The 288358-nt window shown below is 45.5% G+C and overlaps 1 protein-coding gene across 2 annotated transcripts; it reads left to right on the forward strand.

Moving 5' to 3' along the window:
• The first annotated feature begins 6659 nt into the window (after positions 1-6659).
• On the forward strand, positions 6660-134014 carry MYH7B (myosin heavy chain 7B). Of its 2 annotated transcripts, XM_085619011.1 has the most exons (43): positions 6660-6713; positions 19575-19733; positions 28707-28810; positions 29836-29979; positions 34805-34961; positions 38727-38754; positions 46872-46968; positions 50555-50575; positions 54244-54336; positions 56966-57029; positions 57172-57270; positions 60331-60434; positions 68866-69004; positions 72476-72594; positions 74912-75061; positions 75525-75695; positions 76783-76962; positions 77051-77183; positions 82603-82679; positions 85279-85366; positions 86284-86401; positions 87207-87330; positions 90793-90929; positions 92408-92663; positions 95474-95716; positions 96339-96515; positions 99255-99400; positions 100710-100800; positions 101036-101425; positions 101957-102083; positions 107321-107439; positions 108233-108429; positions 109456-109805; positions 113596-113720; positions 114425-114540; positions 117220-117412; positions 118658-118861; positions 120239-120364; positions 126267-126437; positions 128811-128915; positions 132893-132988; positions 133486-133620; positions 133872-134014. In XM_085619011.1, the coding sequence occupies exons 2-43, from the start codon at positions 19634-19636 to the stop codon at positions 133881-133883; spliced, it is 5826 nt and encodes a 1941-aa protein (XP_085475137.1). In that variant the 5' UTR covers positions 6660-6713; positions 19575-19633; the 3' UTR covers positions 133884-134014. The 2 variants fall into 2 exon arrangements, with proteins under 2 accessions (XP_085475137.1, XP_085475138.1); XM_085619012.1 differs by lacking the exons at positions 6660-6713; positions 19575-19733; positions 28707-28810; positions 29836-29979; positions 46872-46968 and having other exon boundaries at positions 34873-34961.
• The last annotated feature ends 154344 nt before the right edge of the window (positions 134015-288358 follow it).

Here is a 288358-nt window from a genome sequence, read left to right on the forward strand (position 1 = left end):
ACAGGGCCTGATTTTAGTTGCACCCTCAGACAATTAACCCCCTGCTCAATCACCTGGCCATACCATATCAGGATATTCTTCAGCTCCTCTGGTTTACCGAAAGACGTATAGTCGACCATCAGTTTGTTATTCAATTTCACCCTATCATCAGTTATACAGGTGGTTATACAACAAGGATACTCTATCTCTTTGCACTCTTTGCTCTATCATAAGTATTACCTGTAAAGGTCAGTGGTTAACACCTTCAATTTGCAGAATTTTGAACCCCTCTACTTCAGAAAAGTGCCAAGCATTTATGAAGGCATAGTCAATTGAACAACTCTGATTACCTATAAAAAAAGTCTTTCTTGCAGTGCTGTCAGTGTCTTCTTTTTATTGACACAGAACAGCCCTGTGGATCTTAAGAGCTTTACTAGGGTTTCATCTCGTACGGTACCACCTGAACTAGGGAAAGTAGCCGGGGGCACCTGTGCCATGGGTAATAATTCTTTAAGCAATTTGTCACTAAAAGAGGGATCCAATTTATGATTGAAATCCCCTAAAATCATTGCCAACTGTGTTGCACTTGCTGTACAGATTTACTCCAAATCTTCTTCTAATAGTCCCAACTGAGCTTCATAATCTATCATCTATAATATACCCTGACTGGATTAGCCACAATTATTTATTTTTTTGCCTGGGGGACACTATAGAGCTCTATCTGACTAGCCAAAAGCTATCAACTTTTAACTTTTAACCTAGTTGCTTTATAGGCTATTTCAGATCATACTAAAGTGATCAGTCCACCTGAAGGGCGTCCTGGGCCCATTCGCACTGCATCTTTAGTAAGAATTAAACATCCATCTACTGGTTCGGGTACTTCTCACAGCCAAGTCTCTTGAAAACAAATAATTTCATATCTTCCCAACATCTCTTTAAAGGTATCTTGAGTTAACTGTCTCCTATATCCCTGTGCTCCACGTTCATATCTGCAGGCTGTGCGAGTACTCTCTTATCATCACAACTTGCAATTGAATCATATAGTGGTTTGAATCGATTCCTCAACACTGGTCTTTTTACAACATTTACTAAAATTACTTGTAGACCACCTTTGCTTCTATCAGTAAATTTTCTTCTAGGCCGATCCCCTGATAAGCCATATGGTATTTGATCAGGGCATAATCCTGTGTAGTGGGTGAGAAACCCAATGCTCCTTGGACCACTCCCCTCCATTCCCAGTTTACCAACTTGCACCAATCTTATACCCTCCTTTTTAAATTCTTCCTCGGCTCTCACCACCATCTGCTTTACACATTCTGAATTTAAAAAAGGACCTGTCACCTCTTTTCCTTTCAAGTTTGTTGTAAAACCTATTAGCCTTATATCGCCAGTTGTAATCTTGCCCAGGCTAGGACATTTAGCCAGTACTTGTGATAGGTGCAAGCGGTTCAGGGGCTTTAGCTTCTTCTAGCATTTACTCCCTATCCTTCTTCCCCATGGTTCCATAAATACCCATAAACTATCCCTTCTTTTATACGTTTCCTCCTGTCTCAGGAAGCTCTGGCTGGCATTAAGCATTCACTTTTCCCAATATGATCTAAGGTGGACTCGCCCCTTTAATTTCTACCAGGCAACTCTCCCTTCACCTTACTTCCCTCTTTTTTTAATCCAAATATTCCCTTTCTTCTCTCTTCTACAGATGCATGGGGATGTGTACTTCCAGTCAATACCTTAATCTCCCCTTGACCTATTACTCCATCTCTGCTCAAAGTCCCACTCACCCTCTTTTTGCTTCTCATTCCACTTGTTTGCCGGCTGACTAGCTCCGGTGTGACACACTGCCCTTTCCGCCAACATCATTTTACACCCCCTTTCTTATTCAGTGCCTTCTATATTTACCCTATTATCTTAGAATGAGGTAGGCACCTCTTTGGCCCCCAGTGACGCCCCTCTTTATTACCAGCATTCGGCACTTTGAAATATATATCATAGGAGAACTTACAGTCTGTGTGTGATCTATCTCATTAATGTCAACTGATGCATATACCTACTGATCTCTTTTTTCTGTCACTGGTCGTACTAGGGTGGGCATGCAATTATTAATTTGTTTTAGCTCCTCCGTAATCCTCTGTAATTGAGTTTTTTTTTATTTCCCCTGTCTGTCCATCATTTTGGACTAGGGCTTCTAATATTGCCAGAAGTGTTTTCTGCATTAGAAACAGCAATTATAATAATGACGAAGCCTAGGTTGTTGTCATATCTAGGGCCAGAGAGGACTGTGAGGTATCATGGAGGTATACAAAGTATAGTGGCCAGTGGAGACGGCGGTAGCACCAAGGCAGAGGGGGTGGCAAGTCTTTTTGTGCAGTGCTAGGTTCCTGCTTAAAATCAGAAGGACTACCTAAAGGAGTAGCAGTCCCGGGGTTGCAAAGTAAAATACCACTGAAAGCGAAGGCACGCGGGCCACAACCTAAAGAGGGGGCAGAAAGACTCCTTGCTAAAAAGGAGCACCCATAAAAAGGACCATCATAGAAAGTCTGTGGAGAGTATTACTAATGACCCCCCAAAGAAAAATGTACTCCTAGTATGTTAGAGGAGGGACATATGATAGGGGCCCGGCGTACCCCAAGGAAGAAGTGGGTGGAGAACCCTTAGGACAATCCATAAAAGAATTTGTGGGGAAATATTTCAAAAGGAAACCTGATGTACGTGAGCACCCTTTATTGCTGGGAAGTCTTCAAGGTGGCAACTGGAAAGAGGACGAGAAGAGCGTAACAAGTGACTATAATTTTTGAAACACTACCAGACTTGGATCAAGCGTTGGGGGATGGAGGAGGTAAAAATGTTGGGGGCATGTTTTTGCCAGAACCAAGGTTACTATCATCCCATTGTCTTTCCCTATTTGGAATTAAAAGTAACACAGAGGTCAGTGAGATTCCGCAACAAGCAGTGATTAGGCAAGGGAGGGAAGGAACGGAGAGCGGAGAGAATGAATCACTAGAAGAGGCCGGAAGGGGTATCCATTGGCAATGCACTAGCGTTGGGCCTGGGGAGTCTTCCCCCTCCTCAGCTGGGTTCATGAGCTCTGACCAGGGCCCCCGAGGGCCCTGGGGTGAGTCCCCTCCCCATCCTGGGCTCTGTCTCCTTCCAAGCCATCAGAGCGGACATGACGGGGCTCCGCGGGGTCAGGGAGCCAGCAGGCTTGGGTCTGTGAGCCTACCAGAGCTCTGGGTTCCCTTCTCCGGCCCCCGGTGACGTAAAGGGGATGCTGACCCTGCATGTCCGGTTTCAGAAGATCTGAACTGGGGCCAGGCCCCCTGCTGGGCCATGAGGTGGAAGCCCTGGTCCTGGGCTCCCTCCTCTAGCCTGCCACATCGAAAAGGGCACGGGACGGGGATACCGCAGGCCCAGGGAGGCTTTCCCTGCTTGGCTGGGTTCAGAAGCATGGAATGGGGCCAGGGCTCCGGCGGGTTGTGGGGTGGGAGTCCCTATCCTGCCAAGCAACCAGGAAAACCTTGAAGAATCTACACATATGACCCCTTGCTAAACTCAAAATGTTGTCTACTTTTCAGAAATGTATAGCTTTCAAGAATCCACCATGGGTTTCACACCGATTTCTACCACTAACTGGAAGGAGGTTGAACACACAAAAAATAGGAAAAATGGGCTATATACCAGTAAAATGCCAAAATTGTGCTGAAAATGTGTTTTTCTGATTCACGTCTACCTGTTCCAGAAAGCTGGGAAGATGCTGATTTTATCTCCACAAACCCTTCGGTGAAGCAATTTGCAGGAGAAAAACCAGACACTTTCTTCTGCAGCACATGTTCCCCCTCCAAAAAAACTAAAATTAGCTGCATTTTGGCTAATTTTTCTGTTCCCTCCAGGAGAATCTACAAACCCTGGGACCATTAGAATCCCCAGGATGTTGGGGAAAAAAGGAAGCAAATTAGGCATGGATACCTCATATGGACAAAAAGTTATGGGGGCATAAGCGCGGACTCCTCCAAATAGCCAAAAAAAGGGCTTAACACAGAGCAGGGAAAAGTCCTGGCTGCAAAGGGGTTAACTGTGTATTATTCAAGTTTAGATTATGTAGGCCTGTGTTTTAAACAGTGAATGTTCGGTTGCCATCTTGCTGCATGACATGTTTATTTTATTTCTAGGAGAAGCTGAAGAACAAATTAACAAACACGATGTTCCTTCGCTTTCTTTCCCACTGCAAATGCTTTTATTATTTAATAACCATAGAATGCCCTAATTGGTCCATTGTATCTCATATTGCTGCAGATAATGTAAGTTTGAAGGACACTTAAAGAAGTTGTATTATGGGGGATCCTGGGAAAGTAATGAGCTCAAAATTGTATCTTTTTACTCTAACTTGATTGGATCCTTTTGGGAACTATATGTAGGTGTAGCAATGTTACAATGGTGTGATGTAAGATGGTCCAGAGTAAATGACAGTTCAGAATGCTCTTAGAATACTTACTGAGCAGAACCTTTTCCAGGCAGCTTAGAGTAGGGTACTCTCTTTATGGGAGAACTGATTTTATTTTACTTAGCTTGCCTTTTGAGGCAACTTTATGATAGTTCTTCCTCTTATTGATTTGAGCTTCGTATTACCTAATGCATGCATGTACTGATTGTTGATTGACACTAATTTGATGATTTTGCATCAGTAAACATTTAATAAACCTTTATGGTTTGAAAATGTCTGTCTTCTTTGTGGAGCTCAATGTGCTTCACATTATTTAAAAGTATTGATTTGTTGACCAGTCTCGCCTGTGAACTTCTATTCATTCAGAATGCGCGTTATGAGCCCTATATTTGCACACAGAAAAGTGCTAACACATCGGATCTCTGTCAGGCAGGCAGGGAGCTCTAGGTATGGTGGAGAGTTCTCCACACGAGAAGCAGAAGTTAGGGCTTTCACTGAACTGGCTGCCTGGTAGCCACCTCCAAAACTATAAATAACCACCAAAATTAAAACTGATATGTAAATGGTTCTAGGACCCATGCAGGTATTGCAAAAAGATACTTGGAATTAGCCTGCCGTGCTAGTGATTAGTTCATAAGGAGAAATGTATCGCGGCGCAAAAGGAGTTGCATTTGCAACACACTCCTTCCTCCCTTTATAAAATGTTCTTTTTTTTCTTTCACACAAGGTGAACAGAAACGAAGGACCTTATTAATGAGAAGTGTTGCATCCAGGCCCGCACTGGCCGTAGCGGGCACCGGGCAATCCCCCGGTGCGCCGCACGGGTGGGGGCCGTTTTTGTTACAGGGCCGTTTTTGCAGCATATCTGCTAAATCGGCCCTGTAACAAAATCGGCCGAAAACCGGCCCTGGCAAAGAGCTCGGCGGCACCCCCAAGCCCCGGAGGGCCGGCTGAGCACTTTGCCAGGGCCGGTTTTGGTTCCCAGTCCGGCCCAGGTTGCATCGCTGCAATACCTCAGAGCGCCCTCCTTGCGATACCATAGATGCGTCATATTTACAATATGACGCATCATGACGCAAGGAATGACAGATACGTCAGTATTACTGACTTATCTGTCGGCGCAAAACTGACGCATTGCTGGAGTTGTGTCGGAAGCATAATGCAACTCCAGAAATGCAGGAGGGAGGGCTATGATTATACCACTGCGTCACCCTTTCGGCAGTTTAGAGGCAGGTGTAAGGATTTGGCGAAGTGGCGCACTGAAATCTTATAGATTTCAATGCACCACTTCTAGGAGGCTTTGATGCGGGGAACGCCCACCCTGCATACATTATACCTGACGGAGGTATAACGTAGTAGGGCTTTACGGAGTGACGCATCTGCCTAGATGCGTCACTTCCTAAAAATGGAGCAACGTGGCGCATTATTTACGCCACTGCAGCGTCACAGTGACGCAACGGTGGCATAAAGGTGACGCAGGGCTTCATAAATCAGCCCCTAAATGTGTGCTGAGGGCGCGGTGCAGTGGTTGTGTGATGGAGGTGAATTGTGTGCATATTATGGTGCAATACAAACCCGGGCTGAAACAAGTCTCGAAGCAGCAAACGTTGTCCAGTTGGCTTTGACATTCCTCGCTTGTCACTCTGGAGAGCTGCCTCAGGCACAAGGGGCTTCTTGAAGGGTCCGGCTTGAAAGGATTTCCTAAGTATGTGGTTGTTGGGGTTAACTGAGGTGGAGACCCATGTCCGTCCACAGTTTAGGGCCCTTCCTGGGTCCAGCCAGCTAAAGGGCCGTTGTGGGATGAGACTCGGTGTGATAACTGTCCGTGAGATATGGGAGACTCGTGGTCCCCTCCTCACATTCCGCAGCCGGGGGCGGGACGCCTCGTTTTGCATTGCACCACCATTAAGGAAACGTCTGTCTGATTAACCTGTTATTTACCGGTGAATTATAACAGATCAACAACGTTCAAGGCGAGTTAATGGAAAGAAAATCGTTTTACCTACAGGAGGGCCTGCAGCAAGCCCGTTTGTGACTAGAAAAAGCCAAAAGAGTGATCCGAAGTGGAGCGGAGCGCCGCGCCTTCCCACACGAAGAGCCCAGATCTGGGCGCGATGCGGACAATGGGGGATAAAAATAACCGCACGGACTCTGCAAGGGACGTGTCGAGTTTGCCTTTTGTGTCAGGCCCGTGACACATGCGGATGTCTGACATTCCCCTCAGCCTGACCTTGAGGGTCTTGATATAAGGGGGGCGTCCGGGCCGCACTCCCAGCCTCTCTGTCCTGCAGCAAAGGTGGGTACAGCCCGTGTGTCTGCGTAACCTGTGTGTAGTGTTCCCACTAACCTGCTGCGTTCGTGATAGCCAAAGCCCTCACTAACAGAAGCACCCCCGAGTGGACCCTCTTTCACCCACTAACCTACACGCTCTCCCAGGGCGTCCTCTAACCAGTGCTGCCATTTGAAGTTTCCTGGAGTGCGTCACTTCTATTGTATTTGGTGATTTGTGTAGCGCCTAGAACCGTGTTTAACTTACTGCATTACCTGCAGCGTGTGCGATTAGTCACCAAAGTGAAGAGCCCCCAATAGAGGCCAGGGTTGAAAACAAGAGTGCTTTAAACGCAGCCCCGTATTTTCCAAGTTTTTCATAGACGGGTGAAAAAGTCCCGGTATGCATAGAGGTTGCCTCGTTTCTTGTAGTTTTGTGCAGTGCTTTAAATGGGCCGGCACTGCCAGGTACTGAGTACTGGCACCTTTTGATTTTGAGAGGAAGAGTACAAGCACTTTTCGAGAGTGACGTATACGTTTAATGGAGGAGTACTTCTCAGAAACAAGCAGGTACTCTCTGGTTCAGAGTACCTGCACTTCTATTTTTCCATTTCAAGCCGTGATTTATGTGACTGGTGAAGCTCCGGGTGCAGCCGTGGGCTGGTGGGTTTACTGAAGGGACACCAGGCCGCATCGATCTCATATCTGAGCCCAGCTCAGGGCTTGGAGCAAACACCCCAGAGCGAAGTAGGAATACACTCTGTGCAGTCGGCGCCAGGACCGCTCCGAGAGACGTGGCCGCGCCGGGGGATACGAAAGATGTCCCTGCGTCGCTCACAGCCGGACAGCGAGGCTCAGCAGGAGGAAGACATTGTTCACCTGGACTCTGATCAAACGAATCTCCTGTATGATCCTCTGTTTGTATACTTGGCAATTTAACAACTAAATGCCACCGCCTCCCAGAAATGCGATTATTGTCACGGTGATTATTAATTCAATAGTTAGCACCAGTGTCATCGTTATTTATATTCTTTTCAATAATTTCCTCACTCCCCAGCGGTGTGTTTATTGTTAGGAAGATTTTGAATTGCGAAAACATCTGTTATTGTCTTTATTATGATGAGGGTGATTGACGTTACTATATCTGTGATTAACAACTAGTCATAGCAGCTTCCGCATTTTGGTCGGTTGTGGAAAACCAGGGTTACGAGCAGGGCTTTAAATGGGCCGGGTCTTGCCGGGACTGAGCACCGGCAGTTTTGAAAAGCAGGTGAGGAGACGGGTCCCTATCGAGCTCCTCATTTCCGCCCTCACCCTGGAAAAGAACATCTTAACTCCGCAGCAGCACCACTGCTCAAAGACGATGAAACTCTAAAGAGACTCCTTTTAGTTCTTTCACCTTCACATCATTTCAGAACGGAAGCATTCTCAATGCAATATACAACAAAACCATAGTCGTTACTTATTTATTATATGCAACTAACAACCATTGACATAGCCAATAGCCCTGGCTTGTTGTAGGTGTAATTTTACTTGTATTATATAACAGGATACAATGGCACCAGTTGTGCAGCGCAGTATGCTAAGCACAGATTTTTAGTTTTCGTGTTTAAGCCACACCATAAATTACATCGGCCACGCCCCTTTGAGAGACCCCCCCAGTTTTTTCATCCCATTTAAAGCCCTCTTTACGAGACCCAGTAGTTACAGTTTGGTGCTTGGCAATGTATCATATAAAATGTGTTTAGATATTTATCAGCCAGTTACACGTTATCCTCTCAGACATTTAAAAAGCAGTGTTTTAACTTATATCAGCACACATTGCTACGCTTTGCCAAAAAATTGTGTAGTTTGTGCTGGTGAGGAAAAATATATTTGAACCACACGGTGCCAGGAGAGCGGGAAAGGGGATAACAATCAACCCAAGAAAGCACTGTCTCGAGGAGCCAGCTTCCATCTGAGATGTACCCCCAAAAAGGGAAGTATCATTGCAGGAAAGTGCTGGCCTATGTGGCAACCTGGCACAGACTGTGAACATTCGACTGTTAACATATCAGATCAATAGGTCCCATTAAAGGAATCTAGCAAGGTCTGCGCAAGTCCTTGTGAGTCTAGCCTCGGGAGCAGAGGTGCCTTTGAGGAGCAAGTTAGGACGATTGTTTTGGGGCGGGATGGAGTAGGGGAATGGTTGATTCTCCCCTTCAAAAGTACCACTGCAAAAAATGATGTTCACACAGTCTACTGCAAGAGTATCTGGCAACAGGCCCTGAGCAGGTGGGCAACATTTCTGCTTCCCCACAAAAGTCCAGTTCTGTAAAACAGCAATTCAAAGTTAACCTTTCTTGAAATTTATAACAAAACTTTTCCATTTTTAAATGCTGGCACACTATGCTAAATAGTCACACAACTTCATAACTAATTTAAAAACGATTCCAACTTTTTAAAAGTATCTCAATGTTCGCCTATAAGTCAGGGCAAGAAACTTTTAACATTTTCTAAATAATGATAAACACATGCGCAACTTGTGCAAATTTATTTAGGAGTTTAAGAACTTTTGTAGTTGTTAATTAAAATGTGATACCCACTTTTTTCAGAGAATTCCCTTCCCTTAGAGGTGGGAAAGGCTAGTAAATTAACTGGGAGCTGAGCCAGAGCCGAGCCAAGTGTCTGGTTTGCCTCCAAGAGCTCATGCACGAAGCCAGCCCTGAAACTACTTGGAATTAATTCATGCAACAAGCAATAATTTAAAATATGATAAAGACTCTTCAAAATGTGAAAAATGCACTTTTTTAACATGCAGAAGTGTCTCATCTTAATACATCAGATTACTATGCAATGAAGGAACTAAATCAGTTGTCCTACGCACCCTACATGTGCCTGAGTCCTGTACTTGGAGCAACACTATAGTCTGCTAAATCTAACACAAGAGGTTTTGTACAACGCACTCCGTTGACTCACATATTTGAAGGTTCTCTCATATGTGATAACAAAGAAAAAGGACCCTTAGTGAAATGAAATATTTGCCTAGGATCACACAATTTGGGCAATTGGAATATCTACCATTGATCCCAGTTTTTCTAAGTTTTACCTTATGCAATTCACTCACCACACGGCTATCTATTCCTCTCATTTTTAAAACCAAAGGTTTATGCTTTGTTTTTAATTCTTGGTGCATAAGGGTAGAGTGTGGGGAGCAGGAACAAGTGACATGAAAGCTTGGCTCGTTTGTGCTTGAGGGTGCAAGGGGACCTCAAGCTAAGCTCGAGTCAGGCCTGTGCATGGACCTAGCTCGAGCCTCCAGTGCTTCGCCCACCTGCACCTACACTCTATGGTAACTCCAAGGGCTCACCCTTCACTACGGTACACCCACCTGTACCAACACTCTATGGTGATTCAAAGGGCTCACCTTTCACTACGGTACGCCCACCTGTACCTACACTCTATGGTAACTCCAAGGGCTCACCCTTCACTATGGTACACCCACCTGTACCTACACTCTATGGTAACTCCAAGGGCTCACCCTTCACTACGGTACACCCACCTGTACCTACACTCTATGGTACCTCCAAGGGCTCACCCTTCACTACGGTACGCCCACCTGTACCTACCCTCTATGGTAACTCCAAGGGCTCACCCTTCACTACGGTACGCCCACCTGTACCCACACTCTATGGTAACTCCAAGGGCTCACCCTTCACTACGGTACGCCCACCTGTACCTACACTCTATGGTAACTCCAAGGGCTCACCCTTCACTACGGTACACCCACCTGTACCTACACTCTATGGTAACTCAAAGGGCTCACCCTTCACTACAGTACACCCACCTGTACCTACACTCTATGGAAGTTCAAAGGGCTCACCCTTCTCTACGGTACACCCACCTGTACCTACACTCTATGGTAACTCAAAGGGCTCACCTTTCACTACAGTTCGTCCACCTGTACCTACACTCTATGGTGACTCAAAGGGCTCACCTTTCACTACGGTACACCCACCTGTACCTACACTCTATGGTAACTCAAAGGGCTCACCTTTCACTACAGTTCGCCCACCTGTACCTACACTCTATGGTAACTCAAAGAGTTCACCCTTCACTACGGTACACCCACCTGTACCTACACTCCATGGGAACTCAAAGGGCTCACCCTTCACTACAGTTCGCCCACCTGTACCTACACTCTATGGTAACTCAAAGAGTTCACCCTTCACTACGGTACACCCACCTGTACCTACACTCCATGGGAACTCAAAGGGCTCACCCTTCACTACGGTACACCCACCTGTACCTACACTCTATGGTAACTCAAAGGGCTCACCTTTCACTACAGTTCGCCCACCTGTACCTGCACTCTATGGTAACTCAAAGGGCTCACCCTTCACTACGGTACACCCACCTGTACCTACACTCTATGGTAACTCAAAGGGCTCACCCTTCACTACGGTACACCCACCTGTACCTACACTCTATGGTAACTCAAAGGGCTCTCCCTTCACTACGGTACACCCACCTGTACCTACACTCTATGGTGACTCAATGGGCTCACCCTTCACTACGGTACACCCACCTGTACCTACACTCTATGGTAACTCAAAGGGCTCACCTTTCACTACAATTCGCCCACCTGTACCTACACTCTATGGTAACTCAAAGAGCTCACCCTTCACTACGGTACACCCACCTGTACCTACACTCTATGGTAACTCAAGGGCTCACCCTTCACTACAGTACACCCACCTGTACCTACACTCTATGGTAACTCAAAGGGCTCACCTTTCACTACAGTTCGCCCACCTGTACCTACACTCTATGGTGACTCAAAGGGCTCACCCTTCACTACGGTACACCCACCTGTACCTACACTCTATGGTGACTCAAAGGACTCACCCTTCACTACGGTACACCCACCTGTACCTACACTCTATGGTGACTCAAAGGACTCACCCTTCACTACGGTACACCCACCTGTACCTACACTCTATGGTGACTCAAAGGGCTCCCCCTTCACTACAGTACACCTAAATGTACCTACACTCTATGGTAACTCAAAGGGCTCACCCTTCACTACGGTACATCCACCTGTACCTACACTCTATGGTAACTCCAAGGGCTCACCCTTCACTACGGTACACCCACCTGTACCTACACTCTATGGTGACTCAAAGGGCTCACCCTTCAGTACGGTACACCCACCTGTACCTACACTCTATGGTAACTCCAAGGGCTCACCCTTCAGTACGGTACACCTACCTGTACCTACACTCTATGGTAACTCCAAGGGCTCACCCTTCACTACAGTTCGCCCACCTGTACCTACACTCTATGGTAACTCCAAGGGCTCACCCTTCACTACGGTACGCCCACCTGTACCTACACTCTATGGTAACTCCAAGGGCTCACCCTTCACTACGGTACGCCCACCTGTACCTACACTCTATGGTAACTCCAAGGGCTCACCCTTCACTACGGTACGCCCACCTGTACCTACACTCTATGGTAACTCCAAGGGCTCACCCTTCACTACGGTACACCCACCTGTACCTACACTCTCTGGTGACTCAAAGCCAGGGCTCATCTTTCACTACAAGTCACTTTATGCAAAAGAAATAGACTGCACACATACTGTTGTGGGAATGAACAATTGTTCATCCCAAATAATGATGACATGTGCTGCTTTGTTCTGAGCCGTGCCATTTTGTCTGCAGCAGTCGCAGCACTGAAAACTCCGCAACACTGCTGACTCCCAGTCTTTGTGATGAAGTAGAAAGTGACAGTGTTATGTGTAGTACGGCAATTTAATTAACTTGCACAAACGCCTTTCTTGTAAAACGTATCGCAAGATTATTAATTACGTACGTTGGGTTAATTAATGGGCGATCTAGAACAGCAGTGTGTTGGAGTAAAAACCCAGCCTGAGAAAGCATGGGCTGTTCCACTGGTAACCACCATTCCCAATTTATTGATTCAAACTCATGAAAGATCATGGGCTCCAATCTTTCAAATATTTACTTTCATAAAGTCCCTTACGTCGTTGATGTGAATCAACCAAGGCCCGCTAAAGGGGCCAGGCGCCCTTATGGTGTCCCATCAACATTCTATGGCGTCATCCGTCCTCCCAGCACTGTCGTCTCTTGAGAAGGGCACGCCCCTTTCAGTGCCCCATAGCAGCACTAATGGCAGGGGGCAAAATGAAGTTGCAGGCCCTCTATGGGCCACATACCCACCTGCAGCCACTCTTGTTCGTTACTTGCCTCGGGGACATGGTTGCAGAGCTCACATTGGAACCATTCCAAGCACTCCCCACTTCGGTTTGTGCATTACCAGGCCCCGGCTAGTCTCATTAATATGGCAGCGTTAAGAGTAGTGGGCAAGACTCAGCCAGGTTCGGGGTGGTGGGTCCCCTTCATTCAAATGCCCTCCAGAGGGAGGCAGTTGAGCCAAATATGTGTGAATACGTTTTTCCACCAAAAATATGACAACATAGCTGAATGGAGAAGGTGATTGGTCTCTGCCCCAAAAATTCACATCACGTTAACAATAACTAAACAAATCTGGCATCATTGATAGGTCCGGCTTTTGTTTACAGTGAGAAGCTAGCATTAAGATGTGATTTGTGTCTAGTTTGTGCAATGTTAGATGTAAGAAACACAGTAGTGCACTTGATATTAAAGTGCTATCTGTTTGGGATAAGATGTGCATTGAAGGGTTGTGGCCAGCTTTTGCTGCACGACAGGCTATAGGATTCCACAGTTTGCTCTTGAGTTAAGGTCAATACACTACAACGCATACTTGAAAGAATGTGCGATCTTATATGTGTTGCATGTTGCTACGGACAGGGCAGCTGTTTGGAGGGCAAGTGCACCAATTATAGGGAGACTGAGTGAAGGGGCGCTTCCGCTGATGGAGGACATTCGCCATCGTCCCTGATTTCAAGTGTTGAGGACCGAGAAAGATGGGGTTCTAAAAACATTGACTTAGGGGGTGGGTGGGGACCAGCTACTAGCATGCAGCCGAATTCATTTGGAGGAGGGCACAGGGCAAACATACATTATATTCGCTCACAAGCGTTTGAAATGGGAAAAAAAATATAAGCTGTTTGCTACAGATATTCGCTGGGGCTCGCCCATTAAACAATATAGGATTATGGCTAAAAGTACTGGCACTTTCCCATTCATATTAAGCAAGTGGAGATACTCAGTACCTGACAGTTCCCGCCCACTTAAACATGGATTACCGTGTTCACTTTATTGGTAGATGGAGGGGAGCCAGGCCAGACACAGACTGCTCACACTTTTATTATGATCAGGCATTGCAACGGGTGGGGGGCGTGTTTTTGGGAAGGATGTCTCAGAGAGCTGCTTTAGACTTGGAAATTCAGGCCACTGCTGGATCTTACAGGAGAGCAGGGCAGCCTCATGCGTTGCCTCCTTGTGTTCTTGGAGGAGAGTGAGGTGGTCACAGGGATAGCCTGCTTGTGTTATTCTTAGTTTTAGTGGTGGTGCAGGGCAGCCTCATGCGTTGCCTCCTTGTGTTCTTGGAGGAGAGTGAGGTGGTCACAGGGATAGCCTGCTTGTGTTATTCTTAGTTTTAGTGGTGGTGCAGGGCAGCCTCATGCGTTGCCTCCTTGTGTTCTTGGAGGAGAGTGAGGTGGTCACAGGGATAGCCTGCTTGTGTTATTCTTAGTTTTAGTGGTGGTGCAGGGCAGCCTCATGCATTGCCTCCTTGTGTTCTTGGAGGAGAGTGAGGTAGTCACAGGGATAGCCTGCTTGTGTTATTCTTAGTTTTAGTGGTGGTGCAGGGCAGCCTCATGCGTTGCCTCCTTGTGTTCTTGGAGGAGAGTGAGGTGGTCACAGGGATAGCCTGCTTGTGTTATTCTTAGTTTTAGTGGTGGTGCAGGGCAGCCTCATGCGTTGCCTCCTTGTGTTCTTGGAGGAGAGTGAGGTGGTCACAGGGATAGCCTGCTTGTGTTATTCTTAGTTTTAGTGGTGGTGCAGGGCAGCCTCATGCGTTGCCTCCTTGTGTTCTTGGAGGAGAGTGAGGTAGTCACAGGGATAGCCTGCTTGTGTTATTCTTAGTTTTAGTGGTGGTGCAGGGCAGCCTCATGCATTGCCTCCTTGTGTTCTTGGAGGAGAGTGAGGTGGTCACAGGGATAGCCTGCTTGTGTTATTCTTAGTTTTAGTGGTGGTGCAGGGCAGCCTCATGCGTTGCCTCCTTGTGTTCTTGGAGGAGAGTGAGGTGGTCACATGGATAGCCTGCTTGTGTTATTCTTAGTTTTAGTGGTGGTGCAGGGCAGCCTCATGCGTTGCCTCCTTGTGTTCTTGGAGGAGAGTAAGGTAGTCACAGGGATAGCCTGCTTGTGTTATTCTTAGTTTTAGTGGTGGTGCAGGGCAGCCTCATGCGTTGCCTCCTTGTGTTCTTGGAGGAGAGTGAGGTGGTCACAGGGATAGCTTGCTTGTGTTATTCTTAGTTTTAGTGGTGGTGCAGGGCAGCCTCATGCGTTGCCTCCTTGTGTTCTTGGAGGAGAGTGAGGTGGTCACAGGGATAGCCTGCTTGTGTTATTCTTAGTTTTAGTGGTGGTGCAGGGCAGCCTCATGCGTTGCCTCCTTGTGTTCTTGGAGGAGAGTGAGGTAGTCACAGGGATAGCCTGCTTGTGTTATTCTTAGTTTTAGTGGTGGTGCAGGGCTGCCTCATGCATTGCCTCCTTGTGTTCTTGGAGGAGAGTGAAGTGGTCACAGGGATAGCCTGCTTGTGTTATTCTTAGTTTTACTGGTGGTGCAGGGCAGCCTTATGCGTTGCCTCCTTGTGTTCTTGGAGGAGAGTGAGGTGGTCACAGGGATAGCCTGCTTGTGTTATTCTTAGTTTTAGTGGTGGTGCAGGGCAGCCTCATGCATTGCCTCCTTGTGTTCTTGGAGGAGAGTGAGGTAGTCACAGGGATAGCCTGCTTGTGTTATTCTTAGTTTTAGTGGTGGTGCAGGGCTGCCTCATGCATTGCCTCCTTGTGTTCTTGGAGGAGAGTGAAGTGGTCACAGGGATAGCCTGCTTGTGTTATTCTTAGTTTTACTGGTGGTGCAGGGCAGCCTCATGCGTTGCCTCCTTGTGTTCTTGGAGGAGAGTGAGGTGGTCACAGGGATAGCCTGCTTGTGTTATTATTCGTTTTAGTGGTGGTGCAGGGCAGCCTCATGCATTGCCTCCTTGTGTTCTTGGAGGAGAGTGAGGTAGTCACAGGGATAGCCTGCTTGTGTTATTCTTAGTTTTGGTGGTGGTGCAGGGCAGCCGCATGCATTGCCTCCTTGTGTTCTTGGAGGAGAGTGAGGTGGTCACAGGGATAGCCTGCTTGTGTTATTCTTAGTTTTAGTGGTGGTGCAGGGCTGCCTCATGCATTGCCTCCTTGTGTTCTTGGAGGAGAGTGAGGTAGTCACAGGGATAGCCTGCTTGTGTTATTCTTAGTTTTGGTGGTGGTGCAGGGCAGCCGCATGCATTGCCTCCTTGTGTTCTTGGAGGAGAGTGAGGTGGTCACAGGGATAGCCTGCTTGTGTTATTCTTATTTTTAGCGGTGGTGCAGGGCAGCCTCATGCGTTGCCTCCTTGTGTTCTTGGAGGAGAGTGAGGTGGTCACAGGGATAGCCTGCTTGTGTTATTCTTATTTTTAGCGGTGGTGCAGCTGCTGGGATCAAGCATTGCTCTCGTTGTGTATGAAGGAGCAGGGCAACAATGGGGACTGCTTGAGCGAGTGGCTACACAGCAGATGTGGGATTGGCACTGTCAGAGTGCGGCTCAGCTGTCGTACTGTCATGTGAATGGGTCTGCTTGTTATCTGGTTTGCCTAACTTAAGACTTGCTGGTTCGAAGCAGGAGTGTCCACCAAAGGCATGGAAAGGCACTTACGGGGTTATTTACGAGAGTCTTGCGTCACTTTTGCTCCACGTAAAGTGGTACATGAGTGAGGCAGAGCTCTGAATCAGATTCATGAAGCCACACGAAGCCACCCTGCGCAGCTTTGCGTGACCTCATAAATCTTGAGTAAGTTGACGCATCGTAAATCGCTGCGTTGCCTTACTCTACACTCGCGAGGCGTTCCATGGGCATTGCTGTGGGTGTTTCAATGCAACACCCATGGATTTTGACGCTGCCCCAGAATTCCAAAATCAAGTAAACCTGGGGAAGCACCAAATCCTTACGCCTCCCGAGATGAGGCGCAACGAGGAGAAATATCTTTATTTTGCCTCATTGTTTCCTCTTTCTCTCAGTGTTGCATTCTGCAGCACTTATAGAAAGAGGACATGCCTCCTAGGATTATTTCTGTGCAGGAGGGTGCCACCTCCACCACAAAAACAATCCTGCATGCAAAAGAGGCCCCCTTGCACCATGATTTTGTAAAATATGTTTATTGATTAACCTTGTACAATACTTCAGGAGCAATTCAATCAGGAGCTTCCGCTCACACCAGTACCCGAATACACAATACTCCTTGTACACTCAAGACTTTTCGTGATCCATGGTTTACAGTCAACGTTGTCCTTACACATTGTAACATCCTGTGATACACCACCCACTAACTGTACCATCTTCTTTTCATAGCAAGATGCAATGTAACAATGCGAATAACAGTGAGTGCACTCTGAAGTTCCATATCTCAATAAGATAAAAGTACATAGAATCCTAAAACCTACCCCATGTTACCTCCCCTCCTCCCTCCTACCCCCCATTCCCACAACTCCCCTGGCATGACTTGTTGAGTGGATACAGAATAAGGTCTTCGGCTTTGCTCATACTTACATTTGTTACAATTGTAAGGTACACTGCAAACTTTCCCAGTTCAGGACTACTGACAAGCTGACTAGAACAACCATCCATTCTCCCAGTATCGTTCTAACCCCCTTGCACCATGATGCAAGGTTGCCTATGTTAGTGCCCTTTCACTTTAGAATTTAAGAGTCTTTCATTAGATTGAATCTACCAGTAAATAAAAATAGTTGTGGTGCCTGTTTTGAAAAGCAGCACAGAATTTCCATGACATTGTTCGTAAGATCACTGTGATTTATAGCCAGTGCTTTCTTCCCCCCAGCTCCTCTTTTGAGCTGGAATGGGCGACGCTTGCTTTGAAATGGTTAGGTCAGCTATCAGTGGGACATTGTGGTACTATGGGGACACACCGTCACAACGTTAGCATCAACTCCTGTCTGAAGCAGCTTGTGCCTTTTTCGTCCTTTCATTATATGGACTGACCAGAAAACCTCGACTCTCTGTCTAACGAGGCATATGTAAGTTTTGCCTTCCTTGTTCATGCTGGGATATTTGAATTATTAGATTGAATGATTAGACGCAGAGTGCTGCTTATTTTTACAAATGCTATATGATAAAGTTAGCCCAGCATGTACTGCTAAGATTCCATGGCCACAGACTTTATAGGCGACTTTTATTAATTTGTTGTGTCTTTTTTTGCAGAATATTGTTCTGTAAATTATTTGTAAAGGGCACAGGATTCCTCTTTTTATGTATATAAGGAGTTTTCTAAATTGCTGTTGGTACAAAAGAGCTTTAGCACATTACCTAACAGTAATTAGATGTTCCCATGTTTGCTGCTGCTGTTCAGTACAGTTGGCACAAGATAGCCAGAGCAAGGGAATTCCAATAGCAAGTGCTTGGGATTTTAAGGTGCAAACTAAAATTAGCATTTTTAAAATTGATTTTCCGGATTAGGAAAAATGCAAAAGGAAATATGAGGCTAGTTGGAATATTCGCTGGCCCATTTCTTTCGTTATTGAAGTCATGCTTTATTTACAAAGTCTATTAATGTAGCTACCAATCTTTGCACCTCGTTACATAGCTCAGAGCAGTACATTAGATCAGATCACTAGAGCAGATCTTAGGGTTCTCACGGTTCAGTTGTTATCCCCTAATTTGTAATTCTAATTTCCGAACACCATGAATCCTTTCCTCTCTGCCAAGCATTCCTCACGATCTTCAAGGCCAGGGTTATCTTGACTTTAGAATATCACCTGCTATCAAATCACTTACCCCTGCAATTAGCGACAATTTAAATTCCAGCTCCAGCCTCCACCTCAGAGCTGCAAACTGACTATGATTTCTCACCTCCAGACTTGCATAATTCTAAAATCCTCCTGTTTTGTCGTGCACCATTTACCTTTGGATGACATCCCCGCCTTATATTAAATATGTTCTGTTTTGGTGCAGAATACTCCTTGTTGGTCTCTGAGCGGGAGTAAGTTCAGCTTGGTGCTGTTCAGCTCTGCCATGGGCCACATCAAGGCTTACCTACATTATGGATCACCCGATTTCCCCAATCTCATTTTTACTTGAGAAGTCCCAACTGAACGGTCATATATATTATCAGAATTAAATGGGTTCTGGAGCAAGGGTTCCTTTTGATCAGCCACCAGTAATTTGAATCGCTTTAGGTGGACAGGCTGGGGTGTTGCAGCCTACAGCAGAACACTGGTGTGAACTACTGAGTAACCATGCAGCTAAGCCATGCATCATCTTGAAAAAAAATATGTTAAACATTCAGTTTCAAGAGCATTTTCTGAACCTCTCCAACTAGTGAAGTATTTTTATATAGTTTGTGTGTTACGCTGAGTCCTTTTCCACTTTGTACTCTCGAAAGCCGTTGTGTCTTCGCTTAACTCCCCATGTTCAGTGTTGGTTTCCTTTAAATTTTGATTGCCTTGTTAATGCCCAGGTACTGCATGACAGGTTCTTTTAGTAGGTGGTAACTTACATCAAGAAGTTACAAACATAATTTATTTGGCGTGATTACCTTGGTAAACCGGTGTCTTACTACAAGCGATATTATCATGCAATAAATGTGGTTTAGAACAGCTTTTGATGTGTTAAATAAAAAGGTCTTTCTGGCCACTTTCTCTCCATAGTGGTCACAAGTGCCTAGAGTTCTCCGTTTGGTGCCCCAGTCCTCCAAGGACCTTCCAACATGGCTCATCTCCAAGACCTGTCCGAATTCGGCGAGGCAGCGGACTACCTTCGGAAAAGTGACAAGGAGCTCATGAAGATCCACACCATTCCCTTCGATGGTAAATCCTTGTGTTTTGTGGCACATTCTTGGGTGTACCTTTCTTTGACGTCCTGTGACACAGCCGGACAAAAAGTAGCTGAGATCATGATTAGCGTCCTGACTCAAAGGAGAGGTGGGACCGTGGCAGCTCAAGAGCACAGTGAGATACATGTGAGCCTGGGTCATTACAGCGCCACACTGGAGAAGGAGATACGATGGCGCGTGATAATGTGCTCCATCAGATAAATGAGAGGTTAGAAGAATAAAATATGCACATGAGACTACATTGTTTGGTTGAGTTCAAGCAATTTGGTCAAGCTTGGTAGCTGGTGTAGACTTAGGGGTCCTGGTTCCACACATGAAAATGCATGTACTAGACATCTCATATTGGGAGGGGAAGACGGTTAGTTGGGTCATATTTCTTGTCTCCTGAAAGGAGATGCTTGTGAATGAATTGTGAAAGGAATAGATTATTTTTTATGTCTCAAGCACTGAATACTGGATTCATTCTGGGGCTGATCTATTGTCAAAAGGTATCAACCATAAATAAAATCGCTAGGGTGCAGCAGCCGTGGCCCGTGCCAGTAAGAATGGTGGGGCGGTGGGCCCGGGTGCGGGGGATTTCAACGGATGATGACGAGGGGAAATTAAGTAAATAATTAATTTGCCTCGTCATCATCCGTCAAAATCCCAACCTGGCCCCACGATCTTACCTGCACGGGCTGGGGATGCAGTTACAAGCTCCAGGGAGAGCTGCTCCAATTACAGTGATTTGAAGGGGGAATGACAGCAATAACTGACTCATTTTGTCTCTCCATTTCGGCATTCTGTCATGTCCCTTTATTTATTTCCCATCATTCTTTGACACATTGTGAGGATTGAGGTGTATTATATGGTGTGGTTGTGAGACCTCACTGTGTAATACACTCATGAAACTGTCTTGGGTCCAGTCAGACTTGTTTGTAAAACCTCTTGCTCAATCCTGGGGGTCATATGACATTAACACACGTGGTTTTACCACACAAGTCTTTACATCGCATATCGAACCAAGCATACCATTCCCACGCTTGTACGTCCTTTAACATTACAAGTAGACTTACCATGCAAACAACTAGCATGCAAACTTTCACCACGCATACCATTTCTCTCTCTTTGCTGTAAGTCAATTATTAGCAGTCACGTTGGTGGTCTATGTTAGCACTGAAAACTTCCCTTCACTCTGGATTAAGGAACCTTTCTTTGCTGTCCTTTAACACTGGTGACAATAATACATTCTTTACATTTACTAAATACTCGGTAGACTATAGTGCTCCGAGGTGGCCACAGAAGGTCAATTGGCACTTTACAAACAAACAACCAACATCTATATCTGTTTCGACAACGCATTTTGCGCTGCAAATCTTAGAAGTGTCCATGTTATCATTCAATCACTCACATCTAGGACAGCATCCCTAAAAATGAGTAATTGTGGTTTAAAACTAGTGTTTTCCGAGAACACCTGTTTTTCTAAGACAGGACGAGGGCGCTACCGGAGTCGATCTTCAACGCACGCCAAATGGATGCTCGCCAGATTTGGGTGGGGGTGGGATTAGAATCCTCCCTAGGTTTGTTCTTTCAAAGATGTTCCTTATACTTATCAAGATTCTATTTCAGAATTCATTAGCGAGTGTAATTGTAGGTATTTTTCACTGCATTTATTTATATTTGTATGTTGCAGCACTCTGATGTTATTGTATTGCCCATGGGCGAGTAGCGAGGAAGCAGTTTAGTGGTGGTAGGAACGATTCTCTGTTTAGATTCCAAAGGATCGCATGCAGAACACTCTGAGAGCTTTTCTGAACTTCTTTCTGGCTGACTTAAGCCTCAATTTCTGGGAAGAGATTTCCAAATGGAGGATTACAGAGGCAGCAAGATCCGCCACAAAACATGTCTCTCATGTTTTAGGAGGTGAAACACTGTCACCTACTGTTAAAATGCATGGTAATGTCTTGTGTTGTAAAGACTTGCATGGCAACAGTCTTTAGGATGTAAAAAATGCGTGGTAAATGGTATACAAAGTAAAAACTTCATGCTAAAGGCTGTTTCCCAATCCTGGGTAGCTGTGGCTTCAAGCAACAAGGCTTAAACAAAAAACACAAGTGTAATGCAATTAGAAGCTCAAAACAACAGAATAAGAAAGTCACACAACACGAAAGAGCTCCAACATCACTGGAAAATGCAATAGGTCGCACATTTATTTTTTTGTGTTAGAGCTATTGGCATTGTAAATGGTTATGTCTTTTATTATGTGTTATAGAGTTTATATATGTGGTGTAATGGAATTATGTGGGTTGGATTGGATTAGTTAGTTGTGGAATTGTGTGGAGTGGAATTGTGTGGGGTGGAGTGGATTTGTGTAGTGTAATTATGTGACATGGTGTGCTGTAGAAGTACATGGATAGACTGCACACTGCCCATAGGGGTACCTTGGGCACACCTTAGGGGTGGCTTACATGTAAGAAAAGGGAAGGTGGGTGCACTTGCCAGGTTGACATGGCAGTTTAAACCTGCATGCGCAGACACTGCAGTGGCAGGTCTGAGACACATTTGAAAGGCTACTTGTGTGGGTGGCACAATCAGTGGTGCAGACCCACTAGTGACATTTGATTTACAGGCCCTGGGCACACACAGTGCACTCTATTAGGGACTTACCAGTAAATCAAATATGTCAATCATGGATAACCAGTCATAATTACAATTTACACAGGGAGCACTTGCACTTTGACACTGATCAGCAGTGGCAAAGTGACCAAAGCATCTAAGCCAGGAAAAACGAAATCCAGCACAGCGTCAAAAATACAGGAGGTAGAAGCAAAAAGTCAGGAGAAACCCCGCCAAGGATGCCAAGTCTAACAGTTCCACACTATGAGCCGCAGGCTTGGTTAAAGAGCTGTCATGTGTCAGATGGAACAGGAAGAAGTGGACCTTTCTGCACCCTCTTTAGGCGTGTGATGTGAACCTTTTGAGGTGGAGTAGATTTAAAGCTGTTTGTAGTTCAAAAGGCAAGGGGGGTGGGTGGAATGCCAGTGCTCCCAGAATAAATATAGGGTACTTTGGGTGACCTAAGTTGAGGCACCAATTAATCCTCATTGCTGTGGGACTGATACCCCAAAGAGATGTTGCTTTGCAATTGGGTAGTCTTAATACCCCTGATTTGGAGCACTTGAAGAAGGGTATGGATTGGTGCGTGCCCACTGAAACAATTGTGTATGAGAGTTGAGGGTGTGTAAAGAAATTTTAAAAAATGTGAGTCCATTGTCAGATTGTTTAACTTGAAGTGGCACAGGTGGTACAAGGGGCTGTGCACCCAAGTTGAAAGGTAGAAATGAGCTGTCCGGCAGTTTTTCTGCTTTTGTCCCAAAGCGAACTATATTCCACTGTCCCCATAGTTGGTCTTAGCCATTCCGGGGTGGCTCCAATTTGATTGTTTATGTTGCTGGCTTAAGGTGCTGTTTTTCGTACACCTACACTGTAAGGTTAGAATAGGAAATTCTTATGGTAAGTATAATAGTAATTAAGGTTCAGTAGATGAAGTGAGGTTAAAAATAAAAATGTGAAGCCAGAATATTAATAACTTATTTAAGATGAAGATGTAGTGGTAAGTGAAGTACTGGATACTATATGACTGTCCCAGCCACTGCGGGTTGAAATTACTTGCCTCAACATATGTCATATAACCATTGAAATAAGTTTCATGTGTACTTCTGACTTACGCTTTGTGAATCGAACTTCCCGGAAGTCCATGGAATAAAATTATAACAGTAGACTATCGACGATGCAGTGCAAGGTTAATGAAGTGGTGTAATATAGCAATGTTGCAGACTATGCAGATAATTAGGCTAAGATTGCAGGATGTCGTTTCGGACTCTATCCTACGTCAGAAGCATTACCAAAACACACTAATTTAAATTCTGATGCATTTAGTTACTGGTTTGTATTGGAAATAAAGTTTACAGAGATGTGAGAGGCAATAGGTATGGAGCACAGCCAGCAGTAATACTACCTACAACCCCTGCACCAGGTCCTTTGAATGTGAATCCTGCTAAGACAAAAGAATTCACCTGACAGCAGGGCGGTGTCAGTTTGTTTTGTTGCTGTTAAGGGGCAGCGATTACTGACTGCTTCCTGACAGGAGCGAGCATCCGTTTGAGCTGTTAGCTTTAATCACTTTCGTGGATACTGAGGGGCAGAGAGCACAGTAAGTTAACAAACGTACTCTTGTTAACTCTGTCGTTTGCACTATAATGTGCTCTTGGAAATACACAAATAAATGCATCCTCCTGTAGCTACAACTCGGTGATACCAAACAGATGTATGAAGTCTCAGAGCACAAGATGTGAAATGCTGTATCTCAAAACCAGACTGTGCAGTGAACCTGCACATCTGACTAACTGGGTGAGGGACCCCAAGAATAAAAACAAAACGAGAGGCAATACCATCCCGCCGGTGTTCGAATTGGGCTAGATTCTTCGTACTGTGCCTCCCACCTATTCGTGTAACCTGGGGATTTTAGGCTTCAGGTGCTGAGGCCCCAATTAGGGTCTGTGTGAAGCTGCTGAACTTGTAGTACAGGGTGCTCGGATACTGGATGCAGCCGTCTGTGTACAGACAGTCTGCCAAAGAGAAAAAGAAAGCTGAAGTGTGCCTCTGGTGTGCTCGAAGATGATGTCACTCTGACTGCAACTCCGAGTCAATAGCTCAAGTTTTGTTTCCCTGTGCGACTGAGAGCGCAAGCTGTGCCTCACAGCCGGTGCTTCTGAATAAAGCTGAGGACACCGCTTTTTAAAAATATTAAATACTGCTATTTTATCTTTCTTGCGCTTGAAATTTTCTCTGTTCCAACGCAATGGAAAAATGAAACTTTTAAATTTCCCTAATTTTTTAAGCAGTTTTATATAGTGCAAACCCAACCAGAAGGTATCCGAGTGCTTTGACTAGCAACACAGAAAAGAGGTAGTGAGTGTTCACAACTGTTTAGAAAAAGAGATGGACAACCAGAAGGAACGCTGAGGCTCCAATGCACAGACAGGCAGAGGGGGAGGGACCATCATGGACTATGCCAGGAGGAAGCGTACGTGATGGGCAACAAAACTGGACAGGAGGCAAAGCCATCACACGCTGTACAGTATTTTAGCCAACAAAAAAATTCTCTTAGTGAAATCGCTGGGGAGGGAACTTGACACGCAAAGGAGTGGCATTTACACAAATGCACCAATACCAAGCCACCATTTCTGAATGCCACAGATAACAACCAATGGCAATCGGTGGGTGTGCCGAAAGCCCACAAAAGAGACACAACAGGTCTTGTACAGAGCGCAAGCGCTGTCGAGGCTCGACCTGAAAATAGGTTATATATTTATGAATTTTTAGACACCAAGATGAGGAAAACCCACCAACAGCGGAGATATAGATCTTTAAGTAAATCAAAAATTTCAGCTTTTTAGTCCAAGCATTGGTAACCGTAAAGTTTGGAAACTTTTGAAAAGATTTGAAGAGTTGTGTTTGATTACTCCGGCCCTGTTTGATTGACCAGTTCCAACAGGAAGAAAGTCAGAGGGCCATAAAGGAGTATTTGGACAGTTATCTGGTCACCACAGCAGTCTCAAGTCCAGTTCCACACTTTAAACAAAGATTTCCATATACTTCAATGGAGTGGTCCTGATGCTGAGGATGCAGGATGCTGAGGATTCTGAAAAATGCTCTGGGTAAGGTATGGTCAGTGGAGGTCTTCCTGGGGTTATCCCTCAGTTCACAATAGCACCGGGGCAACTTTGTCCATAGGTATCAGGGCCCCTCAAAGTTCTCTTTGAGCCAGTAGAAGTCCAGTGACAGCTGGGCTAATGGTCTCCAGACACAGCAGGTCCAGTGGTTTCCTTTGGTGCGGGCTACTGCCTTTTTTGGCCATCCAATCCGCACTTTGGTGACTCTGCTGGGTCCGTCAGACACAGGTGTAACTTTTGAGTGCCAAGGAGTGGTCTTCTTGGCTGCACAACGGCAGTCGGCTGTGATTCTTCAGAAGTGGATACTGACTATTCAGGACAACCTACTTCAGCTTTTATGGCCCTTGTGCTGGAGCAGGGAGTCAGCTGACTGACTCCTAGAGTTCACCTTTTCGGTCTGGGGCTCTGGTGCGACTTTTCCAGGAGTCAGGCACCACAGGCACAGTCCTTTCTTCACTAGCCCATGGAGCAGCAGTTGCAGTGCAGCAGTTGGTGTAGCCTCTCTTGCCAGGTCCAGGGGTCAGCAGGGCGGCCCTGTTTTGGTCCTTTCTCCACTGTAGGTGTGATCTGAAATTCAGGGTGCCTGGGGCGCCATATTTATACCCAAAAAGTACTCTGCGGAGGGGGGGGGGGTGATGCAGTCACTAGCTAATGGGCTAATAGGATTCTTTCTTGATGACTTCCCACTATGTGTGGCATCTAGCAATCCCAGAGTGCACTATTCTGCCCACTCACACGATATTTGAACCACTCCTTATCTGTGAGGAGCTGGGTAGCCCCACCTAGAGGTGGGGCTACTTGCAGGGTATATGCCAAGAGAAAAAACAGTCTGGCAACTGGTTTCCGCTCTCTGTTCCTGCCACCAGCTCATCTATCTGAACAAAGGGGCAGCCCCACTTGAGCGGGCTAGGCCATTTGACCATCAAAGGTGGCTTCTCCTTTGAATCTCTCCTTTTGGGCCAACACACTATGTGGCTTCCTATGAGGGTAAGGTAACATCTCTCTCTGCAGCGGGCCTCTATTGTTCTAGGGTTGGGGAGTCATTCACACTACTCCCAAGTAGGGCAGAAAGCCGTCTGGTGGCCAGCAACTGTGAGAGCCACTGGAAAAACTGGGCAACAGAGTGGTAACTTTATAAAAGTTGCCTCAGCTTGCTAGTGGCAAATTTGACTTGGGCATCAAGTCAGGTTTAATGCCATATTTAATTTGATACCTTGAAGTATCCATTTTGGTGGTCTCATTCAGAAGTTAGCACAGCTGAAGGGCAGTGTGTAACTTTGTAATAGTCAATGGGTTCTCCGAGTTATCCACAGTAAAAAACAACAATTTAGGGGGTTTATTGTTAGGAAATATAAAAATATAAATCCTATTTTAGAATATACTGTTCCCTGCCTTAGGACTCCATAGGCCTTCCATAGGGGAGTCATACATATATTGGTAAGGGAAGTGTTGACTTTTCCATTGGTTTACATGGCAAAGTGTAATTAGCTGTTTACAGCCACTCTTCCAGGCTGCGAACCATTTTTGCTGTTTGTTACCCTCAGGGTGGCACAACCAGTGCTGCAGACCTGAATGGACACTTTAGCTTACAAGCCCTAGGTACCCTTGGAACCATTATCTATGGACCAATATGTAATTTAACTTATATCAATTGGGGGTAGCCAATTCAACATATACTTTGTAACGGGTTAGAACACTGACACTGAGGTCTGGTTAGCAGCCCTTAGTGCACTCACTCTCAGAGTCGAGAAACCAGCAGCATCAGTTCAAAACTTAGGGGGTGATCATGCAAAAAAGAGGCATTTCCTTACACACATTGAAACGTGAAGATCATACATTTGAAAATATTTATGTACGTTGAGCATTCGTTCAGGTTAGAGACATGTTAGGTCTGGCTCTTCCTAGTACGTGGTTAAAAACAGTAGAGAGCATTAAGAACAGCACAGTTTCACCCCAAATGTTACTGTAAATAGGTTGCATTTTTCACACTTGTGAGCTTTAACAGTACACAGTAAAAATGATGGGCTAGGTGTATTTGATGTTTGTATGGTCACAATCAGTCCGAATTGCTGTTTGCAACCACAAAAAAGTTTCTGCCCATGTGCTTAACCTATTTTAGGAGTCAGTAGAATTTTACTGACTCCTAAAATTGGTTTGCGACTCCATGCCAATTTGCCTTTTGAGAAGTTTGTGTTGTGAGCTTCCCTTTCAAATAAAACAAGCATTGGCATAGCCAATAGGTCTCGCCTTTGGGACCTTATAAGTGTTTAGCCATGCAACAGTTGCATAAGTAAATACTTATAAGGTCCCAAAAGCGAGACCTATTGCCTATGCAAAGCGGCCGTACAGCCGTGAAAGTGAAAGTGATCGCGATCATGATCAAACATCAAAGCGGCCGTGAAAGTAATCGCGGTAAAGCGCGCGCGCCCGCGCACATGCACTGTAGCTCTAGGTTGGCCTGGTAGCACTTTTTGGAGCCCTCTCAATAAGTCTCGCCAGACCAGCGCATGCGCTGGGTCAGGCGAGACCTAAAAATCGGTATGTGATGTATCTGCGTTTTCAACCCAAATCTAGTCGTAATCCATTGAAAAATAACTGACTCCTGAGTTAGGGTGATAAGCCATTCGCAAAAGAGAATAGAGTCCCTCGGGATCCCTTCCCCTTTTTTAACGTAAAAAAAGGTGTGCTGGAGAGTAGGCAATGGTTTGGGGGACCACTGCCAACTCAAACTTTAAGAAAAAGTACACTTTCCTTGTTTTAAACATAGTTCTGTTCCCTTCAGGGGTAACAGGCTGCATTACAATAAAAGTTTACTTTATTTAAAGGTCATCACAGACCTGGTGGCTTGCTGACCCCAGCAGGTCAATATCCCTGTGATGGCCACAAATTAGAGTGAGTTGCAATTTACAGCCTACTCCATTATTATTCATGAGGTAGGTTGAATTAGGACAGACTCTAAATCAGAATTTTATGCACCGACCTGTAAGTACACAGGTTACCTTGTAAAATTCAATTGTTACCATAAAAATACTGGTCACAAATTAGAACCAGTTTTTTGCAACCCATATGGAGTACATTCGGCCAACACTCTGGAAGATTGTGCAGATTATATAGGGTGTGATTTTGTCCTATATTAGATTTTTTGCAAATCTTCCCTGTAGATGTTATTGATATAGATTGGATGCGGCTTTATCTCATTTGATGACTAAGATCTGATTTTTGCTATCATGCAGGAAAAAAGAAAACCTGGATACCGGATGAAAAGGAAGCTTACATTGAAGTGGAAATTAAGGACTCTTCCGGAGGCAATATCACCGTGGAGACCAAAAGCAAAAAAGTACAGACATCATTCTCGTTCTAGATATAGGGAGACACAGAGGGTGGGCACGTGTGCGTAATCCAAGAACGCTGGATGCACTCGGAAAGCCCACGCGGAAGGGACTTTCAGTGAAATAAAGGAAGGACAATGGGTGTGGTGTTCACTTCTACCGAGGTGCACCTGGTCTCGCTACTATATTATTCAGAAGTTAAATTTCACGGCATTTTCTTATTTCGACGTGCTGTGAGATGCCATGTTAGTTGTTTATGTAGGTTGAAATAACATTTTAGGGCATTTAGGTTTCAGATACCACACTAACTGTTCAATTGTGAGATGTGTTATTATTTGGAAATTAAGACGTGAGATACGTGGTTCATATCTCATTCAGGTAGAATATGTCCTGCTGATTTGTTATTCAAGATCGAAATGCATTAGCTGCTTCTTCGCGTGAAATTAATATTGTCAATTGGTTACTGTGATATGAGATATTGGTTGGGCTGTGGGGAGACACTTGTCATACTGCTTTCAAAGGACGTTTTAGACAGTCTCTTCCATGTGTGTATCTGTGTGTGTGGGTGTGTGTGTTTGCACACTTGCCAACATCACCGAAGTGAGATATATAATGAGTTCTGAATAAATGTCTTGCTGAAAGATTATTGAAGGTAAAATATCATGATAATATGGTTTATGGTACTGAGTTGTGATTTGTTATGGTGATGAAGTGTTAGGGTGTTTCCTTCGGGGTTTTGAGCTGTCAAAGGAGGGCGAGTCAACCTCAGGGGGTTTAACTTTGAGATGTCCTATCTAGGGTGCATTAGGATGTCTGATGTATTGACTTAGGGTCGTGTGGCAGTAACAAAGTATTTGGAGGCAAGAAAAGCGCCTATTATGAAGACATAGTGCCTAAAAATCACAAGTATAGTAATAAACCCTTATATTGTTGGAACACCACCTCGCTCTTGCTTTAAGTGCTGCCCCATTTCCAATGCTGAATTCACACACTGCTTCCTGGTGACATTGTTCTGCCTTGGTTCCTTCTCCAGACTCTCGTTGTCAAAGAGGACGACATCCAGCAGATGAACCCCCCCAAATTCGACATGATTGAAGACATGGCTATGTTGACACATCTCAACGAGGCATCCGTACTTCACAACCTGAGGCGTCGTTATGCCAACTGGATGATCTATGTGAGTTAAGGCGCTCTGCTATGCACTCTGCGAGACAGAGCGAGTGAAATCTATGAATGAGTTCGTATGCGAACATGCGAGTGCGAAAGTGCTCAGTAAAAGCAGTCATTTTTATTTAGTCATTGGAAGAGTGCATGTGTGAATGAATAACGGTGGAAGTGAAAACATTAGCAAATTAGTTCCCTCACTCTGGATCAGTCTGTTTCGAATGTGTGGATTTGATGTTCATGACTGATCCTTGCTGCGGATCATGAGCACAAGCCGTGCATGGGGTCACAGTCCAAGAGCAGCCAATTCACCAGCCCTTCCATACGGGGGCCCTAATCAGCTACCCTAGTCCAGTGGGCCAGACAGGAGCAGCAGATGACAACCCTGATGTTATTGATTTGAGGGTCCCAGACACTAGCAACAAGCCAGATACAGACTCTCATTCAGTCATGGCTGGCATGAGTCACGGGTGGGGAGCCTGCATGGAGAACAGGGAAGTGCGCATGACTGGTTTTGGGCCGTGCAAGAGGGCCAACCAGTCATTGCACACTTAGGGGTGGGCAAACCACTCCTCCCCTGCCCTGCTCAGAGAGCAGAGCAGCCCTGCCCGCCACAAAGCAGCAGGACACGAAACATAAAATGACAATCACTTTAAGATGTCATTTTTTTTTTTTATCTGTTTTGATTAGTTTTAAAACCATGAAACACTCGGGACACATGAAGTGCTCAGGCGAGTAAATGCTTATACATTGTAGGCATCAGCAGTGGAAAGAAAAATATGTTAGACAACATTCTTAGTAGTAATTTGCAGGAGATCTGTAGTTCACTAGTGTAACACATTGATTATTTGTAATAATAGAAATATTAGATTCAGTAGTATTCAAACAACGTCCCTTTATCCCTGGATTTTTACTTGAGCATGGGTCATAGCCAAGTAGCACACACTAACATAGCTATGTAGTACTTGTTATATTAATTGGGTGTGCTAGGAGATATGATTTGAGGGGGACCCATATATCTCTGTGCCTCGAGGCCAGTTGTAGCAATTCCACATATGTGAGTGTTTGATCCTTCCAGAACAGCATGTCTTTAAGCCATTCCTTAAATTTAGGGGCTCTGCCCCGTCCCCATCTGCATGCCACCCTCCGCTTGGCCAGTAGCAGCCCTAAGGAAGTGAAGCGTCGATCTCCCACCTCTATAGCCTCTGTGTAGCTCAGGAGAGCAGTCAGCGGTGAAACTTGAATCATGGTTCAACTCTATCACCCTAATAGGATGTTGAGATCCAATCATAAACGCTTACTCATAGTGCCTATGATTAAGCGAGTTCGAACAGGAGGTCGTCAGTTCTCATACAATGTAGCCAAGCTATGGAACCGAATGCCTGAGCATATCCGCCTGGAATCTAACTATTTTAGCTTCAGGAAACAGCTGAAAACCTTCCTTTTCTCATGATTTGTGCCTGCTGAGTGAGGCGTCACTGTAAGCGCTGGGATGCCCGCGGGTAGCCATGCGCTATACAAATGCATATTCATTCATTCATTCATTCATTCATTCATTCATTCATTCATTCATTCATTCATTTGTTGCAGTGCTTCGAATACCTGTTTCCAATAGTCTAGGATGCTGGTGCAAATTCCGTTATTGTCATCTTATGTTTCTCACTGCTTAAAAGCAGTGGGGCGACGCTTCTCTGCCATAGCGGAGGAGCCGCCCCTGCTCTCATTACTGATCGGTTTCAGGTGTAGCATGCTGGTGGTTGAGCAGCTCTGCAGTGGTTGGACGGACTCTCAGGGGCCCAAGTGCTTTAAGTGTGCCAAGAAAAAAAATTGTCTCTTAAGAAGTCTAAGAAAGAAACTTAGCATTGATATCCCATAGCCAAGCAACTAAACAACCCCATAAACACACTTGCAGGAATTTGGATAAAAATGCAGAAGGACAAAGTAAGAAGCAGACACTGTTTCTTTTGATGAAAGAAAGTTATGTCACAGGTATGGTGAAGGGGAACATTGCTACCACTGAACACAAACACCACAGGCCAGACCCTCAGCTGCTCAGGCTTGCAACTGTCCCAGAGAATACAGGGGCGTCGTTTACTGAGATCTCACAGGAGGCCAGGCTGAGGTGTCCTCAAGAAGTTAAGCCTCGTGGTCCCTCCCCGAAAGTGACCCAACAGCGTATGAGTGAGGCTCTAGAGGCGTGATTGACCGGGGTGCTCAAATCCATCTCCATTTTTTTCCCTGAAGGAGAGGTGGGGTACAGGCATGGGAATGCAGCGTTACTGAGCTGTCCCTCAACTGTGTCTCTCTGTGTCAGACACGGACAGCCAGATTTGGAAAAGGCCTCATCAGTGTTGTAAGAGTATGGCCTAGTGCACGTGTATGGGTATTTTGTACTTTCTAACATCCTAAATTGAACCTTGAGGAGAACCCAAATGAGCTGGTAGCAACATGTTATTCAGGTTATATACCATTTCAGGCACTCATCCCCTTTCTACAACTGTATTCTCAAGATTTAAAATCAGAACATAAACACAGTTTTAGACTTCATTTTCAGTGCCCTTAGGTGGACATTTCAAAGGGCCAGCAAATTATTTGAGGATAGACATATATTCAAAACTGCTAGTTTTGCACTCAAGGAAATGGACCACACACATATTCCAAAACATGTATAGTTTGTATGAGTGTCATTTTTTGTAGATCTGGGGCCAGATGTACAACCATTCATTTTTGCGAGTTGCAAATTGCGTCACATTGCGACTCGCAAAATTGAATGTACAACAGTGTCTCAGACACTGTTTGCAATTCCCAATGGGGTCGCACATTGCATGCCTCATTAATATTCATGAGGCTGTCGCAATTTGCGACCCCATTGGGAATGGCTCACACTGACAGGGATGGTGGCCTGCTGAGGTCAGCAGACCACCATGTCTGTGACAGCTTTTTTAATAAAGCAGTTTTAAAAAAAAATGCAGCCCGTTTTCCTTAAAGGAAAACGGGATGTATTTAAAAAAAGATAAATTAAACTTTTCAGTTTAATTTTTTAAGGGCAGGCAGTGGTCCCTGGGACCACTGCCTGCCCCTAAAAATATTTCCGCACCCATTCACAAAGGGGAAGGGATCCCCTGGGGACTCCTATCATTTGCGAGTGGCTTAACCACCCGTTTGAAAAAGGTGGTAAACTGCGAGTGTTTTGCGACCGCAAATGCGGTCGCAAAACAATCTTACATGCCATTTGCACTCGCTATTTGGAAGGGACGCCCTTGGCACGCCCCTTCCTAACAGCGAGTCGCAAAACCACATTTTGCGAGTCGCTAATAGGTTAGCGACTCGTAAAATATGGTTTGTACATGGGGCTGACCTTTTTGCAGTCGCAAACAGGCTGAATCGCCCTTGATTCCCTCTGTCAGTTTCTTCCTAAGCACATCAATATGAAAAATTATACTTTTATAACATCGAAATTCCACATTTTGCACTGTATTGCATTGTTAAGTATGATCGAATTAGCATTTTGTAAAACCTTTGAACCAAAAATAGGAAATGTTGCTTTATTGCACAGAATAACAATGAGATGCATTTTATAACAAGTTGAAGCCTAACCAAACAACGTGGCAAAAGAAAAATCGCTAAAGGGAAGCTAAGGTGAAACTAGAATTACGGAAAGAGGTGTAACAAAATAATATATATTTCTTTGAGCTAGGAATAAAGTTTTAAGAAGTCATACCAAGAATTCACCCCAGATGTTAATACTTTTCCCAGTAGGCTCACTAGATTTGTAAAAAAAAGTCTTACATGGAAGATACTGGAACCATTCCACGAATCCATCAAACTACCTTTACTCTCTACCAGGGCCCTCCTAACTCATGCTTTCTTACCTGGATTATTATACCAATTTTCTTAATAAAATGAACCGTTCTTTATTGATTTGTTGTAACAGAACCACTATACTAGAAATTTAATCAATCTGCCTGTTAATTTAAAATTTGGTGAACATGGTGCAAATGAGTGACTCTTATGGAAAATAGCTGCACTTAGTTGAGAATGTTGGAACAATCTAATATCCCTGCCTATATCACCCACACAGATTTTCTGTCCTCTGTGAAATGTAGGGCCTTTCACTCAACAAAGCCCCCTTGGAGATCTACCAGTGCTGAACACTGACTGGATCTGGCCCGCGTGGTGCTAATACTGCGCTTTCAATGGAACTGTCTGTAATCTGTATTTCAAGAGATCCGCTTAGGCCCCAAAACAGTAAACATCCCTACTATAGCCTTTTCACAGTGCTTCCATCGGTAGTCAAATATCTGTCTTCTTATTGTTGTGGAAACTGAGATTGATGACAGATCCATTGTGTGCTAGAATGGGACAGGCACCTTCAAATCTGGTTTATATGATCTCAAAACACAGCCCCCTTTCTGTAAAACTTGATAACTTGTAAAGAAAAGACACCTCTAACTCTCTCTGTTTGGAACCCAACATCACATGGGCATTACTGTATACCTCTGTTGGATCCTGCATGAACTAGATGAGGTCAAACAATCTTGAATTTGGTGTAGATAATTTTTCAAATACAATTTGTATTTTTCCTGAGTGTTGAGTATTTGCTTATGTTTAGTGGAGGGAGGTAGGATTCACAGGCCCCGTTTAATCGTACGCTCCCATCCATTCTAATCTAATGTGAGTGCTGTCTTAGCTTGGTTGGCGCGTTCCCTACGTGTACAGGTACTAAGAGATGCAGGGCTTAGAGGACCGTCATTAAAGGTCATGTAGTGCTTAGAGCAGTCAGGTTTAGATCTATAACCAAAACGCTTTGCTAACACGATCTTTCAATCTCATTCCAGACATACTCGGGGCTGTTCTGCGTGACGGTGAATCCGTACAAGTGGCTCCCAGTCTACACTCCGACCGTGGTGGCTGCGTACAAGGGGAAGCGGCGCTCGGAGGCCCCGCCCCATATTTATTCCATCGCGGACAATGCCTACAATGAAATGGTTCGCAGTAAGTACCTTTACATTTGCTTTTCTTGGAAACCCTGGGACTTATTTACGAGAAAGTGCTGTAGGGCGGCACCGCAAACCCTTTGGCTGCGCCACGCTGCAGCACTTTCAAAGCACAGGGATGCCTCATATTTACAACAATATGACGTATCCCTATGCATTCCCCTGCGCTGGCGGACAATGACTTGCCATGTACCACGCAGGAACCCTTGCACCATGCTGCAAGGGTGCCTGCATTGTCGGGAGATTGTTTCTGTGCAGGAAGGGGTACAAAAACAATAAAAAAAAAAAAAAAGGTGTTTTCCTCTTCCTATGTGTGCTGCAGAATGCAGCACCCCTCGAAAGAGGAAAAAATGAGAAATGCGCCTAGCTACAACACCCCTGGGGTGGCGTAGCATTCAGACGCATTTCCAGGTATACAAATTCTCGTAAATCTGGAAATGCAGCAGAATACATGGGTGTTTTGCGTAGGAACACCCACAGCAAGACCCATGTCATGCCTCTTTCACACAAAGTGTTGAGTGAGAAGGGGCCTTATTAACAATGACAGGAAAAGCCATGCGGGATCGCTTTAAGTGTCCTTGTAATAAATATAGTCAAGAGGATGCGCCAGCGGTGCGTCACAAAAAGTGACGCACCGGTGGTGCAAGGGGCTTGTAAATAAGCCCCCCTGTTTTATGCAATAATTGGCCTGTATGGGCTTCTGTTCTTAGCATTTTTTTTACCTGACTGGAATTTTTTTTCCTTTTTGTAATCTTTAAACAGAGTCCTCATTCCCCATAATCTAACGGTGCCCTTCCTGTCCCTCCTGTGATGTAATTCTGACACAAATGAATTGAAAGCGTGCGAGAACAGGGGCATGGCAGAGTCACACAGAAAGGTTCTTTAGGTAGCCCTACAGAAACGTAGCTAGGAACTAATAATATTTTGGATTATTATTAACCCCTTGTGTGCTCATGACGAGCCCAGCTCGTCATGAGGCACAGTGGAGCTGTGCTCATGACGAGCTTGGCTCGTCATAATGGTCGTGCCTCTCCCACGCGTAATTGATTCCCAGCCTGTGCGGGAGAATCAATTAGTGGGCAGAGTCGTGATGAGCCCAGCTCGTCATGAGCACAGCTCCACTGTGCCTCATGACGAGCTGGGCTCGTCACGAGCACAGCGCCTCAGCCACCGCCCCCCCGCGCCACAGGGGAATTACCCCCGCGGCGAAGGGGTTAATATTATCATCAACAATAATAACAACAACAATAATAATAATAGTTATGTTATGTGGAATTTATGGAGCGCGGCTTTGATTCCGAGGAGTATCATGGCGCTGTACGGGGCCCTACATAGAGTACAGACGTAACTCAGAGCTCAGATGAGTGAGAGGCATCAGGTGTTAGGAGCACCAAAAATCCAGGTTATTCGTAGTAGGCTAACTAGTATTAGTAGTAGTTGCAGTAATTTAGTGGTAGTAGTGCTAGCAATTTTTTCTATCACTTAAAAATACAGTAGAGACCATCTGCATCAATGAGTACATGTTTAATGCATTCTAAAGAGTAGTAAGCATACTACGGAATACGTGCTGTAAAACGCAGTTATTAAGTAGCAGGTAAAACGCCTGCAACAAGGAGAAAATTAATGTCAGAAAAGAGTCAGAATGCAGCAGATTGTGGCCATCGTCTAATAAGAATCTCTGACAGAACAGAGCAACAAGACAATGGTGACCAATGGGCCGAGAATGAGCGCGCCTTACCTGAATGGTTAATGGTAGCAGTCCAGTGTTTCAGAGCCCCAACTCGGGCAATCTCTCTCGAATCTTTTCCCAGAATACTAGGAATCTTAAAACAGAAACCACAAGTATTAGAGACTGTTATGAATCACAGTTTGGTGTAAATGACTAGCCTTTGGGAGACCCAGTTGGGTGCCCCATCAAGCTCAATAAAGGGTTTTAATTGGTACTTTTGATATAATGTTCAAGCAGACCCATGATGTTTGCTTACCCAGTTCTATCTCATTCTGCATTATTACATTGTTTCAGGATTTTTATGGAGTATTGGACATTTGCTATTCATTCTGCTTATTGTAGAAAACACTACCCATACTATGCTCTTAATACTTGTATTTTCTGCACGATGATCCCCAAACATTTTGCCTTCACCCACCTGTTTTCTGAACCTGCTTGTCGTGACTTTTGGGGCTGTGCACACTTCACCACTGCTAATCTGTTATAAACTGCTTGTGCGTTCTCCTTTAAAAATGGTGACATTGGTTTACATCTACCTGGTACATTTTATTTACTTGTAAGTTCCTAGTAATGTGGTACTACATGTACACAGGGCCTGTAAATTAAATGCTACTAGTGGGCCTGCAGCACTGATTGTGCTGCCCACCTGCGTAGCCCTTTCAACATGTCCCAGGCCTGCCATTGCAGCCTGTGTGTGAAGTTTAACCTGCCATTTCGGCCTGGCAAGATAAACCTCTTGCCAGATCTAAACCTTCAGTTTTAATACTTACAAGCCACACCAAGGGTAGGCCCTACACAGCCCATAGGGCAGGGTGCAGTATATTTAAAAAGTAGGACATATACTTTTAACTTTTACATGTGCTTGTATGAGAAACTGTTAAATTTGCTTTTCACTACTGCAAGACATGCCTCTCTCACAGGATAACATTGGCTTAACGTCTTACATTTAACAAGTGATAACTTTCAATTGGGAGCAGTTAGAAATATTGAGTTTGGTGTCTAAAGAATTGTAACGTAAAACCCTCTTTAATAGCAGAGTCAGTCACAATTCTGAAAATGCCACTTGTAGAGAGTTGGCATTTTCTTGTCCCAACCATTTAGTGTCTGCTGCCTGAATCCCCCTCAACCAGTAAATCAATTTTCATCATTGTGTATTACATATTAATTGCATATTCCTTTCTGCATAACTTAAGCTCTATTTATTTAAATAGGTACAGTTTTTATCCTCACACTATATAAACATACATAGAGGAATCCACCTCTTTTCTTATGCGTGCCCTCTGTGGCCAGTTTTGAGATCAGAGACAAGCCTGTGGTCAGTTTACAAAACTCATCCCTACTGGAAACACGAAGTGATGTAAACAACAACGTAATAATAAAACCAAATTAACTGTTGTAAAATATTAAATTAAGATACATAAGAAAAAGGCACCAACAAGAAGAGTGTTACTTATAAACAATAAGGACAATGTAAAATCACCCTTGGCCACCCCTTCCAAACATGTCTGGTAAATCTTTGCTTTCTAATTGGTCAGTTCTGCGCTTAAGCTTTTAAGCCCTCTCAGTTCAGGCAGTATGGGAACTCGGGCACAGGAACATAAGAAATGTATCCAGAATCACATAACTGGCTAAAAAAACTATTTTCTCTGCTCAGCAGTCAACTGTTCAACAACTTCGGTTACTTCAGGCAAATGCAAAGAGAAGCACACTGCTAGCCAGTACTGTTGAAAAGTGGTAGTGCTGGATTCTCAATGGTGAAATTACCCCATTTTCAAACGAGAATAGGGAAGACGAGCGAGAACCGAAACAACGACAAAAGGTTAAGGAATGTATTCTTTATAGAGATGTGCTGGAGCCGGACACATTCCCTGAAAGGTGGTGACTGGTGACATGTTTTGCTATTAGATGCTTCTGCTCTCACTCATTTTTTGCTAGTACCAATGGAATCTCCTTTCTACTGTCTCTATCTTGATTTCTTGTGCGTCTGAGTTTCATGTGTAGAACCGCATTATCGTGTTTGTTCTTCTCTTTCAGATCGTGAGAACCAGTCCATGCTCATCACGTAAGTCCTCTCTGTAGTTTCTTTCTTTATGTGTCTGCCTTTCAGTTTAAGAATCACAGGGTAGAGAGAACATTTACATCCATAACAGTATGCAGAATGTGGTTTGAATACTGTGGCTACGTGGCTCTTTCAGAAGCTGACGGTGGAAGGAAGCTCAGATGTAGTTGTCCAACTCCCATATTTGAACTATATCACTGAAAGTGTCTTCCCACCCAAGATCGTTGTCCGTAATCTACCACCCACGTAGAATCACTGCTAACTCAAATGCCCCCTATCAACAAAACGCGGACTGAGATCATTTTTACAGAAAAAGAGAGATAAGCTTGAAGGAACAGCACAGGGATGAGTCAGACACAGCTCCACAAAGGCTCAAACTCAGGCTGGTGAGTTAGGGATCCAATGGCTGTGTATTTTAGGGGCACGGATTCCATGAGGAGGGACACACTGGCTGGAGTCATTCTAATGGCAGATTCTGTTGAAAGATGAGTGGTATTTTATAAAGGGAAGGCTTCATATTGTAAAGTAGCATATTAACATTACTCTTTTTAAAAGCTGGGCTGTGTTAAGAGGCAATTGGCTATATTTGCTGGACTGTTTAGAATGTGTTTGCTTGGATGGGAACAATTAAGGCCTGAGTTAGAGCTTGGCAGATGGCGGACAGCAGGTCCGCCTCATTACAAATGCATTAGTTTAAAGTGCACTTGTAATAAGGCGGATGGGATGTTTGAGACAGAGTACCCATTTGCCAAACTCTAAACCCGGCCCTTACTCTTGAGAAGTTACAGTTCCATGGAGGCAGCCATGCTCTCATGGTGCTAGACAAAAGTAAATATGTTCTCGACTATTTTGGGTAAGGAAAACCATAGACAGTCAAAGCACTGCAGTAAAAATGACATTAAACAGATCTCAGCAAAAATATACAAATCACTGGACCTATCTGTAGTTGCTGTAAACACAGGGATCATCAACAAGAATCCCAAATGCATATCCAACGGTACTCTTTCTAAGCAGAAGGTTTGAAAATCGACAAAGTTATAGAACTCCTCAAGACAGAACTCATGAAACCTTACCTCAAACAAAGAATACCGCCAAGGGCAGCCCACACTTCGAAAAGGTAATTCTGAATATAGCACTCGTAAAACAAAACAATGCGAATATTCAGAGTTATAGCATGGAGCTAGCCCTCATGGCAAGTGGTGCACTGTATACAAAACTGGAATACATTCTGGCACGTGCAGGTTACAAAGGCACGTACAGGTGTTTACAAAGGTCAGGTATTATGACGTGAGTAAAAACAAAAGTGCACACACTTACTCAAAGATCAGTCAAACGGAGGATAGTGAGAGCTGGGCGTTAAAGAGCAGGTAGGTAGCAAGTTGGCATAGCAGGAGTTAAAAATCTTTCCTGAAGGTCATGCAGATGTGTGTGAGACCAGTCTCAGGTAAACAGGAATTCGATCCAGGGACTTGAGTTCTAAAACATGAAAGTTATCTTATAGTTATGTGTTTTATAGACATGAGCACCGGGTCATTCAATGGATGGTGTAGGACCAGCTATTGTGGCTAAAGGTTACAGCTGGGTTGTCCAGTTTCAGTGGTGTGTATAGTTTGCAGACGACGCAGGCTGTTTAAAATGCGGTACATGGTGGGAAGATAAACCAAAGATTAACTCCAAGGGTGAACACGTTACACAGTACTCACAAGAAAGAACACCAAAACTAGATAAAAAGAAAATTACCTCAAACGCAAAACAGCTCCAAATAAACCATTACCACCGAAATTGAGAATGTGGAGAAAAATACTGTAATCAAAAAAGATCCTCAAACTCTGAATTAACCAAGACATCCCAATAGCTCATTAACAAATACCAAATAAAGAATTCACTCCTAGCATAAAGTCTTTGTATATCAAAATAGATCAAAACACAAAACCCTTTAAAATAACTTAATGTACAAAACGGGAAACAACTGTTACAAAGCATGCATTGCAACGCATGATTTTACCCCGCATACCATTACAACAAAAATGGCTTGCTGTGGGGGTATAAGGTGTTGGATTTAACTCTAACACCTTCCCTACTGTTGCACAGACTGGAGTTGGAATAGTAAATTATACTATTCCAAACTCCAGCGCACCCCGACAGCAAGTCGGGGTAAAAATTGTGTTGTAATGGGATAAAAGCATGCGTTGTAACGTCATACAACCGTACAAAACTCCATCAAACACTGCTAAAACATTGCACTCTTCAAAATAAATGTAAACCCCAAACTAATCTAAAACATCCCCAAACGCACAAAAGAGAACTAAATTATCCCAAAGAACTCAGTTAAAATGACTTGCAAAATATTTTCAATGCTACCCATAACAAAACAGTCACATAAATCTCAGAATTACAGACATCATTAAACAATAAAAAAAACAAAAACAGAACTCTTTAAAAAGGACCCAGTCCAAAAAAAACCTTGATTTCACCCTAACAAAAAACGAATCAAATCGCCAGGTAGACAGAAGTCTATAAAAAATTATCACAAAAACTGAATCATCAAAACGTAACCAAAAACTCTGAATTCATAAAAAATAATTTAATACTAAAAATACAGAACTAATTTAATATAATTCAAAAGATAAAGCTAACAAAAAATTATCCAATTTTTAGAACGCAGGAAAATGACCTCAAGCAGGTAGCTCACTAAAAATCCCCACAAAACAAAGTTAATCAAAAAGGGCCTCAAATACAATACTCATCTAAAATAACTTCAAAACAGAACTCAGGAAATAGGATCTCAAAACGTATTTTTATTCAGACCCCAAACACAACACATATAAAATACACCATCTACCCCAATAACAGTACTCATTGCAAATGGCTTAAAAAATGAATAATCAGACATCCACATAATCCCCAAAATGGCTCCAAACAGAACTAATCACACGTTGACCTCGAACGAAGTGTCACTAAAACAACTAAAAACATATAATTCATCAAAGATAAACCCAAATTCATCAAAAACAACCAAAAATTCAATACTCATAATAATTGTGTTGAGCACAAAAATACCAAAAGCAAATCAGGGTATCATTTCACAGCCTAAATATCATCATACAAAAGGTATTGTGTGTCCTAAATATTGTTTACAACAATATCGACCCATTAGAGTTTCTAAAGTTAAATCTACACCCAAAACAACAAAAAAGTACAGAAAATCTACACCCAAAGGAGCAATATTTTTGTAAAATATAGTTAGGCCACAATATTTGTGTCAGACGATATTTTTATCCATATTCTGACCAACTACCCAGAGCTATAAATGCAAAAGTTAACAACAAAGGCTCAAAAACAGAAGAACAAAAAGTCAGAACACTATAAACATGATCTGAAAAATCACAGTAAACACAAGCACTTAACTTTTTGGAAACAATTGCAAATAGGGAATTTATCAAACACATCTACAAATACAGACCCTTTCTTAATGAATCCCATCATAGAATGTATCAAAAACAACCAAAAATATAAACCCCAGGAGAAACGACTAAGGGGCCAATTACGATGTCATCGGAAACTCTTCCGACCGAATCTGTTTCGGAATTGTATTCAACCGAATTGGGTTCTGCGAGTACAACTGACCAATTACGATGCTTTCCAACATTGTTCGGTCGGACTCGCATTGATTTCAATGGAAGCCTGTGTTACAAACGAGAACACAGGCTTCCATTGAAAAAAGGGGTGGTTGGGGAAACCTTGCACCCTGTGGTGGGCACCCCATGGTGCCTGCCACATTGTGCATGGTTGGAAAGAGGGGTCCCTTGAATACCCCCATGGGCCACAACCGGAGGCCACCAAGGGAAGGGGGCCTGCACAAGGCCCACTAAGTCACATTTCGACAGCCGTTTCGTGTCGGGCAGAGCGAATCAAAACTGCTGTCCGAATCGGTCAACGTAATCGCTCGCTTGGAAACCGTGTCCATAGAGCTATACGATTCGGTTCTGAAAGACATTGGCTGTCCGAAGGCCTTCTGGAACCAAATCGGCCAGCCCGAACGGTTTCCAGGCATTGTAATAGGTTTGGTTGGAAATGTGTACAATTCGGCCGGAAACATAGGTTCCGAATCAGATTCTGAGATTCCGAATCCCATTCGGAGCCTTTCCGACTGACATCGTAATCATCCTTTAAATGTGAAATGTATCCAAAACCAGAAAGGCAGATGACTGACTCTACCTCAGACACATTGGCATTCCAAAAGCACTGACGTGCCTCCTAATTTCTAAATAGGTGTGTCTATATTTGCAAACAGCCCCTATTACTGTGCTTCCACCAACCTGTCCACTTCTTCGGATTGGTCCCAGACAAGGCCTTTAGGGATTCTCTCATGGAGGCTTTTTATTCAGCATCACTCGTTATCTGCGGTGGTACTCTTGGGTGCTCAGAAGAAGTTAAGTCCTGTAATATTCTGCCACATTTTGACACGGTACACTAATTAGAAGAAGGTTTGTAGACAGCTTCTGCGTGAATAGCTGCGAATGAGAACAATGAAGGATAAGGAAAGTAAAAAGAAGAAGGAAAATAAATAAATTTAAAGAGAAGAAGGAAACTTAAATCGCCCTGGGGTGGAGATCGAAAACTAAAGTGCCTTAGGGCATTTTTGAGGGGGGACCAATTGGGAATGTGTTCATTGGTTGTGATTGAAAAGGACAGGACATACCAAGGAGCACCGATTGGTTATGACAGCACATGAAAAGAAAGGACAATGTGTTTCCCGATAAAATAGAACCTGGAAGAATAAGGTGCAGTGATTCATTGTAATGGAGGAAAACGAACCAAACAATATGCAGTAATTAGTTCTGGAGGGACAGGCTCGTTTAATGTGATGGGAAAGGACAGTATTGGTTGTAATGAAGAGGACAGAATTGATCAATGTGTAGTAATCGGGTGTGATGAATACGATAGGACATATCAATGTGGAGTGATTAACTCTGTTTCGATGGGGCGGGGCAGAACAAATGCCCCCATATTGATCAGAAAGGTTATAGATTATTATGGAGGCATTGTTCATTTCTCAGAGATGGACGCTAGGCAGAATAGGGGGAAAGAGGACATAGAAGCCAAAGGGGAGAGAGTGTTTAGTATCCAGGGGAAGCTTTTCATTATTCAAGAGGTGGAAGTGAAGAAAGGCAAGACGCTGTAGGGGCAGAAGGCTTTTTAGATCCACGATGTGACTGGCTCTGAGACACTGAGTTAAAGGTGTGTGTGTGTGTGGGGGGGGGGGGGGGTCGTATATCTGAAGGGTGCACGCTAAAGTGAGAGGCGTCTGTAACTGCCTGAGGTGGAGGACTTATTAAGGAGGCCTAGAAAACTGTGCAGCTGTAGCCGAGCCCTGTCTCCTTCCAGAGGCGATAGGAAAGCACGATTGGGTGGGAGTGGTTAATTTCCATTATCAACAGTGCCCAGGAGGCTAAATAAAGAGCTCTGGAGTGCCTGTCCCCCCCCCCCCCCTGTCAGGTGCTGGAGACATGCCCTCCCAAGCCATATCCTAATTAGGTAAGGTAGGGAGTGAGGGCTTCACATGTCTGGCAGTTTTCCTGCAGCTCTTCAGGGAAGGGCTCAAAAATAAACCCTGCTTTCTGTAATCTCGCGCGATTACAGGGGCGGGCAGTGGCTTTGGAAATGATGTCACTGTTAAATAGAAACTGGTCCATCTAGCGACACAAAGGGCGGCCTGGACGCCTGAGCCCTGAGTGACAACCATAACTGAATTGGAATTAGCACCAATCACAAAACCCTGTTGCTCTTTATCTAATGAACAAATCACTGTGATCTCGACCCAGTCCCTGAAAACGTCCATTTTTGAACCCAAACTTTTGTTTCCGAAGCATTACGACTCTGTCTGCCACTGGAGCTGCGGCATTGCAGACTTGTCAGCTCTCACGGGTAGTGACTGCCACCAAGGCGAACAGCTTGCAGGGCGCTGGATGTTGGAATTCAGCAAGGCTATAGCAGAGCCAGATGTAGATTCCATACAGGGCCTTATTTATGAAAAGTGTCGCATCGCTGCGCCAAAGCAGCGATGTAACACTTCTCACTGCGCCCTCCTTGCGATACCGTTGATGCGCCGTATTTACAGTACGGCGCATCATGTCGCAAGGAGTTACAGATACAACAGTATTACTGACATATCTCTATGTGCAAAAGTGGCGCATTGCTGGGGTGTATCTGAAAACAGACGCAACTCCAGCTATATGTCCTTTCACATGGGGCAAGCCCCATGTGAAAGGGCCTGCGTCAACCTTACACCTGCCATGAGGCAGGCTTAAGATTTTGACACAATGGCATCCTAGAAGTGGCGCACTGAAATCTTAAAGATTTCAATGCGCCATTTCTATGAGGCTTTGATGTGGGGGAACGCCCACCGTTCATACATTTTACCTGACGCAGGTATAATGTAGCGCAGGGGTTTACGAAGTGACACATCTGCCTACATGCGTCAATTCGTAAATATGGCGCAACATGGCACATTATTTACGCCGCCGCAGCAGCGTAAATGTGACGCAGGGCTTCATAAATAAGCCCCACAGTGTTTTACAGAAGAAGTTTGTATAGTGGCAAGAGTACTTTGACCAGGTGGTGCTGTGCAGTGCGCAATACTGTGCCTGAGGTTTTGTTGAGACCAGATTACTGTGACTAGGAGCTTAGGAGAGAGGAGATGTTTCAATGGGACGCCACTAGACCCCATACTACACAGTAGGGTTTCAAATATTTACAATTTCAGGCACCCAGAAATGAAGACTTTATCCCCAAATCACATTACTTTTTGTCACAAGTGTCAAGACTGGAGCCTTGTTGCTGAATCCAAGTCATTCATTGAGGCACTAGAACACATCGTCAACCCGTTATTGTGAATCATGTGTTGCCAAATCTACAGAAGAGGCGCTTCGGTTTTTTGGTATAGGGCCAGATGTAGTAACCTATTTTGTGTTGCAAGTGCTCCAATTTGCAAAACAGAGGTGTGTGCAGCTGCAAAATAGATTGTTCTAATGTAGGAACCCCATTGTAGGAGTTAGTAAACTATTATTGATTCCAAAAATGGGAATGCGATTGTACACGATTCACAATTTGAAAGGGCCATGTTGTAGGCATCTGTTCCAAATGGCGTAGTCGTACTATATGTATCAAAGGTATGCAACCAGAACTCTGTCGCAAGTCATTGAATAGTAACCAGCTCCCAAGCTGGAGTGGAAACACATTTGCAAAAGGGAAGGGGTGTCCTTCCCCCCCCCCCCCTCCCCTTAGGGAACTGTTGAGAAAGATTCCATAGGCGTAGTCAGTGGTCCAGGCGACCACTGCCAACTCTCAGAAAAACGTTTCAAAAAAGTAAAACATTTTTTTAAAAGCAGCCCGGTTCCCTTTACGGAAAATGGTCTGTTTTAATTTTTAAAAAAAACTTTTATTTAAACACAATCACAAACATACATGGTGGTCAGCTGACCCTTGCAGGGCACCATCCATGTACCTAATGAATATTAATTTAGTAAGTCGGATTATGACTCAATCTAATTCAGAATTTTGCCAATCAACCTAATAGTTACATAGGTAGGTTCACAAATTTCTATACTGGTCGCAAACTGCGACCATTATTTTCAACCAGTTTACATCCGGCCATTAATTCATTAACACCAAATTCCACATTTCTCGGGAAGACTTCTTCTGTGGCTGAGCAGAATCACTGAACCCGACTGCCCCCATTAGACACCACACTGGTTCCAGCAGTGCTTGAATTGGAAAAATAAAAGTGCAGGTACTCTGTACCACAGTACCTTTTTGCTTCTGAGAAGTGCCGCTACTCTCCAATTAAACTTATTATATTTCTCTTGAGAAGTGCCTGTACTCTCCCTTTCAAAATAAAAAAGTACCGGTACTCAGTACCGGACAGTACGGGCTCATTTAAAGCACTGGGTTCCAGCTGCCCTGCCTACGCTGGGAGGCAGATGATTGTGGGTGATTATTGATGATAATTGGATCCCTCACCACCTGTTCTTCTTTCCAGGAAGTGCTTTCATGCTGTGTGTGCCGCTTCTTGATATTTTCATCCTTTTTTTGTGTCCATATTTATGTCACTCAATAAGCGGAGAATCTGGTGCTGGCAAAACTGTGAACACGAAACGTGTCATTCAGTACTTTGCCGTAGTGGCCTCTCTGGGCGAAGGCGTGGGGAAAAAAGGCGTAAGATGAACCTTCGCTGGCGTGGTGCTCATATAACTTTTGTTTTTGTTTTTTGCTTTTCTCATTAACTTTTATGAACTTATGTTTCCATGTATTTCCCTTCTGTTTTTATGTCCCACTTTCTAGCAAAACACCTTTTTAATTAAAAAAAATAATCTTATATGAAGGTCCTTTTTTGTCTGGAACTATGTTTATAACTCATCCAAGCACACAGACAGGCATGCCCCCTTAGAAATAGTCAAACTCACAGAAACATTCAGAGGATTACATACAGAAATGAACACCCAAATACGCATATCCACATAGAGCCACAGATACATACAGGAGGAGCACACAGATAAGCACACAGGGCAAACAGCCTTTACACTGTGTACCACACAACGCCTTTACCACACATCATTTACTGTGTATGTATTTGCCAAGCATATGTCTTTACCATGTGCATGCCTTTACCATGCAAGGTAAGCATATTTATATATATATATATATATATATATATATATATATATATATATTTTTTTTTACTCAAAAAAACAATGGTTACAGGGAAGTTATAGTTAGGTTCAGGAAACACATGCCTTTACCATGCACGGTAAGTATATTTAAGGATAATATATATATAATATATCTATATCTATATCTATATCTATATATATATAGATAGATATAGATATATAGATATATAGATATGTATATTTATTTTCACTGAAAAAAACTAAGTTTACAGGGACGTTATAGTTAGGATCAGATTTCACTTGTATAAAACAGCCCCCCTCCCTGGCCAATATCGGTCCCGGGGCCTGATCCACCGGGGCCCAGCCAATAAATGGTGGGTGCCCTGGAGCAATCATTGTTGGGGGCGATTGCCCCACTGCCGCAGCCATCTCCCAGTCTCCAGCGGGAGTCGGCATTGCTCCCAGCCCTAGGGACCAGCTAAAAATGTTGTTCCCTGTGCACAGGAACAACATTTTCATCTGTTTCCCTCCTGTCTGCTTCAGTGCGGGCAGTGAAGCAGATAAAAAGTCAGTTTCCAGCAGGCTGAAGCAAATGTCATGCTCCTGCCCCGCTGGGAGTGGACTTAGTGTTTGCTCGGGCTTGGCAGGAGCTTTGAATTTACTCCCGCCAAACTTACCCTAACCTATACTTACCGTGCATGGTAAAGGGATATGCGTGGTAAAGTTATATGCTTGGTAACGGATATGCGGTAACGGTATGCATGGTAAAGGCATGTGTTGTAAAGTCAAACATTCAGCACACAGGCATACTAGGAGACACAGAATCTTAGACACACATGTACACACTCTGACACATAGAAACCGTAACATTCAGCCTTTAGAACATAGCAGCATTAAGCACACATAGAAGTTTCAAAACACTATCTCAGATTGCTTATGTGTAGGAAGGGACACCTTCATGCACATAAACAATCATTCCCTCAACGCAGGCACCCTTGAACTATGGTGCAAGTGTGCCTGCGTTGGCGTTAGGAAGCTAATTAGCACCAGCACAGAGGGAAACACAAAGTTGCATCGCATTCCTGTAAATACGATGCAGCCCTGCGTTTCAGAAGTGGCAGAGCGTGGCGTTAAGTCAAAAAGGCTAACGGCGTGCTTGGCCACTTCCTTTTAAATATGCCCCAAAGTGTTCTGTCTTGAATCCTATTCTTCATCCCTTTAGAGCCATATTCCCTATATTACATCACACACGTAATGTTTTTAATTTCTCATTTTCCTTTGCATCACTTTTGTGCTCTACCCTTTACTTCTTCATCATTGTGGATGTTTTCTGTTTGAATTTTACAACCTTCGCTTATTTTGTTGTTGTTTTTCCGTGATGTTTTTTTTGCAAATGAAAGTGCTTTCTTTATTGATTAGAGGTGGATTTACCTGTTGGGAAAACCATTGAATTCCTGGTAAGCCAGGACCTCTGAATGGCAGGTAGGGCTGGGGCTGAGTCAGTCATAAATGAGGTTTAGATGTGACTGGCTCCTCCCCAGCCTCCTAGGCCTTTTGGAGCCATGAACTCATTGGGAAATCTCCCGGTTTCCTGGCAGCCTTTTCTACCTCTACCCTCTTTGGTTGATACTTTCAGCTTCAGAGGTATGTCTGCAAGGCCAGGTGAGGTCGTATCTTTGGGGGTGCACCTGCTCTTTCTTAGCCCTGGGACAGATCTCTTGGACCACACACTTGGTTACTCGAAGGTGGAGACGGATTGGTCTACTTCAGCAGTGCTTTGAGTCCAGTGGTGTACATGCAGGGAGACAGCAGAGAGGCACTGGGACATATATTCACTGGTCAAAAGTCAAGTCAAATGATCTTTATTCGGATATATTAAAAATATTCACTGGTGTTGATGTACAGCTTGTCCAAAACATCTGGTTAGCACTTTGCACACAATGCATTTGTGGACACACCTGGAGCTCTCCCCTGAGATTCCACGTTTCCTCCACGCCAGGAGGATTCAGTAAACGTCATATTCAGTCATATGTCAACAGTTTCCCGTGGAGGCTTTTGTAAGTGATTACAAATTGTCCCTAAACAAAGTCTGTGCACCTCCCAGATGGCGAGTGCCTCTGAAAAGGACGCTAGGGCTAGTCAGTCACTTGTTAGAGATAACCGGTTTGTGGCCGATCCAATCCTAGCTGCCTTTTGCAATAGTGTGAGAGAAATTGTGTGATAGTCCTATGAGCCAGACGTTCATCATTTGTGGAGTCGACTTAAAAACAGAGTTGGAGGTCTTCAGAATCAAATTTTCAAGATTATAAGAGATTAGAGAGATTAGGAACTAAAGTAGTTAGTGTTTTATTTGTATGGGACAGAGAACGCCACACGACAAGCCTTCTGGCAGCAGGCAATGCCAGGTTGTTTGGAAGTGCCACATTTTAGAGCCCTTTTATTGTATACGGAACATGCTAAGCCTCTAATATGGCCGTTCATTCCATGGCTCTGTTTTTCTAAATCGAGGGGATAATTTCCTAGGGGGGGGGGGGGGGGCATAATCTGAATCAGTCTCCTTGCACCTTTAAATTGAGAGTAGCATAACCCAAATAGACCAAGGCTTGTACTTTTTAGTGAGTGGAGCTACCTTAAACTGAATAAAATGTCATTTAAAAGTCTCAAGGAGACAACTGCTAACAAAGAGAGACTATCGTCAGAAAGCACCCTGCGGAACAAAGAGATCTGGCGCAAGGCGAAGATTCTCCGGTGAATCTCCAACCAACGACAAAAGCTGGCCGCTGAGCAGAACTTAAATCTTCCTCTGAAGTTGGGAGTGTCCCCAAAGCTGTTTGGAAAAGATGTTTGTTCTTGTCATTTTTTTCCTTGCCGTGTTCATGAATTAACAGTTGGGGCCTTTCCCGTGTCTTTCTTCCGGACCTGTCTAATGTCTTTAATATATTTTGGGTGATTTTATTTCCCTTTGATACCTCGGCCCAGATGACATTTTGCTGAGTGCCTTCTTAACTGTGCAGCAGTTGGACTGCTGTCTCTTTGGTGGTGAAGGTGGAGAGTGGTGTGTGTAACTGTCTTTTAACCAAGATGAATGATTTCCCACTAAGCACATTTCTATGTTTTTCCTATTTCAACAGGCTCCAGCTACAAGAACTGGGGTGAGTAGTACACGTGAACTCGAGGAAGTCCCTTTACCAGGTGCATGCTGTGAAAGAGAGTGGAACATCCCAAGCCCTGGCTAAAAGGATGCAAGAGTGGAAGCAAGACAGATAAAGCAACTTGCTTCCAGAAATGTTTCTGCAATTTCAGTGTTCAATTGACACTGCTTGTGAAAGCTGCCAAAAGAGTATATTGTAACCTATGACTTTTCCCCTCTCAGAACGAGTTGTCATTTGGTCTACAGGGCAATCTGGGCAGACCACATGGGGGACAGGAGAAATGCCAGGGGAGAGGGCTTTCCTGCAGAGAAATATCTCCATGGGTTCTACTATATCAGACTGGGAAATATTCTGCCCAGATTTACCAACTCTTTGCGCTGTTGCAAAGTTACGCAAAGTCACGCAATGCAGTGAAAAGCACCACATTGGTAGTTACTTTCCACTGCAATTGAAGTTCAAAAAGTGATCTGTACTGATTTGCGTCACTTTTTGTCAAGGAGGCATTACTGAGGGGTTACAGTGTAAACACACACAGCTTTTGGCACAATGCCCATGATAGCCAGACTGGGTTTTACATCAAAAACCTAAGACTCCTTGAAGAAGGGCCTAACAAAGAGAAATGTTTTTATTTCTAAAAAAACATTGTGCTGAAGTTTACAGCACACATCCAATGTGTGCGATGCTTTTGTTTGTCCAGACATAGGAATATTTACTAAAAAGGTATGATTCCAGTTCAAATTGTTGCTAGACAGCACACCATCTCCTGTCCGAAGTAAAGCATCATACAAGGAAGCCTTTAAGAGTTCAGGGAAGTCCAGAGACGTTTTAAGGCATGGGCAAACTGGCCTCTGGCCCAGAGCTCAAGCCTTTCAGGCCGCCCATGATAGAGCCAGCTCTGTTCTGCAGACAGTCTTGCCCTAATGACCTTTAATAATTGGTTGATGTGTGAGAGTCCAGTACATACATTTTGAAGAGAAATGTTGTGTTTATGTTTCATGCAACAGCCATAAAAAAAGTTTATTTTAGATCAAAACAGGACCTTACATATGAGAAATGGGAGAGTGTCACAGGGATTATTTGCAGTAATATTAGTCAACTGTTGCAGTGCTACAATATTGAAAACACACATAACTATACCTGAATATTAAATCAAAACGCATTTAGAATTTGGGTGAGTGAGCCTGTTCACTGTCACTGACCAGCCACAGAGGGCATGAAAGAGCTGAAATTGGATCATACATTTGGGGGCCCCTGTTCTGGCCAGGGGCCCCCAAAATATGTTTGGCCCAGGGCCCCTAAAGTCTTTAATATGTCCCTGGGGAGGTCGACAGCAGCAGGTCAATTCTAAATAGATATGGGGGAAGAGGTGTGGCGCTGCGGTCAGGGCGACTGACTCCGGAATCTGGGGATGACGATTCGATCCCCGGCGGCAGGTTAGCCCAGCACCATGTGACTCTGGGCAATAGCTTGCTTAATCTTCCCGATGGCCCCCAGCGCCTAGAGACCCTTACGGGTGATTGTTCGCGCTTTACAAATGTGGATTATTAATATTATTATTATATGGATCTGCGATGTGTTTTCCTCTTTGTGCAACATAGTGCAGCACATTTGGTTGCTGCATTGCGTTCCGTTAAAAATTAGTAACTCTGCCCTTTCGTGAGTTCTTCTGCAGAACTATCTATAAAACGTTTGGCTGTTTCAGTAATATGTTTTGGAAAATTGTGGCCCCATTAAAAAAAAATCCCAAAGACCTAGGTCACCTACTAGTAATATAGCAGGAACAATCAAGGGGAGCTCTTTCTATCTTGTCGGCCATTTTGTGCCAGGCCGCTCACGCAGGGAGGCTAGAAAGAGAAATATCCGACAGTTCCAGTCAGGGGACTATAGATGAGACTATCAATGAGTGTTCTCATTACCAATGAACTGTGCTGGTGTTTTGGATGTGAATTGAGCGCACAAAACTACCTGAAGCCGAACTGAGAACCCCATCCCATGTCATTGCACAAAGCATCAATGCTTTGTGCAGATTCTGTGGCAGGATACCTTTTTCGTAGGTGATCAAAAGTCAATGGTGTGGACTGCTTTCTGTTACTTTCTCATCCAACACTCCCATGCGTGTGATCAATCATAACAGGTTCGGCCCAGAGCATTCTTTTTGGGGTGCTTGGTATACAGCAGAAGCAGCTTTTGTTTCAAAACTTCATACAGATTTTAAAATTCAAAACATTATATAATGCAGAAAAAATAGCAGATAAACTGGGTATTCAAAAACCCAGCCGCATTAGCCTTAAAGCGCGAATGCATACAGATATTCCAAATGACTTTAAGCCCTATGTTTCCCGAGCACAAAATTAACTTTCTTAAGAAAGCAAATACTTTTTTGGGTGCATAATCAATTCTGAACTGTATCTTTTAATCGTCAATACCTTGAATCTTCAGGCATTCACATGCTGATTATTATTTAATATACAATCATAATTATAAAGAGAGATGTGTATGCTAAACCAATAACTGGCTCAAAGTGACAGTGCAGTAAATCTGCTTGTTTTCCTCTATATCAGAAGGAGATCAGAGAGTGCCTGTGCCTGAGGCTGGCGAAGTGCACAATTAACTTTTCCCTCCAATAGAGTTCCTTCCACTGTGAGGACTCTTCTCATCTCCCTATAGCTTTTTGTTTTCTTAACTTGGGCATAGTACCAGTATTCTCTTCTGCTAACATTCCTCATTTTGCTAAGCCACTCCCTAAGTGTAGGGTTAGCTGATGATTTTCAATATTGCATAGTGTTGGACCAAGCCACCATTGTGGTCATATAAATGATTTGTGCACACCTTTTCCCAAACTGGGGCGCGATGGGGAGACCTAGCAAGGCTATACTAGTTGAGGGCTCAACCGTGTATCCTGCCCATAGGTTGCATTATTTTATATCAGCCCCTTTCCCTTAAACAGTCCCCTGGTCCCCTGCTGCACACGGTGTGATTTATACACTGGAAGCTGTCCATCACTGGCACCTTCCAGTTTGTGAATCAATGCCACCTGCTTGGACAGGTCAACCCCTTGGCAGTGGAATTCTAAAGCAATTGATTTGCAACTCCAAAGCAGCAGGAGGACTCCTCTTTCAGGTCTCTCGTACCTTACAATTCGCAAAAAAATTGCAAAGTATTCTGTATGAGATTGGAAAGACATTCCTGATTCACTAAGCACCTTTGGTGCATTGTGACTTGCAGATTTGAATGCACAAAGCCTGTGAGTTTGCGAATCACTGGTCTTGAGACCACACAATGGTTAAGTGAATTGGCCCTATGTGCTGCCTTGTGGTGCTAATTTGTCAGGTATGTGGTCCAACTCAGATATGGCAGACCAGAAGAGAAGGTTGGTTTTCACACAAGTGGGCAGTGAGGAGTGATGATCCAAAGAAGGTCCAAAAGTGAGGCCAGGCTCTGCCTAGGGAAACTAGAAACAGCAGGCACTTTCTAGGACCTGTAATGGGCATCATCTCTTTTACATACTCACACTGAACAGGAAACCTGATGAGCAGTGGGGTAGCAGTTTGCAAATGAATTGTATATCCTGCCCCCTCCCCTTCCCCAACCCTCAGTGAATTGTCACACTTTTACTCCTGCTACTCTGAAGTCTTATTATTTCTGCCTTTTTACTTCTTACTGTCTAGGGTACCCTCGAAGACCAAATTATAGAGGCTAATCCTGCAATGGAGTCCTTTGGCAATGCAAAAACCCTGAGGAATGACAACTCCTCACGATTTGTAAGTACCATACTCAGAGTGTAAATCTACTAGTGGGTGCTAGTGATGTATTGAGTGAATTTGTGATTACGTGTGCCCCATCAGACTCCTGTTAATGCCTAATGTAGTGCAGGAAATGAGGGGGGTCCAGCCAGATCCAATATCCGGCAGTTATTAAGGAGCCAAATCCGGCATCCTGGATGGACGCAATGGCATATTCTGAAGTTGTCCTGATGTAATTTGCTGCCACCAGGACTCATTCAACAGCGCCCCCACATTGTCTACTTTCCATTCAGAGCAGCAACATGCAGGTGAAGAGGGGTTTCCTTATTTTCTCTTTCAGCTGGGCTAAAAAAAGACCTGATTTAAATGGTCATCAGCCCTTCTTCTGTTCTTCCTGCATCATCCTGGCTGGGAGTTCACTGAAGCCTTACACCTAAATGCAAATGCAATGAATGGAAATGAAGGCACATCAACTTTAATCACTTCATAAATAGTTAAGAAAAACTATGATTTGGAGACAGCTTTTTGACTTTGATCAACTCCTGTATGTAAGAGATATGCATGCACTGAACGAATGTCAGATGTATCTGTCTGTATGGCTAATTACACAAATAAAACTTTAAATAGCACTTGTTAATTTTGCTTTTTATTTATTTGTTTCATAGTGCTACTCATCCCAACGTAGAGTGTCAGAGAACTTTGTGTCATACATGTACACACATTATACAGAGAAAATAAATCATACAAGTGTGTAAATGTACAGAGAATGTTACATAAGGCAAAGAGGGTTACAAGGTGTAGGAGTTGCATATCTCCATACTGGTAGGCAGTTAACAGTAAATAGTAGTGAGAAACACAAAGTCAGGATTTAAAAGGTAACACAGTGGTTGGAATTGTCTTTACTAATAAGACTTTATGGCTACCTGAAGGAACATTTCCAGCAACCTTAAAATAACAACAGAATAAGATTTTTTTTTTAAATAACCCATGTCTTGCAGTTTGCATGCAGCGCCTACATGCCGGTTCATAGCTCACTGTCCAATCTTAGAATATTGCAACCTATGAACTGCAAATGGCTAAAGGTTCTCTGTGATAAAGGCAGTAAACCACTTACTTATCTACATAAAACACAAATCTGTGCTCTTCATATTACATGATGTTCTTTGCACCAAAATAGGGGTGTTCTGGCGCTAGGCTAAACTCATCAAGAGGGCACATTACAAATTATGAAATAGCCACGTTTTCGGAGGCTTTCTTAAAAAAGAGTAGCTAAATACCTACCTCAAGGTGACCCTCTTAGCTACTTTCTGAATCAAAACTGTTACTAGATAAAACACAGATCTCTCTAGGAAGTACATTACTTACCAGACTTACCTTAACGTTGTTATATTCCCAGAAAATTGCTTGGCACACAAAGATCTCTGCAGAAGGTGCCTTAACCGCGTAAGATATTTTAAATACAGCATCTTTTTGAACTATTAACTAAGTCAAAACAGTTCTACTGTCACATTTGTGTTTGTTGACCATTTCTTTTCAAGGATCCCATCCACATGGTCCTGAAGAAGGCCAAAGACCCATAGGGTCACAATAGGGCCGAAACAGAGAATGGGAGACTCAAGTGCAAGACCCTATGATGATACTTTCCACTACGTCACTCCAAAGGAGATAACATACTGCTGGTTGTGTCAAGTCTCCAAGACTACCTGTTTGGAGACTTTGACACATAGATACTGTGGCACACATGTTTATTTCAAGGTCCAAAAAACAATGCTGTCTCTGATGCCATGAGGGAAGGAGGGTTCTGTCATGCCACATATATTTACTCAGCGAGAAAAAGGAGTCCTGGGAGAGGTTCGTCTTGCTAAAACCTGTATACTGTCAGCTAAAACACTCTAATAATAATAATAATAATAATAATAATATTAGCTGCTTTATATATGATGCACATAACTCAGCAAGTCTGGGTGCTCTACAAAGATTATGTAACTTTCTGTTACCCAACAGACTTGGCAAACGTTTTAAAGATGCTAAAATTATGTAATAGTGAGAGTGTGAAAGATAACACAAAATTGAGATAAACTTTACATTTTTATGAATTTAGAAAATAGGTATCAAATATGTGATCCACAAGGGGTTCTGTGAGCAGAGGTAATATGAATTGTATTGTACACATAGGAATGAAACTTTAAGACTGAGGGCCTGATTTATTATTGGGCGATGGCGACGAAGTAAATACCTTGATGTGAGAATGGTCGGCTTAACCAATGCTTGTAAGCAGATACACGTGCCTCATTTGACATGTCTTGAGTGCCGCCATCTTTACCCGTACAAGAAGAATGAAGGATGTGAAGTTGAGGCAGCATGGCTTGGGATTCAGACATGTGGCCTGCAGAGGGAGAAGAGACCACTGTAGTCAAGATTTACCCCGGCTTAAAAAACAGAGAATTGGTCTACGGAAGCTAATTTGTCCTCGACCTGCTGTATCTCCTGGCTAAAACAGATATGGGAGTAGGTGCTCCAATCCCCTGATGTGTGGTAGCACCTTCCCTGGAACCTGCTCACACGCCATTGGTAGTGGGCCTCTTAGGACATTGGAGTGTCAAATGTAATGCAGACCGGTCTTAATGTCTTTTAAATTATTTTCCAGGGAAAATTCATCCGAATTCATTTTGGACCAACTGGGAAACTCGCATCTGCCGATATTGATATCTGTGAGTGAATTTCATTTGATATGACTATTCTCTACAACATATATATATATGTATATATATATACACACACACCAATGGACGATGTTGTCCAGAATTCCTATTTAAACATGTAAACTGACAATAAAATTTCCTGTCAATTTAGACCTGCTGGAAAAATCCAGGGTAATTTTCCAGCAACCTGGTGAAAGAAGCTATCATGTCTACTACCAGATCCTGTCTGGGAAGAAACCAGAGCTGCAGGGTAAGGAAACAATATGAATGTTTGATTACAGGTAGCAGGAATGCTGTGATCTGTGCTGTGCTACGGGCAGGAAGTGATGCTTCCTGGAATGGACGCCTGCACCTTAAATGCATGGTGTGCACCACCTGAGGAACGATATACATTAACAGGTGTTTTAGGGTGACCAAATGGTTCCATGTCACTGGGACACCACCAGGGCTTAAGTGGGATGAAAAAACTGGGGGGGTTCTCTCTCAGGGGCGTAGCTACTGTAATTAAGGGCGTGGCTTAAAACACCTAAGCTAAAACGCTGTGCTTAGCATAGTGTGCCGCCGGACAGGTATTTTGCTGCTTCTGTCCATTCATCCATATATATAACACAACAAGTAACATTACACCTACGACAAGCCAGGACTATTGGCTTTGTCAGTGGTTGTAAGTTGCATAAGATAAATAAGCAACAACTAGCACTTCGTTGTATATAACATTGAAAATGCTACCCGCTCTTGTGAGCGAGGTTGTGGTGAAAGGCTAGAGCAGCCGACCTTTGAGCTGAGAAAGAATGTTCGAGCCTGACATCCTGTGATTCAAAACATTAATATGCCATAGTGTAATGTAACAGGTGCTCATGTAAAGCGCTCCAAGTTTGCGCTCTATAAAACTGAAAAACGAGTTTCTTTAAATTTACATCAAAGGCAGTGAGGGGTTGTACTATTGCAGAGTTAAGGTTTATTTTTTCCGCCCTAAGGGTAAAAATGGAGAGTCAGATAGGGACCCGTCTCGGCACCTGCTGAGCACTGGCAGGACCCGGCCCACTTAAAGCCCTGGACACCACGTTCTAGCTGTAGAGTTTTAGGGGCACATGCATCAAGCATTTTTGTCTTCGCAAACGGCTAACGCAAAAAATGCTTTTCAGATGCAGAAAAACATATTTTGCGATTCGGTTACCTGTTACCGAATCACAAAATGGGTTTGCGATTCACTATAGGGAAGGGGCGTGTTTAGGGTGTCCCTTCCTAATACCGAATTGCATCGGTATGCAGGAATGTATTGTGACCGAAATGCGGTCGCAAAACATTTGCATTTTACCACCTAATTTAAGTAGATGGTAACCCATTCGCTAATGGGAATGGGCAGTGCTCCCTTTCATTTTTGTTTTAGAAACGCATTCCATTTTCCTTTAAGGAAAACGGGCTGCATTTAAAAAAGCTATTGCTTTATTTAAAAGCAATCACAGACATGGTGGTCTGCTGACCCCAGCAGGCCACCAGCGCTGTGATTTTTGCGATTCCTAGGGGATCGCATATTGCAGCCTACCTCATTAATATTCATATGGTAGGTCATTTGCGATCCCCTAGAAATCATAAAACGATTTCAACACACTTTATTGCATGCCGTTTTGCGATTTCCTAATTGCGAATCGCACGGATTCACAATTAGGAACTCACAAAACGGTTTCTTTATGCATCTGGTCCTTAGTTCACAAAAGTTTGCACTCCGGAAGCTAACAACTTCATTCTCTTTGATTGAACCAGTTGGATTAGAGTACGAGACTGCAATAGTTTCATAAAAACGAAAGCCCAAGGGAATACAAATGGCATCCCAGTGATATGGATCCATATGGTCACCCTACGGTAGAATGATCAGGAAAAGAACATGCAGAACCTAAGAATTGCACTCTGCAACATGCGATGAATTTCCCATTGTTTCCTTTGCTAAAGATTCCCTGCACTTTTGGCAGAGGGCTCTACTTAAGGAAGACGTCACACTCTTGCTGTGGTGGCAGAGACAGAGGAAGGCAAAGAAGTTGGGTGATACTTCACTCATGAGTGACTCATCTACAGCCTCACAAAGCACACCAACTTACTTTCTGCAGGGCGGTCGCCTGTGGCCTTTTCATGGGCAGCTCTTGTGTTACTGGAATTTGCACACTGTTGTATATTTGGGGCCAGATATATCAACAATTTGCACCAGTGCAAAGTCACCAAAAGTAATGCAAACTAGTGCAAATTGTAAATTTGGAATGTACAAGTTTGGTGCTGGAAAGTAGCCCTAAAGTAAAACAAATTAGCGCTTTGCACTAGCGTACATTACATTGCATCAAGGGGGTGTCTCAATGGGTGGTACATATGCCTTCACATGCAACCACCCATGGGTTTTGACACAAAGTCCTATCTGCTAATATACAGAGATCAGACTTTGTAGTCACAATCTACATGTCCTGGAAGCACACACAAAGTTGGAGATAACTTTTCTTAGCTCCAAAAATTCTAACTTACAATGTATGCTGTACTGTACAGCACACAAAGTTGTTAACGTTTTTAAACCTATGTCTGAGCATAATATTTTGTTTTTCGAAGTTTCCACTTCCAATACAAAACCTATGACAGACATGATGTGCACTTTTGCACAAGAGTCCAAAGGTATGTGCTTGGTGCTAAGCCTATAGCCCTAGTGCGAGATCAGTCACATGTTTGAACTGATATCATTCAGGTTCCGCCCAAGTCCTTAAAGTTGCTAGAACCACGATATTGTTCAGAAATGTCCTGATTTCCCAAGAACAGTTTGTCTCTGGTCTTCTTTCCCAACGACTGAACATTGTGGTAGCCTCTTCTGCTTTTTCCACTGTGCCCTATCTTCTAGTGAAGTGTAGGTATTGGTAATTCGGAATCTTGATTTTAAAAAGAGCAGCGTACAAACTACCACCGCATTCGTTTTTCCAATATATTCCAAAAATATTTGATAATGAACTTTTAGGGTGTCGATTTATGAGCGGGAATGATAATTCTTGGTATACTTTGTCAGTTGCTAAGGACGGGCATTTCCCTTAAAACCGGTTCTACTGGATCTCCTGTTTTACTTTATTTGTCACATGTGCTTTTTGAATACCTTTACAGGGCATCCTATTAGCTATTGTATATTTCCTGCTCAATGTACTCTGCTGCCCAGAAGCCACTATGCATGCTCAAAGTTAGCCATCTTTTGAAGACCCACAACCTTTTCTTGTGCTTACCTTCAGGGGTATGTCAAAGATACCCACCACATCCACTAAGTGTCTCTAATCCCACTCTTGTGTTTCAGACATGCTGCTATTGTCTACCAACCCCTATGACTATCACTTCTGCTCACAAGGCGTGACCACTGTCGACAACCTGGATGATGGCGAGGAACTCATGGCCACAGACGTACGTATTCTACCTTTCCTATAATGCTGATTGTAAGTGACTTGTGCTTCTTTGTTCCTCAAACGAGTCCAATGGAACAGCACTAAATCAGGTGAAGGGAGTGAGAAGGATCATTCTCAGCAATAAACTAGAAGCTTTAAAGTGATGTACCCAGGGAGTTTGTGATGGCATTAATAGAGGAAGAAATTCTGAAAGAGACAGTCAAGAAGACCGAACACCCATCATCTTGAAATGGTTAAATTAACAATTAAAGGGCTTTAGGAATTAAGAAAGTTTCTAAAGCCACTCTTTGACTAACACAAAGATGGCTGTGTCTGTTGAAATGAGGAGTCATTTTATCTGCTGGAAGATAAGAGATGATGTAAAAACAGCATGGTTGCTGCACAGAATTTACTTATCACCTCTAAAATTAAAATCACTCAGCTTTGATGTCCAAAGTCAAGACTTTGAGCTGCAAAAGAAGTTTGCTGGCAACAAAAGTGCAATCCAGAGGATGACTGAGAAAAGGGAATCTATGAAAGATTCTAAGCAGACTGGTAGGAATAGGGGTGACTAAGTGTCTGCCACACATTGCCCAGGCTTGGGTTTTCATTGTACAACCCAATGTACTCAAACACTTGTAGTTTGAGCAAATGGTTGGAGGTGGGGCCCACGGGCACTCATTTTTGGGGATCAACACATATTTTCCTCATCAAACCTTACCCCAGGGCAAGAGAGAGAAAACACAAAAGAATGGGAAAGAGGAAAACGGAAAAAAACAGCAGTGGCGGCTGGTGACTCCTGAAAGTGGGGGTCGTCAAGGTTTATGATGAGTGTGATGGAGTTAACAAAACCTGTGAATCCAACTGCCAACTTAGGAGTCAAGGGGAGCTCTTCCCATGGAATTTGTTTAAAAAGCCAAACACTTGTGGGTAACCTATTTTTTCATGAAAGTTTATTTATAAAAGCAGGTAGCAAATATAAAGAAGCTTGGCCCGTCTCCCCAGCAGACTGAAAGATCGGATACACACCTTTCCTGAACATTATGTCAAGAGAGTACTGAACCTGTCAGATTCACAGCACCTAATTAAACTGTAGCTGTCCGGCAAAAAAAGAGAACCTGTCACTAAAATCAAATGACTTACTCTTACAGGTTACATGTTATAGAGGATATTCTGCTAAGGGCTGTGTGATGCATCCCAGCGCCTTGGAAAGTGTCAAACTGCATATGGAACGCAATATTTATTGCAATGTGCTACTTTTGACATATATTTTTGAAGTCACAAATCAGTGTGTGTCAATTTTTGTGTCCAATTACTGTTTTTTAAGCATGCCTTCTACCGGTTGTGCGGTCCTCAGACTGAGTGCCTGTGTGCTCATGTGTGATCCCTCGCTATTAAAGTTGCAGAGGAACATCCAACGTTATTTGCTCCACAACAGTTTAATAAAGGAAGTGGTTCGCTTTTGCTATTGCAGCACATCACATGGTGGGTAAGACTACGCAGGCCATTATAGCAGAGGCCCTCACCTGGAGGGGGCTAGAGGGGCCGGCGCTGCAAACAGCGCCAACGAACCAGGAACTGTTATCCCTGGGAGGGGACACAAAAACGGGCAGGAAATGACACCATGCCCCCTAAGACCAACATAGAGGTGTGTGGGGGGGAACGCGCCAAAATGGAAAAGCGTGGCACAAAACGTGTCGGCCAATGGGGGGGGGGCGTGCGTGTTTGAAATGTGCCCGCGGGGCATTAAGGCCCTATTCAAGGTGAAGCGCCTGTACCCAGTCACTGTTCATGCTGGGACGGCGCCATGGGGTCAACAAAACTGCTGCCCGAACTCACCTCATGCAATGATGGCCTTGTGTGAAGATATCGCGACAATTCCTTGCTAAACATTCAGATGGACGATTCCTGGCCCTTGCCCAGGCTCTTCACTTCAACACTGAGACCGCATGCGGAAGACAGGAGAGTGCCTCATCGACCTGAACCGGGCCCATTGCAGGCAGAGGACCCCTACTTAGCACGGCGATGTGACTCTGTGTGGCCAACTGCATGCGGGTCCATTGCTGTGATTAGCAATTGGAGGACCCAGGCTCGTTACCCTTAAAGGGACAGGCTACAGCACACAGCTTTGGAGCAAGAGTGGAGCCTGTGCCTTAAAGGTAAAGCATCATATTCCCTGAGGGCCCCAGAGGACAGCTGCAGATCGCAGCAACCTGACTCGGCTATCAAAAATGTGCACTACGCAAAGTGAGGCCATGAGGGAAAGGCAGTAACTTTGAACCGCGCAAGCTAATTACAGTTAAAGGGAGAGCGTCCCCTGGGTATTAGTCATGAAGTGCAATTGTAAGAATGAGGCTGTGGTGGTCAAGGGTGGGGTTTAGTTTTAGGTGGCCCCCAGTTTAGGAGACTCAATCTGGTTGTTTGCAGGCTGTGTCACAGGGGTGGTTATTACCCAGCCGGGGCCCCTGGCCTGAAGCCAAACTAAGTGCCTATGGACTGCATTTTAACTGAACTCTGAGAGAGTTGCAAAGGGCAGGAGCCTGTGGACAGCATGTGACATCTGAGCAAGTGGCAAAGGCAACAGCAAGGGGATAGAAGAATAACCCCCGCCCACCCCCTTCCCGCACAGCGTATCCATTTCCACAAGCATCCAGGGACAGCCTGGGAAGGTGGCACGACCAGTGGGGCAATGAGTAATCCACCGAACGAGAAGAGGCACGCGGGGACAGCCTGGAAAAAGGCAACGTGACCCAAGTGCCTAGCCCAGCTGAGGACAGCCCTATAAAAAGGGTGACCTGACCCAGACTGGTGCGAAAGGCCCAAGGCGGGGGGGGGCATAGATAAGATGATAAGGACAGACAACAGTTGGTGGTGTGACCTGTCTGCAAGGATGGCCGAGCCAAGCAACATTATGCAACCAGAGGACATTGAGGAGATAATAAGGGCAGCAAGAGAGGCAGTTACCACGCATTGCAAAGATTAGCTGTCGACTCAGCTGAGAGGGGAGTCAAGGCAGTCAAAGCGGCCCACAAGATCCAAGCAACAATGGCATAAGTGAGGAACAGAGCGAAGTGTGCCGGGGGAGAGCGAGGAGAAAGAAGAGCCAATCAAGCACTGTCGCACCTATGTCAGAAAAGGGCAACAGGAAACAGCGAAGTTGGAGAGATGTCTCAGACCTTGCCTGACAGTACCCAGTGCCAACAAGAAGGCAAAGTCTACTGAGGATGACCAGATTAGCGTGATTGTGCAGGCTTGCTTAAGATCATTAGCATCACTGCTGTTCCCCACCAATGGGGCAGCCGAAGCGTTGGGGGCAGCAAGGCAAACCCAAGTGCAGCATCACAGGCCCCTGGCATAGTTCACACAACTGAGGAGGCCCCATCAACAAGCACATCTCTCCCAGCCCCACTGAGGCATGAGGCACTGCAGAGGGTAAAGTCCAAGGTCAAGAGAAGGGTGGTCTAGGACCAGAGGCATACAGGAGGGGCACACTGGGTCACCCAGCTATGGTAACAAAGGCTGGAAAGCCTGGTACCTTTTGCAATAAAAGAAAACATATGACGCAAAGAATATATAGACATCTTCTCATTATTAGAGATACAAATAGAAGGATTATACCTCAGGATGTGACAAAAAGGATGAGACAGGAAAGATAGAGCATGGGTAAGGAAAGAGAGGAGCTTTGATAATTTGCTGGACGCTTTCAGGCTGATGGTATGTGTGATCGCTGAAAAGTTCCCCTATTGTGGCAAAGATTTGTGGTTATACGAATCAAAAATTCATGAAGTATATAGGCAGTTCACAGGACACGCATGGCTAGATTACGATAAGAGCTTTAGGATATAAATGCAAGCACACCCAGACATGGAGTGGGATAAAGAAGATGCTTCTAGCTACATGCACAAAATGATAGTCGTCAGGGAGGCCAGGTCAGGGCCTGGGAGACAGGACCAGCCTTTTCAGAAGGGCCATTTCAAGGGTCACCAGTAGAGACAGAAGTCCTTCTACAAGCAGAAGCACTTTTCAGGTTGGAAATGAGGAGGGTCAGGCAAAAGCTCCACAGCAGTTACAAATATGACAGGGACTAGTGCACCTGGGGCCATTCTGTAAGTTCAGGCATGTGTGCTCACCCTGCGGGGGGCACCCAGCAGTTGACTGCAAGAAGGGCAGAAGCGATAGATAAACAGAAAAAAAGAGAAGACAAGAAAAAAGTAGCTCAGGGAATGCAAAGACTGGAATGGGATGGGGGGGGCTTTCAGCTAGCACACTTCCCTATCATTATGCACAGACTATGGCTGCTAGCTAATCACTATGACAATACGATAGATGCACAATTATAATGTGAAGGACTTGAAAGAGGTTTCAGAATTCCGGTGATGGGACAAGTCAAGACAGACGAATTAAAGAACCTGCGCTCAGCGCTCCTCCACCCAGAAATAGTGCGCAAGGAAATATTGAAAAAAAAGAGTTGGATAGGATAGAAGGTACCCGTGGTTTAGGGAGGCCAGCTGGTTTGGTGGTCTTCCCACTTGGAGTGGTACCCAAGGAGGAGCAGGGACATTACAGGCTCATTCACCATTTGTCATTTCCAGAGGGAGAATCTGTTAATGATAGGATCAACCCTGAGGACTGCACGGTAGGGTATGCATCAGTAGAAGATGCCACTGACTTGATACGCACAGCCGGGCAGGGGGCTTTGATGGCAAAGGCAAATATAGAGTCTGCCTTTAGGCTCCTGCCAGTCCCTCTGAAAGCTACCACCTCCTGAGTTTTGAATTCGATGGAGAGCTGTACTTTGACAAAGCTCTTCCCATGGGATGCTCTATATCTTGTGTATTTTTTTTTAATATTCTCTACCTTCCTAGAATGGACACTGCATAAAAGACACTCAGAGGGAGGCACGCTTCTCTACCTGGGTGACTTCCTGTTTGTGGGCAAACATGGGGGGCTGGAGAGTGAATGGACCTACTTGACACATTCCAGCAACTAGCGGCAGAGTTAGGTGTGCCATTGGCCACAGACAAAACAAACGGTAAGGCCAGCCACCAAAATTGTTTTCCCGGGTACTGAGCTGAACTCCAAGGAGACATGATCATGGCACAAATAGAAAGGAGAAACCCACTGTGGGCGAGCCACAAGAGCCGATAGGTAAACTGAACTTTGCAGCAAGGGTTATCCCAGTGGGGAGGGTATTTGCAAGAAGGCTGACCCAATTAACAAAAAAGCTGCAAAAGAAACATCACCATGTCAGATTAAGCTCAGGGACAAAAAAAGAATTTAAAGACCTGGTTATCCCTCCTACAAGACTTCAACGGCATACTCATATGGAGGGAAGGAGGGGTCTTGGACAGGGAGGCTGCCCTGTACACAGATGCAGCATGCAGCTTAGGCTTTGGAGCAGTACTAGGGCAAGGGTTTGCACAGAGGTGGCCACCTAACTGGGCAGCTGCAGGAATAACTAAGAACATTTCATTTCTAGAATTGTTCTCAATCATTGTTGCGCTGAGAATATGGAGAGCAAGGCTAACCAACATGAAGCTGACGCTATGGTCAGATAACCACGCCGTAGTTCATGCCATTCATACAGAGGCGGCAAGATGCCCATTTGTTCTGAGGCTGGTCAGGCTACAGTTGGCAGGCAACCTGGAGGTGAGGGTGAGACACATCCAAGGGATAAGTAATGATAGAGTGGATGCACTCTCTTGTTTCCAGATGGGGAAATTCAGGGAGCTAGCTCCCACAGCAGAGAGTGTCATGACTCCCTTCCCGGAGGAAATGTGGTCCCTAGCGGACACAACCTGTCCCTGCTGGTAGAGCACGGATTGGCACCCAAGACAGCTCAGTTATATTCTACCTACAGGAAAACAGTTACATGGGTGACAGGGTGCAATCTTTTGAGTGCACACCTAGCACAGCTCAGGCTGTGCAGCAGATTGTGAAGTGGGTTTTTGATTACAGCAAAACCAGATCGTGGACACAGGCACACTTGTCAGCGATAGCCCATTTATCCAGGAGATAAGAAGAATCCACCGCAACTTCTTATCTCAAAGCAGCAATGAAGGGTTGGCAGTGCCTAGAAGGGGTGAAGGAGGACAAGAGGACACCCATAGAGTTGAGCACGCTGGCGTGCCTGCTAGGGGCTTTGCCTGAAATTTGTACAGATGCATCGGAAGTTACTTTATCCAAGGCAACCTTCACACTAGCGTTCTTTGGTGTCTTTAGGTAAAGCAAGTTGATTGCTCCAGCTAAGAATGAGATAGCAGGGGCCCGTCTCCAAGTGTAGGATGTGCGTCTGGGCCCCGGGCAACCAGTAGTAATCCTGAGAAGGTTCAAGATGGATCAAGAGACAAAGGGCACACTACTAAAGTTGGAGGGTCTGTCAAGCAGCGAGCTGTGTCCTGTACATTGAATGCATGAATATTGAGGAATCAGCCCAGCAGGAGGTCGTCCACTGTCTGAGCAGGTTCCAGTTCCGGGCAGTGCTAAAAATGGCACTCACAAGGGCAAGGCTACCTACTACAGAATTTGGCACTAGTTCCTTCTGCATTTGTGTGGCGACAGCAGGAGCCAGGTGAGGTCTGTCAGCAGATGCAATCAAGAATGTAGGAAGAAGGCGTTCAGCAGCCTACAGGTGTCATGTGAGGTTACCGCAAGGAGGAAGCCCATAGTATACAAACCCCCCTTGCCCCCACCTGCCCACAAAAAAACGCTCACAATCAAACTTGAGCCAAACTCTCACCGTTTGTCTTGGCATGATAAGGAAAGACTGAGAAAAACATAACTTACTAACTTGTACCATGCAGTTTGCATGCAGCACTTTGATGGTAGTTCATAGCTTACTGTGCTAGATTATGATTGTAACTTATGAACTGCACAGTAACAAAAGAAGCTCTGTGACAAAAGCAGTAACCCTCTGAGCTATGCACATAAAATGCTCTTCTTTAAAATGCAGGGTACACAATCTTTGCAGCAGGCATATTAACCATCTGCGCTACCATAGGTGAGACAAAGCTGCCACTAGACAAAACTTCCATCTTTCTCCAGCTGGTACATTAATCACTGGAGTTATTTTGGCACTTTTATTGTTGCCCAAAAACTGTTAGTTATGCAAGGAACTTTGCAGTGCTTTTAAAACTGTTGCCTGCGGATCCCCTGGGAATGTGTCACAGACCCCTGGGGATTCGCAGATCACAGGTTTGGAACCCGTGGGTTAGAGTGAAAAAATACAATCTTAAACTCATTTGTTTCTCAGGATCCTCCACAATACAGGTTCTCTCAGCGTCCTTCAAAGTTACATTTATCTGCAACAAAACAATATAAATTGGATCAGCCTGTACTCTGCAGATGAACTGTTGCAGCCAATTATAACATTCTATGGTTATCACCGTAAAAGAAAACATTTCACATGGGAGGGAATGCAAAGGAAAATTATCTTTGCGAATTTTGACTTCAGCTCTACCTATAAATAAAAGTTCACATGTCATGAAGCAATATGTTAACCAACGTTAGCTATTTTAAACGCAGGTCTTCATGAAACTAAACGTGAATAATACGCAGTTAATAGCATTTATTTGCTTACAGGGTAACATTGATATAATGTAAAACATTTAATATAGAAAAAAACATCTCATAGGTGTAAGAAAAATGTGAGAAGGGGCTTGGAGCCATTTTTAAAGAATGTTTTTATGATAGAAATCTTTGTTCTGAAGAAGGTGGTGAAAAACTATTCCATTATCCACCGAAACGCGGCATCAACAAGTTTTTGTGTTTTATTAACATGCAGAAACGAACGCTTATATACTGGATGTTTAAAAATCTGTGTATATTATGTAATTACCATTTTCAGGAATTAACTATGTTTGAGATAAACAGAGATGTCTATGTGCTTGTCTTTTAACTTGGGATTTAAATGTATATGACATTTTTTGCTAAAGGGTTTTAAACAAATAAAAGAAACTAAACACTGTTTTGTGCTTTACACTATATGTATAAGGACTTAGAATATATATGTTCGTAAGTTTTAGGTCTTTGGTGCTAGTGGATGTTCATTTAGTTTTTAAACAAAGTGCCCATTTTTATTGTTTGTAGACACACAAAAGGGAAATGAACCTTTTTTCTAGTCTTGAACTACCCTGTCCCATTTGGCAAGTAAGGGTCACTCTCCTTTCGTTGGGAGTCTGCAAGTTTATCACATAGTCCTAAGGTTGGAGCATGGGCTTCGGTACTCTGGACAGTTCGTTCAGACCCTCTGCGACCACTTGTACAAAGACCAGCAAACATATGTGCGGCTGGAAATGAACATGTGGCGCTTTTGAGATTGTTGGGAATGGCTGTGTGGAAGTTAAAGAATGCTAAGGTTATGTCACTAAGTGAAAAACGTTAGTATGTGTTGCAAACCTTTAGTGGGCATGTGAAGATCATTACTGGTTTCCTTTCTTTCCATCTCCCAGCATGCAATGGACATTCTGGGCTTCAGTCAAGAGGAGAAGACTGGCAGTTATAAAATAGTGGGGGCCGTCATGCACTTCGGAAACATGAAGTTCAAGCAGAAGCAGCGGGAGGAGCAAGCAGAAGCTGATGGCACAGAAAGTAAGAGTGATAGCAGATCCCCATCAAAACATGGTGTCGAGAGTGTCAGTCTGATAATACTGCTGTCATATGTGGGTTGTGCCTTGGTAGCACCGCATGTATCATTGGAGTGAAGGCTGCTTGCTCATCAGCCGCGGCACGTTTTGGTAAGAGCGGTGGGCCAGGAGGGGGGCTTTCGACGGACGATGATGAGGGGAAATTAATTTTTCCCTTACATGTCCCATTGGTCTGTAAAGATCAAAGAAAATGGCAAACTTTGACTAAGCCTCAGGGTTTGCAAGACAGAGGACTTTTTTCTCTTTTATTTCACTGGCTTATAACGTAGTCAATTCTCATTTTGGAACTTTGCACAGTTTTACATGGGACTGCCTCTGTGAATATGTATATTTTAGCCAATGATCTTACCTATGTAATGGGGGAAGGCGAAAACTGAGGATCCGTACTACGCTTGCACCTTATCTTACCTTATCTGTTTATGATTGTTGTTACTCTTTGCCTAGGGACTTTTGCACATTTGACCTACGTATGCACTTTACTTGCTTACAACTTCTGCTACCTTCTATCGTGTGTCCTTGTACATCTCTTAATCTGACTACCTCTGCATCTTTGCTTATTCTGGCCAATGATCTTACTCTGCCGGGGGTTAAGCAAATACTGTGGACTAGTTACACATACACACTTATCCATTTATGCTTCTCTTTACCGTCTACCTGAAACTCACTGTGACTCGGCCCACAATGACCAAAGATCTTACTGTGCCAGTGGGCAGGCTCCACGGTCTGCTCCTGGGTAGAACTATCCATCAGAGCTCAATCAAACATTGTGGTCTTCACCTCTTACCATGCCTAAGACTTTTCTGTGCGATACAACTTGCCATTAATGTATCTCTATGTCTTTCAACCGTGCATAAATATGATGATCTATTTTTGTAGTTGGCACTGTTACTTCGTGTGACTGTGACATCCTGCTCTTTTAATTGATGTTGCATTCCTGGGTTGTTGTTTTAAATGTCTTTTAACTGTGTGCAATGGTTTTAATTTACCAAGCAATAATAAACGTACTTACTTACTATTACGGATGTGAGCGCAGAAGCAAACAGGCCCCTAGGAGGCGCATTAACAGTGCTCCACAAAAAGGTGGTGCATTGTTATTACCCCACCTGAGGACAGCCCTCTAGTGGGGGCAAAGGGGGTCCCATGGACCTCCCAGTCATCTCTATGCAGGCGGATGTACTCACTGACCGCACCCACCTGCATTGGTATCTCTGACCTCTCTTTAAAGGTCAGGCGACTGCTGCCTGCACAGCAAAACACAGAGCAGCTTGTAAACAACTGCTCCATATTTCACTGAATGAGCTGCTCCCAGGGTATCCTGCTGAAAGAAACACTGCACAGGATGCAATTATGGCACTTGAGCACACAGCCATGATGTGGAAGAATTGTGGTGTATAAAATGGTGACCCAACGTGGGATAGTATTAATCTTTCAGCCCCTTCTATTACCTATACCCAATTCGATCCTGTGAAAATTGCACAGGCATATTAATAACTTCATAACAGGCAGGAAAGACGCCGTGGCTGGCTACGGATCTTATGAAAAACCCCACTGAGGAGGCAAGCCTGGGCCTATCAGATATTACATGGTATTATCATGGCAGCTTAGCTGTGCTACATAGTAGAATGGGGGAGAGAGGAGTCGGAAAAGCAGTTGTGTTTGGTGGACCAGCTGATAGTGGGGACACACAGAGGGAAGGTCCCTTGGATGCAGAGGAAACACAGAGCTTGGGGGGTGCACTCTTCCCGAGTGACTCGGGCAACACTGGCATTCTGGGGCAGAGTAGCAGTGTTGAGGGGAAAAATCAATTTTCCCTCACCCATGACACCTATTTGAGCAAACCCAGATATTGCCCCCACTTAGCTGTAGATCTCAAAGTAGAATGGAGGAAGCAAAATGGTGGAAGAATAGGTGAGCTGTTTACAGCATTGTCCTTTGACATCCTGAAACAACAAATTGGACTGCCTGCACTGGGTGTGGCACCAACAATCGGGCCCAGGGCTAACAGGCCACTGATGGCATTTGAATGATGGCTCATTACAAAAGATACAGATAAAAATGGCGTCTCAGAGCTTTACAAGTTATCAGCACACACCGAGAGGATACACAGAACTTTGGAACCATGGAGATGGGAAACACAACGGTGTAGACAGCTTACTGACACTGAATGGAGTTAAGCCTACATTAAAAAGCACTCAACAGCTCATTCGATAGTGGTGAGGGAAGCTATGATTTCAATGACTTTCTACTGGCTGCACACCAGTGAAACTGAATGAATGGGACAAGAGGAGGTCAGATGGTTGCTGGAGGGCCTGCAGAGGCACCCTAAATCCACTCTAGCAATGCTCACAACTCCAGATATACTGTCACAAATACTCAATAAAATTGATGACATGTTTCATACCACAATCCCAAGATGGCAACACACATTATATTGGGTAACACCAACTCCTTTCACATTTGTGTGGTCTAGCAAATGGGGCTGCAAAACCGTTCATCACGTACGCACGAGGAATAAAAGAATCCCAAAGCCATAAGATTGGTTGGGTAAGGTGTTTGATCCACTTGAAATGGAGAATACTCACATGCATTTTATATGACATGGAGAAAACTGGATACCGTTTCTAAATCAGATACGACAGGAGTTTGTGGAAGTCACCTGTCCTAGATATCTCAGAGTGCTCAGGATAATTCCCATAATGAAAGCAAAGGGGACAAAGCAGTAATTGGGCAGGATCATTGGTCAATCTAAAGGCCCAGTGGTAGGACAAACCTAACCTGAGATTTTGTACTCGAAGGGAACCCGTGGAATGCAGCCACGGCCACTGCAGGTAAGAGCGGTGGGGAGGTGGGGCCGAGTGGGGGGGTTTCGAGAGACGACTACGATGGAAAATTAATTATTTATTTAATTTTCCCTCGTGGTTGTCCCTCGAAATCCCCCCCACCTGGCCCCACTGCCCCATCGCTCTTACCTGCAGTGGCCGTGACTGGTGGAATGGGTGAGGAGGTGTTGTGAGGGGAAAAGATCAATAAAAATATTTGGACCATAAACAGAGCTATTAGCAAACAAAACTAAATGTTGCATCGGGTATTAAAATATTACAAGTTTAGCCGTTGTTTCTGTTTTGTGGTTACCAATTATGGATGTGTATCACTATATTCTCAGAGATGTATGAGGGCCTGACATGGAATGTGTTACTAAGGCCCTGTCTGTAGGTGAACACAAATTACTAAAATAATTGTAGATTTTGTGTGACTAGTGTAACGTTTCCCCCCTTCAGGCAAACAGATTGGGTGTCACCTGTGAAGATTTCAGTCCTTTTGACCCTAATTACTACAGTCTGTGATATATTGATTATTGGTTATTAAGTGGACTGGCAGCAGTGTGTGAGCTGAGCCATGCCTGTGCTTCTTCCAGGTGCCGATAAGGCTGCCTACCTGATGGGAATCAGCTCAGCAGATCTCATCAAAGGTCTTCTCCATCCCAGGGTCAAAGTGGGCAACGAATATGTGACCAAAGGTCAAAACGTTGAGCAGGTACGTGGTGTGGCTTGAGGCAATTGTGAATTTGCAGGCCACGAATTGTAGTCCAAAAAGCAAAAGAAGACTTTTAATTGCATGCAATGGTTGGCAGATTCGATTATTGGCAATGAGCTATGGTAAAGGGGCGGGCCAATGAACAGATGACACCACTGGATAACCAAAATGTAAATGTAGTGCATTTATATAGCGCTCTGCACACCCCCAAAAGGGTCTCTCAGGCACTGTGCACATACTGCTGTGGAACCCTTCCTGGCCTTTCCCTGTGAAGTGCCCACTCCTGGGCACCCCCAAGGTGAAGCCAGGCATCCTAGTGCTTTTGGGGCCGTTGTGGAGATTAAGTGAGCTATTGCCCAGAGTTGCAGAGTGGGACCCATGATTAGAATAGGCACCGAGGTGAGAATTATCAGGTCCAGGGAAATTGAGCCCAAGACCCGCCGAGGCGGGAATTGAACCCTGGTCTGGGCCAGACCTCTGCATCAGGGTCTGCCGCTCTAACCATTGAGCCAAAGCAGGTGCCCTCTCTGTAAAGACAAATATCTGTAGATATTTCATAGTAGACTACTGCCCACGTCACATGCAATAGCAATATCTGCAGGCACAATGACGATCTATAAAGTGTTTCCCTGGGAAAGAGATCCACCATTGAAAAGTATAGATTGGTCACACAATTTTGTAGGACTATGGGTTATGTTTCCCAATTTCATCAATGTGTGCATGCTTCCCTAAACATTCTCGATGATAAAACAATAAAGACCTAGGGGCATAATGTACGAGGTCCGTTTGCAGTTGCAAACCCTGTGATTCATAAAAGGGCTTTTGTGACTCTTTCTGAATTGCAAATAGGAAGGGTATTGAAAGGGACAGCTCCCTTCTGTTCACAAAATGAAAAGGTATGTATCAATGGTTTGTGGCCGCAATGGCGATTGTAAACCACAAATCAGTTACAGAACGCCAAATTGGGGTGGTAGCTGATTTGAAACAGGAAAGCTGTCCTCCAAGCAACTGGGGGAGCCTACTGTGGCAGGAACGGTTTGTGTCAGTGAAGAGAGGGGGGTCGGGAATGGACAGGGGAGGACGGGGAAAAAGAAAAACAAAGTTACCTGTCGCCATCCAGCATCGCGCTCTTCTCTGCTGCAGGCAGGCACAGGCTCCCAGAATACCCTGCGGCCAATCCTGAAGAGGGGGTCTGGGGTGGATTGGGGAAGATGGGGAAAAATAAAAAAATAAAAAAGAACTTACCTGCCGCCCTCAAGCATTGCGCTCTTCTCCACTGCAGGCAGGCACAGGCTCCCAGACTGTCCTGCGGACGATCTTTACGCTGCTCCCATGCATGGGAGCAGCTTCAGGATTGGCCTGAGCACTGGGAATTTGCCCTCCGAGTCAGACTGGAGGCCTGTGCCTACTCTTCTCAACCCGGAAACGCAGCTCGGATTGGAGAGAGCTTTAGTGCGCATGGCGGTTTGGCCGTCCTAAGGTGGCTGGCCAAACTGTCATGTGAACTGATAACACTGCCCACCACTCCCCCTCCAGTACTCTCACCCCCCCTGGCCCTACCCCCAAGACTAGGCACACAGCCATGTGGAAGAAAAATAAAACAATAATAAAACAGGATTCATACCCTTTTTATTATAATTTTATTTTTCACATTTTTGAGGGTGCTGGTGGAGGGAGCCGCCACTGGTGTTGTCCAGAGGAACATGGCCTGCTGCAGTTTGGTCTTCGGAAACAAGAATCTTTTGGATAGTGGTTGCTTTAAAAAATTTCCTTTTTGAGAATGCATATGTAGGGACGGAGATCTGCTGTCCCTTAAAGGCCTCCATCTCTGCAACCACAGCCTATCACAGGCTGTTGCAAATTGCTACCTGCCTAATTAGTATGCATTATGCAGGTCATTTTGAGACCCTCATGTAATGGGGATTTTGTGACGTGACCTGTTAGTGCATATGTTGCAACTCAAGGTTACAGGGCAGTTCCAAAAAGTCAGTGCGCAATTTGCACCGATTATTTGAGATCTGCCTGCACATCAGGCCTGAGTAATGTAACAATGTCACCGAAAGTACCTCCATGCAGAAGAAACTTGGAGGGTAACTCAGATACCACTTTTTTATCCATCAAGGAAAAGCAAAACCTGTTCTAATACATATTTGAGCATCCTAACAGTGCTCTAAGAAGTGTAAGTTAACAATGGGAGAGATACTGAAACAAACAGAGCTACTGGTTTGTTTATTTGTTTGTTTCCTCTCTAGATTGTCAGAGGAGTCAAATTGTATTGTCTTATTAATGATGTCTCAACTCTCTTGTCCACTTGCAGGTTGTGTACGCTGTAGGTGCCCTCGCCAAAGCAACGTATGACCGCATGTTCAAGTGGCTGGTTACACGTATCAACAAAACCCTGGACACCAAGTTAGCCAGGCAGTTTTTCATCGGAGTTTTGGACATTGCAGGATTTGAAATCTTCGAGGTAAATGTGCAGTCGGTCTACTACAGAACAGCTAGTTGGCAGAGACGTAGGGTGTCCTACCACAATTTCAGATCCACAATTTCAACTTACTATTAAGTCAGAACCTAGAATTTGGATTTACAATATTTTAAGGTTACCACTACTTTGAATGCCGAAAAACTGGACCGGTAAATATGTAGATAGGGTATTAGGTATAAGATGACCGGCGTACAGAAAATAGGCACACGTTGCCTTCCCGTCATCCACTGTATGTGAAATATTGCTGGGCCGGATCACCATAACCTAGCATCTGTTCTTCTTAATTTGGAACACATTAGCACTAACTGAAATAACACAAAATCCAAAGCCATTTCTACCGACAATGTGTAGTTTCCCTACAGGTCTCCAGAGCTGGGGGCAGGGCAGATCCATTTCACGTGTCCTGACTGTGCCTCTAATATCTCATATGTCCTCTGTTTTGCAGTTCAACAGCTTTGAGCAACTATGCATCAACTACACCAATGAAAAGCTGCAACAGTTTTTCAACCACCACATGTTTGTCCTGGAGCAAGAAGAGTATAAGAAAGAAGGAATCGAATGGGTGTTCATTGACTTCGGCTTGGACCTGCAGCCATGCATCGACCTCATCGAAAAGGTGAAGAAAGCATTGAAATGCGCTCAGCACACAAAGCCCCGTCCTCTTTGAATAGGCAGCACTATCATACAGACGCTCTCCTATCAGCCTTTACTGTTCGTGATCTCCAGTGGAGTGAGAGGCAAGCCACCAGGAGCCTGCCCTCCCCCAAAACACCTATCGCCTTGCTTGACATGTAAATGCGCTGTCACTTTTCACTCAAGCCTGCCTGTCAGTGCTCACTGGTTACCATTGGATCATTGATAAAAAGGGTTTTGGAGGTCCAAACATTAGCCAATTTTCAACTCCTCTTACATTGGCTTTGAGTTTTAACAAAGAAATAAAACATAGGGCCTGATTATGATGGAGATGGTCTCACCATAGGCATTAGGATGCAACCGCCACCACAGCAGTCGCAATGCCTATATTTTGTATTGTGGCAGGTGCCGCGAGCAGCAGCACACGCCGCAGAACAAAAAGGGGACACTACACATATCCCTGCACTACGTGGCAGGCACCATGCAGTGCCTGCCACATGGTGCAGAGATATGTAGGGGAGCACTGTAGGTGCTCCCCCAAAGCCCACAGCTGAGGGCCAGGGGGAAGGGAGGGACCCGCTACAGGCCCCTAATGTCCCTTACCGCCATGAAACGGCCGGCTTAGAGGGATATCGTAATCCCTACGGCGGTGCCTGGAGAGAACCGCCACCATTGTAGGGATTGGAGTACCCTCCAACGATCTGTGGCGGTTGGTCTCTCCGATCGTGATACATCCACCCACTTTCCTAATGTGGTGGGCTGGAATCCTCATTCCAATGGCAGTGGGACCGCCACCAACGGGCTGTCGGTGCTGGTCTCACCATCATCGTAATCAGGCCCTTGATTCGCCAAAAGTAGAATTATCAGTACTCACAATGCTAATTAGAGAATTGGTGTATTTTTTTAAATGTAAGTAAGTAAGTTTATTAACAAACCATTGCAATTGCAAAAGGGTATACAAATTATTACCATAATATTACAACATAATATTCACATTTGAAAAGGATGAAAGATTAAAAATTGCATATTAGATCACTTGAAAATGCTAATCATTTTATGTCTTGCTCTAGCCGTTGGGAATTCTGTCCATCCTGGAGGAGGAGTGTATGTTCCCCAAGGCCACAGATATCACCTTCAAAGCCAAGCTGTATGACAACCACCTGGGAAAGTCACCCAACTTTCAAAAGCCAAAGGTGGACAAGAAGCGCCGATATGAGCCTCACTTTGAACTGGTCCATTATGCTGGTGTGGTATGTGATTTAATGGCTTTGGTCGTAAATGTTCCCAATTTGGTGTGTGTTCAATGAGGCTAACTCTGGGTTTATTACTGATGGACAGGTGCCCTATAACATCATGGGGTGGCTGGACAAGAACAAGGACCCCCTGAATGAGACAGTGGTAACTGTCTTCCAAAAGTCTTCCAACAGGCTCCTGGCAAGCCTTTACGAAAACTATGTGAGCTCCTATTCAGGTAAGTAGACTTATAACATAGATGTGCTCACATGATCTGGGAAACTCCTCAGTGGGTTTATGAACCTCCTTCTGAGATTTATGTGCATTCTGCAGGAGACAAGTGAGAATCCTGGAGCAGTAGGCTCAACCTTACATCCTTCTTTGGTTGACTCCCAGAATTTTTGTTAATGCTAGTTTCTGTTTGAAACTTTGTAAATGGTGTGAGTATCTAATAAAAGCTTCTGTTAGAAATTTTGTAAATCGCCTTGAAAGCTTGAAAGAGGCAAGTGCAGATGTTGTTATCATTATATGTTCCGTTACTTTATTCATCCTACTTGGGAGTATATTGGAGCTTAGAAAGGCAGACAAATGTGGGCCTCTTAATAGGTGCACCGGTATTATGGCCAGAAACGCCACCTCTCTCTGGAATTACAGTGACTGGGAGTACTAGTAACTCAAATGGGTGGAGTTATCAGGGGATTACAAGTGGGACTCTGAGGGTCTCCTTACAAATGAGAAATTATCTGGTGAATCTGGATTTCCAAGTCTGGCTCTCCCAGAAATTTCCCATTCCCCACAATCCTCCCTGCAATCCCCTTTCTCGAGTGTCACCTTGTATTTCAGCTAATTTCTGCAGCCAAAATATTCATATAAAGTGGATCTGCGGTTTTCCTGTGGATCTTATAATTCCAATGTGATAGTGACTACTGCATGGGTTGCTTGGCAGAGCTGTGTCAAACATTTTATATTATTAACATTATTAATCATTTATAGAGCGCAGTTATCACCCAGCGGGCATCTTGGAGCTGAAAAATATCAGTCTAGAGAACTTCTATTAAAGGATTACATCTCAGTCTATTTACCTGCAGGTGTCCATTGCTAGGGGAAAAGCCATGTTTTTAGGTTTTTCCTGAAACATAACATGTTTGTATTGGTTCTTAGATAGAGTGGCATGTTGTTCCATAGTTGAGAAGCTCTGACCTGGAATGCTTTGCCTCCCTTTTGTATCTTTTTAAAAGGAGGTACAGATACCAGGCATGCATCAGATTATCTCAATTTTCATGCTGGCCTGTAGGGTTTAACCTTTGTTGTAGAGACTTGGGTCTCGTGCCATTTAATGCCCTGTGTAGTATACAGAGGTCCTTAAACGTGCACCACTCCTTTACTGGGAGCCAGTGGAGTTCCTGCAGCATTATGGTTGCAGAATCTCTTCTCGCTTTGTTTAACGCAAGTTTGGCAACTAGCACCTGATCCTTTGAAGCCGCTTGAGCAGATAGTCAGGACATCCTAAAAGTTCAATATGGTGGCCTGTACCACAAGTCTCCTGAAGGGCTGTGGAAACATAGAGACAAGTTTCTTTAAATTTCTTAGGAGTCCATGGCATACTGCTACTGTTTTATTGATGTGAGTTTCCATTGAGAGATACTCATCAAAATGAACTCCAAGGTTCTGTACCGAGTGTGCAGAGTCCAAAGCTGACTTCATTGGCTACAGCCAAAAATTGGATGGCAGTTGTTGCAGATTCCCTGGCGAGCAGCATAGAAATTCTTTCTAGTCTCTATTGAATTTCAACATGTTCTGGCCGAGCCACTGGACCATCTCTTTCAGACATGTATGGAAGTTGTTTATTTGATTTATGTCCGACTTGTCTAGTGAGATTATTAGTTGGGTATCATATGCATAATTTACAAACGATATCCGAAAGAACTTAATCAGGGTCAGCAGAGGACTTAAATAGACATTGAACAGGAAGGGGCTCAGGGCAGAACCCTGAGGTACTCCATGCCTAATTTCCTTGTATTCGGATACATAAGGCGGGAAAGTTACTGCTAGGCATCTTTCTGAAAAGGTAGATTTTAAACCATTTAAGCAGCACACCTCTTATTCCAATCTCTTTTAGACGTACCAGCAGAATTTGGTGGTTGACGGTGTCTAATGCAGCCGATAGGTCCAACAGAACCAGAACTGTCATATGACCACCGTCAACTTGCATCCGCAGTTCATTAGATGCTACAACCAGAACAGACTCTGTTCCATGAGCTGGCCTAAAACCCATCTGTTCTGCTTCGAGCAGATCATTTTCTTCCAGAAAGCCTGCCATGATCTTACTGAGATATTGTTCAAGTATTTTAATTGGAAAAGAGAGTCTTGGTATAGGGTGTTAGTTGCTGGACTCTTGTATATGTGCCAGAGGTTTCTTAAGTAAAGGGGTCACCAATGCTTTCTTCCAGTCTTTTGGGACCATACCAGTGGCAAGGGATTTGTTACATATCATTCATAGTGTAAGAAGGAGTTTGTCCGACCTCTCTTTCCCTATCATAGGGGGAATGGGGTCTAGGGGAGAACTTGAAGAGAGTGATGAGACAAGGGTCTTAAAGCCTGCCTCTCTTAACAGATCAACTTTATCAAGGGTTATTTCGGTAGGTCGCCCGTTAAAATTGACGCATTGTCCATAATTCCTGGGTCATTCTTTTAATCATGCTTGACCTGCTGTGATATGTTAGCAATGATTTGTTTGATTTTATTATAGAAATAATCTGAAAGATTATTGCAGAGTACTTGTGATGGTGGGATAGTTTGTTTTAAGAAAGTAGGGTTGGTTAGTTCCTTCACCATATCAAAGACTTTCTTCGATTTGTTGGTTGCATCCATAATGGTGGTTGATAAGAAGGCAGATCTAGTCTTCTTTATTTCTGTTTTATATTCCTTATAAGTTAGTTATAGTAGGGCTTTGTCATCCCCAGTATAGAATTTCTGCCATTGTCTCTCAAGCCTTTTACACCTAGATTTTAGGTCCCTTAAGGTGTCCGTAAACCAAGGTTCCAATTTAGATCTGATTACTTTTAACAGAATTAGTTTGATTAATATGCCTAAAATTATTTTTTCAAACTTTGAATAGTTTACTTCTACTGAGTTTGATTCATGAAAGCATGTAGTGGTGTTAAAAACTGCTTCACCGTTGTTTCTTCAGTTTACTCCAAAAACTCCTCAGTAACGAGTTGGTTATAGAGGTATCCTTCTTATTTAGCCAACTAAGTCTATTAACATTAGTTGTGACCAGACAGTGGTCCGACCAGCTAATGGCGGTTGGAGTTTTAACTGTTACCAGGTCAGAGGATATTAAACTCACATACAGGGTGTGCCCCGTCATGTGTGGTTCCTTTCACCTGCTGAGTAAGGTCCGTGCCTTCACATGGTTTAAGGAAAGCCCCAGATTAGTTTTGATGGGTGTCTTCAGCCCATATGTTGAAGTCACCTAGAATGTAGCAGTTATTGTGGGTCATTACACAGTTGGCTGCTAAGTCTAGAAATGGCTGGGCAAAATCTTTTATAGAGCCAGGGGTCTGAGGCATAGCAATCCTGATATAATGGAGCCTTCTTTTTCTTTAAGGGAAAATCCAAGTGATTCTATCCCTTGGTTTTCCTCCACCTCTAGTTTGGATAAGACCCATTTGCCCCTAAATATGATCACAACCCCACCTTCTCTTTATTCAGTTCTAGAGTGAAACAGCTCTTTATAGCCTGGCGGGCATGTGCCTTCCAAATCCACTCCAGGGTCTTGGGAGAGCCCCGTTTCAATGATGAACAACAAGCCCCAATCCTTCGATGTTAGTAGCAGGTTCACCACTGCAGCATGTTTCACTAGGGACTATATGTTAAGAAGTTCTCATAATAGGCTATTTACTTAGCCTACCTTGTATTTTTTGTGTATCCTTGTCTACTCTCAACAGCATGCAGGACTGTCTCTAGGTCTCTATAAATGTGGCGGGCTTTGGCAAGCTTTGGGCTTAGGCCATAAAGTTCCTTGTTAGAATAGATAATTCTCTTCATATCTTGTGTATCGTGGATTACAAAACCAGCAGCACGGCTGGTGCTGGCAGCTGATGGTGCGACTGGGTGCGCGGCCGGCGCACCCGCTGCGCAGTCCCATCACCATGCTGCTTTTGTAGCCCTCCCTCATTCAGATTGTGAAACAACAACTAGACTGCTCACCTTGATAGCCCCAAAATGTCGGCTGTTAATCGGTTCCAAACACAAAGTAGAGGAAGATCAGGAGGACTGTTCCCACCGGTCTTTTTTTTTTATACTCTTAAAATTTCATCTAAAACTCATATAGTCAGCTTAAAAATATACCCCCAATCCACTAAAATCACCCCTTTGTTATTGCACAGTTTTTCAGTAATTCAAATTAAAAACAATAAAGATAAGGTGCCTCTAAATAGCATTTCTTTAAAATAACGTTTCTCAAGTGCAGTGGATAATGACTTTAGATTTTTCTCCTTCTGACACCATGCTGCTTTTGTAGACCTCCGTCATTCAGATTGTGTAAAAACAGCTAGACTGCTCACCTCGATAGCCCCAAAATGGTGGCCGTCAAGCGGTTCCAAACACTAAGTAGAGGAAGGTCAGGAGGACTGCTCCCGCCGACCGCCCCCTTGTCTTACAGGTCATTAAAAGGTTGTTTTTAATACTTTTTTATTTTTTTTATCTGAAACATATGTAGTCAGCGGTCGCGCCACCATGCAACTTATTGATACCTAGAGGATCAACACACAGGATGAGCAGAGTGTAGTGTGCTCGCAACAGTACTGCATTTGTGAGTGTGCTAGATAGGACGATTTACACTCCTACTTGCAGGACAGACATATAGGATGCAAAGGCTGTGGTGCTTTGAGTAAGATGAGTCGGGTTCCATTCAGTACCAGTTACACCCACATGAAATATGGGGGTGTACTTTAGACCTTTTTGTAAGTCCTTAATGTTTATGTGAAATGTATGTGGAAAACCAACAGCAAAAAGAGGATGTAGCCTAACGGTTAGGGCGGTGGACTTCAAATCTGGGGAGCCGGGTTCGAGTCTCGGCAACGACGCTCAGCATCCTGTGATTCTGGGCAAATCACTTATTCTCCCCGTGCCTAACAAAAATGAATGTGGCCTCATGTAATGCAAGTGGTGCTCATGTGAAGCATTCTGATACCTGATTTCAGGTCAAGTTCGCGCTATATAAAACTTAGAGAAAAAAAAGGGGGTTTTAATACCTTTGTGCCCTTTTCTTCCCCATTATCGTCTCCTTTCCTCACTTCCTCAAATGGAAAATCACACATACATGGTATAATTTTGTGCCTGAGAATATGAAATAATGGTCTTAAAAATCTGCTTTTGTGACCAGGAATTCCAGCATAGAAGCTGAAAAGTGGCTTTTTCACTTGTATGGAGCATTGTGAGTACACATCTGTGAATCTTGCACTTAGTAGGTAGAGAGAGAATGTAGCTGTTAATAGTCAGATGCTAGGATATCTATAATGGAGTCTCTCAGGGATTTGTTAAGTATTGAAATAATAATGATCAGCACATTACTTTCCTCTTGACAAGTTAGATGGCTATGCACAGGATTTTCATAACCTCTTAGTAAAATTAATGTGTTTTTTGTTCTATAGGGGATCCACCAAAATCAGGGGTCAAAGAGAAGCGGAAGAAGGCAGCCTCTTTCCAGACAGTGTCCCAGCTGCACAAGGTGGGCAATTGAACAGGAAACACAGTGATACAGAATGGCACATGTAAAGCACTGTGGATAGAATCCCCGAAAGAGCTACCTCAGTCTGGCAAATTCACCCTTATTGGCTTCAATATTTTCAAACTACATAGGCCAAAGTAGACATCGGGAAGATGTAATACTCCTTGATTTTACTAACCATGCTATCTTTTCCATACCACAGGGCATGTAACCTCCAACTTTGCTTATTTTCATTACCTGTATGTACATTGTTGTTCGGATCCGGGTAGAGGGTGGTTGAATCGCGGATGGAGAAGAGGTGGGACCATTGGATTATTGGCTTGCTCTTACTCTGTACCAAGATGGCTCTCTGGAGGCTTTTTCTGCAATAGAGAGAGAAGCTGTTAAGACTTGCAGTGATGTTTAGATATCTTGTAACATGAACATCACTTTAAGTCTGTGCTGCTTCTCTTCTCACTCTTCATTGCAGACTACCCAGAGTGTGTTGAGATGAGAATTCCTCTGGGTTGGGTGAGTGCACCTTGTACAGAGAACCCCTACAGCTCAGCAGTAAAGGTCTTCCTATTCATTTTACTGAAGTTGTCAGGCAACCACTTCCATTCCCAGGGCCCAAAGGTCATACTAAGGTTTAGAATGGAGATCATGAAGAACTCAATCTCAGCATTCCCCCAAGTATGTCATTGCTGTCACACAAGAAAACGTGGGCCCTACACAGCTCAGGTTCCACCATTAGCCTGAGAGAGGCTGCCTCTGGACCCACAAAAGACTCTATTTTCTCTCTCTCTGGTCACATTGGCTCCTCCGTGAGACCATATATCTAACCTTTACTGTCTGAGAACGAGGAGATAAATATCGACCTGCGATATTATTTGCCTGCAGTCCTCCAGATATCACTTAAGTTAGATCAAGAATCCTGGCTCTGTTCAACGATGGCCATGGGAGCAACCAGGCAGGCAGTGGTTGTAAACAACCTTTGCTTCAATCTGATCGTCAGTGACTGGAGATGGCCAAAGTTGTAGTACGAGGGTAAATGATTTTTTTAGATCAGTGGTTGCAGGGGGAACGCTAGTGCTAGGGCACGTTCAAGGCTGCACTCTGTTGTGATTAACATGACTAGAAACACAATGCCAATGTTTGGGGTTGGCCATAGTTGCACTCTGTTCAAGAGATTGGGGATGGGCATTGCTACAAACACAATGCCAATGGTTGGGAAAGGCAGAGGCTGCACTATGCTGTTCAGTGGTTGGAGATAAACAAGGCTGCACTCTCTTGATCTATAGTTAGGGTTGGCCAAAGCTGCACTATGTTGGTTAGTAGTTGGGGATGACAAACACCTTACTCTATCGTCAAGTGATTGGGGATAGACATGGCTAAAAACACAATGCCAAGGGTTGGGAATGGCCAATGGTGGGCTCGTTGTTCAATAGGTAGGGCTGGCCAAGGATGCATTATGTTGTTCAGGGGTAAGAGATAAGCAGGACTGCACTCTATTTTTTATTGGGTGGGGATGGGCATGACTAGAAACACAATGCCAGTGTTCAGGATTGTACAAAACAACATGGAAATTAGAAATAAATCAAATACAAACCACTTTCTCTGTAGTTCAGATCTTATAAATAATCTGATACAATTAAGGTGCTACTTGTACAGTTCAGTGCTCAGAGAACTTCAACATACATATACACAGAAATGTAAGAAATCACTGTAAAAAATCCTGAGGTTGACAATACAACAAACAGATGTCTTCTGGCTACTGTATCAACGTAAACATGTTTTATCCAATATGAACGAATCTTAGGACAACTATGGGAGAGGGTGTGAAGATGTGAACTACAGAGAAAAATGGCTGGTATTTAATTTCTTTCTATTGACTTGAATCATTTGATGCATCTCATAAATCCTGTATGATAACATATACGTCCGATTTGATGAATGACCTTTGATTACCACAACAGGTAATACTTCCAAATGAGTCCCATGGGACAACCAAATTATATTGTATAATCTCCCTAGTCCTGGTGGGCATATAGGTGTTGTCTTTGTTTAATTTACACAGTGTTAAGGATTGGTTTGGGCTGCGTTCTATTAATGAATGGCAGAGACTGGGCAAGGCTCCACTCTGTTGTTCAGTGGTCGGTGTGGCCAAGGTTGCACTTTTTTGTTCATTGGCTGTGGTTGGTGAAGGCTGCGGTCTGCTTTCAGTGGTTAGGGGCTGCCAAGGATGCACTCTGTTGTTCAGTATTGAGGATGGCCAAGGATGTACTCTGTTGTTCAGTGGTTGGGGATGGCCCAGGGTTCACTTTATTGTCACACGGCTGATGGTGGGCATGGTTACAAACAGAATGTTAATGGTTGGGGATGGAAAGGATGTTCTTTTGTGCTGTGATTTGGGATGAATGTGGTGAAATAATTTGTCCATTGACAAGGATCTCAATGGATGTAATTAGATAGCCAATGTTTAAGTTTTCTTCTGATAAATCAAGGACTTGGGTGGCAGAGAGGAATGTCATGTGTCATTTTCTCTACAGAAGACAAGCTTAGATGCATGAAAACACCTCATTTTCTTTTAAATCTACAACCTTGAATGTCTGTTCTACAGGAAAACCTGAACAAGTTGATGACCAACCTGCGCTCCACCCAACCCCACTTTGTTCGTTGTATTATCCCCAATGAGACCAAAACACCAGGTAGGTATGATTTGTGAACAGCCATCTGAGTATGAAAAACAGAGATCGGGGATTAATCAAAAGGGCAGTTCAAACAGCAGTCAGGTAACAGACAATACCAAGTGAGTGCTTTGGTGACTGGGTGGGTAGGAGTAGGCGCTGTTGGTAGCCTCAGAGTTTTTCTTTTAAAAATACCGGTGGTTACAGTGTTACCTTTGTGAAGCCTGGCATTCACCACAGCACTGGCCACATTCGGGAAATATTGACCACAGTGGATTGTTCAGAGTACTTAATGCCCTAGCATCCATCTCTAGCTTCTGTCCAGGAAAGTACTTTACAGCAGTGCTGGCACGTGATGTAAATTTTACAATGAAATCAATGGGGATCAATGTGTTAGTGGGACTTTTTACTATTTTTGACCTCAATTTTGTCCAAGCCCTCCATGTTACAGTCCCTCTGGGAAGCAGGTTGCTTCACATTTTACCCTCTATATCCTTCCAGTGCCCCTGGGGCTCTCAGGAGATTTTACTTCAGCATGGAGGATACAGAAATTGCTATGAATTGTTTTAAAGCTCCCTGGTGTTTGTTGTTTATGAGTGAATAGCAATGCCTCGCTTTAAACTGTGGGGCTTGGCCAGGAAATAGCTGGCTCAATGAAACTGATGCCTCTTCGATGACTGTTTCCAGCAGCAGCTACATTGCGGGATGTTTGGGGGCGGGGTGATCGGTATCGCCATAAACCCTGTATTTTAGTGGTAATATGATATCCACAGAGCTGTATGAGGCACTGGCTTAATATCCAGAATTCTTTGCCATAATGTGGATGTCCACTGCACACTGTCCGGCAGAAGCATGAACCTCAGTAACTGACAAGGACCTCAGGGCGGGGGTCGGTTGATTTAGGGTTAGGCATTTAATGGCTTCTCTGCCTCTTGCAGGTGTGATGGATCCCTTCCAGGTGCTGCACCAGCTGCGGTGTAACGGCGTTCTGGAGGGCATCAGGATCTGCCGGAAAGGATTCCCAAACAGGCTTCACTACGCCGATTTCAAACAACGGTAACATGCTTTACTCCTGCTATCACTCGGTGCTGCCCACCAGTCCGGTTACATTCTTTAACATAACCCTTACTCCTACCGTGCTGAACCCACCTTGCAACAACTCCCCTAGCCCCCTCAAGCCCTAGGGTGTCTGACTACTGAAAAGAAAGACTTCTACGGAAACCAGAATGCCAAAGACCACACAGCAGGAACCGTACTCACGGACTTGTTGACTTTTTCAAGTTCTGTTCCCTGCAGGGTTAATATTCCATTGATTTTCACAGGTCTATGGTGCTTGTTAGCAAAGAATCTAAAACAGGTGGGAGGGAAGGGTGCAAAACCTTTACAATTGTAAGCATAAAGGATGGCTAAAAAGAGGGGTACATAGTTGGCAAACTTACACAATAAAATGACATACTGTTGTAATATTGCTGATAAAGAAGGATTGTTAGTGACAATTGGTATGTTTACAGAGGTAGTATAGCCACATGCTATATTTATAGAGTTCATATATGTATTTGTATCACCCCATAGTGTTGTTAGTACAGTTAGATGGTAAAATAATGTAGTCCTCCTTAACCCACTATATAAAAGATGGATCCGCTGTGTAAGAATGCCCCCACAGCTCCCCTGCTAGTGTTACACAATCTGTCATGAGTGTTAGGTTGCTTGCTAATGCTGGCACCATTTAGACAAAAGTCCTTTGTGTCCATAAAAACCCCATAAGCTCTACACGTCATTTGCGGCCCCAGTCCCACAGCCAGTGACATCAGCATCTGCAGACAGAAGGAAACACTAAGGCTTGCATCATCTTTCGGCACAGGTATCGGATCCTGAACCCTAATGCAATCCCAGATGACAAGTTTGTGGACAGCAGAAAAGCCACAGAAAAATTACTGGGGTCCTTGGACATTGACCACACGCAGTACAAATTTGGCCACACTAAGGTAAGGACACACCAAATCCCATATAAAGCACTGTCAATGTATAGATTGAGCAGGACCATTTGTTTTCTTACTCTAAACACTGCTGTATTATTCTTTTTGGGGGGAGTTGTATATAGCGCAAACTTGATCCGAGGGTATCGAAGCGCTTTACACAGTTTGCATAGAGAACATTGACAAGGAGTACACAAGAAAACTAGTAGTCATACAAGGTAATAATATAACATATAGGATGGTATAGATGGTTGAAAAAGTTTCGAGGTAGCGATGGAAGGATGTTTCTGAGAATGGGGTAATATATGAATAGATAGTTCCTGAGGTAGTGATATTCGGGCTCTTTGATGGTTGGGGGGAAGTGCTTCAGGGCAAGTCAATTACTTTAGGAAGGTGGGTGCAGGTATCTGCTGAGGAGAAATGATTGAAGGGGTTTTTTAAAGTTTAGGAATGATTGATTGTCACTTAGATCTTGTGGCAGAGCATTCCAGATCCTAGGCGCAATTCCAAGGAAGGAACGGGTGGATGATTTTTCTTTCTTAAATTTAGGCGGAATCAGGAGCAGAGTGTTTGAGCTTCACAGTGGCCTCTTTTGGCCAGTATTTGACAGTTTTATTTCAAGGTGGTTTGTTTTTTCAGTGCAGAGGGCTTTATGGGTTGTGCAAGCCCTTTTGAATGTGCTTCTCACTTCAATTGGTAGCCAGTTTAGGTTCTTAAGTGTGAGGGTGATGTGATAATAGCATCTTTGCCCGGAGAGAAGTCTGGCTGCTGCTGCGTTGAGTGTGGATTTCATGAGGGTAAGGCAGTTCTTTGGAGGCTGCTTAAGTTGACTGCTGGTATCCAGCAGATGGGGAAATTTCACCCAGTTTCACATGGACAACTGAACGCGTAACCAAGTACTGCAGGCTACCAGAGGGATCTCCTCTAGTTCAGCCGCCTCAGAAACGCTACTGGTCGTTCGTAGTTTGAGGATATGAGCTCTTTCATGGTGACTGTTCATCTGCGAGGGAAGCAGCGAAAGGTGTCTTCCTGTTTGCACTAGTAATCATGTGGCCCCATCCCCTTACACTCCTTTCCCCTCTTTGATTGGCTCCTGCATGATCACATTAGACCAAGGGCACTAAAAAATATTTTCCCTGGAGTCAAATAGTATGGTGGCGTGGATGTAAGGTGGACGTAGGGGAAGCAAAGCATGTACATGGAGTCAACAGTGAGTTGTGGAGTTATTTTGAGAATTTTATTTTATTGCCCTGTAAATTAAGCCACTCATCTCTAGAAGTGTCATATATTCAGTGGCATAACATTAGCACCCGCGGTGTGGGAGGCCCCCATGCTCCAGGGGCCCCCTCCGGCACTGCTCACGGGTAGTGGGCTCCTACCTTGGTCCAGTGGGGCCCCTCTATGCACTTTGATGGGGGGGCGCTCAAGTTTCAAACGCCACTGCATAGATTCGACAATACTGTGTTATGCTGCATGTGAGTTAGTATCCCTTTACCACACCCTGGAGTAAGACTTCTCCGCTAACTATCACAACCTCTTTGGAAAGTCAAGTGTACAAAGGATTATTGAAGGGGAATGAAATATGAATTAATGAAAATAATATTTTATTTAGACACTTAAGTCAGTTAAAGTGCATACCAAATTATTTCATTGAAAGTTATTACAATTCAATTGTGATAAATACACATAAAAGACGTGAAGTAAAAACAGATAAAACACATGGTGGCAGGTAAAATTCAGCGCGTACATATTTAAATACAAATGTCTATGGAAAAGAGCCTCCTAAGCTAATCTTAATGTACCAGATAAAGTGCAAGTGCCTTTAAGCATGGGAGGGCCTCATGGACACAACCTGGAGTTCTTCTTCTGCTTAATAGTGCTTAGTTTGTGCGAGTGATCTCATGTTGTGTCACCACCATTATACTTTTGGGGACCAGGACTTTTTTTTACCATCAGTCTTTGACTCAACGCAAGAGATAGAAAAGAGAGAAAGATAGAAAAACAGCGTTAAAGGGATGCAAAAGAATTTGTAAGAGTGTGATAACAAGACCGGAAGGAGGTGATGGCAGAAAAAAAGAGGCAAAAGGTGAAATTAAGACTAGTTACACTTCGTGTGCAGTATCCCCTGGAAACTGACAGTGCTGGTAATGGGCTCCTAAAAAAGCTTTGGGGCTCTACACCTAAACATTAGCACTCTCTCTACCAAGGTCCAACACTTGAGGGGAGGTTTCATTTTCAGTTTTGCGGTATTATTGGTTTACTCTAGTCCATTCAAATCCTCAAACTCTCTTTGGGGAAGCCTAAAACAAAAATGAAAGCTATATTCCAAGTATACTCTCAACCTCATGTGCCACATTCCGGCCAGCCTGGGAGCAACATTTTTAGGCCTGGCCTGGAGATTGCTTTAAATGTTTCGCCAGCCGCATGTTTCCCCCCCAAAAACATTTTGCTTACACACACCACAGCCTACAGCATGGGGCAGTAGATCAGCCCACTTCAGCCGTTGGGTCCCCTCAATGTGAGTGATGGCCTTTTCGCATTTGCACATGTGTACCTCCACCGAGAAAGTAGTCCGCCAGTTCCAGTACCGATAGGCCATTCTCTGCTTTTATTTTCGCTGTCATTTCCTGTTTATGTGTATTTTTGCAATGTCATTTTTAGTTACTTTTTGTAAACATATGCATACCACCTTTAGATGGCAGCACCTTTATTTTTTATTTTTTACCCTCTTAATGTCTATTGCACATGTCTGAATAAAAAAAGAAAGAAATAGTAATCACAAAAACATCACAGGCTTGCCAACGCCAGACATACTGAGTTTGCCAGTGCTTGTTATGAGCAGGAACAGGGTCAGAGTGGCCATTTATTCCCAGAGGATGTGAGCCATCGGGGGTCGGTTTTTGAAGGCCCAGGGGTGCAGTTGGCACCTCACTCACTTTCTCCAGCTCATGGAAATTAATTAAAGCTGGCACGGGGAGGGAAGTAGAAATGGAGAGGCGGAGAACGGGGGGGATGGGAAAAGAGAGAGGGAGAGAAAGAGAGTGGGGCTGCCTTGAACATTTTTACGAGGGTTGCCTTTAATTCCCAGCCCTGCCCCGAACAGAGCTTGGATGTCTGTAATTCATAAATGACCTACAAAGATACACTGTACAAATAACGGGTATTGAATACAGCATAGGGAGAGGGCAGGGAAAGAAAAGATCAGAGAGTTTGTACAGAGTACTTATCACGGTTATCCTTAAATTATTTTAATATCTGTAATGTATCTGTTCAAAATGCTTGACGTCTCTGCTGCTTTTAATCTCCATGACTGTAATGATTTTTATCAATTAAACAATACATATGAATTCACTGGTTGGGGTAGGAGTGCTTCAGGCTAGCTGGTCAGAGAGGGCAGCCAGTCAGCCGCTGCCACTGCGCTTCTTCGGCATGGGATGGGCCTGGCCTCCTGAGGATTCTCTCTCGTTTCAGGTGTTCTTCAAGGCTGGCCTCCTTGGCCTTCTGGAGGAGATGCGGGATGAGCGCTTGGCCAAAATCCTGACACTGATGCAGGCCCGGAGCCGAGGGCGGCTCATGCGCATTGAGTACCAGAAGATCATCGCCCGAAGGTATGGACGCAGGGGTGGGGGATACAGCTCAGCACCGCTGGCCTTAGTGCCTTCCCGGCATCCACAGGCATCATACTTTATGGTCTCGCGTCACAGCGCTACTATCAAGGCCAGCAGGAGCCAGTGCCTGACCATTCAGTGTTTTTAAACCTTAGCTCAAGGTGTTGGGAACTACTGCCTGAAATAGTCCACATCAGCCTGTTATCTGCTGTCCCTGCTTGTAGCATTGGTAGCTAGCAAAAAGAACCCCCAATTTTATTTATGTATCAATTTTACCTATTTTTCAAACACTAAATGAAATGTACCCATCAAGGTTTTCAAATAGCTGCACATAGAGCGAAACTAAGGCACGCGAGGGGCAATGCAAACCACATTAACAACAGGACAATAAAAGCTGACTTTTTTACTAGAAGAAAATCATGCATCTACTTTTAAAATTGATTTTCACATATGACATGTTAATCACGTGTGGCTGAGAGGCGGTTGATGTTTTTTAGCACAGACAAGACTAGAAGGGAACGCTTGCTCCAGGACTCCCTTTACGATATGCACTGTGTTAGCTTCTTAACAAATTCTAAGGTGTATCTAAATTCTAAATTTGCCTGCTGAGCTTCACAAAGTTTACAAATGTTGCAAAGTTTTGAAAACTTCCCACATTTTGGCGCTGCTAAATTCTTGCAAACGTTTTTACAGAAAAATTTGCTCAGAAAACGTATATTTTTTGAGAGGAGTCGTCCACTAAAAATCTGATTTTTCCCATATGTGTTCTGCAAAACATTTGCAGGTACCTTTTTTTACATTTAAACATGTGCAACCTTTGTGACATTACGAAGCTTGAAAAGTTTTGAAAAGGTCTTTAATAACTGGCCCCAAAGCCTGCGACTTGCAACTTCACAGGCTTTACCAACACAAAAGACTATTTTGAAATGTACAAAAGGAAATCTAGGAGTCAGAAAAGTGATTCAACTGGAAAAGTAACCTCTGATTCCTTCCATAGAGCTGGAGCGTGAAAAGGGCCCAGGGCCAGCTTTAGGGCAGTGCGACAGTTGCGGCCGAACTGGGCACTGGCCTGTGGAGGGGGGCACTGTGTTTAGCAATATCTTATGATAGGGGAGATGAGGGGCCCTTTTGCAGGTGTAGGGAGAGAATCCTAGGAGGTTGTCATCGGATGCATGTGGGGACACCAAATGTGATTGTCGCACCGAGCGCCACCAGCGCTAAAGCCGCTCCTGAAAGGCCACACCCTGTTTTGCGATTCGGTATGCTTCATATTAATGGTTTACGATCGCTATTGTGATCAGAAACAATTGATAAGCGACGACTGCAGAGTTGGGTTGATTAATGATTCGTTAAGGACAAGCGGTCCCCGTGGGACAGCTTCTCCTGTGGGAATCACGTCCGATGACATTGGCTGGAGCACACAGTGGAGCTGTTTGCATTTCTGTCTTCTTGTCTGACTCCCTCCTTCTACAACACAGGGATGCCTTGCTGGTGATCCAGTGGAACATCCGAGCGTTCAATGGCGTGAAGAACTGGTCGTGGATGAAACTCTTCTTCAAGATCAAGCCTCTCCTGAAGTCCGCTCAGACGGAGAAAGAAATGGCCAACATGAAAGAAGAGTTCCTGAAGCTGAAAGAGGCCCTGGAGAAATCGGAGGCAAAAAGGAAAGAGTTAGAGGAGAAGCAAGTCAGTCTGATCCAAGAGAAGAATGACCTCGGTCTCCAGCTTCAAGCAGTAAGTCACACATAACGTCACCGCGGCATCTCTAGGTGCTGGTTGTAAGGATATGGCAATTTCACTGCATTCTTATTGACATTCTCACCAGTAGTCTTCCTGATACACACACAAACAAATATACAGAGTAACTTCTAAAAATTAGTCCCTCTTCAAAAAAAGTCACCTTACTGCATCTCCAGTCCTTGACCGCCTCCCTTAAATCTAATGCTGTTCCATATTTTAGCGTACAGTGCATTTTTCAGCATTGCATTTAAAGGGGCAGATTTCCAAGCCCCTTGCGCTGCCAGTACATCACTTTTTTGTGACGCACTGGCAGCGCATTTCTCTGCCCCATATTTACAAGGACAGGAAAAGCCACCCTGCGTGGCTTTTCCTGTCCTTGTAAATATGGCCCCTTTACACGCAGCACTTTGCTTGAAAGGGGCGTTCCATCGGCGTTGCTGTGGGTATTCCCACGCAACACCCATGGAACCAGACACATTTCCAGATTTACTAGAAATTGTAAACCTGGAAATGCATCAGTATGCTACACCACCCTAGGGGTGGCGTAGCGAAGAGAAATGTTTTCATTTCTCCTCTTTTTTTCCTCTTTATATGCGTGCTGCATTCTAGAGCACGCATTGAAAGAGGAAAATGTCTGTAGTGATTGTTTTTGTGCAGGAAGGGGCTCCTTCCTGCACATAAACTATCTCCCCATGACGCAGGCCTCCTTGCACGATGGTGCATGGGTGCCTGCACCGGTGCATGGCAGCTGTTTGTGCGCCAGTGCAGGGGAGAGCACAGGAATGTGACATATCATTGTCAATATGTTGCATTCCTGTCCTCTGAAAGTGCTGCAGCATGGCGCTGCCAAAGGGCTTGCGGTGCCGCATTGCGGCACTTTCTGTAGATCTGCCCCAACGTGCCTAAAGAAATATCCACATCAACATGACTATCTGTCCTTCGCTGGTATATTAGATCATGGTGGGAACCTTGATTATTCTCAAAGATAATCTAGAGTTTTGCTATCATCGTTAAAGGGTTAAAAGTTGAATGGTTTACAAGCTTTCTCTTTTTGTTGTTAATGCCCTTTGAGGATCTTTGTTATTTATTATAGACTGGTCATGAACCAACATTTGAACATTTATCAAAATATATTCTCTTAGTTCTGCTCCTCACAGCACTGTCGCTGAGAAGTCACTAGAACTACCTGAAGTATATCAGAACCATGTTGGTGGTTTAGCAACAGCTTCAGTCTGAAACTCTGGGGTGCTTCATTATAAAATCATCGAATGCTGTCACACATGCCGGTCACAAACGTGGTTGTGGATTCTGACCCTACAGTGTAGAAGGCCACTGTTGCCCTATAATCTCAAGACACTCTTGTCCCTCCAAGAGCTGGGAAGAGCAGCTGTTGGACCAGAGGCCTGGCCATTTGTAAGAGACCAGTCTTGGTGCAAGGCTGTTTCTGTGGAAACCCCCTAAGCTGACCAGAAAATTCAGATGTGGGGGCTGGTCAGTGTGGCGAGTTAGGACCCCGCTGCTCCCTGATGTTCTGGAGCAGGTTTTCAAGTCAGAGCCCACTCCATCATATCTTGAATGGGAGTACCAAGTCTGCAATCTGCTCATGCAGAAAAGGGGACATCTTCTCCAGAGGACCTTGTAGTAGCAGAAGACACAAGATTCAGCTGTGAAACAGCTTATTCTTGAAATGACTATGCATATTAATCGAACAATTGGCTATATCGCTGTTTCAGTGAACCTGGAGAGGCCTGGTATTTACATGCTGATAAACGACCTGCAAGGTGGAGCACAGGATGTCTGATAATGAGGATATTATCCATGAGCCCTCAGGTAGCACTAGAACCCTACAGGGTCACATTACAACATCAAAGTGAGACCTGACGTCAATCATTGGCAATGCTTCCCACCAACTATATGCTTCTGGTAGATACACCCCTGAAGATGCAGAATGTACTCCTGCTAATATCGTTAATTGTTCCTCATGGTTTTGACTAAATAGCTTAATATTGAGACAATAACTGGCAATACTGTTGCATGCTATTCCCCATAGATATAAAGGTGGCTTTTAAATGACTGTCCTGATTCTTCAGCGCTTTCTATGTTTTACTATTTTTATTTCCATGTGGCTGACTCAGAAGTAAAGAAAATCGAGCCAAAATACACCCAGAAAACCTGCATGTTTTATAATAGATGTCACCATGCAGTTTATACTAAAATGAAAAATACAGAGGGCACATTGTTGGGGGGATGCATTCAATAGAGAATGAAAGACCCTACTACAAGACTAAAGCTATTTCCATGGCATATTTGATTGCAAGGGAATTACTTTAACTTAGCAGTGGGACACTTGAACACCTGGGATCAATAAACAAGCTTGTTGATGAGACGTTTTCTAATATCAATATTCTTGGGTTACAAGTTAGTGAGATAGCAAGTAGCATTTAAATTAGATGGATACACACTCACATTTGTGTTAGGCAACACAGAAGGTTTGCTCAGCAATTCTGTCAACCAAGCTTCAACCAAACCTTTTTTAGGAATAGACAGTACATATGGGTTATGATAAGACCTCACCAATAAAACTCAGCATTGTAAGAAGAAAATGAGTTCACTTTTATGCTGAAACCTTTGGGGATACCTTTTCAAGAGCTACAGTCTAGCGCACAAAGTCAGCAGTGCCAGATAACAGCTGCACACACAACAGCATTCATTTCAGTCCAGGGGTGAATGGTACATTCTGATTGATTGATAAGGAAATTAGATTTATAGGTGTTGTGCTCACATTTGCCTCTTGGTTCCATCAGGAGCAGGACAATCTTGCAGATGCCGAGGAGCGATGCGACCTCTTGATCAAAGCGAAGATTCAGCTGGAAGCCAAAGCGAAGGAGCTAACAGAGAGGCTGGAGGATGAGGAAGAGATGAACTCCGACCTGACCTCCAAGAAGCGCAAACTCGAGGATGAGTGTGCTGAGCTGAAGAAAGATATTGACGACCTGGAGATCACGCTAGCTAAAGTGGAGAAGGAGAAACACGCTACGGAAAACAAGGTACATATGGGACACATCACATGGACATTACATGTTCTTCCAAGAATATGGCAAATGTTTCATGTGTGCTTTAGACAAAAGAACATGGCAAAGGAAGACCTATGGGTCTATTCCTCTCCCTGGGCCGAGCACAGGGGCCTTTAGGACAATTCATGGGGTGGCTAAGGCATCCAGTGGGTTCTCCGGTAATGATCTAGGAATCTCTCCAAATCTACATTTGTTTTAATAGATGATACTATTCAATAATCTCAGTTTCGAATTCCCCTTATTTTAGGAGGTTCAGTCTCCCTTTCTTTTGAATATCTTTTGCATCAGCTGCAATAGACCATAACAGTTATCCAGAAGGAGTCTAATTATTTTGGAGAAGATAGCCACTCTTGTAGCAAAACCACACAAAATTATACTCCGTTTATTAAGAAGTTGGAAGCATAAATGGATCATTTTCTTCAGGGTTACCACTGATAATTTATAAAATGCTCTAGATTCCTCTTAATGGCATTTCTCCCGAAGCTGTTTCAGTTTTTGATGTTAGATTTGAAAACAAAAATTTAGGACAATCCTCCCAAATGTAATAAAGACACCTGGCAAGAAGTGTGACATTTCTCTCTTATTGCTTTTTTAGGTTAAAAACCTTGTGGAAGAAATGGCTGCCCTTGACGAGATCATTGTGAAATTGACCAGGGAAAAGAAAGCGCTGCAAGAATCCCACCAGCAGGCACTTGACGACTTGCAGGCTGAGGAAGACAAAGTTAACACCTTAACCAAGGCCAAAGCAAAGCTGGAGCAGCAAGTAGATGACGTGAGTAAAAAAAATGGCGCAGGTGGTAACATTACTGTGCTTCATAAATAAAAAAGTGGCAGAGGACGCCACAAAATGATGAATTAGGTTATTATGTCATTTATAGTAAGCATGAATAAACATTAACAACAACTAAGACTGCTTAAGAGTCCCTGATTGCAATATTTATCGCACCCATTGAAATCCGATACCCGGGCTTTAGAATTTAATGTGTATGATAATGTTGCGTATTGCAAGTTTCGCCTCTCACTGGGAACAAAGCAAGCAGGTTTTAGGGTTTTCTGCACCAGAACATGCATGTCCCCGTATTTAACAGGCTACATTGACCAGTTTGACCTGTCATATGTACCTGGGAACAATTGTAGGGTTGCAGATGTTATTGCACCAAGTAATTACCAGATGTGTTAGCCTCTGCACGACTCACACATCTGTACAAACAGGTGTTTCCAGAGGAGTCTGAATTATTAGCCCCACCAGTAACCAGGGACAAAGGGCCAGATGTACGTAGCTTTTTTGACCTTGCAAACGGCTAGATTAGCAGAATCGCAAAAAAGCCTTTTTCAATGTACAAACCCTATTTTGCGATTCGGTAACTTAATACTGAATCGCAAAATAGGTTTGCGATTCGGTATTAGGAAGGGGCATGTTTAGGGCATCCCTTCCTAATAGCGAATCGCAGTGGTATGTAGAATGTTTTGGGACCAAAATGCGGTGGCAAACATTTGCATTTTACCACCAACTTGAAGTTGGTGGTAACCCATTCAGGGATCCCTCCCCCTTTGTGAATGTACGCGAAAACGTTTTTAGGAGCAGGCTGTGGTCCCACGGAGCACTGCCTACTCTTAAAAAATGAAAATAAACTTTTCATTTTTATTTTTGAAACGCATCCCGTTTTCCTTTAAAGAAAACAAGCTGCATTAAAAAAAAAAAAGCTTTATTCAAACGCAAACACAGACATGGTGGTCTGGTGTCCCCAGCAGGCCACCATCCCTGTGTTTTTAGCAATTCCCAATGGGTCGGAAATTGAGAACTACCTCATGAATATTAATGAGGTAGGTCAATTTGCGACCCACTGGGATTCGCAAAGAGTGTAAAACACACTGTTGTACATCGCAGTTTGTGATTTCCTAATAGCGAATCAAAAAAAAATTGTTATTAGGGAATCACAAGCCCATGATTTCGTACATGTGGCCTAAAGGTTATAATTAGGAAATGAGGCACTTACTGAAGAGAGTAACAGCTTAATACTAACTGATTTTAGACAAAATACCTGAAAATACTTTAGTTTAGCAACTCCATAAATTGGCTCGTCCCTAGGGAAAGGCCTCTGAAACCTATACGGTGGGGAAAGAATATGTTCCACTCAAGACACAGCTTCTTTAGAAAATCTAGAAGTAAGTCAAAGGGAAAGCAGTTTGATAAATATTACTAGACTTTAGTAAAGCATTTCCTAACACACAGGATTCAAAATGCTAAGCCACATGGTGAATGTTTGACATGCAAATCATTATTCAGGTGGGATTGAAAACCTGGGCCAGTATCGGCAGGCTGAGTTTAGTCATTTGTAAAGTAGCCTCTAATTGGGGGAAGGCTAGAGGCAGAGCAGTCAAGGAACAAGTATGAGGATGTGTTCAACTTAACAGATATTTGATGACCTAGAAGAGGAATTATATGCATTAAAAACATTTATTGAAAAAGGCTCTACATAGATATATGGAGGCTGTAAACAAGAAGGCAAATACATATTCATGGTAATAAATACCAATAACATGCATAACTGGTAAACTAGATAATAAATGATGTTGTATATTTGGAAATACTTCAAAGCACTTACCTAATGGGACAGCTGGCCTATTTGATGTTCATTATAAGGCCTCAGAAGGCAGGGGTGCAGTGTAAAAACATTTAGGGTCTGAGCATGGAGAAAGCAGTAGATGGTTAGATCGGATAGTTCAAGTGGCACTCATCAGCTCTGTGCTTATTTCTTTTCATTTACTTCCACTGTATCTTCATGCTCTCTCCTTCTCAATAAAGTGCTGAGTGTAATGACACAATACCAAATGACTACAACAAAAGTTGCTTCCAAATCTATTGGCCTGATTTAGAGTTTGGTGAACAGGTTCATCGCCACAAACCTGACGGATATTCTATCCGCAGCAACAGGAAGCAGGCAGCCTCTCCCCCCTCCTCTAAGCCAATCACAACGCTGCAATGGCAGCGTTGTGATTGGTTGGGGACGCCTCCCAGCCAAGGGCTTACGGGTAGGCCATTTTCTCCATGTAGGCTGCATTGTAGCCTGCATGGAGAAAGGGCAGAGTGTGCATGACTGTTTTGGGCTGCCCCAGAGGGCCACCAAAATAGTCATTGCGTCCTCAGGAGTAGGCACACCACTCCTCCCCTGACCAGGCCTGCAACCCCGCCTACCTGCCTGCCTGCAACCAAACCCTTCTACCTTCTCGCAGTGCGAGAAGCAGAAACATAAAATAGTAGTTATTACCATTTTATGTTTCTGCTTCTCGCACTGCGAGAAAGCAGTGGGCGGTGCTCCTCCGCCCTAGTGGAGGAGCCGCCCCTGCAAAGGATATAATTTACTTATAATAAGGCAGAGGAGATATAATCTGTCATGTTTGTGATGGTGTAAACCACACGACACACTCTAAATTATGTTCCATGTTTCTATGGAGTTACCACTTTCCATAAAAGCTAACTAGAAATTCCTGTCTCATATTCTCTATGTAGCTGGAAGGTTCCTTGGAACAGGAAAAGAAGATAAGAATGGACTTGGAGCGGGCCAAACGCAAACTTGAAGGAGATCTAAAACTAACCCAGGAATCAGTCATGGACCTTGAAAATGATAAACAGCAGCTAGAGGAAAAGCTCAAAAAGTAAGCTATCAGAGCGAACATCAAATTTGGGATTCATGGAATTAGGTGTTCTCGTCCAGTTGTATAATGCCTTGATGTCTTAGTGAAATATTTACTGAAATCTTTATAAAGTCTTTAATTGAAGGTGTTTGATGGAATTTAGTTGATGGTTCACTACTCTATAGCAACTTTAATGGGCCTCGAGTGGATCGAGACGCTGCCCCTTCAATAACTGTAAAAATATGATATGACGCTCTGCACGTCTTGCATATGTGGTTCATGCTATGGAGTTTTTTTCATATGCATTTGTTTTAAAAGAGGAATGTAACCAAATCCAGGATGCAAGGTGTTTAACTGTGCAGTCACTGTAACATGCAACCTGGTAGATAGTAAACAATGATTTTCTTCTGTTAGTTTCCCTGTAGAGTGTTAATAAAAGGGAATTTGAACCTTTTTACAATAGTAATGGCTGCCTGTATAATTGTTTATTGTACATTTGCTCTAAGTAACATGTTAATGGGCCACATTTATTTTTAATGGCAAGGCATATCTTCTATCTATCTATCTATCTATCTATCTATCTATCTATCTATCTATCTATCTATCTATCTATCTATCTATCTATCTATCTATCCATCTATCCATCTATCCATCTATCTATCAATCTATCAGTCTGCCTGTTTGTCTGTCCATCTATCCAGTGCTTAACTTGTAAAAAAAAAGAAAAAAGGTAAGGGTGGGGCCCCTCTTACAAGGCCACTGCAGTTTGCACCTGGTCAGCGCTGCCAATGACTGTAACAACATAACCACCAGCCATCCCAATCCCCCAAGTGAGACAATTCAGTCTACTCCAGGGTTCCCAAAGCTATAAGAATGGCATGGGCGCCAAGTATTATTAATTTTTGATGTATATTGAATTATTAAACAACTGTTGTGCTCATCTCAAAAGTAAACTAGCAGCACAACAAGTGGTGAACTCTCATAAGTGCTGGTGTTGAGAATTAGGTAATGGCGCTGAGCACCAGAAACCACGGCTCAAGCCTGCCTGTCTGCCTATCGAAAGAGGGGACATTTAAGGGGCTTTAAAGATCTATTTAAATTCCCTAAAAAGCTGGTAGTTTCCTTGAAATGACCTGCATCACTTCTACTTTCCTTGGATTTTCGTTTTTTAGATTACATTACTTGTTTTATTTAAGCAGAATTTATGCCATCAAGATGGTTTTTGGTACTGGATTCGAATGAAAGTGGGATTGCTGAACCTATGCCCCTTGTCTTAAAGGTCGACATGGCATCTGGCCTTTAAATCTGAACGTGTTTGTTTCTTTCACAGGAAAGACTTTGAGATAAGCCAGTTAAATTCCAGGATTGAAGATGAGCAAGTTCTAAGTGGCCAGTTACAGAAGAAAATCAAAGAACTCCAGGTAAGTTAACCACACGAACACATAGCAATAGCACAGAAAACATACAAAGCAATGTAATATTGAGGACTGTAGTAACCATGCTTCTGTTGCCATTATCTATGTATGATCATCCTTCTCACTTGTGTAGTGTTGCCACACTAACTTGAGTGAAGTCCATGGCTGTGTCCAGTGAGAGTTAGATCTTTAATCCATACCTAGACTTCCTCTGTTTCTTCTTGCCCTCTCCTCTGTATAGGCACGAATTGAAGAGCTGGAGGAGGAGCTGGAGGCAGAGAGGGCAGCCAGGGCCAAGGTGGAGAAGCAGCGCACAGAGGTGGCGCGGGAGCTGGAGGAGCTTAGCGAGCGCCTCGAGGAGGCTGGAGGTGCCACCTCACTGCAGATCGAGATGAACAAGAAGCGTGAGGCGGAGTTCCTGAAGATGCGGCGGGACCTGGAGGAGGCCACGTTGCATCACGAGGCCACGGCTGCCGGTCTGCGCAAGAAGCACGCCGACTCTGTGGCTGAACTGGGGGAGCAGATCGACAGCCTGCAGAGAGTGAAGCAGAAACTGGAGAAAGAGAAGAGCGAGATGAAAATGGAGCTCGATGATTTCTCATCAAACATTGAACAGCTGACCAAAAACAAGGTGAGGATTTACAAGGGTATGGGACCATACAAACAAGCCGCAGTGAGTAACATTTTATCTCACTGCACAAATGCAGCCCCATGTGCTTTGGTTAACGTCCTTTGTTTAGAACTTCTACACAGAACAACCATACATACTGATTTGCTGAGAGTAGTAAGCCATTTATTAAATATTATTGTGTGTGGAGAGGGGCATCATGACAGCTCGAGGCTCCATCTCTTATGAGATCTGACACCTCCCCACACCCTCAATGAACATAGCATTCCCACTATTTTCTCCCAATGTAAATTGGTAGCCACTGCATTGATTATAAAATCCTCTTTGTGCCTGACTAACATTCTTGTAAATATATAAGTTGCATAATATTTTGCCCCCAGAAAAGAATTAGCGGAAGGTAACCTTAAAAAGAGTCAAGAATATATGAAAAGTTCAGAAGTTTAATTCCTTATGTTTCCCTCAGATGTTATTTTTTCCCATGTACTATGTATATAGTGTACCCTACGCTATTGCAGCATTTTATTTTCCCCACAGGCGAATGCTGAAAAGCTGTGCAGAACATACGAGGACCAGCTAAGCGAAGCCAAGTGCAAGGTGGATGAATTACAACGTCAGCTCGCTGATGTCTCCCTGCACAGAGCGAGACTGCAGACTGAGAATGGTGAGTGCCAATGATTAGGGCTTCCACTCAGCAGCCATGGAGCTTGAGTTGTATGTGGCGTAAGACCTTTGACTGCAAAACGTAAGCAAACTAGGGGCATATTATCAAGAAACGGCGTTAAAATTATCGCCGCATTAGCGGCAGAAAACTGCAGCTAAAGCGGCGATAATGGGCTTGATAATATGCCTTTGAGAATTCCAATAGAAGCCCATGTTCTGGTGTCCACATGGGCTTCTATTGGAATTCTCAGGGGCATATTATCAAGCCCATTATCGCCGCTTTAGCGGCAGTTTTCTGCCGCTAAAGCGGTGATAATTTTAACGCCGTGCTTGATAGTATGCCCCTAGGTAAGGCTGGCCTACACAAGGAGTATTCAAAAGGATTAATAAACAGGATTAAGGAAAAAGCTTTATAAATTTACTAAAATAAGATGAAGTGCAAAAGTGATTGGGTGAACCCTCATCACATGGACAACAACAATTGAATAATAGCTGTACTGCCCTTTAGGGAAAGAAAGGATGCAGCGAATTAAGCCCAACCTGAAGCAAGAAAGGAGACTTCTCTCCCAAGGGTAAACGACAGCTGATAAGTCTACAACAAAATGTCCGCTTGAACTGAGGGCTGGATTGATCATACATTTATGCAAAGCAGCAAGACACCTGAATGTGTGAAAGTGAGAGGGCAGGAATACCCATATTTAACATTATATGGCACATTCCTGTCCTCTGCTTACGTTGGCTCACAATGTGCCGCATAGCGCTAACGCAGGCACCCTTGTGCCATGGTGCAAGGGTGCCTTCGTTGTAGGCAGGGTAGTTTTTGTCACCTTCCTGCACACAAACAACCCTCTGAGGCTTTTTCCTCGTTCTAAATGTGCTGCAGAATGCTGCACACTTATAAAGGCAATACAATGAGGAGAAAATAAAGATGTTTTTCCTTATTGCACCTCCCCAGGGAGGGCATAGCATTTTGACACATTCCCAGGTTTGTGTATATATATTCTTAATGTAACCCTTTGCGGAAGGCAGTCTGTCTGTGAAAGTATCTGCTCTCTCCGCCATTCCCCCTCGTTTTTCTGCCTTTCCCCCTATTTCAGACACAAAACTAAGGAGCTACTCATGAATCTCAAGTCAGGACCTCATTTCACCCAAAATTCTGCAGCTGGCTCCCGATCACATTGCAGATACACTATAGGGTGTGAGCAGCCAAACCTTAGACACCAGTATTTTTCCTCATTCCTGAAAGGAAGCCACAGTTATACCTCTACAGAAAAACCTCAATGTAGACCCATATGATATGAAAAATGTTCACCCTATTTCGCTACTGCCCACACACCTGCTAAAATATTAATAAAAATATCTTAAACAAAAATTAGTGAAACTGATTGACAAATGCGGCATTCTTGACCCTTCACAGAATGGGTTTAGAAGTGGCCTCACCACAGAGACAGCACTCACTGCTGTTACTGACAGTATCAGGTGCGGGGTTGATCAGGGTAGTGCAGCTGTCTTGATGCCCCTGGATTTGTCTGGTCCAGTAAAGACCTAGCTGGCAGTTCAGGCTGGACTGTTCCCATGAGAAACAGGGTCAAGACTGATTTGGCTGGGTCAAAACTGGGGTGGCATGGTGAGCAAAGGAACGATGGATTAAACCCAGATCTTTGTGACTGTGGGTGAATGTTTGCATTGTTCAGCATTCCGTCAATCAATTGTTCCTTTTGCATTTGTCGCCCTTAATGGGAAGTGTATGCCCAAATGTGGCTCCCGTCCTCACTGTGCCACTGGACTCAAGCTAGCCTGGCTGATGAGGGGTGATGCCCCGAAACCAATTCCAGGATGTATGTTTGTTCAAAAAGTCTAGTCAATCTATTTATTTTTGCAAGATTGGTATTTTGAGGAGAATTTCTCTGATGACTTAATTAGCTTACTCTTCTTCCAAATTACTATTCATGTTTCATTTATGGCTGAAAGCTACTCCCTCAATGTCATATCAAAAGTTTCTTACCCACATCCGATCTTCATTAAATTGGTTTTCTTCATGTTTACGGGTCATGTGTTATCAAAAGTGCATAATGCTTCAATTTCATTATTGCAGAGGTAATTGTTTATTACATCGTAAATGGGCAGAGGAGACTCATTTTTTGATTATTGTTGAAGATCTATTTCATATTTGGAAACATAAGAGTTGTTTCCAGCATCTATCTTGCAAACAAACTACTTTGTCATTCATTACATGTTATGGAGTCTTAAATGTTTCAAGCCAAACTGCCAAAATCATCCGAATGTTGGAAATGTGATTAAGAATTAGGAACATTAGCTGATATGATTTTTCTACTTTTTAGAGTTTTCTGTGGGATACAATAAGTAATTTTATTTCTATAGAAGACGATTGATCGCATTCACATCTGATTCATAAGCCTACATTTTGGTCATCAAATTATTTGATAAGCTTATCATTATTAGATTTAAATCTATTATTCCTTTTTAGGTCTTGCTGAGCCAGCGCATGCGCTGCTCTGCGAGACATTCAGTGTGTGGGCTTTTAAAAGTCCTACCAAAAGCTGTCAGGCCTAGAGCGTGCGGTTACGCACACAATGACGAGCAGAGGGCCATCTGGCTTTCCTCTCTCGTCATGGCGCACGCACATCGCACACCACTCGCCAGCCTGCTTTCACTTTTATCGCCACGCGCGCGCGCACCACTCACGTCCTTTTTTTAGGTTTCGTCTTACCGTGCTTGCTATTTTCTTTTTGCTTAAGCCTTCCGCGAGATTGAAAGTGTTTTTAGATCTCTCTCATGTGCTTCTCTCCATTCTTTGTGTTGCTCTCTATCGTCCTCCTGCTTTTCTCCACCTGCGTCGCTCTCTTGATTCTTTTTCTTAAGAATTCAATGAGTGCATGTGGGTCCAGCTTCTCCCTCAGTGTTCTTCCGCTCTGTGATGCTCTCTCTTGACTTTTTACCGCCCTATTTTGTGATTGTGTCTGTTGTACCTCGCTTCTGTGAGCCGTCCTCCTCCTCCCTCACTTCAGTGCGCTGCCCCCTTACTTCACTTGTCACCTGGTTCACCGCCTCACTTCTGTCTGCTGCTTCCCTGCCTTGCTTGTCAGCCGCCCCACTTCTGCGTTTCTGTCAGCTGACCCCTATAGCCTCTCTATCTGCTGCTGCTGACGTACTGTCTAGTGCTGGCTTCCCGGGTTATTGCTGCTTTTTTTATTTGATGTTTTTTATGGGGGGGCCCTTTGACCCCCACTCCCGTTCCCATCCTGGCCATGGTCCTTTCACGGTGTCCGCATACCCAATAACACAAAGAGAACTACCTGTGTAGTGTAATATGCACAGTAATCTGCCATGAACCGCGGCGTATATCCATCACCGTTTAGGTATAGGCAGCCATATTAAAGATTCTACAAATACTGTGGAAACAAAGTGGTCTTTTTAACATGTTCATCAATGCATCCTCTCTATGTGTACCACAAAGTTCAAATACACAGTCTTTCTTAAGTGTTTGTTGACAAAGGTGCAATTTGATACAGAAGAATGTAATACATCTCACATGAAGCTGGTGTCTACTGTAACACTCACCCACCTGTGTGGTAACAAAAGTACAAATAAGCTTTTACAAATGTAATACTTCTTGTATTTTTTTTAGCTGTGTCTGGACGGCTCTTCGTGAATATGCCCCTAGTTCTTCCTATCTTTCATCCTTCTCTCCCCGTACCTAACTGCATCTTCACCCCTGCGCTTTGTTTCTTTGTTATTTCACCTTCGCCGTCTTAATTCCCTCGTCCTTTTCTTTTTCATTCTTTCTCTTGCCCCATTATTTTCTCATTCCTTTTAATCCTTTCCTCTTTGCCCCCTTTCTCTTTCCATCACTAGGTTCTTTCTCTGTCCGTCCACCTTCCTTCTTTCCCCCTCCCTCGGTCTGCTCCGCCATACCTTCCCTTTTCCGTTCAATCTTCCATGTTTCCTTCTGCCCTACCTTTTTTAGACCCCTCCCTTTCCTTCTCATGCTCCCTGTTGTTCCTTCCCTCATTCTATTTGTCCCTCCATAGTATCCCCCGTCTGCTCCATCCTTTGCCCCAGGATCCCGGACTTTCCATTCTTTCTCCTTTCCCTGCTCCCTTGCTTCCCACCTTTCTTTCCTGCCTCTCTTCCATTATTCCATCCTTCACTCTTTCCTTCCTTCTGTCTATCCTTTCTTCCGTCTGTCTTTTCTATATTCCCTCTTCCTTCTTCCCTCACCTGCCTTCCTTCTTACCTCACCTGCAATCCTTCCCTTATTCCTTCTTCTTTTCCTCCTGTCACCCGTTCTTCCTTCCGTCCCATCTTTTTTTGTGCGCCTCTCCTTACACTTGCAAGATTTTGTCCTGCCTTCCGGTTTCACAGTTTTGTTTTGTTCGCACCAAGGCCGTCCTTCACTTCAAAGGCCTCGAACCCCAGCGTCTGTTGTACTGGACATAGTATTTTAACTCTGTAGGTAGAGCGCTGACGCCGGGTGTGTTTGCTTCCATTCAGGCTGTAAGCATGGATTGGTTCTTTGTTTCCTCTCTAGGACTCAGCCTTGCTTGTTGTGTGTAGATGTGTACTTGAAGCAATGCTTAATTTGTGAAAACAAACAAACATTGGCATAGCCAATAGGTCTCGCCTTTGGGACCTTATAAGTGTTTCGCCATGCAACAGTTGATGTTGTTGTACCAAGGATATTGTGCTGCATAACTAAATACTTATAAGGTCCCAAAAGCGAGACCTATTGGCAATGCCAATGCTTGTTTTAAATTGTCGACTGAATTATTTAATGGGAGTGGGTTAATTTAACAACAAGGAAGACTAATCTAGCTATTGATTTGTAATCTAATTTAGGTTTGAGGAATATATCATTATGGTCTCCTGTAGATAACTTTAGGAGAGGTATATTGCAATATTGTCTGTTTGTTAAATATTTTATAACTTTTGCTATACTCTGTACCCTTTTCTCGTATTATTTCTCATATGTCTAATGTATTATACATTATTATTGTATTTTAATTTCTATGTTTAACATGTTGTTACTTGAAAATATTTTGAGCTAAAAAAACAGCAAAACTGCAACAATAAGAGCTACATAATAAAAAGAGTTATTATTACTGCAGATCCTACTAGTAAGTCATTTAATTGGTTTCATAATTGAAGTTCATGTCTGTACCGTAGCAAATGGATCTCTGACAGCAAGTAACACTCTTTTTGCAATTTACTAAATAGGCGAGTTGAGTCGGCTAGTAGAGGAAAAGGAATCCTTTATCAACCAGCTCAGTCGCGGCAAAGCCTCTTTCACTCAAAGCATCGAGGAGCTGAAGAGACAGCTTGAAGAGGAAACAAAGGTAATCTACTACCATCTAATTCCAACTTTCATTGGCTGGCAATGCTGAAATATTCGACACTGGACAGAGTTTGCCAATCCCTTAGGAAATTTTGTCAGGAAAATATTCCTAAACTGCACGCTCTCCCTTTCTCCTGTCCCACCTCGTCTTACCTCCCATTCCATTACCATCCCTTTCTACTCCACACAAAAGCCATCACTGAATCAGAGGATACATTTGTTCCTTAGAGGAAGCAATGTGCAAACAACAATGAGCTTTTAATTTACATAGGAAGGACAAAGGTCCTGTTGGAAACTAAACTGAAAGGTAAAAGGCACACATGCAGGAAAGTTAAGAGAAGCTGGACCTTGTTCAGCTTAAAAGACCTCTGTATGAAGCGGAATTCTGATACCATAAAATAATTAGCTATCATGTTTATTCTCTAATGGGTACCCATAGAGGGAGGATTGACCTATAAGAAAATCCAGAGATTTCTCACTGGACCAGGGCCTCTTACAGACCAGTATATCCACAGCAGAGCCATTAACTTGCATTTCATCGGCGTCAGCCTATTACAAATTACCCAAATTCCCTTTTAGACCAACACGACTCTTAGTTCTTTTGGATAACAGTGCAATTTACTTATATGATTTAAAGTCTGTTCATCGAGACCTGGTGCAACTTCTCATTTCAAACAGTTTTCAGTGTAGTACAACTTATAGAAAACCTCTGGTTTCGGCCTGGGGAAAGAGGTATTTGAGCAGTCAAAGATCTGACATTACTTCAACCTTGTACCTTCTGCCTTGCCTTTCAGTCAAAGAGTGCGCTAGCACATGCACTGCAGGCCTCCCGCCATGACTGTGATCTTTTGAGAGAGCAGTATGAAGAGGAACAGGAGGCCAAGGCTGAACTGCAGAGGAGCCTGTCCAAAGCCAACGCTGAGGTGGCACAGTGGAGAAACAAATATGAAACCGATGCCATACAGAGGACTGAAGAATTAGAGGATGCCAAGTAAGTCAGCAAATGCTCAATATGGCGACCAGCGTGGACAACCTGTATGCTCTTAGCTTTAGCACATGGCAATGGCACATGATGAGCTAATAGGAAAAGGTAATAGGTTAATTAAATTCACAGCATTTATAAACATCATGCTAATCTAAGGCAGTGAGAGATGGAGTAAAATCTCCAGTATGATATACAATTGAACATATTACATAGACAAAGCATGCAACCTTTTTTGTTTCACAATAAACTTAAAATGACATCACAAAAATCAATTTTGCACCCTTTGAGAAATGTGTGTAGTGGCTTCTTTCACCTTAGGGTGAAGGAAGTCGAATAATGTCAGTGTTCTACTGTGGAATGGCATCTTTGTGTTGAAGATATGCGCTGGTGAATGAGAGCTGGTTGTGAAGCTGCATCTGAGATGCAACAGTAAACTTATCTCCAGATGGACATAAGACAGTTGATTTCAAGGAGGGGTTTAAGCCCTTCTGGCTGGTAAGAGATAAACTGTCTGAAGAATGTTCTGTAGTTTAGGGCATCTAGATTGATTCTTCGTTCCACCTTAAGAAGAAGACTGATAGATATAGCACGTAAAGGTCATTTCGGGGCAGTCAAAACAAAGGAGAAGATAAGGTTGGACCATTAGTGGCCTCAGCTTGATTTTATGAAGCTGAGAGAATTATCGGAGAGTTTACTGGATATTGTTGGAGAGACTAGGTTCTGGCAGACCCTCATGTATATTTGTAAGCTGCTAGACAGTTTGTTGTGAAGCTGTGGCTGAGGTGCAACACTAAACTTGCCTTCTGCTGCACCTACAGTTCATCTCATCTGTGGTTCTTATTTCTACCCTGACTTCAACACAGTGGTTTCAGTTTCACAATGTGTTTTGTAGTTTTTCTGGCTTTCACAGTCAGTTAATCAATTTCTAGATGACTTGGGTTAAATCGTTTCGAATGCTACAGGACAAGGGTCTTACATGGATATACGATTGTCACAAAAAATGGCATTTAAAAAGCTTGTCGCTCTTTACAGGAAGAAACTGGCTGCTAGGCTGCAAGAGGCAGAGGAAGCAGTAGAGTCAGCCAATGCCAAATGTTCCTCACTGGAGAAGACGAAACACCGCATGCAGACCGAGATCGAAGACCTTGTCATTGACCTGGAGAGAGCCAACTCTGCCGCAGCTGCACTTGACAAAAAACAACGCAACTTTGATAGAATTTTGGCAGAATGGAAACAGAAATATGAGGAGACCCAAACAGAGCTAGAATCTTCTCAAAAGGAATCTAGAAGCCTCAGCACGGAGCTCTTCAAGCTTAAGAATGCCTACGAGGAGTCTTTGGATAACCTGGAAACACTCAAGCGAGAGAACAAAAACCTCCAAGGTATTGTACAACAATTTTGACTACCTGGTTTAGAGTGCGGGGGGGCAGGTTGGGGGGGATTTCAACAGAAGATGACGAGGGAAAATTAAATAAAGAAATAATTTTGCCTCGTCTTCATCCGTCGGAATCCCCACCCCCCAACCCGGCCCCACCGCTCTTAGCTGCATGGGCCGTGGCTGTTGGGCTTAGAATATAGCATTATAACCTGCACCCGAGGGTTGTTCCGCTTGTTAAAAGCACTCTCTCGAGTAATGGGCTTCAGCCAAAGGTCCGTGTCTATAATGAGGGAGAGGGACTTTAACAACTTGCATGAAGGCTATAAAACTATTACAACTATCCAATGACTTAGGCTAGAACGTTCTAAGTTAAACATGGAGAATCAGGAAGACTAACAGTGGAATGTTGGAGCAGAAAGTCTATATCAGCTGTTATTGGCTCCCTGCCACTCCATCGTCTTCAATGCAGCTCCTCAAATTCCACTGTTCTTGTACTTCTTGGTGGATCACTGACGAAATATCAAGAAGAAGAATATCGAATTGCCAAAATATCGAAGTAAAAATATAGAATGCCAAAATATCGAAGCCCTATCTCCAAACAGGTAAGTACAAAAATATAGAATCCTAAATATTGTTGTAAAGAATATAGTTAGTCACGATATCGAATTATTGTAAATGTCTTAAAATTAATGTAAAATTAATGAAATAAAACATGTAATTAACTGAAACATACTTAAAAATACTTAAATTACTTTAAAATTAATAAATAATTAATGTAAGCAAAAAAAAAAAAATACATACATATTAACGTAATATTAATTTAAAAAATGCAATATTTTTTGCGTAGGATAGCGGGCGGGTAAAATTTACTATGACCACTCCAGTAAGTTCAATAGTAGGGAAAACGTTGGATAGCGGGAGGGTAAAAATTACTATTCCCACTCCAGACAGTGCAATAATAGGGAAAGCATTGGATAGCGTAGGGGTAAAAATTAATATTCACACTCCAGAGAGTGCAACAGTAGGACAGTGTTGGATAGCGGGAGGGTAAAATTTACTATTCCCACTCCAGTGAGTTCAACAGTAGGGAAAGCATTGGATAGCGTAGGGGTAAAAATTACTATTCCCACTCCAAAGAGTGCAACAGTAGGGAAAGTGTTGGATAGAGTAGGGCTAAAAATTACTATTCCCACTCCAGAGAGTGCAACAGTAGGGAAAGCGTTGTATAGCGGGAGGGTAAAAATTACTATTCCCACTTCAGAGAGTGCAACAGTAGGGAAAGCGTTTGATAGCGGGAGGGTAAAAATTACTATTCCCACTCCAAAGAGTGCAACAGTAGGGAAAGCGTTGGATAGCGTAGGGGTAAAAATTACTATTCCCACTCCAAAGAGTGCAACAGTAGGGAAAGCGTTGGATAGCGTAGGGGTAAAAATTACTATTCCCACTCCAGAGAGTGCAACAGTAGGGAAAGGGTTGGATAGCGGGAAGGTAAAATTTACTATTCCCACTCCAGTGAGTGCAACTCTAGGGTAAGCGTTGGATACCGTAGGGGTAAAAATTATTATTCCCACTCCAGTGAGTGCAATAGTAGGGAAAGCGTTGGATAGCGTAGGGGTAAAAATTACTATTCCCACTCCAGTGAGTGCAATAGTAGGGAAAATAATAATTTAATATTTTATTAAAAATAACTAAATTATTAATACCAAATAAAAATATTAAAATTAATTACCAAGCAAACAATATTTAATAATGACTTTATTATAAATACCAATATTTTTTATTAATAACCTATTAATAATTAATTAACAACCAATTAATTTCCAATACCAAAATTTCACAAATAAAATTAATACCAATTAATAATTAATTAAGAATAAATTAATTAGCAATATACAAAAATTATTTCAATAATTAATTATTTACAATTAAATTAATTCCCACCATATTCCCCTATAAACCCACAACCCGCTACAAATAATCAATTAATACAATTAACAATAATCAATTAAACAATTAATACTAATTAATTACCAATTAATACAAATTATTTACTAATTAATAATTAATCAACAAACAATTAATTTTCAATACCAATTAATAATGACCTAATAACAATTAAATTACTTCCCACCCTATTCCCCTATAAACCCACAACCCGCTACAGAAGTAAAACGCAAAATTAAATTAAAAATAATTAATAATTCCTAATTTTTTTTATTTAATGTACTATAATTAAATTACTTCCCACCCTAATCCCCTATAAACCCACAACCCGCTACGGAATTAAATTACACAAAAATTAAATAACATAAAATTCATTACTTTAAAAATATTCAAACATACATTCCATACATACATTTAACACATATACTAACACTTAAAACACTATAAAAAAAATCGATATTTTTAACAACTATATTATGACTGTCGATATTACTTACTTCTATATTATTTAAATCGATATTTTATTTCTTACCTGATTTTCGATATTCTTCACCACTATATTTTGGCAATTCGATATTCTGTCCATTCTATATTAAAAACTCGATATTCTGTCCTGTCGATATTTTGAATTCGATATTATGTCTGTTTACCCTTCTTGGTATCGGAAAGAAGGTATGGGTAAACTGAACAGCAAGATGTTTTCAGCTTCCCTAATTTTCATTCCTTCACCATGGCATGCTACTTTTTTATGCAACATTTTAAAGTGAGGTATACTGACTAAAATTTGAGAATGATTGCTCAATACAAAAAAGTACAAAGATTAGCAGTTACTGAAGAACCAATCAACAGATAATCAAAACAAACAAATCACACTTGTCTCAGAAACATAATCCATCCAACCACCAGAGCCTGCAGGTTCGCCGCATTGGCCAGGATCTGCTACAGCTTGCTGTGTATGGCCATACCCCCAAGAGGAAAGCAAACAAAGGAAAACAGTGAATGCTGTGTGATTGTTGTTTTTCAGGTCTGGCCTGGAGACAGCGTTAGCTTTTCATCAGCTCCATGTTTTCCAAACTAAAATCATAATAAAAAGCAAACATACACACACATGCTAGGGGGATTTCGGTTATCTCTTTTTCACAATTGGTCTGTTCAACTGTCATTCAGTTTTTACCCACCACAGCCTACTGCATAGAGCAATGGGCCAGCCCACTTGAGCCATTGATTCTCTTCATGATGAGTGACAATATTGTGCTCCTGCATTGTACATATCTGCCTAGAAATTAGCCTAATTCCTGACTAGACCTGCTAGACCCTTCTCTGCTTGCATTTCTTTTTTTTCTTGTTTATTTTTGTAATGGATCATTATTTCTTTATTTTCAACTTAAGTATGCCACCTTTACACGGCAGTACGTTTACTTTTCTTACATTTACACAATTAATGTCTATTGCATGTCTGCGAAAAAAGAAATAAATAAAAAAAGTTCCAGGATTGTCAATGCCAGACCAACTGGCTTTACCAATGCTAGTTTATAACTGATTCCCAACCACTGCTTGTTAGTTTGCCATTCTCATAATGAGAGCTACATTGTTCTGCTAAACCTTATGTAATCTCAACCTGCCCTTGCGTATCACGCTAAACTTTCCTACTCCAATCACCCAGTTTGAGTGTAGTATTGGAGATACATCAAGGTTATCCTCATTCATCTCATATCATTGCCCTGATAAGCACACTGGAGAAACTAAAGAAATAACAATTCATATGTTCCTTCCACTCATGTTTTGGGGTCGACTAGTCCCTCTACTTCAGGACATTTGTCCAATCTCATGACTTTCTTTGGTGTCTACAGAGGAGATTGCGGATCTCACGGATCAGATCAGCAACAGCAGCAAGACCATCCACGAGCTTGAAAAAGTGAAGAAAGCACTGGAAAGTGAGAAGAGCGATATTCAGGCTGCACTGGAGGAAGCAGAGGTAAATCCACCCTGGGGATTAGACATGCTAAAGTTGCTTGTAGGGTGAGGAAGGAGCCTTGTGCAGATACTGAGTTGTGAGTTTCTGGATAATTTCATAGCAATTAGATCCACGCAAAGTGTAACACTATTTTTAGTGTTGCATTCTGATATAATGTCACGCAAAGGTCACAAGGGTGGTGTTGTTGTGCTTTACAAAAGAAGACGTCAAGAAAATTAAGGCATTGACACTACAGAGAGGCGGAAGGAGCACAAGAGGATTCCGATATACAACTTCTGAAGGGGTTGCAGTGTTATGGGGGATTTCAGGCAGCCTACTGTTAGAATGGGGTGAGTGGTAGTTAGTATGAGCCCATAGAATGAAAGGTTTGCCTAAACAGATGATTCTAGAACACTTTCCTGAGAATTATGAGATTGACTGATCCTTTTGTAAGCTGACAGTGTGTCCAGAGGAGTGGTGTGGCTACACCGAAGAAACTGATTTGTGGGAAAAGTCAAGACAACATTAAATGCATTTCCCTAAGCAACATTAAGAGATTAGAGAGACTTGAAAACCAGAGATTTTGAAGTTTCACGGAGCAGGTTGTTCCTATTCTCCAGCTCAGTAGTATTCATTTTATTGATCTCATAAGACTAAAAATATATTTCCTGAGATATATCTTTAAATTTTACACAATACTTCACATCCTGTTTTTCTTGCTCCAGGGTGCACTGGAACACGAGGAAAGCAAGACCCTAAGAATTCAACTTGAGCTGTCTCAGATCAAAGCAGAAGTGGACAGGAAATTGGCAGAGAAGGATGAGGAGATTGAAAATCTGAGGTATGTGTGTTCTGTGGCCGTAGAACTGGTGCTGTTTGTAAATATTCAGAGATTGATTTGAGACGACAGAAAATGCCCAAAGCGTTCATCATCATCATATCTCTTAATTCAATTATTGAACAATAATCATAAAAGAACAACAGTAAAAAGATACCTCATAAAATCAGGAAAAATACATATATAGCGATACACAGTCGTAACATAACCTAGCCATCAGAAAACAGGTTACAATACAAAGCTAAAAAAGGGTCGAAAAATGTATTACGTTGTGCCAGCGCTGAGTACTTTCTAAATACCCACCCACGGAATGGCAAAGAGCCGGCTCATACACTATTCTCAAAAAATTAAATGCCAGTCTACATTATCAAAACCCATAAGCTTTAAGAATAGGTAGAAAGTGTCGGCACCGGAAATGCTCATGATAGCAACAACAAAATGTAAAGTGCTCTAACATTTGCATTTAATTCCCCTAGGTGGACTAAACTCAGTCCATACAGGTCACAACAAAAACAATGTCTCACAGTTAAATCAGATTGATGGCTTAAGATTGTCCAAGAAGGATTGAGCCACCTCCAGCTGACAGAAAACATATGGCTTGTTTTCATGCCAAACTTTTGAGGGTTCCACAATGAGACTTTAGCACACATGTCACAAAGTTCTTTATCTATTACCTAAAACTGCGGGTGCCTTTATTGAGTCTTTTAGCCGAAGTCTGAGAAGTGAAGCACTCTGTTTCCTCTAACCCAAAGAGGATACTATAAGGGAAGCTGCTTTACACAGTATAGACTCACAGAGATCTGGATCCAGCAGAAAAACAATGACAGGGCACCAATAGGACTCTATTCAGTCCAGTAGCCCTTGATGGGAGGACTTTTTTCACCTCATCGACACCGCTGCTCTGTGGGAGCAGCTGGTGGTCTTGGAAAAAGGAAGGAACACATTTCCTTTGTAACTGATGTGTAAGGGGACTCAGGAGAATTGGATTTTGATGCCTCTTGACTGTTCTCCGTCTCATCCAGCTTATTTTCCAGTACAATCATGGCATTCACCACTGTCTGTCTAAAGCCAATAATGCATGATTGCATTATTTTGTGTGGAGTACTCATTGGAGATCTGTGGGTGGTGGTGCATGGCCATTCCTAGCTGGCTAATTCCGATAACAAACAAGACTCCTCCATGCTAACTAGTTGTGTGGCCCCCAGCAAGAACCCTGCAAGAAACAAGCTGCTGAAGAATGCCAATTAATTTGGAGGGGATAAGAGTAGCATGCATAAGTACATGGAGTTAACAGAGACGCAGGGTGACTGTCTCCATTTTTCAAAATGTCTCAGTTCTTTCAGATTGCAAAAGGAATTGTGCAAAAATGGTTGATGTACCGGGGATTAATAGGTGGTTCCTAAGTGATTGCTTCATATCAAAACTGGCCCTTCAATGGTGTGCATCTCTCCTCTTCCTGTATTCCACCACCATTCCATCTTTCCTTTTTCCTACTCTTTCCTTGTTCCTCCCTGTCTTGCCTCCTCTTGGATTTTCCCTTCTGGGGGTTGCTTTTCAACAAGGTTATTTAATGAAGAGGCATAATAGTGACGGGTTTTTGTATTTGATAACGTGAAGTAAGATGGACATGAACCTACTATTGTGAGGCTCTGTGTGGGGTAACTACAATGAGTTTAAACAGTGCAATAAGTTATGTCTGCTGTGATATATTGTTTGTAAAGAAAATAATTGTACTCCTAAACTAGCAGGGGTGGTTAGATTCAAGCCTGCACTATCATTGTGTTAACAAACTTGCCTGCTGGTGATTCAGTACTACTAGCAATCTTTGTAAGGAGAGCCTAAAAATGAATAAGCAGATATAGTCATGGAAAACAAGATACAATTGATTCTCTTGGTTTATAGAAGTGCACTATTATTGAATTGCTTCTCTTTAATCTTTGCATTTGAATACTAATTGAAACGTTAACGCAGAGAGCAAAGTGTACTATCTACTGTTTTACTATATGCAATAAGTTCATTTGAAAGGAATTGCCTTCATTGAGTTTGTTTAACCAAAATGCCATGGGTAGCAATTTCCTAGAGATAATAGAATTAGTCCATTTTCCCACCTATAGCCCCTTATCAGCCTCCAGTTTGTTACTAAAGAGCTCAGGAAAGTTAAAGTATTAGACAATAAAGAAAGCAAAAAGGGTTCTTAAAAAACTATTCACTACCATTTATGTAATTGCCTACATGACCTAAAGACTGTGGTTGGTAATGACAGTCCCAAGGACACCAAGATCAAGACAGCAGTAGCCCTGGCTACTGTTAATTGATGCCCATGATTGGCCACAATAAATATGACTCTATGTCTGATCACTCTTGTGGTTTTTCCCTGAAATGCGCCAAAAGGGTGTGCAACCAACCGCAGTAATCAGAAAATGTTCCAAGAGTTTCGTAGCCCTGAAAGGCCAGTACAGTGGGATCGGGTAATCGCATATCAGGTGCTGCCTTGAATATTGGTGCCCCTTGTACAACTATGTGTGCTTTTTCAGACAAATGCTTGTTCCAAAGGCCTACAATTTCCCAATAGGCCAGCCTGACTCGCTGTAGAGCTGCCCTGCCTCCACTCATACATCCAACTTCAAACACACATATACTTTGCCTGAGAGAGTCAATCAAACCTACCCCTTCCATGTCCAGGCGCAACCACCAGCGGGCTATGGAGTCCATGCAGGCAACACTTGATGCAGAGGCTAAAGCCAGAAATGAGGCCATCAGGCTCAAGAAGAAAATGGAGGGAGACCTGAATGAGCTGGAAATCCAGCTGAGCCATGCCAACCGCCAGGCAGCTGAATCCATGAAACTCGTACGCAACCTTCAAGTGCAGATCAAGGTGAGTCCTTTCCAGATACTTCCTCCTGAGCACCTTTTCTTCTGTACACTTTCAAGAATGAAGTTTCAAGCCATTTATTATATAAACTAAGATGTGTTATTATAGCAACATGGTTTCTGTAGACCCAACCTAATTCACTACAGAGTACTTAAACGTTGGGGGAGGGGGGACATGTAACAGAGGAGAGGCAGTGATGTGCCATTAGAGAGACAGTGATGGTGAAGAGGGTTGTTCCACCCTTGGTAGCCTGGAGGAACCACCAGTAGAGGTTTCCATCACCCTCATCTTCACCACCCACACCAACACAACATGGAGCTAGAGGACTGCTAGTGCTCCTAGGGCTGCCAGATCGGAGGTGCTCCATGACACTAGTCTGTGAAGTAGACTCTAGCACTATGGTGCAGGGTACATGGCTTGTACAGAGCTGTCTCTCGGCCTGTGGTGTTACACATGGAATGGATCCTTAAGCGGAGTGCCCTAGGATTTAGCAAAAATCCATTCCAGTATTTTTAATAAAGCTACGTTTATAAGAGCACTTTGCAGTACGCTTGGACGGAAATTGAATCCATCACATTGAACATGCTCCAATGCGGCAGAAAATGTAAACATATACAAGATGTCTTGGGCTTTTCCAAATAGTGGTGGGCATAGAAAATAAGCAAATAGCAGAAGGGGCTAACCTAAAGCCCCTAACCCAATGGTGCTGTTGTTTTATTGTTTATTTTTCTGTTGAGCTATCAAGCAAGACCTAAAAAGCTTCTTCAGTCCGTAATGCATTATTCAGTAGCCTTTGGTGCGCCTGCCTTAAGAGACGTCTACCAGCTTTGTGCTTTTTCTAATCATGTGAGGGTCGAGGTTCCTGAGCCGTAAGGACCTCAGCCTGCTCTTATATATAAAAAGCACTTTAAGCCCGTTTTGTGCTCAGTTTTCAACCCAAAATAGGTACTCCTCTTGAAAACTGAGCTTGAAGCCCTCCACTAGAGGCACACACTCTGCCCTTTTTATGAGGAAGTGATACCCCTCCAACTTTTTTTTCCTGTATATAAAAGTAACAGGTAATAATTGGCGATGGGATTTCCTATACATTTTTAGAAGCATTTCGTATGATGTGATGTAAAATGCGACTTAAATCTGAAAGCCTTTTTATGTGGCTGCCTTTATCCAAAGCGTTGGGGGCTAGCTTTCCTTCAGAGCAATTTTCACCAAATGTTGGTTTCTGACAGCATTTGTGAATTTTGACTTCAGGACTTGCAAATAGAGTTGGATGACACGCTGCGGCACAACGACGACCTGAAAGAGCAGGCTGCCGCTCATGAGCGACGCAACAATCTCCTGCTGGCTGAGGTGGAGGAGCTGAGAGCTGCCTTGGAGCAGGCCGAGAGAGGAAGGAAGCTGGCTGAACAGGAGCTTCTGGAGGCCACTGAGAGAGTCAACTTGTTGCACTCCCAGGTAAGATCCTTCCTAGATGGCTGCCATGCAGTATTTGCAGTAAAGCATGCACAGAAATCAAAATCATCGAGTTTTTGAGATTCTACCAAACTGCCCACTCACTGTAACATCACAGTAAACTGATTATTCTTATCCTTGAGATGTGGCTTCAGTCATATTCAGGAACAAAAAAAGAACTAGCCGAGAGACCAAAACCGACGTCCAGTTAGAGGGTAAATGCAAGTAAAAACAATGCCCCTTGGTGCATACATCTGCTTAAAACATATTATTACAATATATTGTCCTTCGATAATTCCTGAAGTTTGGTAATCATCATCTGACCATAACCCTTACAGCCCAATTGGCCTTTGTACCAGATGGATATTTTTCGATTTATTAGCACTGTTCATGGACTGTTATTTTTTCCAGACCCCATAACTGCAAAAAGCATTGCCCCTTTTGAAGGGAAGAGAACATGTTGCTCCTAGAGTGAGCTTGTACATATACTGGAAGAGTGTCTTCCTTTGGTTCCTAATGCGGAGAATGGGGATGTATATTAAGGGAATATAGTTCACTATGAGAGCAGTTCACCATTTACAATAAGCATCATTGACAGCCTTTAGGAGTTTGCCTCAGGCACCCTTCTTGATGGGGCCAGCTGCCTTTAGTGGAAGTTCTTCTTCCAGGTTTTGTCTCACAGTCAATAAACATGGGCATTCTTAAGGTTTAGTGCTAGCCGAAACGTTTTACTTTTAATAGAATTATGTCCATAATATACATACATATAGGGACCTTGATCCAGCTCTCTTTATCCATTGGTCGGTTAGTATGTAATTCACATTTTTGTTCTGCCCACCACAACATACAGCATGGGAAACAGGTTTTGGCCCACATAAGCCATTAGCTCACCTCTCTGTGAGTGATGCACTTACACACGAAAAGTAATTCCCTTGCACAGTTTTACAAAGACCATTTACAAACAATGGCAAAGCAGAGTGTTGACAGCCAACGATAGACTGATTGGCTTTACCAATGCTTGTTTTAAATCTTCAGACTGCTGGAGCCGTCAGTTACTGTTTGTTTGTGCCTGTCTCTCCGTACTTTAGCATTGATATCCCTATATATTCTCTTATTTTACAATATCTTGTAGTCTATTGCTGTGCTGCCACACCTTGTCTTGTGAGCTGTATCGCTGTTTTAACACCACACTATTTGATCAAAGTATTCTCTGTGTATAAGAAAAGCAAATGTTCTAAAGCATAAGCATTATTACAAACTGGAATGCAGGTGTAAACATTGTTCTTATATAACTGTGTTCATTTGTTTCTTGTGCTTTTTCATCTGTGACATCTTTGAATTTGGTGAAATTGCTGAGCCTAACCTGTCCTCCTTCTTCAGAACACAGGTCTCATTAACCAGAAAAAGAAACTCGATGCAGACCTTTCCCAACTGAGCTCAGAAGTGGAAGAGGCTGTGCAGGAATGTCGCAATGCTGAGGAAAAGGCCAAGAAAGCTATCACTGATGTAAGAGCACCCCTACCGCAAGGATGAGCTGGCACCGGAGCAGAAGGAGTATTAAACAAATTTGGCGACTATCAGAAAGGCTAGGATAGGTTAAAGAATTTGGGCTCGCACCAGCTACTTAAGGGCTTTTTTACTGTAGACGATCACTTTCCTTACTGACATTTCTGATACCTCTAAAGGTGAACAAAAAAGCTGCGTTTAGCCATCCACCTCCCTCCTCTGTACCCTGAAATCAAACGCTGGTCTTCCACACACTCAACAGTGCACAGTTCATGTTCACAATGTTCAGGCCACGCGAGTGACATTCAACCCAGGCTAATCAAGGCTTCTCAGTTCCCCCCTAGGGAGAGGGGGGGCATACCCAGTATTGGAGCGCACGACCACCTGGAATTTTTAGGTTTTGCCTACAGCGCACATGCGCTGTCAGCCAAAGCATGTGTTCTTTTTATAATAAAAAAACAAAAAGCTTAAAAGGTGCTGAGAGCTCACCCATTACTTACCTTTATTTACTGTCAGTTGGCTACCATGTCATTCTCATACCTTTACTTCAGCGCTCCCGTTTTGCCTACGGGATCCAGCTGGGCTATGAGGCTTCGTCAGTGCCGTGGAGCATGGACCATGTGCAGCTTACCGTAACCAGTGTCCTTCCACCGGCCGCAAGCTCCTGCAGTCCTCTTTTGTGACTTTAGGACATGCACTTTTATTGAGTGCGTGTCCAAAAGTAACTCTCCTTCTTCCCGCATGTGTTTCCCCTCACTTTTGCCCTCTGTTGTTTTTCACCCACCCCGCCCTTCTCCCACTCTCCCATATGTTGAACCCCACATACACTGTGGTGTTTTTTTTTATATGTTGCATAGCAGGGGGGCTGCTGTGCAACATGGCTTAAACAAAAAAGGGCCATGACGCGGTCAATGCTGGCTGCGTCATAGCACTTTTTAAAACTTTAAGCCATGTAGTAATTCTCATTCATTCCTCCTGCGTTTCCTCCACCACACCGCCCTCCATTGTTATTCACCCACCCTTCTCCCGCTCTCCGATGTATTGACCCTCACCTCAAACACCCTGCGCTATTTATTTTTTTTACATATTGCACAATGGCATGTGCTGCTGTGCAACATGGCTTAAAGAAAAAAAGTGATATGATGGGTTCAACACTGCCCTGTCATAGCACTTGTTTTTGTTTTACTTTATGCTGCTATGCAACTCGCACACAAATTGACAAAGCCAATAGATTTCGCATAGGGGAAGCCTATTGGCTTTGTCAATGCTTGTTTTACTTATAAGAGAGGTATCTCTAGCATCCCCAAACATTTCTCTCATGAGTTTTGCCAATAGACTCCCCTTAGATGGAAGACTCACCTTGGCACTTTCCGTGCAAGTCAACTCTTCAGGTTTACCATTTATTGATGAAAAATTGGGGATGAACTTTGTGACTTTTACACAATTGGACCAGTCTTCCCGGGGCCTCGGGGCTTCTTTGTCACAGACACCCCTAGCTCATTTCATTGACACGATGTGCTTGTTGGACGCAAGGCGGTTTTGTCATCCCACAGAGAGGAAATACATATTTTTCTCGGGGGTTCACAGAACCTTTTCTCGGCTTGATTATTTCGTCCTGGCCAAAACACAGGGCTATGCGATCAGTGAGGCGCACATTCGGCTGCACATACTGTCACACCATTCATGGGTTGAGTTGCGGATATTGGTAGGGGAGAGGAGGGTCCACCTTGATGGCGGCTGAGTAAATGGACCCTGGTGGCTGCCCAGTTAAAGTTGGCCCTTCATGACGTCACACGCGTGGATCTTCTTCATAATGTGGGTTCGGCTGCTTCCCCTGGGCTCCTATGAGAGACATGGAAGGCCATGATACAGGCTTCATCAATAGCTATCGTGCTGCACACTGCAGCCACACAGACTTTGAGGTAGAAGAGTTGGGAGGCGAGACTTCTTGTGCTGAGGGCTCAATATCTGGCCTCTTTGGATCCAGCGGTCCTCCAGGACTCGCTACACACCGGAACAGTCCTACATCATACCATGATGAAGTGCGCACTCGGCCTAGACTGCGGCTCAGAGTCGCATCTACCAATGGGGAGATAAATCCAGCAAAACCCTTCTTTGGCTTTGCTCCACCGCATTCTCTGGTGACCCTATCCCCTACGTCTTCAATGCCCGTACGGAACCTGTAACCGGCCATTGGCTGATTGGCAGCACCTTCGCTGACTATTATAGTGCGCTATATGCTCGCCAGAACTCTGAGAACATGCCGGACACTGAGTCATTTGTTAGGTATCTCCCTGTACAAATCCTCTCGCCACTTGACGGGGAATCTTTAGAGTCAGAGATTATGATGGAGGAGCTGGGACAGCCTTGATGCAGCTCCAGCCGGGGAGGTCGCCAGGTCCGGACGGCCTTCCGGCTGAATTTTATAGAGCCACTTGGGCACTCACAGGCACCCACTTGCTGGGAGTTTTCCGGGAGGCCCAGGGGGGGGGGGGGGGGGGGGGGATTTGTTGAACCTGACCCTTAACACTACAGATATTGTCATTATTCTCAAACCACGTCAACCACGGGAGTGTTGTGGGTCTTACCGCCCAATCTCGCTTTTAAACATTGAAGTCAAGTTGTGGGCCAAGGCACTGGCCAATAGGCTGATCATGGTCATATCTACTTTGCTTCACCCTGACTAATCAGCTTTTATGCCAGGCTGCGCTACAAGGCATAAGATATGGCGAGTGTGTAATGCTATCTCTCTCTTGCAGTCTCACCATGACAAAAGCATACTCTTACTGGTAGACTTCTGTAAAGCCTTTGACTTCGTTTCTCGTCCGTTTCTGATTTCCCTCCTGACATGTTAAATTTTGGACCCCAATTTATCAGCTACGTGAAACTCGTTTACACTGAGAGGTTCGCTCAGGTCAAGGTGGGTAGGGCTACCTCGTCCCCTTTTCCAGTTGAGCGGGGGACGTGCCAGGGATACGCTCTCTCTCCACTCCTATTTGCTTTCTCAATCGAACCTTTGGCAGGTTGGGTCCATCTCGACAAGCAGCTGCGGAGGCTTGAGTGGGGGCCTGGGAAGATTTTATTTTATTTCTCATTTTATGTAGCACTTGAATGCCCGTGGGCGTCTTGGCGCTGCTGCATATGTTGATAAAGACCATTGACTGGATCTACTCACTGACAGAAAAGACAAGTCTCTGGGGATTTCCTAAAAGATAGGAGATCTGAACAATTCTTTAGAACAATAGGGAAAGAGTTTCATAGTTTTGCTGTCCTCATCAGAAAGCTTCTTCCACCCCAAGATGCTTGTTTAAACCTTGGTAATACTAAATGCTTAAATTCCAAGGATCTGAGGTTTCTGGATGGCACATACAATCTATCCTTAAAATAAGCAGGGTTTATATTGTGCAGGGCCTTAAAGGTGAAGCAAAGGGCCTTGAACTCTATCCTCTTTACCACAGGCAGCCAATATAGTTTGATCAAGGCCTGATACACAAACCGATGTTTAGGGATTCTAACAGAAGTCGGACAGATGCATTCTGTAGCATCTGCAATTTAAGAAGGAATCTTTTCAGAACGCCCATGAATGGGCATTCCCATAATCCTATTTAGATAGAGCCAGAGAGGTAACCACTGTTTTCTGAAGATCTGCAGGAATAAACAGGCAGATTTTCTTGAATATTTTCAATATAAAAAATACTGATGATGTAAGGGCATTAGCCTGATCTTCAAAGTTGTTTGCTATAAAAAAAAACCAGGATCTGACTGGCACAGGGAGAGCCCCCACTTCCTGGGGCCACCAGCTTTGAGACCAAAATGAAACATCTGAGCCCGGTAGCAGAACCTCCAGTTTATCAGAGTTGAGCTTTTAACAATTTGACACATCCAATTGCTTATTTGAGACATGCAAGCATTGAATCTTACAGCAGTGCCTTCAGGGTCACTTGATATTGAGACCACAATTTGGGTATCATCGGTGTAATACACCACCGAGAACCCAAAAGATTTAATCAGCCTAGTCAGTGGGGTGACATAAAGATGGAACAATGTAGGGCTCAATAAGGAGTCCTGAGGCACCCCACGTGGCAGGCAGAATTTGTCAGAAATTAATAGTCCTAATGCAACATGCTGCACTCTCTGATTAAAAGTATTTTTCAGGCGAAGGGTGAACCCACTTATTCCTAGCTTGGGGAGCTGGTCGATCAAGATAGTATGATTGACCATATTGTAGGGTGCTGAGAGATCCAAAAGCATCAATGCAGCCTTTCTGCCACCATCTAGGATTGACATCATCTCCTCCGAGGCAGCTGCTAATGCTGTCTCCATACTATGTGCAATTCTAAAACCATACTGGGTGCCATCCAGCAGGCTGTGAATATCAATAAAAGACATACGTTCTGAATCCAGAGCTTTCCCCAGTAACTTTGCTGGAAAACGTAACCTAGAGATGGACCTATAGCTTTAGTGGGTTAAGACCATTTTTCTTTATTAAAGGTAAATTGGAAGCTTTCTTCCAATCAAGGGGGAAATAGTCAGTATTGAGTATTTCATAAAAATTGCGGTCAATTGGGTACTTCAAATTTCTGGAACAAGATAGGCAATTTTTGGGGGGGCAAGGGTCTGATGGAGATCCAGATTTAGTAGCCATAATTTCATTAGATACCTGCTTAACACTAATCTTAGCAAAATTTGTATTCATATTTTTCTATTGTTTGTTTTCTTTTATGGTTTTAATGACGGCTGTAGCTTTCAGTGATACAGTCAGGCAAGATAGCCCTGTTATTTTTGTCATTTCTCCGATGTGTCTATTGCGGGTTCATGGTTTCTAATGTAGCGCCTCTTCTTACAATTTTTTAAAAAGTTTTGGAAAAAATAGTATATTTTCAATGTAATTTGGTTTTACCACACGCTGCGGCAAATTGCAGTTACATTTTTTTACATAATCTGGTTCCTTGTGAAGCACTCTAATGTCCTTGCACCAAGTTTATTGCAACAAAAAAAAAACAATAATAATAACAATATTTTCGATTTTCTAAGCGAGGCCTCCAATTACAATATACCCCTGTTGCAAGTATAAAGTATACAAAGCACATCCCACTCTTAGATTTACCCAGGAACCCACACTGCATTACCAAGATCACATTTTGCAGTCTCATCATCATTTTGGTAATAACAACACATCTTGTTTTTATTTCCTTTTCGAGTTCATCATCTCTGTTCAAGGCCCAACATTCACATATGGTTTTGTCTGATGTGTGTAACATAGACAGCGAGTGAGATAAATATACTTGGCGATGCCTCAAATCACCAATCCAACACAGTCATGTACCAGTTTTACAAGAAGGGCAGAGGAAAGAGAGGCTGGGGTTGGAAAGGCAGTCTTTTAAATGTTGGTCGGATAGAGCATAATTGTGTGCTCAGATTTCATAACTGCAGTTTGAATTGTTGTAGACTGATAGAGACATGCTGAGTGGATGGTAGCTTGTTCCAGAGTTGCACTTCACCACCCAACAGCGGGTCAACTCTTCAGTACATCTGTCTTTGATTTTTTATGCCCAAATATCCAGCGGTGGCCAGCACAGGAAAGTATGGTGGGGTGGTGAGGCGGGGCAGGCCGCGGCAGGGAGGAGTCATCAGATGACAGAATAGGTATTATTTATTTATTTAATTATACATAGTCCGTCGACTTCCCCAATCCCACCCTGCCCCGCCCTCACCCCACTGCTTTTGACTGTGCCGGCCGCCACTGCAAATATCCACACTCCGCCCAGCCTTGCCATTAGTTTATTCAGGCATCAGTGTTTGTAAGCTTGCTGTCAGCTTCAGCAGAGCCAGGTTGGACGTTCTGCTGGGGTTTCTGCGAAATGGTGGTTTCTATATCTTGAGTGTGCTTTGGTTTTCCTAGGCGGCCATGATGGCAGAGGAGCTCAAGAAGGAGCAGGACACGAGTGCTCACCTGGAGAGGATGAAGAAGAACATGGAACAAACCATCAAGGATCTGCAGATGCGATTGGATGAGGCAGAACAGATTGCGCTCAAGGGAGGCAAAAAACAGATCCAGAAGCTCGAGACCAAGGTGAGTGCGCTACACTTTCGAAAGAATTTGGCCAAAACAGTTTTGAGACGTGTTGTCAGTGTGCATACGGCAATCAGGGACCGATTTACGAGAATTATGTTAATGTAAAACCTCAGCGTATGCTGCTGATTCAGTAAATCCTTCATCAATGAAATTGCCATTGACAGAATAACAGCCCCCTGTAGTAGTTGGGCTGATGCTGGTTCTACTGCATCTGCAAAGAAATAGAAGATTTTATGTAGACTACGGCTCATCTCGAATTTAGGCCCTTAGCAAATTGATTTCTGATAATCTGATCTAAATAGATATTAAGTACCGCATGGCTGAAGTGAGCCATTTGGATGAAAGACGATGATTGATATCTGATAATCTGATCTAAATAGAAACTAAATACCATATGCCTGAAGTGAGCCATTTGGATGAAAGACGGGTCCAAAAACTCTCCACATGTCAAATTCTAGGAGGACATTTGCACACCAATTGGGCAAAATACAGGTCCAAGAAGCTGAGATGAGAATCATCTCATCTGAAACCATCATTAAAAATACAGATCAAAAATCACAAGCAATGTTTTGTTTCATGCTGTGGAACAGACTTCAAGCAACAGCAGTGGGGAAATAATCAGATTCCAGGTCACTGAGTTAACCAAATTGTGTTTCCATTGTAATCAATTTGGTAGAGTACTAAAATTTATGGACCAAAACAATACGCATGGCAGTTGCGAAATTCGGTCGAAAATATTGAGCATAAATGAGGCTTGCACTTTTCCTCCCATGTTGCTCACTTTCATCTAACACCAGGTAGCCAGTCAGTCAGTCAGACTTTATTTCGATTGTATCAATCATAAAAGACAAAAAGTTACAAAAAACTTTTTTTAAAACAGGTCATATTAAAAATCCATGATTTAAAAGAATATAAAAGTCAACGACCAACATTTAGAAGTAAATGTAAATGTAAATGTACAGATATTTATATAGCGCAAATCACCAACCGGTCTCTAAGCGCTTGCTTAGGGAACCCGTCCTGGTATTCCCCTGTGAGATAACCCAGCAGGGCATCCACAAGGTGAAAGCCAGGCATCCCGCCGCGAGGGGCCATTGTGGAGATTAAGCAAGCTATTGCCCAGAGTCGCAGAGTGTGAACCCATGAATCAAGTATGCACTGGAGCGAGAATTATCGAGTCCATGGACAGGGCCCTCAGTATATAAAACACATGATAATTAACACATATAAAAATATACAATAGTACATACAGATATACACATACATAGACATATATATTTATATATACATATATACATAAAAGCAATGGTGGCCATAAGACCACCAAAAATCGTATATCAAAATACTCTACACACTAAGTAACACACTGTCAGACACAGAAGTGTGTATCAAAGCAAACATAATACTACTATGCTGGTCCCATGCCCAAACTCTTTGTAGAATTATTAATATAAAACCTGACTAGAGTTATGGCCCCTCATATTTTTAGCACGGATAACCCATTTCCAGCTCAGAAATTTGGCAACTGCAATTGCGATTGAATCCTGAGTATTAGTTTTCAAAATCCTTAATGCCTCCATGCTTGATCTAGTGCCCATATTGAGGCAAACAGGTTTGAGCCATTTTATCCTAGGATGCTTGTAAGCAGGGCATACAAACATTATATGGGCTATTGTTTCAGTCTGTGCTGGGCATGTAGAGCATTTATCATCCGACCTTGAGTCCCAGCATTTTTGTTTAATTCTTTTAACGGGAGGGAACCCACCCTAAATTGATGATACCGCTTCCTTTCGTGGGGTTTAGTGATCACCTCCCAATAAGTTTCAAGCTCGGTCTCATGTTTAAGTTCCAAAAAACGCCTAGACATAGTAGACCTTACTGTGGATGAAAAGCGCTTGATCTTAACCATATTCCAGTATACTGCTTTATACACTTTTTTAGGTGGAAATGGGTTATGGGCAGATTCCTTCCACAGGCTACTCATCCCCATATCAATCAGGATGGTTTTTAACTTATATAGCCATGTAATTCTACGTGAGCAGTCTGCCTCCCTTACTTCGTACACCAGGTAGCAGCTAGCCTTCAGTTAAACAACTGAGTGAACAATAAAATGATGGATAGACTGGTGTAGACAGCATCATCTTTCAATATTTTCAAACACCAAAAATTTACAAATCAATCCGCGTAAATTAACAGATAATCCAGATTATTTTATGTGCTGGTATTCAACATTACAATATTACTTTGTCAATATCTCTTTCTTTTTGGATTTATGCAGTCCCAGATTTCTAAGGAACTTGGTTGGTGTCTTCAGTACTTAGCTTCTAAATAACCAAGTCACGTTTTACAGCAATCCCTTCTTCTCTACAGGTGAGAGAACTGGAAGGAGAGTTGGAGTCTGAACAGAAGAAGAGTGCAGAAACTCAGAAAGGTATCCGGAAGTACGAGAGGAGGATAAAGGAGCTCACATACCAGGTACGAAAGAAATTCTCAACAGTGAGCTTCAGCCCACAAGACCTAGAAGATATAGGGAAGGTATCATGATCAGATAGCTAAAGGAGTTTAAAGGAAGGGCGTTTAAGTACTGATCCACAGATAAACCTATCAGTGACAAACACCAACGCAAACCCACCAACACGTGAAAAGGAAGCTTGAGCAGAATGTAAGGGAGATCCCATAAACAACCCTTGGCATTTGCACAATAAAAGCTGTCCACGTGGGGCGGCTTCCATGGCGTGAATGACAGCTGTGGGAATCAGTGTAAGTATGATCCCCCGGTGTCCCTTTCAAATGAGGTACTTTTTTGGCATTGCACCTTGTGTCTCCTTCAGAGATAGGGTTTACAGCAATTAAACTCTGCAAATGCAGAGAACCATGCACAGACGTAGCTACCAATAGTTCAGCAGATGCAGTGGGCGAAGGCACAGGGGTATTGGCGCCCCGCTGCACCCCAATTATAGCTGGTCTTTTACTTCCAAACCAAGAGACTGGGGGTCCATTTGCCTTACTTGCAGTTGGACTCTTGGCACCTTTATTAGGACACCGGATGCACGTCTGTTTTCCCTTCCAATCTACATCCCTGAATTCTCCTCTGGTCAGAGGAATCCTGCTCCATGAATATTAATGAGCCAGAATTTCTGCAAATCATTGCAACCAGACTGTGTGCTGTGCCGGGCTGTTACATCACAAAGCATTGTCAGGTCACATTATAGAAGCTGTGCAAATACAGCATCTGTGCAGCGATCTGGACAATAACGTACTTACCCATATTTACGGACAATTAGAGCAAATGAAAGTCTACACAAAAAACTATGTGGAGAGACATTTGAGTAGAATTACAGAACAGTGGAAAGGCTGGGGCACATTTAGCCAACAGCAAGCATTTAACCACCATATATGAAGAACGACCTGTACAACGCGGTCGTTACACCGCGGTATGTTTACATCGCGGGCGTTACAACCCAAGTCATTACAACGACTTGCACTGGATGGCGCTCTAAACTAAGGAATAGTATGATTTACTATTCCAACACCTTCCCTACTGTTATGTAGGCTGGAGTTGGAATAGTAAATCATACTATTCCTCAGTCCAGCGCCCTCCAGCGCAAGTCGTTGTAATGACTTGCGTTGTAACGAATGCGATGTAAAATACCGCGTTGTGAATGTATGCATTGTAACATCATACATTCCTATATATCTATGAATAAGAAAGAGGTGAGTCAGACAAGTTTGTGGCTAATAATCAGAATGTTATTAATTGTTGGAACTGCTCAGTTTTCACTAGTATGATCTTCACACAAACACATATCTGACATGCGGATGAATGAATGAATGAATATTTTCTTTCAAACGTTTTGCTGATCTCTTCCCGACTGCCTAGGATGCAGTAATTAGGTGAATTCGTTTGAACACATGAATCAATTGGTATTTCAAGAGAGGCCTTCTATGTGCTTGATGTAGTGTTGTGCACTGCCATCACCGCTGACTTATATGAAACTTTCAATTTCTGTCAAAAGCCCAGGAAAGGGTTGGAACTAAGCCACATCACAAGCAACTGTAATTACACAGAAGCGTTTGATGTTAGACATGCAGGCTTCCAGGCACGAAGGAATACAGACACAATGTTCTTGGAAATGTAGGAAATCGAAACCTATAATGGAGAAGCAGGCATGCTGCCCTTAAAATCCTTCACATGCATTTGATACCATGTATCAGAAACTGGTTTGAAAGATGCTAGTGGAAGTGGCCAAGGTGTACAATATTGATTTACTTCATCTTAATTGCTTCACCTTGGTACATTTGGGTAAGAGTGACCCCACCTCTAAAATATTATTTCCTGGATGATAAGTTACTGTTTATAAAAAATCCAGAGGCAACTGTGGCTCCTTTAATTCAAGAGTTACTTTGCTTCTGGAGATATTCTGGAGTCTGAAATAATACAGAACTGTTCCACATCACTGATAGTACAACGAAATGTTTACTGGAATACCCCATGAAGAGGGTTACTGACTGTCAAATGCCTCTGTATGACTGTACATAAGAAATCTAATCAGATAGTTCAGCTTAATTGTGGCCAGTTATCGACAAGTAGATGCACCAGGCAGAGTTGCCTTGATTAACAAAAATAGTACTTCCTAAACGCCTGTACCTTTTCAGAAACATCCTCATACAGCTGAACAAACACGTCTTCACTACACTCAGAACCACCCTGATCACATTGGTTTGGGCAAACCCACCAGCCAGGATCACCTGGAATACTATGGTACTTCCCTATGAACCAGGGTGTTTTGAAGTACCGAACCCAGAAACGTATTACTTGGTGGCACAATGCCACTTTGTAACATTCTTGTATTACCCATATACTATACCCTATCCCTAAGTGAGACCAAACTCGGGAGACGCCATTAGCTTAGCTATTGCCGATGGGCCTTCCGAAACTCCAGGAAGAGGTCAAAACTGTTGCCACCACCTGCCGGGCCTGGAGATCTTTGCACAGTAAGACAGGGAAGACATTCCAGTGACCTTAAATTGGTGCATAACCCATTGCTATGTCAAAGATGGCTATAACAGAAATAGGCCCCCTGTATACGGATGGAAAATTTATCATATTAGCATAATGTCACTCTAAGGGAGATGCTACTATGCTACCTGTGTTAATTTACGCTAAAATACTTAAAATGTCAGGCTTTCCAGATAAACTGACTGATTTCCCACCAAAGTACACCAATCGCCCTCCAACATTGCATGTTGAACAGCTTCTTCCTTTTAAGAGTATTTAATACATAACTGTTTTAATCATGTTGGCAAGAGCCAACCTGTTTTATTTTCTCAGCATGACAAACTAGTGCCTATATACCCTCGTGTTTTGCCTCCATACAAATTGAATATCAGCTGAAAATCCAGTTCAGAAGATCAAAATTCTTTTAAAAATACAGAAAACCAAAGTCTGCTGCAACAGTGAAACGTGCACTGTGTCTCTAGTCTGAGAGTGGTAGTGGTAGAAAATACTTAAGCGCATGTGTGCCATAGTGCTTGCAGGCGAGAGTGTTGATCCATGAAACAGCCCCTATCCACTGCCTCAGAAACGTACTATGACGCTTGCAGGGTCCAGAGTTGACACATTTTTAGGGTCTCAAGAATAGTTCCTGGTATGTTGTAGACTGCAGTGTGTGTATGTACAATGTAAAACATCCAGCAGGATAAGCAGCTGGGGTCCGTGCAGGTAAGAGCGGTGTGCCGGGTTGGGGGTGATTCAACTGACGACCACAAGAGAAAATTAGATAAATAATTAATTTCCCCTCGTTGTTGTTTATTGAAATCCACCCTCAACCGGCCTTACCGCTCTTACCTGTACGGCTGCAGCTGATGATAAGCAACCAAGACTGTTATTTTATTTTAGGAATGTGGACACTCAACTAAAAGGTTCTGGCCATAGAATGTTTTCTAGTAGCGCAGCTCCTACAAATGTAGACCCAACCATGGCGACTTGCGTCAGTTGTATGAGGAACACACACACATGTAGCCGAACTGAGTACCCTACATATTTTAAATGAACACTATATCACTTTATTATCTAGTGTGGAGTACAGGAGCCATGTCCCTACCATTGACCATTGTCTTGAGTCCAGTCTCTCATATCATCAGCCTCACATATGAATGCACATTGAATGATCTGCTGCCCCTCTCTACCCGCCCCACACATCCAATGGCTAGGAATGTTTCTGCATGGCTTGTGCCTGCCTTTTAAAATGTCCCTGTTCTACACCCTGACAGTAGGAGAACCAACATATCAAAGTCATCTTTCTGATGCATGAAGCATGGCCACATTCTCCATGACCTGACAGGGAAATGCATGAGAGCTTGAGAAAGTGCATGGTTATGAAATAAGCATTTATTTCTGAGCACGTGCACACCAGGCACCATTAACCCTGAGAATCATATATTCCCCTTAGAATGAGGAGGACAGAAAGAACTTGGCTCGGATGCAGGACCTGATCGACAAGCTACAGATGAAAGTGAAAAGCTACAAGCGGCAGTCAGAAGAAGCGGTGAGTAAGGATGCAATCCATTCAGCCTCACATTGGAGCAAGTAGTATGTGTGGTTTTCATTGGAAAGCTATCTCAGATCACGAAAAACCTCCAAAGCAGTGTATTATCAGTAAGAATTGTATGACTACTGAGTGTGGTTCAGTGTGAAGGTTTGAAACCTCAGTACCTTCAGCGTAACTATAACAAGGTCCATGTGCAACGAGGCTACAAAACTAATACTATTTTTTCGGTAACAAAATATCAGTAACTCCAATGATCACTACAGTAGTGCTCCTCCATTTTGACTGGACAACAATTATTTGTTTTTTAACATCACATATGATCTAAAGTGTATGTTAATTAATTACAGCAAAACTGGAACCCAGCGAGATATATTTTGCTCAGCTTTATACCTAATACTTCTAAAATGTTTGGAATGGAATGTATCAAATCAAGAATAACATGCTTGTCCTGAAGTCTTTTCTTTCATGACTTTCCTTCTTATAACATTCCGCAGGAGACTCAAGCCAATGCAAATTTGGTCAAGTACCGCAAAGTACAGCACGAGCTGGATGATGCTGAAGAACGCGCAGACATTGCAGAGTCGCAGGTGAACAAGCTGCGCACCCGGACCAGAGAGGCGGTGTCCAAGGTAAGGATTGAGGATCACCCGAATGAAATCTAATCCAAGGGATTTAAAACCGCTAGCAAATAACATTCCTCTCCAATGTTCATCTGACCATTTATTAGGGTGTGAAATGCAAAGATAAGGTGCTATATCCCACTCTTTGTACTCCTCAGTGGAGTGAGGGCCCAGTCTATGAGTGATTCAGACAACGATTTTGTATAGTAACCGCTGGGCGTACCTTGGGATTCTGATAGTTCTCCCATTTATCTCCACAGCACGAAGAGTGACGAAGCCCGGCATCTCCTCCATCCAGACCATCCTGTCCTCAGTCTTCAATAACTTTGTGTAGACTTCAAGCGTTGACAGCTGCAACAGCTGTAAACGTACCTCTAGTGTGAATAAAAGCAATTACTGAAACTGACAAGAGCTCTCCACCTCTTCATTCCAGCTAGTGTACTAAAGAGTAGTCTGTCCTCAACACTCCAGTCAAAAGGTTGAATGTTCTGCAGGCATTGAGTTGGGTGAATGGGGATAGTTGAACTTTAAAGAGACTCATTTGCACCAAAAAGTGACCAGGAGGCTGCACTCTCGTTACTTCCTTCATAATACGATTTTTCAAACATAAAAAGGTGAGTGAGCATCCAGCTTGCATCTCATATGGGATTCGTCTTACAGAGCTCAATGCGGATCGAGGAGGGAGATGGCTGGCTTTAAATGGGATAATTAGGCCTAAAGGTGCGACAGTTGTGGGTTTACTTTTTTTTCTTTAATTAATTTTTATTTTATTTTTTCCAGTCAGAAAGTTCAAAATATAAGTCTCAAGAAACAAGAGTATGACTTTACACAACAGAAAGCATCATTATGGTCACATAATAATAAACAACAACATAAACCAATACAAAAAAAGAAATATAACTAAGGCGCAGGATATTCCTAAATTCCATCCAATATGTATTAGTTAGTCAGTAATATAAAGTGTCATTTCCCAGCTGAGACCCGCCCAAGTTTTATCAAATTTCCTGAGTGATGAAGGGCCTCTAGCTTCAGCAAGGGCCAGCTCTGGCACGTATATTTGTCTCAAGAGCAGCCACCATTCAGTTGCTTTAGGGGGAGCCTCTGCGATCCAAATTTACACCCCCCAACTCACCAGGAAGCTTTCTTTAGATCTATCCTGGGGTGTGACCCAGAACCTATACTTGGAATTTCCCCCAGTGATGTATGACTCTCCTTGGACATGGACCAGGTACCTGACCTGACCCTAGCCAGGAAAAGGGACAGAGTAGGAGGGATGTGTGAGGGAGAGGAAGGGAGCAGCGAACAAGAAGAATACGGGCAGTGTGAAAGAGAAGACAAGCCGAAGTGAAAGATGAAAGAAGAGGGGAGGCAAAATGGGACAGACAGCGCTAGACGTAGCAATCGTGTGCAGTAGGCTTAAAATATAGTTATAAAGCCTGCAAATGTTACGATTAGCCGCAAAAACGTCACTATTAAAGATTCAATTTAGAGCGGTTATCGACTGGAGATAAAGCTGCAATGTACACCGGATTAAGGCACTACATAGTACTTTTCCCAACTAGTTCTTTTTCAAAGTGAGGACAAAAAAACCAAGCACTCTTATGTATTTATTTTCTAAGTACCACTATTGCATGATATTGGTGGGCGTGTGCTGTTCGACATGCAGCGCACACAACTGGGTATGCCTTACATGTGGTATGTTCAGTTGTGTATATTGCGTGATATGAAACAGATCCTCATGTCTGGGAAGCAGCAGTAAGGGAGTTTGGCTGAGGAGATAGGGAGACGGAGTGACAGATGAGGTGAAGATACTAGAGAAGCAGGAGTAGAGGTAGGCTTGTTGGTAGCTCTGGAAGGTTAGAACACTGCTTTCGGAGGGTGTGAACATAATATCCTCTGGGCCTGACTCAATGCGTGACTTATACTTCTGAGCAATTTACACTTTTGGCAATGTTGATTACTTTTTGTCTGTTTACAATATTTGAGTATTAATGTATTCCAAAACTGTAACTTACATGTCTCTACCAAACTGAAGGGCCTGGGGCTGTGCACAAAGGTAAAATACACTTTCGAGTAAGCTGGCATTAGAATTTTGTGAGTGGCCAAGGGTGGAGGGGCTAATCAAAAGTGTAAGAGTAAATCACACTTGTAAATTACTCAAGGGTATAAGTTACCTGTGAGAAAAGCCCCTTCAGTGTTTCAGAGATAATACATCGGACATTTGAATTGCATTATATTTAAAAACATCATTTTCAACATACATTTGCTAAGCTGTAGGAAAGTACGCCCCCACAACGTTTGAGTGAGTGAGCTGAGTAACAGATACATCATATTTAGGGCCTCGTTTACAAGCCCATTGCGCAGCCGGTGCATCACTTTTGTTGACACACCAGCAGGGCAATGGCTTGCCCATATTTACAAGGCCACTTGAAGGCACACTGCATGACTTTTCATGGCCTTGTAAATATGGGCCCCTTTCATGCATTATTCTGCATGAAAGGGGCAATCCATGGGTATTGCTGTGGGTTTTCCCACGCAACATCCATGGAACCTGACACATTTCCAGATTTACAATGTTTTGGAAAGCTGGGAATGCGTCAGAATCCTACGCCTCCCCTGGGGAGGCGTAAGGGTGGTGCAACAAGGAGAAACACTTATATTTCTCCTCGTTTTTCTCCTCTTTCTATGCATGCTGCAAAATGCAGCATGCATAGAAAGAGGAAAATGCCATCAATGATTGTTTTTGTGCAGGAGGGTGTCCCTTTCTGCACAAAAACAATCATACCCAACTTCCTCTGATTATTGCCACTGAAGAGCTCAGACAAACCTTCGATAGTGGTAGCAGCATTGCCCAGATTCTTTTAGACCTATCAGCTGCTTTCAATACGGTCAACCACAAACATATGGTTGACCATCTAGCCTCACTTGGGATCAGGGATAAGGCACTTTCCCTGCTAGGCTCCTTCCTATACGAGAGTTCTCAATCTGCTGTTTTGGGTGATTATGTTTCTCCCTCTTTCTCGCTTCCATGTGGAGTCCCTCAGGGATCTTCTTTGAGCCCCACCTTATTTAATCTTTATGTCACCCCTTTGGCTAAATTAATAAACAGTTATGGTTTTGCGTTGGTGTCTTATGCAGACGACACACAGATAATTGTTTCAGTAAATAGCCAATCAAACTCAACAGCGGCCTTTTTTCATGACTGCATGTGTCATATAAGCAACTGGATGTTAGATAATTGCTTAAAGCTAAACTCATCCAAAACTGAGGTGCTACTTTATGTAGCAACAGTTCCTCAATCTGGACAGATAGCTGGTGGCCCTCTAAACTTGACCCTCTCCCAATCCCCATGAATAAAGCAAATAATTTAGGAGTACTGTTCGATACTAAACTGTCATTTGAAGTTCAAATCAATCATACTACCTCTTCTTGTTTTTCCATCCTCAAAGTTCTGAGGAAGATACTTCCTTTTATTCCTTCTGACCTAAATAAAAGAGTGGTCACCGCACTCATCTCATCCAGGCTTGACTATTGTATTGCTCTGCTTACCAGCACACAAAAGGGCTGCATCAGAAAACTCCAGATGGCACAAAATGTGGCAGCACGACTACACTTCCGGATTGCAAGATCCAAATCCGCCTCTAAGGCCTTGATGCCACCACACTGGTTGCCAATTTCAAAACACATCCAATTTAAGGCCCTTTGCATCGCTTTTAAATCCCTGCATAGCCTAGGACCAGAGCACCTTTCACTATATCTTAAACCATACATTCCCGCAAGATCCGTTAGATCAGCTGTCAGCAGTAACCTCATCATTCCCAGGGCTAGAAAGGTTAGAGGGGGTGGTTGGAGCTTTACCGCTTCAACGACAAGGCTCTGGAACTCTATGCCATTAACACTTAAGAAAGAATCCAATCTGTTAAGATTCCGAAAGGGCTTAAAAACCTGGCTATTTAGATGCTGATCCCCTGGCAATTCCATACAGTCCACTCTGTCTGAAGGTAGCGACTAGACACCTCTGGGTATATGAAGCGTGTTATACATTTTTCATTTAATTTCATCCCCTCAATGCAGGCACCCTTGCAACATGTGCAAGGGTGTCTGCATTGGCGCACAGCTGCTGTTTGTGCACCAGCGCAGGGGAGGACAGGAATGCGCCTTTTCTTGTAGATTGTATTGTATTGTAATTGCATTTATATAGCGCTTGCTACCCCTGACGAGGCGTCAAAGTGCTTTTTCGGCGAGTAGCACGCTTCCCCGGGACCCATAGAGGATTAGTGTTGAATTAGTATAGTGAAATATGAAAAGGTTAGTCAGTTATTTGGATTCAGAAGAATAGCAGAAGGATAGAAGAGGAAAAAAGGTTTGTATTTACATAGCGCTTGTTACCCCTGATGGGGTGTTTAAAGAGCTTTTTTTTGGCGAGTAGCACGCTACTACGGAAACCTATAAAGGATTAGTTGTGAATTAGTATGGTGAAATATGAAAGTAATTTGAGGGGTGGATATTAGTCAGTTATTTTGAGTGAGAAGGATAAGGGAGGGATAGAAGGGGAAGAAAGGTTTGCATTCATATAGCACCTGTTACTCCTGATGGGTGTTGAAGCGCTTTTCTGGCGAGTAGCAAGCTACTCCGGAACCCATAAATAATTAGTGTTGAAAATTAGTATAGTGAAATATTAAGTAATTTGAGTGGTGGATATGTTATTCAGTTATTTGGATAGAGAAGGGTAGGCTGCGGGATAGAAGAGGGACACAGGTTGGTATTTATATAGCGCTTGCTACCCCTGATGGGGTTTTGAAGCGCTTTTTTGGCGAGTAGCACCCTACTCTGGAACCCATAAGGATTAGTGTTGAATTAGTATGGTGAAACATGAAAGTAACTTGAGTGGTGGATATGTAAGTCAATTATTTGGATTGAGAAGGGTTGGGGAGGGGTAGAAAAGGGAAAATGGTTTGCATTTATATAGCGCTTGTAACCCTGATGGGGTGTTGAAACGCTTTATTGGCGAGTAGCACCCATAAAGGATTAGTGGTGAATTAGTATAGTGGAATATGGAATTTGTGAAGTGAACATGTTAGTCTGCTATTTTAGATGAAAAGGATAGGGGAAGGATAGAAGAGTGAAGGATTTTAATATATATTCATTTTTCTTTGGAGGTCATAGCAGTAGGGGGAGACTTTTGGATGAGTAAAAAGGGGTTTTGGATGGGAAGAGTCAGAGGGAATTGTTTAGAAAGTTTTTTTTTTGGGTGGAACGGTAAAGTAAAAAGAGGTGTCAGATGATGCAAGGAGAGGTAGAGTAAGGGAGAGCCTAGAAAGGGTTGGAGATCATAGTAGTGGTATGGGGTTTGGGATAAATGAGAGAGTGGATGTAGAGGATATATTGATAGGTGTATAGTGTGAGAAATAGGGTAGTGCATTGGAAAGAGTAGTAGAAAGAAGTCTGAGATGAGTCAGAAAGTTGGGCTAGAAGATATATTGATAGAAGTATAGGCTGAGAAATAGGGTAGTGAATTGGAAATGCTAAATTAGAAGAAAGTGATAAATATATAGATCCATAAGTACATTGAAAGTATATAGATGCATAACGGAAGTAAGTATATGTAGATTAAAGATATTGATAGAGGTACAGGATGAGAACTAGGGTAGTGCATTGGATATGCTTTTTTCAGGAGAAAAGTAACAAACACAGAGATCCAAGTACATGGAAAGTACATAGATGCACAATGAAAGAAGTACATGGTAGAGGAATACCGAATAGCTTACTGTGGACCTATAACCTAATCTCCACAATCAGCATTAACTGATGAGTTGCATTCATTATACAGATGTAGATTTTAGGGGCAGAAGAGGGTAGGTTGGCTGGCCTTTTGCGGACTTAAGTAGATAGAGAAACCCAACTAGGGTTGGTCATATGCTATCAGGTACTACACATAGCATGTGCTAGGTTGGTTTAAAAGGGTAGATCACACCATACAACCACCCACGTGTAGATAGATTTTATTTTATTAGGTCCTGACGAATCACCACCAGATTGTTTAACTACCAGGCGAGAAACATGTTGACCGCACAATAGAGCGCCCAACCGGAGACATAATCTCAGACATGCGCCTTTGTTTCTTTTAATCAGGGTGGGAGACCCAATGATTAAAATAGTCTTCGCTAATACTCCCTTACCTGTTTTAAAATTTCTTTCAGGTTATACACCTCCACACTTTCATCTACACTTATTAGGCCCCTCACCCCCACAGCACCAAACAGCATTTGGAATAAAAGATCTCCGCCAAAGGGCCCCTCATAGGGAGCCCGTCAGGTATTGCAGCGCCGACCTGATGAGGAGCAGCCCATATGATGAAGCATGACACCTTGCCGGGTGTGTGAGGGCCCTATATTCCAATAGGAGGAATCCTCATCCTCCTACACTTCACGACCACATAAAACCAGTTTTCCATTGTCTCGATATTAGGAGCAGCATATCTTTTGTATCTTCATTATTGTTAGGGCATGTATGCTGGACCTGTCTAAAAAGCCCTCAGTCCCTCCTTTGTGATTGACCGATGCTATCATGGCAGGCAAATCACTTGGACTGCATGGAGGAGCGATTAGACAGCTGCTCCACTCATATGGACGGTGCAGAAGAGAGGATTTGTGGTCTAGAGGACACTGCTACTTCAACAACTAAGAGGCTAGAGAAGCTCAAACTTCACCTTAAAACAGTGGCCAACAAGAATGAAGACCTTGAAGCGCATGTGCACCACAACAACCTCCGCATACTTGGCGTTACAGAATCCATCAACACTGGTCACCTAGATCTCCTTGTGGAATGCTTGCTCTCTGAATTCATTTGTCGCCAGAGATTCACCTCCACTTTTGTTATGGAAAGAGAGCATAGATCCAATGGCCAACACCCTTCCAGCATTGCCTACATTTTTGTGGGCCGGTGGAAACAATACTTGTGTGCAACAAATGAATATGGAATTAACCGTCACAAGATAAGTGATGCCTGGTTCCTTTCCACAGTAGCCTTGATCATTCAGCATCAAATAAGTCCCATTAGAGAGCAGCTTGAAAACCGGATGAATCAAGGCGGCCGGAGAACCCTTCAGATAACAGGACAAGTTTTCAACCAACGCATTACAAGCCCCATTAAGTGAAATGTCCTTACAAATCAAGAACCAGCTTACAGCATTCTCACAGTTGGAACCACTGACAAAAACGTCCAAGTCCCCATTCCTGCACCTAAACTTAAAAGGTAGTTCCCAGTATTCATGTACAAATCCTTCCCCTAACGTTTCATATCTGCCTACCTGATGGTGTTGTAGACAATATTGGAATTGAAATATCGTGACTGGTAAGGTGATGTATCCATGGACTATCCAATCCGTTGAAGGCGTTTCGGTAACAGTGGAAGTTAATGGTTCTAATTGTTCCAATGTGCATCATGGTATACTTTGCATCTCTACATTCCATTAATATCTTTCTCTCAGAGAAAGCATATGAAGAAAACAGATCAGATATTTTAATATAACAACACAGCCCCTGTCCTGAACATGAGTTTTGAAGTGTCCAGCTTAACAAGACAATTGACAGATGTTGTGACTGTCCATGTTGTAAAATGGACATGTCCAGTTGTATTATGTCAATTGCAGATGATACTATGCTGCCCAATGAATATATCCTAGAGGATAATGTGGTTGTTCTATTGTCAACCACTGCCAAAGTCTTTTCTAGATTAATCCTATCAATCTCACGCAGCCCTTTTGAAGCTTCCTGTTGAGAGACTTTCCATAGTTCATTGTATATTGCATACAAGAAGCGATTTTGACGTGGGTTCCAGGTACCCAACAAGAAATCCCTGGGATCCATGTCATCAGACAGAAGGGACAAGTGTTGTTTCACCTGAGACAGTGTCAAGGTCTTTAGCCAATTGAGGCATAACTGCCTAACACTGTATGACATCACTACCCCAGAGTGTTCTGATTATACATAATGTTGATCAGGCCAATTCATCTTAAATACTTTGGTATTACCCAGGAATCTGGACTGACATCCATTAGAGTCTACTGGCCAAACCAACCATCACTTCCAATTGGGGTCTGACAAATTGTACGAGCTGTTGGGTATTATAGCATCTAGTGTATCGACACTGTATTGTGTGAAATGCTGCTAGTTCTCAAAACGTGTGAATGTGGGAATACGTGATGAGTTCAAACACTTCATCTTGGCTATTTCAAGACAGGAGGTTTGTTGTACAATCTTGTTCAGGAAAATCATTTGATGTGATAATAGGCATGCTCTAAATAAGGCCTCCGTTCCCTGAACCTGCCAGTCCTTTGTCCCCTAAATAGAGTTTGTATCTATTGTGTCTTTCCAAAAGTCAAAACCCTGTGCAGACAGCTGGGAAAGAAAAGAAGCAGAGTATATCAGCTTAGTATTAGTTAGCATATTTTTCTTTGCAAGTGTAGGTGCCAGCCTGTAGAAGTATGTGGCTGGATCTAATGTGTTAAAAAACCAGAAAGTGGTGACCATGGTGTTGGTAACAGAACATATCACTGTAATTAGATGTACCATCATACAAATCATCTGAAAAAAACACACTTGACTGCTCTAGATCTTCTAGAATATTATGTACTGTATCAATGTCCCAATCATCAGAAATAGTACTAGAGGTGATTATATCATTTCAAGAAAATGTAAACAAATATGGAATTTGCAAACGTTCAGTGGGGCTATACACATCATACGATACCCAGTCCTATACTATTCCTTCTGGAACTGGAACTGTTGTAATGTTCTCCAGGGACAGGTCCCTTTGTTCACAGTGCGATGATGCATGTGGTTTTAATACCAAGTGCCAAAGATAGAGAGCACGCACTTGTAGCTTGAAAGGGAGATGCAGAGGCAATGGTGGCTCAGGTTTAGTTGAATCTGATGAGAAATTATCATAATCTTAAAGGTGGGAAAGGCAGTTGGCCCCAATGAACTTCCTGTCGAGTTATTCAAGGGCTGGGCCTCTAAAATAGTGACACCTCTACGCAATATGTTACAGGAGGCGCTAGAAGCGGGACACCTACCAATTGATCAGCGGGCGGCCACTATTGTAGTAATTTACAAGCCTGCTAGGCCCCCAGACCTCTGTAGCTCGTACAGGCCGATTTCTCTTCTTACTGTCGCGGTCAAGGTACTGGCCAAGACCCTTGCCAATAGACTAATACCGATTATAACCGGGTTGGTCCACAGAGATCAATCGGGATTCATGCATCACAGAAGTACCTGTCACAATCTACGCCGGCTATATGGATGATCCACACGATGCGAGATCCTGATGGCCCGCAAACTGTGCTGATGGCATTAGACACATCCATGGCCTTCAACAGCATTGAAGGGCCATACCTATTTGCCATGCTAACAAAGTTGGGGTTTGGCCCTAATTTTTTTAAGTGGTTGAGACTCCTCTATCAGGACCTGATGACTCAAGGGCGGGTTAACAGTGTGTTGTCCAGACAATTCCATCTGCGGCGGGGCACGCGACAGGGGTGACAGCTGTCTCCCTTATTATTTGCATTGTCATTGGAGCCCTTGGCTCATTGGATCAGGAGGGACCCTATGATATGGGGTATTGAGTTGCCGGGAGGGTGGGAAGAGCGTATATCGTTGTACGCTGACGATATTTCATTGTATCTCACGAGGCCCTACCACTCAATTGCCAGGGTACTCCATCTCTTTGACTTGTTTAGGAGCTACTCGGGTTACACTATCAACTGGGAAAAGTCTGCCAGAGGCTACTGGTACGATGTACGGCTCCGGTGGTTACGGAGGGTTTTAAATATTTGGGGATTCAAGTGGTGCGGAACCAGAAGTTGTTTTTGGACAAGAATCTCAGCCCCCAGCTGGAGCAACTCCATAGTGATGCATTACATTGGCAGACCTTGCCTTTGTCTTTGGCAGGCAGGGCGGCCCTCTTTAAGATGATGGCCCTGCCGTGCTTGCTGTATATCCTACAGAATACCCCCTGTCCTGTCCCGCCAATGGTTTTTAAGAAGATCACCCAAGCTTACTCGGAAATTGCTGTGGCAGGCAGGTACGCATAGAATAGCATTGCATAAGCTGCAGAAAGGAGTATATGATGGAGGCCTGGCAGTACCAGACATACATCTCTACTATTGGGCATCGCAATTATTAGTAGTAAATGATTTGGTATACTCGGACAGAGATGAGCCTGCATATAGAGGAGACTGAGATGCGATGCCTGCGGGAAATTGTGAGCCTCTGTTGTACTCAAGAAAGAATGCTGCTAGCTTGCCTATACTTAAGGTAGTTGTGACGTGCTGGAGGGAGGCTAATAAGGCCCTGGGGTGGCAAAATAGGCTGCCCAATAGAACGCCTCTGTGGGCTAGCGCAGAGTTGACAGTACTAGCCTCGCTACAGGGGTTCGCGGGCTGAAGGACGATTGGAATAGACAGACTTGGGGACGTATGGAGAGAGGGAACCACACTTTCGTTTGAGGACCTGCAATGGGAATTTGACTTGGCTGAGACCCGGCGGTTCAATTACTTGAGGTTGAGGCATACACTGCTGGCGCAGCTGAAGGGCGACACCTTCCTCCCTGATTGGTCTCCCCTAGAGAACCGGTTATTAATAGATCCTATCCCTGAGAAAGCCACTACAACAATATACCGGAAACTCATCAATAATCTGCCGGACCAGTTGACGGCCAACAGGGCCGCCTGGTCAGACAACCTTGCCAGTCTGGAGGATGAGGAGTGGCAGGAGGCGCTCCAGGGTGCAAGGGAGATAGCAATACGAATGCATTTCCGATTATTCCAGCTGTGGATCCTGCATCGCTCCTACTACCCTTCGACACTCCTGTATAAGATTGACAGGCTCCATCAGCGCAGTGTATCCGCGGCTGCTGGGGCGAGGGTACTTTTCTCCACATTCCATGGGAGTGTCCTAAAATCGCACAATTTTGGCCGAGAGTCACAGCAATTATGGCCTGAGTAGTGGGTACTGAAGTGCCGCTTGACGCAAAGTGGTGCTTACTTATCATCAAGGGAGAGACAATTTGGCCCAAGTATGTCACCATTTGGCTTACCCTGGCGGCCGGGGTCGCGAAACGCAATATTGCCAGAAGATGGGGTGCGGCACTCCCCCTCTTCAGTAACTGACTGGGAAAAAGACTTGGATTGGTGCCAAGGAGCAGAGGAAACAGTCTACAAAAATAGAGGGTCCATGAAGAAATGGGGGAAAGTGTGGGCGCCATGGAGGGTGTACAGGGGGCTATTGGACGACTCTGAAGAAGCCGGAGATGATCTAATTGCCTAGGGAGCGTGGTTGGTCTGATGTGGATTCCTCCAGGTTTGTATGATGATTCCTGCATCACCCTGTCATTTGCGCTTCTGACCAATGTAAATGATTACCCGATGTTAATGCAATTGTAAATGTTATTATACTGTCTATTGAGCTGTCCAATAAAAAGAAAACAAAAAGAAATTGTCATAGTCCACAAAGTAGCCAGACGCCATCCAGTCTATTTTTGGCAGCTCAGCAGGTTTCGTAGAACCAGGAGATGACTCGAGCTTTGGTATATTGCCGCAGATCTTGTTTACTTCGAGTTGTCGAATTGAAATCTGTGTCTCTGTACTAGTCGACTGTACAGTTTCTGTGATAATGATGCATGTGGTTTCAATACCAAATGCACAACTTGGCCTGCAGAGCGTTCTGGGAGATAATCTGCGTTCAGAAGCAGAAAGAAGACAGTCACCAAACCAATCCAGAGGACCATGAAAAGTAGCCCAATTGTAATTCAAAGGTGCAACTAAGGAGTAACAAAGCATGTCTGTTCCAGCCAAATATAGAGAGCACACACTTGTAGCTTGAAAGGGAGAGGCGGCGGCAATGGTTGCTCAGGTTTAGTTAAATCTGATGAGAAATCATCATAGTCCACAAAGTCGCCAGATGCCGTCCGGTCTATTTTTGGCAGCTCAGCAGGTTTCATAGAACCAGGAGATGACTCAATCATTGGTATATTGATGTAGATCTTGTTTTCTTCAAGTTGTTGAATTGAAATCTGTGTCTCTGTACTAGTCGACTGTACAGATGCTGTTGTTTCAACAGGGAGAAGAAATACTACAATGATGTTAACTGTTTCTTGCTGGAGCGGGAAATCATCTTTAATTATTAAAGCTTCCATCTGAACTTCCTGTATGTTAGTGAGAGGATAGCAGTGGCTACCTAGGATACCACACGGGCTGCTGTTGAGAATCGGCCACATAATGTGGTTTGATAAGATCAATGGAGACAAACCTTTTGTCTCGTCAACCGGCAAGGGGCAGAAGAAGTACAGTTCTAGTACGTTCGACGGCCAGGACAGGTACAGGTATGATGGTCCAAATTCTTTCTTGCCCACAGTTTTTTGCCTGACAAGATCCCCAATCTTCGGAACCCAGGCTGGTCGTGCTTTGGTGGAATCCTTCATCTGCTGGTAGATTCATATTTGAAGACAAAGTCCTTGGATTGTTTAGTAAGACCAGGCCACCAATAGAGTTGCTTTATTAATGAAACTGTAGTAATAATCCCTGCATCTGTTGAACTGACCCTTATGTGCAGCTTCCCAATCTGAGATCGGTGTTTGGTATAACTCTAGCCCCCACTCCTGGAATGTGAGCATATGGTATGTTCTGTGCATCTAACTTGTAAGAGTACTTGAGTGGAAAGCCTTTCGGTAGGTGTGTCGTTGCGTGCAGCATTGATAGCCACCAGGATGTCTCTGTCTATTCTCGTACTAGAACAAGTGATTGCAGCAATGGCAGCAGTACAAACTGTTGCCTTAGTGGCTTTATTAGCGATAGAATTCCCTGCAATGTGAACGTCAACACATTGATCACTCAATTTGTGTATTACATGAACCCCTGGCAAGCAATCTTTTAGCTTTGCCACCTTTTCCCAAAGCATCTTGTGCTTTATTGTGCAACCCTTGGAATCTCAAAATCCATTCTGGCCCCAATAGTGGAGGTATACATTGTACGACTTGACACAATATTACAAATCACAAACTATAAGTGCGGGGAATCCATGATCCGTATTCTGCAGTGTCAGTATGAGGGCCTTGAGTTCTGCCAGCTGTGCCGTACAGTCCCCATGGGACTGCGTGTGTGTTTTTGCAGGATAGAACTTGCCTTCATGCATGCGCCCCTTTACAATTGTGCATGCAGCTGAATATTGGTGCTTAGTCCCTATGGCCGGCTGGGCAGACCCATCAGTATAGATGACATAATCATATCGATCTAAAGGCATTATTTCATTTTGTCACTTGTCTCATAACTGAAGAGTTGTGGCCTGAGCCAAAGCACCACAGGCATACCTTGTGCGGGTAGGTGACCGATATTTGCTTCCTGGAGTCTCAGCATGGCTTCAATGCTGTTATTTTAGATGAGGACTCTCGATCCCTAGCACACAGTGAAATGCTTTTTCGAGTCTTAAGAAGAACAACAAATTTGGGAGTGGAGCTCCGGATCCGTGTCGCAATGTAGGGAAAGTCAGGTACAGACATCAGCTTGCAGGTGTGGTGCTTTTATGTGATTCTGTTCCTTTACTTAAGAAGCAGTATGGAATCACAGCAGAGCCTTTCACTTAGAGAGTGGTATGGACCCACTGCAGATCCACATGCATTATAGTGGCCCATGGGTGCACTTCAGAGTTTGAGTTTAAGACACAATTTGTGATATTTATAACTTTGTAGAGCCCAAGGGCCCGATTCACAAAGGGACTTAAGAACGGTATAGTTACGAGTGTGGAATCTCCTCACTTGTGATGAAATTCCACACTCGGGCGATATCTCTGCACTGCAGTGCTCAGTACGGAGATTACGCCATGAGTGTGGCGATTCCACTACTAGTGCATAAACTCTGCGCTTGTTACTTTACTAGTATCAAGTCCCTTTATGAATTGGGTCCATGGTGTCTTTGTTCAAAGGTTAGGGTGTGTGGGGGTTCAGAGGGGCATCAACCTGTCAACTTCAATGTAATGCCAGTGAAAGCCAGAGCACTTTTGTTACTTGGTGGAGTGATGAGCAGGCAGCACAGTGGAGATTGAGAATACGTTTTTTTCATTGTCAAAATGTAATTTAAGTAGTCAATGTTATTGTAATTGTTCTTGTGGGAAGGTTGACAGTTAAGTAGATGAAGTGGTGATTGCCCCAAGTGATGGGTAGATTTCCTGTTATGAGCAGAATATCTCCAGCGTACATCCAGCTGAGTTTTCAGGCCTACTCACAAGTTGGGAGACGTTGAACACCTCTAAATTCATTAAATGGGATCTTTTTTGGGCAAGGTTTTGCCTGTCAAACCAAATGTTCAGGACTCCCAGGAAATATATTTTTGTGGTTTACAAAGATATTGCAGTGCCATCTAGGAAGTCACCTGAAAAACAGTTGTTGGTTGATCTGTATGTCAGCAGCAGAGAGTATGAGAAACCAGGGGTCATTGACTAATGACAGGAAATGATTTGCATTCTGGTGTGGCAAAGTCTTGAAATCTATACGTCTGTAAGGTAACCTTGACTACTAATCATCCATAAGAATTCTTAGGTCAGTTTCTGGCAATTATTCCATATTGGGGAGCCACCCTGTAAATGATGGTTCCTCACAATCTCCAAGCCAGGTTTGTTTTAATGTACTTGCAGTCCAGGTTGGAATCTTTGATCAGATCAAAGATATTTATGGGGTTATTATTCTTTAGTCATACATAGATAAAGAAGGAAATTAACAAAGAAAAGGTCATGAATGAAAGGGTAGTCAGAAAGGAAGGTTGGGGGGGAGGAGCCAAGATGGCGACCGGGACGGCAGCGTAGGCTCCCGGCTCCGTGAACCTCCGCATCCCGCACAGATATCCTGTATGAGATCCTTCGCCTGCGCTATATGCCCGTGTTGGTGAATGAGAGCGGCAACCGATCGTGTGACTCTGAAGTTTCTGGCGGCGGTATCGCCGGAGAAATGTCCGTTTGAAGATTGCGGCCTGTGCAACCCTGGAACCGGGACCTCGAGTGGATAACATGGCCGGGCGGCAGTTAAACAACAGCGGCCTTTGGTGACTGGGTGGAGTCGGACTAACCGAAGCGGTGCGAATATCGGCCTACATTTCGCCGTGACCGTTCCTACCACTAAGCGTAGCGGAACGAGTGCAGGCCCGAGGTGGCTAATCCAAGATTCCCCGGTGATTGCCTCAGCCTTCGCCGGTGAGCTGCCCGGCCGCCGCCCGTAACTCGCCTTGATTCTTGCGGCCTGCTCCCGGATTTTCGCGGGCGCAGGTCCGTGGTGGGGATGACTGTTGCCTGTGACCACATACCGGATATATTTTTTGCCTGCCCCCGAAACCCTGATTCCAGTGACATGGAACCTGCGGCGCTTGTCCCTGAGTCCTGGTCCCAATCTGGGTTGGACTTACCCGGCGGCCATCTTGACAGGACGAAGTCTACCATCCTGTACACTGGGTCGCAGCACGATTGGAAGTGTGCGACTATGAGGAGCGTAGCGGAGCGAGCGCCGAGAGCTGTGCTGGGGTATGGTGATCTTCTCGAGGCTCTCGGTGCCCTTCATTCCGCCTTGGTTCACGGCGCCTGGGTATTGGGGAGTAAGCTTGATGGGGTGGCATCAGCATCGGAACAGTTGCTGCCTGCCTGTCCCCAGGTACACGGGGACTTCCTACACTGCACACAGGAGGACAGTGTCGTGGCCGGCCCTGTGGATAGTGACCAGCTGGAAACTCCGGACAGTATATTAACGTGTGATCGGCAGGCTGTGGGTCTGGTCTGTTCCGGAGGTCTTGGACCTGAGTGGGGGGTGGTGGCCTTGTCCCGTGCGCGGCCTCCGGCGACCCAGGCAATATTCAAGCAACGGTCGCCTGTTCTGGCTGATCTCGCCTTCTTGGACCTTGTGTGCAGTGCAGATCCTGGGGCAGCACTGGGAAAGACGACTCTCCATACTGCTGACTGTGTTGGTATTCAGAGACTTCCACCCTGCCTGTGTGTGTCGCTTCCTGCTCCTTTTTGGACGCTCCTCTTCTTTGTAACATTGGACATGGTACTGGGTCGATGGGTATGCATGGGTAGATTCGCAAAGAGTGGCCAAGGATAAGGTTGATCCTTCAGAGGTGGTCATCTAATAGGCGGGCGGGCTCAGGGGTTGCGTGCTCTCACGGCATAATTGGTAGTGTAATAGGCGCATAATGCTCCCCATTCTTCTTTGACATGGTCGATTCTGTGTTGCTTATTGTTTGCTTTGGGGGAAAACATACTGTGCGGGAGGGAGAAGCCGGGGGCATGTTTTGAAGGCCCTCCTCCAGTTTATTAATATTCTCTCTACCCCCCCGTCTGGTGGGGTTTCTTTTCTTACTCCTCTTTCTCTGTTTCTTCTATATTTCGGGTCTGGTTCCGGGGCGACAGGCACACTGCTGGGGGGGGGGGGGCCGTACTCATCTGCAGAGGTGCAGGGTGGGGGGTTGGGGGAGGGGATCCTTTAGTCTTTAACCCTTTTTTCCATGGCCTCCTTTTTCTTCTCTTATTCTTCTTTGTCCTTCTTTTCTGGGATCAGCATGGTAAAACCCCTTCGTTGTTAATCGCTGCGTTTTCATGTGTGCCACAATTTCCGTGGTGTTTTCTGGGTTTTAGGGCAGGGGACTGCAGGCGCAAATGGCCGTGATATTCCTCCACATCCTGACTTTCCTGTTTCAACGCCATTGACTAGATAAATTGCTTTATTGTTGACGTTTATTATTCTGCCTGCCATTTCTTGCTGCTGGGAAACTGTTTGGCACCTGATCCTTCCATCCTCCCTTATTATAAAATGAAAACCTTTTGTATCCTGGTCACCTACTTGGGCTGTTCAGTGGCCGACAGTTTAATAGCATGGAGATTCCGCTCCCCGAGGTGCTGCCTGTGATAAATATTGATTTCTGTTACTCTGACTGCTTAGCGGCCGGCCCCGGGGGTTGTAGGCCCATACTTGTTATTGGTTGAAATGTCAATAAAGGTTTTTCAAAAAAAAAAAAAAAAAAAAAAAAAAAAGAAAGGAAGGTTGGAAAGGGAGAGGAGGATATTGAGCACTGAGAGAAGCAGTAAAGCAGCAATGGCCATCTTTGAATTTTAAGAGGTGAAGTAGGGGATTTAAGAGTGTTTGGGGAAGAGTACAAACTTTGGGCTTCTAGCTTTAAGCCCATTAATGTAAACTAAGAACTCCTTAAACCCCATGCTATGACAGAATCTGTGAGCTGCTAAAACAGATGAGTCTGCAGCTGATTGGACACCATCATGGCCTCATTCTAAACTTCTTCTCTATAATACCTTCCTAGATCAACGACAAATTGCTGGAGTCCCACAAGAATATTTTGGATCTGCCCAGAAGTGAAGCTGTGCTTGCAGTCTTCATGATGGTAGCAGCCATACCACACATTTTCCACCATATAGAATCCAATGGTACCGTAGACTGGGGAGAATTGGCATGAAATGTTTTCACTACTGACACCACTACCGAGTCAGGAGGAGGACCTGAATGAAGAAAAAGAGGTTCCTGATCAGTTGGCCTGTCCTTTTTTACAGTTTGGATGGTGGCATTTTAGCGGAGGCCGGAGTGAGGAATAACGCCACAGCCAGTTCTAACCGTTACAGCATTAATGGCAATAGTGGCCTCGTTGATGAATGCTTGTGAAGCATTTCAAAAATCAACAGAGTTGTGAAATTAGAGCTAGTAGAGAGATATTTAGTTTGTTAGCTCCACGGATGAGCAACAACTGAAAAGTATTGATGTCATTATCCAGGGAGATTCTTGCTGGTGGAGAATATGTTATGGGAGGTGAAAACCTTCTAGCATCAGATATGGACAAAGAAGAGGAGAACGTGTTCCAGAGTGAGGTCTATGCCTAGAAGAACATATAAAAGAGGAGGCATGCATTGAATGACAAGAGTTGTGTCTTGATCTTGACATGTAGCCAGATCTGGATCAAGTAGAAGGCTTCTGGGCTCTCCTTGGTGCATAGGTGGTCTAGAGGCCAGTTGCAACCTCAAAGGCATAGACTCCGCACTCGTTACTTTACTAGTCTCAAGTTCCTTTGTGAATTTGGTCCATGGTGTCTTTGTTCAAAGGTTAGGGTGTGTGGGGATCCAGAGGGGCATCAACCTGTCACAGTCAATGTAATGCCAGTGAGAGAGAAAGAGGAGAGGAGTTGGCCTAACAGCTAGGGCGGTCGACCTCGGATCTGGGGAACCGGGTTCGAGTCTCGCAATGACGCTGAACATCCTGTGATCCTGGGCAAATTATTTAATATCCCTATGCCTAGCAAAAATGAATGTGCCCTCATGTAATGCAACTGGTGTTATGTAAAGCGCTCTGATACCCGATACCTTCGGGTCAAGTTTGCGCTATGTAAAACTCTGTAAAAAAAAGGCACTAATGAAAAAAGGAAGTGGAGGATAATGAGGCGACAGGGCAGCTGCTGGTGAAACTGTGTTGCAGTGGAAGTAGCAGAGGAGAAAGCAGTGGAAGAGACGATGATGAAAATGACTGTGAAGAAAGCTGAGCAGCTGGAGGTTCTGGTATGGCCACTGGGGATGATGGTCTTCATGGCGAATACTCTCTATGAATCTGATGCAGCAAGTAACCGTCTCATCTTAATCTTCCTTAAAAAGTCTGAAGATGTTTGAATTGAAGAGAAGGAATATTCAGTGTGCCTGGACAGCAATGGGTGTTTCAACATAATGGTTTCTTTTTAATGTCAAATAGGTTTCCTGATCCCTATGATGAGTGGCTCCTATTTTTTTAATGTCCGTCTGGTCATCAACAGTGAACAGGTTGGCACATACCTTGCTTTGATATCGAAGTCCCATCACCAACCGGGATTATGTTCTTCTTCTAAGGTGGTGTCTTTTTCAGTATCTCCTTGTTTGGGACTACTCAGTGGGTGACGGTACAGCACTGGTAGAGGACTGACCCTCTCCTCCCTCTTGCAGCATCCTTTCTCTTTCCGATAGAGCCTTTCGATGTTTGCGCATCTTCTAATTTTCCTGCAGCAAATCTTCTCCCTGTCCTTCAGGGTGCACCTGGAAATGGTCCTGCAGTGCTTGCATCTTTCTGGAATGTAGTTACCTTGAAGGCAAAGTATACATAGATCATGGAGATTTGAATTTGTCTTTTTCTCTGCTACTCAAATAAAAATGGTATTTTGCAAAGAAAAGAAAACAAAATTCTGTCGTAAAATGACAGAAAAACACTCTAGAGGTCAGAAGACAACAAATCAAATTGTTTTAAGGAAGGTCTGAAGAGATTGCAAGTAAAAAGCCAGAAAGCATGGGCTCAGTGCTCCAAGACCCTTTCACCCGGAGATGCAAACTGACTCCTAAAGGGCATGATGGGATTTTGGAGGGCTGGGAGCCCTAACGGCTCAGTGTGAGTTTTCATTCTAATATAGGTGCTACGTACAAGGCCACATTGTCCGGGTTCCTGCCACTACATTTACTTTAAATGGGTTTGTAAATTCGTTTTTTTTAAGCCAAAGAATTTTTAGGCGCTTTTAGGTTTTTAATAGTAATTTGGGTTTTTAAAGTCATATAATGGAATTGGCCAATATAGTCTATTCTGTGGGCTTCACAAATATTTAATTTCATGTGGTAAAGTTTGGCCTTTCCCAAATAAGGCAAAAATGAAACACAGAGGAAGATATATTAAAGAAGTGGTCTATGATCAAGTACGTGGGCGGGACTATTTGGTGCCTTTGACTGTCAATCGAGGTCCCCTGATGTAGAATTAGTAATGATACTGAAATGTGTTAACACTGTTAATTTTAAATGTTCATCAGTAAATAGGGTCCACAAGATCTAAGAAAAAACACATGTAAACGAGATACTTCCAGGAATGTCAACTGAATGTTTTTAAAATAAATATACATATATGCATGTATTTGACTACTTCAGCAAATAGTGTTTTATGTACACCATTGCTGCGCAATCAAATTTTCTGACATATGTACAAGATGCCCTTTAATAAAAACTCAAAGCTCATATTCTCATAAACTTTGGCTAATATGACAGACCTTCCAAGAAGCATTACGGACTCTGCTTAATATTTTTGATTCTTAATCTGCTGTGGATTAGTGTGTTCTTAACACCGCTTTAGTGGGCTACCATATTTATTCTTTAATTTTACCTTCAGTTTTTTAATTCATTGTATATTCATCCTAGGGGAAAACATACAGTCTATATCAGACATACACTACCCTTATAAGAGAGGGATGCATACTCCCAAGGTATAATTAGTTCCCCAGAAATGCTCTGGACTGCGAGTGGGCCCAAGTCTTACTTCTGCACGCATTAGTCCATCCAGAGTGTGCCAAGCTTGTCACATCTAGAAATTGTAAATTAACGAACAAGTTAGCTACTTCGGTAATGCCTTCTCTGGTAGAGACTATTATCTAGCTACAGATTTCTTATGTTAGGATTATCCCAACGTGTCAGAGTGAATCCAGAAACCTTTCGAGCAGTACCTCTGCGCGCCAGTAGGTAGCAATCGGCTCTACGTCAGCCACGCCAGAAGTGATGTGCGCGATGCCTATATAGGCGCCACCCTAGCATGCTGATATCAGTTACTTTGAGACATTTCCACACCAAAAGCGAGCAGCCACAAACCTTATTGATGTATTGGTGTGCAACACTAAGGGCCTCAGAAGGGTGACCCTATGCAGAGAATCCCTTCGCAAAGAGGGGAGGATCAGTAAGGAGACTGTGACTAGATAGTCTCTACCAAGTAAGGCGTTACCAAAGGTAAGTAACTTGTTCATATGACAGAGACGTCTAGCTGCATATTCCTTACCATAGAATAGATAATGAAGCAATACCTCCCAGGAGGTGAGTCTCCGGACAGATTAGACCAAAAACTCCTGTGGGACGGAATGAGCTAAATGCCTATCACAACAGACCTGTCTGTCCAGGGAGTAGTGGTTGGTGAACGTGTGTAGAGATGCTCACATTGCTGCCAGACAGGTGTCCAGGATAGGGACTCTGCGAGCTAATGAAGTGGCCGCAGTCTTGGCTCTGCTTGAATGAGCATGCAAGCCCTCAGCTGGTTACTTCTTGGCCAATGTATAGCAGATTTTTATGCAGAACACTATCGTGAGATGGTCCTGTTCTCTATGGTCTTTCCTTTCTTTGCCCCAATGCACCAGACGAAGAGTTGATCGTCATCCCAGAACTGTTTTGTACGAATCAAAGTAGAATGACAACTTTCTTTTTGGGTCCAAGTGGGGCAGTCCCTACTTTTCCTTGGAAGGGTGGGATGGCGCAAAGAAAGTAGGCAAGGTGATAATTTGGCTCACATGAAAAGGTCTTAAATATGCACAATGTCACATGGGACTCAGTCAACATTACTATGCAGGTGTTTATACCGATAACTCAGTCCCGATAAGACCCTTTCATTTATTCGGGGTCGAAACTTTGACAAACCTTCCCCCATGGTTCAGAGACTCAGTGTAATCATTTGATCCACAGCGTCTTAATATGTATATTTAAAATCTGTGTACAGAACCAGGGGTATTGTACAGTGTCTTATCTATATGTTGTATATGTTTGTTCACCTACTTGAGCACTGCGTCGCTGGCACTTTCTTACTGACTACTGCATATAAACTGTGTAAGATATACCAGGGACAGTTACCTCTACCAGTCTAGTGTTTTCTTTTCTTTAAATCTCAAGTAATAAGATGTTCCTGGGCTATTATAATATAGGATTGTGTGGTGGACTCCCCCAAAACATGTTGGAGAATGCCCCACATGTTCAATGAGTCCCACAGGACATTGTGCACATATATGATATTGACCCTGGTCCCCGTGGGAGTATAGGGTTGTCCTTGTGTGATATTATACACATAAAAAGGTGTCATTACTTTCAGTAAAGGAGAAGGCACCAGTTTTCGTACCAGTTTGTCTGGGTGGAATGTTGTACAGCGAGGGTGCACAGAAACAGCCTGCAGCTCACCGATCCTCCTGGCTGATGTTATGGCCACAATAAAAGCAGTCTTGATGGTGAGTAAACGCAGTAGACAATTGAGTAGCGGCTCGAAGGGCGCACGCATTAGGAATGTCACACCAGTTTGAGGTCCAACTGGGGCATGATAAATGGTCATGGAGGGAACAGGTGTTGGAATTCATTGAGAAAGCGAGTCACAATGGGTGACTTAAACAAAGAAGGTTGGTTCGGCAACCTCAAGAAAGCTGATATGACTGTGTCACAAACCTGGGGCTGAGAATGATCCACATTATCTCCCTGGAGCGGATTGCGCCCTTCTTCTGTTGCAGGGTCGATCAGTCGAAAGAATACAGGCAGGAAGTCAGGCAACTGGGGACCGACCAGAATTCCCTTGGGACTTGTGGGTCCCTAAAAGAAATAAGCTTGTATCTGCGACTGGAAGAAACAAGCAGTAAAAATACAATAGGTCTCGCCTTTCATTAAGTTAAAGCCATTTGCTTTGCTATACAATACCATTAGCAGAGCAAATAGCTTTAACTTAATCAAAGGCGAGACCTATTGCATTTTCAATGCTTGTTTCCCTCTGCTTTCGCCCCCGGCAATGGCAGCTTTCGCCAGTGGTGGGACCAGGAAAATGATAATAAACAAGATCGATTTAGATCTCTTGAGTGACGTGACGTACCAGGTTTTTCTATGCTTGCCATGGCCAGGTCTGACCACTCTATCCACGTTAGCAATGGACTCCACTAGAGTGAATACAAAAATCTCACTGCTATTCGGTTCTGGATTAAGCGCTATACAAACAAACAAAAACTCTCCTCAAGCCTTGTTTCCAATGAACTTTTTTGCTCACCTCGCGCATATCTGGAACAAACCCCTTTAAACGCTTGGGAAAGTATAGCATTGATAACTCTATCCAACTGCCCCATTCATAAAAAGAATCGCACATGACAGATAGGCTTCTGGAGTTTCTACCCTTGCCTGCAGCGGCAATGCCAGGTGCTGAACATCGAGTTACCCTGCGCATCTGCCCAATGTCCTCATGGGTCCACCCCATGATGAGGGTCAAGTGGTACATTTCACCAACTGCTCCTTTTCCAGATTGCGCACTGACGCCCCTATTGGTTGGTGCACGTTGGGTTATCCATTTCACCTGCCACATCTCCGGGGTGAACCGCCTATGGCCATGACAGAAGTACAGCCATCCTTTCTACTCGCCTGTGGCTGCCTTGTTCTTACCGCCCCCCGCACATACACACACACGCACCGAGCTCCATTCTACCTGCACACTCCGCGCGTTAGGCACATTGCTGCCAAGCCAGGGGGATTCAGGGACCACCCATCCAAAACATGCATCGGGTGAACACGATATCCACCATGACAGAAAGTAATTGGCCCACGTGTGTTAGCCGCGTCTTGACGTGGAAGCAACGGCCATGTTGGATGTGCTAACTGACAAGGTCGCATTCCTTGGTTACCTATCTGCTCCACCCTAGGGATGCACGCCACACACAACCCTAGGGAAGGTGTAAGGAAGGGGGGGCAACTCTTCTCGTGAATAAGGTGGAAGACCGCCATCAACATCGGCATGAAAGTACAATCCTGATAAGGCAGTTGAGTTAAGCGCTCCAAATTCTTGTAGAACCGACTCGCTCTTTCAACCTTCAGAGGACGATAAAAAGAGTTCTTGTGTAATACATAATGGCGCTTGTTTTTTTGTTTTACAGTGCTGTGAAACAGTGGGAATACGCGCTAACAAGCAGTGTATGCATTTTTTGTAGTTCATATATAGTGCGAACTTGGCCCAAAGGCTTTTTAACAGCTCCAAATTACATTTCACAAAGTCAGATTTTACTGATATAATTCCAGGCAAGGGGAGATTAAGCGATTGGCCAAGGAATCACAGGATGGTGGAGTTGATGCCAGGACTGGACGCTGGTTCCCAGGTTTCAATGACGGCAACTAAGACCGGTGAGCCACATCTCATCCCTTGGTTTTATTAATATCGCAATGGAACACTTGTCCTAAGCTCAGGGCGCCCCTATATCTAAACATAATGGTCCATTCCAAGACCCAGGATCCCTCGTTTTCATTCCCCGCATGTGTCACTAAATACAGGCCGGACTGCCCCGAGCAGCTGCTTCCAAAGAGAACCAATGACCAGCCCGGGCCGGACTGTCAACACCACCACTGTCCCTGAGAAAGAGGAAGCTCTGGGATGGGGTGTTTTTGCCGGGCTCAAGTGACAGCTGTCTGAGGACAGTCCCCCACACTCACTCACACAGAGACGCTGCTGGAGCCCAGGGGCAAGAAGGGGCACGGACAGGCGGCTCCAGACACCATGGCACCTTCAGCCAGATAACGTCAGCAGCAGGCAGTAATTACAGCTTCTGCCGTGTTTGTGCGTGTGGAGGAGGGCGAGGGTTGGAAAGAAAGGTCTACACGCACCATCCAGTAAATAAATCCACCCTCCAGGCCAGAGAGAAGGCCCTCTCAAGCAACACATGCCAACAGTTTCGAAGTGGAAAGTGGGAGATTTTAAACAAGCGCTCGCCATTGCGGGAAGGCAGCGCTGTTTATTTTTGCATCGCGCTTTCACTTTAAAGTGAAAGCGCAATGCAAAGATAAAAACGTGGAGCCCTTTTGGGACAGCCCATCTTGACTGGATCGCATGGGTTGTTTACATAACACGCACCCTTGCGATAAGAAACTGCTTCACGACAGCCACGAAGCAGGCGATCCAGTCTGGATGGGCCGGAGAAAAAAGCGAAAAGGAGGCACCCCAGAAAGCTTATTTCCAATGGCAGGCCACCATTTACCATAAAGTGATGCAAGCCAATGGAAATAAGGGGCGGGGCTTCAAGCCCTTTTTTCAAACTCCTCATTAACAAAATAAATCTCGCCGAGCGAGCTGAGCATGTGCGCAGCAACGCTAGGCGAGACCTAAAAAGATGGCATAGCTGGACTGTGAGCGACCAAGTGGAGCTGTGATGGGGGACTGCGGAGGCAAAGCTCCCCAACCGGAAGTAAGAAATTGTAGGAACCAACACATCTGGAGCCGGAGAATTCCAGCCAAGACTACGAAACCAAGACAATAGGAGAGGAGTCATAGACGAATCTTGTTCTTCGGCAAAGTCTAACTTCCAGCCACGTTCCAGGAGCGACATGTCTCTGTCAGGTATGTGGACGGCTCTTAAATCAAGCCAAAAAGCAGAAGGGAAAATTGTAAATGAGAGGTGGGAACACAAAGGGGATCGGGGGGAGGCAGCCAGTACAGAATCTGTGCGTGAGGCTACCTAACAACGTTAATTCCTGAGTCTAGAACCTTAAGGAATTGGGAAATGTTACCTGGAAATAAATTGCCACTTCTTGGTTTCTCACCCTTAGAGTGGTGTTGACATGGCAGCTGTTATTTTGTTATTAGAATGTGTTGGAAGTTGGCCTGGCATATGCTGGTCACTAGTTAAAGTGGCCACCTTGCACCAGTCCAATTCGACTCTTATGGTAGATAGGTTTAAGACAACCTTTAAAAGAAAGCTATTCTGGTGGTAGCTGTGGAGAGCAGTCTTCAGGCTAAGTCTCTGAGGAATGTAAAGCAGCTTGTTTTACATTATAATCTCTTGAATTAACAAATGAAAGGACACCACACAGGTATATATATAAAATATATATGTATTTATTTCTAGACACACTCTACTAATCTCTTTATGAGATTAGAAGTCAGGAACATATGCACAAATCAATGTTTCACAACAAATTAAGCACTTTTATGGCTGGGGCCCTAGGGGCGTACCAGACCATATACTAAAAAAGAGGTTTAGGAATGTCGACTTGCAAGGGGACATGGCCTAGGGCCTTTAGAATCGCTGGGGCCTCACTAATCCACCCAAGGCAGGTAAGTAAAGGACCCACGGGAGACGCATGCATTGTGAGAACACAGCCGCGGGTTCCCTATTGATTTCAATGGAGTAAGTCGCGGTTGGATTTTTAAAGTTTTAGGGTACTTCGGGAGAGTCTACAAGCAAGCCACTTACAAGGTAAGTACTTCGAGGGCCAACACCCACAGGAGCACCGGAGTGCACGAGTTACCTGACCCAGGGAAGCCGGGTGCATAGGTGTCTTTTGGTTTCGGGTCGCGGCGTCGTTTTCAATGGAAGCCGAAGAAGATTTGCTGCTTGTGAAGACTGGAGAAGTGTCTGGTGGAATCCAAGGCTGGATTCAGAAGAAGGAAGACCTGAAAGCAGATGGGACAGTGTTCACAGTCACTTGCCAGTGACCCGGGGCCATGAAGATGGATGCCCACGGTAGTCGGGTGATTGCAGGTGATTCATGGGTGTCTTGACTCTTCAGCCATGAGGTCCAGGAGACGTCGACAACAACCAGGAGCTGGATTCATAGTGTCCCACAAAGTCTGCAGCTTACTGATGTGTCGGCAACCGGATTGGAGCCAACAAGCCTTGGTAACAACAAGTCTCGTGGAATGTGAAGAAAGTCAGCGGTGCAGACCAGCAAGGTCTGAGGGACTCACCCAGCAAGGGTAAGTCAGGGCAGGCCTGGAGCAACCAGGGGAGCCCTTTGGTTTGATGAGAAAGTCTTCAGGGGACCCACAAGTCAACCGGCAAGGGATCGCAAAGACGCCTAATGAGGATTCACTTCCCAGGAGCCCACGGTCACTCGGGACGAGGTAGGCCTCTGGTTTTCAAAGGAAATCCTGCTGGGGTCTTGGACCACGCGTTGAAGGTAGATTCTTCAGTCTTCCAAAGGTAGTGGAACGTCGAAGGTCCAGGATTCTTCTTGTAGAGCGTCATCCAGGGATATCTAGTTTGCAATGGCAAGGGTTCCCTATCTTATACTAAAGGAAAGGGAGGGACTAGCTCTATGACCACTCCTATGGGAGGGTCAGGGGAGTGGGTGGTTACACCCACTTCCCTTTGTCCAGTTTTGTGCCAGAGCAGGGGCTGGTAGCCCCTGAACCGGTTTGAGCTGGCATATGCACAGAGGAGCCTACTGCTCCCCCAGTGCAGGACTTCAAAGCACTCTAGGAGTGCACCCACCCAGCCCCAATACACTAAATCCTGTCTGGAAGGTGGTTACTCCTCCCTGTGACAGGATGCCTATTGTTGGGCCTCCTCCACTGAGAGTTTCGGTCAGCAGCAGGAGGGCAGCCCAGTGTCTGTGCTGGTGGCATCCATTTTGTGATGCCAAGGCTCTTTCAGGATTCTACAGTGTTTCCACAGTAGGTACATGTCTATCCCTCCAGAAGGGTGGGATCATACTCCCACACCAGTTACTGGTGTGGGGGTATGATTCCAAGGCGTTTGACACCAAACACGACATGTTTTGATGCAGCCATCCCAAAGTTAGCATTTACCGCTAATGCACTTAAGAGTATATGGTTTAACCGCATGCACAAGCAGCCACAGAGAATAGACTCTGCCAGCTGCAGAGGGGCCCTGCTCATGCACCCCCTCATATGGAACTCAAGCACCCTGCCCTCAGGATTGATAGGGCCTGCCTTAGGGGTGACTGATAGGTTTATATGTGTGTGTAAGGTGAGATATAAGGAACCTATACCTCAGTGAGGAGTGCTAACACTACCTCACCTAGGCTGCAGTAGCAGGCCTGTGGTGTCAGATTTAGTCTGCTTCCCAGGGGTGGCATAATACATGCTTCAGCCCCTGGTAGGCCTGTGAAGTACCTTTGCCCTTGGTACCTAAGGTACCATATACTAGGGGCTCATAAGGTACCACAGTATCCAATCACTAGTGCATCTAATATGCACTCCAAGTTGTTTAGAGAGAACAGAGAGACTTGGGCCCTGATTAGCAGGGACCCAGCCAGACTATAGCCAGAAACCAGTGTAAACATCAGAAAAAAAGTGGGGGCAACATAAGTGCAGATCCTACTCTCCTACAGAATGTTTTCTTTAAAATATCGCAGCTAAATCTTTATTTCTGATCCCCCTTCTCTATAACATCACAACATAGAGAGAACTAATATGAGAATCACTAAACTAACCTCACACTGAAGAAAAGTAAGGAAATACTTATAACAGTAACTTACCTGCCCTCTCTTTTCTGTCGAGGATACCGGTGGACGGGAACTCCAAAGGTCCTAAAGAAAGGAAGAAGGACATTAATTTTAGACATCAAATCCTTACTTCACTAAGAAATTTAAATAAAGTATACTGGTTTAATTTCTATGCGAAATTGCCTTTGATCTTATATTCTCGTAATCAGTGACAACTGGTGGAGAATGTGGGTATAACCCCACTATTGAAACACAATAGATGCTTTGATTCAACATTTAATACAAGGACAAAGCAAATTAGAATGGGCCCTAGAACACCAGATGATTTCAGATAAGGCTGATAGGGAAAGGTTGTGAGATGCATTGAAGACTCAAACAGAACATCTTAATAAACTGGCACATGAACAATTGCGAGTGAAGTCCGGACTGGTCAACAATATGGCACCTATAACTGCTGCTCCTATGATAACTTTACAAAAGTAGAAGATCTTGATGCCTTTTTGGTAAATTTTGAAAGATCTGTCAGAGCTAGTGCTTGGCCCATTGAATGATGGCCTTTTGATTTGACCCCTTTACTGACAGGTGAGGCTCAAGCCACCTACCAAACAGCAAATCCTCGAGGAGAGTCCACATATGAGGAAGTGAAAAAAAGTGATATTTGATAGAGCCGGACTAGACGAAGAAGCATATCAATTGAGATTTAGACAAGAGAGGAAAACCCTCTATATTAAAGTTAAAACATCTGCTAAGAAGTGGTTAAAACCATAAGAACACACTAAGGAGGAAATTATGGACAAAATATGAGTTAGAACTGTTTCAAGAAGCTGCACCCCATCATACCCAAAAGTGGTTAAGCCAACATGCAGGACTTACAATTGAACAAGCTGTGGAAATGGCAACCACTTTTTTATGAGTTCAGCCTCACTTTCATCAAATAGATCTCGAAAAGAACACAAAGACCCCCACTAAATAGATGACCCTCATCGTGAAGGAAACCTCAGAAAGTTAGTAACAAAACAAAAAGAACATATCTGTCAAAACCGGAGCTTCAGATCACTTCTGGTCCACAATGTTTTGAGTGTGGTGACTGGGACCATAAAGCTCGCTTTTGTAAAAACAAGAAGCTCACAGAAGAACCAACTGAAGCCAACTACAACCCAAAGCTCGATTTATTTCACTCAAGAGATGGGCCCTTGTTTTTTTGTAAGCATACAAAATGGACAACCGCTCTGTTGGATTCAAGTTGTAAGCAGCCAGTAGTACAAGGCGACTTAGTGCTCCCATCACAAATAATACCAGGGAAATTTGTTAATATCAGATGTGTAGATGGGGATACAAAAACCTATCCCGTAGCTTGGCTGGTGATACCACAACATTGGCTAAAAAGGTAGAAGTCGAAGTAGGGGTACTTCGAGGTCTGCCTGAAGACATTATTCTTGGGACTGATAACCCACATTTTCTGGACTTATTCTGTGAGACCATAATCAGTCTTGTAAAGGAGTCAAAAGAGCAGCTAGAAGTCAAACCCCCGATTCCACAAGATGTCTTTCTAACTCCCGAACACTGGATGATAGCTCACAGCTTTTGCTTTATACAGATGAACGATATCCTTCTCCTATCTATTTGGGATAAGGCATAACAAAACAATACCCATACTTACCCTAATTTTCAAATAAGAATCGGACTTCATTATCGAATAGCAGGACCCACTGATCCACCTCAATTGCTAGTTTCCAAAGATTTCCGAGATTAAATTTTGTTTTATGCTCATTCCCACTTATCAGATAAAGTAAGGTCATCTCGAGGAAGGAGCCAAAGAAACCCACAGAGCATTATATTACAGAGTGAAGGATCTGACAGATGGCTAAAACCACATACTGCAACTAAAGATGAAATAATGGAAAAAATATATCTTGAGCACTACCTTACCTCTCTTCATTCCCCAGTACAGAAGTGGTTTAGACAACACACGCAATTGACTTTCGACTGAGCAGTAGAAATAGCTAGTGCCTACAATCGTGCTCAAGAACTAAAAAAAAGGGAGGGAAGAGTTAAGTTGGAGAAGGGTGAGTTCAGTACCTATTCATCATCCCCATCATCCACCATGGGAAAAAAACCTGAATTAATGACACTACTACCTAGCCCTGTAGTAAGGTATTCTATTTCTGGACCTCAATGCTTTCAATGTGGAGGGTGTGGTCATATTGCCTGGTTTTGCCCCCAAAAAGAAGAACCAATGGACTCAAGCTTTATATAAAATCCTTCTGGGAAAAAGTCTCCCTACCATTGCGACTTATCAGTAAAAGATAAGCCGGTCACTGCCCTGGAGGACACTGGATGTTTAGAAAATGTAATGCAACCTCAAGTCCTTCTAGGTAAAGTCTTAGAAACCCATGAAACACTGAACATACAGTGTGTCCACAGAGACCGTAAGAACTACCCTTTAGCAGAGATATGCATACACCGCCAAGACCTGCCAGTAGTGCCACTCAAAGTGGGCCTTGTACCAAGGCTACCGGAACCTCTGATCATCGGCTATGATTACCCACACCTCAGTTCTCTGGTACAGGAAACCTGGAAAGAGGGAGACGAATGGTGGAGCACTGCTCCCTTCTTTCAGGTGGACAACCATGAATGGCCGCCCGCCAAACAGCAGAAAGGTCTAAAACAGCAGCAAGAAGAAAAGAAACAAAATCCTCAGAGAGTTTTTTAGACTACCTCCGAGGACGTTGTCTGTGATATCAACAGCAATTTTAAAGCAGCAGAGGGAAGACTCCACCTTTTGTGAGGCCTGGCTGTTATGTGCCTGGGCTAGGCTCATGGAGCAAAGCTGCTTATTTCTTACATTGTCTTCTCTTTCACCATAACATTTCTGCTGTGACCTTTTGCACATATCTGCGTGTGCTACAATGTCGGATTAGTTTCTCTGAAACTACGTTTGCTTACACATCCAGCTTTGCATAACATTATGAAGATGCCTCGAACACCATGTACAAGGCCGTTTTCCGCACAATGTCCAAATGTCATTCTATCTTCATCCACGGGGCGACAGGGCTATCTACATATCCATAACATTGCTAATCTATACGAACATCACAAGATGCTCTCTATTATAAATAATGAGCATCCCAAAAGATTAGCAGAGGAGGCACTTCAGCTGACTCCGAGGGTCCCTGCATGCTGAGACTTCCCCACACAGTAGTCTGACATTTCCGTGAGGGGTGTCCAGTTCGTGTCCTAGACGGTGTCCTACATTCTCTCCCGCCAGGTAATGGGGTTGGATCATCCTTTGGGGGGGATTCATGGCTTCACATCTACACACACTCTAGGTACACACAGAGTAGGGTATGCATAGTAGGAGTACGCTTGATTAATATCTGGTATTATATGCCTGCATATATACACTGCCTTTGCACCATGGTGGCACTATATCCGCTATTTACTCTTTTGGTGCTTGTAATCAGTTTCATCTGCTTCTGTCTACTGATTATTGTAGCACAAGTATTTTATACAAGAATAACGTTAGTTCAACAAATATATTAAAAACATCCCAATGTGTATTCTCTGTATATTTACCTGAGAACAAGTAAGCACGAGTGACTGATCGAAAGGTTCTGATCTGTTTCCACGATCCCTGAGGGGTCCGGGTTGTAATGTTCAGTGGTTGCCAGAAACCATTCGCTCCCTGGTTGGGTTAGGGGGCTTATGGTGGCACTGTGAGCTAGCTGGTCTCTAGGCCAACATATCCTGGGGGGTACCCAGAATCAGTCTAGGCACCACACCCAAAGTTTATTTTGTCCAACAAACGCGCAGGTCCTACTATTACTGGAACTACATGACATGGCGTGCCAATGTTGGTTGGGTTCTAATTTAATGGTCTACCTCAGCAGTTCAGTTGTGCGTTTCTCAGAGACCCTTACTCGCCTCCAAACTGGAGATGTCTGTGGTGGTAGGGAAATCAACCTCACCTGAGTAAGTATACCCTATGTATTGGCTGTAAGTTATTCAAGCTTGTGAGATAAAAACATCCCACATTGTACATACCCTAGCTCCATAAATGAATCTATTAATTAACTTCTTCTTAATCTATTAATTACCTTCTTCTTAAAAACAATGTCGGAAGACAGAAAAAACAATGGAGAAGAAGTAGAAACTCTAAATATTAGAGAAAATTGAAGACATGCAGTTACTATTAAATTATTCCAATATGGTCTCCCGGCAACAGGTGGAGATGTTACCTTCGTGGTTGAGGTTCACGAAACATTCAGAACAGAGGTTTTCTATTCTTGGGTTACATTCCCAGCCACAGGCGCACACACAAAATAGTTTCACACTTACATTGAAGATGAAACACCACACGAAAACATTCCATATGTGGATATAGAAATTCCATTAACTTACCAGGAACACATAAATTGGTTTAAAGGCGCCCTCCCTCACGCTACAGAGACGTGAGACTTGGTCCACTCAGTAAAGAAGTAGCGGCATGGACGGTCTTAGCTGCTTATACACTGTATCCTAATTTATCTAATTTAGAGAAAGCAGAATGAACAACACTATGTGAAGATCTAGTAAAGGTTTATAGAAATCTTACATAGTTCATAATGCGAACACTCACAATTAACCCTGCATGGACAGATCAGGCTGCACAACCACAATTGGCTACCATGGGTATCAGCCCACAAAGGCTGAATGCTGTAATGGGAAATATTCCCACCAGTCGGGAGCAAATTCAGTTCTGAATAGCACACAAAACAAGCCAGCTTGAGGCAGTTTTTCCCCCCACAGGTAAAACACTTAATATTATCAACTTGCTTGCCAATGGGATGGTTCCCCCGGTGAAAGATTGTACCACTTGGGGTACAGTCTTTGCTGCAGTTTACACTAGAACTCATAGTATCCCTTTACTAGGTGTCTAACCTGATGTATTGAAACAGCTAATGAATGAGTATGGGGCATCACCTGCCCTGGACTTAGGGATGAAACTGATGGGCAATTTTGCCACAGTATCGACCATTATATTAAGTAACATAGACGAGGAGGCAGCCGCGTTAGCTATAAGCGAATGCTTGAGGGAGTTCACTCCTGCCCAGCAGGAGTGAGAATTGCGAAAAACATTGTCGATGAAAACCTATGCTACGCTAAGTAGAGATAATTTGGGAGAAAGACCTTGGAAACCACAAGTAAAGAATAATTCTGAAAAGGATAACTCTAAGCAAGCACCAGATTCTTACAAAACAATTAACCAAAACAAAACACATTCACTGGGTGGATCTCTCAACAGGAACCTGCTGAAAAGAAATATAATCTGACAAACCTTGATAATATTAGAAAGCCTTATAGATATCAGAATACCGATACACGTTCCTCTCGTTCCTTTCTGGATTAATCCGATACACGTTTGGAAAGAGGTGGAGGGTCAAAGCGCTGATCAGAAGAGCATGAGAAGTCGAAGAAGGAATCACAACGCTCATCAGTCTACATCTTTAAAAAAGAAGACAAACAAAAGACTCCTTAACCACAATTAAAAAAAGGAGGACCTGGGATTAAAATAAGGCATGTTTAGACTATTGAGTACTCTGTTTCTGAACGGGAAATGGACAGTGACTATGCTGGACAGCGTGGTAGAAGTCACAATAGCTGGCCGTAACCTGATGAATTATCTGGCTGTAGTAGTGCTGAGTGAGCATATCACAGAGGAAACACCTGATACAAGAGTAAGTGTCCTCCATCGTTTATACGAAGTAGCACTCCAGTTGGAGTTGGACATACCCAGGAACATCAAGGCTCTCTTTTGGGAGAACTTGACATTTGGTTATGACATTCTTTTGGCTGAAAATTCTGGAATCTGCCCATTTGCAAATGGGAAAAAGGCTTAATACATATGGCCCTTAGTTCATATAGGATGGTGGAGCAATATTTTTAAAAAACAATTGTCGGTAAGGTGAATAAAACCACTACAGAAGCCAAGGCATGACGAATTTTCGGGAAACATTTATCTTCTCAATAAAAAAGGAAAAATTATATGGCAAGGAATAATTTGCAATTATTAGGTCTGGCAAGCTGCTCATATCTACCAGACAAAGGTGGCTCATAGAATAAATCCTAAATCAAGGATGTCCAGTCTTCCATTCTGTTCAATCCTTTGTTGAAGCTGTCCGTTTTAAGGATCCATTTAAGTTTTGCTTTGTTCAGAATTGGGGTGATGTCTCCTCCCCGTTCAGGTAATTTCACAACTTCAATCACTTGCCACCTGATGCCATTTTCACTGTGTCCCCGTGTTGAAATGTTCAACCAATGGTGCAGTGGTCACTTTGCACCTAATGTGGCTGTGGTGTTGGCAAATCCTTATCCGTATATTCTGAGTGGTTTGGAGAATATATATCAAATTACATAAACAAGTGATATCATAATTGACATCAAAGGTATTTGTGTTGGAGAAATCCTAAATACCAACATGTATTGTATTATACATAAATTCTTTTGCTTCAATCGTGTAGTCACATACACTGCAACCACCACATTTGTAATAACCCACCAGTGGTGTGGTTCCCCAGAAGTCATGTAGTGTGCAGTGCGATCTTGATGATGGTAGGTATGCTTTGCCCAAGTAGTCTTTAATATTTTGGGCCCTTTTGAAGGAAAAAGGGAGCATTCTAATGCCCAGCCGCCTGTGTTTAGGGTGTGCCAATGTCAAACCACTATTTTCTTTATAGTATTGGAAATGGGTGAGAATGTGGTAACACAGACTATTTTGTTTGTCTTCCCCCTTGGGTTTAGAGGAGAGTAATGCCTCATGGGGACTATACCATGCCCTCTTAAGGGACCTGGTAATAAGTTTCCTGGGATACCCCCTTGCCATCACTTTAGAATTCAATATTTCAGTTTCTCTGAAAAAGTATTTTTTGAAAAAACAATTTCTCCTAATCCTCATAAATTGATAATATGGTAAGGAGTCCCAATGTGCCCTGGGGTGGTGGCTGGAGTAGGCCAGAAGTGTGTTGCCTTCTGTGGTTTTGTGAAAGTGTCCTATAAAGTTCACCTTCTACATTCTTGATCAATAAGTCCAAAAAGAAAATGTCCTCTGTACTAAAGTGTGAAGTGAACTTGAGTCCCTGGCAGTTGTTATTGAGCCACATTACAAAGCTGGTCAAGCCAGTCGCATTGCCATTCTAGATTAGGAAAAATCATCAATATACCTCTTCCAGATTTACATTTTTTAATTGAAGGGATTGGTGTCAGTAAGTATGGTGGTGTTTTCAATACTGTCCATAAAGAGAATGGCAACATTTGGTGCATAAATGGCCCCCATTGAAGTTCCCTTAATTTGCCGATAGTATTCTCCATCAAATTGAATTTGCTTTTAATTTAGTGTCAACTGTAAGAGTAAAGTCAGAAGGTACACGGTGGGCCTGTTCTCTTCTGTCAAGCGTCTGACTGATAATCTCCATCCCTTCTCTTTGGGGAATATTCGTGTATAGGGATTCTTTATACATGTTACACAGAAGACAACAAGTGTTATCAAACGGCATCTTTTCAATTTGATTAATCATATCTGTGCTGTCCTTGACAAAGCTTCTGGTATTGGGTACAAAGTCTCTACTAAAAAAGTCGACATATCGGCCAATTAGTTCAAATATAGATCCACAACCAGACACAATCGGTCTACCTGGGGGAGGGGTCTGGTTTTTGTATATCTTTGGTAAAGTTTAAATTACCGGTGTACGTGGGTTCTTGTTGTTCAGGAAGGCATCTTTATTTTTAGAGATGCATCCTGCTTCCAGACCTTTCTTGGTGAGGCACGAAACTATGGCCTGTAGTTCCTTTGTGGGGTCCCCTTTTAGTCTGATGTAATGTTCCTGATTGGATAGCTGTCTCATAATTTCATTTTTATAAACATTTGAGTTTTATAAAACAATACCACCACCCTTATCAGTGGGATTGACAACTATCTGGCCATTACATTTAAGTTCATTGAGTGCTTTCTTCTCAACTAGACGTATGTTATATGGGACAGTTTTTGTTGTTCCAAATTACAAATGTCTTTTAGTACCAATTTCTCGAAAATGTGGACTTCCGGTGGTATAGATGAGTGAGGTGGAGAAAATGTAAAAGGGGGTTGAAAGTTCATATGTGCATTGTAATAATTGTAAGTATTATCTTGAACAAAAGTCTAATTTTCCAGAAAAATCTGAGCATGTCATTTTGTAATTCTAAGAAGTTAGGTCTTACTGTAGGAACAAATGACAAACCTCTGCTGAGCAGGAATGCTTCGGTAGTTGACAGTATGTGGGTCGAGAGGTCAAAAATAGGTATAGTTTGTTCATTATTAATAGTAGAGTCAGGATTATTGCTATTAATATAATTGTTTATTGGTTGCCCCATTGGTAATACTTTTGGCAAGCCTGCCTTTCGCCTAGTGTGTTGAAGTACCAATGTACTCGTCCTCTGTCTCTCCCTTATTACCTTACTACCTTTTAAATGCTTACTACCTTATTACTTGTAAATTGTCCGATTTTTAATGCTTACTACCAGATTACTTGTAAATTGTGCGATTGTTACGGTACGTAACTTGGCTTTTCTATTTTGGATTCAGATTTACAACCTCTGTTTGGCCACGTTTATTAAACCCTGTCATGTTGTCCTACTGATGCAATGATAGGTACGTGGGTATATAATTTTCTTATCACATGGTACTATCAGTTGCTCTATGCACATGCATGATAGAATACTAATTTTGGTATACCTCGGAGGACACGGTCTATTCTTCTTCTCGTCCAGTTTTGGTACTATTAATTGGCTTTTTCACTGCCTATAGGGAAATTACATCATTTCAGGCATGTTTATCACAAATATCACGCTTTACCCTGGCACAACTGCATCCTCTTGCTCAAAGTAGTACATACGTCTGATTTCTTCTTTTTCGATTTATCTATTTTTCCCCTTTTCTTCTTCTCAATTTCCTCCACAGGTGTTGTTGATTATACATAAGATGACATGTATTCTTTGCACACCAATAAATGTAATAAGGCATGTATTTTGAAGTCCTTATGATGATCCTGCAGTAATCACGGATCTAAACATTATCGACCTTAAACACTCTGACCCTTTAAATATGTGTATATGACTTCTAGGTGCAGTAGTGTTCACCTTGATGTAGATAAGTGACCCCCATTGTGGATACAACTGATAACCATTTAATGTCTCATGCCGGTTTGTTTTCTTGTTTTTAACACCGTTGAGGATTACCCCAGTGGGGTTAATCTTCCACACATATATATTAACATTGTATTACATATCCATTTTTGATTATTCTGGACATTATTCTTGTATCCAGAGCACTGTTATCTATTCATTGACTGTAGTGAAAGAGAGAGCACTAGCTCAGGGAAAACGCATAATTATCGTTACCCTGGTACCAACGCTGGAGGCCGTTACCAAAGCAAGCATTCCAAATGCCAAAGCATTACATACAGAATGGATACAATGGGCTAACTCTTTCAATGCAACAGATGTAGATTAGAGATTTGATTCTACATTACAAATACAAGCATTTCTGCAGTATAAACAAAAAATATCCTCTGCCGAATTAAATAATGCCTCTAGATCGATATGATAACAATTTTTATACTGACGGATCTGCTCAGTGTGCCGTTGGGACAAGACACCAATATTCCACAGCATGCGCAATTGTAAAAGGGCACATGCATGATGGAAAGTTCCGTCCTGAAAAAACACATACACAGGCCCTAGGGGACTGTACAGAGTAGGTGGCAGAAATCAAAGTCCTGATACTGGCACTACAAAATATGGATCACGGATCCCCCACATTTATTGTGTGTGATTCGTATTACTGTATCCAGTCCTGTAAATAATACCTTCACTATTGGGGCCAGATTTGATTTTGAGATTCCAAGGGTTGCACTATCAAGCACAAGTTGCTTTGGGAGTAGGTGGCAAAGCTGAAAAAATGCTTGCCACGGACTCATGCTATCCACACATTGAGTCATCAACATGTTGGTTTTCACATTTAAGGAAATTCCATGGCTGACGAAGCCGCTAAAGCGATAGTTCGCACTGCTGCCGTTTTGCTACCAACATTATGGACACCATTTTTGACACAAAGCCTGTGCTGTTTACATTGCACCCAATGGTAACACAACCCACCACAGCCGAAAGGTAGTTCAAAACATTTGCACAAAAGTTTGCTTATTTGTCTGGATTTGACACATCAGACCCAGACTCTCACTACTATAGGCTTGCACCTAAACCTGTAAAGAAAAATATGCTTAAGAACACAAAGCTGCTTTACTCTGCTTCCTTTCTTTTCCAGCTGTCTGTCCACGGTTTCGACTTTTGAAAAGACACCATAGACACAAAATCTGTCTGGAGGACAAAAGATTGGCAGGTTCAGGAAATGGAGGCCTTGTTTAGAGCATGCCTTATACCACATCAAATGATTTTCCTGAACAAAACAGTGCGAAAGACTTCCTGTCTTAGTATAGCCAAAATAAATGATTTGAACACACCTCCTATTCCCACATTCTCACGCTTTGAGAACTGTAGGCATTTCACACAATATAGTGAGGATACACTAGATGCTGTGATATGAAATGGTTCTTACAATTCATCCGACCCCAACTGGTAGGAATGGTTGGCTTGGCCTAGGGACACTAATGGGAAGCAGTCTAGATTCCTGGCCAATGCCGGAGAGTTTAAAGTTACTAGGCCTGACCAGCGATATGTACAATCAGAACACTATGGGTTGGTGACATCATATAGTGTTGGGAAGTTGTGCCTTGATTGGCTAAAAACCTCAGCACGTTCTCCGGTGAAACAACACTTGTCCCTTCTTTCTGATGAATTGGATCGCAGGGATTTTTTGTTAGGCCTCCGGAACCCCTCGTCAAAAGCCCTTCTTGTATGTATTATACAACGAGCTGTGGAAAGTTTCTCAACAAGAAGCTGCTGAGAGACTACGCAAGATTGATAGGGTTAATTTAGAAAGGCTTTGCCTGTGGTTGACAGCGGTATGACCATATTAACATCAAGAATTTATTCACTGGGCAACATAGTTTTTTCTGCAATTGACATGTCAGTCAGTCAAAATACTTTAATCGGTTAACTAAAACCATAATAGTGCACACAATATAATCTAATAAAAAACATTGTAAATATAAATATATAGGGAGGCGTGGCCAGAAGCGTCAAGATGGCGGTCTCACTCTAAGAGTGCTCCGGATCCCTCCGTCATCCGCTTCAAGTACTACAACCCTCGGCTACCATCCTTACCTCCCATCTGTACGCTGCCATCCCCTGAAGCGGCTCCGATGCACTGGTGGTGCGAATTGCTGCCCTGCTGAGCCTGGTGCCCGCTCTGAATCTGGACTCAGCGAGACTCCTGAACTGCAACATGGCGGCTCTCGCAATTGGCCGCTCATGGCCCTGAGGAGTCCTGCTGCGGGGTGCCTGCCGGTGGTTGGGTCCCATGCTCTCCTCGGAGACCCACGCGGTGGGTGAGTTATTCCGCAGGAGTGCCGCCCTGCCAGGGCCGTGACCCGTCCAGACTCCGGGCCACCGGAGAACCTGAAGGGACAAGATGGCGGCTCCTGGGATCTGCAGTTGGTGATCTTGACCGAACCTGTGGCTGGCTGCAGGCTGACTCACACGTGAGGGTCGTCTGTTCGGGAGGCAGATAGGGGGCCCCCGAGTGGTTTCACTCCTCGGGGAGCCTGGGGCTGGTAGCATCCTGGCTGGAGCCCGAGGCCTAGACTGATTCTTGCGCCATGGAGGCGCCGACGTCTGGTGAGTGAAGTTGGTGACGGGGACTCGGCTGCTCTACTGGGCAGCGGCGGAGAAGTCATCGTGCTCCCGGGATCTCTGTGCCATCCCCTGCCTGTCCCTGCTTAACTGCTGCGGTTTCTCCCGACGGGCGGGGGGGGGTGTTTGCCTGATCGGCTGCTGATAGTATTGTGAGAGACTTTCCGCCCCCTTCTCATCTTAGCATCCACCAATTCTTTTCTGCCCCTGATTGTTCTCCCCCGGGCCGGTCCCGGGGTGGTGGCTGGGTTGTTCGGCCGCAGGGCCGGCGCGACCCGCTCCCTGTACTGGGTTGCACCATCCACTCTAATGTCGGGTAGAGGCTTGGCCGTGGTGTCACACGGTGTTGATCCTCGGTGGGCTCCCCGGGCCTTGTTCTGGCTGGCAGGTTGGACTAGGGAGGCATCGGCTGGCATACCGGTTAGCGGGGGCCTGCCTTCTCTTCTCTTCTCTCCCCCCCCCCCCCATCTCTCCATGGTGTTGTCGACACAGGGGTGCTCCTGGGTCTCCAAGGTGTCTCCACCATCTTTACTACACATTGTGGCGGCCAGACATGCGGCTGTGGCCAGGGACAGAGGGAGCCAATTCCTGCATGGGGCAGCAAGAGAACGCCTTACGCGACCCAAGCTCCCTGAGCCATCTGTCTTGCCGGGCCACTGGACTTTAGCGGATGCCCGGATTCCTGAGTGGCACTCCTCATAACCACAGCCTCTGGGGGCACCTGGACGTGTTGGAGTGGTTCAGCTGTCTTTCGGGCAGTAGGGGGTCCCCCTTCCTTGGGAGCCCCCCCTCCTCCTACCCTGTGCGGGGATGCGTGCCACCCCGACAGGGCAGGAGGAGGGGGGCTCCCAGGGAAGGTGGACCCCCTACTGCCCGAAAGATAGCTGAACCACTCCAACACGTCCAGGTGCCCCCAGGGGGGCCTGTTGTTGGATGAGATTGGCAGGGGCCACGGCGAGGGACTTCTGACCGATGGTGACCCTGCCTCTCGTTCGCTACTGAGGGCGGACCCCTGCGGGGTGTGCTCGGTTACTGGCCCTGGCCCGGATGCATCCCTGGTCCTGAATCGGTGGCGTGAAGCCATGGCTCGCTCCGGAACCGGGCCGACTGCTCCTTGCCCCTAATCCATACCTCTTGTTGAGACCAGCTGCAGGCATCTGGGAGACTGACTGTGAAGCAGGGTGGTGCCTGGGTTGCTGGGACCTACCGGAGCTGTCCCTGAGCTGAGCTCCGGAGCACCTGCCTGCTGCGGAACCCTCCCGTCGCTGGAGCGGCGGGAGCGGGGGGTCGTGGTTGCTGACCAGATCGCTCCCTGTCCTCCACTTTGCCCTAGCTGACGCGTTTGGGGCTTCGGCTCCTCCTGCCTGACGAGACCATGGGGAGAGATCGAGGTCCGAAACCCCCTGCCACACAGACCAAGATGGACCAGTACACGACCACTGATCCGGAGCGAAGGGGGGGACCGCTGACAAAGATGCCCCCACCAATACAGATCTCGCCACTATCCTCCAGGTCATTCACACCTCCCAATCCTCGGTGCAGAGCAAAATTGAAGAAGTCCGGGTCAACATGACTCTAATCCGCCAGGACCTTCGTAACACCATGGCCCGGATCAAGGATGCGGAGTCTCGCATCTCCACGTAGGAGGATGATGTCCAACAATTTAAAACCCAGGTAGACCGCCTTCAGACTCAAACCCAAGAACTACACAGGCGGGCTGAAGATGGCGAGAATAGATCGAGGCGCAACAACCTCCACCTGGTGGGGTTTCCAGAGGGCTCGGAACAGGGCAGAACATCCGACTTCATTGAACGCTGTCTGCGCTCGTGGATGCCCGAGAGCTCCCTTTCCCAGTGGTTTGCAATTGAACAAATCACTTGCCCCCAGGCCACAGCCGGGTGTGCCCTACCGGCCTATAATCATGCAAATTCTTAACTTCAGAGACCGAGACTCCATCCCGGCTGAAGCTCGCAAGCAGCAACATCTCAGATATCAGGGACAGGTCATTATGATCTTTCCCGACTACACCTGGGAGGTCCAGGGCCAAAGACGCTCCCTCGGGGAAGTCAAGCAGAAGCTCCGTGCCCTGAACATTCAATACAGGCTTATTTTCCTGGCCCGCCTCCGTGTGGTGTTCCACAACAAGACCCTCTTCTTCGACTCCCCTGAGGAAGCCTGGACGTGGCTGACGGAGGAGCGCCCTCTGCGTGTCAACGGCCCGGACCAGTCTCCTTACACTTGAATAGAGAATACCCGAAGAGTCCTCCCTGAGCCGCGATCCAAACGCAGTCGTTCACGCAGGAAGCGGGGCCCATGACGTGCCAGATCAGATTTACCACTGGGCACCGGTCGGCGCTTGGTGTCCGGAGCACCCCAAGTGACCAATTAACCGTACACCGCACTGGGTCCCCACACCTCTCGGACCTGGGCGGCACTCCGCCTCGCCTATCCCCACCTGACCTAACCGACACCAATCTCTCCTGGAGTCCAGCCCTTCTCAAGGCTCGACCCTGAACCTGCAATGGACAGCAGGCCAGGACCAGTCTTACGGACCGAGAAACAGTATTCAAGTTTGTTGCTGCTTTCTCTTCGAGGGACATTGTCACATAACATCTTGTTGCGAGGAGGGGTCCTCCACGAATCCCCATTCCCAAGGGTTTTAGTTTGGGTGCTTCTTCGGTTCTTCTTGTTCGGGTCGACAGATGCTTCCGTTCCTGAAGTATAGGGAGGGGGAGGGTAAGGGAAATGGGACCGTTCAGGGTTGGAGGGGGGACCGTTGTCCCAGTTTTTTCTTGTCACACTTTGTTCACACCAACAGGTTTGATCACCAGTACAATGACCGCACGAGCAATAGAGTCCGTTGTCCCGGCTCTTTGCTGATACGTTGTACACCACACTCGCATTCTTGACCCACAGCATAGCGAATGCGCACACTATCAGCCCTACAGAGATACTCCTACAGCCTCACACAGGCCGAACACTTTACCAGAGCCTGGCACCTGCACTAGAGGCCTCCCCCAGCACTTATATCCCCCATGACTGACATCCAGAGTGGGAAAGGCTCGCTCCACGTAATGTCGTGGAATGTCACGGGCTGCTAGATAGGGTCAAGCGAACAACGGTCCTGCGATATGCACAGCGCCACACTGTCGACGTACCGCTCCTACAAGAAACCCACCTGGTAGGTAATAACTGCCCCTTCCTGGCAAAATAGGGCTATGGTGGGGTCTGGCACTCCGGCTTTGCTCGGGGGTCGAGAGGCGTAGCCATCCTTGTGCGCCGCGCCCTCCGATTTTCTCTACACAAGGTCACAATAGACCTGCAGGGTACCTACGTCGCCCTGGACTGAGCCATAGTGGACTGTGCTCTAAATCTGCTGTCCGTCTATTCCCCTCCATCGCTGATGGCCCCCACACTTAAGCGAATTGCAGGGTTGATTGCCGCCCTGCCCCCAGGTATGACCATTATAGGGGGAGACTTCAATGCAGTCATAGACCCTACCCTCGATGTGGCGGGAGCCCCCTCGACCTCCAGAATTTCCCAGGCCAAGCTTTTATCGAACTGGGTGACTGCCCTGGGGGTCTGCGATGCCTGGAAACTTTGGCACCCCATTGCCCGACACTACACCCACACCTCAGCATCCCACCACACTGTGCATGACTCGACTATTTTCATGCCGGCCTTGGACTGTCGAACAATCAAAGAGATAACTATACTCCCTTGAGGTATCTCTGACCACTCCCCGGTGACGCTGCGAGTGGGTGACCTCCCGGAGGCTTTGCGCCCGATTTGGATGAACGCTTGTTTCCTCCAGGACAAAGACTTTCGGGATTCGGTGGGCAGTGAACTCCGTCACTACTTCACTACCAATCAAGGCTCCGTTCCCTCACCCGGTACCCTATGGGAGGCTGGTAAGGCCACCATTTGTGGCTTCACCAAGGGCCAGCTCAAACTTAAGCGCGCGGCGCAAGATTCCCGACTTACCCTTCTAGAGGCTCAAGCCACCCTCATTGAAGGCCAGCCACCCGAGGAGAGGAACGAGACCCTGGACAGGCGACTGTCATTTCTGCAAGACGAGCTCAGGCAGACCTCTCTGGTGGCTGCCAGACTGCTATGGAGGTCTTCGGTGGCGCGAGTTTACGGGTGGGGAGACAAAAATGGGAAGCTTCTCCATCGGCTGGCCACATACCTGATGGCCAACCGCATCATTCCCGAAGTGATAGCCCTGAACAGCGAGGTCCAACGATCTCTGGCAGCGGTGGCTCAGTGCTTCCCTATATATTACGCCACCCTTTGTGCCGTGCGGCCCCCCCACTCTCTCACTCTCTGAACTGCTTCACAGAGAACGGATTCCTCTTATGCGACTTAGTGACCCTGAGACAAAGGTCCTAGACCTCCCAATCACGCCGGAGGAGATCCATGCGGCAATTTCTTGCATGGATTCCAGTAAGACCCTGGGGCCAGATGGACTCCCACAGGAGTTTTACGCAGCCTATCGGGACATGCTGGTTCCCCACCTGTTGTATACGGAGGCTACTGATAAAGGTTCGTTCCGTGCCGAAACCAACATGGCCGCCGTCATGGTGATACCCAAGTCTCAGCCCCCCTCGAAGCACTGCTCCGACTACTGTCCTATTTCGCTTATAAACTCGGAGCTCAAGGTGTTTGCCGCCATTTTGGCTAACCGAGTGTGGCCGTTCCTGGCCAAAGTGGTCCATCCTGACCAGTGCAGCTTCATGCCATCGCGGGACACCAGGTACTGCCTCAGGCGTCTCCACTTCGCCCTGGTAAACCACCAGCGCTTGACCCCGTACTTGTCTCTTCTTCTCGTTGACTTCGAGAAAGCTTTTGATTCTGAGGACTGGCAGTATCTACAGCGGTCCTGGTAGAAATGGGATTTGGGGAATACTTCTACAAACTAGTGAAGGCGCTATATAGTTGACCGAGGGCCCGAGTACTGGTCAATGGAGCCCTGTCGCAGCCCTTTCCTATCCGAAGGGGTACGAGGCCCCCTCTGACCCCTCCTCTTTGCCCTAGCAATGGAGCCCTTTGCGTGTCTCATAAGATCTGATGAGCGCATCATGGGGTGAAGATGGCCCTGATTAGAGGAGGAGAAAATCGCTCTTTACGCGGACGACGTCCTCCTATACCTGGCGCAACCTGCGCAGTCGGGACCCCGGTGCCTTCAGGCGCTGAGTCTCTTTGAGCAGACCTCTGGCCGTTGACTGAACTCCGCTAAGTCCGTCCTGGTCTCCCTGCATCTCTCGAGAGAATGTTTCGAATGGCAGTCCATTATACCCCTTCGACTGCAGTTTTTCAAGTATCTTGGGATCCTCCCGGACCTCGCCTGGGCACTCAACGTAACTCCCTCAGTGAAGAAAGTCTGGGCTGACCTCCTTAGATGGCAAACACTGCCGCTGAACTCAATGGGCAGAATAGCCCTCTTCAAAATGATGATTTTACCCAGGTTTCTTTACATGCTTCAGAACACGCCCCTTCCTTTCTGGCTCGCATGGTTTCAGAAGATGGACAGTCTGGCCATCAAGTTCCTCTGGGGGGGTTGAAGGCCCCGTCTGGCCCTCACTCAGTGCCGGATCCCGCCCTTTGATGGCGGTCTGGGGATGACAAATCTGTACTTCTATTATTTAGCTACCCGGCTCCTTACCTTGCACGATTGGTTCAATGGCGGCTGGTCGGACCTGGCCTACAGGCTGGAACGACACACTCTAGGTTTACCCAACATTCTGGGGATGCTGTACGGAAATACTGTCCCCAGAACCCTACCTTAGGTCACGCGCGGGGTACTTCTTGCCTGGCGGGCTTCTCTGCGCCACACCCACTGGGTGGGCAAATTGACTCAATACATTCCACTTTGGCAGGGCGTCCAGCTCCGGGAGGTCGCCGGTTTATCTGGATTTAGGGCATGGGATCTCATTGGGATCTCGCAGATGGGCGTCGTCTGGAAAGGGGACAACATTGCAGTTTTACTTCTACCTGCAGCTGCGCCACGCTCTCCACTCGTACATCCCAGAGGGCACCTCTATACCCGAATGCAGCCGGCGGAATGTGCTAATGGCCCCCAAAACAATCACAGCCTCAGTGCGGCTTCGCATGGTCGCATGGTCCATATATACTATTTACATGCCGCTTATCTCACACCGCTATGCCTTCACCGTGCTGGGCTCCATCGCGAAGCATCCTGCACACGCTGCAAACACCCACAGGCTGATTTCTTCCATATGGTATGGCTTTGCTCTGTACTCGCATGCTTTTGGGAGGCAGTGGAAGGGAAACTTACTGAGGTCCTTGGCTGGGAAGTACCTCTCAACCCAACGAATATACTCCTGGGAATTGTCGAGGGGCTGGACGGCTCTTGAGCCGACAAACTTTTTCTGACCACAGCCCTGATGGTGGCTAAAAGATATATCGCGGCAAACTGGCTGAATTCGACTGCCCCTGCCATGTCGCGGTAGTGCAGGGGGGTGGACTGGTGCGCAGCACAGGAGCAGCCCATGTACGAGGCCAGGGGATGCCCGAAGAAATACCTCAGGGTGTGGGGTAAATGGGTGGGGGCGATAGAAGACTAATGATCTTGTTGGGCAATCGCGAGATGTGGTGTATGTTATTCTGCTTTATTGTTTATTAAGCACATGTACAATGCCTTAAGGACACTATGCTCCTCATGGGAGCTGAGATCTGAGCTGGCTGTTGTTCTTTTGTCTTATCACGTATGTCTCTTACAAAAATCAATTAAGTTGGTTATCAAAACAGATATAAATATATAAAAAAAATCTTTCTCCAGATCATCAAGATAAAAAATTTCAGAAAACATCAAGGTAAAATCATTACCAATCATTACTTTTTAGGAATCAAATGTTCAGAGAAGCTGTTTTTCCTTTTCCAGACAGCCGCAACTAAGAAACTAGCAATATTAAAACATTCCCATGAATTATTCAACATCTGTAAGTACATTAATGCAGGTCTCACTTGCACGAAGCCTTTATCTTTTAGTAATGGTAATATAAAACGTTCACTGATACTGGTAATAGTAAAAAAAAAACATCATAAAATGCAAAGAATCTTGAGTTGAGAAATTGTCACAAAAGCTGGGGCTCAGGTCTTTCACCTTACACCACCCCTGAGGTTCAGCCAACACAGAATGTGACAGGTTGAATCTGAATCTTGTTAAAAGGAAGCGGTTATAGGGGTTTGTTATTTCAATTAAATAGGGTTTTGTCAGTGGAGTTGTTTTTACAATACAATACAATACAATACAATACAAAATTTATTTTTTTTAGTAATATATAGGCCCATACCGTAGGTTTCAGGAGCTCTCTGGCTTCTTTCTCTCTCTGTCTGCACCACAGACAGGTAGCGTTTTTTAGGCCAAGACAAGTCCTCTCTGACAAGCTCATTGGGTGAGTGAAATAAGGCAGAACGCCCTAATTTCGCAGCAAACTCTTTATATAGAATAGCCAGGAAATATTATTTGCTCTGTCTATGGATAAACAGCCCAGCACAATTTTATAGTTCAGCTCCAATTCTGGGCTGGTCCAAATCGTAATCCAGAGCAGAAGTGGAGCCATTCCAATCAGGTCTGAAACAAAATCAACCCCCTATTCTGGATGGGTAATGTAAGAGGGTACTGATTGCAGGACTGAGAGCAGGTTTCTAAGGAACTTGGGGGTATATGTATCAAGTTCCGTTTTTGCAATTCTCAAACAGCGATTTTTAGGGAATCGCTATTTGAGAATTGCAAAACGGGATGTAATAAAAAATTCGCAAATGTTTTGCGATTCCTTGGCATTCCTTAATTGCGATTAGCAAATTGCTAATCGCAATTAAGGAAAACCTTCCCATTCATTCCTATGAGAAGACATTCTCATTTTACGATTCGCAATTTGAGAATCGCAAAATGAGAATGCAATTCCAAGGGTGCTAGGGTGTAAAAAGGACACCCTGTTGCACCCCTGAAATATGTATGTATGCACATGTGGCGCACATACATGCCCTAAGGGCATGTCTGTGCGTCACATGGCACTTTGAAAAATGCCAAAAAGTGAATTTTTCAATGAAATCTCAAATTAACACCAACTTGAAGTTGGTGGTAATTTGCGATTTCTTACGGCCAAATTGCAATTTTTCTAGGCTTCATACATTGCATTTAAGGAATCGCAATTTGCGATTCCTTATATGCAATCGCAAAATAGAGAATCGCAAATTTTGCGATTCTCTAATTTACCATGCCCTTTTGGGATGATACATCCCAAAAGGCCTTTTCCCGTTCGCAAACGGGCCGATTCTGAGAATCGGCCCGTTTGCGAACGGGAAAAGGGTTTGATACATATGCCCCTTGCTCTCCACTATTTGGAGTTCTCCTGCCTCCTTATGCCCCCAAATATCAGAACCATAGCAAGCAATGGCAATGCACTTGGCTCTTTATATATTAACTGTAGCATGAGTAGGTTTGGCCCCTAACCTCCTTGCGAAGTCGAGGACTGCTTCAGTAGCTCTCGCCATGGCATCACTTTTTGCCCTTCTTTGTGGAGCCCATGTGGCCCCTTCATCAAACAATACCCCATACAGGAAAAAGTAGTCACCCTTGTTATTTCATTACCTTCACAGAAATTAGTTTGTTTTCTAGCGCTGGGATCCCGTATCGTTGTATGTGATTTGGAGACATCTATACTTAAGTCTAGTGAGGCCATGAAGTCAATGAAAGAGTTAAGTAAACACTGAAGCCCTACAGCTGTCCTCGCCATTAATACTGCGTCATCCGCATAAAGGAGCGCAGGAATTAATCAGTTCCCCACACGAGGGATATCTTTATAGGCTATGTACAAATACAAATCTAGGTAATTAATATATAACGTAAACAGTAAGGGGGCTAGAATACATCCCTGTCTGACTTCCCTTGTTATCTGTATATGCTGTGAGAGATTACCTCTTTGATCAGATCTCACCACAGCAGAAAGATCCCTATGCAGGTCGGACAAGAAATTAACGATGTTCTGATCCACTCCTAAATTAATCAGTAATGCCCATAATTTGGATCTATTTACATGGTCAAAAGCAGAGGATAGATGCATAAAAGCCAAGTGTAATGACCCCTTTTTGGCAGCAATATATTTCCCAGCCATCAAATATAAATTGAGGCACTGGTCTATCGTTCCCCTACCTACCCTAAACCCATATAGTAAATCGGACATTACCTTACATTAATCTAACCAATCCATTAATTTCTTGAGTATCACTCTTTCCAAGACTTTTACTGCTGAGTCAATCAGCTATATAGGTTTGTAACATCGTGGATCGTCTCTCTACCCCTTCTTAAAAACTGGGATAATAATAGATTGTGACCACGACCTCGGCAAAGCACACAGACAAGCAGCATTAAAGAACAAGTTACTTACCTTCGGTAATGCATAATCTGTTATAGACTCTACCTAGCTGCAGATTCCTTACCTTTGAATTTCCCAGGTGTCAGGCTGGATCCGGAAACCTTTGCTGAGCAATACCCCTTGCGTGCCACGTCGGGTGGCTCCATTCAGCTCAGCATGACGTAGTCGGCATCGTTAACATCGGTTATAACATTGCGGGGCCTATATAGGCGCCACCCAGGCACGTGGACATCAGTACTTTTTGTTTTTTCCACACCAGAAGCGCAGAGCCACGAAGTAAGTGATGTAGTTGTGAGCAAAACTAGGACCCTGAAAGAGGAGGAACAACCCTAGTCCTATGATATCAGTCCGCAAAGTGGGGAGGCATGGGTGGGGTAAGGAATCTGTAGCAAGCTAGAGTCTCTACCAGATAATGCGTTACCAAAGGTAAGTAACTTGTTCATCTGATAGAGATTTCTAGCTGCAGATTCCTTACCTTTGAATTAGATACTCAGGCCATACCATCCCGATGGTGGGTTGCGGACTCACATCCTAAACTAAGAAGTCTTGCAGGACTGAACGGGCAAAATGTCCGTCCCTGCATATCTGACCATCAAGGCAGTAAGGTTTTGTGAACATGTGCAAAGAAGCCCACGTTGCTGCCTGACAGATGTCTTGGACTGAGACACCCCGAGCCAAGAACGTAGCTGCAACCTTTTCCCTGGTGGAATGGGCCCTTAATTACTCAGGGGGCTGCTTCTTTGCCAAGGCATAACAGATTTTGATGCAGAGAATGACCCAGCGAGAGATGGTCCTTTTCTGCACTGCCCTTTCCTTCTTTGCTCCCACGTACCCCTCAAAGAGTTAGTCATCCACCCGGAACTCTTTTATGTGGTAAAGGTAGAACGACAATGCTGTTTTTGGGTCCAGTAGGTGGAGACGCTCCTCTTCCTTAGAGGGATGCGGGGGAGCAAAGAAGGTGGGCAAAGTGGACCGACCCAGATGGAATGGGGTAACAACCTTTGGCAAAAAGGATGCTCTGGTGCGAAGCACCACCTTGTCCAGAAAGGACATAAGATAAGGAGGCAAGCAGGAAAACGCCTACACCTCACTCACCCTCCGTGCAGATGTAATCGCCACTAAGAAGGCTGTTTTGATGGTCAACAGCCAGAGGGGACAATTGTGCAAAGGCTCAAAGGGAGCACATATCAGATAGGTAAGGATCAAATTTACGTCCCACTGTGGTATTACAAAGGTCGTGGGTGGGCCAGCCCTTTTAGAAATTGATTTACAATTCTAGACTTGAAGAGAGATGGTTTGTCTGGCAGCCGCAAAATAGCAGACAGAGCAGAAAGGTAACCCTTGAGAGTTTCCAAAGCAGAGCCCTGCTGGGCAAGGGTTAGAATGAATGAAAAGACAGTAGAAAGAGAAGCATAAAGAGGGTCAATGGACCTTTCTGTACAGTATAATACAAATTTCTGCTAATGGCAGACGTATATCGTCTTAGTGGAAGGCCGCTTGGCCGCCAAAATAATGTTACAGACTTCAGGAGGAAAGTCAAAAGCTATCAACTGTCGCGCCCCAATCTCCACACATGGAGGCACAGAGTTGACAGGTTCGGGTGGAGAACCCTCCCCCGATGCTGTGACAGAAGATCCTCCAGGAGGGGCAGCTTGATCGGAGGATCAATACTCATTCTAAGAAGCTCTAGATACCAGACTCTCCTGGCCTGGTCCAGAGCCACAAGAATAACTTGGGCCCAGTCGCTCCTGACCTTCTTCAGAACCCTGGGCAGGATTTGTATGGGCGGAAAGGCGTACAACAGGCCTGTGCCCCACCCGCGACAATAAGCGTTGCCTAGCGATAGCCGCCTTGGAAAATCCACCGCGCAATACCGCTGACACTCTCTTCGGAGGTGAACAAATATAACCAAGGTTCTCCCCACTGCTGAAAGAGACCTTGCGCCTCCCCTACCTGGAGATGCCACTCGTGATCTGCTAGGCATCAATGGCTGAGTTTGTCCGCCCTGGCATTCAGAGAACCTGCCAGGTATTGAACCAACACAGTTATGCCCTGCTGTTCCAGCCATGTCCAGAGGTGAAGATCCTATTCACGAAGGGTCCACGACCCCGCCCTGCTCGTTGCAGTACCACATGGCAGTGGTGTTGTCTGTGAACACGTGCACTAAATTTCCCTTGACAGAGGGAAGAAATGCTTTCAATGCCAACCAAAACGTTTGGAGCTCCAATAAATTTATGTGGAGCCCCATCTCCACTGGAGACCAGTGTCCCCTGATCTTCCCCTCTCCCAGATGGCCGCCCCATCCCAGAAGTGACACATCTGTCATGACTGTGAGATCTGGTTGGGGAAGGGAGAGAGGTCTGCCGTTGACCCAATTGCAGTTCGTTGACCACTATTGCAGATTGTTTGCAGTTACTTCCGAGATCTGAACCACGTTGGTGAGATTTCCCTAATTTTGTGCCCATTGGAAATTTAAGGTCCACTGCAGACCCACATATGCCATCTGGCATGTCTTGGTTTCCTAGCATCCCAGAGGCCAGAGAGTGTGCACAGCAAAGCTCTGCACCGTGGACCCCGTGGGTGCCGAGATCCCCAATACCCCAGGACACCGGCCACCTCTTGCACAGCCTCCGACCCCGACGAGTGGGGAAGTTGTGCTTTGGCCCATTATTGAGCCAACCTCTCAGCAGCATCTGTGCCAAAGATCGACGCCCTATCCCGCTCCGGCGACCCGTGGGCGCACCTTTACGCACGCCAAATTGCTGCCTTCCGCGGTCCCTTGTCTCTCGACTTGTGGGCCCTAGCGGAGGACAATCTTCGATTCCAAGAGTTCCCCTGGTTGCTCCAGGCCTGCTCTTCAGTCTCCTCGCTGGAGACCACGCTCAGACCTTGAGGGTCTGCACCAGTAGCTGCTTTGTGTTTCTTGCGTGGGTTGCGGTTGCCAAGGCTTAGTGGATCCAATCCGGACACTAACACCGCAGCGATCCTCATCCTTTGTGGGACAGTCGCCCACCAGAAGCTGGCCTTCCTTGAAGCCTCCTGGACCCCCTGGCTGACGATCCAAGCTACACCTCTTTCACCTGGAAGCACCCGACATTGAAGGGCTCCTTCTCTTGAGCCTCCTGGTCAATGTGCCGTGACCCAGACTCTGTCCCCTCTGCTTTCAGGTTCTTCTCTACAAGATCTACATTTTCATTCTTCACGACAACGACGACGCTTGTGGCTAGCAGCAGTTCTTCACGTTTTGCCATTGAAAATCAGCCCGCGACCCGACATGGAAAACGACCTATGCACCCGGCTTCCCTGGGGCAGGTAACAGTGGTACCTCGATACTCTCGTGGGAGTGGGCCCTTCAAAAGCTGAACTCTAAAGTGTTGAACTTGAACTCCTGCTAGAAGTGTTTTTAAACTTGTAAAATTCAACCGCGACATTCTCCATAGGCTATAATAGAGATCCCAACAGTAACTTCAGTCACTGTACGTGTCTCCCGTGGGTCCCCTTCCTCACTACCTTGGGTGGTTTCTCAAGGGGCCAGCGACCCTAAATGCCCTAGGCATTGTCTGTAGAATTGTCGTGGTTCTTATACCACTTTTTTGATATATGGTTTGGTCCCCCCCTGGGGCCTTGTGATTCCAGTGCTATTTATTGTAACTATCAATGCTTGTTTGAATTGTATCTTCACCTCTAGCCTCATAAAGAGACTAGTGGGGTTATTCCTAGAATAAATACATATATTTTATATATATACCTGTGTGGACTACTCTTTAATTTGGTTATTCAAGAGGTTATCTATGGTAAAACAATAAGCTTAACACTCCTTCAAGACTTAGCCTGAAGGCTGCTCTCCACAGCTACCACTAGGATAGCTTTCTTTAAAGGTTGTCTTTTAAACCTATCACCTTAAGAGTCGAATTGGACTGGTGCAAGGTGGCCACTATAACTAGTGACCAGCATATGCCAGGCCAACTTCTCACACTGTCACTTAAATTGCTTACTCATAACAGCTGCTTACTAGCCCTGCTTTCGAACACCTAAAAAGTGACTCTCCCTGATTTCAGTTTACCCTCTCAAAAAACTGGGACATGAGCCACTTTTACCGAAATCTACCGGGACAACTGTCGAAAAAACGGGACCGTCCGGGCAAATCCGGGACGTCTGATCACCCTACATCTGATACGCTTGAAAATAAGATCTTGCACCTTACCGGTGAAGGAATATTTGAACTGATCTGGATATCTAAAACTATTTATGGTGATTCTAGATAAACTAGAGGAACTGTACAGTGCTAAGTGACAAATATAAAAAAGCACCTCGTCGGTTTATTGGTCTGAAGCATAAACTCTCTATATTGTTATATTATGTTTTTTTGGTGAGCCAATCAACTTTTTCTTACTGTGAAGTTTTCTCGTTTAGAGAGGCAAATGGTAAATAGAAACTGCAAAACATTAAAACAGTCCTAGCAACTGTGAAAACCAAATGAAACTTCTCAGCATGCCTTTCATGCAAGAGACAATCCAAGTATGGACATGCATGCAGTCACCTTACTCTGCAAAAAGCACGGACTATTGAGTACTGTTATATGCATAATTGGCACACTCTGAAATGTCTTATTATGGTTTTGCACTTATTTTTAATAACTAAACAATAAAGTATTACTTACTTAGTGTAGCTGACGAGTCCACATTTAAAACACTTCCAACTGCCTCAGACTTGATAGCAGACTTGATGAACAAGTTACTTACCTTTGGTAACAAATTATCTTGTGGAGACATAGTCTAGGCACAGATTCTTTAACTTTTGAATTCTCCCCAGGTGCCAGAGTGGATCTTGACATTCAACAGTAGCTCTGCACACCAGGGGACGGCGTCATAGGACTCCGTGATGATGTCCACTCCAGTTGTGATGTCAGTAGAGCCATATAAGTCCCCACCGATGCTCGGACATCAGTTTCTCATGTGAAATCTTTCTCCCCACAACGTGGAGTCAATATAGAAACAGTTTTTGGAAACAGTGTGCCAAAAAGATCAATGTATCTTTGAAACAAAAACTAGAAAAGCAGAAATGAATGGTATGGAACCCGTCAAGATCCATAAGTTAAGACAAAACGGTTTGTTGAATCACACAACTACATGAAACAGTGATCACTGGTGTATAAAACCAGTGCTGAAAAAGGGTATAACCCTTACACTACAGGTCGTTCACAGAGCTGGGAGGATGGGTAGGGTAAGAAATCTGCTGCTAGACTATATCTCCACCAGATAATGTGTTACCTGTCTTTCTTTACACTCCCAAATGATATAAATTCAGCTTTCCCAAGAAAAGGCATTCGATAAAACAAGAAAAAGCACCTGGAAAGGAGGCTCAGCACTCATAAAATGAGTCAGTTTCAAAATAAAGTGTGGGGTTTTATTAATGCAACACTCTCCAACAGAAAGACCAAACCAGATGTCAAATGAAGCAGGTATACAGCATGCAAATGTATATATAAATATATGTGCAGAAGCAAGTAATAATAAAACACTCACAAGTAATCAAATGCATGAGATAAAATACAAGCAGATAATAATGGAACAATCACAAATCAAATAATAAGAAAGCAAAACATGAGCAGATAATAATAATGGAGGTCCAATGCAAGAAACAAGCACTGTCAAATGTCAGAAATAAACACTGTCAAATGAGAAAGAGCACAACATGAAAATATTACAGAGCAATGTAACTCATAGCTCATACATCACCTTTGAGTACAGCACAACATTCTAGTCAGCTCAACTGGGAAGCCCTTTCAGTCACCCAGAAGTCTCAATGTAACAGCAAAAATATTCTTGTGACTGTGCGTCCACCTCATGAGTGTACTTCTATAGGAGCGCGAAATTTCCTGTCTTTAATACTTTTTACTAACACAAAGAGAGACTTCTAGAAATTCTCCCTCCCTTCACCTATTGCAAAACCAAAGCTGACCATACCAGTCTATTCCAAGGTCAAGACAGAAGCTGGTCAGCCCTCCATGTTTTGACTCCAAAACAGAAGTACATTTTTTTCAGCGCTTACAAACGCGCATCCCACATGTTCTGTTCCAGCTAGGCTGTTTTGCTCTGTGATGAGAAGAAAGTAAACATCACGAAAATAAATCATGCAAGAGCACAAAAATGATGTTGTTCATTCAAAATGGAGTTATTTAAAACACCTTGTCAAAGGTCACCGCAATCTCACTGTGTAGCACTACAGTTACCACAGGCAAGTGACTTGTTCATCTGATAGATACATCTAGCCGCAGATTTCTTGACTTTCAAATTAAATACCATACTATACCAACCCGGAGGAGGGTCTGCAAACTAATCCTACAAAAGTCTTCAAAAAGAGCTAGCTGGTCGAAATTAACAATAGACCAGACGATGGTATTCCCATCGAGCTCTACAAGCTACGCCCGGATGTGTTGGCGCCCCACCTGCGCGCGATGTTCCTGGCGGCCCACTCGCGGGGTTCCCTCCCGCCGGACCAGCGTCTGGCCACAATTGTGGTGATCCACAAGGAGGGGAAGCCCCGTGAACGGGTCACATCCTATAGGCCGATTTCGCTTTTGAACGCGGAGCCCAAAATCCTCGCCAAGGTGTTGGCCAACAGGTTGGTTGGCGTGGTGGGCGATTTGGTCCACCAAGACCAATCTGGCTTTATACCGCACCGCAACACGGCGCTCAATCTGCGGCGCTTGCACGGGGTGCTCGCGCGTGTCCCATTTGTGCGGGAGCCGGCCATCTTGGCGTCCTTGGACGCCACCATGGCGTTTGATACGCTTGAATGGCCATACATCTGGGCGATGCTGGCGAAATTCGGGTTTGGCCCGGGTTTCATTAGCTGGGTCAAATTGCTATATTCGGGCCCATTGGCGCAGGTGGTAGTGAATGGGCGAGTCTCGGCCCCATTCGCGCTGGGGAGGGGTACGCGACAGGGTTGCCCCCTGTCGCCTCTCCTGTTTGCCCTGGCCCTGGAGCCCCTGGCGGAGTGGCTGCGGTGGCACCCTTCTATCCGTGGTCTCCGCTGGACCCCCGAGCATGAGGACCGTGTGTCCCTCTATGCTGACGATATCCTTCTGTATCTCGCCTCCCCGCGTAAATCACTGATCGTCCTGGTTGATGTTTTGCGCTCATTCGGTCGCAACTCAGGCCTGGTCATCAACTGGGCGAAATCCTGTGTCTATGTGCTTTCCGGGGAGGCTCCGGCCCTACCACGGGACTGTCCGATCCAGATTGCCTCCCAAGGTTTTCGGTACCTGGGTATCTATATCACTCTTGACCCGGAGGCCCGCTATGAGCGGAATTTGCTACCCCCCCTCCGGCGCTTGAGGGAGGACGTGGTGCGCTGGCGGCGTCTGCCGCTCTCGCCTCTCGGCCGAGCGGCCTTGTTTAAAATGATGTCCCTGCCACGCTTCCTCTACGCCCTCCAGAATACTATGGACTTGGTCCCGGCACGCTATTTCCGTGAGGTGGAGGGCCTCCAGCGGCGCCTGTTCTGGGACGGGAGGCCGCGCATTGCTCTGGCTAAATTGACGCTCCCGTGGTACGATGGGGGGGTCGCCCTCCCTGACATTAAACGGTATTACTGGGCCTCCCAACTAGCTGCAATTAATCATGGCCTTTACGGGCCCGCCTTGAACCCGGCATTTGAGATGGATAAGATGCTCCTGCCCGGTGGCGATTACAATCGAGCGCTCTACGCTGGCGCGCCCGACTCCCGTTTGACGGGACCGACGCGTGTCATGGTGCGTGTCTGGCACGCGGCTAATGCAGCTATGGGGTGGAAGGACCGTTTGACCCGGGCGTCACCGCTGTATGCGTCTGAGAGGTTGGGCTCCCTGTGGACGTCGAAGGGCTTCGAGAAGTGGGACACGATCGGAATCAGCACGGTGGGAGATCTCTGGACGAGGGGGGGATTCAAAACTTTTGAGACGCTGCAGGCGGAGTTCCAGCTGCAGGGCAGTGAGTACTTTCGGTACCTACAGGTCCGCCATGCGCTGGGCTCCGTCTTCCCGGATGTCGCATCCATTCCGGAGTCTTCCCCCCTGGAGGACAGAGTCCTAGATGGCCATGTCCCGGACAGCACGATCTCCCTCATATACAAAAAACTGATCAACGATAGATCGTGCCTGCTGACTAGTCTCCGCGTGGCTTGGGTTGCCGACGGGCTGGAGCTGGACGACGAGGATTGGATTTCCGCGGTGGCCTCTCCGAAAGAGGTGGCCATCCCGGCTCGCCTTCGTTTCGTCCAGCTCAAGATCCTTCACCGGGTCTACGTGACGGGGCCAAGGCTTCTGCGTATGGGTTTTGCTGGTGACGGAATGTGTAAGCGTGGCTGTGGTGCGTTGGCGACTTTCATGCATATACTGTGGGAGTGCCCGAAGGTGGAGCGATTCTGGCGTGGTGTGCATGAGGTCCTGCGTGTGGTTACGCGTGTCGCGCTGCTGCCTGAAGCGAGGAGATGCTTGCTGAATGTATGGGAACCGAATGACTATTCGGTCCCGCAGACGCGGTGGGTGACTCTGGGATACATGATAGCCAAGCGCGACATTGCTCAATTGTGGGGATCCCAGAGGCCCCCTGCGGTGTCGGCCTGGAAAGAGCATATGGATTGGTGTATGTTTCGTGAAAAGGTGGTGTATGTGGCGAGAGGTAAGCCTGGGGCGTGGGTGAAACTCTGGGGCCCCTGGAACGCCTACCGCGGGGGTATTTGTGAGCCACCACTGCTACCGGCTGCCTCGCCTGCTCCGTCTCCCTAGACGGCCCCCCTCCCTCGGCTGCGGGCGCGCGGTCCCCCAGTCCCTGATCTATTCCCATTCCCCTCTCCAGAGTTCTGCTGCTGGTTTGGATCCCCCACTTATGGAGCACGTGCTGTCACTTTGGATCGCGGGTTGCCTTGCGGGTGTGGTTTTTTGGTGTTGTTTTGTTTCAAGAAAAGGGAACCGTACTGTGGGCTTGGAGCTGTGTGGCCTGCACCATTGATTACTCCTGTTTCACTGCTCTGCACTGCCGAGAGACTTTTACTGTATGTATGCAATATGCTTTTGTCATTCTAGCGGCCGGCCGGATGGTTGTAGGCCCATACCTGTAACTTTTACAAACTGCAATAAACGGTTTCAAAAAAAAAAAAAAAAAAAAAAAAAACAATAGACCAGACGTACATAGGAATTAGATGAAAAAGAGCATGAACTCCTTATAAAAACTGTAGCAAGTATCCCAGTCAATGAAGATAAAAACAACCCTACAGGCACGGAAAAACCATGTCCCGAGGGCAGCAGAATAATACTGTCTCAGAAGACAACAGTCAACAGTAGAACAGTAGTATGTGACCCCTAAATGGTGAAATAAGTCTATTGACTAGAAGGCCCAAAGGCAATAATGAATGTCCTGTAAACTACAGTCCTCTACATAGTAAGGAAGTATTCAAAAGATAAAGCGGATAGATGAGAGGCAATACACACGAGCAGCAGGTTACAAGGTACACAAAGTGATATTGAATCAATAGTCGTTTGTCGGTGTTGTTGTATGTCTTTTATTTCACACACGCTTGATGTACAGCTTTAGAGACAGCCAACGACTTTCGCCCTAGCAAGGGCTTCTTCAGGGCTGTAATAGCATACACCATAAACACATTTTAGATACCACTGTTGGAAAATCATAATAGCTCTTATTTAAAAGGGAGTAAACGAAAAGTTAAGATTAAGGTTGGACAGTCATAGTCCAAAAGAAAAAGGACCGCGCCTCAATACTCTTGCAAAAGGAGGGAATAGCCATAGTGTGAGAGAGTAATGGTTCGAGGTTGAGATGGATTGTGAGAAGAAAAAGAAAACAGAAATGTCTGTGACACAGGATCTCCAGAGCCATAGTGTAATCCCATAGTAAAGTCAAAAACCAAAGTGCCACCCTGTGATAAAAAGGTTAAAAAATGTCTCCTAGTAAAACGCCTACCAAAAGAGTAGTAATGGAGTACGTGTGCCAAATGTATTCAGTCCGGTAATGTGTAATCGGTATGAAGCATCCTACTTATGGATGTTGTCTCAAAGATAGAGGCCTAGATAAGAGAGAGATGGTATAAGTAGTCTAGAAGCCCACTAGTATATGAATGGGCACAAAGGGGACGAGTTGCTATAGATGTGGACAGAACATACCTTAGGCCAGTAGGAAATGCCTATGTATCCTTATTCAAGAAATACCAATGCTGAAGTGAAAGAATTCAAATAACCTATCCCAAGAAATACAGAAAGGTTTGCTTCCAGGACTCATCCACATTAGAGCCTAGATGAATAAACGTATTCATCGTAAAGTCGGAAAGATCAAACCAAGTACATAAACTGATGCAAACCCAAGTGTATCCTGGAAGAAAACAACATTAGCTAAAATGATCACTAGAAGGGTCCCTTAAAGCATAGAACCCGTAGAGATGGAAAGATGGCAATTATACAGATCTGAATCTGCCATAAATCATTAATAATGTTAAAAAACGGCCAAATCTATTTAGTCAGTGCTCTGTTTTTATATATAGATCCATACTCATAATACATACATATATATATATATATATATATATATATATCACTGAAAAAACCATAGGTTTCAGGGGTGTTATAGTTAGCTGGACTTTTCACTTGTACAAAACCATTGAAATTCCCCCGTTATAGTTAGTTCAGCTAACTATAACTCGCGCGCCCGCAATGCACTGCTGATGACGTCACATATTACATCACTCATGACATGGTCAGTGACATCACTCATGACATCACTGATGACATCTCAAATGACATCACTGATGACATCACTGATGACATCATCCTTGTGATAGAGTGGCAGACCTCCTCTCACCCTAATATAACCTTTGATACACACATTCAAAAATAGAGGCTAACATTTTCAAAACAATGGACATACCAATACCAGTTACAACAACCTCTTCAGTAATTCTAAGATCCACATACACATCCACTCATTCACCAACAGTCCTATACAGTCACTCAAACATGTACTCACTCATCATATGTACTCATACACCTATACATCCTGTTACACAATGCCACTCATCCATAGAGTTACTCACACACATAGTCACTCATGCTAATAAAGAATCAAACATACATTTACTTGCATATACAGTTATACACACACCACCATACTTACTTCTACGGAAACTTACACATACTTAGTCTTTTAAACAATCACTTATAGAAACACATACTTATTCATACAGGAACTCTTTCAATCTCTCACTCTCACATATACTCACATATATACACCAATAGTCACATATACTAGTTTAAAACATATGTAGTTACTCATAAAGACACTATTGAGACAGTCATTCACTCACTAACACCCATACACACACTCATCCACCCATACAGTCCTGCACACATGCTGTGTTCAACACATACAAACAGTGAGCCACTCATTCATGCACCTATGCACTACGTAATACCCTCCACCGAACCATGCAGACACTCAGACTGATACTCAAAAAACCAACTAATAACCTATATAGACACCCATGTAGCTACTCACCAACCCATGCAGCCACTTATACACAAAGTGAGAGACTGATACAGATATTTACATATTTAAACATTACTCACTAAGCCATGTATTCACTATGATACACTTAATCAGTCAGTTACACAATCAATTTTTCAAAAACAAATCATCCATTTAGACACTTATATACCCATTTATTCTTCCATCGACCTTGAGATATACATATATAAAACATATTTAATTTTCAGAAAAACACACATTCACTGGATGATGTCATCAGTGATGTCATCAGTGATGTCATTTGAGATGTCATCAGTGATGTCATGAGTGATGTCACTGACCATGTCATGAGTGATGTAATATGTGACGTCATCAGCAGTGCATTGCGGGCGCGCGAGTTATAGTTAGCTGAACTAACTATAACGGGGGAATTTCAATGGTTTTGTACAAGTGAAAAGTCCAGCTAACTATAACACCCCTGAAACCTATGGTTTTTTCAGTGAATTTCTGAGGTTTTTTAAATGCTAATTCCTAACTATAACGTGCCTGAAACCTATGTTTTTTTCTGTGAATTTCTAAGGTTTTTTAAATGCTAATTTCTAACTATGCCTACAGAGATAGGACATGTGAAGAAAGAAGAGAAAATGCACAGAAAGAAACAAAAGAAGTGCAGAAAGAAGCAACAGAAGTCCTCAAATACGAAGATAAGTGCAGGAAGAAGGATAACGTGCAGAAAGAACAAAAAGAAGAGCAGAAAGAAGCCTTGTTGCAAAATCATCCTGTACCCTCAACTTTTTCAGACGGATACTGGTGGTAACTGAGTCTGACTAACCAGTCCTAGAGCCAGTGCTATGTTAAAAGACACTTAGAATACAGTGAAAACACCTACATACACTAGGGAACATTATGCGTTGGGGTCCCCCTGTGATTAGCATGACCTCCTCTGTAAGCCCCTAGTATATAATAGGGCATGGAGATTAAAACTACCTCTTAAAACAGGCCACAGGGCGTTTTTGCACACGTTAACTCAGGCCCCGTCCCCTCCCTTCACCACTGTGTAAACACGCCCTGTGTCCATTTTTAGTTGGGAGATTAAGTTCATTTGAATCCTGAGGGTCCCTAGGGTCCAACTAGCCCACTAGGTACCTCCAGTAAGTGCCACAGAGCTGCGTTGCAGAGAGGTGTAAAAAGTGGCACGGCCTGGACCACCTCTCTGCAATGCAGCTCAGTGGCGCTTACTGGAAGCACTTGGTGGGCTAGTTAGCCCCCAGGGGCCCTCAGTATTGAAGGGAAATTATATCCCCAATTTAAAACGTGCCATAGTGCGTGTTTGCACACGTCACCTCAGGCCCCGTCCCCTCCCTTCACCACTGTGTAAACGCGCCCTGTGGCTGTTCTAAGTTGAGAGATTAAGTCCCCTTGAATCCTAAGGGTCCCTAGGGTCAAACTAGACCACTAGGTACCTCCAGTAAGCGCCACAGAGCTGCGTTGCAGAGAGGTGTAAAAAGGGGCTTGGCCTCAGAACACCTGGCTGCAGCGCAGCTCCCTGACGCATACTGGAGATGCCTGTTGGGGGCGCGTTTGCAGAGTGCTGCACGGAGGGGGCATGGCCTCCGGCACGATGCCAGTCTTTTATTTATTTTAGTTTTTTAAGAAGGGGGGCTGTTTGGTTCCCCTTCTTATTCTAATTTATTGGCCCTGATGACCCCATCCCCCAGGGCCAGTCTCCTAATTATATTTTTTTGACCCCAATCCCCAGGGCCGGCCACTGTTTTTTATTATTTTAAAAAAATATATATTTATAGACACACCTAGGACATGCTGGACAAACCGTACGTACCTATCACCATGACGATTTGCGTGATATTCATTAAAAGGCGACTATGCATGCAATGAATCCACGTGGAATGTATTTACACCACTAGTGAAGCTCTGACATGTCTGATGCCCTACCGTGCCTAATCCTGGTAGACACCCTTGTCGTTTATTTATACAAACATGGGTAGCTATTGACGGGCACATTTAATACACATGCACACCAAGCCATTCAAAGGGGATTCGACAAAAATTCGACCAAAACTATGCAAGAAACCCCCCTCACGGATGTGTAATACTTTTTATTTTACTCTCTGGAAAGGGGACGAACATCACTTGAGAGTCACAGCGTGCTCCTGACAGAGCCCAATGCTGTGTTACACCCACCATTGCCTGCCGAGTGCCACACACCTCTGTGTTGTATTCCACTAGCTAGTGCATATGCTATGACACTCTCTAGCCCATGTGCACTGTAACACCACCCCGTGAATATGTCATGCCACACTTGTCTTCGCAAGGGTTATATTGCCCCATCTAACGTGCCTTTCTCGATGCCTATGTTATAACGCACAGTGCTATGCCATACATATTACAATCTGGGATCCATATCTTTGTCACAGTGCATATGCAACGTTACACTCCCCAGCACATATTTTATATTACAACTTTAGAGACTAGTTAGGTTACACAACACTGCCCTGTGCATATTACACTCCAAGGCGCATATCGCATAGCACGCGCTAGTGCCTGTGCTATCTCGCGCTCTCCAATGAATCTGTCATTGCGCACAATGTATTGCATATTATATTTCACGCCAGGTTCATCTTATATCACACTTTTTGGTGCATAGTTTATACCATACACTATATCTAGTTTTCATTTTCAATCGTGCTCTCAGGACTATGTTCTATATAACACTGTGTTCACCTACCCTTTTCACGGGCATTACATTTTGCGATAGGGGGTGGAGGGTCAGGGGGTGTTTCTGCCAAGTGAGCCCGGAGTCACAGTCACAAACGTCCTCTTCTTCCTGAATAAAAGTGAGATTATGCTGCATACTTGTTCATATTTTAAGTAGTTCGCACAGACACAATGTTTTAAAAACAATAAAGTTCCTAATACCCGCCTTCTCTGAACAGTTAGCTTGCTGCCCCATCCCCTTCCTCCCTATCCTCTGTTGTGTGAATCCATGGACTAGCCTCCTCCCTCCTGCCATGCATGGTCTGATGTGCTGCCACTGCCCTCAATTTAGTATGATGTACCAGTCCACTCCTCCTGCCCTCCATTGCCCAATTCTATGCCCCATCATTGACCTCCTGCTTAAACTCTGTGCTTAGCTTGCTGCCCCTATTCTCCTTCCCCCTGCCCTCCGATGTCTTTGTGCATGCCCCTGCTCCATCCTTTTTGCCCACCATGTCCCATGGACCTGCCACTCCTATCTACTCTGAGTGTTCTGTTGAGCTGCCACTCCCCTCCCACCTGCCTAGCATTGTCAGATGACTGTATCCTGTCCCTGCCACCTCCACCCTGCCTGTCCACATGCCATGCCCCTATCCTCTTCCTCCTGTCCTACATGGTCCATTGTACTGCCACACCCTTCTGCCCTCCCTGGTCTGTTGTGCTGCAACTGCTCCTCCTGCCTGCCCCGTGTGGTCTGTTGTGACGTCCCTTCCCCTGAACTTTCTTGTCTGTGCACAGGTCCTGACCCTCCCTTCTATCCTCCATCGTCCTTTGTGCATGCCCCTCCACCCTCCTTCTTGCCCATCATAGCCATTGTGCTGCCACTAACCCTCCCACTTGCCATGCATGGTCTTCTGTGCTGCCATGGCCCCTCCCACCTTCCCTGTGTGGTCAGTTAGCTGCCCCTGACCCCCTCCCACCTTCCCTCCATGGTCTGTGTGTATGCCATCACAGTCTCACTGTTGCTCTTCATGGCGTGTCTTGCCTCTAGTGCCCATCCTGCCTGACCTCCATGGCTATCTTGCTGCTCCTGCCCTGCCCCCTTGCCCCCAGCCCTACTCCCTCCCTCCTGGCTTGTCTGTTCCATTGTAATGCCCCTGATCCGTCCCTCCTGCCCTTTATGGTCTGTTATGCTGCAGCTTTCTCTCCTGTCTGTCCATTATGGTCAGCTAGCTACCATTGCCTCTTGCCCCTCTGTTCTCTGTTGTCCATGTGCATGGTCCTGTCCCCTCCCTCTTGCTTTCTATGGATTGTTGTGCTGCACTCCCGTCCTGCATGCCCTGTGTGGTGTATTGTGCTGCTGCAAACCCTGATGCCTGCCCTGCAGGGTCAGTTTGGTGCACCTCTCCATGTCCCTCCTGTCCTCTGTTATCCAAGTCCATGTCCCTATCCCATTTCCTTCCATGATCCAATGTACCATACTTGCGAACATTTTGAACTTGGTAAGAGGGAGATTTTGAAAAAAAACTGGGGTATTGATTTTCCCCTTTGAGTTACATTGAAAAAGAGGATATTGTAGACAGGAGACAGATCAAATAAAGCCCATTTGAGCTTAAAAACATTGGACGTTTCCTGGCTGAATCGGGTCTGTTGGCATGTATGGTTGTACTACCATTGCCTCTTTCTTCTGCCCACAATGGTCTATTACATTGCCACAGCCTTAAAGGAGGGTAGATTTTGTATCACAGGGGGCCCCTGGCCCGTTCTGTCCACACCTGAAGTATGAGACCCTTGTCCTTGCCCTGCCAGCTGCATTTGTAGGCCGTATTAAATTGACCAGCGGGTCCTGTGTTGCTATATAATTATCCTGAGACATCCTTACCACTCAGCCAGCATAAAACCCCTGTGTAGGCCCTTCTGTTCAATATGTAGGCCTCTTTGTTAAATTGACCATAGCTCTGCAATTTTAGTGTATAGTAGTCTGAAGGCAGGTCTGCGAGGCCTTCTGATCCAAACTAGTAGCCCCCACCCTACCCGAGTGCTCCGTGCTCGGTATCAAAGTTCAACATCCCCCTGAAGCTGTCGACATACAGTAGGCTGCATCCTGGACTGGTACTTGCTTCCTGGGCAGGTTTCCCGCTTTTAAGGAAGTGGCAACCGCAGAGCGTCAAGTTAGGAGAACTGAGGAGATTTTATACATGAATATATTGAATTCCCGTACAATACCCATTATTTTCTGCTTGCTCTATGGAACTTACGATAAGCGATTGGCCTGAGAGACTGACCTTTTCACCCAGTCCATTGTCAGCATTAAGTGGGTAAATGACGAAATGTCTGGTAAAATCTGCAGACGAAGCTTTTGGGTAGCATACGTAGGTAGATGTAGCGTGCAAAGGAGCCCACAAAATGATATAAAAAGGGAGCACCCACAGATATCGACGGACTACCTCGCCGTCTGTATGTAGGTTAACAGGCAGTGCAGGTTTTCCCCAAGAGCTGGGAGCTCTTGTCTTCCTTTGCTTAAAATGTCTTGCTCTGCTTTGCTTGAAGTATCTTATTCTATTTTACCTATATGAAATGTCATGTTATGCTTAACCATTGTTCTCTTTACTTTTGCATTTAAAAGATTTTGTATTGTAATTGCAGGAATGCTTGCTCTAAGAGTAAACGTGAGTGTTCCTAGGTAACATTTTCCTTGGTGTAACTTGTTTCCCATGATGCATTTATAGATGTGTTTTCTCTCTCTCTCTGTCAGTACATTAATTGAGATACAGAGAATATTATGACAGCTGTATGATTATCTGGATTCTGTATTTTGTACTTTATGTCTCTATTCTGCGGTTTCTTTGAAGTTGCATCTTCTCATTAAACTGCCATTGTATTCTGCCTCCAATTCCATGTCTCATATGTCTGTTTTCTTCATTTTTGGAGCAAGCGTTCCTAGGCACCCCGGCTCAAATTAAGGTGCCCCTTTTGTCCCTGACTCACTCTCCTGCTCAGTTCTGTGGTGGCTCCCGGGGATCTGGGGACCGCCCCTAGCTTCCTTGACCCGTAATAGATCTTCCCTCCAACAGCCTCTCTTGCAAGTCCTGTATTGTTGGTTTGTTGCCCCTGCCCCCCTTTCCACTGCCCTCCATAGTCTGTTGTGCTTCCACGGCCCTTCCTGCCTGCTCAGTGTGGTTAAATTGTTGCCTTTGCACCCTCCTACCTGCCTTCAATTTTCAGAGTCCGTGCCCCTGGCCTCTGCCTCTCAACAGTATCCTAATGAACAACTAGATTGCTAACATTCTATATTTATTACAAAAGTGTGGAACGCCTGACATCATCTTGATGTAATCAAAACTGTAATACCTAGAGCATTTCCTTTAGAAATTACATATATGAGAGGGTCTTATTGGCATCAAAATTATGGTTAGTGCTCTAAAAGACTAAAATAAGGACATATTTTCTGAGTTTTCAAATAGCGACAAAGCACTTTTAAATTATTTGTTATCTTTATGTTTTTTTATCCAGTTGACCACTTGATTAAATGTTGCACTTAGGGGAGAGGATGTGGTGTTACTTCCAGAACTGCAGACTTTGCAACTGGGGAACCAGGTTGAAGTTTCTGCTTCAGCTCGACATTCTGTGATTCTGGTCAAATCACTTAGTCTCCCCATGTCTACAACCAAAATGAATTTGTTCTTGTGTGATGTAACCAATGCTCATGTAAAGCACACCAATACCTGACAAGTCTGCACTATATAACACTGCAAAAACACAAAATAATAAGTGTTTTGCACACTTCTGTCATTGGGCTATATTTGGGCTACATCTGGGTGATTTTGGGCTACATTTGGGCTCTTTTGTCTCCGGTGGCCATCTTGGGAGATTTATTTGTTATGAAGTTTCCTAATTTCCTCATGTACTGCAGTCTCCTCAGTAGGAAATGCTTTCAGTTTTTTACTTTGATTCCATCATGAAGGTATTCAGATATGTCACACATTTGCCATAAATTCTGAATGTTAGCACTCTAGTTGCTCATTAGATCACTGTAGTAAAACTACTGCACCATGGAAGTCTGCTCCTGGTATTAAAAGTGCATGTTTCAGTCTGCATGTCAGAATTTTTTAATGAAATAGAAGAGGATTTGAGAAGTCACTCAAAATGTGCCCTCATTTTCTTTCTTCAGCATTAATCATAATTTCTATGGCAAAATGAACCTCCTCATTGTGTTCCTTTTTAAATTAAATGTTTTAAGTGTTACCAGTTTATTCCAATCAAGATGGCTTCAGGTGTGCCATACTTTTGTCATAATGAAGACAGTAAGCGCTCTAGTTGTTTTTAAGAACATTCTGGGACATTCTGTCATTGGGCTATACTTGGGCTACATCTGGGTGATATTTGGGCTACATTTGGGCTCTTTTGTCTCTGGTGGCCATCTTGGGAGACTTATTTGTTATGAAGTTTCCTAATTTCCTCATTTACTGCAGTCTCCTCAGTAGGAAATACTTTCAGTTTTTTACTTTGATTCCATCAAGGAGGCATTCAGATGTGTCACACATTTGCCATAAATTCAGAATGTTAGCACTCTTTTTGCTCATTAGATCACTGTAGTAAAGCTACTGCTCACCAGGGAAAACTGCTGCTGGTATTGAAAGTGCATGTTTCAGTCTGCATGTCAGAATTTTTTAATGAAATAGAAGAGGATTTGAGAAGTCACTCAAAATGTGCCCTAATTTTTCTTTCTGCAGCACTAATCATACTTTTTATGGAAAAATGAACCCCCTCATTTTGTTCCTTTTTAAAATAAATGTTTTAACTGTTACCACTTTAATCCAAGCAAGATGGCTTCAGGTGTGCCATACGTTTATCATAAGTAGGACTGTTAGCGCTCTAGTAGTTCTTTGGAACACTCTGGGAAGCTGCAGTAGAACACAAAGGAATCAACTGACAGTCTCTGCCCTTGTTGGATGTACATGTTTTACTGAGAATGTCAGACTTCATTCTCACATGACTGAGAAAGATAATGTGAATTTACAGAAAATAAGCTCTCAGTTTAGCCTATAGATCACCTTCCAAACCTCTGTGGTAAAAGCATGAGAAAATATTTTTCTCTCAATCATGATATCCCAGCAGAAGGCTTTTTCACATGGTGAAATCACCTTAGAACATACCACAATTCCTAAAATGAGTATGGTACCATCAACAAATGATTTATAATGTAACTAAAGTCTTAAAACCTTCTATTAACTGCAATGCTTTTTAATGAGGTGCTATCATGTATATTGGTCCCAAGATGGCTGCCAACACTTCTTGGATGAAGTGCTGACAGCCAATCAGATCTCAGGATGAGATGTGTGGTTAGGCTCCGCCCACATATATATATGCTTTTAAATGCTATTTTCTCAGGAAATACTGGACAGATTTACACCAGACCTGCACTTCCTTGACCTTATGGCTACCTCTCTGCCAAATTTCAAGTAATTCTGTTCAGCCGTTCGGGCTGTAGCTGTGTCTAAAGGTCCTATGGAAAAATGCATGGGGAAAACGCGTTTTGGGACCCCCCTTTTTTCTCGGCCCCTGCTTGACGAATCCCCCCGAGACTTTCAGGGTAGGAGCGGAGCGTAGCGCCCCACCTATTTTGAAAATTTCGCGAGGATTCATCGACCGGCGCCAAAGTTATTCCAAATAGAATGTTGCGGATTTCCTATGGAAACAGGGTCCTAACTATAACTACCTACTGGCGACCGCCAGTAGGTAATATATACATACACACACATACATAAATAGTACTGAGACTTTTTCAACATCGAAAAATAGAGATTCTTGAGATGATTTCCTATATTTTTCTTTCTTTCTTTCTTTATTCCGAGTTTTATATAGCGCGAACATGACCCATGGTTATCAGAGCGCTTTACAATTACAGGTCTTCAATCATTTAGAACACAACAGAAAGAGGAAGTAGTAACAAAACACAGTAAGAATGAGTACATTTTGTAAATGGGTATGACATTAACAACAGTAGGACCAATTGAGTATAGTAAAATACAGCCTAAGTGCATTCATAGCGATCTAGAAGGTTTAACATTATATACATTAATGTCCTGTTGAGGCAAACTCCTCTGCCAGATCCAAATGACACTAAATTCCTGATCAGTGGGGAGGTCTGTTATTGTACCTCTGGCATCCTTCTGCAGTAAGCAGAATCCATACCCAAAAAGGACTAGGCGACACCTAGCAACTCATAACGATGAAGATGATCAGTAGCTATTTATGGTTGAAATGTGCTCATTAGCCCCTTCGGTGCTCATGACGGAATGGTTCCGTCATGACCCACGGTTGAGCTGTGCTCATGACGGAACCATTCCGTCATGACCACGCCCGCGCAAGATTCCGTCAGCACAGCGGCGGAATCTGCGCAGCATCGAAGGGGTTAAGAAGTTCTTTGCTTCCCTCTTGAAGATTGACGTGTTTGGGATTCTTCTAATGTTTGGAGGAAGCGAGTTCCAGATTGAGGGCAGCTCTGGAGAAAGCTCTGTCGTAAGTTTTCTTCTTCTGAAAGATGGGAGGTTTCAGCATCAGGTCTCTGGCATTCCGGGATGGTGTGCCTCCTCCAGATAACTACATTTTCTGGGCTAGGTACATTGGTGTTTTGTAGTGGAGCGCTTTGTGGGTAATACATGCCAGTTTACGCTGAATTCTGGCTTCATATGGCAGCCAGTTTAGAGCCTTCAAGTGTGGGGAAATGTGGTTGTATTTTCTAGAACCTGTAATCAGTCTTGCAGCCACCTTGAGACAAGCTTTTAGTGGGGCTGTGGAGATACTGGGTAGTCCTATTAATGTTGTACTCAATCCTTGAGATGACTAAGGACTGAACTGCCAATTTGAGGTCTGATGTAGCAATCATTGTTATCAATTTTCTAAGGTAGTTCAGGGGAAAATGGGAACTTTTCTCCATTGATTTGATGTGGGCTTGCATGTTTAGATTCTTATCGAGTGTGATTCCTAGCAATTTGGTTGAGTCAACTAAGATTGGGGTGCAATTTAGCACCATGATCAGTTTGGTCCATTTCTTCACATCCGATGAGCTTTTTGGGGGATAGTAATAGGAATTCAATTTTTTGCGAGTTTAGTTTAAGATGATTGCTAGTTAACCAATGTAATGACACCGTTTTTTTTAAACATACTTTATTGGTTTTCACAATGCACAATACTTCTTACATTCCTTAATACTTGAGGTATACAATTAACCCAGCGGGGTAGAGCACCACTAAGCTTCTCCGTGTGCATATCTACAAACAGGGTAAAGTCTGTGAGTGGATGTTGAATTGTATATACCAGTACGCACTCAATGCATTGTGTCATGTTCATACAAAATTATAAAAAATAGAGTAGTCTGCTAAACTATCTCTGCCCTGGCACGCACCCACCCTCCTGGCTTACCCCAGACTACGCCTGTGCGGGTACAGGATCCAGCTCTGTTGAGATGTTCTATTTGTGCTAAGTTATTTGGAGTGTTTGCATTTCCCTAACACCAGCGGTGTTTACTGAGGCATAAAGTCACTAACCACAGTGCCGATTATGGGGTGGGCTAGCGCCCTATTATGTGTTGTATTGTTAGGGAGTCGGTGGCTTTAAAGATTCAAACATCAAGTCCCACTCCATGTAGATAGGTGTTTTCCGTAAACCCCTGTATTCTTCCCTACGTATAACTGCACTCTCTGCTCTTCCCCATCTGATCACCTCCTCATGCCGACTCTGTACTGTAGGGGGCAAGGCTGATTTCCACCTCATAGTAATGAATCGCTTTGCGATGAGTAAGGCCAAGTCTACAAATCTGAGTAGTACTTTCTGTGTTTTAAAGTGACGCTGTAATATCAATATGCATTGTTCTGCTGTGTCCCGGTTAGCAGTCCCAGTCGCAGTTATTATTAATCTTGCAACTTTGGCCAAGAAGACGACCAAGCATGGGCATGCCCACGTCATGTGTAGAAGGTCAGCGTCGTATGTGTGACATCTTGGGCAGTGTTCCTGTGCCGCCGGGTACTTTTTGTTTAGTCGGTGTGGTGTGAGGTAGGCCCTATGTAGTATCATGTACTGTATGAATTTAAATTTAGCATTACGGGAGACCCTCTTGGGGTATTCCGAGAGAGAGTCCCATTCCTTGTCTGATAGGTCCCTGCCAATATCTCCAGTCCACTTTTCTCTAAGTGCCGTGAGTGGGGTCGTTGCAGGTGAGCAGATGCCTCTGTAAAGCCATCTAATCAGGTGGCGACCATTACCCATTAGGTATAAAGGTGAACCAGCTTGTGCACAGAAGGCTCCCTGATATCCGGTGCTCAATGCCTCTTGACATATTTAGATATGGTTTTGTGTAAAATGAAAAGGGATCGTGGGACTCCCTGCTCCAGAGCAAAATTCTCATGATCTAACAGCATACCATCCACAAACAGAGTCCCTACCGTATTTACTTCTTCCCTTTCCCATTTATATATGCTCCGCTTGGTTACTAATCCTGTAGGTGTGGGGATCCCTAGCAATGGAGTATAGGAGCATATGGGAGCTGCTGGTTTGTATATTGTAATGCTCTTCTCCAGTAGGTTAGAGCTATCGTAAGTAACAGGGGGGCTGCAGGCGAGATCCAGATTTGGAGTAGTAGTAGGGCATGGAGAGCGCATCGGGCCAAGGATTGTGGCGTATATCCTAGTTCATGTAAGTTGCGTCCTGCCAGCCAGTACGCAAGCCATTGCAGTTGGCTCGCAAAGCAGTATGCACGGAAGTCTGGCGCCACCATGCCCCCTCTGTCCATTTCTAGCTGCAGCTTTTGCAGTCCCACCCTTTTGTGGCCCTTCCACAATATCAAATCCAGCTAGAGTGTATCCAAGGTTTTGAGAAAAAACAGTTGGGATCACTATTGGAAGGTTTGTGATCTAATACAGTAATCGCTGCAGCATAACCACTTTAGTAATGGCTATTCTGCCGGCCACCAAGATTGGCAGCGATATCCAAAATGTTATTTGGGTACGAAGTGTATTGACTGCCCTCAGAAGGTTACCGTCTAGTAAGTCTTGTGGGGTCCTGTATATTTGGATGCCCAAGTATTTAAAGGTAATTGGCGCGCCGGAAGAGTAAGGAGCTCAAATCTAATAGGTTCTGGGTGTGCTCCAGGGTGTCATAGGAACACATAGGACTTGGTCTCATTTATGGTAAGGCCTGAAATTTGTTCAAAGTGCTTAAATATGCATGGTTTGGACTTAAGGTTTTCTTGTAGGTCGCGAATGTAAAGGATGATATCGTCAGCGTATGCTGACAGTACATGTGCAGTGTTACCAATGCAAATATCTTTTCCTGCTGCCTCTTTCCAGAGTTTTATTGCTAGCGGTTCAAGCGCCAGCACAATTAGGAGTGGCGATAGTGGGCAGCCTTGACGTGTGCCTCTGCTCACTGGATAGGTATGCGGCACGTACGCACCTGTGCGTGTTCTCGCTGTGGGTACCATATAGAGAAGTTTAACCCAACGCACATATGCAGGGTGGATACCGAACTTGCTGAGTGTTATAAATATGTAGTCCCAACTAAGGGTATCAAAGGCTTGGTGCAAATCTAGGGAGATGCACCCAGCTCCTTAAAGGTCCTTAGGGGTGGCCTCCAGGAGATGATAGAGATGCCTGATATTAAGGGAGGTGCTACGGGCAGGCACAAAGCTGAATTGATTTGTGTGCGTAAGTTGTGGCAGGAAAGGAAGTAGACAGCGGGCTAAAATTTTACTTAGGATTCTGTATTCAGTATTTAAAAGCGACAACGGTCGGTATCCCAAGATGTCTGTGGGATCCCTGCCAGGCTTGAGGAGAGAGGTAACTAGGGACTTGTGGTTGGGGGGGGCTTCCAGATTCTAGAGCTGACTGGTATAGGCACTCCAAGTGAGGGATTAATTTGTCTGAGGTGTAATAAAATTCTCCTGGTAGGCCATCTAATCCTGGTGTTTTGATGTGGGGAAATTTCCAGATAGCTTCCTTGATCTCGGTTTTGGAGATTGAACATGCTAAATCTTTTTGGTCCGCCTGGGACAGTTGAGATCACGTAGGACGGTTTCTATTGTTTCCTCACCAACCCCTTCAGGTGCCTCATATAGTGTCTTGTAGTATTCGCAGAAGGTTAAGTTTATGTCTATTTGCGTGTTCACTGTTGTGCCATTGGGTAAGATAACTCTGTTCGGGTGTAGCCATAGGTATGTGTATGATGTTCTGTGTCTTGCCACCTCGTTTAGATGGGGACTTCTACGCACTATGATGGGGGGTGAGCCAGGTAAACAACTTCCCTTGTTGCAACCCAAATACTAGGTTTAACCATTGAACAGTGGTGGACCAAACAAATAAACAGTTCAACTGCAACCTTCTTGAGTTCGCAACTGGGTATGGTTACTATGCCTTGCAGATCTCTTGTGATTTTGGGTTGCCGTATGGCTGACCGGACCTTGGTCATTTACGAAGTTTATGTAGTGTTGTGAGGTGAGGTGGGAGATTGCTGGGGTCTGTCAATGTAATGACACCTTTAAGGCATTATCCATTATCTTGATCTCCTCCAGCAAAGAGATCTTGATGTAAATCTGTCGTCTGCATATATGCTATGGGAGATGTTGCTGTGCTGGAGAATTTCTGTAAGAGGTTCAACATATAGTTTGAATAGTGATGGAGATAATGTTGAGCCTTGCGGAACTCCAATCGAATTAGGGGATTTCGGTGACAGAGCCTGGTTGACCATGAATCTTTGCGTTCTGAAAAGGTTATTGTTTGAGTGTTGCTCTAAAGTAAAAGAGCATAAGTTCTATAGGAGTCAGGTCCTTTTTTGTGTATTTGATTCTTTTGTATGGAGTGGCAGAAAAATAATATGCTCAAGATGACTGGGTCAACAAAGCTGAGGCTATCAGCCACAAGGCCAGCTTTGATAAACTCAAGGCAGAGGGCATGTTCTATCGATAAGTCATTAAATACAGCACTACAGTCAAGACGTGTTGCACACACACTCGCACTTCTTCAGGGCTTTGTGGTTTCTGTTTGATGTCTGCCGTACTGTATCTTTCCAATTGAGTCAAAGCCTCAGTTTGCTGTATCTACTTTAATGCCCCCTTAATATCAATGAGGTGATTATTCTAAACTTCTAGAGTAGGACCTATCTATATAGCATAACTGCACCTTCCACATATTTTTCATAAAGGTAGTAAGTATCTAGTAGCTGAGGCAAATCTTTGGAAGTCAAATTCAGTGCATGTCTAATCTGGTTGGTTTGGCTGCAGCGTCAATGCCCCTAATAAGGGATATACAGTTAGCTCACACAACAATTGTCCTCCCATCCGGTTTGAGCTGTTATTGGTCTTAGTTCCATGATTCGGTGCTCAGATGGGGACAAGGAGTCTGGGAATGTTCTCCACCCAGTCTGTAATGCAGCCTGGGTGAAGAACATGCAAAGTGGCCAAGACGGCCGGACAAACCGTCATGTGAACTTAAGAGAGTGCAAACCACTCCTCCGCCAGCTCCTCTGTGAAAGCACAGCCCCGCTCGCCCCAACCCAGCTGAGTAAACATTGGAAAAATAAAATGATGATAACAATGAGGAATTATCATTTTATTTGTTCAATTTTTACCTTGTCAGTGGGGCAACGCTACTCCGCTTTAGCCGAGGAGCCGCCCATTGTTAGAACCTATTATTTTAAAACTATGTAGAACCTTCTTTTTGGGACATTTTAATATCCCTTTCATACAGACAAATTTGCATTACTCCATGTTGGTTTTCTATTGCACATTTAGCACACATTACCATTAACACACATTATTACATGGTACGTACTAGGTATTTTTTAACTTAAACCTGTAACTTCACACACATACCTACATAATATATGAAATAGAAATTGGCTTATACTTAATATACATGATGAATGCAGAAAAAATAAAACCCTTATATTTTCAATAACTTCTAGCTATGAACATAAATTATAATCAATAGCATTACAATACAATACAATATCATAGTTCATAATTTTTCATCTAAAGTTCTACACAATGTTCCCAGAATGCAACACATATAAAAGCACAACAAATACATATCTGTATTAATCCATGGTTTCCTCCTTCATTTATTGAGTGCATAAAACAGTCCAGGCCACATTCAACATACTGTAGACTTCACAAAGGTATATACTCAGTGCAAATTCCTGAAAAAGAAACTGTTGGTTTAATGCCGTTGAATAAAGAGATTTGTACCACACTCAAATTAGCACGCTTCTGGAAAGCAGAAACAAAGGAGAGTTTACCTCTTGCACCTCTCAATCCAGCCAGAGATAAATTCAAGAGGGGAATATTATGCATGGAGTGTATATAACTCTAACCTTGTACCTGTCACCCAATCAAAAAGCAAACTTTTAAAACATTTTTTGTTGGAATAGTTGCTATTGGTTGAACTTAATGTAACCTTTCTTTACATGTTGAGCAGGATTCGCAGTTCCACCGCAAATTCACAACCTGCAAGATTCATATGTGACACTTATGTACTGGGATCCGCAGATCCATCGCATTGCTCATGCAGACCTCCCTGTGTAGCTCTGTGATGGATAAGTTGATCCAGTGAACATCCTTAGAAAGAGTACAACACTAAGGGAAAGGGAGAGATAGGCATTTTAATCTGTTGCTATTCTCTCCCTTCCATTTTAAAATTGTCCGCCATACTGTGTCAAGCCATTTACTTGCACCATTCCCAATATACATGTGCAGTCTCCATTACACCCTTCCCCATACACCTTTCCACTGCAACTAGTTTGAAAATCCTTACAACCAAGCTCCAGGTCAAAAGCTCATAAAGCTTTGACTGCTCGGCAGTTCTGGTTAAGAACGCCAGTGGAAGTCACCCTATAGAGTTAAAAAATATACAACTACTACAATGACCATAACGAACAAGTTGCTTACCTTCGGTAACGCAGTATCTAGTAGAGACTCTATCCAGCTGCAGATTCCTTGCCTTTGAATTTCCCAGGTGTCAGGCTGTACCCAGAAACTTTAGCTCGAGACATACAGCTTGCGCGCGCCACCGAGTGGCTCCATTCGGCTCTGCATGATGTCGTCAGCGTTGTTAGCGCTGGTTATGACATTTGGGTCACCAATATAGGCGCCACCCAGGCATGGGGAAGTCAGTACTTTTCATTTTTTCCACACCAGAAGCACAGAGCCATGACTAGCCGATATAATCTGTGCAAAACTGGAGCCCTGAAAGGGGGGGTAGCCCTAGCACTAACACAATCTGTCTGCAAAGCGGGGGGCATGGGTGGGCCCATAAGAGATCTGCAGCTAGATAGAGTCTCTACCAGATAATATTGACCTGATGATGTGCCCACTGGAACTTCAGCTCCCACTGCAGAGCCCACACTCGACTCTTCTCATGCTTTACTAACAGGATGCAGGAGGCCAGGAGGCCCAGCAGCCTCAGACAGTCTCACCGAAATCCAGGATAGAGGCTGAAACATCAGACTCATAACCTGAATATCCTTGACCTACTGATTGAGAGTATAGGCCCAAAACTGCAGTGTGTCCAGAACAGCCCAGATTAAAGGGCGCATCTGAGAAGGAGTCAGGTGTGACTTCTGCACGTTTATGGAGAGCCCCAGCGAATGCAGGAGGTTGAAAGTAGTCTGAAGGTGAGAGACAACTGCCTGGGGCGAGGACGCCTTTAATAGCCAATCGTTGAGGTAGGGGAAGACTGACACCCCTAACCTGCACAGATAAGCTACAACCACTGCCATCACCATGGTGAACACCCGAGGGGACTGGTAAGGCCGAAGGGGAGCATAGTAAACTGAAAGTGCTTGTGGCCTACCTTGAACCACAGATAACGCCTGTCGCCGGTAGGATGGGGATGTGAAAATACGCATCCTGCAGGTCCAACGCTACCATCCAGTCTTCTTGGTCTAGGGCAGACAAGACCTGAGCTTAAGTAAGCATCTTGAACTTCTCCTACTTAAGGAAGAAATTGACGGTCTGACGATCTAAAATGGGCCGCAATCCTCTGTTCTTTTTTGGAATCAGAAAGTAGCGGGAACAACAGCCAATACCCTTTCTATAGCTCCCTTGGCCAGGAAAGCTGTAACTTCCTCTTGGAGCAATTTTAAATGACCCTCCGCCATCCGTTCTTGATTTGGCAGAATGGGAGGAGGGAAAGAAAGGAAAGGCAGAGAACAGCCCTCCTGAATAATCTGCATGACACACTTGTCCGATGTTATGAACCTCCAGTGGGGAGATGATAATGGATTCTCCCACCAACCGGAGTGGTGTGGTCTTGCAGAGTCAGACTAGGAGTGCTTGGAGGCTGCAGCTGCCGAGGGCAGGGTGGCTCACTACTTCTGGCTTCCATTCCTTGTTCAGAATGAACTGCATCCACGTCCCCGCACAACTTGAGAAGTCAGCACAGGACAGTGGCTGGGAGATGGTTGACGTGGTTGGAATCCCCTTCCGTTGCCATAAAAGGGTGAATGCTAGCCTGGCTACAAGGAGTAGAAGAGAGGCCAAATGATCTGGCCGTAGCTCGAAAGTTCTTGAACCGCCCTAGGGCTGAGTCTGCCTCTTCCCCCTAAAAGACGGGATCCATCAAATAGCATGTCCATCAAGTTTGCCTAGACATGGCTGAGGACCTCGGCTGCTCTCTTGACCACCATGGCATAAGATGCTCCCTCCTCCGTATCCACATTTGGTGGAGAGAGCATGCCAGTATCTGGGGAAGAATCCAGTCCACTGGCCTCTCCAAGTTCGTATACCAGTCCATCTGCTATGCAGAAACATCCTAGTGTTCTAAAGGGTCCATAGACCCCTCCCAATCCTCTCCCAAGCCTAAACCATCATCAAAATGTTCAGGCAACAACATAGAACCCCTGAGTTCAATCGACGTTGGAATCGGCGTCGAGCGATGCCGTTCCAACCTCGCGGGACCCGAGGGCTCACCAGAGGGGTCGGCCTGCTCAAATACTTGGCGCATGGCCTCGTACAATTCTTTGAGCGGGGTCCGTCCAGCTCCCGGAAAGGGAGGGAGGCGCAAAGTCGACTCTGGCTCCAGCTCTGAAGAACCGTTCCTAGACCGTCGGTGCTCCTTAACTTGTTTGTCGATAGCCGACAGTCGAGGATGAAGTCCCCTTGGACTTCTTCTTGTGCCTCTTCCCCGAGTGTCCTGACGACCTCAAGTGGGATGAAGAGGACTTGGGACTCCAGGAGTTGTCCTGCGACCTCCTCTTCTTCGATCGGGACCTCCCCGGAGACTCGCTGGATGGTGTCGACTGCAGGGCCACAAGGAACTCCATAGACTGTTCCTGCAAGGCCCACGGAGCCATAGCCCGACAGTACGAGAACGCCTTGGAGTCGTGGTCGAGCTTGATACACCAGAGACAGACGAGGTGGGGGACGGTAACCAACATCATACAGTGACAGGCACCACACGGTTTAAACCATGTCTTCCTTGAAAACATCCGCGCATATGATAGAAAAAATGCCAAAGTCAAAAAGGCCTGTCAAAAAGAGATAGAGGGGTAGTTCTTCCCCGATCAGCACTTAACTGGCGCAGAAAGAAAATAAATGACATTGGTTCGCCTGAGTGGCGCCTATATAGAGGACTGTGACGTCATAAACAACGCTAACACAGTCACGCAGAGGCAAATGGTGCCACCCGACGGAGTGTGCAAGGAGTATTTCTCGAGCGAAAGTTCCTGGATCCAGACTGACGCCTGGGAAATTTTATGGTAAGAAATCTACAGCTAGAAGTCTCTATCAGATAGTAATTATATTTTCTCTCAATCAGAATACACAATTCAGACTGTAGTTATTCACTACCTAACCTAGTATTAAGCACTCATCTGCCAACCATGACCTTCACACTGCTTTATTTTCTAATTCAATTCACTCTCCATGCTGTTTGTGAAACGGTTTAATTCTGCTACTGAGTTCTCCTGTATCTAGATTCTTCTACATACCAGCATCATGGTTTGAGTGTGGATTGCGTGCCCCATCGTTGTCTTTTGGGCCAGAGAGTATGCCAAAAATTGTGGCATTAAAAGAGATCCCGGCTTTCCCCAAGTGGACATTACTTGGATTGGTCACAGAGTATGAAGTGGCATCAAATGTCCCCTATGATTGAGAGCATTGCAGATTTTGACTACCCAGAATTCATGACTGTGCACTGTGGTGGCAACAATCTGGGCATTATCACAGGGGTTGGACTTGAAATCCAAATGACGGAGACATTGGCACAATTGTCTACTCTTTCCTCACACTGCCTTTGTATATTCCAACATATGTCAAAGGTAGAATGGCAGTGGTCATCTCAGTTTTGTCCAAAGAATGAGAAAGCAGAGACATGTCAATAAAACAATTCCAGCATTTTTCTGTGACCATAGGATGGGCTCCATTTACAACAAAAATACCCACTTTGACGTGCCAGGAGAGTACCAAAAGTATGGTGTTGATTTCACAGCAGAAGGGATTGTGTGGGTCTGTGGTAGGGTTTTGTATGTTTCAGTCTTTGAGTATGATGTTTTGGCTGTGTGAGATTGGGTGGGTGTGTGTGATTGTGTGTTTCAGGGGTATTTGTGTGATTGTGTGTCTGTTTGTGTGATTATGCGTGTGTGTGTGATTCTGTGGGTCTGGGTTGGTGTGGGTGTGGCAGTCTGTGTATGTGATTGTGTAGATATGTGTGTGAGCTTGTGTGTGGGGTTTTGTGATTGTGTATGGGGGTTTTGTGATTGTGCATGACGGAATGGCTCTTTGGATGTGTGGGTGTGCATGAGTGTGTGTGGGATTGTGTCACTGGAGTTCTGTGGGTTTCTGTGTGTGGGTCTCTGCATGTCAGGTTTGTGGGAGTGTGTAGAGCGTAGATGTGTGTGGTATTGTATAGGTGTGTTTGTGAGTGTGTATGGGGATTTGTGGGTATGAGCGTGTAAGATTGAATGGGTGTGTATGATTGTGTGGGTGTGTGGTTTTGTGTGTGTGTGTGAAAATGTACCTGTAGGGTGGCGTGGGTGTGTCTGTGTAAGTCAGTGTGGGTGTCAGTGTACATGTGTGTGGGGTTGTGCAGATCTGTCTCAGTGTGTGTGGGGGGGGTTGAGTGTGTGTGACTGCATGTGGGGTTGTGTGTTGCGCTGAGTGTGTATGTGTCAGTGTCTGTGCATAAGGCTGTATGGATAGGTGTATATTTGTCTGTATGTAGTTCTTTAATTTAAAATGGTTTTACAAATCCATCGCAAATCCTCAGGGGGCTGCGCTTAGTGCCCTGATGGATCTGCAGATCCACCAAACACCCCCCAAAAAATTCTCAAAACAGGATCAACCACAGGGGTTATCCTACTGCCACATGCCCTACCCATCCTGGGGTTCAGGTACCTCTACCCTGCCCCACTGCACCATTTTTATTTTATTTTTTGAGGACACAAGGACAGGAGATCCCAAGTCCTGAGATGGCGCCCGCATTGCAGGTCAAGTAGTGGCCAGCCAATCAATCTCCACACTTTGGCCCATGGATCACCTGCAAAGGATAGGCAGAGTGAAATATACAAAGTGTTTGAACCTAAATTGCTTGAAAACTACTGAATGGATTAAACTAAATCGCAAAAAAACATGCTTTCTGTACCTAGATACCGCTCTCTGCCAAATGTGATGCAATTCTATTCAGCAGTTTTGGCTGTAACTGTATCTGTAGCTGTGTCGAATTTGCCTGTGAAAAAATAAATGGGGAAACATGTTTTGAACCCCTACCCCCCCCCTTTTTACTTGGCCCCCCACTTGAAGGATCACCCCTAAACCTTCCAGTTAGGAGCTGAGGTGGAAGAACACTATTTTCTGAGTTTTGTAAAGATTCGTCCGCAGGCGCCAAAGTTATTAAAAAAAGAAAATGCCTTTCCTATGGAAAAGTGGTCCTAACTATAAGTACTCGTGCCCCCATGCACAGTGCTGTCATTTTAGATGTTGCAGTGATGTTATCAATGATGTCAGAACAGGTCACAAGTGATGTAATATGTGAGGTAATAAGCAGTGCATGGAGAGTGTGCGAGTTATTAATTTAGGGCGAGACTTACAATTAATTGAGATAACTACAACCAGTGAATTTCAGTGATTTTGTTAAAATGTTATGCTTTAACTGACATTTTCACCTAATGATACAATCCCTTTAACGTTTGTTTTTTGCAGTAAATTTCTAAGGTCTTTTTATAATGCAAAGTAAGATATTATTCTCCAGTATTGTATCTTTAATAGATTCATATGCTTAGATCTGCCCTGTTGTCATGGTGGAAGTCCACCAGTAAGAGTAAGATAGTAGTACTAAAGTTTTAAACCTAATTCCCATTGAAAAACAATAGCATTTAGCAACCTATTATATCTGTTTTAAAACATCAGCCAATCAGAGCATAGACCATAGAGTATCCATCCCCTGCAGGGCCACCATACCTCAGATTTCTTACCGCATGTTGTATGTTAGGGAGTTTATCACAGCATTTCTACAGTTACCCATTTGAGCTTCCGGGCTTGCAGTTCATCTCTTCACCTTATCTCTTTGTCTGAGGTACAGTTCGGAAGTGTGTGTCCCTGTTTTTTTTACAAAATGTCTGAGTCTCAAAAAGGGTTGTTTAGGCCCTAGGAGACATGTGAAAAGTCAAGACTTTATCCTGAGGGCCCCCATGAAGAGTGTCTTTATTGCCTAGCATCCAGACCATAAGCCCAGAGAATGAAAGTACTGCTGTACTTTTTCTACAAAAACTCTCAAAGACCATGGGGGTAGGCTGCTTCTCTGGCTGCAAAGGAAGAAGGCTGCTAAGGACTCAGACTCTGAAGGTGAGGAGAGGCCCCATAACTCCTCTAAGAAAAGAAAGGAAGAAGAACCTTCTTTTTCACATAGAGTTTCTAAGAAATCTAGATCTTATAGTAAATAAGTACCGGAGGAAAAGTGGGCTACAAAAGACCAGCTTGGTTCCTCTACCTCACAGCAAAGAGCTGGCTCAGCACTACCATCTGCATCTCACACTTCCTTCAGAGATTCCTTATCTGAAAAAAACTGCCCGTCAATGACTGTTGACGAAGCACTCACTGTCTACGACCTCCGTCTCCACAGGATAAACAGCACCACCGACGGTCTCGTCGGGGACTTCTACTATGTCTTAGGTCAAGATGACGGCTGCTACATTGTTGAAGACGGAAGTGGTGATGTCACCGTCATCAACAGTGTTAAGATTGTCACAGTCGACAAGGACTACGCCTTTGAAGGTCCAGCTCGTCACTACACAGTTGGCGAGCATTTCTCTTCAAGGACCGCAGTCAGTATTACCGTCGACGATAACGTCGGCAATGCTTTCGACATCTCCATTGGCTCGGGAAAATAAAATTGCCCCAATTCCATCTGTACTTCAGGCCTTCAAGATTCCTCCATTGCCTCCTACTTGTCTCTTGGATTTTCAAGAATCAGAGCATGATGGTCCGTATGGCCCTGCATACAGCCCCTCACAGCTCAGAGTCAAGTGTCAGAGGAGGATGAGGCACTAGATGACCCATCAACTTATCTAGAGGGTAAATACTCCTTCTATGATGCAGGGCGTCCCTGCGCTCAACGCTTGGACCCATTTCAGGAACATTATCCCTATGAAGAACATGAAGATGAGTGGCACCATACTCAGGAGCCTTCCATCAACATTCCTATTTAGTTGGTTAGAGACATACATATGATGCTCAGTGATTATTATAAATGCTTCACTAAGGCTAACTCTACTCAACAGCCACCACCTGCACAGGACATACTTGCCTTCATTCCTGTACCGCAGGCCGCGCCTGCACTACCAAAACCAGAAATTTACAACCGCCTTTTGCAATACCTGTTAATGTGAAAGCCAGTGATGACCAGCTGCTAGAAGAAGGGGAGCTGCAGATGGACCCAGATGTCCATGATGAATGGGATGATTACGTGGCGCCCATGCTGCCCTCGCCTATTCCATCTATGGCTGATTTTCCACCTGCATATATCGGCGGTTTTCAAGACCTCCTAGAGCGAGCATCAAAGCGCCTTGATCTCCCTATGCCCGCCAAGCAGAGTGTTTTCTATATGATTTTAAGGCTAGTACACAGCACACCACCCGAGCCATTCCCATCGTGGATTACTTATTGCAAGACGGCCTGAAATTAATGAAGACACCTGCCTCCATTCCTGCTGTTGTCCCGAAACTGGACAAAAAATACAGGGCGCCTGATAACTCTCCTGCGTGCCTTGTCATCCTCAGCCTGATTCCGTTATCATGCAGGAGGCGCAATTAGATCCCAAAAAACTTTCCTTACCATGCGCCTTTCTACCGGAAAAGAGGGGCACTGGCTGGTCAATATTGGCAAAAGGTTCTCCTTGCTGGGGGCCACCACCATCAGAGCCTCCGACGCCATGGCTACCCTCAGGAGATGTGTCAAAGGACATTTTATCACAAAATGAGAGAGCACGGAACATTTCATCTACCACCTCCAGGCAGATGGCGGAAGCAGTGATGTTGAGATGGTAGGGATGGCTCAAGGCAACAACATTCCACCCAGAAGTTCAGGCCAAGTTGCTGGATATGCCATTCGCCGACAAATATATTTTTGGCAAGCATGTGGATGACGCACTGCAATCGATAAAATCAGACAAGGACACAGTCAAATCGCTGATGACTTTACAACAAAGGCGGTTTTCTTCCTATTGATGAAGAGGTAGAGGTCAGTATCTCTCTCGACCTCATTCAAGCAGCGTTTTCAATCCTACTACCAACAGGGGTTTTGATCTCAGTATTCCGCTCAACACTTTCGGCAAACCTTGGACGCCAACCTATTTTAGAGCATCAGCATGTCGACGCCCAGCGTCAGGAGGAAGATCTCATGATGCCAACAAGAGACAATGAGGATTCACAGGCTCTGGTCAACACAGCCAACTTCAATTCTGCCCGCTTGCTCTAAATTCTTCGGTCAATGGAAGCTCATATCTTCCGACAAATGAGTGTTTGACGTATTCCACCATGGTCACACCCTGGAATTTTTTCAACAGCTTGCAAATTTCCCTCCATGGAAGACTTCACATTGTCATCTTACAATTCTCAAAAAATAAATCAGATTACTCCTTTTCAAACAAGCAATCGAGGAGGCGCCAAGCAGTCAGCAAAATATGGGTTTCTACTCATTTATTTTTAAGCGAGAAAAAGACAAGAGAATGGGGGCAAATAATGGACCTCAGGTTGCTGAACAAGTTCATAAAAAATCAACCCTTCAGGATGCTGTCGCTCCAGATTTTGCTTCTCATAGATGCAGGAGAATATATGACCTCCATCGATATTCTGGATGCGTACTTTCATATACCCATACATCTGAAGCACTGATGTTCTCTCAGGCTCGAAGGTGGCCGGGGGCCATTACAGATTCAAGGTGTTGCCCTTCGGGGTAAAGTGTCATCCAACGATCCAGTCACAAGGTATCCCTTTACCTGGACGACTGGTTGGTCAAGGCCCCATCCTTCCAAACCGCCAGAAAAGCTACTGAAGCCTGTCTTCAGCTTTTTCGCTCCTAGGACTCAAATTCAACAGTGAGAAGTCCTCTCTCGTCCCTTCCAGATCGCTGGTGTTCCGAGGAGCAACCCTGGATACCACGCTTTCAAATGTTTTTCCCACAGAATAAAGGATTGTATGCCTGCAGAAGATAGCACTGTCCCTATCTTAAACAAAGTGTGTTTCAGTAAGGACATACAAATCAATACAAGGGAGGATGTCATCCTGCATCCTGTTGATCCCACACTGCCGCTTATGGATGAGACTTCTTCAGGTGCAGCTCGATGCCCAGTGGACTCAATCTCTAGGCTCCTTCAAAAATATTGTTTCAATCATATAGGAAATGGCCACAGTGATGACCTGGTGGACGGTCAAAGACAACCTTTCTAAAGGTCTGTCCTTCCTCTTGACAAAACCAAAGATGGTGATGATGTCGGACGCTTCCATGCCTCACCTACAAGATTTGCAGATCCTTAGAAAGTGGTTCACTCAGGAAGCATTGTGTCACTTAAATCTACTGGAATTGAAGGCAGTTTTTTAGGCCTTATGGCTTTCCTGCCAAGGATCAGGGGATTGTCAATTCTCGTCCACACGGACACCACCACCACCATGTTTTACCTGCAGAAACAAGGTAGGACGAAGTCTTAGTCGTAGTGCAATAGATCCGGGAATGACTGTACCAAAAGTCCAAAACTAGTGAGCCGACACCCTCAGCAGAGACACCAAGCAATGTCACGAGTGGGAGCTAAAAGAAACTCAGCTAATGAAGGTATTTCAGTGTTGGCGGTTTCCAACCCTAGATCTATTCGCTATAGCCCTAAAAAAAAAAGCAGGTCCTACGCCAGCAGATTTCCTCAACCTGGCTCCCTGGGGATCGCCTTCCACTTCACCTGAGAACGAACGCTTGCTTACGCATTCCCTCCATTTCCTCTCATTCCTAGAGTTTTGCAGAAGCTCAAGTAGGAGCCCTGCTGCATTATCCTCATCGCCCCGGCCTGGGAAAGGTAATACTGCTATACCAAGCTGTATCACCTAACAGAGTCTTCTCCAATCCTACTGAAGAAGGATGAAATCCAGAAACACATGTGTCTAGAGATTAACAGCACTAACCTGCACCAACTTTGGTGAGACATTCTGCAAAATTTCAAGTAAGCATTTAAATTGAACTGCATGTACCAGGATGCAAAGGGGTGAACTGTGCTGGGAGGTAGCAGTGTGCTCCCATCCCCCTTCTGTTTCCAAAAGGCTCCCTTGAGCCACTGGGCTGACGAGCTCATGGGAGGCACCTGTGCGCCAGGGAGAGGTACAGAGACCTGAGAGGATTGTGGCAACTTTCTCAGCAAACCCCAGAAGAATTTCGTTTTATCTCTACTGAAGAAGGATGAAATCCAGAAACACATGTGTCTAGAGATTAACAGCACTAACCTGCACCAACTTTGGTGAGACACTCTGCAAAATTTCAAGTAAGCATTTAAATTGAACTGCATGTACCAGGATGCAAAGGGGTGAACTGTGCTGGGAGGTAGCAGTGTGCTCCCATCCCCCTTCTGTTTCCAAAAGGCTCCCTTGAGCCACTGGGCTGACGAGCTCATGGGAGGCACCTGTGCGCCAGGGAGAGGTACAGAGACCTGAGAGGATTGTGGCAACTTTCTCAGCAAACCCCAGAAGAATTTCGTTTTATCTCTACTGAAGAAGGATGAAATCCAGAAACACATGTGTCTAGAGATTAACAGCACTAACCTGCACCAACTTTGGTGAGACATTCTGCAAAATTTGAAGTAAGCATTTAAATTGAACTGCATGTACCAGGATGCAAAGGGGTGAACTGTGCTGGGAGGTAGCAGTGGGCTCCCATCCCCCTTCTGTTTCCAAAAGGCTCCCTTGAGCCACTGGGCTGACGAGCTCATGGGAGGCACCTGTGCGCCAGGGAGAGGTACAGAGACCTGAGAGGATTGTGGCAACTTTCTCAGCAAACCCCAGAAGAATTTCGTTTTATCTCTACTGAAGAAGGATGAAATCCATAAACACATGTGTCTAGAGATTAACAGCACAAACCTGCACCAACTTTGGTGAGACACTCTGCAAAATTTCAAGTAAGCATTTAAATTGAACTGCATGTACCAGGATGCAAAGGGGTGAACTGTGCTGGGAGGTAGCAGTGTGCTCCCATCCCCCTTCTGTTTCCAAAAGGCTCCCTTGAGCCACTGGGCTGACGAGCTCATGGGAGGCACCTGTGCGCCAGGGAGAGGTACAGAGACCTGAGAGGATTGTGGCAACTTTCTCAGCAAACCCCAGAAGAATTTCGTTTTATCTCTACTGAAGAAGGATGAAATCCAGAAACACATGTGTCTAGAGATTAACAGCACTAACCTGCACCAACTTTGGTGAGACACTCTGCAAAATTTCAAGTAAGCATTTAAATTGAACTGCATGTACCAGGATGCAAAGGGGTGAACTGTGCTGGGAGGTAGCAGTGTGCTCCCATCCCCCTTCTGTTTCCAAAAGGCTCCCTTGAGCCACTGGGCTGACGAGCTCATGGGAGGCACCTGTGCGCCAGGGAGAGGTACAGAGACCTGAGAGGATTGTGGCAACTTTCTCAGCAAACCCCAGAAGAATTTCGTTTTATCTCTACTGAAGAAGGATGAAATCCAGAAACACATGTGTCTAGAGATTAACAGCACTAACCTGCACCAACTTTGGTGAGACACTCTGCAAAATTTCAAGTAAGCATTTAAATTGAACTGCATGTACCAGGATGCAAAGGGGTGAACTGTGCTGGGAGGTAGCAGTGTGCTCCCATCCCCCTTCTGTTTCCAAAAGGCTCCCTTGAGCCACTGGGCTGACGAGCTCATGGGAGGCACCTGTGCGCCAGGGAGAGGTACAGAGACCTGAGAGGATTGTGGCAACTTTCTCAGCAAACCCCAGAAGAATTTCGTTTTATCTCTACTGAAGAAGGATGAAATCCAGAAACACATGTGTCTAGAGATTAACAGCACTAACCTGCACCAACTTTGGTGAGACACTCTGCAAAATTTCAAGTAAGCGGGGGGGCGTGGCCAAGCCGAGCATGGAGTAGGACGCGAGCTGCTGGAGCTCCGGGCTGCCGCCGGCTAAAACAAGCTTTTTAAGGCACTTCGACGGCCGGTATACGGCCTCCCCTGGGTGCGAGAGGCTAGCGGAACTGGAGGGGGCTGCCGCTGCCTAGTGTGACGGGCTCGGGGAGTGCGGCTGGCGGCACCGGAGGCTGGACGCTGGGCGCTCCCGGGCGCGGAGGAGACGGCCGCCATTTTGCGCGATCTGCGCTGGGGAGCACTGCTGGGTCCCGTGGACTGCCCGGGAGCTGGAGCCTGCCGAGAGGACCGTTTGGCCGGCCTGGAGGTGATCGGAGGTGTCGGAGAGCGGGGGCTGAGACTCCCTGGTACCGGTCGAGGGCAGCGGCGCTGGGACGTCTGCTCCGGTGGGCGAGGCCGCCATTTTGGGACCCTGCACCGCTGAAGCTGCGGCCTCTGCAAGCGAGCGCCGGACCCTGCTGCGCTGGACTCCGCCTGAGGTGAGGAGGTCGGCGGGAGGCATCGGCCCGCGGGGCGGCTCACCCTGACTGTGTAAAGCCTGAAGTAGCGGGGGGAGCCCTGGCGGCGGTGGGCCCGGGCGCTGGAGTGTCCCTGGGAGCGCTGTCCTCGTGGTGGCGGCGGCGGCTGCGGTGGGAGCGCTTGGAGGCCTAGAGCAGGGGAGGTCACTACAGCCCTGAATTTGAGCCCTGGGCCAGAGGCGGCCTGGCTGGTCGGTCCTCGCGGGCTGTGGCCGTGGGCCTGGAGGCCGGACTGGGCCCAGGATACTAGCTCGGCCCCCCCTGCTGGACACTAAGGAAGAGCGGGGCTGAGAGGCGCGGCTTCAGCGGGACTTGGGACAGTGGGACTGCTTGGCTACCGGACCCCCCCTAAGTGGTTGCTGAGCTGCGGGGACAGCGCGCTTCTTGGAGCGCCGGACGCTGTGCTGTTTGCTGCCTGCGGGAGTGGGGAGGGCCCTGGGTCGGAGTCTGGTGGGCCCGGCGACCTGGCGGCGTCCATGCCCTGAGGGCGACTCATATCGGTGTGGGCCGCGAGGCCTTGGTCAACTGCTGCACCTGAGGCACATCCGCTGCGGCGCTGTGACAGGGCCCGCGACTTGGAGTGTGGAACAGCCCTACGCTGGACGTGACTCGACCTGGCTTGTCCACCCTTCGGCGCTGGCTGGCCCTCCGGGGGCGCTGAGTGGACGGGCCGCCTTGCGGCTGGGGTCTCCCTGTGGAGGCGGCGTATAACTGCATAATGACGCGCACCAAGCCGGGAAAAGACTCATCGGCGCCCACGAAAGATGCCACAGTAAAGGACCTTTGGAACAAGCCTGGAGGGGCGCCGACGGGCTCGCAGACGGTAGGGGCTGGTGGGTCGGCGGAGCCAGTGACACAGTCCTTCATGGCGCTCTTCATGCAGGACCTCAAGTCCGAAATCGGCTCGCTGCGCACGGAGGTCCAGGCCTGCGTCAAGGAGCTCCGAAAAGATGTGGGGGAGCTGGGAGACAGGGTCGACGACATGGAGAAGACCCTGGACGCTCGTTCGGAGGACCAGGAACGCCTGTGGCAGAGGATAGCGGCCTTGGAGGAGCAGAATGTGGAGCTGCAGATCAGGCAGGAGGACTTGGAAAATAGGGGGCGCCGCAATAACATTCGCATTAGGGGCGTCCCGATTGGCGCGGAGGGGGCAGACATCATGACCTTTGTGGCGGACCTTCTGCATGAACTCCGGGGGGATGATGACGCCTCTCCGCCGACTCTGGACAGGGCCCACAGAGTGTCGGGCCCACCCGGGAGGCCAGGTTTGATTCCCGATATCCTGACGCGGGTCCACTTCTTTGTCGAAAAGGAGGCTATTATCAAGGCGACCAGAGACAGGACGGACATCAAATTCAACGGGGCTACGATCCAGCTGTTCCAGGACCTGGCCCCCACGACCCTCCGGCACAGGCGGGTCTTCCGGCCGGTTACGGACAAGTTGCGAGACCTTAACATTCGCTATCAATGGGGACACCCCTTCGCCCTCATCTTCAACTGGGAGTCCAGACGACGGGTGCTGCGGTCCTACAGGGAGGCCGCGCAGCTACTCCAGATCCCGGACTCCCCTCCGGCCAGCCCGGTGCGCGGTGCCGCGGGGCCTCGTGCCTCGCTTAAGCCTAGCTGGTCCAGGGTGCGCCGGGCGGGGCGCTCTTCCTCCCCTGCTGCTAGTCGTTCCTCGAAGGACAAGCAAGACATCATACGCCACATTCGGTCCCTGGAGGCCGGATCCTCGCCGGCGGGGTCACAGGAGCCCGCTCCCTAGTGGACTTCCGGGCATGCAATTCGGGCTCCTTCTTCCTTGGGAAAATGAGATGGCCCGCTCTGGGGCTACCGGCTGTTGGTGCGGGAAGAGATTGTGGCCCTCTCGCTGTGATCGCTGTTGCAGCTCCTGATGCCGGGCGGCGGCCCGGGGCTCCTTCTAACTTGGAGAATGGCGGTAGTGCCGACGGACCCCCACCACTATTCCTGGGAGAGTGACATCTCTGGGATAGCCTGTGCCGAAGTGCCTGGCCACTCCCTAGACTGGAATAGTCCTTGTTGGCCATGTTGGCCGTTCTGTGACTCTAGTTCTTTCGTTTGCCCCGGTTTCTTTGATTTTCTCCCTCATTACTTCCTAACCCTCTGGCGGGGGGGCTCTGTGGGGGGGCTGGGGGTGGCGGGGGGGACATCTGCACATGCTGACCCATGTCCATGACTACTGTACCCTCCTGGAAGGTCGTCTCTTTGAATGTGCAGGGGCTCAACTCGCCTAGCAAACGCCATCAGATCTGGAGGTATCTGCTCCAACAGGGGGCGGACGTAGTATTCCTGCAGGAGACGCACCTTCTGCGGGCTGATGTGGGTCGTATGGCCCATCCGCGCTTTCCTCATAGATTTTGGGCTTCCGCGGCCACCAAGACAGCGGGGGTTGCTATTTTCTGCCGGGCGGGATTCTGGCATGGGGACACACAGGTGCGTAGAGACGCTGCGGGTCGGGTCCTGAGGGTGGAGCTCACGAGGGGGCACCGTAGGCTTACGCTCTGCAATCTTTATGCACCCAATCAGGGGCAGGACGCCTTCCTGCGCGGGGTCATCCGGGAGTATCTTGACCCGGTGGATTCGGACCTCATAGTGGGGGGGGATTTTAATCTGGTTTGGGACGCGGAGCTAGATCGCTGTGGGGGAGGCTTCCGTGGCGTGGGGGCCCTGTCGGCTACTGTGAAAAAATCCCTTACTGCTCTGACCTTGGTAGATGTGTGGCGTTACCACCCCCCGGGGCTGAAAGACTTCACCTTTTACTCACACGCACACCGCTCCTACTCCCGCATCGACATGCTCTTTGTCTCCCACTCTTTGCTCCCAGACACTATATCGGTTTCGCACTCGAGCATTTCGGTCTCCGATCATGCCCATGTGGAGATGTTACTCCACGAGCGCTCCACTCGCGCCTCCGGTCCGCGCCGCTGGCGGTTCCCGGATCATGCTCTACGGGACCCGGGAGACAGGGAGGAAATAAAGACGGCCATCTTGGAATACTTCGAGCACAACGAGTTGCCGGAGACTCCCCTCCCCCTCCTATGGGATGCTTTCAAGGCCACGCTACGGGGTACCCTCACGGCTATATCTGCCGCGCGGACACGGGAGGCCCAACTGTACGAAACCAGACTCGCCCGCGAACTCCAGACGCTGGAGAAGATGGACCAGACCCGCCCATTGGCGGCCCATAAGCGGATTGGCGGTCCTTAGGGGTCAGTTACGGGCACACCGGACGAATAAGGCGGAACGGGCACTTCTTGCGCTCCGGCAGCGCTTTTACATCGGCGGGGACAAGGTGGGAAAGGTGCTAGCGCGGCGGTTGCGCGCGAGGGCGGCCAAGGCCCACACCGCGAAGTTACAGGGGGGGGGAGGTGCATGGGTGACCACTGAAGCAGCGAAACTTCGGGCGTTCCATGAATACTATTCCTCCCTATACGAGAGAGACCCACCGGACCCTGCATTGATCACAGAGACTCTGGGTAAATGTGAATGGGAGCCGCTGAGTAAACATCACTCCGAGCTCTTAGAGGAGCCCATTACGCTGGAAGAAATAGCGGGAGCCCTGGGAGATCTTCCGCTAGGCAAGACACCTGGGCCAGACGGGCTACCGGTGGCGTTCTTCCGTGCCTTTCTGCCACAGCTACAACCCTACCTTCTCCGTCTCTTTAACTCCTTCGCAGATTCGGGAGGGCCATCCCCGGACATGGCAATGGCTGAGATTGCCCTCATCCCAAAGCCAGGGAAGGACCACACCCTCTGCTCCTCATACCGGCCCATAGCCCTGTTGAACACGGATCTTAAACTATATACTAAAATCCTTGCCAAACGGCTTAGTGTTCATCTCCCGCACCTCGTGGACCCGGATCAGGTGGGGTTCATCCACCAACGCCAGGGGGCAGACAATGTTCGTCGCATTGCCCACATAGTGGGAAAGGCCAGGCATTGGGATATCCCGGCTTGCCTGTTGTCCCTAGACGCTGAAAAAGCGTTCGACCGGGTAGATTGGGAGTTCCTTCGAGCAGTTTTACGGAAAGTAGGGATTGGGCCCAAAATGGAAGCACGCATCATGGCCCCATACGCTGCCCCGGCAGCCCGGGTGCGCGTGAATGGCCAACTTACACAGCCTTTCCCCATCTGCAGGGGCACGCGGCAGGGTTGCCCCCTATCGCCTCTGCTCTTCGCCCTGGTAGCAGAGCCCTTAGCTATTCTCATTCGCCAGTCGCCGGATGTCAAGGGTATCTCCCTTCGGGGACGTGACCATAAGGTTGCGCTCTTCGCTGACGACCTCCTCCTCACGCTGTCTGCGCCCTCAACCTCGCTCCCAGCCGCGCAATCGCTGCTACGCACCTACGAGCGGGCCTCCGGGCTTAAAATTAACCACGCCAAGTCTTGGGTGCTCAATCTCACGATCCCGGAGGCGGAGGCGGCGGCGTTGCGGACGAGCACCCCATATCAATGGGCGAGCGACTCCGTGAGATACCTTGGTCTCAACCTGACGCCGGACCTAGCCACCTGGACGCAGGCCAATTGGCCGGAGTGCAGGCGCTCTGTCCTGGACGACTTGCGCACCTGGAAGGCACTGCCGCTTTCCTGGCTTGGTCGCCTCAATGCAATTAAGATGTCCGTGCTGCCAAAGATTCTCTACTTGTTTCAGACCCTGCCGACTCCCATCCCGGAACATTACATCCAGGGGCTACAAAGGGACTTGATTTCCTTTATTTGGGGAGGTAAGAAGCCGCGATTCTCTAACAAAATACTAAAGCTCCCTCGGGATAGAGGCGGCCTTGCTTGTCCTAATTTACTTGATTACTACTGGGCGTCACACCTCCGTTATGTCCTGGAGTGGGGGGCGTGGGAAAGCGAGAAAATTTGGTTCCACATGGACAGGGCAGTTACCTGTCGCCCGATTTGGGATCACGCTTGGCTGCCCCGGGCGGCGCGTCACCGTAGTGCGTATATGGCGATCCCCACTAGGACGGTCTTAGAGATTTGGGATAAGGTGGCGGTCCGCAGGGGCCTCACCACCTTCCCCTCACCGCACACCCCTTTAGCTCGCAATCCCCAGTTCCCGCCGGCCTGCTGCGCGCCATACTTTGAGAACTGGACGGAAAGTGGCTGCCGGACGATCCGAGATCTTTTCGAGGGAGGGACCTTCAAATCCTTCCAGCAATGCCAAAGGGACTTTGGGCTGACAGACGGGGACAAGTTCCAATACGCACAGCTTTGGCATTGGGTGCAGGGCTCTTCGCTGATGCAGGCGGCCACGAGACCTCTCACCCAGTTTGAACACTTGGCGCGCACGTTTGGCTCATACAAGGGCCTAGTCTCTCGAGTCTATAAAGTGCTCCAGCATTCTCAGCGGCCAGGCCTACACCCGTACCAAGAGCGATGGCAGAATCTTTCGGGCTCCGGGATTAATCCCGCCCAGTGGACGAGGCTCTGGAGCGATATCCCTAAAACCTTGCGCAGCATTCCCCAACAGGAATCGGCCTACAAGGTGATGACCCAGTGGTACTACACCCCTGTCCGACTGCAGAAGATGTTCCCCAAGGTGTCCCCGCTGTGCTGGCGCTGTACCCAAGCGCCAGGAGACTTTATCCATATTTGGTGGACATGCCCGAGTCTGACTACCTATTGGAAGGAAGTCCTCAGCCACATCAAGAGGGTGCTGGGCTACCCCCTGCCAGAGGACCCCCTCACGATTATTTTGGGCCTTCGGCCGACGTCGCGAAGGGCAATGACAGGCCGTGATTGGCATCTGAGCCTTCATATGCTAGGTGCTGCAAAACAAACGGTGGCGGTGTACTGGAAGAAGGCGGAGCCACCGTCCATCAACGTGTGGTTCGCTCGTCTTTGGCAGGTTTTGGCGATGGAACTGCTTACAGCCCGCCTTCAGTTTAGAGATACCAGGTTTAAGACCCTCTGGTCTCCCTTGGTGGACCATTTGGGCAGGATAGAACACGCGCGAATGAAACCGCCGAGACTGCGGGCCTTGAAACTGTTTGACGACGAGATCTCCCTGACGCGCTCCGAGGTTCTCACACGGCCGGTGGCATTGACACCCTCGACGTTGGGGGGTCCCTAGCTGCGGGTGGGCTTGCCGGGGACGGACCCTACCACGGTGCAGACATGCTTCCCCACAGGCTGCGTCCCTTAGACTTGGACTTCCCTTTCCACCCCGCTGCGGTGCCTGCCGTTCTGCTTCCCCTTCTCCGCCGCCCTCCCCCTCCCCCCGCCACATCCCCCCCCGCTCTCTGTTTACTTAGTTTGTCCTGTCTTCAGGACGTGTAGAGGTTAAGTGCGGTAATAGGGCCTTGATAACCCAATGCGGTGGCGCAACGCTCCTCCATCCAACCCCTTCCGACTATACGCGCTTACATCGGGACACTACACTACCATACAGGAGCTACCCAACACATTGTGTACACACGCGGCACGCAGCAGCCCCGGCCTAGCGGCTGGGTGGCCCCCAGCTGTGGGATCCGTGTCGGAGATTGCCGTGCAACACCAGCTACACTTGCCCTACCCGCCCCCCCAGCGGACGCATACGCGGCTTTAGGTAGGATATGGGGTGGTGGGCGCTCTGGGTATGATACGCTGAAGGCAGAGAACCGGAAGGGGGGAAAATATGTGATATGTTATGCTGTAAGGCCTTTGTTAAATGGAATTTGATTTCGTTCGCTGCCGGCCAGGATGGTTGTAGGCACACAGCTGTGTACTTTGAGCTCACCTCTTTTTCTAAATAAAAACAAAGTTGGATATAAAAATTTCAAGTAAGCATTTAAATTGAACTGCATGTACCAGGATGCAAAGGGGTGAACTGTGCTGGGAGGTAGCAGTGTGCTCCCATCCCCCTTCTGTTTCCAAAAGGCTCTCTTGAGCCACTGGGCTGACGAGCTCATGGGAGGCACCTGTGCGCCAGGGAGAGGTACAGAGACCTGAGAGGATTGTGGCAACTTTCTCAGCAAACCCCAGAAGAATTTCGTTTTATCTCTACTGAAGAAGGATGAAATCCAGAAACACATGTGTCTAGAGATTAACAGCACTAACCTGCACCAACTTTGGTGAGACACTCTGCAAAATTTCAAGTAAGCATTTAAATTGAACTGCATGTACCAGGATGCAAAGGGGTGAACTGTGCTGGGAGGTAGCAGTGTGCTCCCATCCCCCTTCTGTTTCCAAAAGGCTCCCTTGAGCCACTGGGCTGACGAGCTCATGGGAGGCACCTGTGCGCCAGGGAGAGGTACAGAGACCTGAGAGGATTGTGGCAACTTTCTCAGCAAACCCCAGAAGAATTTCGTTTGATCTCTACTGAAGAAGGATGAAATCCAGAAACACATGTGTCTAGAGATTAACAGCACTAACCTGCACCAACTTTGGTGAGACACTCTGCAAAATTTCAAGTAAGCATTTAAATTGAACTGCATGTACCAGGATGCAAAGGGGTGAACTGTGCTGGGAGGTAGCAGTGTGCTCCCATCCCCCTTCTGTTTCCAAAAGGCTCCCTTGAGCCACTGGGCTGACGAGCTCATGGGAGGCACCTGTGCGCCAGGGAGAGGTACAGAGACCTGAGAGGATTGTGGCAACTTTCTCAGCAAACCCCAGAAGAATTTCGTTTTATCTCTACTGAAGAAGGATGAAATCCAGAAACACATGTGTCTAGAGATTAACAGCACTAACCTGCACCAACTTTGGTGAGACACTCTGCAAAATTTCAAGTAAGCATTTAAATTGAACTGCATGTACCAGGATGCAAAGGGGTGAACTGTGCTGGGAGGTAGCAGTGTGCTCCCATCCCCCTTCTGTTTCCAAAAGGCTCCCTTGAGCCACTGGGCTGACGAGCTCATGGGAGGCACCTGTGCGCCAGGGAGAGGTACAGAGACCTGAGAGGATTGTGGCAACTTTCTCAGCAAACCCCAGAAGAATTTCGTTTTATCTCTACTGAAGAAGGATGAAATCCAGAAACACATGTGTCTAGAGATTAACAGCACTAACCTGCACCAACTTTGGTGAGACACTCTGCAAAATTTCAAGTAAGCATTTAAATTGAACTGCATGTACCAGGATGCAAAGGGGTGAACTGTGCTGGGAGGTAGCAGTGTGCTCCCATCCCCCTTCTGTTTCCAAAAGGCTCCCTTGAGCCACTGGGCTGACGAGCTCATGGGAGGCACCTGTGCGCCAGGGAGAGGTACAGAGACCTGAGAGGATTGTGGCAACTTTCTCAGCAAACCCCAGAAGAATTTCGTTTTATCTCTACTGAAGAAGGATGAAATCCAGAAACACATGTGTCTAGAGATTAACAGCACTAACCTGCACCAACTTTGGTGAGACACTCTGCAAAATTTCAAGTAAGCATTTAAATTGAACTGCATGTACCAGGATGCAAAGGGGTGAACTGTGCTGGGAGGTAGCAGTGTGCTCCCATCCCCCTTCTGTTTCTTCTCCAATCCTGTTCCGGCCAACGGAGGATCTCCTTTCCAATAACCAGGGCCAAATGACACCTGCAAATGCACACACTCCATTTGTCAGCTTGGCTCCTCACCACACGGAGTTAGCAGCGTTGACAATCTCGGACGATGGTCAGTCGAAACTTCAGAAAGCCCAAGCTCCTTCTACGCTCAAGTGCTACTCGGCTAAATGTAAAAGGTTCTGTCCATTTTGTGTTGAGCTATCTGGTCATCCTCTCTCCTCACCTCCTGACGATATTCTACCCTATCTGTTGTATCTCTCCAAGTATGGCCTTACTCAATCGTCCATTAAGGTACACCTGGCGGCAATATCCAGATACAGACGACAACCTGGTCACTTGACCTTGTGGTCTAACAGACTGGTCAAGGAGTTTATGAAAGGTCCCTCCAGAGCTTACAAGTCGATAAAGCTTCCTCCAGACTCTGTCAGCTAAACCTTGTCTTGTTGCAGCTTATGAGGTCTCCCTTTGAGCCAATACACAAATGCGACTTAAAATACCTTTTATGGAAGGTGGCTTTTCTATTGGCCATTACGTTTGCTAGATGCATTGATGAGAGCCAGGCCTTTACAGCAACAGGGCTTTACTTGTAGTTTCCTCAGGACAGAGTAGTCCTTCGCACCAATTCTTTTATTACTAGATTGACTTCCACATTTCATCTAAATGAGCCAGCGATTCTGCCTTCCTTTTTTCCCCACTCAATCTCCGCCTTGCAGAAAGAGCCTTCCACTTCCAGGACTTTCAACGTTGTTTAAACTTCTACTTGCAAAGAACAAAGACTTTCGATAAAACAACTCCGTTCCTCATCGCCTTCTCTGCCCCCAGGAAGGGTCAAGCCTTGACAAAAGCATCTATTGCTCGCTGGGTCTCCTTGACTATAAACAACTGCAATAAGAAGGCTGGACGTCCGCTTGCTGCCATGGTCATAGCTCATTCCACTCGGAAGATGGCAGCATCCTCCGCCTTGTTTTACGGAGTGTCTTTACCTGACAACTGCAACCCGCCGACATGGACGAATGTCCATAACTTTACAAAGCATTACTACCTGGACGCATTGCAGAAGGCAGATGTAGTTGTCTGGCAAGCTGCCCTGCGATGTCTGTTTGCATAAGGTATGCACCTACTAATGTCTTTTATTCTATCCTTATGGTACAATTTGGGATTGTTGCATTTTGGTTACCTTCATCATAATAAATAAGGGCTATGCTATATGCCCATAGTTTTTCGGCAATGACAGTATCTACTTTAGATTATTTTCAACTTTGGGTAGCATGGTGGAATGGTTCACCTTAATAATAACAATAACTATATTTGGTAGAGCACACGGCTACCTCAACAGATGGGGCCCCGGCACTAGATTGCAGATTTGCAGTGAGGGTAACAAGTGGGTCAATCTAAGGCAGGTTAAGGAGCAGAGTCCTTAGTGCCTTCCTAAAGGCCTGTTCTGACTCCATCATGCGGAGGTGAAGGGGCATAGCCAGCGTTTTGCAGTTTTCACAGTGAACGCTCTGCCACCAATCCTGGCCTTACGGAAGCAAGGAACCCTGAGCAGTCGCAGGTGGTTTGATCTCAGGGCCCGTTCTTGCCAGTATATTTGCAATCTCTGCCTCAGGTAACCTGGGCCCTGATCTCTGGTGGCTCTGTAGGTCAAAGTGAGCGCCTTGAACTCGATCCTCCTATCAACAGGAAGCCAATGGACGAAGCGTACGCGGCTGGAAATGACCGCGGTCGTGGATCGAGGAGCCGAGCCTGAGGGCCTGTAACATCTTCTGCACCGGGGCGCCTGACAGTGTCAAAATTCTTTTGCTCAATCTGGGGAAAATTCAACCACATCTTTAAAATGGGCGTTCAGCCTTCACAGCAGGAACATGTGCTGATTGTGAGCTGACGAAGCAGCCAGCTGGCTGTAAGTACTCATTGAGATAGGGCTGCCCCATTTGTTCAGCAGCTAGGTTGTACGGGCAAGGAAAATAATTTGGGACAGGCATTCTGGTAGCCTTTGTGACTCATTGAACTACAGCTGGGAGGAGGAAAAACAAAGAAAAGATAACTTCTCAACTGACCTGGCATTATAGTGACTCAAGTGAATGCCGAGAGATTCCTGAACGGGCTGAATAGCCTTCCAGAACCAAAGCCGATCACATCACACCAGTTATATACAGGCTGTCTCTCCTTGCTGTCCTAGACCAGCAGGTTTCTCGCCAGGGGGTAAGTGTACATGCTCTGTTCCTGGTAAAGGGCTTCAGGGCTACCTGGCAGAGGGTCGCGGGGAGGGGGGGTTCTATGCGCAATAATATATAACCCTTTGAACTTCTCCAACCTCTGCTAGCGCAGCAAGCAGTATTCAATATCAGCAGTGACTCGGATTAATGATTAATCCTCAAGCTGTGCAGGAGAAAGGAGGAGAGGAAGAATTGAGAGAGTGAAAGTAAAGATTGGAGGAACCTTCAATATGCGTAATATTTCTAAAGGCACAGCATCAACCCATCTCGATTCCCCGGTCCTGGCTCAGAGGATCAAAAAGCGAGTTGGGCAAGCAGCAGCTCAGGCAAATCGTGCTGCATCCTCACAGAAAGATTTGCTAATGTTAACAGAAAATGCGGAGCACAGGTTGGCTGCCTCAGAGAGACTGTCACGGGGGTGCCTCAGCTGACTTAGATATGAGCTTTAGTCCCGCTCTTGGTGAGCCCCTAGAGGGGGCAGCTATACAGACATCTAAAGAAGAATCAGAGGCGCCCAATTCAATGTGTGATACGGAGGGCGCTAAAACCAAGGAATTTAAAAAATATCCCTTATTCTTTGAGGCTAAATGCGGCTTAACTCCTGGCATAGATGTGTTGGAGAATGCTTCGTCAGTAGCTGCGCAGTCCCCTGGCTCAACGGAGGGCACGGCTCCCAGGGGCGACAGTAATGCTTTATCGCAACCCTTATAACAATCTCTGCTGTCTCTCTGGCAGAGGCCATTGGGGACAGCTGTGTCTGAAATCACAGGGCAGGCAGTAAACGGAAATGGCAAAGTACTAGCAGCACAAACAAAGCCGGGTCTGAAGCTATTCAGGAAGGCCCCTATCAGGTCGATAGATCTTTTTCTCTGCAATGGGGTGCCAAGAGCCTGCTCAATCTAATTTTGGAGGAGATTAGGGAACTTAAAGCCTCTCAAACTCTGGAGATTGCTGCTATACATGCGCGGTTTACAAAAATTGAAGATACTATTGCCTGGACCCCGGCGTGACTTAATGAGGCAGAAGCAAGACTATCGCAGCTGGAGGATCAGGTTCTTACCATGAAAAATAAGGGCGCCGCTTTCCAGAGCCAAAAATCCGCAATGGAATATAAATTGGAGAATTAGTCTAGACGCTCTAATCTTCGTATCCTCGGTATTCCGGAGGGTCAGCAGACACTTCAATGGGTCGCCTCTTATTAAAAGAAAATCCTCCCGGTATACAATGGGGATTTGACTCTCACGAGGGCACATCCCATCTCCCTCCCAATGCCAAATTCCCTCGGATGATCCTGGACAACTTTGGAGATTATCGAGTGAAAGAACAAATTCTATCCAAGGAGGTTAAGCAGCGACAGTTTACCTCACCTGAGGTCACATTATGTTGTATCTTCCCAGATATGTCCGCTTCCGCAGCCAATAGACAGAAATAATTTGTCAACATGCTGCATCTGTTCAAGGAACAGGGGGCACAGCCAATGATTGCACTGAAAGGTAAACTAAAAGTGCTTGTAAAAGGAATATTTCATGTATTTTGGAATGTTGCCGAGGCCCAGGAGCTGCTGCAGCAAATTTCTAGCATGCCCTAATCTTTGTTCTCGGGGCTCTCAAATGGATTCTATGTCGATTTCTATTTCTTTTCCTCTTTTTTTAATTATAATCCCCCCAGGCATCATTTGGATATTTTTCTTCTCATGTCCTGGGGTGGTGTGAGATGGGGTGGGTAGGCCGATAGCTTTTGGCACAAGGTCAATGTGTAGGGTATGGGGTAAGCCTGTCAGGTGTGAGCGGGGACGGTGGACTGTTCACCGTGGCTTCTGGGGGTGCGGGTGCAACACAGGTGTGGTAGGGTTGAGGTGGTGTGCGGGAATGGGCAGTAAGAGGAGAAAAAAGATCAATTTCTAAAATCCAAAGCGAAATTTAACTTGCGCTTTCTGAACTTCACTGGCACTTCATCAAATGATAGACCTTTGGGGTTGGCCTGGTATACTGGAGGACTTATTTGTTCAAAAGTTTCACTTTATATGGGGGACCTTCTAAGGTAAAAAGGGATAAGAGGGAAATCCTAAAGGTGGGCTCCTTCAATGTTAACAGCCTTAACAATAAAAAGAAAATGCAGGCTATTGAATCCTGGATTAAGACGGAAAACCCATCTGTAATTTTAATTCAAGAAACTCATACTGTTGGGGAAGTTAGCGGACTTTCCCATGTTTAGATTTTGGGCAGCATACCGGGGCTTCTCCTCTTCCCAAGCAACACATTGGGGTACTGCGATTTTTCTGGGTAAAAAATTTCAAGCAGAGGTGGTGAACTTCGTAAGTGACAAGAATGGAAGGTGGTGCTGGGCGACTTGCAAGCTGGGGGGTAGATATCTTACCTTTCTTAGTATTTACGCCCCAGTTGAAAATAATGCTGAGCCATACAAATAGTTATTTCAATCACTAATACAAATTTCTGGTGAAATAATCATAGTAGGAGACTTCAATTTTTTACCAAACCCAAAGATTCATTCCTCACTTATAGGTAAAAGGCAATTAAAACCTAAAACCTTTAAAATCATTCAGAATTATAGTAAAACGCTAGAGTTAATTGATCCCTGGAGGGAAGTATTTCCAACTAAAATCACATATACCTGTTGTTATGGTAGATTCCTCACTTCTTCACGTATAGATTTTTTCCTTATATCCAAGACCCTGAATTGTAGTAATCCGAGAACCTTGCCTAATGGATTTTGGGATCATGCAACGATTATCTTAGAAGTTGAGTTAGGTAAAATTTTAGTACACCCCAGGACATGGACTCTTAATAGAAGTTACTTACCCTCGGTAACGATGTATCTGGTAGAGACGATTCTAGCCGCAGATTCCTTAACGTAGAATTATCCCCAGGTGTGAGACTGGATCCGGAATTTTTTTTCTCCCACAGCATCTCTGCACGCCGGAGGGCGTCACCTCGTGACTCCGCCCTGACGTCGTCCGCGGACGTGACGTCAGCGAGGTCACATAAGTCCCACCCCAGCGCGCTGACATCAGTTTTCTTCAGAGCACTGTTCCGCGCCACAACGTGGAGCCATCACAAACAAAACTGTGAGAGTATGGGAACAGTGTGCAAAAAAGTTAGTGAAACAGAAAGGGAAGAAGCGAACGGTGAGGAACAGCACCATTAGGGACAGTGCCAAACACTGCGTTACAGAAGGCATGGAAAGGAAAGAAAAGAGTACCGCTCTGAGGAGCAATCCCGCACAGCGAAGGCGATATCCCCCCCGGAGACAGAAAAACATGTGAAAAACGTCGGGCAGACGACATAAGTCTGCAACCCCAATCTATAACAGTGAAGGCAAGAAGTCCAGAACAGAGGAGGAACGACAATTTATCCCAAGACAACACCATCAAGGCGCAGCCAAGGCATCCCCAACCCAGAGGACTGCAGAGGAGTCAGAAACCCCAAGCAATGAAAAAGGGAGAAGAGTATAAGGAGGCCCCACACTGGAAAACCAGGGTGTAGGGATGCAGAAGTACACAGGAACCTACCATCCAATCACCAGAAAGGAAGGAGTGGAACCAACAAACAGAACTAAGCATCCTGCCAGGGAGGAAGTGAAAGAAGGCACCCGCAGAAGACAAAGCCACCCGGAGGGGGGCGAGTGCCAAAGACCAGCTGAAAGGTCCTCACAGAACAGGGAGGAAGGGCGGGTTGTAAAGGAATCTGCAGCTAGAATCGTCTCTACCAGATACATCGTTACCAAAGGTAAGTAACTTGTACATCTGATAGAGACTACTAGCCGCAGATTCCTTAACATAGAATAGATACCCTAGCCATACCCAGAGGGGAGGAGGGTCTGCAAGAGAACCCCAGCTTGGAAGAACACAGAGCCCCAACAGGGCACGTGTCAGGGGGACAGGAAGGACAGCCCAGCCCCCATCAAGCAGAAGCAAGCAAGACAAGGAGAAGGGAAGGCCAGGATACCACAGGCCTACCCGGGGGACAAAAGGGCATCCACCAGAAACCCGGAGGGACAGACAGCACCAAGAGAGTACCAGAGGAAGAAAATAACCACCCGTAATCCAAGGAGAAGGGGTGGAACAGAGGCAGAGCCCGCCTCAGGAGAACGAACCCCCCCCCCCCCCCCCATGGGACAGCCGAACAGGCATCAGCCCCTATGCAGGGGACAGGCAGGAACGGCTCCACAGTCAATAAGCGCATACGGGAGAAGGAAGACACAGTAGCGCAAGGCTCCAGCAAAGCATGGGATAGGAGCACACAAGTACACACCGGGGCCCCCGAAGGTGGACCGTAATGACCAGGCGTGCACAGCAGGCCGCTGGTAAACACCATGAAGTAGTGTGCCCAGAACAGCCGAGCGCCAGACGAAGAAAGAGGCAAGGGAACACCAGAGCAAGCCCCAGAGAAGGACCATCACAAGGCACAACCCGGCCCACAAAGAAAAGTGGGACCGGCCTGAAGGTAAAGAGGAGAAGAACCAGGACACAGGAGAACTCTAGGACACAAAACCCAGCTCCCCTGGAACACAAGGCAGAGGACCAGATCGAAACGGCGGAAGATAAGGTGGAAACACCAAGACACGACGCCGTAGACGGCACGACAAAAGTCGGGCTGTCGATCCAGCAGCTGAAGAGGGAAGGCACAACGCACAGAAGCAGATATCCGGCAGGAGCAAGGGCTAAACGGACGACAGGCAATCCCTGCAGAAGAAGGGTAGAGCACCCTCGGATACTGAGCGGGGCAGAACCCGGAGCAGCACAAGCTGCGCCAAGGCGGAAGAGAAAAAGAAACCGCACCAAGCGGCATACAGTGATGCCAGGAAATGCGAGGAACCAGAGAGGGTATCCACACCCGCCCAGCGGAGGACAGAGCTATACAATAGCCAACAAGTACCCCCACCTAGGGTATGACACGTCCCGAGACAAACCCGGTAAACACCTCTTAGAGAAACCCGCAGCAGAGGCCAAGAACAGAAAAGACCTGCAGGCATCACTACAGCCCGCTTACCAATCAGCCAAAAATACACAGATGGTCCAAACAGAGGACCTATACGGGTTCTCTTAACAGTCAAAAATCACACAAAAGTCGAAGGGCTGTACCAGCAGTCAAAGTACAGAGGGACCAACGTAAGGACCCCAAAGGCATTCCAAGCCACACAAAGCCACAGACGGGCCAACCAAAACACTAGGCCCAATGAGAAAGGCGGGAGAAACACCCCCTATAAGACCCCTGACGACCGACAAGCTGAAGCTTACGGAGGGGGAGGAGAACGGAGCCCCGCAAGAAGGCGTTGAATAGCGGAGTCCGCGTGGGTGTTAAACAAAAGAACCCCTTCAAAGGGCAGATCAACAAGACGCTCCCGAATATGCTCCGGAAAGACGCTATCCCGCAACCAAGCATGGCGGCGGAGGGCCACAGAACTCGCCATAGCACGGGCGAGGGAATCAGAGACATCCAAGGCCGAACGGAGAATGAACGCAGCTAACTCCCGACCATCCAGCACACAGAGCCGCAGATCAGCACGGGCACCTTCGTGAGAAGTGTGAGACAAAAGGGACTCCACGGAATCCCATAGGTCGGAGGAAGCCCTGGCCAACACACAAAGCGTGTTGAGCGCGCGCAGAGCAGCACTAGTGGAAGCGAAAATGTTACGCCCCAGGAGTCCAACCGCTGGGCCTCCCGAAGGCAAGGACGGAAAAGCAGGTTGCAGGACAGGGCCCTGGGCAGAGGGGTGGGAAAGAAGGGAGAGCGGGCCGTGCAGAGCAGGACGGTGGCAGTGGCGGAGCGGCTGAGGCAATGGATCCCCTGCAGCAGGACGCCCCCAGGCCCCCAGAAGAGAGTCATAGAGCGAAGCTTCAAAGGTAAGAAGCGGCTCCCCTCCACCGGAGCCCTGGTGGAGAACCCCTAACAAGTGGCCCGTCGGAAGCGGAGCAACCGGGTTGCCCATGTGCAAAAGGCCGGCGGCCGTGGTGATGGCCCGGACAAAGGCCGCACTCGCCTCCGTAGGGTGACATGGGGAAGAGAGCAACTCTTCCTTGGGCGAAGGCTGCAGACTAAGCCGCCCATCCCCTTGCCCTGCTGGAGGAAGAAACGGCCAGCCCCTGTAGGATGGAAGGCCCATGGAAGAGTGAGGGTCCTGAGGGGTGTCCAGAGAAGGGAGAGAAGCCGGCGGGGCAACCAACTGCAAGGAACGGGAGAGCGGTTCCGGGGGCCGTGGATGGGGTGACGGCGTAGAACCCGCCCTGGAAGCCGCTGGGGAAAAGGCCACTATGCGGAGTCCAGTCTCCGGTAAAGAGGAGACAAGGAGACGACTATCCTTCGGAGAGGAAGAGACATACAGAGAAGAGTCGACGATCCGACGTCGGGACAGCGCAGGGGTGTCCGCAATGGGCACCAGCGTGCCCTCGATCGGCGCTGAAGCGTCCACCAGGGGTGCCGGGTCGACCTCCACGTGCCTCAGAGGAGAAAGGGGCGGGGTCGGCGCCGAAGCGACCAATGAACGGCGCCGAAAAGGCGCCGGCTCGACCTCCGACGAGGCAGCCGCCTGCACCGTGGACCGAGAGGGACTCAGGGAGGTGCCCCGAGTCGCGGCCCCCACCCGCAGCGCCGCCAGGGCCGGGGAGGGAAGCCGTCGGTGCCGGAAGGGCGCCGGCCCAGCCTCTGGTAAGACAGCCGCCTGCCCAAAGGACAGAGGGAGCCTCGGGGACGAGCCGGGAGTTCCAGCGACCTCCTGCGACACCACAGGGAACCCCGCGGGGTTTTGCGGCAAGGTGGGGATGCCGTGGGTCGAAGAGAGGAACCCCGTAGGGCCGCGCCTCGATGACACCACACCTCCAGATCCTGAAGCCGGACCCGTCGGCGCCAGGGGCGTAGCCGCAGGTGAGTCTGTAGAAGGCCCCGCGCATGGCGAGGGATCCGTGGACGTCCCAGGGAAAGGAGGGAAGCCCAGAGAAGCCTGCAGAGCCGTAGCGTAGCCCCTCATTTGGGCCAGTGTCGCCACAATGCCAGGAAACGGCAGATAGGGTGGCGACGGGCGAGGGCGCACGTGCCGAGAGGAACCCGCGCCCTCTGCCGATTGAGGACAGGGCCTCGGCGGCAAGCTACCGGACTTACCGATGGGCGAGCGACGCCCATGGGGCCTCGGCGAAAGATGACGCCGCAGCCGGAATCGGCGACTTCTGGACCCTTCCGGGGATGGGTGATGTGACGAGACCAATCTGGACACGTGGGCCGAAAGCAACTTCATCCGGCGCTCCCGCCGGGACTTCGGCTTGAGATGCTGACAAGCTTCACAGTCCGTCGAATCATGGTGCTCGCCCAAACACCACATACAAAAAGAGTGAGGGTCCGTCACCGACATCTGACGCGAACAAGAAGCACACGTCTTGAAACCTGAAGGCATTGCACACTGTTCCCCAACACAAAGGCGTTAAAGCAGGCCCGACAACAGGCCAAGGGAACACACTCCAGATCCGCGTTGCACGTGGAAAAGAAGGAAAACTAACGTCAGCGCTCCTGGGTGGGACTTATGTGACCTCGCTGACGTCACGTCCGCAGACGATGTCAGGGCGGAGTCACGAGGTGAGGCCCCCCGGTGCGCAGAGATGCTGTGGGAGAAAAAAAATACGGATCCAGTCTCACGCCTGGGGATAATTCTACGTTAAGGAATCTGCGGCTAGTAGTCTCTATCAGATCTGTAAAACAGAGATAAAGGAATTTCTCATAATAAACCATGGGGCGGTTCCTCATATTGTCTGGGATTCCCTTTAGGCATATATTCGTGGGTTGGTTATAGGTAAGGATGCGGAAAGTTTTTTAATAAAAGACAAAGAACCGAAGTTAATCTTAGAACAGAATGTCTAGCGGTGCTATGATACCTTAGTCAGAAGTCCTACGGCTCTCAATCAACGAAAGCTCGATCAGGCTAAACAGGCGCTAAGTGAGGTATATTATCTAAAATGTGAAACCTCGAATCGTAACTATATGCAAAAAGTATATGAAGAAAGTAATTTTACAGGGAGGTTTCTTGAATGGCAGGCACCCGTAGCAGGCTGCAAGTTATCGGATAAGCACTTTGAAATGCCCTATTACCGGTATCAGAAGTGAGGATCTGTCTTACATAGGGGATATAATGCTTGAACATTATAGGCGCATCTATGGTCAAAAACAATCAATTAATAATGTGTCCCTGGAGAGGTTCCTTCGGGAACAGAACATCCCAGTACTCTTTGAGTCTGAAAAAATTATTATGATGCGCCAATTTTCTAAAGAAGAACTGGGGGAACTTATATGGAACCTTCCGAATGGTAAAGCCTGCGGACCGGATGGCCTACTGGCGGAATTTTTTTAAGCATTCTCTAGGGTTTTATTAGAATATTTTCTATTAGTTGCCAATATAATGCTAGAGGGAGGCCCGATACCAGCATCATTTAAAAAAGGGACTGTAGTCAGCTTTTTAAAAACAGGGGAAGGACAGCGAAGATCCCAACTCTTACCGCCCAATCACACTTTTGAACTCCGACTACAAAATTATTACAAAACTTTTAGCTAATAGATTTAATACAATAACATCAAATCTGATCCATTCTGATTTAAATGGTTTTATTGCTGGGAGGCAGCTCGGGACAAATACGCACTATTTAGCTGAAGCATTAGATTATTTTGAGACCAAGTAAATACTGGTCCTGGTCCTCCTGTTGGATGAAGAGAAGGCGTTCGACCTTGTGGTCTGGGAGAATCTATTTTGTATCTTGTCCAGATTCGGTATCCCCCCCAGTTCACAGGGTTGATTCAGAGAATGTATCACAATGCAGAAACCATCATTATTAATTCCTCCGAGGTAGGGCAAGGTAGTGTTAAACAAGGGACCAGACAAGGCTGTCTGCTATCTCCTGTTTTATTTGCCTTTTTTATCGAGCCTCTGGCTATTGCTATTCGAGATAATGCATATATTCACCCCCTTTACCAACTATGGGGATACTAAAATGATACGCCGACGATATAATGCTCATTCTTGACTGTGATAAGGGGGTTCAATCAAAGGTCTGAGATCTTCTCAGCAGGTATAAAATTAATAAAGAAAACGGAAATAATTCAGTGTGGATGCAAGACAGATGTCTTGCATAATGATATCATTTCATGCGTAAACTCTCAACCCAAAAAATACGTGGGAATTAATTTTTCGCCACAAATTGCTGACTTGTATGCTTTAAATTTCTCTCCGCTGCTTTTAAAAGTACAGGATTTATTGCTCCTCTGGAACTCTCTCCCATTAACTATTATGGGGAGGGTTTCGCTGATTAAGATGTCTGTTCTCCCGCTGTTTAATTTCTTATTCTCTGCTATCCGTGTATTTTAACAGCATCCTTTTTCGGTAAGCTGGATTCCATGTTTACGTCCTTCCTTTGGGGGAAAGAAGCCCTCAGATTTGCACTTAGCACTTTATACGAGGATATGGAGAAGGGTGGGTTGGCGCTCCCTAATCTCAGGGATTATTATTTTGCATACTTCGCACAATACATGTCCAGGTTCAAGTCAGAATCGCATACAGGAATATTTGTTAATTATTTTATGAGCTTAATCTGAATAGAACGCCAGATACGTAGTCCATTAAAAATCACGAAATCACCAAAACTAGTTTGTTATAAGTACATGCAGTGGTTCTTTCGAAAACGACAGGATTTTTATAGAAGATATACAATCCCAGTTAATAATACTTCAACCCCCTTATCTGAACTCACTTTGTTATTCGGGATTCGAGAATCATCAGAAATTATTCAAAAATGGGCCAAGGCCACATTTGGAAAAATCTCAGGCTTTATTGCAATAGAGAGGTGGCTCAATATTTCCAAAATGCATGATTTAATTAAAATTAATTTCCTTCTTCTTGGGTCCTATAGAATGCTCTACAAATGTCTTAGTAATTTGATTTGATGCAGATTAATGAGTGTAAAAATCTGATGCTCCCGCTACTTGAAGGTGTGAATAGGAAACCTGGGGAGTGGAAAAACCATTTGGCCCCTATCAAAGGTCCGGATCTCACCCAGAAGGCAATAATAAAATGGGAAAACATGAAGGGTTGGAGGTAACAGCAAGAATGTGGACCGAAGTGAATAAATCTAATTTTAGTACGTTATGGGGAGCCAATTGGTGAAGGATGCTATTTTTTAGAAAATGGCCGCTATATAGAACCCCACAGTTCCTATCCCAGGTTTATCCTAATCAATCTAGTCGGTGTTTTCGCTGTTTAAACCAGGCAGCAGCCAACTGGACACATTATTGCACAGTGCCCTTTAATTCAGGGGTTCTGGAATGATTTTTTCCGGCATTTGGAAGTCGAATGTCTAATTAAACTGGACTCTAACAGTTGGCTGAAAGTTTTGGGTTATGATCCTTCCCTACGTTTATCTGAAAAATGGGTTAAATTAACATATATCGCAAGGATGGCAGCCAGGTCGCTGCTGCTTCAAAGATGGCAATCATGTCAGGTACCAACAAAGTGCGAGTAGGTCAGGAAAATGAGGCAGGTTAGAAATAGTGAATGGTTGTTTGGAATACGAAATGGGTGGGATTAGGAAATTTTAAAAAATATGGGAATCATATTTCGACTGAATACTAAAGAGCTCAAAATATCAATGTACTGTTAATATGATGAATTACTATCAGAAGCTTCATATGCTGTTACAGCTGTATACTTTATAGCACTTTTATGCACTACAGACACTTTAGTCACTTTTGAAAATAAAGTTGGTACTGTATTTGGTCTTTTATGATGAAATACTATCAGAAGCTCTTTCTGCTGATCTATCTGTACTCTCTATTCCAATTTGCACTTTAATGCATAATAGATACTTTAATCGCTCTTAAAATTAGAATTGTATCGGGTCTCTTACGATCTTTAGTTCAAAGTTTCTATGGTTTTTATTTGGATAATGCATTCATTTTTTACTCCTGAACATGTATGAAGTATTTATTGATTGGAAGTGCATTAGTCAATATTGACACTGTGATATATAGAGGAATTTGTAAATTTGAATGGATCGCTATATAAAAAAAAGGAGGCTGAAGAGTCACTGTAGCAGGTGAAAAAGAGTCGGAGGGTAACTGTCCCGGCTAATGTGAACAGGCTCAGCTGTCACTAATCCCTTTACCTCGTAAAAGCTGCATTAGTTGCTGTACTGAGAAGCTTGGCAATGCTGATAACCTGGGTCTCTGGAATAGCCGCATATCTTATTGTACTGCTGGTAGTATTGTCCGTCTGGGGACAATAGCCTCAAGATTGAACTGTGGTACAATTATCTTTGATTCACCTCAGGGCTGAGTCAAAGGATTAAAGAGCATGCCCATAAGATATGATGGACAACCCCTGAAAACCTTGTTGAACACATCCAGGAGTCCCTTCTAAGCACTACACCGAAACTGGTGGAAACTCCATAGCCTGCATATTAGCTAGTATCCAGGCCCTACACACAACACATACTTTGTTGCATTCTATACGTCTTGGATCATTTGGGCCAGTGAGTTTCCGAGATTCTCCAAATTTAGCAGAAATTATCTTCTGGCTAGGTGCCATAAGGCTTGGGTGTAACGGCAAAGAGGGCAGACCGCATTCACAGAGCATAAACCTAGGCTAGCTGATGAAAACATTTTCTTCCCAAAGGCATCAGTATGTTTCAACTCCCTGTCCAGACGTTTGAAGGACTTATTTTACTTCTGGATGGTTGCTTCACAAGACTCTCAGGCATTGGGCGTGTTGCAAAAACATCAGGGTCACCAGCGGCTTGTATGTGTTGTCTGGCTATAAGTTGGCCAACCAGAAAGCCTGAGCATGGCTTACACCACATGACCTTAAGTGTTCAAAAGGGCCTTGTTGAATAATTACAGTGCCTCAAATGAGGTTGGACCTGGTTGAAGAATTTCAGTCAATAAACTGCCTTTAGTTTCCAGAGTAGGCAATTGTGATTCTAGCACTTGTGCAGCTCTATGCACAACTACAGCAAAAGTGGCACTTTCTTCTGCTGGTGGACCAGGTGGTAAGTCCAGCTACGTCTCGGTAAGGTACCGATCTTTCATTAGTGAAAAGAGGAAGGAGCAGATTGTCCGCTTCCTCATCACCATCAGTGTTGCGAGGGACATTGGGTATGCCCTAGAGCACATCAGAGTTAGAGCTGAAGGGGGCCTCTATCATCTGACAGTGCTAGTGTCAAGGTAGAGACCGAGGCTAAAGATCTGGCTACATAACCATTGGTTACACAACAGCTATTCCACAACAGAACACACGGCAGGCGCAGGTTGATGTTGGCCTGTGGACTTAAATACATATATTTTTTAAATGGTATCTCGATTAGATCTGGTACAGGCATTGGTGCCAGTACAAAAGGTACTGGCTTGGAGTCTGGGGCGGAAGTCTGGAACAGTATTGGTATAGACCCCTGACCAGGTCATGAGCTGGCAGTCGTTGCAGGGAAGGGCCCACCAGGAGAAGTCCTTCTGGAGGACCCTGTAACACACTGGGATCTAAAGGGGTATTGGAGAGAGCCTGCAGCATATGGAAAAATTGCAGCATTGCCTTACTGAAGGCCATAATCTGCTTCGGGGGTCGATGATGGCCCGGGGAGCTTGGGGATCACTGCAACCAAATGCGAGACCAACTAAAAGTCAGAAGACGCCGGACGATTCAAGTTATGCCCTTGCAATTTCTCACTGGACTTTGAGCAATGGAATGGAGAGGAGTACAGCTTGGCTCTAGCACTTACAGTGCATTTTCAACTTTGACTTACCAAAAGATTTCAAATAGGAACATGACTACGTGGGACCAATCTTGTGACTGGGATAGATAACAGCATAATGACTTGGAATGGGATTTCTCTTTCGAAAACAATCTCTTCTTATGCTTGGCGACGTAAAGCTTTGCCCTGCTCTTCATAATTGCTTACTGGTGCATGAGAGTACACCCATCACATGACTAACTTGTGACTGAAGCTCTGCACCATAGGCACACATCACGTGGATATGTAAACATCTTTGGTTTTGGAGTCACGCCAGTTTGAATCCTGATGGTTTTGGGGAGAGGGAAACATCTTAGCAAGCACACTGATTTTGAGACAAAGATTGGAGTTCTCAGAAAACGGACAAAACTGAGAGCAGAGCTCCGAATCCAAGGAGGATGCAAAAAGAAAGGCGCAGATGTCCACACCCAGGGTTGGCATTTATATGTGGTTCAACACCATCACTTAGGGAACAGAAGGATGTCACTGGAGACATATGGTGCCACAGATCAGCACGTGGGAACAGTGCTGAAAAAAAAATCTCCGGATCCAGTCTGGCACGTGGGAATATTCTAAAGGTGAGGAATCTGCAGTTAGAAGTATCCATATGAATAGATGCCTAAACCCATTGTCCGTTGGGGATCGTTGCACAGGGTTCCCTGACCTTCTGTCCCATTTCCTTTTGCCGCCATGTTACAAAATCCTGGACTGAGAAAGGATTACTTGCTTTCAAATGTCATGCATAACCTGCACTCCTTATTATACCAGTTATTAAGGCCCCTCCTTTAAGTTATGATCAGTTCCTGCATACTTATGCCATTCACTTGAGAAGACTACAGGTGCCTGTTTCATAACAGAGATAAAATAACTCCACTGTTCAAATGAATCATGCCGGGGGGCAGCCAAAGAATCTTCTGAAAGGGATTTATTGGAAAGAAACAAGCTACAGACAGATAGTGTGTTTGCAACTATTCATCTTTGTGAAGACCTTGTCACAGAAGTTGACCGATTATTTGATACTCATAATTAAAAATTTGATCAAAGAGCCCCAGATAAGAATTTTGATGGTGGAACAAATCTGAAGGGAAAAGGAAATGTCCATCAGTTTCCTAAGGCAACACGCCATATAAAAATACAGCTTATTGCTTCCACTGGTCTTCACAATAGGAGATGCTGAGGTAAGCACAGTTGCTACCCCACCAAACATTATGTGGGGCCTCAAAATAAGGATCTTGAGTAGCTAACAGGCCCAGCCCATCTGAAACAACAATTTCAGTGGTATGTGCCCAAAAGATCTTTACGCTCGTCAGGAGCAAAATTAGCAGTAGTACCACCTACAAAAAAAGTTAGATGGGAGGCAGAAGTTTTGCCGCTGGTGCAGCTAAGGCTTGGAACGAGCTCCCTTTCTATCTGAGAAATTTTTGTGATTTATTGGCCTTTAGGAAAGCGTTGAAAACATGGTTGTTCTGAACACCACTCTGGCAGCAACCTATGAAAGGCGGGAGGACTGCAGCAAGCGCCAGGACACTTCAGGGTAACCGTGCGCTGTATACGTTTTCCTAACATAACATAAGTAACTCTCTATGGGAAATATTCAGGTTTCCCACTATCAATAGTTGGTAATTCTCATTCTCTGCCATCTCCACCATACACATACTTTAGTACCCTTTCATACTCCTGACTACTTTCAGGCAGAGACATGGTCCCTGCTTGCCTGCAATGAAGTCTTTCTCTCTTTATTCAAGTATCCCCCAACACCTTGCACTAGTGATTAAGTAGTCAAACAAGTCCTGGGCAGAAAGGACTTGTATGACTACTCTATCGCTAGTACAAGGTATTGGGGAAAACTTGGAATAAAGAGAGACAAGACTTCTCTGGCAAAGCAAAAGTAGGTTTAATCACAACGGCAGGGAGACCAGTCACCTCTGTAGAGCTGAAAAGCTGATCTTAAAATACTGCTCACATGCATCCCTTTCTATACTCATAAATATGCCGATTATCTTAAAAAGCAATAACAAGTCAGAAATAAAAATACGGGTTAATAATACAATTTCACATAAACATCACATCACCTGTGCCCTTAAACTCGTGTCCTCTCCTCTTGGTTCCACTTATCGTAATCCTAACAGAGATTTGATGAAACAGTCAGTCAGTCAAATTAGCTTTATTCGATAATTAAGTCATCAAAGCACAAATACAAATACATGACCCATAAATATTAATCATAAAAGTTTTCCAGCTAAAAATAATAAGAACGTGTTAAACGACTTAAAAACAACTTCATTTCTATCATCAAACGGTTCTAAAACCATATAATAATCCTTCATGGGTCCCGGCCATTATCAAGAAGATTCAAAGCTATCAAGCCCAGGCCTAGCTTTTGAATTATAATCCATTAAGGACATTTTTCTATGATGACAGCAGTGATCAAGATGTACATTCATAAAACAGGTATATAATACTATGTTTCCTTAATTGCCTGAGATCTAATGGACCATGCCCATCCTAGAAATTTTGCCAATGCTATAACAATAGATGCCTTAGTATCTGAACGAAAAACTCTTAATGCTGTAGAATTTTGTCTAGTACCCAAAGAACGACAAATTGGGGACAGCCATACACGACGTGGGGCTCTGTAAGCTGGACATACGAATAACATGTGGGCCAAGGATTCCGAGTGAACAAAACAAGTGGGGCACAGTGTATCATTTGACTTGTTCCATTTGGCCGAAAAAGTCCTTATTGGTAAGCAGCCGATTCTCAATTGAAAATAAAGTTTTCTGTCGTGAGGCTTGGTTATTGTGTCCCAGTATGATTCCAGCTTTTGTAATGGCTTTACGTCCAGAAAATACCCTGTTAGTGTTGAGGGGACGCTACTCCTAATAATGGTGTCACTCACCCAGCCCCAATATCTTTCCTTCAATAAGGTTTGATGAAACATTTACCTTCTTTCCCAGAGTGTGTAAGTGTTTATTACTCTGTTCCCAAGACTTTTCATCTGACTCTGTATACTCTTGAATAAATGTACCTTTGAACACATATTTCCTAAGTCACATCTCTATTGACAATGGGAATAGAATATGTGCTTGTGTGCTATGATTGTGAACTCTTCATGGCTTGTGAAACATATTTTCCCAATTAACTAAAACTTGTGGATCTTAAGTTCTGCTTTTTGGTGAACTCTCACCTACTTTGTGTCCTTGTGAAGCTTAGGCTTGTACTGCTCTTTAACTACGTATAGCTCTGCACCGCTCTCTACGGAAGTCTATAGTGGTGAGATTTCTTCGCATTTTATACTTTCATTAACATTTCTCCCTATAGTTGATATTTCAACTACTTTCTCTAATCCTAGATCTGCAGTCTATCAAATAATATGTATTCCTCTGAGCATCTACTACCTGTGTACATCGCTCCCACCTTTGGGCGCATCTTCTTGTAGCAAGCTATAGCTAATTGAAAAACACAACATATCAGACAATAACATGATAAATGGTAATAAAGCTTTAAATAGCCCGACATTAAAGGATGGTAGCCAATCGATACAAACCTTAAACTATTTATCTGAGACACCTCCCTCATCCACCATTTTCTTTTGTAAATTGTATAAAGTTTGTATGGCCATCGACAATGTTCCACTGTCCGCATCGTTTGCAGGGACTTAAGTACAACAAGCACTTCCTATCTTGGCACATACCCCTCCTTCCATGACTGTCATAAGAGCAAGTACATAACGGTGTTGCATAATCATTATTCTCATGGCAAGCAGCTCTACCCTTATGGCATTGAATCCGTCTTTTGTGACATTGATCTCCTTCATTAGTTCCCATCTAGTTATTTGCAATGATCGAGCAGTTGCTTTTGCCTGAACAAATGGTAAGACTCTTCTAAAAAAAACAACTGGGCGTCATTGAACAACCTGTGCTCTTGGGGAAAATCTTTCCAGGTAGCAGTGCCATAATATTCTGAAGCTCTTCTCCTGTGGTGATGGTGCAACAAGGCAATTGAACGGCTCATGGGGTGGTCATGTAACTTGGAAATATTTGATCCCACAATGATCAAGACTGGTGTGCACAAAGTAACCAAATAAAAGAGGCCATTTCACTTAGGTGGCAACTGGGTGTATAGCAGTTCTCTGCACTGCCAAGAATAGTCCAGGAGGCTGGAGGAGCCTCCCTGCATGGCGGCATTATCTACTGTGGATCTGCAGTTAATATTTTTCCCTACATTGATGGTGCCACTCCCTCTCAAACATAAAGAAACAGATCTTAATCAACAGATCTTAATCTCATGACTGTCCAGGGGTTTACTGCCAAATCAATCCAAGTGTATCAAACAATACTATTGTCCCATATACGCGCACTCTTTTCTATTGTATCCTGACTGTCAGTGCCATTCCACAGGGACATGGCCTTACAGAAAAACTCAGTATCGGAGTGCTATTGCTCATAGGCATAAACTGATCCAGTAACTGACTCCTAGCCTACGGACACACTCCAGGAGCAAAGTGTTCACAAAATAATTATAGTACCCAGTGGGCGGGTGTGCACCCCTTAAAAGCTTAAGTCTAGATCCATTTCTACTCATTGTGTAGTCTTGTGATGACCTATTTTCTGCAGTTGTGTTATCTCGTCTTTAATATCCTGCCTATCTGTGAGGATATGTAATAATTTTGCTAGGGAGTTGTGCTTTGTGGCATTAACTTTAAAATGTGCTACCCTAACATGTTGGCTGCATTTGGGCCTTAATCCTACAGGTAGAGGTGTAAGGTCATAGAGCTCTTCTTGGGGGTACTTACTTAGTTGAGTGTAATCTATCTGATCCTGTGGTGTGGGGTATCAGTGAGCAAACAAAGCACTACTCATTAGTTCTTCCTAATCCAATTTTTGACATGTGTTGATACCACATGTTATCTACCAAGCTAGCATGAATACTATGAAACACATTGTTGTTTTTGTTTCTTGTCCTCATATCATCAATGTCTACAAAACTAGGCCTTAGTGTGCAACCTATTCAAACCTCAGGCTGATTGCAATTTGAAGTCTGGCCCTACTGATCCAGTCCTACTAGTTTCCTGGTTTCACGCAGGTGTAATCATAGGACATCTCCTTAAGACGTTACAGTTCCACACCATCTTTGGAAATCGTCCCAGATCCCACTACTGGAGCCGCCCAGCGCCAGTGTCCATTTTGCATATGGTTCTGACTGCCTGCAGCCAATCAAGCCCCTTAGGGGGGATGGGGTTTGCCCGTCGCTTACAGATCTCTCTCCTGGCTAAAAGTATCAAAAAGAACTAAAGAGCTCTCCTGGCTGCCGATAGGGGCTGACTGGGGCGGTCCGCCAACCCCATCAGTACTAGTGTTAAGCTCAGAGTAATACTCAGCCCAAAAATATACTGGTAACAACTTTCTCGACATCCTGCCAGTACACATGTAATTCTGGTCATTAAAAAAAACACATGTTGATCGTCGGCTCTCAACATGCCGCATCTGCAGCATCTTGGAATTGGTTCTGGTATAAACGTGGCTAACTTCTTGGGCGACCAGTCCAACTTGTTAATTGTAAAGACATGGTTCAGTTTCAGATGGGCGGGTTTGACCACCCTATAAAGTATTTTTAAAGAGAGTTGTCACAATTGTTGTGGATCCGTCATCTGGATATCTCCATCCCATATCGAGTATGGTGCCATCAGCTTCCTATCCTCGGCTTCTAGAAAAGTCCAATACCAATTGGCAACTTCCTTTTTCCTAGGGGCCTTGTCCTGTAGTTTTGAGTCAAATTCCCAGATTCCACCTATCTCCTGTACGTTGGCAGCCACCCAAGATGACAGCTGCATGTATTTGAATCTTGAAAGGAAATCGCTCGTTTTTGCTGCCAGCACTTCCCAAGGCAACATACCCTGCACTGTCAGGAGATCCCCCATACTTCAATTCCCGCCCTCCTCAGTGAGAAATTCAACTTATCTTGAAGACACTCAGGCGTACCTGGTGAGTCTCAGATAGGGGAGAAATCTGAGAAGTTGCCCATTCCAAGCAATTTCCTTACTTCCAGCCAAAGAGTAAGTGCAGCCTTTAAGGTCTTCAGCCTAACATTCTTGAAGAACTTAATTGCCCCAAACTTATAGAAGAAACCTTTAGAGCCCCACTCCCTTACCATTTCTTCCAGTATGTCTCCCCATATTGAAGACCTCGTCGTGACAAGAAAAATTCTACAGTTTTTAAACTGAAAGGCCATAGAATACAACTTTAAATCTGGAAAAGCCAGTCCACCTTTCTCAAGCTTACACCTCAATTTCTTCCAGGCAAGCCGGGCTCCCTTTGATGCCCAGACAAAATTGACTAATTTCCCCTGTATCTTGCCAATCACAGACTTGGGGCACATCAAGGGTATACAATTAAAAAAGTAGGTCAGCTTAGGGAGTATCACCATTTTAATTAAATTCACTCTCCCATATATGGTATGGGGCAGGTTTTTCCATCTAGCTAGTGATGTGTCAACCTCCTTTACTACCCTCTCCAAATTGTACTTTGGGATTTCCTCTAGTGGTTTTATTATGCTCATTCCTAGATATCTGAGCTCTTTCTGTACTTCTCCCCTTCAGTTCGGGACATTCCAAAACATTATCCCGGACTTTGGATTCTTAACCAAATAACCAGATAGCAGCCCAAATTGTATTATCAAATTGCCTACCCTAGGAATAGTTAAGACCGGATGCGAAGTATAAATTGCCAGGTCATCCGCATATAATGCAACCTTGTTTTTATAGGTGCCTGAACTGAAGGGAATAACCTGAGCATTTTGTCAAAATACCTGAGCAAATGGTTTGATATAAATATCGAACAGCAATGGAGAAATAGGACAGCCCTGCCTTGTGCCCCTGGAAACTGGAAAGCTTCTAGTAAGCAAGCCATTGAGAAGGATCCTGGCTGATGATTGTTCATACAAAGCTTTCAATGTTGTAGTAAAACAGGGGCCAAAACCCATTATCACAAAAACTTCCCATGGATAGGCCCAGCAGACACGATCAAAGGCCTTAGCGTCGTCCAGTGTGACTACAGCCAAGGGGATCAAACGAGCTGTAGCGAGGTCTATACTACCAATCAATTGCTGTGTAAGTTCCTGGATCTGCCTCCCTGGAACAAATCCTTTCTGATCGGGATGTATAAGCTGGGGTGCCAGTTTAGCCAATCTTGTTTTCTAAAATACTGACAAAAATCTTATAATCTGCATTAAGCATGGAAATTGGACCATATGATTCTGCCCTCGTAGGGTCCTTAGCTGATTTTAGAATCACGGCTATCGTAGCCTCATTCCACGAGCCAGGTACCCGCGGTCCTTCCCTTATCCAACAGATTAAACAGGGTATCCCAAACTGGAACTGCTTTCTCTATTAAGAGTTTGTAAACCTCCAATGGAATAGCATCGAGACCAGCAGCTTTCCCACTCTTAGCTCTAATCATGGCCCTTCTAATCTCCTCCTTGGTGATCGGGGCTTCCATGCACTCCTTTCCTTCTCTGGTCAATATAGGAAGACCTATCTCCCCCAACCAATCTTTAAGTTTTTGGGGTTCTGGGAATATATCCTCTGTATATAGAGAGGTAGAAAGAGAAACCACATGGTCCTGCATATCCTCCCAGTTATCTAGCACCTCACCCTGAGTTTCCACCAATTCTTGATCGTATTCCTTGATCTCTCTACCCTGGCTTTTCAAGCCAGTAATGCCCCGGCTTTCTCCCCATACTCAAATTGTCTCAAACTTCAGGCCTGCCATCTTGTCTTACACTTGGAATCCAATTTAATTTTATAATTTAACTGCGCCTCTAAGTCTCATTAGTAGCCTCGCCATGTCTTCCCCACCCCTCGTAGTTTGTACAGAGGTGTGAAGCATACCCACTTCTTTTTCCATTCCTAGCAATTCTGCCCTCTCTTCTCTTCCCTTAGAGTAACCAAGATGTTTTAATACCCCTCGAATATATTCTTTAAATGCATCCCACTCTATTTCTGGAGAGTTTGAACCCATATTGAACGAAAATTTTTCAACTGTAGCCTTTTGTAGGGAAGGCACCACCTCCTCATCTTAAAAGAGAGCACGCTTAAATGTCCATCTAATATTGGCCTTAATACTCGGAACCTGTAACGTGATTATGACGGCGGAATGGTCCGAAATATGAACTGGCTGGTGTATGATCTTTTTTAAATTTGCCGCTAAGCCCTTTTCCACCAAAAAGTAATCTAGTCTGGAGTAATGTTCATATTTTTTGCTATGATAGGTATACCCTCTTAATTGCCTTTTCAGATGTCTCCATACATCTACTAGGCCTAAATCTTGCATCATATTTTTAAGAGCACTTCATGTTTTAGGCGCCGGAGCACCGTTCCCCCAGTGTGGAATGATCCAAAATGGGATCCTGCAATATCTTAAAATCCCTGCCCAAAATGAACGGAACCAATGCCTCCACTAACAAACTCCAATTCCACTCGATACTGTGGATCATCCAAATTTGGACGATAAAACCCAACACAGGTGAACTCAAAATCTATGCATTTCATTCCAACTAAAACCCATCTACCGGAACTTATCCATTCTGGAATACTTAACCTCCACTCCAGATCCCCTTCTTATTAGAATCGCTATCCCCTTACAGCATTGCTCTTGGTCAGAAACTAAAAAGTTCTGGACCCATCCATACCTATGGAATAATTCCATTCTATGTGGGACTGACTCTCCTCAAGATAGCTCATCACCACCCTCTGCCTGGCTCTAGACATTAGACCATTCACATTCCAAGTGAGGGTATCAATGACTTTACCTAGTTTAGCCAACAGGCTGGAGGGACAGGACGGGTCAGAGACTCAGGGGGAATATGGCGGCTGCGTGCTGAGGCAACCGCGGGCACTAGCAGGGGAATTGAACCACGTGCATCGCGAACCACTCCTGACTGTGTAACTTAGCTCACCGGGAGGTGAGAGGCTGGGATGAGTCTTCCTCCATGTTTGGCAGGGCTTCATGATGCGGAGTCGGCTGGCTCTGAGACACCAAGGCGCGAGGCTCTGTGACAGAGGTGGAGAGAGGCGGCTAGGGAGCTGCAACACTGCCGCTCTGTTGGTGTGAGGTCCAGTGGCAGAAGCAGCACAAGTCAGGCTGCAGAATGAAGCTCCCTGCAGCCTTTGGAGATGGCAGAGTAGCAACCGGTCTTCCTCTCTGGGGGACCTGAGGTGGGAAAAGCGGAAAAACTGCAGCAAGGAAGAGTGGGTAAGAAATTTGACGTTCCCGCCTATGGAGAAAGGTGCCTCATTGGAAGGTGAGGTCAGTGGAAAGCCCTCATGGTATACCTTGCGCACTAGAAATATCGGGGGTGGCAAGGAGAAACCTCTATTCCCCATGGAGACCCCTCTGGGTGTAGTACAGGAAGTAAAGGACGTGAGTAAAGTAAGGAGGGGCCGGCACAGAGGGTGGGGTGGGGGGGGGCGATCAGTGTTTTGCAAAGAAGAAACACTGGTTATTCCTCACTAAAAAATGAAGGGGAAAGAGGCAAAAAGCTAGCCATCCAACCAATTAAAATAACTCCTTCACTTAAATCGTTCTTTCACGTTTTACCTACCCTGCAGAGGAAGGGAAGCCCAGAATGAACAATCTCTGCTAAGAGTGCTGGAATGGAGGCCCCTAACATGGATCCGAATGCCTTCGAGAGCAGTATGAGGGTAGCCCCCTCCCAAACATAAACGAATGAGGTTTGGAATCAACCCCGGAAGAGCCCAGAAGAACTTAGTTACAGTCCCCATTAGTAACGGATTTGAAGTGTTGGCAGTAACCAAACCACCAGAAGATTGCCACATAAGGGGATAAAAATGAGGAAAGTGGAGGGGGGACCTCAGAAAATCCAGAAGATTAATTGACAAGTTTCCTATTGGGGCTAAAGTATGAAATCAAGTGTGGCTTTGAAGTCTCGGAGGCCGATCAGGTTGGCATACAAGCTTCATGCTCCAAGCTAGCACAAAAATTGGATGAGGTCGCTTCTCGCACCAAGGTCTTGGAAGATGAAGTTGGTTCAATAAAACAAGATGTGACAAAAAATGCCACAGAGATTAATAAACTGATTAAACAAAATCAAATGTTAAAGGATGATCGAGAGATTGGAGAATCACTCTTGAAGGAATAATTTAAGATTCCTGAATATTCCTGAAGCAGAGGAAGGTACAGATATGAAGGCCTTCATAATCAGTTTACTAAGGAGCACGGCCTTAAAGGATAATCAGGATATTAATCTTGAGCAAGAGATCCAGTGAGCGCATAGGGAGCTTTTCTGGCGTAACCCTCAAAGGTCTAAACCAAGGAAGATCTTGGTGAATTTCCTTTCTTATACTGTTAAGGAGGCAATTCTTAGCAGGGCCCAAAGAGATGGGCCTTATGCACTTATGGGGTTCTCTGTTATAATAAGATCAGACATCTGTAAAATCACAGAACAGAAGTAATGGGAGCTATGCAACAGGATGGTGATCAGCAGAAGCTGGGGGCTAAGGTGCAATTAAAATTCACTGCGATGCCGTTTATAGAACAAGTTACTTACCTCCGATAGCAATTTATCTGTAAGAAAGATTAGTTAGTTATAGATTCCTTACCTTAGAATTACCCCCAGGCGTCAGACTGGATCTGGAAAGTTTTTTCGTCAGCAGTACCTCTGCAAGTTGGAAGCTGGCGTCGGTCCACTCCACGTCAGTTATTGGCGTCGTGGTCGCCGGGATGACTTCGCGGTAGCTACTTAGACGCCGCCCTCGCGCTGACGTCAGTTCTGTACACGACTTTCCGTGCCAGCAGAGCCATGCAAGACACTGATCAATGGTGCACAAAACTAGGGCCCTAAAAGAATATCCTTAACCCTCGAAATCAGTTCGTAGAACAGGGAGTATGGGTGGGGCGGTAAGGAATCTATAACTAAATAATGTTTCTTAGGTAAGTGACTTGTTCATCTGATTCCTTACCTTAGAATAGATACCCCAGCAATACCACCCCAGTGGTGGGTCTGCAAATCAAGATCACACCAGAAAGTCCTGGAGAACAGAACAGCCAAAGAAGCCGTCTCTCTGGACCTGGCTGTCCAGACCGTAGTGTTTCGTAAACGTATGCAGAGATGCCCACGTAGCTGCCTGACAGATGTCATGTAGAGGAACTCCTCGTCCTAAGGCAGTAGTGGCTGCCGTCACCCTGGTGGAATGGGCGCGTAGCCACACTGGAGGCTCCTTTTTAGCCAGAGAATAGCATGCTTTAATGCACAAAACGACCCATCGAGAAATGGTTCGCTTGTGTACGGCCCGACCTTTCTTGGCACCCACGTAGCCAACAAAGAGTTGGTCATTCACCTTGGAACGGTTTTGTGCAAGCCAGATAGAATGAAAGTGCACGTTTTGGGTCCAGACGGTGGAGCCTCTCTTCCTCTTTCAAAGGATGCGGAGGCGGGAAGAAAGTGGGCAAAGTGATGGTCTGCCCGATGTGAAAGGCAGTGGCAACCTTAGGAAGGAAGGATGGATGAGTCCTGAGCACTTCCTTGCCCAGATGAACAGACAGGAAAGGAGGCTTGGAGGAAAGAGCCTGGAGCTCACTCACTCTTCTGGCAGATGTGGTGGCTACCAGGAAAGCAGTCTTAAGCGTCAGAAGCCTCAAAGGACAGTTGTGAAGCGGCTCAAAGGGAGCCCACATTAAATAGGTTAAGACGAGATTCAAGTCCCACTGAGGTATAACGAAGGGAATAGGAGGAAAGACATGAGTTATGACTTTCAAGAAACGATTAACCACCGGGGACTTGAAAAAGGAAGGCTGATCTGGAAGCCAAAGGAAGGCAGAGATGGCCGAAAGATAGCCGTTGATAGCGCCCAGAGCAGAGCCCTGCTGGGCTAAGAAGGAACAAGAGAACGTCAGAAAGAGGGGCAGAAAGGGGATCCAAAGCCTTTGCTGTGCACCATGCCAAAAACTTGTTCCACCGGCAGGCATATACCATCTTAGTGGAGGGATGCCTGGCTGCCAAGATTACATCCCAAACTTCGGAAGGCAGGTCAAAAGGCGTCAACTGCCGTCGCTCAATTTCCACGCAAGGAGGTGGAGGCTTGACAGGTTCAGGTGGAAGACCGTCCCCTGTTGCTGCGACAGAAGATCCTTCCGAAGAGGCGGAAGGGTCAGAAGATTGATGGCCATGTTGAGCAGCTCGGGATACCAGACTCTTTGTGCTCAATCCGGAGCCACAAGGATGACTTGGGCCCGGTCGCGCCTGATCTTCTTCAGCACTCTGGGCAGAAGTGGTATGGGCTGAAAGACGTACAACAGACCGCAACTCCACTCGTGACGAAAAGCGTCGCCTAGCGAGTGCCGCCTTGGAAATTTCAACGGGCAGGATCGCTGACATTGCGCATTCTCTTCAGTGGCGAACAGATCTAACCAAGGCTCTCCCCAATGTCGAAAGAGGCCTTGCACCATCTCCGAGTGAAGATGTCATTCGTGATCCATCATGCACCTATGGCAGAGTTTTTCCGCCCTGGCGTTCAGGGAACCTGCCAGGTGTTGAACCACCAGGGATATGCCCTGATGTTCCAGCCATGTCCAGAGGCAGAGGGCCTCCTGACATAGGGTCCACAAACTCACCTCGACCTGTTTGTTGCAGTACCACATGGAGGTGGTGTTGTCCGTGAACACCTGCACTACTCTACCCACAGACAGAGGGAAGAAATGCTTTGAGTGCAAGAAGAAACGCCCAACGCTCCAGAAGATTGATGTGGAGCCCAGACTCCGCCGGAGACCAGAGGCCTCTGATCTCCGCCTCTCCCATGTGGCCGCCCCATCCCAAAAGAGATGCGTCCGTCACCACTATGTGCTCTGGTTGGGGAAGGGAGAGTGATCTGCCGTTGACCCAATCCTGGTTCGTGAGCCACCACTTCAACTGTTGAGCAGTGCCCTCCGAGATCTGGACGCAATCGGACAGATTCCCCTGATGCTGCGCTAACTGGAACTTCAGGTCCCACTGCAGAGCCAGCATATGCCACATGGCATGATCGACCAGCAGGATGCAGGAGGCCATGAGGCCCAGCAGCGTCAGGGTCATCCGGACCGAAACCCGCGATAAAGGCTGAAAGATCGGAATCATAGCCCGGATATCCTGGACTCGCTGTTCGGGAGGATAAACCTGAAACCGCGTCGTGTCCAGAACCGCTCCGATGAAGCGGAGCTTCTGAGAGGGAATCAGGTGCAACTTCGGCACATTGATGGAGAATCCCAGCGAATGCAGGAGATCGTCCATAGTCTGGAGGTGGGAAGACGACTGCCTGGAGTGAGCCCGCCTACAACAACCAGTCGTCTAGATAGGGGAATACTTGAACTCCTGATCTGCGCAGATGAGCTGCGACCACCGCCATCACGTTTGTGAACACTCGAGGGGCGCTGGTAAGGCCAAACGGGAGCGTGGTAAACTGAAAATGCTTGTGGCCTACCGTAAACTGCAGGTAACGCCGGTGGGCCGACAGGACGGGGATGTGAAAATAAGCGTTCTGCAAATCCAATGCTACCATCCAGTCTTCAGGGTCTAGGGCAGACAAGACCTGAGCGATTGTTAACATCTTGAACTTCTCCTTCCGGAGGAAGCGGTTGACGTTCCTGAGATCCAAGCTAGGACACAGACCCTTGTCCTTCTTGGGTACCAGAAAGTAGTGGGATTAACAAACCCAACCTATTTCTGGAGCAGGAACGCGCTCGATGACTCCCTTGGCCAAGAGAGCCAAAACTTCCTGTTGGAAAAATGCCAGGTGATCATCTGACATGCGGTGGTATTGAGGTGGCATGGCTGGAGGGGTAGCCTTGAAGGGGAGGGAGTAGCCCCTTCGGACTATTTGCAAAACCCACCTGTCCGACGTGATGGTGTCCAAGTGGAGGGGATGATGGCGAATCCTGTGGCCACTGGAGTTTGATGGGCCTGAAAGTAGGAGGGTTAGGAGGCTGCTGCAGGGGGGGGGGTTGGTGGACTCGCCTGCCCGCCCGCTGGTCCCCTGAAGCACGACGGTGGTTCCCACGTCCCCGGCCGCGTGAAGTTTGGGAATGTTGCTGCGGCCTGTGGCTCTGGGCGGGACGTAGTGGGGCACCCCTTCCGTAGCCACAAAAGAGGCAAAAAGCAGACTGCGCTGGGCGGCTGGAGAGGTCCAAGGACTTGGCCGTAGCCAGTTAGTCCTTGAAACGCTCTAGAGCGTTGTCCGCCTTGTCGCAAAAAAGGTGACCGTCATCAAAGGAATGTCCATGAGGGTGTTCTGGACATCCCCCGAAAAGCCAGTCGATCTCATCCAGGCGTAGCAACAAAGGCTACAGACGCAGAAATTGTCTTGCCTAGAGAGTCAGCGGTATCCAGCCCACAACGGATGCTAAACTTCGCTGCATCTCTCCCGGCGGCGATAGCCTGGGAGAGCACTGTCTGGGCATCCTCCGGACACTGAGGCAGCACCTGCGCAACCGTATCCCACACAGAGTGGGAATAACGGTCCAATAGACATGTAGCGTTTACCGACCGCAGTCTCAAGCTGGCGAAAGAAAAAATCTTCTTCCCAAGATGGTTCAGCTTCTTGGATTCCCTTTCCGGTGGAGTGGTAGGGAATGCGCTTTTAGAAGTGGAGGCTTGGACTACCAGGCTCTCCAGGGTGGGGTGTTGGGAGAGGAAAGTGGGGTCGCCCGGAGCCGGGCGGTGGCGTTGGGCAATCATTCTGTTCACGGGAGCCCCTGTGTTGGTCCTGGACCATGTGCCAAAAAGGACGTCGGGAAGGGCCTCATTAAACGGTAGCAAGGGCTCCGAAGAGCTCGCAGCTGGCTGAAGCACCTCTGTCAGGAGGTTAGTCCTGACTGCCACCGTAGGCAGCTCAAGGTTGAGAGCCAGCAATACCAGTGCACATGACGCTCCCTCCTCCGTAGCCACGGTAGGAGGAGACAACATGCCAAGGTCAGGGGAGGTGTCGAGACCACTGGCATCCCCCGGTTCCTCTCTCCAGTCCTGTTCAGATCCTAGCTGATAAGTTAAAGGGTCACCTGACCCCTTCCAATCCTCTTCCTTATCCTTATCCTCAGGTTGCCAATCTGGCTGAAAAAGGACCCCAGGAGTAAACAGGGGTACAAAAACCCCTCTCAATGCCGGTCCGGCTCCCGGTCCAGATCGGGATGGAGGCTGGGCTCGACGCCGGCTGGGGACACGACCGGTGTCGGTGGCGGATGCGGTGCCAGAGGAAGCGGCGCCAGTGGAGATGTAATAAGGTCAACCGGCACCGATCCGGATCCAGGACTGGTTCCACGGAGGGCCTGCGGTGCCGGGCCGCATCAGTTGCAGGCTGAGGCTTCTGCCTACATGCCCAGGCTGACCCGCGGCAAGGAGAACAGTCAACGTCACCACTGTGCCCAGAGACGCTTTAAAGGATGCTCTTTCCCATGCAGCACGGGACACATCAGTTGCAGGCGGGGGGTTCTGCCTACATACCCCAAACTGACATGCAGCATGGAGGGCTACTACTGTCCCCAAAGGCGCTTTAAAGGAAGCTCTTTCCCCTGCAGCGAGGGAGGCAAAGAGTGGGCCTGTCAGCGCCCATCCCCGTCCAGACGAGGCTGAGATAGGCTTGCTCTCTTGGCCCTGGGATAGGATACAGGACTGAAAGGGTCACCTCAGAACTTATTCTACTCAAGATCCCTTTACATCGCTTACAGTCTGATGGTGGAGTCACAATCACTTAACAGCGAAGCCTCTGACTCAATCCATCCAAAACAGAGGTATTTGATTCACCTCTCTTTCTTTACTTCAGCATGTAAATCTTGTACTTGTACCTATTATACACCCCAGACTGCACTCCAACATGGGGAGACAACACTCTAGTCCGTAGTCCAACATTCACTACCATCACAACTATGGGTGCAACTACCATCACAACTATGGGTGCTTTTCTGACACGTGCAGTAGATTTTATGAGTAAAGAAACAGTACTGGCAGAGCGTCGCCTCTCTCTCTCTCCTCTTCACCTGCACCCCACCTAGATTTGCCAAAAAAGCGCTGCCCCAGCCCCAAAAATCTAGATGTAGAACCAGGACACTTAACTGATTTGAATGTAGTGTGGGAAAACTGTGAATAGAGCTACTCCACATTGGAGATTATCCCTCTGCCCCAGCCACATTTCCTTGTGTTTCCTCTGGAGCCAGAAGTCATGGTGGTCAACCCCACAGAACAGGGAGTGGCGGGGATAAGAAAGGGGGATGAAACTGTAACCAAATCCAAGGGCCACCACTAGTCAACCACCTAAGAAGAAAGACACAGTAGGGGGTGAAAGGAAAAGATGGGCCCTATGCTGCACTCTGTTCAAAAAACATGAATTGTTGCTTTGAACATAAGGTTAAAACCTATTTTGGAGCGACTAGCAGCTATTGAGCTGGAGGTTAACTGAAATGGGGCACCAAAAGGGTAACTGCACCGTCCCCCATACTCTGACTGCCCCCGCTATAGACATATCGACAACAGGACCAATGATTGGGGAGATGGTGTGCACTCAAGACAACATTTCCATTTATTCTAGCACCCATCCTTTTGCGGAATCACTTGCAGGCACATTCTGCAAGATGCGATCTTGGAGCTAATAATCCTCCCACGAATCCTGGTGGCAGTAATAATTCAAATTCCCAATTGTCTGGGCCCCAGAAGCCAAGGGGGCCACTCGCTTCCCTGAGAGGCCCACATGGCAGGGAAGTAGGAACTTTGAATGAGGGATCCAGGAATTAACTAAATGATATTCGCCCTCATATTCCACTGGAATGCACACTGTACATCACAATATTGGAAAATGTCCCTAAAGTTGAACACACAGCCTGAATCACATGCCTCCTTGAAAAACAAGGTATCACATTGGATAAGAAAATATTCATGATTGTCCTGTGATCTCTCAAAAGAGATTATTACTACCAGGGAGTCTCCTGGGTTGGCCCACTGCCCAAAACTTCACAAGGTGACTGTGTGATAATTAGTTTCAGAAGACCTAGCCTAGTTCAGGCTCTTTTAAACTCTCAGCCATACCACTATCTATCAGGAAGGCATTAGAGCCCTTCCACTGGGCTTTTTTTTTATTATCCCCCAGAGGCCAAAGGTTACTGGACAATGGCAGTGATGATCCTCAGCCTGGTGTTGTAAGGCGCAAACCAGCATTTAATTACCCTCACCATAATCCCTCCTTGCTTCTCTCCAATAGGTATAACATTTTGTACCCTCTGGAGTCACTGGAATGACTACCTGATAGGGAAATCCCACTAGAGGAAATGTCTAACCACTTAAACACCACAGTAATCACTAATGATCTTCCCGTACAGGCTTGATCTTTAGGCCTAATCTCTTGGAATGTGGCAGGCCAAAGGGAGTCTGGCTACCTTATTATCTGTCTCCTTGGTAGAGTGCACTGTATTTGAAATGGTTATTACATTTTTTTATCAAGTAATTTTGATTAGCCTACAGAAACCTTTTGATTTAGTATCTAAGTCTTTTGTAATGAAATGTGGTCCTAAACTATCTAAGACTGGAACATTTTTACTTAGTGAAGACATTATGAAAACCCCTCATTTTACATACTTGGGAATTTCGATCGATGTGGATTTTAATTGGACATTTTTATTGATGTGAGAGTTATGCAATTCCAGCAGACAACTGATGCAGTTTTTGGATTCTCTAAAAGGATGGGTCACAAGCAAACAAGAAAAATGCTCTGCATTTTTAAAAGCAAATGTGTGTCTGTTGCTACATTTGGTGAAGGAGAATGAGGGCCCAAATTGTAAAGCCTTGCAAAATGTGGAAAACAAGTTCTTAAGAGGACTGCTGGCAGTCTCACACTCCACTTCAGTGATCTTCTGTCATGAAGAGGCTGAGCTCCATAACATAGAAGATTATGCTAAGTTGCAGTCATTATTATTATGGCACAGAATATGGAAACACCCTAAAAAACGAGTTACTTACCTTCGGTAACAATGTATCTGGTAGAGACATAGTCTAGCCGCAGATTCCTCAACTTAGAAAATCCCCAGGCGTCAGACTGGATCTGGAAAATCTTTCGCAGCAGCACCTCTGCGCGCCAGGAGCGCGCCCTCCGGCTCCGCCCTGACGTCGTCCACGGACAGGACGTCAGCGGAGCCATGTATGCCCCTCCTGGTGCGCTGACATCAGTTTTCGTCTGAGAAACTTTTCCGTGTCATCACCAAAAAACTGTGAGAATATGGGATCAGTGTGCAAAAATGATGAAAAAATAGGAAGAAATTGACAGGTGAGACAGAGCAGTGCTCTGAAAAGCCACCCCGCAAGAGCGAAGGCCAATCAATGTGAAAGGGAGACAACGATGTGGAAAAACAGCCTGGCAGAGGACAGAAAGTCCGCATCCAGAAAGTAAAACAGTGAAGGAGAACAAGTCCGGAACACCAGATTAAGGAGAGGTCACCACAAGGCGTTACCAGAAAGAGAAGTCGCAACCCCAATAAAGGATCCATAAATGTACAGAGCCAAGAGATCTGCAGTAAAAGGCCGCAGGGGTGTCAAAGACCACAAGGCAATGGAGAAGGGAATAATGGGAAGGTGGGAAAAAGCATTAATAGATTTCACATCGCACAATCCAGACCAAGGGCTGGAAAGAACACATGATCTGTCAACATGCCGCCTAATCTTGAGAATGGGCGGAATGGAGCAGAGAAACAGAATGAAGCAGTCTGTGTTGGAGTGAGAGAATATCACTTTGCAAAAGGGCAAACCACCCAAAGGGAGGCGTGTATAGAAAGCCTCAACCTGAAAAGGTCCTCGCAGAACGGGGAGGACAGGTGGGCGTAAAGGAATCTACGGCTAGACTATGTCTCTACCAGATATATCGTTACCGAACGTTAGTAACTCGTTCATCTGATACAGACGTCTAGCCGCAGATTCCTTAACTTAGAATAGATATTTGTATTTGTAAGTTTATTTATATAGCGCGTGTATACCGGTAGGTCGCTTAGCGCTGACAGAAAAGAATTTGCATTCAAACCAGTGCGGACAATCCTGGTGATGGAAAAAGTTAAAATGTGTCTTTTAATAGCAAAGTTTTCAGCAGTTTCCAAAAAGGGAGCAGACCCGGTTCCTTTCATAAAGTGTATCCGGCAGTTGGTTCCAAAGTCGTGGCAGAGTGACAGAAATAGCTCGTCCACCCTTGGTGACCAAGTTGCTCCGAGGGCAGACTAGCTGAAAGGTATCTGCAGAGCGAAGTGCTCGTCCTGGAACATATTTAACTAAGCGTTCCCCGATATAGCTAGGGGCGTGACCATAAAGGGTTTTATGAGCAATACACAGGCCTTTGAATTTTGCGCGCTGTCTGACAGGCAGCCAGTGTAGCTTAAACAACAAGGGTGAAGCGTGGGTCCTCCTAGGAAGGCTAAAAATCAGCCTAGCGGCGTCATTCTGTACAACCTAGATGTTGGTTCGTGAGTTTCAGAGGGAGTCCTAGATAGAGTGCATTCCCATAGTCAAGGCGCGATAAAATAGTAGCCGAGACTATGGATTTCATGGAAGAAACTGATAAAAGGGGAACCAGTTTCCTCAGTTGTCTCAGGACGCCGGTGCAGATGCCCACCACTGAGGAGACCTGGTGACTCAAAGAGAGTTCTGAATCGATCTTGATTCCCAGGCTTTTCACGACTGGTTTTGGACATGGAGGGGCCCCGAGTTCTTTGGGCCAAAACAAGCCACTCCAGGAGTTGTTAATTGCTGGAATGACGAGAACCTCCGTTTTGTCAGGGTTAATTTTCAAGGAATTAACCGTCATCCAGTTAGTGGTAAATCTTAGGATATTTTGAACCGTCTCTTGAGCATGGGCCGAGTTGTCGATCTTCAGGATAAACTGAGTGTCATCAGCATAATTAAAAACTCGGCAATCCAGATTGGACAGTGCAGTCACTAAGGGCTGCAAATATATATTAAAAAGCAGAGGGGATAATGCAGAGCCCTGGGGCACGCCACAGGGGATATCACCCCTATTTGAAGTACAATCGCCGAGTTAAACCCTTTGCGAGTGTCCATATAGAAAGGATTTTAACCAGTTGTAGACAGAACCCCTAAATCCCAAATCCGCCAGTCGAGTCAGTAGAATAGAATGACTGACCGTGTCGAATGCTGCGGAGAGATCTAAGAGTACTAGTGCGCTCGGCTCTCTGTTATCAGCTTTTAATCTAAGATCATCAAGAACAGACAACAAAACTAGCTCCGTGCTGTGGTGGGCTCTAAAGCCGGCCTGACGTGGGTGGAGGAGCTCAGATTTTTCAAGAAAGCCGGATAATGTTTTCAGGACATGCTGCTCCATGACCTTAGCTAAGAAAGGGAGTTGCGAGATAGGCCTATAGTTTTTCAACTCAGCCTTGTCAGCTCCTGGCTTTTTCAATAAGGGGATAACTCTAGCCTCCTTCAAATTAGATGGTACCTGGCCAGTGGCCAGGGAATTATTGAGAAGTGTGAGGATCTGACAATCCAAGACTGGGAGGGCCATCTGGAAGATCCTAGGTGGACATGGATCGGCCGGTGAACCAGATTTGGTTTTATTTATCAATGAAGCCAGAGCTTCTGAGTCCAGAGGGGGGAGGTGTGTAAGAAATTGAGCTGGTGAGGTGGGAGGCAGCTCCAGTTCCTGAGTGCTCAGAGCAATAGGAGATCTGTTGATCTCATGAAGAATATCTATCACTTTCTGCAGAAAAAAGGTCTGCAAGGTATTGACGTCGAAAGGTATTGAGGTTGAATTGGATTCGACCTTTCTGCTAAGTTCCTTTAAGATCTTGAAGGTTTCCTCCTGTTTCTTAGAGGCATCTGTAATCCGAGCCTCATAGTATTCGGCTTTCCTGGAGGTGATAGATTTCTTATAAAGGGCCAGAGCAGCTTTATAAAGGGTCAGATCGGTGGCGTTATAAGCTTTCCTCCACTGTCTCTCCACTTTACGCAAGCTCTGTCTATTTATCCGCAAAGCTTCATTGAACCAGGGAGCCCCCTTACGTTTGGGCTTTATTCTTTCCCTGCGTTCTGGAGCTAAATGGTCAATAGCTGATTGGAGGGTGTTACTAAGGGATTGACTGGCTAAGTCAATGTTGGTGTAGCCCCCCTCCGAACTGTATAAGGGTAAGCACAGTATGAACCCGAGCAAAAGCGTGGAAACACTCATATGGAAACAGCAGGGATAAGTACACTGCTGTAGGATAAGTGGCCAGAAAGAGGCCATGACCACGCTTAGCAGAGAACATATGCTAATCCACTACCATGGAGGACAAACCGAGAAGGGTCTGTATGTCCAAGTTGCACCAATAAGAACAATAATAAGCAGGCCGCACAGTGGCAAATAGGGTGTCATATGTGAAAGAACTGCGACACCGCACAGCACGGAACCTATGCAAGGTTCCGATGCACTACAGACAGACCAACCCAAATGTGTAACAGCACAGCTATACAAGGATCACTGTTGGAATAGAAAAGTGGCTCCCAGCAGGATGTCCGCTCGAAGACTCCATAGGAGTGTACCAAGTCAAAGGTAGAACCTAATGCCAGCAAATACCCCACATAGGGTAAGGCTAATCCCCAGGAGGGGCGTCCACTTGGGTTAAGCACACAGTCAGAGGACTGAAAAAACAAGAGAATCAGCCAAAAGGCTGTACTGAACGAACATAGAGATGGCTAACCAGCCATGAACACTAACCGGTCACTATATCAACCTGTGCATTAGGATGTGCGCTGGAAAATAATGCAGAGAATATGGCACCAAGATTTACTGCAGCTCGGACAAAAGACGGGAGACCACCGAATCCACGTGGCGGTCAAAAAGATCCACTCCATTGAACGACAGATCCCTGAGGGCATCCCGAATATGATCTGGGAAGCGACTGTCACGCAGCCAAGCATGGCGGCGTAAAGCCACAGAGCGAGCAAGGACCCGTCCTATAGAGTCAGTTGCATCGAGTGAAGACCTAAGGGAGAATTGTGCAATGCTTCTGCCATGCAGCAGAAGACGAATCAATTCTGTCCGTGGCCCTTCTGGAATGGAAGTGAGAAGGTGAGCAACTAAATCCCAAAGAGCGGAGGATGCGCGCGCGAACACACAGGCTGTATTTAAAGCCCGGAGGCTTGCGCTGACAGAGGCGAAAAGCCGGTGACCACAATCATCTAGCCACCTAGACTCCCTGGTGAGAGGTAACAATGGCAAAGAGGGTGAAGACTGTAAATTAAAAGCTGCCTGAACAACTAGGCCCTGAGCCGTTGGGTGAGAGACAGACAAAGAGGATCACCCGTAGCAGGGCGATGCCTACTAGCAATAGCTCGATCAACAGGGTCACCAGAAGAGGGTCTTGACCATGTGCCATGCAGGATGTCAAGCAGAGAGTACCCAAAGGGCAGCAAAGGTTCTACTTCAACAGGCTCCGAATGGAGCAGATCCAATAAAGGATCAGAAAGTAGAGGAGGCTGAAAGCCGAGTACAGCAGCCGCCGCATGAATAGCACGCGTGAAGGCAGCACCAGCTTCAGTCGCCATCCGTGTAGGTGACAACAAACCGTCAGTAGGAGACGGTTGAAGGCTAATCCTGCCACTAGACATAAGGAGTGGAGGAGCCGGAGACTGACCCGAAGGACAGGCAACACAGGGAACTTGCACCCTGGCTCCTTGATCTGGGGAGTCCAGGGAAGCATCAGGTTCCAAATGAGAAGACGTAAATGGTTGAACCGGCGTCGACAGATGCCACGTTGGAGACCTATCGCAGCCTGAGGAGTCGGGGGGGAGCAACCACCAAGGGAAGTGGAATAGATGCCGGTACCGACGTCGATCGATGCTGCATCTGAGTCGCCTGGACGTGGATGACCTCCACAGAGGACGCGACGAGGACGCGACCGGGACGCCGACCGACGTCGATCCCAGTGCAACCTGCCTGGAGGAAGCACGAGGTGCCGGGGCCGGCGTCGAGCCTGGTGTAGTACCCGGTGTCGACCCCGGCGTCGCCGGCGCCGCCTCCAACGTCAGCGCAGGAAGCCGCACAGGGCTATGCGCTGACAGACGGGGAGGGCTTTGCCCTGGGTCCTGACTCGGTGGCATCACGTCAGCTCCGGAATCGACGCACTTAGCCAGTGCCAGAGAAATGTCCGCAGACGAGGACCCGGCATGAGTGCCTGTTACCTCTGTGGGACCCAAAGGCGCACCAGGGAGAGGGGGCAACTCAAAACAAGCTTGTAGTGCCTGTGAATAAGCCTCCATTTGGGCATGCGTTGCCCCAACACCCAGAAAGGGCGGATACGGAGGAGGAGGCTGCCGTGCGCCCGTACCTGGCACAGTGCGAGAGGAATGGGCGGCAGCGGCATGGACATTGGAGGAAGATCTCTGTAAGAGATGCCTGTGCTTACGCTTACCTGTCATCACACAGCGGTCGTGGGAGCGACCTCGGGAACAAGCCCGATCTCGAGAAGAACAGCGGAGACAGAGGGAGCCGGACCGGACATCCGTGCGGCCAGCAATTACATGGGACGCTCCCTCAAGGACTTCGGTTTCATCCTCTGACAGGCGTCACAGTCCTTGGAGTCATGGTGCACGCCGAGGCACCACATACAGATGAGGTGCGGGTCAGTGCCAGACATCTGATGCGCACAGGCTTCACAAGCCTTAAAGCCGGAAGGCATTGCACACTGTTCCCACGACATCTGAGGGTGTCGAGAAGGCCCAAAAACCAGGCCAAGAAACTGCTGGTTTTCCAGGATCCGCGCTTGGACGCAGAAAAGAAGAAAAACTGACGTCAGCGCGCCAGGAGGGGCATATATGGCTCCGCTGATGTCATGTCCGTGGACGACATCAGGGCGGGGCTGGGCGGCGCCACCCCTGGCGCGCAGAGGTGCTGCTGTGAAAGATTTTCCAGATCCAGTCTGACGCCTGGGGATATTCTACGTTAAGGAATATGCGGCTAGACGTCTCTATCAGATGCCCAGTTATGTACAACTATTTTAATGGATTGTATGAATTTCGATAACCTATTTTGATATGCCATGGCTTAAATATATTAAAAAGACCTTTGAAAGTTTTGGTAACTCCGCATTCTTTCACAATCCGGATAGCTTAGCTAATATCTCTTTAAGCCAAACCATAGCACTGTTCAATCAACATACTCAAAAAGCGCGGCTAAAGACTAGACATGATGGGACAGAAAATATTTCCTGTGAACTATCCGCAGGTCTGGCACTTTATTTACAGATAATCGCAAATGAAAGAAGTTTCTGCTGACGAGGCTTGTCACAAAACCATACATTTTCTATTGCCCTTTCCTGTCAAAGGCACATGGTTTTCATTCCTCCCTCCTTGACATTGTGAAGCCTCGGCAGAACATAGCACCATGCATTTTTTCTGAGTTTTGCACATTTTACATTGCACACACAAGGCTGTTCCTTTGCCCAGTATTACGAGCACTAGAAATTAGGTCTCACGTAGCTGCTTTTGCCCATTTGCATCGGTTGGGAAATGAATATTAATATTTATGTCAGTTTACATTATATTTTAAGTGCTTTGAAGTCACGATCTAAATACGGAGTATTATTCCCAAAAACCAAGAATGTTTTTTATTTTGGGGTTTAGTGCTTTTAATAACTTTTTTATCTTCCCTTTTTATGTATTACACTGTATCAGTCTTTTTTTTGCTGTGACTTTTATGGCTCAATAGAGTCAAATAAAGTATATTTGATGAGGAGATGAATGTACATAGTAAGCACATCATGCAGGCTGGGAACAAACCAATCTTGCTGTATCTGCATAGACAATGGATCATTTGAGATGTGAGCCGGTAAGTGCAACTGATCAAAGAGCCATTAGGAATAAAGCCCAAGGCATCACTGGTTTTCCTGTGGATATTTGTCTATAGATCAAATCGACCCCTGACTGGGAGCACCCTCTAGCCTCCCATAATTGTTTTGCATGCAGTGGAGCAGTTTCCTGTAATTCTCGAAGATGTAAATGTGCTGTTTCAGCATAATGAGGTTTAATAATATCTGTGGTAGTATTCAACTTGGGCTCATGTAGAGGGGCGGCCTGGGCCACTAAGACTGGGATATATTGTGGTGCCTAGCTGCTTCTTTAGCTGCCTATCTGCTAATGCGGTTCCATGAGACACAAAGTCCTTTTCATTTATGCGTGCCACACACTTCACAACTGCCACTGCTTGTGGTAAGGCAAGTGCCTCCATTAAGGTCTTAGGAGATTCCTATGCATGATAGGGCTCCCATCTTGATCTGAGGTGGCCCCTTCTGCTCCATTTCATCGTGCCTGAATGTACTGTAGTAGTTACATAGGCTGAATCCAAATAGAATGTGATAACGTATCCTATCCCGTGCTTAAGGGCCGCTCTCTGGGCTATCAGTTTGCCTGCTTGTACAGAATAATGTGCAGGAAGTGCTAGCTGCTCAACTATGTAAATTGTGGCTGAGGAATACTGCTGCTGTGCTCTAACACCGCCACATCTGTGTCTTACTCCTGTGTCCTGATCGATGATAGAGGATCGGTCAAAAAAATATACAATATTGCAGGGAATGGGATCCTCTGTTGCTTGACTGGATTCATTGGAGACATATGTTGCACAGTCGTGTGCATCATCCATAGAACCCAATATAGGGTGACCAAAAAATTTTTTGTGTGCTTCACAGTATGACACTTTACACCTTCCAAAGATAGGAGTGACAGTATTACCTTGTATGTTGATACTCTGTGTGGTTAGGGTAGTTTTAATCTTTTGAATGAAGGCAAACACTGCATGTTTCGCATAGAGCGTCAGAGGTGCCCAGTGAAGATGGGGGTTCTTTTCTGTACTGCAAAGGCTGAAGCGGCAAGAGTTTGTTCACAGGGGCAATGTCCCTTCATTACTGAATCCAACAGACCACTGAAGTATGCAATGGGTTTGTGTCCCAGAGCCGTCATCACTTGACGATTGCAGTGAGAAAAGAGGTAAAACTCTTAAGTATAGTCTGGGGTCCCTAAAACTGGGGTGTTTGCTATCTGTTTTCAATCTTTGGACATTTTCCCTCATTTCTGGTGCCATGTTATTTTATTGTATCTGTCTTTTGCTTGTTTATTAGAGGTCAGCAAGGGTGCTATTACAGTCCTGTGGTCAAAGACCCACTGCCTCACATAGTTACAGAGGCCAAGAAACTTCTGCATTCCCTTAACAGTATCTGGTTCGGTCATTTGGCATATAGATGCTGCCCTCCCAGGGATCACTCGCCGACCAGAAGCAGGCAGTAGTTGCCCTAGATAGTGGACTACCTTGGGGGGCAGTGTGGGTAAGCCCTATGTCATGAGTATTCTTGGTCCACTGGGTATGTATACTTGGGTAAGATCTGCATCTCTGACAGAATCAAAGACTTACTGGTGTGGGTGTCCTTACTTTCCTTACTGATATGTCATTCTGAAAAACTATAATCGATTTCTTAGGAGCATAATCAAACAGCTTGTCATCCAATATTTCCTTGACCGTTTTACCTGCCTCAATTAATATGATGCATGCCCATACAGCATAGTTATGATCACAGGTTGTCAGAGCGCCATAAGTTGGTGTTATTCCCAAGGCCTCTATTTGTAAAATCAATTTGCTGTCAGGTATCCAAGAATCCTGCCCCTTCCGTCTGAAATGGAACTCCTTGGGTAGCTAGACTTCCCTTCCCAATAGCTCTAGTGTTTCTGCTATTATTGTGTAAATCGCTGTGGTAAATGCCTCTATGTCAGTGGGTTGAGTTTTAATTTGGGCTCCAGTGAAAGAATCTATTGTTAGAGCCATAATTCTGGAAGCAGGGACTCCAGGGGTAGAACAAATCATAGTACCTTCAGACTCAAAATAGATAGTCATATTTGATTTAGCCATAAGATCTCTCCCTAATAAATTGGCTGGGATGGCTGGAATAGTAAGCGACCATCAATATACTTCCCTCCCTTCTCCATCTCCACCTGTTTAGTGAATGGAATCCTCATTACTGCCCCAGAGAATCTTTGTGCGACCACTGATCTGTTAGAAATTGGGAGATCTCTCTTGGATGCAAGATCGGGTTGCTCCTGTATCAATGAGGAATGCAGATCTCTTATTATTGATAGCTACCGTTACAGCGGGTTCCTTATTTCGCCTGTGTGTCACTTACAATACTGGGCACATGGTCACAGTGTAGGAATATTCATTGTGTGTATCCTCCCACATAATTTGTTAGGAATGTATTTTCTCCTCTCCCGATAACACCTCCTTGTCCACCTTGGGGTGGAAATGCCATTGGGGGTGCTTGGTAGTTTTGCTATGGCGGCATTTGTTCCATCTGAGGCATTACTGGGTGCTGTGTATTTTGTTCTAGTGGCTGGGGTACACACATTATTTGTGGGGTTACCTGTGGTAGCATTACTGCATTCTTGGGCTGGTTGTAAACCCGTCCTTCCATCTGGTTCATCCTGTATCTTGGTACTGCATTTTTATAAGATATACATATCAGCGACAATAACGGGTCTGATCCATCCTCTGGGGACCTATCCTGCCACTTCCTAGACCTCCTTGTCCCTCTCTGCTACTTACTTGTGCCCTTGCATTATTTTATTGTTGTTGGGCGGTCTCTGGGACTGGCCCAACAGATATCGCAGTAATCTGAGTGGTGGCTCCTACTACAGCCCCTTCCGTCGCTACCTTGTCAGTTTTGCTGCACTAACTTGGCTGCTGCTTTCTCTTTCATTCTGCTGAGGAAATGGGTGGGGTACTCATTGAGCTGCACTGATTGAGACATAAAAGACCCAATGTCTGTCCTTCTCTCCCTGCGTCCCTCACATCTCTTCTGTCTTCACTTTGTAACAACCATTCCTGAATGCGCTCTCGTGAAACTATAACGCTTCCCTTCTCCCTCTGCCAAAGTGGCAATTCTCAGTCTTTTTAGGGTCCTCATCTTTTACTAAAGGTACCGGCCATCGAGTCATACTATCGGCCCTATCTACATAATCATTCCACTGCATATCTCAGTTGTGGGGCTGGCACCTGCTCCTCGACTGCCCTTTCTATTATGTCTCTTTTTTGTATTAAGCGTGACATTGCTGATGAGATAAGGGACTGCTCATCATTGTACCCAGGACCCTGCCCTTCGTCTCTGACCTCCTGGGGAGGGACCCGATCTAAATGTAAGGTGAACTGTCGTTCTAATTGTCCTGAGAACTGTGGGTCTCCCACCCTTGTTTGTGCTTTAGGAGTACTTGGGGGTTTTGGCCTTGGTATCTGTAGAGCAACACTAGGGGGTCTCTTCGAAGATGATGGCGGACCAAAAAGGAATGGGAGCAGGGAATATGAGAGGCACTCCTAGATGCTTCCAAACAGAAGATGATTGTTCCTTCTTGAACTTGGTAGTAACTGGTAGCAGGGATGGGTTCCGCACCATTGAAAATAACATTGCAGCAAGTGATTGGGTGGCACACTTCTCTAGTTTGTATATGCAGAAGGGAGATCAGTAAGATAATACAGGGAGAAAGTTGGGTCCTGGGGAAATCAAACAGCCGGGTCCTGGGGAAATCAACCAGCCGAAATTGCTCAAGGTGAGATGATCAAGAGTGCCAAGATTGTCTCCCCAGGGTCCATCTATGCACAAGAAGAGGTGCCCAAGGAAATTTCAGTGGAAGAAATTATTTTGGCAATCCGGAGAATAGTCCCCAAAAAAGCCCCAGGGCTAGACAAAATCCCTGGTGACTTATTCCTGAGTGAGAAAAGTTTCTGCAGTGCTAACTTTGCAGTGCTATTTTCAGCAATTCCAAAGGAAGCACTTATTCCACACACTTCAGCAGGGGCCAAACTAATCCACATATTTATTAAAGCCCCTGGGCTGGACAAAATCCCTGGTGACTTATTTCTGAGTGAGAAAAGTTTCTGCAGTGCTTACTTTGCAGTGCTGTTTTCAGCAATTCTGAAGGAAGCAGTTATTCCACACACTTGAGCGGGGGCGAAATAATCCCCATATTTATAAAGGGCTCACGCCACTTGCTTGTGAACTTCTAGATAGTATGCAAAAACTTTTTAGCAAGGTGAGCCTGGGTAGATTAAAGGATTGGCTAGCTGACAATGAAATTCGGACAACCCTCCAAGCGGGCTTTAGAGAGTCCATAAGTTCAATTGATCAAGTGTTCCATTTGCAAGTGTACTGGAAGACAGCTACAATAGAAGCGGGAGCGACTTTACGTTGTGTACGTAGACTTCTTTTTAAAAAAAATGTATTCGTCAAAAAGCACATAAATTGTCGGCCCCTGAGAATCCTGGAGTTCCGGCCCAAGCATTGCCTCCATGATGACGTTGACATTTTACCAAAGGAGGATAATCGAAAATGCATTTCAGTTGAAAAACAAACCCCCGAACACCCACCCCCCCCATCCCGGAATCCCCCCCGACCGCACTAAATCTAACCAGCAATATCTGCAATGAGCATGAGCCCGACAGTTCCATCCCCAGCCCCAGCACATGCCCACTCTCCCCGAGGGACCTAGACTAGAACCTCCTCCTGTTCCTCCGGAGCCGGCTTCAGGGGAAGGCCCCTGTAATTCGCCCAGTGCTTCCATATCTTATAGTGTTTACGGGGGCACCCTCTGGCTGCAAAGATGAGGAGTTCCAGGCCCATACTAAAATCCAGACCCCTCTTCCATACATTCATATAGGGAGCCGTAGGGGCCTTCCATGCCCGCGCTATATCCCTCTTGGCCAGAGTAAGGCCCAACAGCAGTAAGTGTCTCTTGTATATGTTGCCGCCAATAACTTCCATAATGTGCAGCAGTGTCAACTTAGGGTCCGCGGGGAGATCCCACCCCAGCACCTCGGATAAGCAAGACAATACCCCTCTCCAAAACCGGGAGAGCGACCCACAAAGCCATACTGTATGAAGGAAAGAGCCCTCCTCCCGTCCACATCGGAGACACTCCGGAGAAGCTATCGGGCCCGCCCGCCACAGCCTCCTTCGGGTAAAATAGGCCCTATGTAGGTATTTAAATTGTATGAAGCGTAGTCGGATGGCTATGGCTGCCCCCCGGGGCTAGGCCAGCGCCTCCGTCCAGTCCGTCTCATCTAAGGGCCCTACGTCATCCTCCCATTAGGGTACGTTGTGTACGTAGATTTCTGCCTTTGATTTGATACCAAGCTCAACGCTTTGGCAGGTCCTTTCCGAGATGGGGGTTCCAAGTTATTTGTTAGACACCATAGTTAGACGGCATTACAACAACTATGCGCAGGTTAGACATGGTAGCGCAGGTGAGCTAACTGATTCCTTCCACCTCAGTAGAGGCATCACACAGGAGTGCGTGTTGGCCCCCACGCTGTTCACACTCTATATCAATGGCATTGTCAAATTCCTGGATCAGTGTGATAACGATGCACCCAGATTAGCAAACAAGAGAGTTCCTGCCCTCATGCTTGCTGATGATACTTTATTAGTCTCCAAACCTCCGATGGGACTCCAGAAGCTGTTGGACCAGTTTGATTGTTTCTACCAAATGATGTGGCTGGAGATTAACGTGGGCAAAACTAAGTACATGGTCTTGAATCCTAGGTTTGCTTTTTTTTCTTCATTATTTTGAAAGAACAACAATATAACCATCCGGTATATCTCACATATCATCCATCTATCATAATAAATAACAATGGTAATTGGTCAGGATACAGAGTTCACGCCATTGCCCTTCTTCTTTGTGGCACCCCAGTCACTTCCTCCCCCGCGTTAGGTATGTATCAAGTCCCTCAAGTGTTCGTGGATTTTGGAATATTAGGCCCTCCGCCGTCATGTCGCTGTTGTATGGATTGTATTGCGTCTATTTCCTCATCTTCCATCTCTAAATGTAATAGCTCAGCCATGGCTGCCAACCTTTCCGGAACTTTCCCGGGCAACCCCTTGCTTTATATACAGTTTTTTCTGCACCCATGAACATGTCCATACCGGTTCCCCACTCTTTCATAGTGGGGAGTTCTGCTCTCCCCCAGTATCTGGCTATATCTCGCTTTGCCACTACGAAATACGAGTCCTAGGTTACTTAGCAAAAGCTTATATCTGGGGATGTCAACGTCTGTGTGGATGCCTAGATGAACATACTTAGGGTCGGGATCTGTGTTTCTAGTATGTGGTTCAGTTCTTGTATTATCCGTGTCCAATATCTATGTATTAGTTGGCAATCCCATAAAGCATGTGTGAAGGAGCCACACTCTGTTTTACACCGCAGGCAATCTGGCGTCTCTGCTCTGCCCATCGCATAGAGTTTCGCCCTATCATAGTACACCCTGTAGAATATTTTAAACTGAACCAGTCGTAGCCTACGCTTGACAGCCACTTCTCTTGGGAGCATTAAGGCCATCTCCCAGTATATGTCTTCCAGTGTACCTATTAGGTCCTCCCATTTGTTTCTAAGTGTTAATAAGTTATCTGGCATGTTATTCATCAGGGTTTTATAAGTCCAGGAGACTGGTTTCCCTGATATCTCCTCCTGTAGCATCCAGCCCTCTAGCGAGGCATATTCGGGAATGTCTGCAATGTCAGGTTTTAGCGTTCTCCAGGCATGTCGGAGCTGAATGTATTTATAATGTTATTTGTTAGTTATATTCTGTTTGGAGTTCTGCAAAGGTTATCAGGTTGCCCTGCCGTATTATGTCTCCCAAAGTGGTGATCCCGATTGTGTCCCATCCTTTAAACCCCCAGCTTCCGTCCATCTCTCAATCACCCTCTGTATTGCTGGCAGCTGGCTCCGCACTCCATGGCCCCCATACATATAGTGTAGGTGGGAGTGGTTTTGGAATTAGAGTCTCTCTAGGGTGTATGGAGGATGATCTTTGGGAGCATTTCCCCATTCATTAATGACTGTAAGGTGTGCCGCTCTATAGTATGCCCGGATATCTGGCACCGCAATTCCTCCATTATATTGGCTGCGGTGCAGCGTTTGTAGCGCTACTCGGGGGTGATCTCTGTCCCATAGTAATTTTCACACTTTTTCATTTATCGCCCTAAAAATTACCTCCAGTATTTTGGAGGATATACAATAACTTAGGTAACGTGACCATTTTAAACATGGTAGCTCTTCCAAGTATTGTCAAGGGAAGGCGTCGCCACCTGACTACATCCTCCCGGAACGCTGCTAGGACCCGCTGAATGTTGTGGGAGAGGCAGTCTGTTACTTTTGTGAAGATAAAAAGTCCTAGATATTTAAAGCCATATTCCGCGATGGGAAGACGCACTGACACAGAATGCATGTCGATGTGACCACCTATGGGGTATATATTCGACTTCCCCCAACATTGTATCCTGCCTGCTTACCATATTCTTCAACTAGTTTAAATATAATGGGGAGTAAAGTATCAGGGCTGGTTATGTACAGTAGAATGTCATCTGCATAAAGGGAGATTTGTTCATCCATCAATTGTTCCCCAGGATCCTGGAAACCTTTTATATCTGGATGTGTTCAGATTAAGCATGCTATTGGTTTCAGCACAAGTGCAAAGAGCAGGGGGGACAGCGGGCAACCCTGCCTGGTTCCTCGTCAGATGGGGAAAATCAGCTGATTTTACTCCATTAACACAGAATCTAGGATTTGAGTATAGTATATCGACCCATGCCCGGAAGTTGCACCGAAGCCTAATTTTGCAAGCACTTGTCTCATAAAAGGCCAGTGAACGGTATTGAAAGCCTTTTCGGTATCAAGTGACACCACATTTGGGGGCCATCTCTCTCTTTTGCCATGTCGAGCCAGTTTGCTATTCTACGAAGGTCAAGGGGTGTGGCCCGTTTGGTCTCTATGCACCAGCGATGTGATGACAGTCAATAGCCGTGTGGCGCTTAACCAAACTAGGAGTTTCCCCGCTCTATCCCCCGACTCATATAGTCTGTGCTACGTGGCCTAAATTTGAGTTTGAACTTCTCTGTCTAACACAGCTTGAAGTTCCTTGCTTGTGACCTCTATCTGTCTGAGCTTATCTACCTCATTGTCCAGGGTTATATTGCTTTCTAATTCTAAAAGCTTACCTTCTAGGTTTTCGATTTGTAACGTTTCCTCCCTTCGTTTCCATGCTATTATATCCTGTAGTCTACCTCTGATGATCGCTTTGTAAGCTTCCCACAGGGTGGCCTCCAAGGCCATGGAGCCTTCGTTTTCTTAGAAAAAGAATTTGGTTTCTGTGGTAATTACGTCTGTTACTGTTTCGTCTTGCAGCTCCCATGAGTTCAGCCTCCAGTCCGATAGTTGTCCAGGCTCCTTTCCCCCCACTTTTAACTTCAATGGTGAGTGATCTGCGATACCTCTTGCTAAGTATTCTGTTTCATCTATTGCCCGAATCTCCCCTGCCGGAGCAAAAAGGTAGTCGATCCTAGAAAAAGTCTTGTGTGCCCCTGAGAAAAAAGATTAACTACGATCTACTGGATGATGTCGACGCCAGAGGCCTGTCAGTTCCAGTGTTCTCACAAACTCCGCAAGTGAGGTAGGATTACAGGTGCTGGTCGATGCATGGGCTCTGTCTAAGCTTGGGTTCACAACGTCATTAAAGTCTCCCCCCCTACAATATGGGTTGGGGAGTCTGAGTCTAATAGTATCTTGGCGACTGCGGTCAGCTTCTGGGGCTGCAGTCGTGGCGGGGCCCTGACACTGACCAGGGTAATCTCTCTCAGTTCCGTTAGGGTCTACCCAAGTCTTAATTATATGGAACGGTTGGGTTTTCCTAATGAGGATGGCCATTCCATGTGCCCCAGGAGAAAATCTAGAGTGCGCCAGCTTTACTTAGGCCCCCCTCCCTATAAACGCACACTGGGTACCTCGGAGAGGGGTTCCCTGTAGGAGGACCACATCAGGCTTGGTCCTCTTAATATATCTGCTGACTAGTCCCCTCTTAATATTACTACCTAGTCCATTGACATTCCATGTCAATGCAGTATATGGTGTGTCATGCATTACTTATGTGATTTATGTGAATCATGTGAGGAGCAGTACCTACCCTGCCAGCCCCCCTCCCTCCCTCTGTTCCTGGCCCTGCATCCTGAGACATCCTGCTGCAACTGGAATTGGACACCTGTTAAATCTAGAAACTTTAAACGTCCTCTCCCCCGGAACTCTCCTCCCCACTTTCTCCCGCATCCTACGCCTAACCCTTCAACTGTTAAAATGACAGCTAAGCGTATGTGTTGTCTGAGAAGTATGTCGGTCCCACCTTTCACCACCCCCCTGCCCCAAAGAAATAAACAAAACAGTAAAGTATATTGTCCTTGCCCTAGAGAGTGGTTCACACAGTCTCTCTTAAGGACAAGCAAGTCTAGGAGGGGGACCTCCTTGCATGCGCTGTGTGGCCGATCTGCTCTTCTCTCACACCCAGGTTTTAGTTCTCTTTGCCACTTTTATCTTGCTGCAGTTGGTGTTCATTATCAATTGCCGGCGCCGCAGCTCCCAGCTCCTCTGTATTGTTAATAGCCTTAAGGTGTGGGCGATCACTGTCTGTGTCTGCCAAGGATTCTTTATCAGAGTGATCCATATGAGTACTGTCTCGTTGGTTCCTCCTCCTCTGCATGGCACCCTCCTCCTTCGGTATGGGGTCCTGGATTGGATGGTCCCTTCTGGCTTCTTGTATCTCCCAGTGAGTCGCCTCTTCATTCTTATTCTCTGCAGTCTAGGCTCCCCTCTAGGTAACGAGTCTCCAGACCGTGCCACGGTGCTGCTCATCTCTGGTCTTGGCTTAGGACGTTCTTCTATCCATGCCCAGGCATCTTCTGGCATTTGGGAAAATTGGGTTGAGTATTGAAAGATAACCCTAAGCTTGGCCGGGAAAAGAAGCATGTATTGGATTCGCATGGCTAGAAGTTTGACTTTTACTGAATCAAAGGTTCTCTGCATTTTTTGTACTTCCATGGAATAGTCAGGGAAGATCATAATTTTAGTGTTGACAAGTTTGAGTTCTCCCATTCTCCGCAATTCCCTTAATATTATGTCTCAATCCTGATAATTCAAGAATTTAGCAATTAGGGGGCACGGAGGAGCCCCTGGCGGAGGTCTCACATTTGGCATTCTGTGTGTCCGCTCAATGAGAAAACAGGTGGAGAATTTTGCACCCGGGAGAGCCTCTTGCAGCCATGTCATCAGAAAAGCGATTGGGTCGGTGTTCTCCTGTCCTTCTAGTATCCCAATAAAATAGAGATTATTTCTCCAAGCTCTGTTTTCCGCATCATCAACCTTCCAAATCACCTCTCATGTTTGCTTGGAGCTCCTTGATGTCTGCTTGGGATTTTTGCGCCGTGTCCTCCTTTTTCGGCATATGGGTTTCTGCCTGAGTTACACGATCTGCGATGTTACGCACATCCTGATGCATAAGAGATACCTCTGATCGTATCTCAGCCATTTTACCTTCGATGGCCTCTCAGGAGGCATGGACTGCCTGAAGAATAGCCGTATTATCTGGTGCGCCTGCACTCTCCCCTTCCGATTCGGTCTGTGCTGGCAGCACCTTTGTACACTTGTCCATCTTCACTTGTTTTTGTGTCTTAGGTTCTTTGTCTCTAGCCATTGTCTGGTATGGCATCTGCCGGTTGTTTTCGGTGCGTCAAGGAGCCATAGGTTCATACAGTTAATCTGTGGTCTTATTCTGGGGAGGCTGCAAACTTGAGCAGTGAACGAGGGGGAGGACTCTTCTTTCTCACTACATAAGCAAAATTCAATGGAAGGCTGTTGGCAGGTGCCCGCCTTCCATGGAGGCAGCACGGCTCTTTACTTGTCAGACGATCTGTGGCAGCTATTTCACTGTTTTGTGATGCCCTCTGTCTACCTTGTATGTATTACTTCTTAGTCATTGCGTGCCCCCTTTAAATGCCGTCAGTGCAGTCCCTGTCGGGTGCGTCTCTCAGCGTCGCAGTCACCCTGGAGTTGACTCAACTGGGCCCCCACTCTTCTATACTTCAAATGGTCCCGTTCCAGACCACCCCTCTGGACCAGCCTGCGTTTCAGGCCTGCTTCCTAAGTAATATGCCTGTATCTCCTCCCCTACCGCAGTCTAGTGAACCATATTCATGAGTCTTCTCCTTGCACAGGGAGAGGGCGACCTGTTAGGTATACTTGCCTCCACCCTATCTACTGCAGGAAATCTTAAAGCGGTCGACCAGGGAGCCGCAACAGACAATTCCAACATGCCCACCCTTTCCAACGCTTCTCTTGGCTTCTTCACCAATCATCCAATGCCTCAGGGGTCTATCACCTCCTGTTTGTCATTTGGCAGTCCCTCTCAGTTACACAGGGGTTGGTCACTCCATTTCGCCCTCACTATGAGGAGGCGTTTATTGTGTGGTTCTACGCATAATTTGGCCACTTGATGGTCTGAGGCTTATCTCCCATGTACAATGTCCCAGGTAGCCTCCTGGTGCCCTTCCCGCTCCTAGGAGAGGCTCAACCAGGTCAGCCTCATCGTCTATGCTGGGATCAATGCCGCGTATTTCCATTCTCTGCTCTGGGTACCTGCAAATTTGTGAAGCTCTCTCAGTCTAGCCCAGCAGGCTGCTATGTCTGACCTCCGGGAGTGCTTGCGGCTTATCCTCGTCGCCTAGAAGAGCACGGCGGCCATTTAGGTAGACTTAAATTGCTTCCTCCCCCTGGGGCCTCGTCTTCAGCTCCCATCCCGCCGTGATCAGTGTGGCTCTCATCTCACCGTGATCAGTGTGGCTCTTCCACACCTTTTCCTCTAACAGGACACGTCCACGTATTTATCACCCCCGTGGGGCTCCCGGGTCCTCCTAGTAGTTCCATCAGCTCCCCAACGTCTACTGGCAGTGGGTCTCCACTGATCTCGGACTGCAGGCAGCCTCCTCTCTGCGGAATACATGCAAACCTCCAGCAATCTCCGGGCAGCTGTCTCGATTCGGGGCTACGCCACCAACGGGTCTCTTCAGACATCTTGGCGGCTGTGGCCCGTCTACGTTTCAATCTCACTTTCTCCCCTCTCGGTGCCGAATCCGCTATTAAAACGGCCTCCTCTGCAGGTCCGGGGTATTAGGTGCGCTTGGCATAGAAAATGAGTTGTTGACGATGGCCAAGGAGCAGGATTACCATCAGGATCGGTTATCACAGCAAAGTACATAGCAAATATGTTTTCCAGCCCTGAAGAAGTCGCTGGTGTCTTGTCCCGAGCGACGAAACACGTGTTGGCTGGAGTCACAACAAGACAACTATCAAATTATTCATATTTGCTATGTACTTTGCTGTGATAACTCAAGTTATTGACTTGTTATAATCATTTTGAATGTGTGCCGGGGCTTGATTCAAATTTTGTACAGATCTGCTGATCTGAATGGTGAGGTGTTGGATGGTTACCTCCACCCTAGGCACCTATAGTGATAACTGAGCTACCAAATATTCACCGTAAATAGTGAGCGCCATTTCCATCCGGGGTTTAATCATCCCAATAAGCTTCTACCATCAGGATCGGTGTCAGGCGATTGGAGCTCCGGCAAATGCAGCTAGTCATCCATGCTGCTGGCCACACCCTAAATCCTGGGTTTTTGACCAGAACTCATCTCACTCTAGCAGGGTTCCACTGGAACGCGTGCGTACACTTCTGTATTTAGGCTTCACTCTGACTGAACACCTGGGGTGGCAAGCTCAGCTTACATAATGCAGGGACGATTAAAAAAAGGAGCAAACAGTGGGTTGTATTTTAAAGATGTTGCGCAGCTCACAGTAGCGACTCATCCTGAAAGCGATACAGATCTATAAACTTAAGGCCTTGGGTTAGCCGCATATGGTGCTGAGTTAATGAGGAATCTGGGTGCGACCTCATTGGCAATGGTGGAAAATCGCTTCATGTGCCAGTTGGGTGGTGTACCTGTTAGCACTTAGTCTGGACTTTGGGGTTAGAGACCTAGCCGAGAGACTTGCATTACGCCCCTTACTTTATTGGAGGAGGAGCTGGGCTACTCCTGAGTTATCCGCTTATCGTCATGGGCTCTTGTAGAATTCCATGGCTAAAGCATGTGAAGGGTACATTGTCAGACTGGTCTTTATGGTCTATGGAGTACCCCGGATCAGGCTGAGGCCATTTTCAAATGACTTATCAAGACTACATATTAGCAATACAGAGATAATCGCTTACAGTTAGTCGAGCCAAGGATCTTTAACAAATGTCTTTCTTACAGTTAAGGACTCCTTTAAACAGGAGGATTTTCTGGAAGAAATAGAATCCCCTCTAGCTAGGTGACTATATTTGCAATTCCGGTATGAATCCTTGCTTCTCCAGGCCTTCACTGCCAAGTGGGAGTACCTGCGCGGTTGGGACCCAAAAGAAAGTATTGAGCACATTAATATTCCCTCTCTGTCGACATTTGGGAACACAAAGAAGCACTCAGGATTTTGAGACGTGATACATGTAGACTGATAGTTTTTGCTCTCCCTCATTTTCTGATGGGTGTGTGGAAAGTAAGGCACAAGAGGAGTACTTCCCATGGAAATTTATATCGTGGTGATCTGTAAAATGATAATTTATTTCAAAATCTGTTTTATTGAAATTTTTCTCAGCGAGTGCGACAAAAGCATTACATAGGCAACATTGGTCGTAAATACATTTCGCCCAGATATACAGTTCTCTCTTAAAGGTAACAGTTTTTCCACAAGGTCCGTGGCGAATGAACGTTGATATATGACACAGCATCATCGTAACATGTTGCTTTCATACCCCTGCTTCTGAATTACAATCTACCCTCCCTTGAGAGGAACATAGAAAGGAAACGTATTTGTGTCTAATAGAAAAAACAAAAAAGAACCTAACTGTGATGTCATGGTGCAATGTGGAGAAGAAAAAAACAAAAGAAAGAAGAAAGTGAGCGCAAGGAGTGGGTTACCGGGCCTCTACACAGGTGTTCAACGCACCAATCCGAGATCCTGTCAATTTGGAGTAATTAGATAAGGAACAGATTGAGGGCCCTGAGTCTCGGGTTGCAAGCCGTCAAAGGAAGCCCCTCCGTAAAGTAGCTGACCAGCGGAGACCAAATGTAATCAGAACTTTTCCTGGTGTCTTCAATTAGATCAGTCATGCGCTCCAGAGCTAAAAACCTCCACAGTCTTGCATGCCGTTGGGTTAAGGATGGGGCCTCGTGTTTTTTCCAGGCCGCGGCAACTGACATTTTGGCGGCCCCCAAACAAAGCCACATCACTGATTTGTCTCCCTGTGTCTGTTGTTTCAAATTTGGATCTCTGACCCCCAGTAGAACTTGTTCCATGGAGCTGGGAATGGGATAGCCTAAGATAAGCATGATTTGGGACAGTCCAACCATATATGCCTGAAATCGCCTAACATCCCGCACACCCTCCAGCACCTATTCCACAAGCTAATGAAAATCGTGTGGAGTTTCTGAGGGTACAAGTACCAATCATACATAATTTTATAGTGGGCTTCCCTGAGATACATTAAGCGGTTGAATTTCACTGTGTCCCTGCCTAAGTGTTCCCATTGCTTATCTTCCAAAGGAGCATCTACAATAGCGTCCCAAAAGCGTTTGAAATGCGGCATCGATCTGGGACTCATCGATTGTATGAGAGCATATATATAGGAGATACATCCCTTGGAAGAGGACCCAGACTGAGCAAACTTCTCTATAGGGAGCAACTCCCTGGTGGCGGCCAGCCGCACCAAGGAATGCAGCACCCAGTGTTTCAGCTGCAAGTAGTGGTATTCTTCTTTGGCGGTCAATGCAAATTGCTTCTTGCATTCCTGAATAGTGAGGAATTCTCCTTTGTCAAATAAGTGAGAGATCATGTGGCAACCGCCCTCCCTCCAGGCCCTAAAGGGACCATCTATTAATGCAAGGGGTAATGCGGTGTTAAAATGTATAGGTGTGTGAGGGGAGGGGAATGTCGTAAGATGCTGTCTGTTAGTGAGGATATCCCAAACCTTGAGTGTGGTGGACGTGGGTGTGCTAATGTAGGCGTTGAGAGGTCTGTCTTGCTTTGGTTTCCAGAGAAGATCCCATATGGTGCGCCCTGTTATCTGTCTGTCTATATGAAGCCAAGGCTTCGCCAAAGCCCGCAGCGACCATTCCGTGATTACCCGCATTTGTGCTGCTCGGTAATAGAACTGAAAGTCTGGTAAAAACAGGCCTCCGTCTTTGCGAGGTCTAATAAACAAATTATAAGTCGTGCCCGTTTCCCCTGCTAAATTAATTTGGTTATCATAAGCTCCTTAACTAGACCTCCCTCCACTGGGATAGGCAGACCCTGGAAAAGATAAAGAAAGCAAAGGGGAACATTCATCTTAATGGCATTAATCCTGCCCAACCAGGTGATGTAAGCCCCACTCCATTTACCCAATTTCGACTTTAGTTGTCGCAGCAGGGGGGGAAAGTTGGCTTTGTACAGATCCCGTATTCGAGGGGTAAGCTTGACCCCTAAGTAAGTGATCTCCTTACTAGTCCAGCGAAAAGGTGACCCTTCATCAGCCATTCGTCTTTTGGTATTGTTAGATTCAGTAGGAAGGATTTGGTCAGGCGGATCTTGAATCCTGCCACCCGTTCAAACGACTCCAGCTCTGCGTGGATAGTCGGGAGATAGACAATAGGGTCTGATACTGGAAGAAGCACGTCATCGGCAAATAACGATATCTTATGATCGTCTGTGCCAAAACTTATTCCTTGGATCTCTTGGTTCCTTCTGACCCTGTGGGCCAAGGGTGCTATGCTCAAGGCATAAAGGAGGGGGGATAAGGGGCAGCCTGTCTCGTTCCGCGAGCCAGGCGAAAGGAGGAAGAAGCAACTCCGTTGACAAGGACCAGAGAGCTGGGAGAGTGATAGTTAGCGCAAATCATCCCAATAAAGGTTTAAAGCGCTGAAGCACTTTAAATAGAAAACACCATTCCACGCGGTCAAAAGCTTTCTCCGCGTCTAGCAAGAGAAGCGTGGTTGGGATGCTTGTCTTGTGAGCCTTTTCAATTATATGGATGATACGCGGCAAATTATCGTGGGTTTGTCGTCCTTTAATAAATACAGACTGATCCGGATCTATGAGACCAGGGAAAATTATTTCCAGGATTTTAGAGTACATTTTTGCGTCTATGTTTAGAAGAGCAATCGGGCGATAAGACAAGCAGGCTGAGGGATCCTTACCCGGTTTGGGAAGCACTGCCACAATTGCTTCACCCATGGAAGGAGTGACTTGTTGCGCGGAAGCGATGATATTAAATAAGGTAGTTAAGTAGGGAACGAGTTCCGGCGCAAAAGTACAATAGAAGTGGGCTGAGAAGCCATCTGGCCCTGGAGCTTTCTGGAATTTAAGGGAGTCGATCGCCTTCTGTACTTCTTCAGCTGTTATGGGTTTCGCCAACTCTTCATTGGAGATAGCCCCAACCTGAGGGAGGTCTAGGGGATCCAAATACCCTGATGGGTCATGCGTCCCTGGAACCTCTGAGGTGTAAAGAGTTCTATAGAAATTCTCAAAGGCCCCTGCCTTCCCCTCCTCTTACCTGTGAGAAACGCCCTCCTCGTCAACTATTAGCTTGATATACTCTCTTTCCTGCTTGGCCCTTAGTTGGCGCGCCAACAAGGATCCCACTTTATTCCCACCCTCATAACCCCGGGATTGTAAGCGCAAGATGGTTTTCTCTGCTCTGTTGGTGTAGATAGCCTGTAATTTTCCCTTTAGGGCTGTGACTTTCCATAGAGCCGGAGCCGAGGGGTTGGCCATATGGGTCTGCTCTGCCGCTGTTAGTTCTCGTTCTAATTGGAGGCGATCTTCGCATTGTTGAGCACGTAAAGTAGTGGCCAGTTCAATGCACTTGCCTCGAACTACTACCTTAAGGGCGTCCCAGGAAGTTGCATGGGAAGTAGCCTCAGTATCGTTTAGCTCGAGAAATTCTCTAATGGTCTTTCTTAGGTTGTCGCGGAGAAGTCTATCGCTGCAAAAGAAGTTGGGGAAATACCATCAAGCATGTTTCGGGCGCGGATTTGGCCAAGTGATCGTCATCTCTAGGTGGGTGTGGTCCGATAGGCAAATCGGGTGAAATTGAGCTTGCAGTATAGATGGGAGCAAGGATTGAATCTCGTAGTTGGCCATGCAATTCGGCAGCTCCTTCTTCCAGGGACCTCATCTTGTCGTATACCTCCTGTTGCTTCGCCTCCAGATCGAGGGTACGCGTACCCACTGAGTCGACATCCGCTTGAACCACTACCAGTTTCTCTCGTACTTCAGCGCGGAAAGTTTCGAAGGAGGCCTCCATACTGCTCTTAGCTCTGCTTGCAGCTCCTGTTTGAACTCGCGAAGGGAAGACATGAGGTCGTCTCGGGTCAGCGCCATATTTACCGGTCTTGGCGTAGTTTCTTCTTTTGTCGCCCCTGCTCTGGCCGATGTGAAGTAGTTGGAGACCTTGTTATTGGGGGTCTCTGAGTGGCATAGGGGGATCCTCCGCTCGGTCAGCGCTCGGCCACCCCTTCAGTTAATTGGAACCAGTGCTCTGCAGCTAACCACTTTTGAGGCCCCCCTCCACTTACTCTGCTGCTCCTGGGACCCCATTCCACCTCTCCTCCAGGCGCTTGACCAGGCCTGTCTGACTCGGGCACCCCCCTGGATGACAAGCGAGGGGCAGCAGCTTCAGCCAGACGTCCAATTGGTGCCATCCAATATTCGCTCCGGCACTC

This window comes from Triturus cristatus, chromosome 7 (genome assembly GCF_964204655.1).
Source record: "Triturus cristatus chromosome 7, aTriCri1.1, whole genome shotgun sequence".
Taxonomy (NCBI): Eukaryota; Metazoa; Chordata; class Amphibia; order Caudata; family Salamandridae; genus Triturus; species Triturus cristatus.

What these genes read in the sequence shown, in the direction of transcription:
- MYH7B (XM_085619011.1), top strand. Translation starts at nt 19,634, where the DNA reads ATGGCTCATCTCCAAGACCTGTCCGAATTCGGCGAGGCAGCGGACTAC. An exon ending in TGGTCCATTATGCTGGTGTG is followed by an intron (nt 76,963 to 77,050) that starts GTATGTGATTTA and finishes ACTGATGGACAG; the next exon opens with GTGCCCTATAACATCATGGG. An exon ending in TCAACTTGTTGCACTCCCAG is followed by an intron (nt 118,862 to 120,238) that starts GTAAGATCCTTC and finishes CTCCTTCTTCAG; the next exon opens with AACACAGGTCTCATTAACCA.